A 288,358-nucleotide genomic window follows, 5' to 3' on the forward strand; every position below is an offset into this window, starting at 1 on the left:
AGCGTCCCAGCACTTTTTCCACAAACGTCACCCGTCTTTCCAGGGTCGAGCGCCGGAGCTGGCGACAAAACGCACAGGCTTCGGGCTCCGTCAACGCTCTCCTAGCGTGGACGATCCCCAGGCAGACAGGGCAGGCATCGTGCTGGTCGCTGTCGTGCAAACAGAAACCACATCCCTGAGGACAGGGGCGAACCGAAGATTTCTGCTTTGCTCGCTTCGGTTTGGAGTCCATTCCAAAACGCAAAGCGAAACGCTGCACAGGAAAAACTTGAAATTAGCGCTCCGTGGGCAGCCTACACACCAACTGGGCGGTGGAGGCTAACACCAACAGGGGCAGTTAAGCTAAGTTCAAGTCGGCAGACAACGGAGCTAACTAGCAGCAGCTAGCTAGCCCAACTCAGCAGAGGTGTTCTCAGCGAGGTGAAGAGCGTAAGAACTGAGGGATGACCGTGATGACAGCGGCTATATGTGCAGGCGGGGCCGTGCATGTGTCATCACACGTCATCTGCCTTAAAGGCGTGAATAAAGGTTTCTTCAGCCAGGACACGCGAGGGCGTGATATCCCATACTTATGTGTTGTACCGAGTGAATCGACTGAAAGGGAACACTGTGCTTGCGTTCGGCATCCCGGAGCGTACGACTGAAAAAGGCGAGCGGTTGCCAGAGACCTGAAACCCGCTGTTCCAACACCCCACCCACTGCCACGTCGGACGCGTCGGTGGTCAACGCGATCTCCGCCGACGGAAGCGGGTGTGCCAGCAGGGCGGCGTCAGCCAGTGCAGACTTGGCTGCGGAAAACGCATGGACGCGTTCCGGCGAGATTGGCAGAAAAATCCTGAATGTGGGGGATGGGGTAACGGTCATTCTCTGTGGCATTATTTAAACGGCGGAAATCTCCGCATGGCTGCCACCGACCGTCCGATTTGGGCACCATGTGAAGCGGAGAGGCCCATGCACTGTTCGAACGCTGTACAATGCCAAGGCGCTCCATGGCTGCAAACTTTTCCCGAGCGACGGACAGTTTCGCGGGGTCGAGGCGGCGCGCGCGCGCGAACACCGGGGGCCCGACCATGGGAATATAATGCTCAACCCCATGCTTCGTTACCGTGCCAGAGAAATCAGGGACAGACAGCGATGGAAACTCTGAAAGCAAATGCTGAAAAGCATCCCCGGAGGTCACTACATTAGCCCGAATCAGGGGTTCGGCGGCCCGAGTAAAACAGGGTAGCGAAGAAAACGAGAGAGCATCAATTAAACATCTGTTAGCAACATCGACAAGCAGTCCATGAGCGCACAGAAAATCAGCACCTAAAATAGGTACAGAGCTAGCGGCAACAACAAAGTTCCACTGGAAATCCCGGCCATGAAAACAAACAGTCACCAACCTTTCCCCAAACATTTTGATGGGAGAGCCATTAGCTGCCAGGAGCTGCGGCCCACAGTTCGCTGCTAGTCCGTCGGCAGCGGTAGGGGGAAGGAGGCTCTTCTGGGAGCCGGAGTCCACGAGAAAACGTCTCTCGGAGCGCGAGTCCTCTATGAAGAGCAGCCTTTCTGTATTGCCAGCGGTCGCGGCTGCTACGGCGCGCTGGCGGGTCTGTTTCCCTGGGCTGTGAAAGCGCAAGGCGGCAGGCAGCGACGCGCTCTGTCGCCAAAACGCTGATGGTAGAAACAGATGTTCTTTCCGCGGTGCCGGCGTGTAGCAATCCCTGCCGTCAGCAAGGGGGCGGATGCTCCGGGGGAGGCAGGTGGAGGCGGGGAAGGCGCCGCCAGGGGAGTCCGTAGCCAGGGCGTGAAAGTTGAAAGTGCGACTAGCCAGGAGAATGCGATCCGCTTCTTCAGCCAGGGAGCGATAATCCTTCGCAGGCAGAAGCGGGGAGTTTGCGAGGACAGCTCTCACGGCGGCCGGTAGCTGGCGGAGGAAGAGGTGGGCGAAGAGGAATCCCCCGTCATCCGGCCCGAGCAACGATAGCATAGCTCGAGCGCGGTATCGCCACCCAAGCCTGACAGGTTGAGGAGCTTGTCGGCTCGTTCAGCGTCGGAGAGGGCATAGCGCCGAAGAAGCAGCTCTTTAAGGGCGGCATATTTCCCTTGGGCGGGTGGGTCCCGGAGGAGCGTCATCGCGCGACGGGTGGCCAGCGGGTCGAGCGAGGCCACCACATGGTGATACTTCGTGTCGTCAGCCGAGATGCCGCGAAGGGCGAACTGAGCCTCCACGTGTACGAACCATGACGGGGGTCATGGAGCCAAAAGTCCGGCAGTTTCAGCGCCACAGCGAACGTAGCTGCAACAGGAGGCGGAGGACCGGCGGCCGCTGATGCCTCCATAGCGGAGTCTGCGTCATCTGCGGCCCGTTGCATGCTCGAGTCAGGGGTCACCAATGTGGAGGTCAGCATCAACGACACAGAGCTCTCAGTTCTCACTCCTTCTTTATTCGTCACTGTTGTAAGATTTTATGTTTTATGTGTTTTATTCGTTGTTTAGTTATCTTTAATTTTCAAGCATATTGTAAAGTGTTTATATATTTCACAAAATTTGCTGTACTTCCCCATTTCACTGCCATGTGAACTGACAGTGAACCCTGCAACACAAACTATCTAAGCAGAAAACAAATGCAACACCTAAACCACAAGAGTTCAAAAGTGCACAGCCATACACACATCTGACTCACACCCACCCGCAACCGTTGGTTTAGAGGAACTTGCTTAAAGAAAATGTGATGTGTTTGCATACGCGATGTAACCTATAAATAAAGAACTGTCGGCTGCAGTCAGGGTGTGTCTCGCCAGAGTTCTCACCCGTGCACGTCGCTGTTATTATATTCTAACTGTCTGAGTGTCTTTATTCAGCCTGAAGAATGTCTTATTAAAAATAAACTCCTGACATTTAATTGGGGGCAGCACGGTGGCACGGTGGTTAGCACTGTTGCCGCACAGCAAGAAGGTCCTGAGTTCAATTCCAACATCAGGCCGGGGTCTTTCTGTGTGGAGTTTGCATGTTCTCCCCGTGTTTGCGTGGGTTCTCTCCGGGTACTCCGGCTTCCTCCCACCGTCCAAAGACATGCAGCTTGTGGGGATAGGTTAATTGGCTAATCCAAATTGCCACTAGGTGTAAATGTGCGAGTGAATGTGAGTGCGAATGGTTGTCTGTCCCTGTATGTTAGCCCTGCGACAGACTGGCGACCTGTCCAGGGCGTACCCCGCCTCTCGCCCTATGACAGCTGGGATAGGCTCCAGCGCCCCCCGCGACCCTGAAAAAGGATAAGCGGAAGCGAATGGATGGATGGATGGATGGACATTTAATTGGTCCTTCGAGCCGGATGTAGGACATCGAATTATAACTAATTTTATGCTCCAACAGAGTGACGTCGTCGTTTCCTGACATCGTGGAGAGCCCGCGCTGAAGTCTGTCGACAGCCTCTTTCCTATGAAGGAGAAAAGACCAACTACGTGAATTCGGGGTTGGCCAGCGTTCTTAGTAAGAGGTCCACGATCCTGGGGAACGAGGAGGAATCTCTGACCGGCACTTATATCATCATAACCAGGTGAATATTAACACTCAAAGACACATCGCGAATAATCGTCTTTTAGATTGACACTTTTCTAAGGGAAAAACTCGTCCTGTAGGGACTGGCAGTTAAAAAAAAAAAAGACTCGCTTGTAAGACGAAACTGGCAGTCCAGAAGAGACTCGTTTCGCAATAAAAAAAAAGCTGGTAGTCGACAAAATTTACTCCGGGAGTAAATGGGAAAAGGAAAGTGTCAATTAAAATAGGATTACACTGCCGCGTATGTGAATTGTTTGTATTTAAAAAGAGGAAGTGAGTGTCATTTGAAGAGGGACAGTAGGACCCTACACCACTTCTATTGTTTTCCTGTGTCGACTGAAATACTGGTGAGGAAGGGAAAAGGTTGCGCTTCATCGCATAAAATTAAGGCCGCCCTTGACATTAGGACAAGGGTAGAAGGCTGCCTTAATAACCTCCCCTAACTCTAATACCAGAGAAGGTCACACAGTTCTGTTTGTAGTATTAATAACACAAAATCAAAATGGGAAATAAAACAACAAAACTCACTGCTGACGAGCAGTGGCTAGAAAAGAAATGTCCAGGCGCCGGACAAATTAGTGCATATAGATGGAGAAATCCAAAGAAAACTAAATGTCCAACTTGGGAAGGGAAATGTAGTCCCACATCAGTACAACAATTAGGTAAATGTTTACAGGAAGAAATAGGAAAATGTAAGGGTACAAAGAAAAACCAATGTATGTCCGAGTACATAGCTTTTTTCGTACCATGGCAGGAAGAGAGTAAAAGACGTGAAGAGAATAGAAGTAAAAAACAATCCAAGCAGCAGGATAAAGATCAAAAACAGGTGCCTACACCGCACCCAGCGTGTGTTCAACCTCCTCCTTATCAACCACCTAGTCAAGCTTCCGCCCCCCCACCACCATTACCACCACCACAAAACCCAAAAAATCCGTTCCTGCAACCATCGGGCCCGTATGGGCCAGCCATTCACGCATTAAATCTTAGAAAAAATGACTATCCCACGCCACAAGAACAGGAAGACATAGGGAAAGACCCGTCAGGCAGGGATATGGGAGGCATTGTAGACCCTCCAGGCCCTTACGATGGGGGCATTTTCCCACTGATAGCTGTACCAAACCCCAGGTACGGGCGACCCACAGGCCCGCCCGGAGACAATGGTGTGACACCCACTGACAGGGACAGAGTCATACACGCCTATCATCCCTGGAGTGCAGACGATAGGAAGAATGTGTTAAAAGACGTCCCTCCCCTCTCAGAAGGTTTCCAACCTTGGGCTGATGCTGTGGCCCTCATAAGAACCGATTGGAGACTAGATGGTAGAGAAATGCTCCAGGTTCTCCAGGACCTGTTAGGCCTCCAATTTGCCAGAGTACGAGGCAACTACACAGGTATGACTCCTGATGGCACTGGTGCAATACCAGCCCAGTCAAATACTCTCAGAGATGCAATAGACGGAGTCATGGAAAGGGTCCGCACTCAGCTCGCCCCAAAACCAAATTATGGGAAAATCGGTGAAACAAAACAAAAGCCTCAAGAATCACCAGGCGACTACTTAGATCACCTGCGTCCGATTTTTAGACAAAACTCAGGCTTAGATTATGCGGAAGATCTAAATTCTGCTTACCAACAACAACTTAAAAATGCATTCTTAAACGGCCTACTCCCTAAAGTAAGAGCTATGGTAGACAAACAGTGGATCACACAAGGCACAGGCAACCTAGTGGAAGCCTGTCAATATGCTGAGCATGCATTTAAGCAAATCAAAAAGAAAGAAGGAGCAGAGACAGGAATTTTTACAGTAGATGGAGAAACTGGGCTGATAGCCTTCTCAGGGGCTCTCAGATACCCAGGCCAAGGGACAGACAGAGGTAGACGAAGGCACAGAGCAGGAGACCGTAGAGATGACAAAGAAAGAAACACAAAATGCTATAATTGTGGAAAGGAAGGACATTTCGCACGTGACTGCAGACAGAAAAAGAGACAGTATAATGACAGAGGTGACAGAAGGTATGAGCATGAGAAACAGGACAGAGAAAATAGTATGTGACTAGATGAAGGGAAAGCAGAAGAGAAACCACCCACTGAGGCCGAAGTAGACGTTTTTAACATTCAACAGCTCCTACTCGGCTCAGAACATAAACCAGAAATCGTGATACATGTAAATGGCCAGCCTATAACCATGTTGTGTGACACTGGAGCGTGTATGACTGTCCTACACGACACACCTCCAGGCGTCACCTTCTCACAAGACGCACGCATCGTGACCTCAGCCACAGGACACACCGTGACAAAGCCATTAACAAACAAACTGCATTTCCTACACACTGACAGCGGCAGGTCCTGTAAAATACAGTGTATCCTTGACCCAACCTGTCCAGTCAACCTACTAGGGCGTGACGCACTGACAAAACTAAACATAGGCGTCGTGCCACAACATGACGGCATGCGCGCACAATTAATGTTAGCAGATGTAGAGGCACTTATACATGAGGGCGAGGGAGAACCACATTATTATTGGACACTGGATCTCCCTGTTTCTGACAATATACTCCAAATAGCTAAACGCCACTTACCTCATTCGTCAGAAACAATGCCAAGCACCGAGCTACATAACACACTGAGGTACAAACAAGCCCCAGGTCCAGACCCACAGTATGATGCTCAAATACACAGGCTAGGACCCCAAAAACTAACCCTACAGCATCTGTACGTGACCAAAAGCGGAAACGCTGTGTGCTCAGTGATCCAGTCACCTAAAGTCAGAGATTTAAATAGAATGCCCACTCCACATGTTTCAATAGCCAGAAATCCTGAAACACAGTGGAAAGATTTAGGCATGATTTTGAGAAGAGTGCAAGATGACCACTATGAGAAAACTGAGGAAACACATGAGGGTTGGTTACAGGGTCGCAGAACAGGATGTCTGAGATACACCCTAGGGTGGATCCTGACTACACAACCAAGCACACACCTAAGTGAATCACCAAGCTCGTGTTTTCTGGTTCAAGACACAGAATGACACACACTAGTGTCTGCGGTGTGTCCAGAAGTTGCTGAACTACCACAGTCATTATGGTCAGCAGGCCCTACTGACGTAGGCCTCATTAAAGGTGCTGACCCAGTTAAAGTCAAAGTCACTTCAAACCACAGGCCGATGAAACCACAATACCCACTGTCTGCTGAAGCAAAAGCTGGAATTCGCCCAGTTATAGCAGACATGGAAAAGGCAGGAATTCTAGTAAAGACAAATAAAACGACCTGTAACACACCCATCTTCCCAGTAAAAAAGGCAAACACCGACAAATACCGACTAGTGCATGATCTAAGAGCAATCAATGACATCACAGAACAAATACCACCAGTAGTGGCTAATCCGCACACCATCCTAAACCAGGTTACGCCTAAAGAACAGTGGTTTTCAGTAATAGATCTGTCAAACGCGTTCTTTTCCGTGCCACTACACCCAGAGTCACAAGAATTGTTTGGCTTTACATTTGATGGCCAAAAATACACATACACAAGGCTGCCACAAGGCTTTCAAAATAGCCCGACACTGTACGCAGAGGCCCTGAAGAAGTCAATGTCTCTTTGCACTCTGCCTGCTCCAGGACAGTTCCTACTTTATGTAGATGACATTCTGGTAACCGGAAACACGCAGGCAGACTGCAAAAACAACACCCTACAGGTGTTGAGACACCTAGCAGAACAAGGACACAAAGTGTCACAACACAAGCTACAGCTCTGGCGACCAGAAGTGACCTATTTAGGTCATAAACTGACAGGGCAAGGACGCAAACTGTTAGACAGCAGAAAACTAGCAGTACAAAGTGCCCCAAAACCACTCACAAAGGAACAAATGATGAGTTTTTTAGGATTATGTAACTTCTGTAGAAGTTGGATTCCGGAGTACGCTGCCATGGTCCAGCCCCTGCAGAATCTGATTTATGGAAGGAGCTTAGCTTTAAAGGATAAAATAGAGTGGACAGATGAGGCGGAAAAAGCATTTAAAAATCTGAAATTAGCCCTACAGACAGGCACCGTCCTAGCTCTGCCAGACTATGAAAAACCATTCCATCTACACGTAGATGGTGGCTCAGGTTACATGAAAGCAGTACTAACACAAGCTTTCGGAGACAAACAACGACCATTAGCATTCTACTCATGCAAGCTAGACTCTGTAGCGTCAGGTCTACCAACTTGCGTACAGGCATGTGCAGCAGCAGCAGAAGCAGTAAAGAAATCAGCAGACATTGTTTTAGGACACACACTAATTGTGAAAGTCCCACACGCTGTAACTTCAATACTGCTACAGGCTAATCTATCCTATCTGACTCATGCAAGACAACTGTCCTATGTAGGTATTTTGCTCTCACAATCACACATTACCATCGAGAAATGTGGTCAGTTGAACCCAAGCACCCTGCTCCCGACAGAAGCAGATGGTGACACACATAGCTGCATGCATAAGCTAGATGAGGAAACGAAACCTAGAGCAGATATATATAGCTTACCACAGCCAGGTTTCACAAACCTCTTTGTAGACGGTTCCGCAACAAAGGACAAAACAGGAAGAAACTGTGTCGGTTATGCAGTAACCACAGTAGACACAGTTATAGAGGCAAGGCCCTTAACCTCCTCACACTCAGCACAAAGTGCAGAGTTAACCGCAGTTATAAGAGCCTGTGAACTGTACAGAGACAAAGATATTAACATCCACACTGACAGTCAATATGTTTTCGCTGCGGTACACCATTTTGCAAAAATATGGCAAAACAGAGGCATGATAATGTCCACAGGGGCACCGGTTCAACACGGCAGCCTATTAAAACGACTACTAGAAGTCATAACACTGCCCAGAAAATTAGCCCTGTGTAAATGTGTAGCACATCAAAAAGACAATTCTGAAATTACAAACGGTAACAACTTCGCAGACAAGGCAGCCAAGGCTGCAGCGCAAAACACAAATGACATATTAACCCTAGAATCATGTACTTTGATCCCTCTAGAAGCGCTAAAGGATGAACAAAAAGCAGCATCACAAAACGAAAAAACATCATGGCTAAAAGCAGGCGCAATACTGACAAATGATATCATGACATGTAACGGAAAACCAATCCTACCGAAGTCCCTACACAAAACAGCAGCATTAGTGACACATGGGAAAACCCACGTGTCAACAGGAGGGATGGTAGAGATACTCTCTAAACAATTCTACACAAAAAATTTTGAAAATTCAGCAAAAGAGTTCATAAGAACATGCATGATATGTCAGAAACACAACTCACAGGGAAACATAAGACCCAAGAGAGGTCATTTCCCCACACCACCACATCCATTTCACACGATCCACATGGACTTCATTCAACTTGACAAACGCCAACAAGTGGAATACGCACTAGTAATAATAGACGTATTCTCAAAATGGCCAGAAATCTACCCAGTGAAGAAAGCAGATGCAATATCAGTAGCAAAATGTTTATGTAACCATTTTATCCCAACATACGGAATCCCAAGCTTGATAAGATCTGACAATGGCACACATTTTGTAAATGAGGTCATATCAAAGGTCTCAGAAGCCTTAGGATTCAGCATAAAACATCACTGCTCATACCACCCACAAAGTGCAGGACTAGTAGAGAGAACAAATGGCACAATAAAACAAAGACTAAGAAAATGCATGGAAGAAACAGGAAGACCATGGCCTGAGTGTATAGGCCTAGTAAAAATGTGGATGAGATTAACCCAATGCTCGCAGAAACTGACACCATTTGAAATTGTACATGGTAGACCTTTTCCTCTGCCCATCACCAGTGAACCAATAGACAAATCAGTCAGAGAAACAACCCTAGCAGAATGGATGACAAAACTGCTAGAGAACAGAGAAATAGTTCTGAGCAACCAACTGCCGAATGATTCTTCTCCAGTCTCTTCCAGGTTGAAACCAGGTGACTGGATCCTGATCAAGGTACTCCAGAGGAAAAACTGGAGCTCTCCGAGGTGGGAGGGCCCTTATCAGGTTCTGCTGACGACGCCTACCGCGTGTAAGATCGCTGAGAGGCCTTCGTGGATCCATCAAAGTCACACTAAAAAAGTGCAGGGGGACACAAGACCAGACGCCAACTCCCCTACCAACTAGTGATCTGTGGGTGGAGGAGAGGGCAGATTGGGTATACCCCGCCCTCTTGACTTCTCGCCCCCAGCCTGCTCACTAGGTGACTAGGTGGGTTTGGTCGACCTGAAGACACCCCCACCATAACACCAGCAGCAACCCCGCCCCGCCTGCCCGGCAGAATAACAGGAGATCAGTCCAACCTGCAAAACCAGAAGAGCAACCCATCACTCAAGTAACTACTCAGACACTCACAAACAATGCCTGACACAGAGATGCAGTATGAACTTTCAGACATTTCAGATGGAGAGGATCCAATTTCCAGCGGGACTCAAGGACAACAATACTGGTCAGAGGAGTGCAAGTTAATGACAATCATAACATTGTGTTTTCTTTTTGTATCTTCAGTGTTTATCTCAATAACCATAGTATGCATGAACATTGCTTGTACAAATAACCCCTGTAATCCATATTGTCCAAAAGGTTACTCACCCACAACAAATGACTCAGACCCATGTAATGAATGGACACAAAAACAGACAGTAAGTCGTGAAAAACGCTCCACGAAATCACACCTACAACCCCCAAAAGGTAACTCATGGTATGATCAACTTAATGCATCAGCTACTGATGCCAATAGAATAAATTGTGTGGTGTGTGCAGAAGCTCGCCCAAAATTAAAGATAGTCGGCTACCCTATCCCAAATGGTTCATTAACAGATGGAAACGGGGTGGGCTGGGGAGCCTGGGCAGCAAAAATGGATACCGGAGCTAATATGACACAGGTACATCCGCTTGACTGTCTACTAATGCATAATTATGTACCCCATAACAAAACTGAAATGGCACTCCTCATAAACCTGCTACAAACTCTAGAAACAGTAATAAATACAAGCCTGCGTGCATGTGCTCCAAAAGAACCAATAAAGAACTTAATAACACTTCCGGTAACGCCGCCTGAACTAGCCCATAACATGACCATGGTCTGCCTATGGAGACTTAGAGTCCCAGAAAGGCAGGGTGTATCTTTCGTTTATCCAAACACGACACGCCATTTCGACACCGATACAACACATTGTAGTGAAATATGGCCCGTGGTTGGGTATGGTAACGAGTACTCAAACTGGCGTAACTGTAAAAACGAAACCGTATGTTCAATATTAGGTCCAAAGATATACAACGTGTCTAACATACACCTGCGCGCACCAAACAACACGCGCAACGACAGCCGTTGGGGCAGAGCTATAAAAAGTATACTAGTGCCAAAACTGACGAGACCAATTCCTGGCCTATTGTGGCTGTGCAATGGCACCCTTAAGCAAAGGCTGCCTGCAAACTGGACAGGAATCTGTGGCATAGTAACCTTAGCCCAGGAAATACTTATACAGATCCCAAAAACACATACCCACGCTTCCCCGCGCTCACGCCGGAGCCTAGTGGAAGACTCAGGCAATAAGGCATGGATCGACGCAATAGGGGTGCCCAGAGGAATACCAAGAGAATACAAGGCCCAAAGTGAAGTGGCCGCAGGTTTTGCCTCCCTATTTCCAATTGTTCAAGTAAACAAAAACGTAGCTTGGATAAATTATGTTTATTACAACCAACAACGCCACCTCAACCTGACCAACCAAGCATTGAAACTTCTAGGAGAACAACTGTCTGCCACCTCACTCATGACTGTCCAAAATAGAATGGCATTGGACATGCTTTTAGCTGAACGTGGGGGTGTCTGTGCTATACAACAATACAGCCCCAGGAGGCTCCTTTGAACAAACTATGAAAATGTTACAAGATTTACAGGTTGAACTGAAGGAAAACGCAGGAACATGGTCAGGACTAGACGAGGCTTTCCAGAACATGTTTGGGGGATGGGCAGACACAATCAAAGTATTAGCAACTGTCTTATGCAGTATTTTAGTGATGTTGGCCATTATTGTTTGTTGTATTATACCATGTTTTAAAGTTCTGATTAAGAAAGTCGCTAAAGATGCTGCAACCGGAGTTTTCCTAGCACACGCTTATAGTCCCATAGCAACTGAAGAAGAAGAAGACTGTGTTTAAAATTTCCTGTACTTAACATGATGTAGCAATTGAAAATGCACAAGCAAGTGATTGTCTACTGAAGTCTATAGAGTATGAGTGAAATATATTAACAACAGGAGGGAATGTTGTAAGATTTTATGTTTTATGTGTTTTATTCGTTGTTTAGTTATCTTTAATTTTCAAGCATATTGTAAAGTGTTTATATATTTCACAAAATTTGCTGTACTTCCCCATTTCACTGCCATGTGAACTGACAGTGAACCCTGCAACACAAACTATCTAAGCAGAAAACAAATGCAACACCTAAACCACAAGAGTTCAAAAGTGCACAGCCATACACACATCTGACTCACACCCACCCGCAACCGTTGGTTTAGAGGAACTTGCTTAAAGAAAATGTGATGTGTTTGCATACGCGATGTAACCTATAAATAAAGAACTGTCGGCTGCAGTCAGGGTGTGTCTCGCCAGAGTTCTCACCCGTGCACGTCACTGTTATTATATTCTAACTGTCTGAGTGTCTTTATTCAGCCTGAAGAATGTCTTATTAAAAATAAACTCCTGACAGTCACTCACATTAACTGCTCATATCGCGCCACAAAACAGAGGAACACACTTCCTCAACACTGGGTGTGAGTGGAGCCCTCTAGTGGTCCACCACAACACAAGTAATTCAGACAGCAGTGATCATAAGAGTAATCCCAGACTGGGTAATTCAGACAGTGTCAGCAGTGATCACACAAGTAATTCAGACAGCAGTGATCATAAGAGTAATCCCAGACTAGAGATAGTGTCTGTCTCCCGAATCCAAACTGGAAGCTGGTTCCACAGAAGAGGGGCCTGAAAACTGAAGGCTCTGCCTCCTATTCTACTTTTAAATACTCTAGGGACAGCAAGTAAGCCTGCAGTGTGAGAGCGAAGTGCTCTAATAGGGTGATATGGTACTACAAGGTCATCAAGATAAGATGGGGCCTGATTATTTAAGACCTTGTATGTGAGCAGCAGGATTTTGAATTCTGGATTTAACAGGAAGCCAATGAAGGGAAGGCAGTACAGGAGAAATCTGCTCTCTCTTTCTAGTCCCTGTCAGTACTCTTGCTGTTCACATTAATCCATAATTAACCTCAGCGTGTGAAGAAGACTCTCCATTTACATGACAAGCAGGATATTATCAAGTCCTTTTGAGACGCAGGTTAACTGGCAGTTTTCCTAAAGAATCCTAATGTTAAAACTATAAAGTTGTCTTTAAAGTTATACTCGCAGCAGTAACAGGGACGTACCTGATGGTAACAATCTGACCTACATCTAGAGCATAATCATTCAGCTGGGTGATGAAGATAGCAGCCACTGCCTCGTACAGCGCTGTGCCGTCCATGTTAATGGTTGCACCGACTGGGAGCACAAAGCGGGTGATCCTCTTGTCGATGCAATTGTTTTCCTCAGCACATCGAAAGGTGACAAGCAGGGTAGCCGAGCTGGAAGACATAACGAGAGCCAGTAAGTATTCTGTAGTCCTCTCAGACATCCAAGTGCTTTAGATTCATTAAAATAAAAGGAAAAAGTCCTTGTGCCCTGAAAATGTTTGGGAAGCTGTTGTTTCTACCTGACTAGTCTAATTAAACAAATATGAAAAATCAGACTCTGACCTGGAGGAGATCATAAGCGCCGTCACCAGGGCCTGAGCCATGCCTAGAGTGAACGTATACGGATTCTTCCTCACAATGACAAAGAAGATGAGGGGCAGACAGACGGTGGCGTGGATAGCTAGACTGAGGGACAAAATACACCGCGTTATCGAACCGCAGAGGGAATTACACTGTATTACAAAAATATTACAAGAAGAAATTTGAAGAAAAATAAACAGACACGCGGGACTCTCTTGGACTCAGTAAGAGTTGTTTATGCTCGTTTCACCTATGTTTAATTATTTACACTTCTCTAAGGGAATTGTCTTTTTTCTATAATTTGTACATGTAAAACATGGTAGCTTATTCTAAATACTTTAATATCCACGAGCTTTTAACACTGGGAAGAAATACACTTCAGTCAAACTGGTTGTGAATTGAAAATGCTTCAGTGGCCTGAATGATACATGAAATAGCTGCAGATGGCACTTTGAAGTTTCCATAGACATAATTCAATTTAATGCAATTTTGTCATCTTGTCATTTCAAGATGCTTTCTAATATCTAATAATGTAGTGAGAGAGCCCCTGTGAGCCAATCAGCATACAGGAGAGCTGAACTAATATGGATGAGCATGAAGCAGACGTAATAGCTACGACTCTCCCATTTGTCTTTCAGTAATCTTTGACCAGGATGTGTCTGTTCTCCCAGAGTCTCCCAACATCATATCTCTGAGCTCCCATCTTATTATCCCCAGAGAGCACTTCACTGTGGGAGGGCAGGCTGACCTGTGGTTCCTAGAATTTCTGAATGGCAGCCGGAGCATTGAACTGTGGGGAACCAGCTGCTCGTCGCACTTCTGGAGACAGACACTCGCTCTGCTTTCATGATTTTTGCTCAAGGGTTTCTGGTTAAAAGGGCCGAGGTCCTGTCTTTAATATCATATGGCTATCACAAAGGGCCTTGAAATTAACGTTGTTATAAACTGGCTTTACATAAAATTGTGCTAAACTGGATGAAAGTGCAAAAATATGTTGGGTCTACAACAGATTTAGCTTCAGCCATAACTGACATAATGTGATCTGAAGTACAGAGTGAACATTATTCAAACGTGTATTTATTCTCTGCAGACATGCTTCTATCAGCTACAAACCTCGAGTGATACTTCTTTTTATAAGTGATGCATTTCTTTCATACTGGAACATAATTTTGTGCACACTGCACTTCTCACAGACTAAATATCAGCGTGCATGCTGTGACTGATACACACTCACAGCCACAGCATGCACGCTGATGAAAGGCTTCGAATGAAGGAATAAAGTTCAAGGTTCATTTTGACACAAATGAATAAAAAGGCAGGTGTGTGGAGGACTGTCCCAGCTTCACTCTTCAAAACAGTGACATGTTTTCTTCAATAAGCCTCTTCTGCTGCATTAGGAACCAGGAGATGATTTCACACGATCCACTCAGAACCTTGGACTCATCTTCTGGGTTAACTGAGGGGGATTTTTTATAGTACAGTCGTTAATTGTGCCTCGTACATTTAGAGGCATGAGTGAAGCTTTCATTACTGCATTCTTGCAGGTTGAGCAGTTTTAAATGTCCTTCACCCTTATCAGTGCTCACACAGAGCTCAGCTTTTATCGTACACAGGAGGGAGAATTGGTCCAAATGTCGGCCATAAAGCTCGAAGTGTGGAACAGCCGGATGGAGAGTAATGGGAAAGCTTACCCACTCAGCACCGCCACCATATAGAGACCCATCTTCCTGAAGATCTCCCAGTCTTCTACCTCGATGATCTTTGCAGCAATAAGAAACAGGATCCCTACTGGCATGTAGCTGAAAAGACAAAGGTGGTGGGGGAAGCTGCTTCAGTTCCACGATGAACACATCCTCCTCAGACAGCTCGACAATAACAAATGTGACCTGGAGGTAGAAGTTACTGAAAGCAGGTAATGATTTGAAAATAATGTCGTTACCACTGGGAAATGTAGTTAATCTAGTAGGTTTACACAAAAAAATGAAAGGTATACTTTTCAGTCAGAGTATTGCATCAGGTCAAACTCCTGCAGTACTGAGCTGGTCAGTTAGTAGCAGACGGGGTTGGCTTTATAACTTTTAGCCTTTTTCAGCTTTATTGACAGATACAGTGAAGAAATGAGAGGAAAGCAGAGAGAGGGGGGGGGGGGGAAAGCAAGACGTGGATCAGACTCGAACCCTGATGAAATGAACAACAGGCACACTGGCGGCACCCAAACAACCCAACACTACAGTGGTGTTTGTAGTTAGAGCCACCTAACATTGTTCCTCTCCTTATCTCCTCTGTTTTTGCACCTTTTTCTCTGGTTTGGTCAGTGTCACTATGAGGATAAGGTGATACCTGGTCCAACTATGACTGCCATTACCAGAAGGTTTACTGTGTCTCCCAGCACGGTGAGCATGCAGGAGATTCAGGAGACAGGCGGTCACTCTGCCAGAGCAGGAAAGTGCTGCAGAAGGTCCTTAAGACATCAGCAGGACTGGCATCTGCTGCTCTGTGCAAGAAGGACCAGGAGGAGCACTGACAGAGCCCTAAAGAATGAACTCTAGTCGGCCGCTGATGTGAATGTCTCTGACCAATCAGAAACAAGGGTCCAGTGTCCTATGGTGGGCCCTGTGACTGTAATTTGCCATAGAGCACCAGAACTGGCAGGTCCATCAAGTTTTGGCTTTCACAGATGAGAGCAGGTTTACCTCGAGCACATGTTACAGATGTGACAGATGTGAAAGGGTCTGGAGAGGCCGTGGAGATTGGTATGCTGCCTGTAATCGTTCAGCATGACTGGTTTGGTGGTGGGTTGGTGATGGCTGGGCAACGGCCCCCTGACTGCCATCAGGTATGGGAATGAAATCCTTGGACTCACTGTCAGACTGCCTCAATTAACTGGGTCAGATAAAGTAATAAAATTATACAGGAACATTTTCAACATCCCAATCATCAGTTTTCTTAACTGCTTATCCAAAAAAAAGGTTCCCTCTGTGAACCTGAGCCGGAAAAGTGATTAGGAACGTTGGTTTCACCATTTCACCGTGTAGTTTTTCTTTTCTTTGATGTTTTGTTATTTTTGTGTCATTTTAGGGCTCCACAGGAGTACACTGGTGTAGTTTACATACCACATAATTATCTGGACCAGTTTCATTGTTGCTTCATTTAGGGCAGGGGTGTCGAACTCCAGGCCTCAAGGGCCGGTGTCCTGCATGTTTTAGATCTCACCCTGGGTCTACACACCTGAATCAAGTGATTAGTTCATTACCAGGCCTCTGGAGAACTTCAGGACATGTTGAGGTAATTTAGCCATTTAAATCAGCTGTGTTGGATCAAGGACACATCTAAAACCTGCAGGACACCGGCCCTCGAGGCCTGGAGTTCGACACCTGTGATTTAGGGCATCAAAAAAATCCAGGAGAATTCGACCCTTTTCTCCCATCTTCCCAATGACCAGGCCGAAGGCAACACAGAACACAATAAGCCCCAACACATTGATTCCATCGGAATACGTGCCGACGATTTTGTAGTCCTTTGTGATGTTCTGCCAAGAGAAGGAAAAAAGACAATTCACTGATCAATGAGCGGGCCAGAAAGCTGCTTCCACACATACATTAGATCCACTCATGATCTCTGCAAATGTCATCTGCAGCACTACAGCTCACTGATCTCAGCCTGCTTATAACTCATTATTGGGCCAATCCATTAAATGAGACGCTGGCTGCCAGGTGCAGAAACATGAGACTAATGTCATGTCACCACAGTGTAATGAGTATACCTACCTCCATTACAGTCATGATCGTGGTCGTGAGAGGGGGCACTGTGCTGCTATTCACTGAAAGCTTTTGAGGCTCCAGTTCCTTGCGTTTTGTTTTGTACTAGAGTGGAATTGGACACGTTCCACAGTGTCAGAATCACATGATGACAAAATCTAAGGCAGATTGGAATAACAGGATTTGTGGTAATCGTCTTACCTGCTGAAAACAAGCCTGCACCAGATTTTCAGGAAACATGTTTCTGTCAGTGGGAAAGGAAAAAGCTGCAGGTGAGCAGAAGAACTGAATGTGTACCAGCGTAATGGATGGATCTCTGTGGCAACTCTTAGATTAAATATCTAGGAAAACATACTTTTCATGAATGTAACTATTAAAAAAAGACCACCCTCAAATTATAAACTCTTATAGTGTGTATTAAAGTTCTTTTTTTAAATTAGTGTTCGTGCTTTTCTTCTTGCACAAATCTTTCATAGTTGACAAACACATCAATAATACTAATGTCAGAATTAGTCATAATTTAGTGAGATTACCAACCATGTCAAAGACAGGGCAGCGTAACGCTGCAGTGACAGGTCTTACAGTTTTACATTACAATTATGTAATCTGACACCAATAAAGGATGCTAGTACTATGCTACCCGAACCAACTAAACAGTGTTTGTTGGGATATTGTCTGAAGAAAGAAGCAACTCTTTTATTTCTCCATCTTAACCATCCTAATATTCCTGAAACATTTACATGGTAATGGCCTGCATTTGTATAGCGCTTTACTAGTCCCTATGGACCCCAAAGCGCTTTACACGTTCAGTCATCCACCCATTCACACACTGGTGATGGCAAGCTACATTGTAGCCACAGCTGTCCTGGGGCGCACTGACAGAGGCGAGGCTGCGGGACACTGGCGCCACCGGGCCCTCTGACCACCACCAGTAGGCAACAGGTGAAGTGTCTTGCCCAAGGACACAACGACCGAGACTGTCGGAGCTGGGGCTCGAACCGGCAACCTTCCGATTACAAGACGAACTCCCAACTCTTGAGCCACGATCTACATGGTTAGAAACTCACCTGAGCAGGTCCAACAGTGTGTCAACTGTAGTGACATTAGGAGGAGTCCCAGCTCTGTCAATATGCTCAGCTGTCTGAGACACGCCTGGTTTGATAGTCATCACTAAAATAATTCCTGTCAAGAAAGACGCCACTTAGTAGCTATATATTTATATGACAGCATTACTGAAAATAGCAATATCAACCATTCATTTTATATGCTGCATATAAAATGAATTATTAATTAAAATGTAACTCACCAAGAACAACTGCAATGATAGTTGTTGAGAAGTAATAAATGACAGCTCGCGGACCGATCTTTCCTGACACCTCGGAGTCTAAGGCTGCAACACCTGTTGGTAAGAAACACATTTACTGTATTTAAAACAAAGGATCACCCTACACATCAGGGTTCAGGCTCATCCAGGTAACTTCAGGGTTAACTCCGGCTTTTCTGTACTACAAAACTGGTTCAGTTCTTACCAGGGTGAATCACACACAGTGATGAAGTGACTAAGACAAAGGCCTTCGCTTAGTCAGCAGTTGTCCTTCTCTCCTGGATCGGCTGGAGCTTCCTTTAGGCGTCTTCCCAGCTTTGACAAAAGTCCAGCTGGGATAACCACATTTACTCAGGGCCTTCTTGATGTGATGTTCTTCTGCTTCCCTGGCAGCTGTGTCTGTGGGGATGGTGTTGGCTCTGTGTTGTAGCGTCCTGATGACACCCAGTTTATGCTTCAGTGGATGATGAGAGTCAAACCTTCAACACTGCTCCAAATCTGTTGGCTCTTGATAAATATTGACTTTCAAATGTTGCCCATCCCTGATGAAACTTTTAGTCTAAGAAAGCTGTTATTTTTCATATCCGCCCTCATGAACTTCATGTGTTTGTTAATGTGATCGGTGAATTGTAGTGCATCCTGAGAGGACTGAGAACCTACACAGCCATAAACATGCTGAGATTTGATTTTCACCCAGGTGTTATCTACATCGGCTTTCTGGTGTTCTGTGATAGGACAACAGATCCCTCTTTTTCACTTACTCCATATAAAAACTGGCCACAGTCGATGAAACTGGGAACCCATGTTTCTGCCTGTAGAACTGACCCTCATATGTGAAACAGGTGGAATTGAGACACAGTTCAAACACACTTGGTTGATGCTGAGAGTGGTCCTGTTGCTGAGGTTGGGGTCATCCTGTAATCTCTTACGAACTACCTCCAACGCTTCAGTGACTGGAACGCGAGTGAAGAGAGATGTAACATGGTATGAGACCATGGTTTCACCTGCCTCCATGATGACATCTCTCACTGTCTGCACGAAATAGAAAGTGTTTTGAACGTGAGCTGCTTACCGACAGTTAAGAACCAAACCCAAACCTTTGAGATGCTGGTGTAACCAAGTTTATCATAAAGCCAACATACAAGGTACGCCCTGTTTATGTATCCTCAGTAACCCATGCACTCTTACTTGCTGTAGCTTCTCTTGGGTATATCCTGTGGCATGAGACTGGTTCTTATATTGCACTGTTCTAGTCTACCTGAGCACATCAGGGGCTCATAAGCTTTAATGTCACTAAGCAGTGACAGCACTTTCTCATGATAATCTGTCTGACGTAGCAAAAGTGTACACCTACCTTTGTCTGCTGTTTCACTAAGCTGATGCCGAGTTGTCTGTGAGGCAGATTTTTTCACCCACTTGTCCATATCCTCACTGTGACACATTTGAGTTATTTAAATAGTGATTGGTAAGATAACATACAAAAAATGTTTCAGAGGAACTGACCGGCAGTCTGGCAGGTGCATTAATATCCACAGAGCAATAGAGTTAGAAAGATGATGAGTATAGATTTTATTCTATCAGCTATCAAACTGTTTTTAGATTTGATCCTGTCTAGATCATTTTGGATCTGTTCAGTTGGGAAATCATTTTGTCTCAACACATTCTGTAATTGTAAACATTCAATTCCGTACAATTTTTTATTTTAAAATTTTTATTCTACACATTCGCCCAAAATATCCAAAAATCTCAAATCTAATTTATTTGATTCCGTTGCCTCGTCTTCTGTGATTACTTTCAGATGTGTTCCCCTGGTGTTTCCCATGTTCCCCGGTCATCTTGTGCGTATTCTTGGCCTCCCCACAGTTCTCTGTCATCTCATACCGTTTGCCTGTGTGTGCATTTTCCACATATATCCCGTTTTGGAATCTGTTTCCTTTCAGTTACCAGGTTTTTTTCAGGTCAGTTTTTGTTTATTCACTCCAACATCTGAGTCTGCAAAGGTGGTCTCTATTCCTAAACATGCGACCATACAATGGACCCCGACTCAGAAAAGACTCTGAAAAAACTGACACCTGGGGTCACCACAACATCTCTGTTGCAGTGACCCCAAACACTTCTCTAGATCCACCAGGTACTCTCCATCACAGCAGCTGCCCAGCTCTCAGGCCTCACTACAGCAGCAGCAGCTCAGAAGCCCAAAGAGTCCCGTTGGAACGGCTACAGACAGCCAGCTCAAGCAGGGTGAGTGCAGCTCTGGTTAGCAGAAAGACAGTCAGAGGGTCCGGGGCCCAAAACTCCCTTGTCGCGTGAACCTGAGTCTCTCACTGCTTGCACATGAGCCTAAGTCAGAGGGTCTGATCTCCATCTTCACAGCTGCTCAGCTGCTGAGCCGTTAGAGGGGCTCTGCATCCTCCATCGTTGCCAGCCCCCAGCCAAACCACCAGAGGGTCTCCGTCACCATTGTCGGCTTCTGGTCACGCCACCAGGGGGTCTCTGTTGCTTTTAGCAGGATCCAAACATGGCACCTGGACACCTTCATGGCCCCTTAGATTCTCCATCTCTGCTGAGCCCACACAGCCACCCGACCACCCCCCTGAAGTGTTGAACCTTCTCTGCAGGTTCCTGGGCAGAACCCCAGAGCTGTCCCTGGTATTTGGAAATGTTTTGTTCCCTAGTTTTCGATGACACTAAGAGGCACAAGAACACTAAACAATGCCAAATAAAGACTAAGAAGCATAACAACAATAGACAAGGTCCAAAAACCGAAACAGCAGGTCAACCATCCAGGTACCCTAACACCAATCCTGTCAGTGGCCAAGGGAAGGTACACAGGTGACAAACCGCAGGAGAAATGCATGAGGAAAATCTAGAAACAACAACAACAGCAGCAGCCAACTCAGTAACTAATGAACAGTGGAACAATATTTTAAGATGCAAAGTGTGATAGTTATAAAGAAGCTGTGCTCAGCTGAAATCACTGTTTCAGAGGCAAAATCAATCTAATGTAGATGTGAAATATTTTGTCTTCTTTTCATTCATTTCATGTATGAGCTACAAGACTGAGCTATTTATTCATCCACTTCACCAGGGAGCCGTGATATAACGCCGTGAACACAGTGAAAAGATTAGTCAGAGAACTCATTCTTCTACAGTCACCAGGGTTTCTTACTGAGGTGACTGTAGTGTCTTAACCTTTTTACTGAAAGTGGAAAATTCAATTCAGTTTTATTTATATGGTGTCAAATCACAGCCACAGTCACCTCAAGGTGCTTTGTACTGTAAGGTAAAGGCACTACAATAATACAGAAGAAGGAGCAAGCACTTTGGTGACAATGGGAAGGAAAAACTCCCCTTTAACAGGTTGGGGGTGAGGGGAGGGAGACAGGACAAAAGACATACTGTGAAAGAGAGCCAAAAATTAATAATAACCAATGATTAAATGCAGAGTGGTGTATAAACACAGTGAGTGAAGAAGGCATCATGTAAAGTCCCCAGCAGTTTACACCAGTGTCACCTGATCCAGCCCTAACTAACAGAACGTTTTAAGCCTAATCTAAAGCAGAGAGGGCGTGTCTCCCAAAAACAGCTGGGCTTTTTAAGTACTTGTTTAATTATTGCCACCTTAAAGGTCTGAGGTACGTCCCCATTAATACAGAAAGGCTGATCAATGTAAAACATTTATTAATGGTAAGACTTCTTGGAGCAGCAGTAGGAATTTGGAGGAAGTGATTACTGAAGGTAACTTGGAAACAGATAGGAGTCAAATCCCCCATATTACAGTCAGCAGTACCAGACAGTGCAGTGACAAACGTCCTGTCAGAGGCTACTAATGCTGTTTCTGTGGTTATGAAACTCTTCAAATAAGCCATTCCTCCTCAGTTAGCTGTTGACAACTACTCTTTAAGACTTTTTGTGATAAAAGGAAGGTTGGAGATAGCCTATAGCTAGGAGAGCTGTGCCAATTCATGGCTGTTTAAGTCATGGGTTATTTAGTGTCTCCTCAAAGGCCTGTGTGATGCAGTAACAGAGATAGATTCTTTGAGCAGTGTGTGAAGATGCAACACGATTCATGAGATAATCAGCCTTTATGGGAACATAGCACTCTAAATATACACACAAGGTAACAAGGACATGGCACACAGGAGGGAGACACAGCTGAACCCAATTAAACATGACAAGACAGGGAGGAAGCAAAACGAATACAAGACATGGACCTTCAAAGTAAAACAGGAAACACAGAACACGGAGTACAAGGACCAAAACCTAAGAACTAGAAATACAAAACAGAAACATGACACTAGCAGTGAAACCCCAGATAAAAACAAAGATCAATAATACAAAAACCAAAACACTGGATCACCCACCCAGGACTGTGACAGAATGACAGGGAATCAACTAGCAGATTATAGAAACCACCTGCACTTCAACCTAAGACATAGCAGACTTGTTCCCAAGAGTTTGTGCCGTGGATTCACAGTCAGAGGACACAAAGCAGAGTTTATGTTATGGAGAGCACAAAGCCAACTTCTAAGTGTGAGGATAAGACAGGTGTGTTTCATTACAGATGCCCTGCAGAATGAGCTCAGACTCTGCAGGAACTCAAAACACTCCCACCCTCCCCTATTTTAGAAGAAGCTTCTAAGGCTACGTTCACACTGCAGGTCTTAACGCTCAATTCCGATTTTTTGATCAAATCCGATTTTTTTGTCTGCTTGTTCACACTACAAATAAAATGCGACAGCAAACGCGCTCTAGTGTGAACCCTCAAAGCAGCCCACATGCGCAAAAGAAGACGTCACACACAACGCGCTCTGTTTAGACCCAGAGCAAACAGTATTGTTTGACTGATGGTCCTTAATATAAAGACTTCGGACTTTACGTTTCCCAATTTTTGCTTTAAGTTATTTTGTTATTTACATAATAATGTAAATAACCTAATAATGATCCTTATTGCTGTTTTAGAGAGGAGCGGTGCTTCAAAGGATAGTTGCAGATTTCTGTCAGAATCTGCAGATTATACAGTACAAATAAAATGTTCATGTTGTCTTCCCAACAGTTTCACTGACATCTACACTGGATGGCCAGGAAGCATTCGGGATGTCTTCTCGGGCGCTTCTCCGGCGCTGAAAATTGGCGTCTGTCTTGTGTCAGTGACGTAAAAGACGGATTTAATGCGACATGACCGTTCAAACAGCAGTCGCTTTCTAAAACATCGGATATGTATCGGATTCAGTACCACATACGAAAGTGACCCAGATCGGATTTGAAAATATCGGATTTGTGCCGTTCACACTGTCATACCATGATCGGACATGGGTCGCATGGGGTCAAAAAAATCGGATTTGATGCGCTTTTGCCTGCAGTGTGAACGTAGCCTAAGTTTGAGGACGAGGCTCAGCAGGCCCATTAAAGGAAAAGAAAGACAACCTTACAAATTCTAGACACTGCAAACAAAAACGTGTCATTTCAAGTTGATTTCTAGACCATACAGACAAGAACAGGGAGACACCACAGTCATGAGCAGTGGGTGAAGACCTTCTGAGACAGGAACCTGTAGAGATTAAAAGGATATTTTGCTGCTATTTCTGCTGCTATTTTTTATGATCAGTATTATCATTTCATTAATTATTAATATTGATAGTGCATTCAGATGTTTAAACATATTGGCACCCAATTAAGCTTTTATTACAGGTCCAGTTATAACCACTCTAAACTGTTGAGTTGAATCTATAATGTTTTTCAATGCTCCTATAATTTTAAATGTTTCGGTGTAGACTGTAGGGGCAGGAAATACACTCTGTGCCAAAATAAGACAGGAAGTTACATGTTTTTGAAGTTGCAGGCTTTGCAGAAGTGAAACTGAAAGCAGGGTCTGAGTGCAAGTATTTTGAGCAGGTTATTTTAATCTTTGATTAAGCTTTGATTAAGCTTTAAGTAGTTGTATTAGATTGGAACATTTGTTTTATACATTTTACATATAAGTCAAGATCGGCACACACAGGATGGCCTTAGCCTGGTTGCTTAAGCTGAGGTCAATTAAGGTGCAGCGTGAGGATCATACATGTACAGACATATACACATACACACACATAGTTTCAGTACATGCTGGCCTTCTGTCTGGTGGAAAGGTTACGAGGTTTAGCTGATGAAGTGAAGGGTGAAATAAAGGGCAGCAGAAGCTGACACACATACACATACATATAAGTAGACTCATTTAGTAGGTAAGAGTTTAATTATGTTTTGCTTGCGACTGCAAAATTGTGCCTGCATGAGTGACGGTTTGTGCAGAACGTGGGCCTGATGTTCCAGAAGATAAGCCTGGGCAGGATGGTGACAGGAAGCACCTGGGTTCGAACCGAAGACAATGTTCTTTTTTAAAAACTATGTCCAAAGCTAACTGAACGTTTGTGGTTTTGGTGTGACGTATGCTGTACTGGATCTGCCTAGCAACAGAAGAGGGGGCTGTACTATTTTCACTCCAACCCTATAAAGTCTTTGTTCTGACTATTGTAAGATAGTTCAACACTGCGCAGTGTTGGGCTCACACATGTGTAATTCATTAAAATGTCGTCTAAGTGCACCAGGCCGGATCAGTGGTTATTTTTGGATTCCCCTCAATATCTGAACCTTAACATTTGGGGGCATCGTCCAGTGAGAGGGGAATTCTGGAGGAGGTGTAGACGGAGAGATCCGGGGTCCGTGGTGATTAGACGGGCAGATACGAGTCAGTGGTCGAAAGTGAGAGACAAGCCGGCTTATACAAAGGTAAGGCACATACCCGTTGAATTTTCCAAACTGTGCCAAATTGGATATGACAAATTAAAGTCTACTCACTGAAATTACTGGTGAATGTCTGTTTTGATTTTGGTGAAAATCTCATGAGAATTGAAATTGAAATAAGGATAATGAAAGTGATAAAGTACAGTACTGAGAGAATTAAAAGTGGTTGGAGCCACTGAGATAATTAAAACGGTTGGAGCCGTTGAGACAATTAAAGCAGTTGGAGCTGCTAATTTAGTGTGGTAGGGAATTTGGTCATTTTGTGGGTTGGAGCCCCATTGATTATTCAACCCTTAAGAAGTTTCTCGGAGGTGACGCTCCCTGCTGGATAGAGAAATTTATCCTTCACCTAGCGGCGACTAGGGATAGTTTCGGGCAACATCCGAGGAGAACTGGGGAACCTCCAAAACTGTTGAGGGTTGTCCTTAATCTTAATCCTGGTTCGGATGTAGATTGTTGGTTCAAATTACTCTAAATTTTTCTAGAACGACAGCGGCGTCTGTTAAGAAGCGCATTTTTCTCCTTGGTAACGCTTGCGCCTGGGCAGGACGCTGACCCTTGACCTACCGGTGAGTAGGGATAGTACGGTACGACAAACCGGGAAGAACTTGGGAACCTTCAAAATTGCTAGGGGTTGGAGCCTCTATTTTGCGCTTTTTTGGCTACCTGTAAATTAAGTTAGGGCTAGAAATCTGGACGGAACGGTTGGAGCTGGTCCGGTGAATTGGTCGCAAAAAAGTCAGGGACTTTATCGGTTGGAGCCGTTATGGTAAATTTATCGAAATTTATAGGTTTTAAGAGGCCTAAAATCTGTGCAGTTGTAATTATAAGACGTCTGTGTAATATAAAATAAGAGATCTATGTGTGAGATCAGTCTCTGTGTCAGCAGTGCACAGCCGGATGTGCACTGATGGTGTGTGTGTGAGAATGTAAATGAGCAGCGGTGACGTGCATGAAGGGTGTTGCTTTCAGTTTCGAGTGTATGGAGCTTTGTAACTATTGTTTGAAAATGTTGCTAAATGCCTGTAATTAAGAGGCTGGTTTTGCATATTACGAGAGTATAAATGGAGTTTGAATTCATTACTGTGGATGTATAGTCATTGACTGAGTTTTGACATATATATAGATTGAGTGTATTGTACAGTACCTAAGACCACTATATATTTTCCTGTAGTAACCTCTCTTGAGTAATAAATGGTGGTGTGTTTTATTTTTAGTTAGGTGTGTGTGGTGTGAGCAGCTGTGAGAATGATTAGAGGTTTCAGTTTTTCTTTACTTGCTCTTTCTGATGATGAAAAGCATGGCTAAAATACTTGTATGAAAGCGTATTTTAACCGTGTGAATGCTGTCAGTATTTGATTTGAGTGACTCTGCGTGATTTGTCTGAGTGAGTGAAAAGGTGGAAGTTTGAGAGAAAAGGCAGGGTGTGTGAGACGATTCATGTCTGAAAGAGGTTAAAATGTTTAAAAGTGGTCAATGGTGAATGGTAACTTTATTGTCCCTAACGGGAAATTGATTTGCAGTATGTCCATACAAACAAACAAACAGACAACCAACACATCACATACACTCACCAAAATAATATAATATAAGCCTGATAAAACAACCTAGATTTTTCATCAAAAAAAGTGCAATGTGCAATGGCAACAACACTCATGGTTTAGTGTTATTAACTGTGATAATAGCACTAGGTACAAAAGACAGTCTATGTCTCTTTGTCTTCACTGCAGGCACTTTATAACGACGACCTGATGGAAGCAGTTGAAAATCATTAAAGAGAGGATGATCTGAACACAACAGGACAGAGTTTGCCTTCCTCAGCACCTGCCTGTTATAAAAGTCCACAAGCTGGACCTGAGGCCTCCCTGAAATCTTGCCAGCCACTTTAACCAGGTTGTTAAGTCTGGTCTTATTATTCAGGGACATATTACCGTACCAGGCAATGATACAGAAAGTTAAAACAGATTCAATAAAACTTTTATAAAAAAGAGTCATCATTTCAGATGAAACATTAAAACCTCTCAACCTCCTTAAAAAGTACAATCTTTGTTGGACCTTTTTCACTGTAGCAGCAAGATGTGAATCAAAGGACAGAGCCTTGTCAAGAACAACCCCCAAATTGTATGAAATATATTTCTTTTGTGATGTAAAATAGGATGTTTTAAAGTTTGAAAGTGCTTTAATTCAAGAAACGCATGAGTGATGGTATGAGAGGTTGAGTTTCTTTTTCTCTCAGTTCAAAAACACATAAGTATATACACTTGGTACACCCACTCAAGAAATTATTGTGTGACTGATGCTACAAAACTGACCTAAAGAATGGTGATGTGTGTGAAGAAGTGTTAATTGTCCTGATGTTTGAAAGAGCTCTATTTAAATGTGTGTGAGTGAAATGAAGGTGTATGGTTTTTAGATCAAGATTTAGTAGAATTACTGATTGTTTGTAGACTGTGAAATTCAAAGGGAGACAGTCTGCCTGTTGCCTGCAGAAAGTCTCTGCAGAGTCTGCAGAAACAGGAAAAGTGTGTGTGTGTGTCTGGGACAGGAACTTTGCATGCCCATAAAAGGGGAAACTCACTGTGACGCACCCAGAGAAGAGAGACAGACGAGTTAACTCTAGGCAGATGAAGCAAATGGAGGTTTTAAGATAAAAAATGAATATGATACTAATTATATGCTTTAGTGTGCCAATACAGGTGGACTTCTCTCAACATTGGAACCTTGAGTACAGCGGCAGAACAATAGATTAACAGATTTGGGAGAAAATAAGCCAGTCTTTGGCTCGAAATTGTGCGGCTTGATCTCTCACTTTGTCCTTGACCCTGAGAAGAAACGCAAAGGACAGTCAATCTCCTGATGAAGACCGACAGAACATCGTGGACTAGCGGCAAAGGCAGTGCAAGTGAAAGCAGTAACACTGACGACGACTGATGAGTCCAGCAGTATGAAAGAAAGCACGTGATGCAACATGCATGCTGGTGAAGAACAGTGTGATATGTCTGCTTGAAGGCACTGACTCTCATATTTGCCAAACTTGGAGCAATCTTGGAAGAGAAGACTGAAAAGATGAATGGAGAAGAAAACAGAGCAAATGAAAATAAGACTGAAGGCACTGAAGGTGATATTTTGCCAGACTGGAACTTAACTTCGAAGAAGAACACTGAAAGATCAAAACAGAGAAGAAACAGACTGTGTTTGTTGGAGCTTTGAAGGCTACACAGGACACTGTGAATGAAAAAGGACCAGTGAGAGGTGAACCTGCACGAGTCTGACTGAGAGAATATAGGGTAGAATTGGATTGAAAAGTGAAGCCGGAACTCATGATTGTTTAGGGATGTCCACCACATCACAACAAAGAGGTAAACAATACAAAAGGTAAAAATAATCAAAGGAAATAACTGACAACTATATTAATAAAATAGAAGACACACATACACAAGTTGTTACATGTGAGATTATTTTTGAAATGAATCAGAAGTGAGATAGTTTGAATCTAAAGCTCAGTGAAAAGATGCATAAATTAAATATGAATACATAAAATGCAATGAAGAGCGCAATATAGGATGCAATGAAGATGCAGCTTACACTTAATTAAGATGATCACATGGCATGCAACGAAGAAAGCAGCTTACACTCAATTAACATGAAATGTAACGAGGAAGAACACGCTTATAGTCATATTCATGACATACGCATGACATAACTGGGATTTGTGACAGGAAAGAGAGAGAAGTGGGTCGTTTAAGCACTCGTGATAATAATGAAAATGTCTTAGTTTGTTATTTTCAGGAGCAAAGCAGACCTGGACCAATTCCCCAGATCCAGCAGTCGGAAGGAAATTAGAGGTTAACATCAATGGATAAGTTAAGGCAAGTTTCTGATTGAATTGTTCACAGCATGATGTGTCCATGAACCTGAAAAGCAAGCCCTAACACCTGGCTGAAGACCAGGAGGGTTGTCATTTAAAGTGGGAAATGAAAATTTGGGTTAGTAATTCGGGGAAGGAGAAAAACTGACTGTTCAACTGGAGAATTGTCAAGGAGTCTGAAATACTGCAAAGCAACATATGCGAAACCACACATATAAACAGAGAATGCATTAACCTTACAAAGATAAGCTCATGAAGATTAATGCATAGACATTGATTAAACCTGGCTAAGAACAGAAGCATACGCAATGAAGATCAGCTTGCTACTTGTATAAGTGATAGAATGGTGTGAATGATTAATAAAATAGACTTAAAGCTTGAGGTTGAAGTTGACTCAAAGGGGTTATATGACAGGGGAGTGAGTTATGGAAATTAACAGAAGAAAAGTGATTAAAGCAGTTTTAAAAGAGTGAGTTAGGAGTGCTTTTGCACTGATTGATAAAAGTAAGTGATTAGTATAGAAAGAAAATGAAAATAATTCAATAATGTGATAAGGTTTAAACATGTATTTCTTTTGTCACGTTGACTTGTTGAGATGAATCAGTATGCAAATTAGCTGGAGTGACTGGTGACGAAGACACTTCCTGTGTGCGTGTGTGTCTGAGGCTTTCAGTTCAAGAGACAGAGCGGTGGCTGTTGAGGATCATTTGGTGAAATATAATGGTAAAGTAACACGATAATTGATTACGGTGGTCAGGTCTGTTCAGAGGTGCAGATGTGAACAGGAAATTTATAATTTAGTGAGGATATGTTGTCGTAATGGGCTTATATCTGAGGCTGAGGCTGAGCCTGAGACATTGTTGTGTGTAAAACGGTGCAGCTTGTGATGAGGTCCAGGTTGCAGTGAACGGGTGAACTGTGAGATTGTTTCAGATTTTTGAGGCTGTTGTTTCTATTTCAAGAGAGGGAGTTTGATTAAATATGGATATGTCTGAGAGGGGCCCAAAATTTTTGTAGTAGTGCACTCAGAAAAAACCTGTCAGGTGATTTTGTTTTGTACTTTGATGCGCTAATAATCAGCTCTCTTTTCTCATTTTTGTTCTAAGCAGGCCTGGAAGAGAGTGAACTGACGGCGCTGACAAAATTACCGAGTACGAAAATCAGGTGGGCTTTCCAGATCATAATTGGTGGCGGAGGAGTCTACCGGTGGAGACTTGATTGGTTGTGAGTCTCTGTAGCGATTCAATCCAGTCAAAAGTATGGAGAACTATTTTCCTAAAAAGGAAAACGAAATAAAACAAATGGTTGAGCTCATTTTGCTGATGTGGAGCATCTGATGACGTGCGCGGAAGGCTGCAGTATCAGCAAAAATATCATGTGTGAATGCATGTGAGTGAATGCGAGTGATTGGACCAAGGGGGGAAATAAATAAAAGGTTGACAAACAGGAGGAGTGGAAGACTTAATTCTGGGGATGCTGATGTTTCCTTTGAGGGAATTTCTGTTTTATTGATTTGGGTTAGACCATGTTATTACACTATAAAATGCTAAATGCTAAAAGGGAAACATTGTCTGATGAAACTCAAGTTACCATTAACTGAGGTAACACATGATTAATAACTGTTCTGTTTAAGTTTATTTTTGTTATGACACAGATTGGATCATAAAGGGGGAGTTGAGTATGAAATGTAAAGTACAGGTTTTGTTTCCAGGAAATTCCAAGGATCTAGACTTCGAAGGGGGCAGGAGTTCGAGAAGATTTGACATGATGATTAAATTGATTTTATTCCTTAAACACAGGTTTTTAGGGCCGGAGCAAAATACCTGAGAGGAGGATTGCTGAGCTGTTCTGAGAAATGATATGACTAACCTTTTTTCCCTTTTAATTTCCTAAGCTTGGGTGGAGCATTTTGAGTTTTTGCCACATGAGATGTGTCAAAAAAGAGAGGGAGTTAAGGTTTAATTTGTTTAATTTGAAATGGGTTTTAGTATGATTTTATAACTATTGGGGTTGTTTGATAATTTAGATATGGTAAAACTGGGGCAGAGATTGTTATTTTTAAAGAAAGGATTAAAATGAACTGAATTCGGTTTAGAAGATAAATTGCTGGTGTTGATAAGAAGTTGTACACCAAACTTAAAGGGAAACTGTGGGAATAAAGGATATGCTTTGGGGAAAATAGCGAAGATTTTATGAGTAGAAAATGTGTGGTTTCTTTTGACTTTTAGAATAAGTTGTTATAAGGTAGGCTTTAGAAATAGATATTAAATAGATTTATTTCTGGGGTAGAGGAGAGAGCTTCTTAAGAGAGTGTTAAAAGTGTCACTGACTCAAATGAATAATATTGGAGATTATATACGTAGAAATGATTTTTCCTGACACATTGCGATTGTGCTCATTAACAGAGTTGATGTTCGGTCCATTTAAGGTCATAAGCTTCGATGAGCGCGATGTCTCAGTCGATATATTGTGTGGGACTTGGAGCAATAGAAGGATAAGCAGCATTCACGCTTACAAACACACATGATTTAAACAAAGGCGAGGCCCAGGGCCTGAAATTCCTTTAGCTTTTATCTGAATTTGAGTTGGCCCAATAACAAGTGACAGACAAGAGGAACTGAATAGGAGTTTGCTTGTAACTAAATTGTGTGACATGTAAAATATTGAGATAACACATGCAGCTCTAAATTAGTCTTATTATATAAAATGCAGTTACAGAATAACAAATGCTTGTTGAAGTGACCAAGTTTTTTGCGTTAAAGTAGAAGTAAAAGGGGAGAAAGCTTATATATTTTGGTTAAGTCTGATAAAGTATAAATTAGAATGTATCATAACATTAAGAGCAGCAAAAATGAAATAAAATGTTATACCAAGAACAGGTTATAACACAGGAAATGTGAGTTCTAAAATACAGTTAGAGTTCAGCTCTTAGCTAGGATGAAATTTATTTAGGAGCAATTAACTATGTGCTTACACTTAGCTGATTAAAGTGGTTGTTTTTCTTTGATCCTTTAGTAGAATAAGCGTTTATGATGATTTTTCTTGTGAGAGGTGACTTTAGATCAGAGTGGAGGCACTTGCAGCAGCGACAGTTTTGTGTACAGGATGTGGATGATCAGATAAGGGAGAATAGGGGAGCAACAGGAAGCACATGCAGAGACGTGCAAGCAGCGCTTTAAGAGTTTTACAAAATGATGAGTAAGGTTGAATAATATATAGAAATAAAAGTCAAAAACCAAATACGTAATTAGGTTCATGTTTTGAGTAACATTAGGTTGAATCAGGTTTGAATAAAGAGAACAACTGAGGGACATGAGGTAGGGAAGCCGTAGTAGGGAGAAAGTGTTTTCTATCCTTTACAGGAGAAGATTTCCACAAGAGAGGGACCCAAAAAAGGGACAGACCACTGGAGATTCACGAGTGTAGGGGGTCTCTCACCGGGTATGATTGGGTTCAGGGGTGAGGGAGGAGTGCTGATTGAGCTCTGCTTGCACTCTTATTCTCTCCAGCCGTTGACCAACTTTAGGCTCACTGATACTCTGGTGTGATTAACCTCAAGCATGAGTGTTCTCAAGTGGGAGCTGGCATTTTATTACTAAGACCACCTAGATGACATGAGGTTGTCTGGTTCGCTAAGTCACAGGATGCCTAGAGAGGGTCAGAGCGGGAACAGTGATCCTAATGTCCATGACGTCAGGGGTGGACAGGGAAGCAGCTGAATGGGCCAAGGAGTGACCCAACATAATGTATGGCGACCTCTGGTGTGCCAGAGGTCGAGAGAGGGGAATGTAGAGATTAAAAGGATATTTTGCTGCTATTTCTGCTGCTATTTTTTATGATCAGTATTATCATTTCATTAATTATTAATATTGATAGTGCATTCAGATGTTTAAACATATTGGCACCCAATTAAGCTTTTATTACAGGTCCAGTTATAACCACTCTAAACTGTTGAGTTGAATCTATAATGTTTTTCAATGCTCCTATAATTTTAAATGTTTCAGTGTAGACTGTAGGGGCAGGAAATACACTCTGTGCCAAAATAAGACAGGAAGTTACATGTTTTTGAAGTTGCAGGCTTTGCAGAAGTGAAACTGAAAGCAGGGTCTGAGTGCAAGTATTTTGAGCAGGTTATTTTAATCTTTGATTAAGCTTTGATTAAGCTTTAAGTAGTTGTATTAGATTGGAACATTTGTTTTATACATTTTACATATAAGTCAAGATCGGCACACACACTTAGCCTGGTTGCTTAAGCTGAGGTCAATTAAGGTGCAGCGTGAGGATCATACATGTACAGACATATACACATACACACACATAGTTTCAGTACATGCTGGCCTTCTGTCTGGTGGAAAGGTTACAAGGTTTAGCTGATGAAGTGAAGGGTGAAATAAAGGGCAACAGAAGCTGACACACATACACATACATATAAGTAGACTCATTTAGTAGGTAAGAGTTTAATTATGTTTTGCTTGCGACTGCAAAATTGTGCCTGCATGAGTGACGGTTTGTGCAGAACGTGGGCCTGATGTTCCAGAAGATAAGCCTGGGCAGGATGGTGACAGGAAGCACCTGGGTTCGAACCGAAGACAATGTTCTTTTTTAAAAACTATGTCCAAAGTTAACTGAACGTTTGTGGTTTTGGTGTGACGTATGCTGTACTGGATCTGCCTAGCAACAGAAGAGGGGGCTGTACTATTTTCACTCCAACCCTATAAAGTCTTTGTTCTGACTATTGTAAGATAGTTCAACACTGCGCAGTGTTGGACTCACACATGTGTAATTCATTAAAATGTTGTCTAAGTGCACCAGGCCGGATCAGTGGTTATTTTTGGATTCCCCTCAATATCTGAACCTTAACAAACCTTACTGAACTTGAAAAGATGGACTCAGTTTCTCCACAACAGCTGCCCACAGTGATCTTATCACAGCCACGGAACAAAACCTGAAGCAGAGCCAATCAGCATGAAGGTTTAAACCTCTCCAGTGCGTAAGTCCCTCCATCTAACCTCACAATACAAGAAAAGCAGGCTGTCACATCCCTGAGCACAGAGCCACCATGTTACCAGCTGACAAGGGGAGGTGCACTGTTGTTCTAAACACTGTCCTACAGAGATTACTACACTCCTCAGTGACAACAGCACCTATGAAGCTTTAAGATGAGACCCCACGAACAACTACACAACAATAAAGTCATCAGTTACCACCCTACATGCCACCGTCTGTACCCAGGGGGCGCCGTACCCTGTACCCCGTATATGTGGACTTCAGAAGAAGTCCACATATACAGTCCACAAAGAAGCAGTCCCACTCAGACCCAGTGTTAGCAGCACAAACTCAGCCACCATCCTAGCTCCCCTTGTGGGGAACACACTCACATCAAAAACTCCACCGACTTCACCAACAAGGTCCAGAAACACCAGATCCAGATGAAACCATCGTGTCGTTTGATGTGGTCTCACTCTACACTTGCACACCGACAACTGAGACAGTGGAGACTGTCAGAAAACAACTACAGCAGGACAGTTACCGAGGAAACAGAAGCAGCTTTACCCTGATCAGATTTGGAGGATGCCAGTGTTCACAGTTTGGACAGAGAGCACACGGTTTGATGGTTTGAAAGAGGACTGAAAGTATCCGAATACTTTAATAATCCCTGAGGAAATGATCTGAAGCTGTTCCTTCCAAGCTTCTTAGATATGGCTCAGCAAGCTGCCCATATAAAACATACAGCCCAGCAGAGAATCTATGCTACAGTTCAAACATGTTTTAAGCGAGAGAATCCCTGAAAATGTGGCATTTCCAGCTTGAACCACAACCTGTCCTGACATGTTTTATTTTTATTCCTTCATCTGCAGTCGGTTTGAGGGTCATGGTTAAATATAAAACCTGATGAACTCTAATCTGTGAACATAACCTGCTCCTTAACAGGTTAGTGTTAGTAAGAAGTGAACCACCTTTGTAGTACAGAAAGCTCGGGGTTAACCTCAGAGATAACTGGATGGGACAAACTGCTTGACTGCACAGGCAGGCCTCTGTTACCTGTTATCATGCTTGAAATGATCAGGGGAAGAATGACCAGCTTCAGCATTCGCATCAGGATCTCTCCTGGGAAGCCAAAGTACTGCTTGTAGAGATGTGACAGTGATGCGTACTCTCTGACCACAACACCCAGACTGATCCCTGAAAGAGCCAAAGACACAGTAAAATCATGGCTTTGCCTAAAAGAAAGCACAAAGAGGGCAAATCATTGAAAAAACACTTATGCTGGTTTGTATGTGTGATATGAAACAGGGCCGACAAGCACATCCATTCAGGACATTTCAATTGATACTTTGTCATCTAAATGGATACAGAATTGCAACTACTTTCATCATCATGTGCGTCAAATCCTTCACACGAGAAACAGAGTGTGTAGTTTGCGACGTTCGGCTAAATGAACCCGACCCTGGGAATGGGCTTTCCAGTTTTTACATTTAATTTGCTTTTTTACGTTTAATGTTTCGTCCTCTTTCAGGGCTCATCTTAGTCAAAGATGTGTGTGAATATGTGCCTGCCTGCTTTGTCTGCGCCCCAGATGCTCCACCTATGGGTTTACAAAGACCTCTACCTTCTTCCAGATGGCCTTAGTCAAAAATATCGCCCTTGACTTTGTCATCGGTCTGTCGCCATCGTCCGGTAACGTGGCCCTGCCTAAACTTCCTACAGCTACAGATAAAGCTCACCTACCTACCAGCCAAAAAGTGTTTTCTGGTATCTAAACTGTTGTAAAAGACTTGTTGGCCTAAAATCTGTCAAACATATTTCTCATCTATCATGAACATTTCTATCACAAGGTAGAAGCTGCAGTCGCATTTTGGTGAAGCGACTTTTTTAAACCTGTCTAGTCGTTACCTGCCTGCCTAGTCTCACCTTGTGTGGCATGTTCCTAAACTGCATAACCTGTGATCAGACCTCTCTGTAATACATCTGGCCTTTAAATCGAGTCCTGTGTTTGAGTCCATCTTGAGATGAGCCTTGAAGTTACACAAAAAAGAAGACTGACATTTTAGCTACCACATAGGAGTTGTTCTGAATCGAGTCCAAAAGAATATCTAATAACATTTGGTCTGGTCTGGCTTAGTATCTGCTTTTCCTGGTTGGGAATCCAGCTGCTGCAGACGGATAATTATACTGTTCATTTTATTCTAATGTTTATGTTTATGTTGCCTCATATATCTGAAAGTTGCTGTCAGGCTGATAACACTGTGTGACTGTGTTAACAAGTGCTGCAAGAAAGCTCAGCTGTCCGTCTCCCTCTGCTTCCTAAATCTGTACTGAACACAATCCTGAGACTGCACAACGCACATTTTTAAACTTCTTAGCTCTAATGTGAGGTGATTTTATACAAAAAGAAGTCCTGTGTTCTCTGCAGCCTGTTCTGACTCCGCTGTAAAGCAGGTTATACCTACTAATGGCAAGGCTCAGTCGCCTTCACATGCCAAACAGGCCTTGGAAAGACACTGGCATGACATCTTTAAACTTTGTTTTAAAAACAAGCAGAAAATAGTTTCATAACTCTTTAGCGATCATACTTAGAGACAGCTGCTCTCCTTTTGTTTCTCACTATATCTTTTATGATTGATCTTTTATGTAATAATTCAGCTGGTCACCAGAGTCTTCGATATCAGCACATTTACAGATAGCAAATCAAACAAAGTATTTTAGAACCAGCTCGATATTGGTGCCCTTGGTCCTTTTATTCCCATCACTACAAAATACTTACCTTCCAAGTCCATTATGTCAGTATGCTGCCATCTACTGTACCACTAACTCACTCAATTAGAAAATCAGTGGTTTATATTTACACTCTGAGCCACTTTAACAGGTTCAAGTGTTTTTGAACAGGTGTGTGTATATATCTATATCCATCTATATCTACATTGTAAGGAAGAGGACTCCCTTATTATTTGTATTATAACTTGTACAGCACTTTAGGAGCACCCTTGCACTTTATTAAAAGCACTTTAACTAGCACTTTGTTTAGCGTCGCACTTTAAGCATAGAGTTGCACATCAATAACATTTGCACACAAGAGGATTAATTGTTGTGGTTTAAAATGTTTCTATATATTTGTTTAATAAAATGGTATATTGCAGACTTTTGATGGAAGGTTAGAATTTGGAAAATCCCCCCTCCATAAGACAACCTCAGGAATATTGGATTAATTTCATTCAGCACATCATGGACTCTGTTTCATCACCTCACCTGTGCTGATGTGTGAGCTCTCCCACTGTCCACAGACAGCTTCCTCTACAGAGGGCATGTCATTTACACCAGCACTACCCAACCTTTTCTGCACCACAGACCAGTTTTAATTTCACAGACCGGCCTTTAAGGTGTCGCAGATAAATGCAGCAAAATAAAACCAGTACTGGTACCAAAAAAAAGAAGATTTATTCATAACACACAAGAAAAGACCCAGGGAAACCAGTTTAACGAAAAAATGACAAAAAATAATGATAAAAACTCTGAAAACCATAAATTTCACACCCGAGCCTCAACTCTCTCGGCCCGGTACCAAACGACTCACAGACTGGTACCGGTCCGTGGCCCGGGGGTTGAGGACCGCTGATGTAGAAGTATTCCCTCCACCGCCCGACTGTGTCCTCAGTAGAAGTCCGCAGCACCCATCCACACCATACACCATGTGAGTAAATACCACTTTCCCTCTCCGGTCATCTGACATAAACACTGACTCAGCAAACCCTCCCCCACCCCAGTCTCTGTATCATCTACAGTCAGACTGACACTCTGGTCGGTGTCCGTCAGCCGCCTCTCGAGTCCCACTTAACCCGACCTGATCTCCTCTTTCACCTCCAGTGTCCACCATGTGCTTCAGGGATCATCATCACCGCCTTATGACCACAGGCAGCTGCTTCAGCAGTGGAGGGACAGAACAGGGTGCTTCTGCAGCATGTACTCGGTCAGATATTTCTTATCGCATGTGGGACATGTCCACGTCTTACCCACTGCAGCAGCAGAGAAGGAGAGGAGGTCAGCTCAACAGCATCAGCTAGTATGAAGCCCCAAATTAAACTCTATCATATTCAGTGTTGTGTGTAATGCACTCCAAAGCATCTTTGCTTTGTGTTGTTGGATTTGTGTTCATACATATGAAAGATCACATGTGTGTTCTGACTTTGATAGGGATATATGTTGGTGTGTAGAACAGCAGAACTGGTAATTATGTGAATGTGTTTCAGGTCAATTTATGAAGCAAAAGTAATGTAACGAGTAGTGTAACAAATGATTTACTCCATCACAACTTTGCTCAATAATGTATTAATCTCAGTTGGAAATCTCCAAGTCCTTCCCTGTCTTATTAAACTTTTGTTTAAGAAAGAAAACACATTTTCCTAAAAATTGTTTGTAACTTTGCTTCATAGTTCATGCTTCATACTATTCTGACTGGCTGCATCACCACCTGGTACGGCAGCTGTAATGCTCTAGACCACAAAGCTGTGCAGAGGGTGGTGAGGACAGCACAGCCATGCAGGATCTCTACAGACAGCGCTGCATGAGGAAGACGCAGCGGATCCTCTCCAATCCCAGACACAGACTTTTCTCACTCCTGCCGTCCAGCAGGCGGTTCAGGAGCATTCAGACCCGCGCTAGCAGACACAGAGACAGTTTCTACCCACAAGCCACCAGGCTTTTGAGCTGCTGATGTTCTGCACACACCATTACACACTCACTACAACTACAGGACTCTACACACTGTCACTTCAACAAATGCCACTTAAATCCTCATTGCACACGTTTTGCACAACATGTAAATACCAACTTGCCTTAACTTTTAAATATTTAGAGAATTTTTTCTCTCTCTTTTTCTCTTTTATGATTATTATTATTATTATCATTATTATTATTGCTATTTTCTGTTATTTTCTTCTTAATATAACAGCACACTTTCTACATGTTCATGTAAAGCTGAGGAGCATGAGCCAAAGAATTTCATTATGGGTAAATGTGGCTACACTGTTTCTCTGTACATGACAATAGCACTTGAAACTACTGCTTAGTTAGCACCATGTAGCTAACATTACGCTACTATTTGTCTCAGTCCAAAAATAGCAGCCGTTTACATGAAAGGATACAACATGCTTCTTAAATCATAAGGTCCTGGCAGCAGCTGCATGTCACAGGCTTTTTGGCAAGTTTACCTTTGGACCAAACTGCCTAGCTGTAACCACACGTTTTTAGCCTTTATGCTAACTTAAGTCAACCTTCTCATTTTTGGAATCAAACAAAAGTTCCTCTTTCCTCTATTCATCAACAACTAATAAGAGCTAACTTACATTTTCATACCACAACAGTTAACATTAAGAGTTAAAATTATTTTGGGTAAAATCACTTTAAATTATGACTAAAAGAAGATATTACATTACTACATATTGCATTACATTTGAAGATTATAAGTAATAAGTTGCTTTCTGTGTGACTTTATCAGCCTCTCATTTCATTATGAAGGGCTTTGATCCACTCTTGTTTACAATGTTCTGATTTAAATGTAGCAGGAAAGTAGATTCAGATGAAAGAGTTTCACGTTCAGCTTGTAACAGGCTTGTAATAATCAATATAACTGAGTAATGCACAGCCGTCTGGTTTTATGATGACACAGTGACATGAAATACCTGTGTGGATGAGCTTGTGAGTCTCCAGTGTGGTCCTCTCACTGAAAGTCTTTCCACACAACTCAAACATGAAGTCCTTTATACCTGCAAGCACGGTGACTCGAAAACAAGCACTGAGGGACAATGACGTGATTCTCTGTTAGGTGTGCTTGGTTTTTAGTGCTTTTTTTTGCAGTATACATCCTTCATGTCTGTGACACACAAATACTTTATCTTACTGCAATAGAGACAAGTGAGAACAATCAAGACAATTAGGGTAAAGACAGTGTGGTGGGGCTAAACAGACAAAAAGAATTACAGCGACTGTGTTTGAACGTGTGCATGGAAAAATACAAACACACAAATTTGTGTAGTGAAAGATTTCTGACATTGCTTAAGAGCTGTGTTTCTCTCTGTTGGTGGTCTCATCGTATCCTCACTATGCTGTTTCTTCCCTCCGTGTTCTAAGTAATTCCTGGTTCCTGGCTTACTTTGAGTTTTCCTATTTCTACTTTTGAGTTGTTTTGTATTTATAGTAGTCATTTCCAACAATAAAGCTGCCACTCAGTTACATTTACCGTGTGAGTCTTGCATCCTGCCTGCCACACGGCAAACCATGACAGAAATATTTAAATGACAGCCTTTTGCTGTCCACCACACACACACACACACACACAGAGCAGATGTGTGTCGCTCAGCCTTTAATTTTGTTCTAAAATTCAACAGGTACAGGCTTAGGGTAGCACAGAGCCTGATGCATCAGCAGAAGCTTTGTGCGGTTTCTTGCACAGCGAAATTGGGTAGCTGGACCACAAAGGTGCAAAAAGTAAAGCAAATCCGTCCACCTGGACCTCACACAGCATCACGGCTCCGTGTGCAGGCTGGCGGAGGTGAGGATCCAAATGCAGGACTCGGAGACTGAATGCAACTCAAAAACCTCAGCTTTATTGCTGGCAGAAAACAAAACATGAACTGAACTGAACAATGAATACTGAGAACAGAAACGCACAGGTACAATCTGAGGGTACGACACTACACTGACACAAAGAAACACTGGGCTTAAATACACTGAGGAAGTCATCAAGAAATTAGAGACAGAAGGGGAACACAGCTGGGAGGAATGAGACCTAAGGAGACGGGGGAGTGAAACTAGAAAGACAGTTAGTGGATCAGGTTAATTAGTAACTCTAAATTTCCCACAGGTGTGAATGTGAGTGAGAATGGTTGTCTGTTCCTACGTGTTAGCCCTGCGACAGACTGGCGACCCCCCGAAAAAGGAAAAGCAGAGAATGGATGGACATTTATTTTGTATATATTAGTTGTTCCTGTCTGATAATTGTGACTTGTAAATAATTGTGTGTTTTGTAAGTGGTTTCTAAGAGCAAGTTTCTAAATATATTTCATATATTTTCTCTGTTCCACTTCACTGTAGAAATATATTAAATGTTGATTATTTGATTGTAGAACTACATACCCATTTTTTGTTTTGTTTTTCAATTCCTGCTGAATTTACAATTTGTACTGCATTTGCATTGTGTTTATTAACTAGCAGTAAATCAACCATTATTTGGCATTAGTTTATATCAGGTATAGGACTATAATTATCTATTAGAAGCTACTTTTTGGTGCTCATCTGTCACAAGGGGTCACCACAACATGTTCGAGTTGGCAGTTTTTACACTGGATGCCTCTCCTGACGCAACCCAGAAGGTATCAGTGTCTTTTCCTCAGATCAAACCCGGGGTCTTTCACTTGTTGTTCAGATGCGTAAACCACTTCGCTATGGAGCTACTATTTAAAAATCTATTATTATCATGATTTTATTTTACATGCTTCACTATGATGTACTTTTATTTTTATATACTTAAAAGTATGCAGTAATACAATGTTAGTATACACGGCTGACTGTGTAAACTACTAAATGGAAGAGGGAAGGAGTGGGAACACAGTGAGTGCTTTAATTATCAATGTATATCCATTTAATTATACTTACAGAAAACACATTTGGTTAAATCTTTGTACAGCTTTGCAAACACTGATCTTTTTTTAAGCACAAAAGTCAAGACTTATTTGGGCACCATTCAATCTGAAAATGAGTTCTTCTTCATAAGAGAGACAACAGCTGATGCGTAAACATTTGACAACCATTCATGAAATTACAAAAATGAAATTACTCTGTCAACAATGCAAGACACTGTGGTGCAGGAACACCCCAGTTTATAAGACTGTGCTGAGCTTTCGCACGCCTGTTTCAGACTTGTTCCTTGTAAGAAAACAGGATAAAGTTGTCCTGAACTGGCCACAGACGTGAACACAAGCAACTCAGGATGTGAACCACCCTGACTCTTGTTCACAGCAAGATTGTTCTTCATTCACTGGTGGGAAACTGATGAGAGGACGGCCTGTGTTTATGCTTTGCTCTGAGCTTTCTTCTGCAGCCGGGTCCGCGTGGGCTCAGTGTGGATTAAGGGCTCTTGGATGATGTTGGCGGGGTACTTCTTCCCAAGCAGTTCCACTTCCACCTTCTGGCCCAAAGTGCTTAATTCCAGAGGTAGATAAGCGAATGCCAGGCTCTGCTGGCTGCTGTAGCTGTAGGCTCCAGAGGTTGTGTTGCCAACCACCTGAAGAGAAGGTCAAGGGACATCAGCGTCGTGTGAATGATCATCAGATCTTTAAACTAAATTGGAAATTAAGTTTTGATCTTCTGTTGTCGCTAACCTTGCCATTGTACCAGACAGTCTCGTTGCCTTCGGGGTCGATATCATCTGTGTTCACAGCAATGTAGGACAGCTTCCTTTTCAGGCCCTTGGCTTTGATCTCCTGGAGAGCTGCTTTGCCGATGAAGTCAGCAGGCTGCAGGACCACAGACACAAACAGTTAAAGAGGAAATGCATGACTGAAACTGGAATATGAGTGCATGCAGGAAACAACGTTACCTTGTTTAGTTTAATAAAATAATCCAGTCCTGCCTCCAGAGGGTTAGTGTCACAGTTCATCTGTAAAGATCAAAAATAATAAAAAAAAAAAAGTCATAAGCTGTACTTTATAAAGTAAAATTTTCACCAATATAATTGTGTCATTTGTTGTAAATTAAAAACAGTGAAATGCAACTTCACGGGTCTAATAAAAGGTGTTTGGAGTGTATACCATATACAGACTAGGTGAAAAAGATAAGAGAAGAAACATCATCTCTCTCAAAAATTCAACTCTGTAAGATTTAGATTCTTTTCCAAAGTCACACAAAGACATCTTTCTTTCATCTCCATTGCTTTGCAGATGTTCCTCTAATCCAGGGGTTTCAATCTTATGACCCAAGGCCCCAGTGAACAATGAAATCCAGCCCTCATGATGGCTTTGCAAAGTGTGAAAACCCTAACCCTTCCAATACAATGCTATTCCTGATAGGTCCACTGGGTTTCACACTCTCCTAATGACAGTATCAAGGCCAAAGGCTGATATTCTAATATAAACACTACAAGTTAGACTGTGAAGCATATGCTGCTGTTTATTTGAGGCCTCTTTTGAAAATATCTTTATCAGAAAAGGAAGAAATTGACACAGTTTGGGGTTTGGCGAGAAAAAAATGGACCATAGTTCATAGTTTTTCCACTGGGCTAAAAGGGAAGCTGTGTGTTTGGTGTTTTCATCGCTGATGGAATATAATATTAAAGTACCACTATGAGACAGATCGTGGAGAAAAACCACAAGATTTGTGTTTTTTGAATCAGCCTGGATGGTGATGCAGCACCCTCCTGACTTCAAAAAAAGACAGCTGTCGTCCAAAACATTATGAAAAGTCCAAAAAATGCATCCCTCCATTTGCAGCCTGTATTTTTCTCTTGAATTTTGTCACAACAAGTAGTTTGTTTGTGTTGCCGTTTTGTCCTTAAAAGTGGATGAATTCATGAGTGAGGTTTTGTGAACTGTAATTTTCATCCCAGCCAAAGATCTGAATCCCCGACAGTTTGACAGCCTTCATACTGAAGAAAGCATCACGCGTGGCCTGCCTTACCACACCGAAGCCTCTTTGATTCACAGCAGAATTACAGGATGCAGAATGGCTGCAAGGACTTGCTTTTTTGCGATGCATATTTTATACCAGTTGAATACTTTCAAGAAACGTATTCAAAATTGTTATAAAAAGTTGCAATATGACACTCAAAGTTTCCTGCTGAAGCTGATTTTGTGGAAGACGCAGCTATCAAGAGGTGACGTTTTCATTTCCTCTGTCTCCCTGTTACTGCGTAATATGCTGCTTCACATTTAAACAAGTACTTTTTTTTTCTTCTTCATGCATATATGTATGTACCTCAGCTCCCCAGCCTCTGAAGCCCTTCTCCAGTCGGAGCGAGGCCATGGCATAGGTGCCGAAATTGTCAATGCCCTCGTCTTTTCCTGCTTCCACCATGGCCAGGTACACAGCTGCCATGTCCTTCTGGTCAATGTACAGCTCCCAGCCAAGCTCACCTACACACAAACACACTTACACCTCAGAGCATGTCGATACTCAGCACTGAAAACTATGTCACTGAAAGGAAAAGACAAAAGAATGAGGGCAGTCATAAACTCTAAACTATAAGACTGCACACTGTAAAAGATAAAATATCCATAGACCGTGAACTGAGACCATGGAGTGTACATGTTTTATAAAAATAAAATGAAAATTAATGAAATAAAAATCTAGGCACATGAAAATTAAAGTAGCTGAAATAGTTGAAGAAAGATTTTGGTTTGGTTTCTGCATAATTTTGAATGAGTAAATTCAAATTTTTATTTAACATCTCACATTTTTCTTAAATAAAACATCTCAGTAACTCATAATTCTACTTTTAACCCAATAACCATCATTTTGACTTATCATAATTTTACTACTACTAATAATAATTATTATTATTATTATTACAAAAAATAATAAGTCCTCGTATTGAGTTTGCATCTAAAATCTCTTAATGAATATTTCAGAATTTTGCATTAGCAAGTCATAATATTTAATTGATGTCTAAACTTTGTTCGTAATAAGTCATAGTTTGCATTTTATTTTAAAAATTAGGCTAAAGTTTGAGTTATTAAGTCAGAATTTTTGTTTTGGTATAGGTTTGTCTGAGTAATTCATAATATTGATTTTATATTTAATACTTGACACTGTTCTTTTTCCCCTGAAAGATAATAATGACTTATTATTTGACTTAGTATTTTATTAGAATCTTGCATTTTTGTCAAAGTAAGTGAAAAATGTTCACTCGGTATCTCATAATTCTAAGTATCTTGAAATCCATGTGGAGTTTTCTTTTCTTGGGATAAATGAGCCTCCGTATTTTTTTATATTCACTAAACTGATGTTTTTGAATTTCTTATCTTTTGTGTTTAGACACAAAAGATGAGATGTCAGGGGATCACCTAGAGTGCCTGTAGAAAATTTCACTCTTTTCACTATTTGAAATATTCGGTCTGGACCAGTATGGAGGAAGCACTGACCAACACTGCTGTTAGGCATGGCTAAAAATATATATTATTGTGCAAAGCTAGCTAGGGAGAGTTGCATTGCAAGACGCAATAAATGAACTGCCTTGCACTACCGGTGTAGGAGATCCTGATGGCACGGACAGGCTTGCCGGCAAGCTGGATGGACTTGCAGTGGAGAAACTTAAATCCAGCTTCACTCATATCCTCATTTGTCAGTTTCTGGAGAACTTTGCGAGAGTTTGGTCCGGCAATGCCCAGCACACCTATGTCTTCTGTCACATTTGTAATGTCAACGTCATATCCACCTTGTGCAACTTCAGTTTCTATCCACCTGTAGCAAGTGCAAATCCACAAAGCAAAGAGCCGTTAGTACATTTATAGACTAGACAAATTTTATGGGCTTTGCAAATATGTGAATTACCACTAGATGTCGCTACATGGCATAAAAAAAAACTTCATAGCCTTTTTTTAAACTGTGGTAGAGAGTTGATTACAGTGAAGGAATGAAAATAAATGGTTTATGATTCTGCCTCATGATTGGAGGAGCTCGAGGGGCGTTGTGTTAACAGCTGCCGATAGGTTTTAAGTTTCTGCAGTACAAAACTGACAGCAAGCTAGCACAGCTTGACATGGGCGCAGGACAGAGAGCAAAACAGTGTTTGCTTAACTGCTAACAGTAGGAGCACTGTGCAGGGACTGAGATATTGAAATGTAGTCTAAATCAATATGTGTGTGGAGTTTTAGATATGCGGCACTGATTCAGTTCTGCCACACTGCATAAAAATACTGCATGAAAACTTTTAGTATGATGCAAAACTCCTGGGGGATTAATTTAAAGAGTTTCAGAGTTATTTTTATTTGATGAGCTAATTAGTTAACTCATTTTCAATATTAAATCCCATCTGGGCAACTCACTTCAGTAACTGAGATTCATGGGTATTGGTGTATTTCGACCCAAAGCGAACTGAAAGAAAAACACAAACTTGGAAAAAATCTAAAGTATCTACCTTAACATAGAGCTCTGTGTTTTTCTGTACTATGCAACAAAACACCTTATTTCTCTAAGTAAGACTGTAATAAGGAACCCAGCCTGGAAAATCTATTGAGCCCAGGTTCACTGAAGCTGCATGAAGACATAATGTTTTAAAATATTCTTTTTAATTTAATTTTTATTTTTTATTTAAAGAAACTATTCAGGACAATTATTGCTGCTAAATTATCTATGGCTGAATTTGAGTGAGATAGCACAAGTTTAAAGGGTTTGATGCATTTCACCTGAGGTCGTGCAGCTCCGAACCGGAACCTGTGACAAGCAGAAACTCTCCTAGTGCCAGCTGGGTGATGGTAACCTCAGCGTATACTTTCCCAGAGGGTGTCAGCATGTGGCTGATGTTGGTCATGCCCACCTGAAAACAGGTTATGGAGTTTGAGAAAGCTGTGTGGTCAGGACTGTTTGTGTATCAGTACTGCGCACTGGATATGTGACCAACACAATCATCACTTTTATGAGCTGAACAGTTTACATTAAGTCTTCTACCTTGGGCATGGTGTTGGCAAAGAGGCGATCCAGAAGCTTGTGTGAGTCCTTCCCCTTTACTATGAACTTGCCAAAAGGTGTCAGGTCTATTACTCCCACCTTCTCCATCACCAGCTTACACTCTCTTCCAACTGGTCCAAACCAGTTGGTGCGTTGGAAGCTGGGTCTGAGCACAACACAAAATCAGTTAACTCTGTATTTTATTGACCAGTGATTTCCTTATTTTATTACTTTTTCTATTTGAAAGTGTTATAAGTTCACTGTAAAAGGGCAGTGCACTGAGTGAATATTGTTCCAATGGGAATGAAATATTAACAAGACCAGAAAACAAAGAGAAAACACTGATAAAAGTTTTAAAGTTTTGCAGACATGCCAACACCTGTGCAGGCACTGCATTCTGTAACATCAAACAAAGCAACACTATCCATTGCTATTGCATAAAAAATGTTCAAAGCTTATTTTGGAGCAAATTCAACAATCTTTTTAAGCGGTTCTAGTTAGAATTGATACAAGCCAACACAGTGCTGTCCCCAAGACTGGATAAATGAGATGGTTCCATCAAGAAGGGCATCCAATGGTAAATCATTGGCAGATCAAACCATAGTGGATGGATTGAGGCCCAATTTAACAACAATCACATGCAGTGCTGTTGGCCAACAGGGTGCCGGCGGAAACTGTGCTACTGTTGGCTGAAGATAAAAGAGAAGGAAAGGGGGAAGGCATGTTTGGAGGCAGCGAAAGAGAAGGAAATGCAGGAGTGTGGCAGACAGAGTAAGTACTTTAAATGGAGGGACTATGACTGGTAAAGAGAGAGCTGGCTGATATGATGGAGAAAATGAAGACTGGGGACTATGGGGAAGGGAAGCAAGGCCAGAAGCATTGGAGGTGGATTCAAACTTTTCTAACATGGATGGGAAGAGAAATGAAGTAGGGATAATTTTGAAGTTAGATTATGTGAATAGGGTTGTAAAGGTGAAGAGAGTGCAAGACAGGATCATGAGTTTGAAACTAGAAATCAAAGGGGTAATGTTGAATGTGTTTATGCCCCAAAGGTTGGATAGTTGGAAGAGAAACAGGAATTCTGGAGTAAGTTGGATTTAGTGGTAGAGTGTTCCCATGGAGGAGAGACTGACAAGAGATTCACTGGACATGTAGGTGCCAGGAACAGAGAGCATGAGGTGCTGGGTAGGCGTCAGGAAAGAAATGTGGAAGGGTAGTGGTTGAATATGGATGGTGGTGGATTTTGCAAAAAGGATGGAAATAGCTGCAGTGAGTATGTTTCAAGAAGAGGGAAGAACATAGGGTGACATATAAGAGTGGAGCACGGGGGCACACAGGTGGACACAGGTGGAGTTGAAGATGCTCAGATTTTCATTGGGAGTGACCAGGATCGACAGCATTAGAAATGAATATATCATCAGGAAAGCTCAGGTTAAGCAATTTGGAGACAAAGTTAGAAGGGAAAGGCTGAGATGGTCTTGACATGTGACATCTTTGACCTCCCTACTACACTCCACTGGATAAGTGTTAAAGAAAATAAATGGGTGGAAGTATGGATGAAATCAGAGAAGTTGTCCAAAATGTTGTCCAAAACAGAACCCGACCCCCCATCACTGATGATAACCTCATGCTGACACTAGAGAACAGAGCCTGAGCAAAACAAACTCATACCAGTACCAATATTTGGTCTTTTAAAGACTGAGTATTCCAATATACAGGCTGATATTTTTTCCATAACATTTCTCATGTGTAGTTATCCATTTACTCATTTACACTCAATTCAGATAAAGAGATAATGTTTTAAAAGACTCCCATGTTATAGCTGATCCGACTGCTCGGATCAACTGGCTGATCGGTCAGGCTCTACATGAGATATCATGAGATTACCCAGAGTGCCTATAAAAAATGTCTGTCCAACTATTTGAGATATTCAGTCTGGACCCGAATGGAGGAAGTACTGACCAACACTGCTGTTAGCATGGCTAAAAATAAATATTTTATTGTGCAAAACTAGCTAGCGGAAAGTTGCATTGGAAGACAGTAATTGTTTTGCAAGATTATAACCACAGCTTTTAGCTTCCATACAAACTAAAATAACTATGTCCCAGAAAGAACCAAATATGCAACTGCCAAGAAGGCCAACTGGATATGTTTGAGGTTTGGACAACCCAAAGGCTCAACATGTGAACATGTGGGTTTGTAAAAGAGACTTGTTCATCTGCTCCATGTGTTCTTGAACAGTAGCAGCTGTTCAATTTCAGTGGGGAATTTAAATGGTCCTCTTGTGCTAATATCATCAGAAAGCCTGTTAGATGATCTCAGGCGAACTTGTACCTGTAATAACTGAAAGAGCTTGAAGGGTGGTGGATGTGGTGCTGTAATGCACAGTGGATTCAAGTGGAAAAAATTAGCATTCAGATTTTCCATAAAAAAAAGACACTGTTAGAAAATTACAGAGAAACCTTACTTGTATCCAATGTCGTCTCCAGGTTTGTAGAACCAGTGAGGTTGCTCCCAGCCAGCATGAAAGCCCATAGATCCTTTGTCTTTCAGCAGCTCATAAACACCACTAGTTCGGCAGGTTGGTCGGCCAGCAAAACGCTCCTCCTTGGGGTAACCAACTGCAGTGACCAACAGCATGAGGAGGACACAGCAGGCTTTTAGTAACAATATAATAGAAGGCTCTGTTCCACAAATGCTGTGCCGCTGACCCATGTTCTTCTTACCCACATTGTTGAAGCCATAGGATTCTCGAGCTTTGGCACACATGAAGGGTACATCAGTCCACTTGCCATAGCGGTTGGGGTCGCATTCGATCAGGTCGTATGGAGGTTCTCCGTTCATGATCCATTCACTCAGGAACTTGCCAATGCCACCAGCATGAATAATACCATACCTGAACAAATATTAAATCCGAGCTTTAAGTATTATGGATTGGCTTTGATGGATTTTAAGAAAAAAAATAAAGCTTTTCAAAGAAAATCAAAGTCTTCTAGAGGTTTAAGTCACACTGCATCTAAAAATATGTGCATCACATTTGTAAGTTACATATAGTTGAGATGCAACTCCAACTGCATGTTGTAATGCTAGCCAAATCAATGACTCATACTAGATCAGCTATTTTTTCTGTCTTTCACCTCTTAGCAGTATTTTAGCCAGAAACGGTTCAGCAACACCTGACAAAACACACACCCAAAGCCAATCGCTGTCCAGTAGTTGCGAACTCCACAGTGTGGTCCAACCATAGGCAGGAGGTCAGGAGTGTATGTGATTGGTCCAGAAACAATGTTAATGATATCAGCTTTCTTTAGTACAGGGACCATCTCCATGGCCTTTTCAACATGCTCCATTATCCTGTCCAAGTCAGACTCAAACAGCTCCTTACCAAAACCTGCGGGCAGATAGAAACAGTCATGCACAGGAAGATGAAAACTTTGTAGAAATATTTGGATTCAAAAATCTCTTGTGGCAGACAGACCTGGTGGTACTCCATCTCTCACCCAGGAGTCCTGTAAAACCATCTTTTCCATCTTCTCATAGGGGCCAAACAGCAGGCCATCTCTTTCCTGACGCAGGTAATAAGACGCCTCCAGGTCCCTGATGACCGCCAACTCCTTCTTCAGAGCCTTCACCTCCGGTATTGTTGCTGTCACAACGTACTGGTGATGCACTGGAATAGTAGGGTGTTCAAACCCAATCATCTTGCCAACCTCCCGGGCCCAGAAACCTGAAAACAAATTAGATGCAGTCAATTCAGCTGAAGAGGTGAAGTCAGCCAACAGATAGTGTTGGCTCGCTCTCGATCTCTAAATGCACCTTTGACAAATATTTGTTTAGAACTGTCTTCTTAACACAACCATCTTTAGGGTTTACAGACAATAATCCAGAAAAGAAAGAATATCTAGTGAGCAACAGTTCTTTGGGTGAAAATCCCATGTTCATGCCAAAGATTAAAGAAAAATGGCCCGAGTGCTTCGAGCTGATAAGAAGGTAACAGCAAGTCAAATAATGATTTGTTACAACCAAGATATGCAGAAGAGCAGCTCTGAATGCTCATTATGTCTAAACCTGAAGCACATGAGCTACAGCAGCAGGAGGAGTCTGGCTGCCACAACAATAGAAGTGCTGCAACATTTGGAGGGTAAGATCTGAATTTTGCATAAACAACATGAAAACAAGGATGTATCCTGCTTTATATCAACCAATGGTTGATGCTAGTGGTGGTGTAATGGTTCATGGAATATTTCCTTGGCACACATTTGGCACTTTGGTACCAAATAAGCATTTTTTAATGGCACAGTCTACCTGAGTATTGCTGCTGATCACATCTATCCCATCATGATCACATTTGTACCCATCTTCTGATGGCTGCTTTCAGCAGGATAACACACAAGGTCACAAGGCTGAAAGTCCATCTCTAACTGGTTTCTTGAACATGACAATGATTTCATTGTACTCCATAGTCACCAGATCTCAATCTAATAGAACAATGGGATGTGGTAGAATGGGAAATTCGTATAAAGGATGTGCAGCTTTCAAATCTACACCAACTATGTGATGCTACAATGTGAGCACTGACCTCTGAGGTCAATTTTTGAAAATATGCCACCAAGGTAAAAGGAGGCAAGGTGTGCTAGTACTGATGCAAGCTGGATTTCTAATAGAATTTCAGAAGTGAAAACACTGACTGCTCCTTCAATAGAAACCACGAGGAACTAGTTTAAGAGCCCTATCGCTAATCTAATGTATGAGCATTACAAGCAAAAAAAAAGAATAAAATCTGAGGATCTCAAACAGAAATACAAGTCACACTATAAAAATCACATGAGAGAAGACACCAGACTTGAATCAGAAGTTACCCTCAGGGTTCACAGCTCTACATTATTCAATGTATACTTTAAGAGTAAAGAAGCCAAACAAAAAAAATTCTGCTAAATTGTTTCTCTGAGAATTATAATAGTCAGACCAATTGACTGTAAAATCAGAGGCTGAAACAGCTGTTTGCCACATGCTCAGAATACGTCTAGTTCAGTGGGTACTCCTAGTCAACTGTGGTATGCATAAAACAACTTTGAAGAAACCCAGTTTATTCAAGTTAGCCAGAAGTAATACTTCAACGATTCAAATCAAAAAATGCTTAACCCAGTTTATATGTTACAATGTGAGGCACTGAATGATCAGAAGAGATATCCAGAAGTGATGGATTATAGTTTATATAATTAGCTAAATATAAAGGATAACATAATGCAAAACTGCCAAATCACACTTACTGCTTTCACAGGAATTCAGAGGGCAAGTAGCAGCCAGGTGCTGCTAAAAATGCACTTAATTTATAGATCATTAGAAAGTGTGAACAATGTATATAGTTTTGGCATTTTGCTGGTCTGGAAGATTCAGGGATTCAGGGCACCTTGCAGTCCCTGAGTCGACCATGAATTCTTCTGCATGTTGCAGTTTCTACAGTCAAACATGAGGCAATCTGTCCAACAGCTAGTGCTTGGCTGAAATTTATGTCATACAACAAGACAGTGATCCCAAGCACATAAGAAAATCTGCAACAGAATGACTGAAAAAGAAAATAATCAAGTTGCTGCAATGGCCCAATCAAAGTCAAAACTCTAGCCTGACTGAAATGCTGTGGGCGGGACCTTAAGTGAGTGGTGCAAAAACAAATGCTTAAACCTCAATGAACTAAAGCAAGGTTTTAACTTTGCTAGTTTGGCCATACACTTACACTATTTCGTCATGCAATCTGCTATAACAAGGATGGACAAGGAAATGAAATGGTGAGCTACAAGTTTCTGATTTAAAGCTAATAAATAGTTTTTAAGACTAACGATTAAGTAAGAGCTAAAAATGATAACTAGTGAAGTATTAGAAACAGTTTTTATTAATAACTGATCAAAGGTTATGCAATGGGGAAGCAGATGAATAAATGCAAAAATCATTGAAACATCACATGAAATTCCAAGTCAATAATGTAGAACCAAACCAGCCTGTACACACATATTTTACATGATGAACAGACTCTAGCACTTCAGACAGAAACAGTTAAAAAACACTGAAGATAATCAAACGATTGCCTCGTACATTAGGTTCACATGGCAATTACGAGCTTTGGCTTCAACTGAGCCCCTCTTTGGTAAGGAGGATTCTTCGATAGGAAGAGGACTTACAGGCTGTACTGCAGACCACACTTTCAACTGTGAGATGTTTTCAACAAACAGATGTTTACTGTAGAAGCACAGAGTTTGAGAATGTAAAGGTGTTTTTTGCCACGCTATGTGAGACTGCCCATGAAGCAGAAGTAACTCAAGAACCACAAAAAACTATATTAATCGAATGAATTTAAAGTTGTTAAAGCTAAACCACAAACCCAAGGTCCCTGCATGCAACAAGGAGCAGCAGCGCAGCTGTGAAAGGCTTAGAACTGCATGTCAGGAGCAGGAGGAGGATTACATGTGCTGCTGCTTCAAGATTGGATGAAATCTGACCTGTTGCCCTAAGTCGATTGGCTGTTACAGTGATAGCGAAATGCCAGCAAGGCCTCAACATAACTGGATTCAACCAGAGTAAAGAAAATATGAAAGGAAGAAAATGTGAATGAAGCAGTAAAACATTTGCTCTGCTGCTAAGTATTTGCTATTTTCAGCTTCTTTACGCCTTTGTGTGTGCTCCAAAACACATGCACAGACATAGTTTTGTTTCTATGGACAGTTTGTTCATTTTAAACCATGCATATCTTTGAAACTCGGAGGTGGTTTTTTGACTATAGTCGCTGTTTCATTTGCCATTTGTTTCTAAGTTTTTGCATTACATTAAAAAAGGGTGACTAATGAAATGCATGACTCCACAGGGGAGCACAGACAGGAGAAAGAGAGTGAAGCACATTCTTGAACTTCTGCCAGAAAAACAGGCAACAGCAGCAAGGAGTCGCAGCCAACAAAATCCCCCAAGAACTGGTATGACCCGGTTCAGACCAAAAACTGTTTTCTAAACTTTTCAGCCAGTGTTCTGGGTGGGCAAAGGTCACCTACCAGAGTATCTATTGATAGATAAGATGTTTTACTGTGCTCTGAAATCCAAGATCTATCCTTTTCCCACAAAAAAGAAACAAATGAAACAAAAACTATTCAAGTTTCTATATTTGAAGAAACTTGGAAAAATCTGGACTTGAACGTAGTCACATGTGCGTTTTGGACTGCACTTATTCCCTTGTACTTTTCCTTACATCATCTGCATGGATATAGTGTTGTCATCTAAACTATCAGGATCACCGCCCCTATTATCTTTTGAATAAATGTGTATAGAGATTATGAATATTCACCTGCTGTGTTGACAATGCGGTTTGCCCGAATTGTTCCATGAGAGGTCTGCACGTCCCACTTGCCATCAGATGTTGGCTTGAGGATCGTCACGGGGGCATTATTATAAATTTGGGCACCATACATACGAGCTCCAGCAGCCAGAGCCATAGTCAGAGAGTAAGGGTCGATGTGGCCGTCTCCTGGGGTGTAAAGACCTGCCAACACCTAAGATTAAACAGAAACCTTCACACAACAAATTCAAAATGGTGATCCAATAATAATAAACTTAATACTGAGCTGATCAAGCAGCTCCATGAAGATGTATTGGTAACAGTGAAATACGCTTAGATACTTAAAGCTTTCAATAACTACACATAATATCAACGATTCTAAGCACATAAGCAGAGACGGGGGGTCAACAACATTTCAACAAATGTCTCATTCTTTGGGTCTTTTAACTTAAGAGATTTGTGGGTTTTACCTTTCTAAGCTGATGTCATACCAAATAACCTAATATTAGATCAACTAATTATTCCCTTATCATAACTGTGTTTGATAAATTTGAGGAGCGCTGGATCAGGTCAACTTTAAAGCCCAACTTTACGACACTCGTCAAGATGTTTTGCTTTGGCTCTAATGCTAAACTGTGAACTTTGGACAGAGCCAAGAGCACAAAACCAGGAACATATAATGACATGTTTCAGCAACTAAATAATAATAAAATTATTTCTAAATTCATTTTGAAATTTAATAGCTCATCCATATTTCAGCAAAATTTCTACTCATGTTTAAAACTTATATAAAGTAATAATTTTTTACATATTTCTCGATTTTGATTACCCCCAACCGGTCATGACAGATGGCTGGCCTTCCCCGAGCCAGAGGTTTCTTTCTGTTAAAAGGGAGTTTTTCCTTCCCACTGTCACCAAGTGTTTGCTCATCTTACTGTTGGGGTTTTCTCTCTATTTTTGTAGGGTCTACGAACCTAATTTAATAATTAAAAATAGATATACAGAAATAGATCAGTGATACATAAATACTGACATGATTGTCTGAAATGTCTGAACTAGATGGAACTAGTTTGTTTACAAAACCATGCTACAAATAAAAGATGCAGAGAGTCATTTAGAAATGCCACATAGTTTGTGTCATGGTCTCCGTGCCTGCCCGGCCGGCCCCACAAGGCTACATTTGCTGTTTCGGTTCTCTCTCTCTCTCTCTCTCTCTCCCTCTCTGCCTGGGCGGAGCTCACTGTGGGCTCCCGCCCTTGGCCCACACACCTGACAACAATCACCTGAATACCAAAAACACATCTGTCAAGATTCAGATAAACACTGTACCTCTTCACAGTTTCTAATGTCTGTTTCAAGACAATAAAAAGATTGAGCAGGAACAAGTTTGACAACAATCGAATTAATGACTTCTTGCTATCAGAAGTCATTAATGTGACTAATCCACAAGGGCATACAGACCTTATCCATATTAAGCAGAGGGAAGAGTTCTTGGATTTTTTCTGGTCCGATGAGGTACTGTTCTGTCACATGCCAGTGTGTGCGAGTCATCTGGTACTTCATTTCATCCACTCGAATTGGTGTTGAAGCAATACGAATGCTGCCAGGCTGGTGCAAGCCCACTGCCTGCAGAGAAAGTCAATATAAAAGGTATACAAATATACACATACAGTTATGCTTGTAAAAGCTACGAAAGCTAAGCAAAGTACCTCACCTGTCCAGTTTCAGCCTCCAGGGTCTCATATAATTTTATGCTGTCATAGTGGATTTTCTTGAGGTTGATGCCTGGATGGTAATATGTTGTCAAGCCAGCCTGAAATACGAACACACCATTAAAATGATTGGAAAATACACCCACCAAGATACGGCTTTTACATATTCCAACTTAAAGCTGCAAAAACTGCTTTTTGGCCACTTGGGGGCAGCAAAAAATCAATGAGCCAAAACACTAAAATACTCCTTAAAGCAATATAGCAATATACATCATCTGAACCCCTAATACCGCTCTTCATTATACCACAACTAAGCATTAAAAAAGAAGTCCTGAAGGTTGCTGATGCTAACAGACTCAATAAACTGATCCGCAAGGCCAGCAATGTTGTGGGGATGGAGCTGGACTCTCTTAGGGTGGTGATGGAGAGGCAAATGTTATCCAGGATAAAGACAATGTTGGATAATTCCTCCAACCCAATCCATGACATGCTGGCTAGCCACAGGAGCACGTTCAGTGAGAGACTGAGATTACCAAAAAGCAGCACTGAACGGCACAGGAAATCATTCCTGCCTGTGGCCACCTCCCTGTACAACTCATCCACCTAACACACAGTATAGTGCTATAGCTACACACTTTTTGCACATGCTCTTCTTTCTTATTCAGAAATTTATTAGTAAGTGACTTATATATATGTATATATTGTATATATTGTGCTATTTCTTACTTCTTGTATTGTCTGTTTTTGTTACTGTTTGTACTGGAGCACTGTAACCAACATAATTTCCCCTAGGGATCAATAAAGTATTCTGATTCTGATTGGAATTACATATATTGGTTGGCAATTATAAGTCAGTATTTGTAAACCGTTTCCTCCAGCAGCTACCCTACTTCCTCACCCAGTGTCCATTGGGATAGGCTCTAGCCCCCCAACCCCCTCTCCCATCCCATCCCATCCCATCCCATCCCATCCAATGAGGCGAGTAAGTGAAGAGCAAGTTTCCCCTCTGACATGTGAAATGTCTATTAATAGTATAGGGGTGTTGCGTTTTTGTAAATGAATAACATGGAGTGTAAGGAGCAAGAGGATCAGGACCTCAAGTACCTTGAAAACTTAACAGTTGCTCTCAGTGGAAAGGGAGTAACAACTGGATGACAGCCAGTACTGGCTCTAAACACTTTCACTGTCAAGGAAGAGCCAAACTTTAATTTTCTAGCAGTATTAAAGGCTTAGTGCCCTCAAATTGTTCTGGAGACATTTTATGCTTATCATTACACCACATCACATCACTGACCCAAGACCCAAAATTGAGTCATTTTATTAAATTTTTCTTAAGTATTAAGCTAAGAAAGATCATTCAGAGAATATAAAACTAAAGGCAATTTGAAAAAAAAAAAAGTTTCTCATTTTCCAAGCGCAAATACCAAATATACCCTCTTTCCAGTCTCTTATTTTTGACCATTTGCTAGTTTCTCTGTCTTATGCAAAACTCCAACTGTCAGATTACAATTCAACTCAAGGAAATGAAGCAAATGTAAAGATTTCTTTATATAACTGATGTAAAATTCAAGTTTAATGGGAGCAGTGGTTTATTGACTTTGGGCTTTGGTCCTTTCATTGTTAATGAAGTTAATAATGGTCGCAAAGCAACATGGAAATAAAAGGTGCTGCAAGGATACTGTGTGACCCTGGCCTTTCTCTGGTTTCACATTCATGACCCTGTAGATCCCTGTAGGGTCTTTGGCCCAGTTTTGTAGACTTACAGCATGCCAGGTAGATCCAGCTGTCAGCTCAGTCTTCTCAAGCAGCACCACATCCTTCATCCCAGCTTTGGCCAGGTGATAGGCCATGCTGACGCCCACACACCCTCCACCAATGATGACAGTTTCTGCAGTGTCCTTCCACCGCTTTCCCAAAACTGAAGATGCATCACTGCCAGGACAGGAAGCAATTTAACTGCAGGTAAACAAACTACATCGCCATGCAACATGCACAGATTACAAATGTAGCTTTATAATGATGTACTGAGGTCAGCAAGTTGAGACTTTAAGGTCAGATAAGACTTAAGTGTGTTAAGTGCAAGTTTTGTGTGAAGCTTGCATATCACGTTAAGTTTTGCTGCACAAATCGATCACTTTCATGGCATTTTTAAAGCCTCATTTGTGATCGTTACCCTGACCATAACTGGCTGCATGAGAAGAATCCTTAAAAATGATTCAAACTAAACTGTCTCACCTCTCCTCTGCTTGTTTTCTTGAGGTGCAGCTGATGGTTCTCAGAGGCTGCCCAGCGACGCCTCGACACGAGGCTAAATCTCTGCGCAACTGAACTCTGATGAGGTTTAATATCCGAGCCATGACTGAGTAATAGTACTGATGTTTAAAAAACTACCAATGCCCCAAAGCATGACCAGCCCCCCTCTCTCGGAGTCCCTGTACTGTCGTGTACAAATATCCCACTTTTGCACTGACAGCCGCTTTGGCACGCCCACAGTTCGCGAACCAAGTCAGGACGAAGGTTTAACGCAGTTAACGCTTTGTGTGCTGAGACTTCAAATGTAGGTCAGCTAGGCTGATAAAAAAAAAAAAAAAAAAAAAAAAGGAAGAAAGAAGAAAAAAAACTTTGTTGAGGGTTAAACTAATGTGCTGTCAGAGCAAACCCTCATTAACATTCTGTAAGAGTCTGTATTTGTTTTTGCAGTAACTGGTTTCTGAACACACACACTGAGTTTTTGTAGGTGTTAAAAATGTTGCAGGACTGCTTTTTATATTTATACAGGGATGTCTATTTAGCACAAAAACTAATGAAACTTAAAAAAAAGTGAGCATTTGATCAGTTTGTTTCAGCAACATCTAAAAAATGTAGCAGTGCCATGTGTTTATTTTATGAACAGGAAGACAACAGGAATCACAGGTTACATAAGCTCTGCAGAAAAGGTGATTAATGGTCATGGTCTGGGGGTCCAAAATGGGGTTTAATTGCTCCACGACATCAGGGTTCCTATTTTCAAAAATTAGAAAAAAACAAAACCAAAAAACCCCCCAAACTATTGGCTGAGTTGATTTGACAGAATGTGACAGAGTCCTGTGGTCTGCCATAACGACAGCAGCGCTTTGAGCCACAAAAACATGCCATGCAGAAATTATGCTTATAATGCTACTGATTCTAGGGAGATATAAAACATACAAAAATATGTATAACTTCTTGATTCATAGTGCAGTGCAGTAACACTGTTTTTCACAGAAAGCCTTGCACCAGTTGTTTGTATCACCAGTTTTCTTGTGTCAATAGAATCGACTCACAAATGTCTGTCAGATCCAGTTTGAACAATCCATTCAGAAGCATTTATCTCTGAGTAGCCCTTGAGCCTTTAACCCAAGCAGGACAGCTGCAGCAGGTTAGAACTGGGTGCTGATAACTGCTTTATATAAACACAGAAATGAAGAAAGGATATTCACTACAGTACTGATTCGTGTTGTGCATGTAATAGTTAAGCTCAGAAAAAAGAAAAGCCAGAGACTACGCAAATGCATGTGGAGGAAAAATATATAATTTTACACAAACAATTGCAAAATAACAACAACAAAGGAACAGCACCACCGTTGCTGGACTAATTATTAACTCAAACATGGACTAGAAACAGGACTTGATCAGTTAAAAATTCATGTGCAGACACTGTTGTACTTATGAGCCTGTATGGAACAAATACAGAGTAAAGATCATTGACTCTCATAAACATGAAGTAGTAATTCTCAGTAAAACGCAATTGAAATATAAAAATTCAAAGGTTTATTTATTCAAATAATGAAGGAAACTAAGGAAACACTAATTAAAATATGTTAACTATAAAGTGAATGTATACCAATCAGGTAAATTCCATTTGTTCAGATTTCAATAAATGTGCTCATGTAGAAAAGCTCAATGGAAATGTGCATGTAATCAAATCAGTTCAAAGCTGGATTTTGGGCATGAATATTTTTGGAGTGTGGGGTTAAAAAATTTGGAACAGCATCATCACACGGTGCTGAAGGAAAAACTGTAGCAGTATATAGGCTGCCAGCTTCTGTTTGGGCTGTAATGTTCTGCACTTTAATAATATCCCATTGCAAAACCTCTTCTTCCTGCTTTCATCTGTTTTCTGTCCTGACTAACCTGAATAACCTGTACTGTATTCTATCATCATTAACAGGTAAACAGCTAAAAAAAAAAAAGCATGCCATCATTAGCATTTAGCATTATTAGGTTAACATGCTAATCTAAAAACTAAGCTAAGATAAGAAAAGATAAGACAAGATAACTCTTTATTGTCATTGCACAGTCATACATACATAGTACAATAGTACAATGAAATTGGAAAACTGTCCCACGTCGGCACTACGTACAACACAACACGACACATCACAACACAGTAACTTAACTTAGTAATAAAATGAAAAATAAGTGTATGTGTATTACACACTGTTATTATTGAACATTATTTATTATTGCACCTTGTTATAAATATAAATATTATTATTTTTATTGTTGTTACCCCCCAAAAAAGGTCCAGGGAGGTAGCATCAGGTCAGCTGTTTGTATTGATTAGGGCTATTGCCCTGTTGTAAAGCTGTCCTTGAGTCTATTTGTCCGGGACCTCAGCAGCCTGAACCTCCTGGCAGACGGCAGCAGCTTAAACACCCGGTGTCCTGGGTGTGTGTGCCATAGGATGCTGCATGTCCTCTTAAGACAGCGAATGCTGTACAGGTCCTTCAGGGAGGGAAGAGGATGTCCAATGATTTTTTTTGGGCCGTATTAATAACCCTCTGAAGTGCCTTTTTGTGTGCTGCGGTGCAGCTGGAGAACCACACACAGATGCAGTATGTCAACACATTTTCAATGGAGCAGCGGTAGAAGACGATCAGAAGCTCCTTCTTCAGGTCCATTTTTCTGAGGATTCTCAGAAAGTGGAGTGGTTGTTGGGCCTTCTTCAAAACCGCAGAGGTGTTTGAGCTCCATTGGAGGTGTGTGTCTATGTGCACACCCAGGAACGAGAAACTGGACACTCTTTAAACACACTCCCCGTTGATGCTGACAGGCTGCAGCTCAGACTTCGTCCTTCTGAAGTCGATTACCAGTTCTTTTGTCTTGGTTGTATTGAGGTCCAGGTTGTTGTCTGCACACTAATCCGACAGCCTCTGAACCTCAGCTCTGTACGCCGTCTCGTCTCCCCCAGAGATGAGCCCACCACGGTGGTATCATCTGCAAACTTAATGATTGCGTTGTCTGGGTGGAAACTAACACTTATATTTTTCAATAGACATTGAAAAATTCCAAGTACACTTTTGCACTTAGTATCAAATTATGGTTAAATATAACAATAGAAGGCCTAAAACTCTTGTAAAAAAAAATATATATATAATACAAAATTTTCCAGAGCTGATTTTCATTCTAAGATCACCAGATTTAGAGGCTGTCACAGGGATAACGCAGGAATAATGCTTTTATACTTCCTTTATATTGTTATATTGTTTGTTTGATATGCTTTTATATTCCCATGTGAAGCACTTTGTAATAGCTTCTTGTCTTAAAAAGTAGTATATAAGTAAACTTTACTTACTAGAAAGCCAGAAAACCATTCACAATCACGTTCACACATATGGGCAGTTTAGAATCACCAGTTAACCTAAACCCAGTAAATGCCCACTGTCTTTGGACTGTGGGAGGAAGCTGGAGTACCCAGAAAAAACCCATTCAAACTAAGGAGAACATGCAAACTCTATACAGAAAGGCCCTGGTCGGATGTTGGATTCGAACACAGAAACTTCTTGCTGTGAGGCAACATGGTAAAATAATACAGTAGTATTTAAAACTGCCAGTTTACCAAATTTTATTTCATTCACTCACCCTGGGAGCTTTCTATTTAAAGTTTGCAGCACAATCTGATATTCCCATCATTATAATTAATGTTGGTCCAGGTTCAGCAAGTGACCAATCATAATGCTGTGATGTAATAGTTTTCCAATTTCTGTGTGGCACACACACACACACACACACACACACACACACACACACACATCCAGGAGGCATCCTTGTCAGATGCCCGAACCACCTCAACTGGCTCCTTTCGATTTTTAAATTTTATTTTATTTATTTTTCCCTGAGTATACAGGAGTGGAGGTTATTTTCATTTTACAAAACTCTTACATCACATAGTCTAAAACAATTAAACTCCCAGTACTCCTCCCTAGTTTTTTCATCTCCCTGACTGCCCCACATCTTTGTTAACCTCCTTCTTTAAATGCTTTCCTGCAATTCCTCATTATACCTCCAAATCTCCTTGTTTTCCTTCCCCTGTTCAGAGGATACATCAAACACCTTCTTGGCAGTTTCCCACAGAACTACAGCTCCACTTTCCCAGTCATCTGATAACTTCCAAACCATCCAGAGCCTGTCTCAACTCTTCCTTGAACTCTGTGCAATATTCCTCCATCTTCAACCTGCACCATTTAATCCTTGCATCTGCCTTCACTTACTTCCACTTCTTCATTTCAAAAGCTGCCCTACAGACCAGCTTCCTGCGTCTTTCAGATTGCATCATCTGCATAGGCTATAGTCATCTTGTGCGCACCTTCCTCCATTTTTATACATTATTACTCCATGTTCCTCCATATTTTTCAAGTCTGTGTTCACCACAGCCATTTCCATTCTTTTTGCAAACAAACCACCACCATCTACCTTTCTTATCTTCTCCTTAACACTACCTCCTCATCATCCCTTTACCTACATATCCATTTAAGTCTGCTTTGCCAGTCTCTCCCTCATGGCTACACTCTCTACCACTTAGTTCAACTTACTTCATAATTCTTTCTCTTCTAACTAACATCCAACTTGTGGGGCAGACAACAAGGCAGACAGTGTTCAACATCACACCTTTGACTTCCAGGCTCTCTCTTCACCTTTACAACAATCTCCACATTTCTTCCTTCAAGACTACCCCTACTCCACTTGCCTTTCCATCAACATAACAGTTTGAATCCACCTCCAGTACTCACAGCCTTGCTTCCCTTTCATCTGGTCTCCTGCACACACAATATATCTGTGATGCATCTTCACCAAAATTCTCCATATCAGCCAGCTCGGTCCCTTTACCAGTCAAAGTCCCTAGATTTAAAATCTTTGCTCTCACCATCACACTCCTGTCTGTCCTTCTCTCTTGGTGCCCTCTAACAAATTTTCCAGTATGGAAATCTCATTAATGATGATCCACATGTTTTATTTAGCAAGGATTTTACGCTGGATGCACTTCCTGATGCAACCCTCCCCATTTATCCGATCTAGGGATCGGCATTAGGAGTACCTGGCTTGTGGCCCCCGCTGTGCCTGAGTTGTCTATATTGAGTAAATATGAGGTCAGATATCATATCATGCAATTTTTGTGTTTGATAAATGTTATATGGTTATCTGTACACAGTGAAAATTATATAAATATATTTCTCCCTGTGTGTGGTTTGTCTTCAGTTCATAATGACAAGTCTGCTCTGCCACCCTCAGAATTAACATTCCACTGGTTGTTTGGCCTCGTTGACTCTTGTGTTAGTCTGGGCTGGTTTGCCAGAGGAGTGCCATGGAGATCTGGACTAACCTAAATTTTTTTGTGCAGTTTTGGTTTTGCTTGTGACTAAATAAATGTCTTGCCTTTTATTTACATATAAAAAGTAATAATTTCATCTCTTTCTTTTAAACTTTGCAGGCAGGGGAGAGAGTCTAATCAGTCAGGAAAGGCTGGGCAGCTGAGCTCAGAGTTGAGCTGATGAGTAGGAAGAAATGAAAAAGATATTAGAGTGGTAAAACACAATCTGGCAGTCTGCTGAGGTAGAGACTTGTGGCTGTGGCTGCAGAAGTTGCAGCCCAGCAGAAGCTGATGGCCTCAGCCACCTCCTGTCCACCTCCTGTGGCTCAGCTCCACAAGGACACACAAACAATACGGATGTGGGAATTGTTGGGGTGAATTCCAAGGGACAACTCTGATTTCATATCACAGGACCTAAAAAATAAAAAAAAAAATAAAAAATACAAGGACAACTAAAAAAAATTGATTGTCTCTTTTGGTCCTTTTTGAATGTGCACCTTTTGGTCTGTAACTGGGGTCAGGCATATAACAGCAGTTAGCTTGATTCTGGATCCCCATGGAGGAGATGAGACGGGCAGTGCAGGCTCATTTCCTGTGCTTTTGTATGTATGTATGCAGGTTTAGCTGATGCAACAGCTAATTTTTACCCCTGTAGAGGGAGATTGCTAGCCAAGAAAGGATAAAAAAGGAGAAATACTTGAGGAGACATTAGGTTGGCAGGGCAGCTGAGAACTCAAGGTGGAAGGATTATCAAAGGGCAGTCCTCATCTCCTGGTTAGCTTTAGGAATGAGGATGGTAACGAGAAGAGAGAACATACAGTATGAGGATCATAGGGCTAAATGAAACGTCTTCCAGACTTATGAGATGAAAGATGCATTTTATAGAGACAGAATATGATGGAATCCCATGAAAGATGTAGAGGGGGAGACGGTGTTTAGTCACATGTTTTTCATAGAAAGGTTAGCCAAATACTTTCTGCATCTCCTGGGTTAAGGTAAGAGAGAAGCAGACCTCTGGTTGTGCCTCACACACTGTTGAGCCTCAGTCTCAGGCAACTCCTCTCAACAAGCCAATCAGATAAGCTAGGCATGTGGGATCAGTGCCATAAATGCAGCATGGGAAAGTGAGACAAGATAGAAGACGGACTTGCCAGGTATTTGAAGAGCACGAGAAGGTTAATTAAAGGCTTGAGAAACCCAGAGAATTGTCTCTAGGAGAATACCAACTGTCTCAGTCTCTAACTCCATGTCTGGTGGGTTTATTTTATGGTCAGATTCTATTGTAAAGACAATAATAGAAAAGCCAAGTGCAGTGGTAGCGCCAGACATTTTCTTTTTCTTCCTGTGATTTGAGGTTTTGTCAACTTTTCAGTGAGGCTGCTCTTAAATTTACTGACTAATTGCCAAGCAACACACACTGCACAGCAATTACACATCATTCTGCTGAATGACTGAAGAGATTCATATAGGTTTTAGTCAGGTCAATATGACAAAGTCTATGAGTTGCTGCCTCCCATTGTTATTTTATTTTTTATTTTTTGGATCTGGAAGGATGGCTCCACTCTACTACATGCAAACATACACAGATAAACTCCTCTAGCACCAGACCCATAGCAACCAGGGCTAGAAATCATCGTGAAATAGCAGACCTATACCATAACTTTGGTAACTGATCCATATCCTCAATTTACTGTTTTTCTTTATATCGGTGGAACAGTAATTTCTTGCTTTTACAGGCATTTGCTCTATTGCTCTTCAACCTCACTCTTGCTGGTCCCTTAATCACCTGCTCCACCTCTTCTCCTGTAGCTGAGCAGCAACCCCACCCAGCTACCACACCTAAGTCTACACCCCCCACATACAGTATCATCTCTTTGATCATTTACACCCTAATATTAGTTATCTGCCTTTACAGAACAATAGTTTCCAATTTCAAAAGCTCCCAGATATATGTGGACATATTTTTCCACCATTTGTCCACAAGTTTATTTAACTGGAACTAAACTTTATTGTTTTAACATTTCTCATTAGGGCCAGATCATGTGACCCTGAACTATCCCTTAATCATGCTGCCACATGCTCAAGACTGCTACTGGACTTCCACTGTGACACCCTGAGCATTTCTTCTGTATGTCTCTTCCTGTTAAAACTGAGTTTTTCTTTCCCACCATCTCCAAGCTCTTGCTCATGGGGAATGTGGCTGTTTGCGTTTTTCTCGCAAATAAGGATAAAAAATAGGATCTGCGCTTTGCAGCATAAACACCTTGAGGTGATTTTGCTGTGATTTGGCACTATATAAATAAATCTGAATTAAACTGACTGGCTTTGTCAACCTTATCATAAAACTCAAGCTCTTTTTTTAATACACTTGATGCAGACATAGTTAGGCAAACTGTTTGTAACTAGCTGCTCTCTGAAATGCAATAAAAGCTGTTAACCTTTGATGCTTGTTCTTTCCTGTCTCTGCCTCCTATACGTTTTATTAGTAGCCTCGCATATAATATATGTTTTCACTCTGGACATAGCCCCAGTTAAGGATTTGGACATCTAGGTTCAGTCCTTTAGAGCAAAAATTTAAATTTTAATCCAAATTCAAATGTATTATTGCTTATTTTACATAAGTAAAGGATTTGAATACTACTTTCATCACTTTGCTAAACCGTTGGGCTATGGTGGAGTGCCACTTTTCATATAATACTTCATATTAGAGTAGAGAAAACGGTGCAGGACCCTAAAAAACATGGTCTGCTGGATGAACAGAGTCTCAGTTACCATGGCAGTTGTGTGGCAAATGAAGACTTGAGCCAAATACCTAAATCAGAGGATTTGACCCCAGTTTACACCACTGTTTTATATATTCAGCCCTGTCACACCCACCCTCACACAACCAACACCTTACTGGTTTGTAAGGTGTAACCACTAGGGGTGCCTCCAGAATTTTTACATAAGGGTGGCCATATGGGGGCCACTAAAAATATTACGGTGGCACACCAGAAACAGAATTTCCAGTTTTATTATGATGCTGTCACATATAAGTTACTTGAAAAATATGACCAAAGAAGGGAGAACGAAAAGAATTATAAGCCTAGGGAGTCTTCCTCTCTCTCGTGCTCATGTTTATTAGAATTATTACCAACATAGAACAGCCTTGCCAGGGCGGGCCACTGGAATGGCAGCAAATTTGGGGGGGATGGGTAGTGCCATTCCTGCCCCCCTTGGTGTCGCTCCTGATAACCACATCATTGTTTTCCCCAGTTGACATAACATCATCAATGAGCATACACACACAATTCATTCAGCTCTTTCTTAGGCAGAACTGACCTACAAACAGAGAAATTAGGCAGTGCTGCCTGACTCTGTGTGTTCACTTACCTGGCCTGTCCTGATACAAACACTCACTGTGAAAAATCATGTTAGAATTGTTTTGGGTTTTTTTTTCATAGGTAATGGTTTCAAACTTCCCATAAAAGTTAGATGCTGTACTTTTATTCCTCAAACGTGATCAAACAACGCGTCTGCACAGAGCCGAGATTTTACGGATTCTGCGCCGTCACCAACAACAACAAGATCAGAAGTGAAAGAGGGAGGTGGTCTTCGGGTGACATCAGGAGCTCCACACCCATTTTGGATTATAAATGCAGCATGGATTCCGTAAGCGAGCCTTTTCCAAACTCAAGACCCTAAGTGTTAGGCGGTCACTGCTGCAATAATCATGGCACCAGCGGGAGAAAAGAAGGTAGGAGTGCACTCCGATCAGTCCTGGATGATGATTGCGCTGCACACGTTGTTTTTTTGTTTTGTTTTGTTTTGTTTTTTTTGTTTTGTTTTTAAGTTTCTCTTCATGTTGCATGATTAAAAAATGTAAAGTGCGCTCTGAACTTGAAGCAGCTTGTGCGCGCTTCATGCAAAAGGAAATGGCTGTTGTGCAGCTCTGTGTGTGTTCCTTGTTTTGATTTGCGTGTTAACTTCACGGCAGAACATTTTGGAGCGCCTGGATGCAGGAGAGGTCGTTATTGGGGACGGAGGCTTTGTCTTCGCCCTCGAGAAGAGGGGTTATGTAAAAGCCGGACCGTGGACACCTGAAGCTGCTGCCGAGCACCCCGAATCGGGTAGGACTCCGCTTTGTCTCCATTTAAAGCTTAAATGTTGAAGTTCCAGTTTTGTGGGTGCTGAATGTGGGGTGTTGTGGTTGCAGTGCGGCAGCTGCACAGGGAGTTTCTGAGAGCTGGTTCCAATGTCATGCAGACGTTCACTTTCTACGCAAGCGATGACAAACTGGAGAACAGGGGCCAATCTCTGAGCTTCACCGTGAGTTTGTTTTCATGTGCAGCTGCTCTGAGCTCTCGTCAGTCATGTAGAGGGGTTTAAACGGACTCGAGACGTGAAAGTTAAACTGATTTGGTTTCAAAAAAACATTTCCTTTCACCCACAGGGACGCCAAATAAACGAAGCAGCTTGTGACCTGGCCAGGGAGGTGGCCAATGAGGGTGATGCTCTGGTGGCAGGTGGAGTCTCTCAGACCCCGGCATACCTCAGCGGCAAGACCGAGGAGGAGGTCAAGGCCATCTTCATGAAACAGATCGATGTCTTTGTCCAGAAAAATGTCGACTTCTTGATTGCAGAGGTATGCCATAAACTTAAACATTTCCCCTCTGGAAACTTAAGCAACTTTTGATAAGAGATCACTTAGGTCAACATTTAAAGAGATGACCCTGAACTAGAACTAGAACTGTCTCGGTGCAGATTTGGGGGTAAAGCAAAGTTAACAAAACCATTGCAGCAGGTTAGAATATCATCTATTCTCCTCCTGTCTCTGAATGACTTTATTAATAATGAAACCTTTTCAGCTTGGGCATCTTTGCAATTAGAAATTCATTTATTCATATATATTTTGTCTATATATTCATGTAATTCTATCGTAAGGTGCGTAACAACCCTCAAGAAGTCTGGAGGGGGTGTTACACCATGTCATTGTGCAACTGCTCACATTTCAGTGTCTAAATGCTGGAGCCCAGGTTTACTAATGACCACTTTATATATTTTTTTCACTTAGACTTTAGAAAGAAAGTAGTCCCTGTGAGTAGCAAAGTCACCTCCCTTGGCTGCAGACACGCCCCTTCTGTTTGCTTAAATAGCACAAGTAACTGAGATAAGTGTATCCTAAAAAAACAAAATGTATTTGAACGCGTTTCTCATGACTCTGTACTGTACTCATACCTTTATGGACCGGCATGTTGAATTCAGGTGCACAACGATCTCATTCTGAGATTTCAGGGATGCTTTGCAATACTGTAGCATTTTTTGGACCTGAGCAGTACCGACCCGGTCAACAGTGAGATATTAAGTTGTTGTTGACCAGCTGTTGATGGTTTCTTACCCCTTTTCCTTTCTTTCTTTTCCTTTCTTTTTTTTGTATTTACTTGACCAGAAAACCAAAAAGATTAACCAAGAAAAGCTGCAGGTATCTGTAGAGCTGAGGGGTACCAAAGAGCTCCCACAGCAGCTGTAAACTGGTTTAGTAATTCAACACTCTTTACGTTTTGTGCTTCCTTGTAGTACTTTGAGCACGTGGAAGAGGCTGAGTGGGCAGTCCAGGTTTTGAAGTCTTCCGGTAAGCCAGTGGCTGCGACTCTGTGTATTGGACCTGAAGGGGACCTGAACGGCGTCAGCCCTGGAGACTGTGCAGTCAGACTTGTTAAAGCTGGTACGACAATTTCCCACACGTTGAGTTACAGGAATTTAAGAAAAGATAACTTAAAAAAAATGTTTAAGCAACAATATTATTTCAGTTTGGCGCCATTGTTTGACGTATATGAAGAAACTCAGCAGAGTTTAGTGAAACTACCTGACAACTAATGTTTTGGTAGTGTAACTGCAGAGCAATAGATGCATCCATCAGTGGTCACAATTGCAGGATGTCTTGTTGTCTAAATGATGCAAACCGTGTTGCATGTCCTTGAAGCTCTTGGATCAGGTAAAAAAAAAAGTAGACTTCAAATTCATTATCACGACTTCATAGCACAAACAGCTGCACACAGTTCTGCCTATGAATAACTATGAACTATGTTGAAATGTCTCTTATAAACTTAAGGCTGGTGTGTTCGTACTCCATACTTCTCCTGGTAACTCGGTCTAGAGTATTACGATGTGTCTTCTGTAAAGAAAGCCTGTGTGCTTAAAGTTGTTTCCTGTAAACTCTATAGCATCTTTCATTTGCCTCTCCCTGCCTGGTAAGAACCCACATTTGTGGTCCGCACACCTCCTGGTACGGTGAACCATGTGGAAAACATACAGTGTATTCAGTATCTTAATGGGGCCTCAATGTCGTATTCAGAGCTGAGTGCACCTCATAATGGACTCTCTTCACAGCTGCTTTTTTGTCACACCATGGTAAATTCAGGTCAAGCAGTTTAAAATGAACTGGGCTTGTTCTGTGTAGATGGACCAGTCAGGGTGTAGTGCATGCTGCACACTGGAGAGACACAGTGGGTCTGTAATTAATATTATCCATTGCACTTGTTTACCCTCCTGGGAAACTGTTCACCCTGTTTTAGTGCTACGTTATGCTCAAGCTTGTTTTTCGACCTGCTATCTTCAGCTGACATGTGGGATTCAGTATAATTTTCCCATTGGCACATGTGGAAGCTGTACGCCAGTCTTTCTTGTCGCCTACATCAGATGCTAGCAATCTTTTGCTCACATTTGGCTGATCTACACATTTCCAGAAGACTCATTTTAGTTGGTTTGTCAACTGTGCAGATCCTATGTCATATGGCATATATATCTAGCAATGCAATCAGGCCTACCATGGATGTGTCATGCAACTACATAGATGATTACGCAACAGCACTGCAAAACTAAATGTTGGTGTTCTGTCAAAAATCAAGACGTGCAAGGTCTGCAAAATGTCTACGTTTCAAAATATCTTGACTCCTGGTGTTGCTTTTGTGGTCCAAAACTTCATTTGTCACATTCTCCAAATACACCAAGAAAGCATTTTTAGCGTGTTAGTGGTATGGACCTGACATCTTCAACTTCATGCACGCAGTCTGTATTCATCTGACATCTTAGCCTGTGTTAATGTTCAGTCATTAGATTTTCTGTTAAAGCCACTGTGTAGATCAGATTTTTGCTGCCATCCAGTGGTGGTATGAACAGATACTGAAGCAATCAGCCATGTGCACTGATACAACGCATCCAGCATTGAGCTGAAACCAGCATGGATTGCTACCAGTTCTCACAAGAATTTTCCACATAATCTCAACAATTTATTGCCTCAGTTCTGATCCGTTCTGCACATCTTCTCTCTAGGTGCTGATATTGTTGGCATTAACTGCCACTTTGACCCAGAGACCTGTGTGAAGACTGTGAAACTGATGAAGGAGGGTGTGGAGAAGGCTGGGCTGAAGGCTCACTACATGTCCCAGCCGCTGGCCTTTCATACTCCGGACTGCGGCCGCCAGGGATTCATCGACCTGCCGGAATTCCCGTTTGGTCTTTACCTACTTTAAAAAAATTAAAACAAATAAAAAATTCTCAATCCGCATAAAAATATTGAAGAAATCTTCAAAAATAACCTCCTCTTCCAACAGGTCTGGAGCCAAGGATCCTGACCAGAATGGACATGCATAAATATGCCCGGGAAGCGTATAATGCTGGGATTCGCTACATTGGAGGCTGCTGTGGATTTGAACCGTATCACATCCGTGCCTTGGCTGAGGAGCTGGAAGCTGAGCGAGGTTGTCCTCCTCCTGGATCTGAGAAGCATGGCAGCTGGGGTAGTGCCCTGTCATTGCACACCAAGCCTTGGGTTAGAGCTAGGTAGATGTTATTTCAGTTTTCTCAAAGTACCTCAAGATTATAGCCACTGATTTTTCCAAGACAGCTTGCCATTTCTCTTTTTAGGGCCCGCCGTGACTACTGGGAGAAGCTGAAGCCCGCCTCTGGCCGCCCCTTCTGCCCCTCCATGTCCACACCTGATAGCTGGGGAGTCACCAAAGGCCACGCTGACCTGATGCAGCAAAAGGAGGCTACCTCCAAGGAGCAGCTGGAGGCTCTGTTTGATAAGGCCGGCCAAGGCCACTGAGCTCCTGTCTGAGGCCTTTGACGAGGAGAAGCAAAGGGGTGGCGTGAGAAGGCATACTCACACATTCCCCAAAGTTTATGTACCAAAAAAGATCGAAATGCTGAAGTTCTTTCTTTTTTAGGACCATTTTTACTCTGTGAAAGACTGGCATCACATGCTTAACCTTTGAAATTGGCTTTCCAGACTGAACCATCACAGAGTGTTATTATGACCATCGCAACTGTTTAAAGAAAAAGTGAAATTACTGTAACTACAAATGTGCAGTTGTTTGTGAATGCACCCAAGTAATGTCTCAATGATGTGGGCAGCAATAAATGACAAATGGCAACAAAGAAATCAACCCTGGTGGTTTTGTTCCTTGGAAGGGTCATTTACCTATAAAAGTCAAACTTCAGGAAATGATGTATTGCTTATCAACTAAAATAGGTTTTTTGTTTGTTTTTATTAAGAATACAGAAAAATTTAATTCAAAATATTGTCTTAAGCAACAGACCCTCTAACTCCTGACACTTGCAAGGTGGAGCCTCCATGGCTCGGTCTTGTTTGTCCAGCACATCACATAGATGCTCAACTAGATTGAGGTCTAAAGAATTCAGAGGCCCAATCAATCCTTAAATTCATTGTTGTTCATCCATTCCTAAACATTTTTTTTCCTTTTGTGGCAGGACATATTATCCTGCTGAAAGATTACACAGCCATCAGGGAGTACATTTTCCATGAAAGGGTGTATATGTTCTGCAAGTAACATCCACATGGATGGCAGGACCCAAGGTTTCCCAGCAGAACATTACCCAAAGCATCACACTGCCACTGTTGGCTTGCCTTCTTCCCATAGTGCAAATTTAATGTCTGAAGTTGCTATGTTGCAATTAAAGTACTTTTTCACCATTTCTGACATACACATAAATTTTGAATTCAGAGTTTGAAGTAAAATTCAGACGTTTTATCAGTTTAGTTAAACAGTTAATAACTTCAGTACGAACCATCAAAACAAGGACAAAGTGCAAAGTTGGTGCAGGGCTATTTATTTGTTGTTTAAAAATTATATTTTACATAATCTTACTTTTCCAAGAGGATAAATTATGCAACAGATCTCAAAATGGAATATTACAAGTTTTTCTGTTTGTTTTACACCTTAACTATAGAAATTAATGAGCAGTAAATAGAGTGAGGTCAAAACAGGGACTGTGGCAGTGTACGAGAGGTGCTATTTTATTGGAAAGAGAATATGCCTTAGTGGGTGAGACCAAATGCGAAACATCGAGTATATTTAAAAAATTACTACTCAGACATCAATGCGCCTATTTCCATATAAGGGAACAATCTAGCCCTGTAGAGCTTATGTGTTTTTAAACCCTGGAAATCCAAAGGGAGTTCTGGTTTCCTGTGTTTATTAGGCTGAAGTATTCTTTCCGCACACTGACTCAACTGATCCAAATTTTAATGGTCATAATGCATGACCTTCACCTGGTGAACTACATTGAAATGTCTTTTCACTGTGCTTTCACATGATTTACCAGAAGAGGCAGAAATTAAAAGGCAGGAAACGGATTTATTTTCAGATTCTGTTTTCCCCTCAAATATAATAAAAATAATGATAAAACAACTAAACTAACAAAAAATACATCAACGCCAATATTTGTGGCGTTAATTGTATTTTACATTCATATTCACGTTTGAGATTTGCCTCCTCGTACATCTTCCATCTCAAGCTTACGGTCAACAAAGGCTGGCATATGTCTACAAATACTCTGCAGTGACTAACAGAACTGAAGTTTGCACTCACAGGAAATCAAAAGTTGAAGAAAAGATTGTAAATATAATATGAAGATATTAAGGCAAGCCCCAGCAAGATTTTGGAAAGGGCCTTGTTAAACTAACCTACTTGGTGCTACATACAGGTTTGTTTTTTTCTAGTAGCATTAAAAGCGCCATTAGGGTAATCTTTGCCCCACTCTACGTTTTATTTTTTGTTTTTTCCAGTTGTTAGATTGTTTTTAAAGTTGCATACGAACATTAACTTTGTTAGAGAATAAATGGTGCATAAACCTGTATTGACCCAGTTCGCTTACCGTACGCAGTCTGGCACTAAGCACGTTCTGTACGTATTTGCGTCATGGATTTGCCCACGTGCAGATGTTTATGCTCCTCGTGCACGTATGCAAGTGAGGAAACGAGACAGAGGAATAGAGATAAAAAAACAAAAAACAGTACAAATCCTAATTAATGCTTTAAAAAAATTAACCACGTGAAGTTACTGAATTATAAAGTAGTTTGCGTGGATCAGTTTTCTGTCTTTGTGTGGCGTTTGGTTTATTAAGCTGTTAAAAGTAACGGACTGTTATGTTGCCTTCAAGGGTTCATGTGGAAAAAGTGTACGCGTAATAAAAACGTTAAACACTTTAATGTAATGAACAAAACAATTTAAGGATGAGAATAAAAGTTTGTGATAAAAAGACATGTCACGCTTAATCCAACTGATAAAATATTAGGCTTTGCATTACTTTTTAATGATAAATTGATATATTTCACGCTCGCATGGTATAAAGAGAGACTAGCGGATATAGTTAACTAGCATTAGCATCTTGTACATTTTATGCATCATTAAACGTATTTTAAAATTGCATATTACTCTTGGGATAGTTTTGAAGAGCAAAAGATCGACATTTTCTAGGCGCATCATATTTACCATTTCATCGTGGAGATTGAATGCAACACCGAAAGGGGGGGTTTCACCAGTTAAATCCCTCCCCGGACAAACACGCACGCACCTTCTGCTTGTAAACAGAAGCTCACACGTGACACCGAGAGCCGATGTGCGTCGCGCGACGGCATTGTCTGAGAGCGGACAAAGAGCTGCACATTCAGACAGCGCGAGCATCGGGCAGGTGAGCGGCCAGGTGTCATGGCAACGGACATTAGCTGCCGCAATATGAAGCCGACCTCTCTCCTTCGATTAGACCGCGGTGTCCGAGTGCGTTTGGCCGCTTGAACTTCTTCATGTCGGAATCCCAAATCCGACCATTTGGAGGAGGGACAACGACGTTGGCTGCGTTTTCGGCCGCTCACACGCAATAGACAGCGGGTTAACAAAGCAAGAAAACCTTTGTGTCATCTCCTAATCTAGCTCGTCGGTTTGTTCGCTGTAGCTCCGCCAAATCTTACTTTATGTTTTTTTAAATGTGGGGTGTGCTGTCGGTGGCTACGAGTAGCATTTAGCCTCGACATCAGGGAAGATTTTTTTTTCTGGCTAACGTTTATCTAAGTGTCTTTTTTTACTGGCTGGATGAGATGTCATTCATCATGGAGGATAACTTGGAGTCCGGATGGGTGTCTGTCCGGCCCAAAGTCTTCGACGAAAAAGAGAGACATAAATTTGTTTTCATTGTGGCCTGGAACGACGTCGAGGGAAAGTTCGCCATAACCTGCCACAACAGAACCGTGCAGAGACGGAGCACTTTACTGGACGTCGACTGTAGCCCAAACGCTGGGCTTCCTGCCACCGGTGCCTGCGTGGCTGAAAAACACACAAAAAGTCCCGTCACGGCGAAGAAAGATGGAGTCTGCCAAGTGGGTAAAGTTAGACCGCACTCTGTCCCCAAAGGGAAAGCCGCAACAAATGCTAACGCAGACAGGAAGACTTTAAAAGCCGGTAGTTCAAAGTCATATGAGTGCGTAAGTCACACTTTAGGGTCATGGGACGTTGTGACACCCAAGATAACGGATATGGAGATCCTGGAGCCAGTGGATGTCATGCTGTCTCCGGATGATGCAGACCCAGGTGACATCGAGGCCAGTAACCGCGAAGACTTCAGCTGGGCTGGACTGTTCTCCTTCCAGGAACTGAGAGCAGCCCACCTCCAGCTATGCGCCGTCAACTCGGACCTAGAGCCTTGTTTGCCCTCTTTTCCAGAGGAGCAGTCCGGCGTGTGGACTGTCCTTTTCGGTCCGCCCGGGATGTCACAGCGGGAGACGGACGCCCTGTGCTATCAGTTGCAGGTGTACCTGGGTCATGCCTTGGACACCTGCGGCTGGAAGATCCTCTCACAGGTGCTTTTCTCAGAGAGCGACGACACCGAGGAGTACTACGAGAGCCTGAGTGAGCTGAGGCAGAAAGGTTATGAAGATGCTCTGGAGAGGGCCAAAAGACGCATGCAAGAGGTGAAGTAACTAATTCAGTTGTCATGAAGTCTGACTTGCTTTTAAGTAAAAGCCGGGAATCAAGCTTTTTAGTACTTGATGATATGAGATTTGATGAGTACACTCTTAATGGCAGGCTGACATTATATGGAAAGGCTGGGGTTTCTTTTTGGGGGGGGTCTTTGATAAACGGGGCAATTTTGGTATAATTTTAAGTCATGGGCTGCTGGTTCTCTTCCCTCCTCTTCCTTTGTACCCCTCCCCTCCCATGATCTACCATCTGTTGCTGCACATTCACAAGCCAGTAATATGATCTGGTCTGGCCAGACATTACACTCCAGTTGGCTGAACCATTGGAAGGGAGTTGCATAGAAAAACAGGAGAACAAAAAGAGGTGGAGTTACAGGAATGATGTGTCACCACAGCTGTCGAGATTGCTTCAGTGTAATCCTAGACAGATGAAGGTGTATATTTAGCCCAGCTATGTTGCTATATTTCATGTCTGTAGCTTGATGTGAGTGGCAAAGCAAGGTGAAGTGCCAAATACTCTATAAAGGTGTAAGTTATGGTCATAATTGTAGCCTCAGGAAAAAACGCTTTAACCTCCAGAGTGTTTTAACTGACTGATGCACCAAACCAGTAAACAGCTGGTTAACAAGGAACAGGGAATACTTAATTACTTTAGTGATTCATATGTGACAGGGCACATATTCAGAGGAAACAGTGATGAGTTTGTTTGAACTTGTTTTATAAAAAGAGCAGCAGACATTACATACAGCTCTCAAGGTGTTTAAAATCTAGTCGGGAAAACAATTGTTAGTTTAATCGATAATGGAACAAAGTGAAAGATGGGGCACCTCTCAATAGCAGCAAAGATGTTTATTTATGTTATTTTATCCACACTCATGTGGAAGAACTCCTCAATTACTAATACATAATAATAAAATGTAATCTAGCTCAAATCATAAGCTGCAGCCTCAAGTTGGAACACTATAGTGTCAACAACAGATGTAATATTTACTCTGTTTGACTGGATTGTACTTGTTCCCAAGTTTCCAGGTTCAGTCATGATGAACTTTGACTTTAAGTACACTGACCTGGTTCCAACACTTTCAGGGCTGTAGTTGGTTTAATTGCATGATGATATTGGAAGAAAAAGAGAGCATATCATTTTACCTCAGGTAAAGTTTACAGTTTTTTAATTTTATAGTAATATGCTTCGGAACTCTACTAACTATGTTGCTCTATCCAAGCAGCAGAAACAGAGAAAATTTTACTTTTTAATCCTTGCCAAGAATGATAATTTTCATCAGATAAAACAATATTTTGGCCTTTTGACCTGTATAGTAAATGAATGACTTGCCTGCATTACGTAGAGCCCTTTAAAATGCCAGTTTATGTCATTTTTTCTGATTTGGCATAAACACTGAATAGCCTGTCCTGATTGTTTGGTTTGTCTGGAAAAGCTTCAGACTGAAAATCACTGCTGTTAATCATTGTACTTTGACACTTTCCCAGTTTTTCCTTATCTGTGGCCTGATGCCATATGAAATCCATCTTATTGCCAGGGGAACTGACATGTTGCAAGTTAATAGTTACATTTTAACATCTTTTTGTTGTTCTGCGATGACAAAGCGAACAAAAGGTGATGGGAGGTTAACTAAAATTGTAGCGCAGAGAGATTAAAGTGAAAGCAGACTCAAAAAATCACACTATAGTGTTTACTATAACATCTAAGCCACAGGTATCATATTAGATACATTCTATCTCAGATCAGAACATTTTCTGCTCAACCACTTCTGATTTGCCTGGAAATTGTATGGTTTAAAATTTGCACATATATAAGGCTGTGAATTTATAGCTCCATATATCAAATCATTTTAAAGGTTTTACTTATTTAGTTTTTGGAAAAAGGTGTATTGACCCACTTCCAGTATGTTTGTTTTTGTTTTTTTTCAATTTGAACATGACTATCTCAAAAACTAGTAAAGATGAAACCTTTAAATTTTCACTGGCCTCTCAGATGCTTAAAAATGTAGTATTTCCTGAATTGTAAATTGTTATATTTGACAATAATTCAAAATAAAACCATGTAGCCATATGTAGTCACCAAAATGAAAAAAACAAAACAAAACAAAAAACTTCTATGTAGGATTAGGAAAATATGCCCATTTCTTCCATAAAAGCAAAAATATCAGTAGATGATGCAATCGAAATTACACTGTTGTTTATAGATGGTACTCTAATTATAACATAGAAAATAATAGTTTTACAAGTCAGGTTTCAATTATAATATATTTCGAGGAATTAAAGACATAAATACTGATGTAATGTTTTTCATGTGTACAAATAAATATAGCAAAACAATAAAGCATAATGAAAAAGACATTAGTAGCTCGTTTCATGTGTGTGGTCCTGTAAGCCCAAGTTGCCAATGTCTATATAGCTTTTGGTAGTCTGATAAAACAGTCAAGAAGGAATCGGGCAATCAACATGCTTATCATTGGAATGAATACAAATATATGTATCACATATATTACAGTTGTGATATATATGAAAAAGCTGCATGTTTGCATTTTGTAATCGTTCGCTCAGTGACGTTTAAATCTGTACAACCATTGTGTGTTTCTGACAGTTAAACTACTTCTCTATGTGGTTTGAAAGTCAGGCCTAAATATGTACAATAATCAAGTTTCTCTGTCTCCTTGCTGGGCGACCTCTTGACCTTTGAATGTTGAAGGTTAACATGGCTTCTACGCCCACAGTTTGTTTGTTATGGTGAGTCTGCATGTTTGCCTCAGGCACAGCTGTGTTGTTAGTCTGCTGTACAGTTACTAAACGGAGCAGTTTACTTCATTCACATTTATGTATAGGGGTATTTTATATTTTGTGTCAATCACATCTTTTTAGTTGTACATAAACTGATGCGTTCACAACAATTGCTTTTTTGCCTGCTGGTATTGTCTTGTTGGAGCTAAAAATGGGAACACATAGAGCTGAAGCTGTACTTTTCTGACAATATTTTGTCAGAGCAACTCCTCAAAAATAAGTAAAATAACAGTCACAATATGCGAATTAATTAATAATAAAAGGGTATCTTAAATGTTGTGCTTAACCAGTTGACGTTACCTCTGTTGGTTACTGGTGGCATTACTATTTTCTTCTATCACTACATGAAACTTTTGTGCCGAGAGCGCCAGAACCAATCAAGTTGCCTGAAAGATTTAGGCCTGAGGTCTGTTGATTGACGACTCCTGAACAGCATTCAGTTTCAGATGAGCTTTAAAATCCAGTCTCTGCTCAGTCAGGGCGTTCTCTTCCTGCCTCACATCTCAATTAAAAGGCAGAAGGGAAACTGCTTCAGCAAGACTGAGCAGATGTAGCAGCAGCAAGAGTAAGTCCTGATGACAGGGCTGGTATACTGCAGCTATACTGTAGTGCATATTACCAGGAATGTCCCTGTAATTATTATGTACTCATTTCACATTGGAAGGCCTTCTGTTTAACAGCAAGGCTTAACATAGGTTTTATGTTTATTCATTTGCAAACGGCTTTAAAACATGCATATTTATCCATAGCAGACAAGCAAACATGCACACAATATACTCTTAGTGTGAGACTGGTATAGAAAAACAAGAATAAGAGCAGAACACAAATGAGGCATAAGCAAATGATATGTAAACTAGTCAGAATAATAATAAGAGGCACTTAAAAGAGAGCAATGCCTGAGATCCTGGATGGTGCCGTCAGCTGTGTGCTTGATGTCTGGGTACACAATAAAATGGACCAAGCAGGGGTTACAGTAATTTTGTCTTACAATGTGAAATAATAATTGTTAGCTTTTAAATTTGTCAAACAACAAAAAAAAATGATCGCAGCAGTTGAGTACAGTTTTAATGAAAGTTAATAGGATTGTTCTGAAATGATGACCTTTTGGATGTGGTGCATGGGGATTCTAAATGCTCAACATCACACTAGGCAATATCAGACTGATGTTCAAACAAATAGTCCAGTTCATTTGTGCAGTTTTCAGCTTAATTTATTTTCCCCACAGGAGCAGTAGTTCATGCTTTTATTGTGGCGGGCATGCTCGGGTGGTAGAGCGGGTGGTGTGTGTGTGTGTGTGTCTGTGTGTGTGTTTGTGTGTGTGTGTGTGTGTGAGAGAGAGAGAGAGAGAGAGAGAGAGAGAGAGAATGTTAGATAAAGCACTTAGAGGCATAGATAATAGCGCTGTATCAATGTGTGTGTGATAGGGTGAGTGAGACTTGTAGTAGAAAGTGCTTTGAGTGGTCAACGTGAGTAGTAGTTATACGATTAACAGTCCATTTATTGCCCCACAAAAAAGTCCCATTTAATTACATTATAAATGTGTAATTACATTATACTGGTGGCATAATCTGCAAGAACGTAGCATAATTTATTAGTTGATTTATATTTCAGATTATAAAACTGTATCGGCAAAAAACATGGTAACAAAAACTTAAAACTAAATGCAGTCGGGTAAATGTTGTCTCCCTTTTTTATGGGGTGAACATGGCTTTCCGTTGGTGGTGTGTTGGCAGGCCGTAGGAAGCTACGGACAGCACGTCTACCTGCAGAAAGTGTCTGTTGCCAGATGGAAGCAGTCACCAAAGTATGTGGTACAATCAGTCTGCGAGCTGCTTTAGCTTTTGCTGTTTTTGATCCTTCAGTCAGCTGTGGAGAAGTTATAACACACAAAGAGCTGAAGTGAAACAGATAGCGCTCAATAAGGACACCTGAGCTACATGCTGTTGGGTTTTTAGAGGACTGCACCGGAGCATGATTGTGTAGGTTGACAACAGCTCTTGGTAGGTTCACTATAGGTAATTAAGGACACATGTGCCGTACCATAAAATAAGCATTAGACTTATCCCTGTATGCTACAGGCATGTCTACTAGAAAGCAATGGGGTTGCAGCTCTTAGCTCAAGTAATCTTAAGATCTGTCAGTTTACCTACTTTTTTTTTTTCTATTAGTCACCAAACAGGCCAGCAGCAGGCCAACCACCTTCCACAGTATACTGTTTAACTGGTCCCAATTTAAAAAAAAATACAAGAAAAAAAAAAAAGCTTAACACAGCCCCACACCTGACAACATTCAGTTCATCATCGATATAATGTCACTTACGGTAAAAATAGGCATCACAATCCTAAATCTAGCATCACAATCCTAATTCTAGGATTGTGATGCGTCTGATGATGAATGATGAAAAATCAATTATTAAAATAGCTGCCCATTTATTTTTCTGTTCATTAACTTATTGATTAATTGGTAATTACCCAAAAACTAATTAAGACAAGTAATACAATTGGCTATGGAGGGCAAGAGCAGCAGCTCTTTGCCTTATACTGTTCCCAACAAATATATCAGACCATTTAAATGACATTACTGCAGGAAGTGAAATTGTTGCATTATGAAAATGGGAATTGTAAAAGAAAAATGTGCAAGTCCAGCTTCAGCGATTTATTCTAAAATTCTCCAGTCTGAATTAGAGTCGGCTCATTTAGCTCAGGGGCTTTCCTGGCTAGCAGTGGCTGCAGGGGGTGTACGGCTGGGCACTGGTTTCCAGGGCTACGCAGAGCTAAAGTAAACAGTAGGAGCAGTGTTGGAGCTGAATCGTGTAGTGTCTACCCCAGTCCCCACTGTGGAGGGCTTTGGAAAATCAGCCCACAGTTAATATAAGAGTCTCTATTCATATCTATCTGTTTCTGCAGAGCGAGATCACTTTATTCACTACTTTGGATGACGATTGGTGTGGTGGTACATTTCAATATTATCTGAGGCAGACGTGAAGGAGAAGCATTATGCTGTGTGAATTGAAGCTGCTGGCTTCTGAGAGCTGGGAGGTGAATTGTATTTCCTGTGAACAATAGTTGTTTTAATGGTTATTTTCTCTGGAACAATGAAGCGTCTGTGGACGCTTGGACATATGGTATGAATCAGCAACAGTAGAAGCCAATTTATTCGTCTTGTACTGCACTTAAACAATGTATTTTATGGCATCATTCCTGACCACGCACACTAGTGTGCCTACTCTTACACATGATTGCTAGGATTTTTTTCTTTGCGCTTTAAAAGGGCTTTTGTTTGGACCTGACTGTAATCATGAATCAGAATTAGACCCACAGTTGGTGCAGCAAGTGACTCCAGCGTTGCAACATTAGCCCTTTTCTACAGATAACAGAATTACCTTGGCAATAGTTTCTAGTAAAAAAAATCAAAGGTTCACGTTGTCATGGAATAAGCCACAGTGTAGACCTTTTTCACATCACATATTCCGGACAGAAGGGAAACATGGGTGGAGTTACTAATGTTAATAATGACCCAGTTCCACCGAGTGTCCCAGTAGGCCCTGACGGTGAACCAGCACGCATAGTAATAGGATCCCCCGCCATGCATTTTGAAGTCTGAATGTCAGCTGTGCAAAAGCTTCTGAGGATGTGTTTCAATTTTAAGTCAACAAATTAAAACCAACAGTGTTTTTTTGTTTTTGTTTTCTTTTAACGTGCAGTGTAATTGTGCAGCTCCAGAAATCAATAAGCCTCAATTGACAACACTATTTTAGTAACTACAATGATGAAGCAGTATCATTTATGACCCGCATTACATTTCATAGAGGGATTTTTTTTTCTTTTCAATGGCTCTCTTAGTGTTAATCATACCTATACTAATTTTGTTCCAAGGGGAAACACAAATCCCTTGGGAGTTGTGTCAGAAAGGGCATTTGGCATAAACATCTGCCAAGTCAAACATGGGGAGCTACCTACTGTGGCCACCCCTGGTGAATAAAGAAGCAGCCAAAAGTAGCTTTTATATCTGTACTGTTTTTATCTGTGGCAGATAGTTCTTGTCCAGTATCATAGATAGTAAAGAATTTGTCACGTTGTGACCCCTGCAGTCTAGTTATCATATCAAAGATTAGATGTTTTCCTTGAATTTTCTCAGGGATGCCACTCACTGGTTTTCCTTTTCCAAATCCAGTCTTCTGCAGTTCTATGCATAGCTGGTTTTTGCATCACATCACAAAATGTCGTATTTACCTGACTTACTGGGCATGTATTGCCAGAAGGTGCATTTTTCACGGGAAGGGGCAAAATGTTAATCTACTGTCACCTGGGCCCTGGGTTGAACATCAGTCAGTGGAAGGACCTACATCTGTTCCTAATGGGAGCAAGCTTGTCAGATGTTGCTCTAGTATCGCTGTTGTAAAATCTGAGGACCCTTGATATTATTCCAAAGGTCTGAAGTGACATTGTAGTCTGGAAAATAGTTCTGCCTGTTGATGTGTCCAAAAGACTGTCAGTGTTCTCCTTGCTGGATCTGTACACACCAGCAAGAAGAACACCATTATAGGCATCCAGGTATTCTCATCAATGCCATTCCAAATGTTGCCATGGACTTTTTTTCCTTCAAAAAATGACAATGGCATAAACGGATCAAAACGTGTCTTGATGTCTCTTATTCTTGTCACAGCAAACCTGGTCATCCCAGGCGTCACTTTGATGACATGTGCAGCAATTGCCCTGCCATGTAAGCCAAGAGTTACTGGACTCCAAGAGATGTCACCACTTTTGGATTTGTATGTTTCAGCAGAAGTGAGAGCAGCTCTAGCACCTCCTCATCAGACTCATCAGATGTATCTTTGTCCTCTGGTTGATAATCTATTGTCCTCAGAAGGATGGTCATCCATATTGCTATGCTTTTTTTGTGTCTTCTTCCGATCAGTAGGTCATCTACTGATCGGAAGGTTGGTGGTTCAATTCCTGGCTTCCCCTAGTCTGCATGCCAAATATCCTTGGGCAAGATACTAACCCCAAATTGCTCTCCGATGCATCCATCGGAGTATGAATGTGTGTGAATGTTACTTAGAAAGCACTTAGAACAATGTGCTTGTGCGAATGTGGTGTGAATGGGTGAATGCACAAGTTGTGTAAAGCGCTTTGAGTGCTCAGATGAGTAGAAAAGCGCTATATAAGAACCAGTCCATTTGCCATTTACCATTTACCATCATCTTCAGCAAAGATACGATCCAGAGTTTGGTTTATTGTAAATCTTCTTATTGTATGCTACAAACTGGAGATGTGTTTGTGATTTCAGTTTTAGCACTAAAACTGAAATCATAAAACTTTTTAGTTTTATAGTCTTATACTATAACTGGGTCGAAACCGACCCCAACAACACAAAGGTCATCATTTTCACCAGAGCATTTTATAATTTAGTGAAATTCAATGTTTTGTTTAAATACAGATTCCTGACAAAGTCAAAAAGTCTTGCTGAAATAAACTAATTTAAAAGGCACTTTTATGCATTTAAAACCTAAAAACAGGGCCACTGCCGACCCTAACACAAGAGGAAGGTTGAGTATTCTCGAGCAAAGTTTTACCGGTTTTTTGAAGGTCTTTCAAAGTTTTTCCTTGGACAATGTCTGATTTGTCACTTCTTTTCAGTCCAGCCCTTGCACTTGACCACTTCAGAGAAGTGTTTTTCTTTTGTCTTGGTTTATTAAGCCACTTTACATTTATCTATGAGTCCTTCAGACTGTTTTATCTACACATAACAGATAACCTAGCAAAGAGCCAATTTCAAACTGTAAATTTAGGCACTTTGTTACAAGCACACTGTCACAAAAACACAGAATTTGTTCCCAGTTCTTAAGTTCAATGTATGGAAAATGCCAAAGATAATACAAATTGGCAGGTGTAAAATAGCTTTTTTGCACCAAAACAACGATTCCCAAAGAGAACTTGGAGAACAGAAAATCAGAAATCAGAAAGAAGCCCTTCTTAAAGTACATGAGAAGGAAAGGCTGAGATAAGCGAAATTGCATAAGAACTGAAAATCAGTAGCTGCAGGTTTTTATAAATTTTGAAAAGTGCCATATTTTGATCAAACCATGCAGTACTATCTGCAAAGTGTCTGACTGGCTGCACAGCTCTGAACACAACAAAAGACACGTACACGTTCTGCTGTTCAGAAACATGCCGATGTTACTTGTAGTACTAATCGGGACCAGGACACAGTGAATAATTAACTTCTTATCCTTGGGTCCGATCTGTCTCTGTGGGTGAATAAGATAGTGGTTGTGATGGTGAGAAGTCAACACATGGGTGCACACAGAATATCAGAAATCTACTATGTAAAGAGAGATGTGAATAACCAGGTTTCTCCTGCTCCATTTAATACACATGCTGATTTGATGGGTCACATGTCCAGTCATTTAAAAAAAAAAACACTGGTGATATTTTTCATACACTGTCCTGGTGCTGTTTTCAGCCAATTACATGCACCAGATAAACAGCTTAAGAGCCTCAACAAATACAAATACACCATGTACTCATGTTTGAGTGATGCTTGCTGAAAATTAGGGATGACTAACAATGTCATTACTAATATATCTGCCTGATACTTTCTCAGGTATTTTGGATGATCTGTAATAGAGGTAAAGGCCCCAAAGAGTCAGTTTACTATCAGAAAACCAGCAAATATTCACCTTAACCGAAACCAGTGAACTAATAGCATTTTACATAAAAAAAGACTTGAACATTAAGTTATTATTAATCATTAAAAGTGTTGCTGATTGACTTAACTGATTGATTTAACTACATTTACACCCTGCTAAAAGCTACAGAGTACAGTAATTAGTGGTTAACAAGCCTGTAAAAACTATACAACTATTATTTGTGGCACTTTTGGTCTAGATTTTGGTCTTTACTGACAACCACTAGGGCTTTGTGGGAAGTAGATAAAGCCTGAAATGTTTAGTCTTTTGGATTATTATTGTGGAATTTATTGAAGAGATTTCTCACATCAGCAACCTTTTACTCAAGTGCATTATGTTTCCCTGTGTGGACTGTTTGTCTGACTATACTGTTCAATGCACGTTTTGTCTCTAGGTTCTGGATAAACACAAAGCGATGGACAGCATGGTGGAGCTGCTGCAGGTGTACCCGGAGGAGGACGAAGCGTATGGAGAGCTGCTGGAAGCCACAACTCAGCTCTATCACTACCTGCTTCAGCCCTTCAGGGACATGAGGGAACTGGCAATGCTGCGCCGACAGCAGATTAAGGTAATACACACAGGCACACTGATACAAATACCATCTGTTTCAGGGGCTTGATTTAAGTAGGTTTAGCACTAGCTATTGGCGACTAACTGGTCGGTGTGCTCTACAGTGGTGCATGTTAGCAGTTAAAGTGCTGTCGCTATGGTTTGATTAGTGCTGGAAAACGATCCCTGAACCGCTGTGTGGTGACCCTACACTTCTAAGCCAAGTGCATTGACCAGCAGTGTTAGGTGTTTAGGCTGGGCGCAGTGGTATTGATGGTTGGGTAGTAGCCGGTCTGTGCTATGCATTTGCTACTGGGGGCTGTGGAGGTCAGAGGATCAGCAGAGAGGCTTTCCCCCAGCCCAGAGCAGCTTAACCAGCATAAGTATTATTGCAGCAGTCACTAAACCACTCAGTAATTCTGCAGCCTCAGCACAGCCTTCTGTTTCCCACTCTCTTTCTCTGCTCTGTCTTTGTTGCTTTTCTTCATTAGGCTTGGAAAGGGAAGTAAATCCACAGACTAATCCCTACTGTCTCACAGACTTCATGGAGAGGAGTTCAGACTTAACACATGCCTGCTCAGTCAGTAGGTCAGAGTTCTAGCTGCTTCTCGTACACTTGTCCAAAAGCTCAGTGGATAGGAAGTGATATACATAACATTGAAATTCAATAGAAAATTGGATAAGTCAGCTGATTTCTCACTACTGTGATAGTTCGTATTTTCAACCAAGACAATAAGACTAGAAGTTAGCTAATGTCACACTAGAGTAAAAATAGGACAACAACAGCTTGCAACTAGGTCAGGTTGCTGTGATTGCACTGAATTTTTTTGCATTCTGCCACAAATTGCAAGTGGTCGGAGTGATCACCTGATCGGCCACATATTGGGCATGCAGCACCCCTGACTTTGATCACAAGGCGACTGCATGGGTTGTCTCTTGGGAGCCATCCTGTATCCAAATAGTTGTAGTCCAGCTCAGACTGATTGCAAACACTGTCAGACAGATTGGTGAATGTTTGTAAATAATTGCCATTAATTTCTAAACGGAGTCGGTCTACACTGATAAGCACAACGCATGTTAGGCACGTCTCTTTGCAATAGGAGACTCGACTCCACTGGTTTCCAGCTGTTTGCATTCTGGTTATATTCCTAAATAAAAGCAAGGTTGCCAAGCGCCTTTGTCGTTTTTGCAGTTTAATCGCTGTCCTGCAGCAACGGCCAGCTTAACGTAATTAAATCCACCTTTAGATTCTAGTGCACCTGTTTGGATTTGTTTAGGCTTAAAGTTAAGGGTTTTAAACTTGCCATCTCAACAGAGTTCCTATAGCTGAAGTAAATGAAAGACTGATAAATAAGAAGTACATGTACATTAATTTAATGGACAATATAAATAATGTCCCATACAGTCCCTATTACTATCTCTCTACCTGTCTTTTGTTCTCTCTTTCATAGACTGTCTCAGTCTTTCACACACAGTTGGGCTGTGAGTATTTGACATTGTCAACATGCCTTTCACAGCATGCTTATTCGGCATCTTGTCACTAACAACACAAGTGCCCATGTGTGTGTGTGTGTTTGTATGTATCTTGGGTGTGATTTCTGAGTGTGTGTGTCATGATGGTTCTTGGGCGGGTGCTGATGTTAAGTGAGATATTTCACTGTTTGCCCCTTTGCACTTTTTTTTTAAAGGAGAAGTCTAAATATTGGCAATAGTTAAGAAAAAAGGAAAAAAGAAAGTTAAATTTTAAGTGTTAGTCCATTTTTCTACTCGCTGTTATGCAAATCTCCACTGTTGTTAAATATATCAAAAACACATCAGTGAGTTGAACTGTTGCACTTAGTGGAACTGAGTCAAACATAAACTGTGGTTTGAATATTTTTTGCTTAGAAATTGTGTAACCCATTAATGCCGATTAACTAATCCTTTAAGCTGTGTTGGCAGTCTTATGTTTTAAGATTAGCAGTCTTGTTTATGCTGTGGGGAAAAAAAAATCAGAAGAAATAACCAATACGTTTTTGATAAATTGTGCAAAGTGTGAAGCCTTCACTCAGATTTTGTACATTTTTGTGTAGATTACTACGATGCTGCAACACAAACTGGTGTGCTGTGGGTGGGTAGGTGGGGCTTTAAGAGCATGGCGTTTTGTTGAGCTTATGAATTGCATTATGGGAAATGTAGTCCAGTATGTGGCAAGCTTAGCCCATGATAGCATTTTTATATACTACATAGAAATACTTATAATATTGCTTTAATTGTTGAAATACGAAATAGAGAATTTGTTATTGTAAATAAAATAGATAAATAAAAACAGGTAAACATCAAAATGTTTTCCTAAGATTACTTTTCTTTCTTTCTTCTGAAGGTGTTTCACAACCAGCCATGCTTTATTTGGTCTGAGAGTCAGACTTTCTGTTACTTTCTTGTAATTCCCCTGGGTTTATAGATCTGCTACATTGCCGAAAACAAATCCTTAAGCATTTATTTCGCTAGTCTGTGTGTGGTGTGATGTTAAACCTGAACTTTAATGTAGTGTCTAATGAATGCAACTATTTCAGAGATCAACTTCTACCTCAAACCTTTTTTATTTTCTCCATGTGCTTCATGTGCCCAAGTTTTTCCAGCTGTCCCACCTGCTCCCTTCAGGGCGATCCAACGGCTGAAAACAAAGCTGTATGCAAATGAGACCTTGACACAGGCTAAAGGGAGCTGGCTTTTTTCAAACTGATGAGTCAGGCGTTTGTGGAGATTCTCTCCTTTGTGAAGAAAGGGGAAGAGGTGTAAGAGGGAATCAGCACATAGGAGAATGTCATTTACATGCAGTTTGCATCCTGCTTGTTGTCGTAAAGGCGAGGAGGAAAAAGGCAGACAGGTGCTAGTATTACAACCTGTTCTGACCTCATCTGCAAGTGTGAATGCAGTAATACACATGGCATGTATGAGGTTATTGTGAAAAGACCAAAGTGCTTCAAGGACCTACACGCTGCATGGTTACAGTCAATTGCGGAGCCCTTTTAAATAAGCAACAATGCTGGTTTCATCAGTCTGTTAAAGTGGTGGTGTCCTGTTATTCAGACATATGTCACTTTTATGGCTTCATTTAAGCGTTCCTGCAACAGTAGTGTCACCATGCATAGTACTTGCAGTATATAATGTTCTGTACATGAGATTCCAAAGAACAGAAAGAGTTTCATTAGTCACACTCTGTTCTCCTTATTGAAATTGTAAAGCTTTATTTGATAATGTCTTAAATCTGTGATAGATGAGAAATTGAACAAAAAATGGTCAGGCATTGTGAATAGAGGCCCGTGAGTGGATCTGGCAACTAAAAGCAAGCAAACTGTCTTTTCACTCTGATGTTTATACTATAGATCAGTGTTGATGCTGAAATGTTGAAGTAGCTGGATATTTAATTTAATATTTAATAATATTTAATAAACAGTCTAACAGTTTTTTTCCCTTTCTTTTTTGCCCCTGACATCATGATGATGATTTCTCTAAAACAAATTTGTCTCCTTGTGAGCTAAGCAACTAAATATAGAGGAGAGCTCTGTGCATGGTGTTAAGGTGACTACATGCATTCAAACTCAGAATGTGTTGAAAGTTTAAAGTGATGCATGTCTGACCTTTACTGAAAAGTGACCAGGCTGCCATTCATATACGAAGCTAACATAATCAGATGCAATCACATAAGAGGAAATGACTGTCTGAAAGTAATCTAAGTAAGGTGTAATCTTGTCAGCTACAGCTGTTACACATTAGAGAGAATTGGGGATTAAATTAAGATTAAATACCAAAAAATATATCATGTGAGTATTATAAGGTTAGGTTAATTTTCTTGGAGATCACTATTTTTCTAAATTAACTTTAAAATGGTTTAGTCTGTAAAATGTCAGAAAACAGTGAATATTCCTGACAAACTAGAAGCTGAGATGTGGGAATATGTTTCTGCATGATAATCATTGATTTGACCATTGTTGCTGCTCAGCTGTGAATTTTTAGCGAAAGGTTTTCACGCTCTCATCTGGAGACATCTAAGCTTACCAGAAACAGCGAAGAGCTGATGGAGAATTGAATGAATGTTCTCTCATCAGGCATTTTGGTGAATGGTGCATTGTGGGATTGCCCCGTAGCAGGTCGGAGCAGTCCGGTGCGGGTGTCCTGTTGCTCAGGAGGTCAGAGGGCAGCCATGAATTAAAAATGTGGTTTCACTGTGGCATGGCAGAGATGGTTTTGTGCCATGGTGAGCTCCAGTTACAGTTTCACATTGAGTTCATTATAACATGGTAATAGTTGTCAACATGCTACACTTGCTGTGCATACCTCCATTTGGAAGACAAATTGTACACCAATGTTGAAATATCACAGAAATGAATGCAAACTAGAAGGGCAGCTAGATTCACCTCTGCTAAGTTCTTCTGCTCTTTTATCTATGCTCCACCTCTCCACCAGCCTGCATCACTGAAAAACGTTTATTTCCTCACCCTTTGTTTTGTGATTACTTCAGTGTGTCACCGAGGCAGCTTTTTTAAAAATTTCCTGTGACTTAAAAAGCCCTTTTCCACTACTACCTACTCAACTCGACTCGAAGGGACTCTACTTGGCTCGCTTTTGGTGGCTTTCCATTACACATGAATGTCACCTAATGTGCCTGGGGTCATTACAACCAATGGTGTTGAAAGTCCTGGGATGCCATTTGTATGCAACACACACAACCCAACAATGGAGGACATTGACGCGATGATATACCTGCTGCTCGGTATACAGCTTTTCATCAAACTTGGGGACCACAGTGTTGTGTTTTTTGTGTGTAGCCATTTTCAAAAATGGCGGTTTTCGTAAAGTAGTTCCTCTCATGACTCATGGAGCCTGTCTGTTGATATCACATTTTCAGTTTGACCTGGTTGCAGGTACTACCATCTAATGGAAAACCCTAAACACTGAGCTGAGCCAAGCCGAGTAGGTAGTAGTGGAAAGGGGCTTGGAGAGAACATTTCAATGCCCATAAATTAGCTGACTAAGCAATTAATCTAATTGTTTTTTACTAGTTCTAGAAGTCCTCATTTTTTCTTTGTGGTCTAAATGTTTAAGTTCAAAATTAATTAAATAAATAATATATTGAAGGACTTCCTTCTTCCACCACCATGTTTTACAGATGACTGTAGACACTCACTGTTGTACTTCTGTCTGACCTCCTTGATACATACCGATGACTAAAAATGTAAAATTTTGATCCAGTAATTCATAAAACATGTTGGCACTGATTTTCAATCCAGTTCTTGTGCAGTTTGGCCTGTTTCCCATCCTTAAGATTGACTTCCTGGCGGCCACCCTTCCACTGAGAGTATCTCTGATAAGGCTTCGGGAAACAGTTGTGTGATCAACTGTGGGGCCAGATGCATCTCCCAGGCCTGTGTCAGTTCTTTGCAGGACGTGACTTTTAGATACTGTTTATCTGCTGTAGATGTGAAGGACACGCTGCACACCGTGATGAAATATGTCAAGTTTTCAGCTAATACCTGATTGAGAATCACCTTGCTGGTCCAAAAGCTGTGTTATCTTTTTTTTAATACATTCACTCCTGTGTTTTTGCGACAGGATGCTAGTAACAAAATGCCTCAAGATACGATTTAAAATTGGCTCTTTGAAGGAACTGCAGGTTTTTCAAATAATTATAAATAATTGTTTGATAAAGACTGCCTCGTATCTACCACAGTCATGCTATTTTAAGCAAATGAGATAAGAACTACCATGACAGCATCCGTCCTGTAATCCCAGCACTTTAGCATGGGAAATGGTGTCACACCTCTGTTTTAAGTAGGGCTGACATATCACTGTATGACACCATGACCAGAGGTGTTAACAGATGTAACTCAGTCAGCCCCCCCAACCCCCACCACCATTGTTTTTTTTGTATTTTTAAACTGTATGCAGGAAGTGAGTGATAAAAAGCTAGAAGGGAGCAGGCTGGGGGAAAAAGGATGCTAATTTTATTTGTGTGGCTAGTTGGCCTGTTTTTCAGACAGCCAAACATGCAGAAAGCATTTCAAAGCTGACATGTACAGTGGCTTGCAAAAGTAACTTTTCCACATTTTGTCACATTACAGCCACAAACATGAATCAATTTTATTGGAATTCCAGGTGAAAGACCAATACAAAGTGGTGTACACTTGAGAAGTGGAACGAAAATCATACATGATTCCAAACATTTTTTACAAATAAATAACTGAAAAGTGGGGTGTGCGTAATTATTCAGCCCCCTGAGTCAATACTTTGTAGAACCACCTTTTCCTGCAATTACAGCTGCCAGTCTTTTAGGGTATGTCTCTACCAGCTTTGCACATCTACAGACTGAAATCCTTGCCCATTCTTCTTTGCAAAACAGCTCCAGCTCAGTCAGACTAGATGGACAGCGTTTGTGAACAGCAGTTTTCAGATCTTGCCACAGATTCTCGATTGGATTTAGATCTGGACTTTGACTGGGCCATTCTAACACATGGATATGTTTTGTTTTAAACCATTCCATTGTTGCCCTGGCTTTATGTTTAGGGTCGTTGTCCTGCTGGAAGGTGAACCTCCGCCCCAGTCTCAAGTCTTTTGCAGACTCCAAGAGGTTTTCTTCCAAGATGGCCCTGTATTTGGCTCCATCCATCTTCCCATCAACTCTGACCAGCTTCCCTGTCCCTGCTGAAGAGAAGCACCCCCAGAGCACGATGCTGCCACCACCATATTTGACAGTGGGGATGGTGTGTTCAGAGTGATGTGCAGTGTTAGTTTTTCCGCCACACATGGCGTTTTGCATTTTGGCCAAAAAGTTCCATTTTGGTCTCATCTGACCAGAGCACCTTCTTCCACATGTTTGCTGTGTCCCCCACATGGCTTGTGGCAAACTGCAAACAGGACTTCTTATGGTTTTCTTTTAACAATGGCTTTCTTCTTGCCACTCTTCCATAAAGGCCAACTTTGTGCAGTGCACGACTAATAGTTGTCCTATGGACAGATTCCCCCACCTGAGCTGTAGATCTCTGCAGCTCATCCAGAGTCACCATGGGCCTCTTGGCTGCATTTCTGATCAGCGCTCTCCTTGTTCGGCCTGTGAGTTTAGGTGGACGGCCTTGTCTTGGTAGGTTTACAGTTGTGCCATACTCCTTCCATTTCTGAATGATTGCTTGAACAGTGCTCCGTGGGATGTTCAAGGCTTGGGAAATCTTTTTGTAGCCTAAGCCTGCTTTAAATTTCTCAATAAATTTATCCCTGACCTGTCTGGTGTGTTCTTTGGACTTCATGGTGTTGTTGCTCCCAATATTCTCTTAGACAACCTCTGAGGCCGTCACAGGGCAGTTGTGGAGCTGTTTTGCAAAGAAGAATGGGCAAGAATTTCAGTCTCTAGATGTGCAAAGCTGGTAGAGACATACCCTAAAAGACTGGCAGCTGTAATTGCAGCAAAAGGTGGTTCTACAAAGTATTGACTCAGGGGGCTGAATAATTATGCACACCCCACTTTTCAGTTATTTATTTGTAAAAAATAAATAACTAATAAAATAAAAAATAAATAACTAAATAAAATAAAAAATAAAAGCAGCTTTACAGGTTTGAATCATCACTTGTTTGCACCGTACTTGTTGTATTTCCATAACTTATTGAGATTTTGATCAGACACCAAGTATATTCTAACAATGCACATTTCAGGAAATTCCCCAAATACTAGTGTTTGTGTTACATTTCAACGGGCTTTGGCCTGCTTTACTTGTAGAGCAGGTGATGCATTTTGTCAGTTGTCTGGATGCGTTTCAGCTTTGCATAAAACCAGTCTAACAGAATGACAATCAATAGCCAACTTTATGCAGAGATGTTTTCTTCAGTTTGATTTGCTGCAGAGGTCAGCAGGGACAAAGTCAGTGATGGCATGCAAAGAGGTAAAAGAAAGGAGGCTGGTGAATGTCAGTATCCATCCCCAACAGGTGGGATTGACCTGCTAAAAGGCAACGTTGCTCTTGTTTCCTCATGTTGGTGTAGTTTTTAGGTGAATAAATGATATACTTTCTAAGATTCGTTTTTGCCAGACTTTTTCTTTTTTCTTATGATGTAGACTCTCCTCCCCCGCTTGCTCCCGGCTTCACCCCCGAACCACTCCCTGTTCTTGTGCCTCACGTGCACAAGAATAAAAGCACAGAGTATGCTGGTTAACATAAATCAAAGGCTTTGGGCTTTGATTGTGATTATTATAGTCTTGTTTATTTTTGAGCACCTACGCACATCTGTTTTGCATCAAGATATTGAAATACGACTGTATGCACAGGAGGCCCTCGCAAGGAGTTTAGCTTATATTGTGTGTACATTTTGTTCCCTGCCCTCTCCTCTTAGAGGGGTTTTGTATTTCTCCCTCAACACCCAGAACACAACTCCACGTGACACCGCTTTTCTTTTTCTTACTCTTTTTTTTACATGGCAGGAGGAAAAAAAAAAAGACCTCGGTGCATGTATCGTTTTATTTATTGTTCACAAGTATACTGGGTCAGTGTCACTGTATAAGCGTGCACAGACGCGCCTAAGCCATTTCCTTTTTGTTATCACCATCTGCTGTGACTTCCTGGTATTTCAGAATGCTACAGATTGGCTTTTCTGGTGGTTTTCAAACTGGCAGAGGTGAGGTGGGATTTGGAGAAAGGAAGGCGGGGCATACAATGATCAGAACAGGTGCATGCTAGTGTTCTTCAAACAAAAGGGAGCTCAAAGAGGCAGTTAAGGCATTGGATTTCTCTTTGGGCCAAATTCGCCCAGCTGGGATTGAAAAATTGTTCTCTTTTATATTTACATATACATAAACGTGTGTGTGTGTGTGTGTGTGTGTGTAAACATGCCTAATGCTCTGAAGTTGGGCTTTCTAATGTGTGAGTCTTAAGGGATTGACTCAAATCGCCATTATAGCTGAAGTTTTTGGCACAAGAATGTTGCTTGTTGCTTGAAACTCAATTATCAAGTCCATAAACTCATCAGGAAAAAACACTGTGGCCTAATAGGAGCTTCCTCGTCTGCTTTAAGTTTCAGACCAGGAAGCCATGTCCATCTTTTATATACAGTCTACGATGGTCATAAAACTGCTTGGGAATCTCCATCTAACTCTGAAATGTGCTTTACACATATTTTAAATTTTCTACAGTTTCAAAGTAATCCAGTATACACAAGTGCATGAACTTTAAACAGGAACCGATAGCTGCTAGTTTGGCATCATTTAACTGGAGCCTGTTTGCCAAAATGTAAACAAAGATAGACTAAAAAAAACATTATTAAAGAACAGTAAGACCAAGGCATAAATACCAATATGTGTTGCAAAATCTTCCTATAAAAACTCTTGTTACCTCACTGTGGAGTGGTGATACCTGATCTGATGTAAATACTGTACATTTCAGCTGTTCTAACAAGCTGCCTTAACTCCTGCCAGATTTCTCTGGAGACTGAGCGACTCGGCCCTCGTCGTGTGGAGAGCCTGAGAAAAGAGGACGAGGAGTGGCAGAAGAAGGCTCACGCCGCAGTGCTTTCTATTCAAGACCTGACTGTCAAGTTCTTTGAAACCACAACTCGAGCTCAGAAAGGTAAACACAGACAGGAGGCCAGTTTCTCTCTTCAGAAAACAATGTGTGGCGTTGTTTTTGTGGTGACCTTTGAACCGTTATAAAAGTATGTTTACTTCATAAGAGAGCGCTTAGAGATCATGTGAAAATAAAACATTCTGGCTCTGTTCTCATCTCCAACCTCTGGCATACCAAAGTCATTAACATACACTCCACCCTGACTCGTGACACATTTTAATCCTCAAACCTTCTCTGCTATGAATTGGAATAAAAATATGTTTTTCCTCAAATGGGCTTTATTTACTTCGGATTTCAAGTCAAACTGCTGGTTTGTCCATTTTAGGCATTTAACACTCCTCTTTTTATACCAGAAATAAACTATAGCGTTTAGGCCAAACCATTTTTTTCACATGTTCTTTTTGCTCCAAATGATTCAAAACTATTAACCACAATTGTGGTCATTAAACAGCTGTTTAAATGTCTAATCATTTGCCAGATAACTAAATGACTAATCGCTGCAGCTCTAGCCCTTTTCACTTACTTCTTTACTGTATGTGTTATAGCTCTATACGAGAGGATGCGAGCTGACCAGAGAAAGTTTGGAAAGTCAGCGTGGACAGCGGCGGTTGAACGCATGGAGCGGCTGCAGTTTGCCGTTTCCAAAGAAACTCTGCAGCTCATGAGGGCCAAAGAAATCTGCCTGGAACAGAGGAAATATGGCTTGAAGGAGGAGGTAAAACATAACATGCTGATGCTGCTAAAAAAAGAAAAACTGAATCACACATGTGGACCAAGATCGGTATCGAAATTCTGAAGCCTGTCTGGGTGTGTTCTGAAAAGGTGGTCAGTCAGGTTTGTTTTTAAGAAGCCACAATAAGAGGACATGGATATAGTGAAGTTAACAGAAGAGACGAACTCGAGATAATAGCCGTGTTGGAAAAATGAGCTCATGGCTGTGGCATCCTGTAATGGAGGGAACAACTTCCTGGTCTGCAGGAGTGGAAATGACTCACTGGGAATGACTGTAAGGTCAAATGTTTGCTGTGCATTTGAAACTAAAAATGTACCTGGTCAGTGTGTTGTAGCGTAGCACTTAGAGAAGACACAAACATTGGCTCAGCTTCCACCGGATCTGTTAATGTGAAATATAAATGCACAGTCACTCAGGTAGAGCTTTTGGAAAATCGGCCAGCCTGTGGACGATGCCCTTTGGCCTGTGAAATAGTCTCTGTGGTTGTTGTTCTAGATGCAGAGTCTACAGGGTGGGGAGGATGCCATGCTTCGCCTGGACCAGCTGGAGGCGCTGTACTATGAGTTACAGCTGCAGCTGTATGACATTCAGGCCGAGGTGCTGCGCTGCGAGGAGCTGCTGCTCACTGCCCAGCTGCAGAGTCTGCGCAGGCAGATGACAGGTGAGCATCTCTTTAGATGGTTTGGTTCAGGTTGGTATTTTACTTTTCTTTTTCCATTATAGCTCAGTGTGTCAGACTCATGAATGATGCTTACAAGTGCTGAAAAATGTGGGTTTCAACCAATGAAAAGCCAAAAGTTTTGGCTTCTTATTGGTTTCCAACCTCATTCTCCCAGTTAAAAGACCTTTGCTTATCCCGTGGCACCACAGCTGTCCTGCTTTGACTTTATCACTCAAGACCACTTTTTCTTCTACTTATAGTCAGAGATCAAATTGTTACGAGCTGTATAAGCTGCACAAGCAGCATTTAAATCTTCAATGTCTTCTGCCAGAGCGACAGGATGAGGTGGTGTACTACGATACCTTTGAGAGTCCTGATGCCATGAAGGGTGTAGAAGACCCCACGACCCCACCGTCACCCCTCAGAGAAGATGAACTCTGCGTCCTGCAGCAGAGGACCCGGCAGCTCGAGGCCCGCAGGGGCCGCATCACTGCCAAGAAAGTCTACCTCAAAAATAAGAAGGTAAACCACTAATGGCTAAAGACACGGTCATGTGCTTTATCTCCTGTGGGTTAAGGATCAGTCTGAAAAGTGATGCAGTCTTAACAGTTTGACGGGTTTGTTTATAATAACATGATGTTTGTGTTTTGTTCTTCCTCAAATAGGAAATCTGCATCATCAATCACAACCAGAAGATACAACAGCGCCAAGGTAGCCATACTGACAGCAAATCCCTGCAGGAGCTGCTGCAGCAGGTAAGATACTTCTGTCTGTGGCTGCAAGGGATGGGATTTCTATATTCACTGTTCTACTCTATCAGTAAATGAAGAGATGCTATTACCAGTTAATTCAATGAAGTTTTATTTTTATAGCACCAAATCACACAACTCACAACTTAAGGCACTTTTTACTCTTAAGATAAAAACCTTTTAATAATATAAAGAAGACCACAACAATCAGTTGAGCAAGCACTTGGCGACAGTGGGAAGGAAAAACTCCCTTTTAACAGGAAGAAACCTCCAGCAGAACCAATGCAGCGTGGTGCATAAATGTACAGGGAGTGAAAAATAGGAGAATGAAGGGAGAGAGTGAGTGAGAGTGTGTGTTGCTCAGGAATATGTTGTGTCCACATCTTGTGACTAAACCTGTTGTGTTTAATCACATTAATGATGGGGTCTATAGGGTAAGTGCCTGGAGGATAACACAGAATGCACATTGTGTTGTGTATACTGAACCTTTTGAAAGGCTGATGATGTTTGTTGTTATTTGGTGTCGTATAAGCCCAGAGGACACATCAGTCACTCTCACATCTGCAGGTAGATTCTCATGGTGTAACTGGGAGATCGTTTATTCGTAATCAATATGTATCGTGTATTTTGGTTGATGTGGTTAGAAAATGTTTTGATAAAATAATTTGAACAAGCCTTATTGAAACACGCAATTTGTCCCAGAACCAAAAAAGTTGTGCGTCAGAGTACCTCTGACTGCTTACAGGGACCTGTTGCCCTATTTCCGCCTCTAAGGGTTTATTCTTGGCAAAGAACAAATGCAAACTTCAAAGTAAGCCTTGTTGGTCTTAAACCATTCTTGGGGAAAGCTGTTCCAGTCTTCCAGTGTGTGAAATATGCTGTTTTAGCTCTCCTTCCTCTCTCTTTAAACAAACCTTTCTTCTTGGCAGCCCCTACCAAACAAATGAGATGACCATATTAGGGATATCTGTGACATCAATGAGAGCTAAAACTTAATAAAAACTAGAATAAGCTGAGCATTTAGAGCAGCTAGTTGTACGCACTTTGACTTTATACTTTGGCCACATTTAATGTGATCATCGACCATTGTTACTGTATCTGCATGTGAAAGAAAACAGGGAGTCCACTTTAATGCTCACAGACATGGCAAATATTCTGTAGCAATGATTGAACGTTTTTGATTTCAAACTTGCTGAGAGATGGATTTCAAATATCGATACCATCGATTCCAAAGCAGTGAAAGCAGCAATTGTTCCTCACCCTGCTACAACGCATTCATCTCATTTACTGTCTCTGTGAAAAGGGAGATGAAGATGATGAAGCTAAGCGAAATGCCAGAGTGAGTCAGGAGAGGCAGAGGACACTTGACAGGCTTCGCAGCCTCAAACAGGTGAGGACTTAACACAAACACACATGTCATCTGAGGAGGAACCTTCACTGAATCCTCCTCAAACACCAATAATTAGCTTTTTGTTTTGATTTTTGTTTTTTTTTAGTTAAAAGATGATTTTGTGTTTGTCCACAGTGTTTTATGTTCTTGTAGTGACATCTACATAGTCTTGATACATTAAAGCAAATTCATGTGTGTAATGTTACTTAAACTACACTCAGTCCTCTGGCTTCAGCTTTACTTTCTTTCTTGCTGCTTCCCCACACAGAGGTATCCAGGCCAGGTGACTCTGAAGTCAAGCCGCCTGCGCCTGAGTCAGACTCACAGTCGAAGGCGTGCTGGGCAGCAGCCCAGCACCCAGGCTGCCGGCGTTCAGACCGACTGCATCTCAGATCTCCCAGAACTCTCTGCTCCTCTCCCACCGGACGCATGCGGCTGTGACAGCGTCTCTTTACCTGTGGTCGACCTCCAAGGCCTCACTCCTTCGCCTCCCTTCCTCTCGCTGCCCCTCTCTCAGCCACGCCGTCAAACTTTTCACTGGGTCCCCTCCCCCGCCTCCGCCACCTCCTCCTCCTCCCCCGCCTCCTCCACCACTTCCCACCTCAGAGGACGACCAGCAGAAGAACCTCACAGCCGTCCCGCTGCAACACCAGAAAGGCGAGTCTGACTCCACCTCGCTCCCGCTGGCTCCATTTTCCCCTCGATTCTTTGACAGCAGCCAGCTGTTAACGGCAAGAAAGAAGCTGCGGAAGACGGCTTCTCTGGACTCGACACAGTGGAGGAGAGGTGGGCAGGAAACTTTTTATTCCAGTAGAGACCTTCATGGTTGGTTAATACTACAAATGTTTAATGTAAGGCACATAACACTCTTTCGGTACCTACTTTTAAATGAGGTAATTTAGGCATTTTATCAGTCACAGGAAACGGTGTATTTTAACAGAGGTTGGAGCTAAGTTGTGTGTCAGCAGTAGGTTGTTCGGCCGTGTGCTAAACAGTGAACCAAGCCTAAACACTGTGAGGCTAATTGTCTCTGCCTTGTGTTCGCAGCGAGCTCTCCCATGGATGAGGTACTGGCCTCCCTCAAGCGAGGCAGTTTCCACCTGAGGAAGGCTGAGCTGCGGGTCTTGGGCCCGGATCCGGATGACGACAGCAACAATATCCTGGCTCAGATCCGACAGGGCGTCCGGCTTAGGAAGGTACGGACCAGACCGGAGCAGCAGCGTCATCCCAAAAGTTTCCCCCACTCGGCCGACGCTCTGACCCGCAGCATTCACGAGGCTCTGAGGAGAATCAAGGAGGCCTCTCCTGAGTCAGAGTCAGAGGATGAAGGTCTTCCCTGCACTGACTGGGAAAACTAATGCGGTTCATCAAAGCAATCTTTTAACCCCCCACCTTTCTGTTTTTTTAACACAAAGAGTTTAAACAAAGTGAAACCAAGTTAAGCAGGCAAGCCAGGGTTAAGTCACCTGGAGATTTCTTGGTGCAATTTGAACAAAAACCCTTGATTTTTCTTTTTTTAATATATATTAGAGGATTTTTTTCATACTCATGTATGCCGTTTGTAAAGATGGACCACTAATCTTTTTTTTATGTCATTGCTGTGGCTCTCTGGGCGAGGATACAACCTCTGACCTCTCATCACGTCCGAGTCGTACTGTAGCTTGTTGTGACGGGTTTGTTTGAGGACACGAATTTTGCTCACAGTGATGGTAAACCTTCAGTCTGAGCGTTTACATTTTACTACAAAACAAGCATTTGTACTGTACATCTTAACAAGTTTAAAGGAATAGTTGGACTGAGTCCATACGAGAGTGGTATTAACATTCATATTTACAAAATCGCCAAACTTTGACTTTGAGATGATGTTTTGTGTAATCACCCACGCAGTTTGTCAGAATCAATTTGAACGTCCAGCATCTGTTTTGGGGTTTAAAACTGTGAGAGCAGTACAAAGTGCCCCCAAATACTCCGAGGGCTGTTAGAAAATAATCCAGTCATCTTGCAAATGTGTAAAATCTGTGTTTACCTGCACCTCACACAGGATGAGACAGCTCGGCTGGTCATCAAAGACAAATGCAAACTTGTAGATTTGCTGCTTTTCAGCTCTAAATATGTGTGAGAATAACAGACCTGGGGCCAGATTTACTCGATGTGATGCTACTAATGCAAGAATGTGCTGATAATGCTCATAATGTGCACATCTACACACTTGTACGCATGTAGAGTTCAACCATCGCAGTCTCCTGAGGGCAGTTTAAACGAGTGGGTCAAAAACATGCGGACGAGGAAGCAAGTAATCCAGCAAGTGTAGGTTTTCACTCTAAAACAGCATGGTAATACAAATCAAGGACGAGCAGCTGAAGGAGAATCAATATGTTTTGAGACAAAGCCGAACTCTTCTGTTAGAACTCGATGAAGTCTGCGTGGGATCTTGGAGTTTGGGACAGCTGTTCTTGGGATAATGGTCTGAGGCAGAGTGCAGGACCAGAGTAAGGCCAACCCCAAACCATCTGCCTGTTAGCGAATTTACTGTAACTGTAAATGTGCTCATCACTCTGTTTCACTCCTGCATGCTGCGTGAGGCTGCTCTTATTCAGGACAAAGACTCAAAAAGGTTCAATAAAATGATAAATTCAACTCAAAAATGCCTGAACTTAAACAGCGTATTAGGGTCATGGTGGTTCATATATTTACACAGACATGTGGTACATTTATTAGAAAAAAGTGTCAAATGTACGAGGGAAAAAAAATGTACATATTTACGACAATAAAACTCGGAAAAAGGAATCTGTCGTTTCACATTTCCAGATTAAGTTAGAAGAAATTCAGATATGTGAACTCCTGGGACTAATAAGCCATACAAATATGTTATTAGAACACCAACAATGCCTTTTTCAAGCATGCCAAACCAACTCCATGCATTTAAAAGTCATACTGGTCAGCACTGGTATCTGTGTGCAGCTGGCTGTGGAATCATAATAGTAGCACACTTACATATGGTTTGATTAACAGGATATGTATGTATTATACGTTTCGGCATTACACTTTGCAGACGGTCCCTGTGTTGTTAGTCCAGGTCAGAGCATGACTTGCGTGTCTTTTTATGAACATGCTGGAAAAAAGGTGTTGTTGTTCTAATGAGTTATTGATCCCAGAAGATCAGCTGAACCTTGGAAATTAAAGCGATGCTTTTTGACTGAAACAAAAGCCACAATTTTTCGAGTTTTTCTCTTAAATGTGTCGCTTTTTTCCTCCTTTGCACTCTGAACTGAAAAATCGATCTAATACATAAACGATAAAGCCAGCCACAAAGAAAACCCGCCGGCGACTTTTAGCTTGGTGCTGATGTAGACCCGTAGCACATCTGGCCCCTGGTGTTCCCGTCATAGTTGCACTGTAACACTGTAATCATCAGCACACAAAGAGCTGTGGTTTTACATAACAAGCTTTATCTGTTGTTGTGCATCCGCCACTTCTTTTATAAGGATGCCGTTAACACCAGGTCAGTATTTTGACAGATGTATGCCTGTATGACATTTCTATTTTAGCTCCATTTGAAGTATAAATGATTTCTTGAATGTAGCTTTTCTGTGTTTGGAAGAGTTTACTGTCCACCTTACAGATGGAAATAATGTTGGGACCAGATTCCCTTTCATTTATTACTTTGATCTTGATTGCCATCATTGGCAAATAGCAGAGCCAAAAAGCAAACAAAAGTAGATATGAATCACTATAATGGAGCTCGGCTCTTTAGATAAGGATCCACAGATTGTTATCGGTCTAGAATTTCACATTCTCTAAAATAAGAGTTTGACTGACATTTTTTTCCTGTTTATTTCTGCTTTTGTGCTAGCAAACAAATGCATCTTAATTCTAAAATATAACTGCCTTTTAATCTCTTTATCGTGCTATTTTTTTTTTTTAAAGAATTCAACAGTGCAAAATTGATCTGGCAAAACAGAAAATATTGATCACTAATATCGGTAAAATCGTTTTTTGCTTCTTTTTTTTTTTTTTTAGTTTTTTTTGGGTAGCGTCAGTCAAGAGGGGGCGATATCAGCTGGTAGTGTAATGATATTTGGCCGATATGTTTAAATTTTAGAGTTTTGGTTTTTTTGGTTTTTCTTTTACTATTATCTCCACACAATGAAAATAACCAGCTTATTATTTTGTAATAATTCAGATGCTTTACACGGTGTGGCAGGGATTCCTAGAGGAGCTTTAGGAGTATGTGTGACGTTTCTATTTATTGTGCTGCGCTCATTTGTTGTTTTTACAGTCAGTTTCCTCACCTGAGAGATGCTCTCTCTTTCCACTGCCTCCTTTTATGAAAGACGTTTTCCGAGCTTGCTTCCTTACCTTATTTACTGGAGTTGTTGATTGTGTTGATATGTGTGTGTTTGTGTGTGTGTGTGGGGGGGGGGTGTTGTTGTTTTGGTTTGGTTTTTAATATCTGTTGAGAAAACTTGCTTTTAACTGAAAAACTAATCCCACATTTTCCTGTTTGATAAGTCATGCACTGAGTGAGCAACATGGCTTATATATATATATATAAATGTATGTCTTCTTTTTTCTTCCCACATATGCTGACATTGCACTGATAACATCAGTGCTGCTGTGTTTGAATGATCACCAGCTTAGCTTAGCATAAAGACTGAAAACAGAGCTAGCTTCTCTGTTTAAAAGTGATACTTAATGAGTTTTAGAGGTTAGTTTTGTTTGGGTTTTGTTTTATGATGCAGCTATGTCAAAGCGGGACTGTTACTTGGCTGATTTTAAACAGACCATCAAATTCTGACAAACCTGAATTTGGCCTTGTTTAAAGTAATAAATAACTACACATAGCAAATGCTAGGGAAGTGTGTTTATGTTTCATGTGTCTGAATATTGGATTTTTTAAAATCAAATATCTTTATCTGTATCGCTCCTAAAATTCCTGTGAGGCTGTGTTCCAGTCTTTATGCTAAGCTAAGCTAACTGTAGCATTATGTTTTCTGCATACTGTATAACAGGAAGACAAATAGTCGACTGTCAGAGTAAAAGACTGCTGCTAAGTGTTAAAGTCATCATGAATAATTTGCACGCAGTTCCTCTTCATCCATTTAGATTTTTAAATATCTGTATGAGTGTAAACCTTTGGCAGCAGATGATCTGACTTTCTCCTTATTTCTTTTTTTTTTTAACTTTTACATTTTTTTTTAAAGTTTTTTTTTTAAAACCATTTTAACTCTGGTAGATTTCAAATTCGACCCTGAACTCTTTGCCAGTTTGACCTTTACGACCTTATGCATGTGACTGGTTTGATGACAAACCAGTTACAACGTAAGTGCAATAACGAAGATTTGGGGGGGGCTTTTAAGAATGATACTGTAATGAAATGTAAATCATGAAAAATATATCCGCATGCCTAAATGTATTGAAGTATTTATTGAAACTTCATATTTTAAAGAATTTTTAAAGCGTACAAATGTAAATGTACTTTAAGGTTTTCTTTTTGTTTCCTATCATGACATTCCTCTCTGCTTTCTAAAGGCCATTTATATATATGTATATTTTTTCCTTTCAAAATAAAATGAAGCACCAAAATGTTGTTTTTGAATCTTTCTTTAGAGTTTAACCACCACATATTATGCTGTTATTATTCTAGATAACATTACACAGCAGTATTTGTTGTATATGTTAAGTAATTAACATGTTCTTCAGGCGATCGTAACCAATTATGATCGACTAATATAATCAATATGATTCTAAAAAGGGCCGTAATGTATAATTACCTTCTTAATGGACACGCATTCCAATGAAACAGCTTCTAAGATCCATTAAAAAAAAGTCCATAATCCATTGACAGAATCCAAAAATCATATTTTTATTCACCTTCCTGAGAATCCTTGTTTTCAGGTTTATTCCCACAGACAGACAATTAAACAACACGTCTGTGTTTTTAATAGTTTTAATAGCTCCCCTTTCTTACAGAGGGGACCCACCAACCCAGTCTGCTAATCCAGAGTAGACACTGCTGAGGGAGCTGTTCCCCATCATCCCCAGACTCTGCTTCTTCTTCGAGGCTTGAGGAGATCCTCAAACTATTCTTTCCACAGCATAGCTAAATCACCAGCACTCCATCCCCACTGTACAGTGTGGGTACTGCTTCCTCCTGAGATGCATTAGTTTGCCAGAATTGCTTTAAACCTGACCAAAATTCTTTGTCAGTGAACTCAATGAACTCTTCCCAGACCTTATTTCAAATAGTTTTTGTCATATAACACCTAATCACAACATAATTAGTCTCAAGGTGCTTTATATGACCCTACAATAATACAGAGGAAACCCCAGCAATCAGACGACCTCCTACGAACAAGCCCTTGGTGACAGTGGGAAGGAAAAGCTTGCATTTAACAGGAAGAATCCAGCAGAACTACGCTCAGGGAGGGGTAACCATCTGCCTCGACTGGTTGAAGGTGAGGGGAGCGAAACTCCAGGGTCCCAAGCTAACCAAAACAGATGAGTCCTTCAGTTTGACAGGTCCATTCAAAACACCATTAGAACATTGTGGGAACGTTTCCTGCTAGTTGAGATGCAAAAACAAAAACATTCATGGATTTAAATGGTTCAGGTTGATTCGCTGAATGCCTGGAAAAGTGATGGGATGCTGGTACTTAATTAGTCCAAAGAACAAGCTTTGAAATATGACTCAAGTTAAAACTGAACCAGTCAGGTTTGTTTAAACCTGGTTCATGACAGCACGGCTGGTTTACTGTGCAGTACACTCATTAAAACACAACTGCAGCGTTTTCATTTGGTTTTCTTTTATTAAAAACTCAAAATTACAATTTGTGTCTGTAAGCATGTGGTTTAATCAGTATTTCAAAGTCTTATTCAAATGCTTTTTTTTTTTCCCTTTACAGCACAAAAATCCATCCAAGTGTCCCGAATGTACCCGCGCTATCAACAAGCCCTTAAATAGTGTTCTTCAGGTGTACACGCTGAATCATATTCCTCTCGTTTTTGGCAATAGTAAATCCCACCAAATAAAAAGTACTGCTACTTAGCTACCATTGATGCATGTCTGTACCAAAGGCAACATCAGCAAAAATTCAGATCTGTACAGGAAAACATTATTTGGCAAAAGAAAACAAAAACTGCAATCAACCCGCCGCATTTTCCTTTTTCCTTTGATAAACAGCTCAAAAATATTGCCAGGTTTCAACATCTTGACGCTCACGTACCACATGATGAAAAACAGATTAAGTGAAAATGAGATGTAACTAAAGATACTTTGATTTTGTACAACTTCCATCATAATAATAATCATCATCATCACGAATTTCAGTAATAAATTAACAAAAAAAAGGATTCAATCATTGCACTTCATGTTGCAACAGAAACAAAGAGGGGAAACGAAACATCTGACTCACTCACACACACATGAACAAGTGCACTATGAATCTGTTATATCCTTAAAAAAAGCGTATAGAAAGAAAGAAAAGACGTTTGAGTAAAATCCCACCTCGATGTCTTAAACGTATCCGAGAGGAGTAAAATTACCTGAAAGTGAGAGTGGAAAATGTTTTTTTTAAACCCTCTGGTGCTGCCCTTTTGTATTGCTCATATATTTCAGAAGAATATTAGACAATATTAGACGTCCTCCGGATCCTCTTCGCGTCGAGTCCACGCAACAAATAACCGAATGGATCTCAGAGTTGATTTGGCTGATGGTGACGTGGGTTTAATAAAGATTTGTGCCTGGAAAAAAGTCGGAAAGAGGAAAAAAAGAAAAAAAGAGAAAAGAAAACAAGAACAATCACAGACTCTGAGTGACTGCATTTGAACGCACCAAAGCAACGTTTAAAAGAAAAAGCGAATTTCGCCTTTAATGTTTTTGTAGAGCGAGGAAAGCAAACCAAAAAAACGCTTCTGTGGATTTTTCCAGAGTGGAGCGGAGGGGAAGGCTTCACATGGCGGTTTGTAAACGATCTGAGCGTGGATGTGTGTTAAAGTATAAAGTTGTGTGTAAACTTTTACACGCGTGTGGGAGGAAAAAAACAAAAAAAGAGAATTCAAGTTGTCAGTGAGCAGGTGAGTGCCGACATGCGGTAAAATTCTCGGCGCTGGCTGCTGTGTTGGTGGAGGTGGTTGGAGGTGGTGGCACAGTCTTCGTCTCTCTCCGTCTAGCTGCCCTCCAGCAGCTTGGCCAGTGCGTCCCGCAGCTCGTTCAGCTCAAAGATTTTACTGTCCAGCAGCTCCAGCAGGGAGCGCAGGCTTTTGCGAAAGGCTTCCCGCTCCAGCTGGCTGCTCTCCAGACGGTGCTCCAGATCACTCAGCTGGGCCTCCAGCGTCTGGTTTCTCAACTCCGTCTCCTGATAGAAACAACACACAACGTTTTTTTTAAAAACGCACATTTTTAGCTTCATATTTGTAATTTATCATTGTTTAGCTTAAACAAGCTCTTTATGAAGCCTTCGTGACCCATTCACATTTTTTCTGGGTGGCTAGAAATAATTGTTTTCTCCAATGGTTAAAATTTCATTTGTGAAGACATTCATGAAGTCATTAAGGTTAAAGGAATACATCGCTACAGTGCTGAAGAGAAACCCAGGGTTGTTCTTATTTCCTTCAGTCAGTGAGGAATAATAAGACGTTCTAGCTTTACAGAGGCCCGTTTTATAGAGCAACAAACTTTCGAGTTATCTGCTTTAAGTCACATGTTTGTGACATGGGCTGGAGTACTTCTGATTAGAGGCTTTCTTTTTCAGAGGAGCTACAGTATCCAGAATCATACACAGTAAGGCTGTAACACTAAACAGGTAATGGCATTATCACTTGTGGCCAGATAATGCCATTAAGCGGCTCCAAAAGACAACACCACCACACATATAGCCAAGGGGCTTGCAGACGTAGAGCTGCAACTGCCTGTATCAGGAAACCTGTCAATCACTGTGGCCACACCCCTAACTCCAACATCCATCTGGATGCACTGCAAAATCTTTCTATCTCTACCAGCCTATAATTATTCTTTCTAATGCTGTTAAGTTAGCCATGATACTTTATGGGGACTGACCTAAGTGGCCAATGGAGGAACTGCAGTTTTTGGGATTTCTGGGTTGGTTAAAAGATACAGTTTTGTAAAAAGATAGCAACCGCCAAAAGACGTCGAAATACTGGTCCACAATCCATGTTTTACATATATGGTGAATATTTGAAATATTTATATATATATATATATATTATATATAAATATAAAGTCTGAAACAAGCTCCTCCTTCTTTAAAAGTTCACTTGTCTGTTCTGATTGGCTGCCCCTCACCTGGTTTCCAAAGACAAAACCATATTTGTAACTGTTTTATTAACATGTCTCACTGTGTGGTACCCTCCCATTAACATGTCTCCCAGCAGTTTTTACAAAAATTAATATAATGCACAAATTGATTGATTTTATTATATTTGTTGATGTTATTATGAGGAAAAGGCAACTCTGCAACTAATCTGGCACCACTTCCTGGACTTGGGGGTGGTCATAGATGAAGTCCTTTTTTTCCTCTTTCTATTTTTACTCACTATACAGACTCCATCAATCTTTATGCAACACATGATCATTGAGCAATACTCACCTGTAGCATCTGTGTGAGGGAATCTCTTTGAGACCTAAACTCATTGGCACTCTCCACCTCTGCTTTAAGTCTCTCCAACTCCTGCAAGCATGATCAGAGTGAACAGCTCAGAACAGATGGTAAAAGCACCAATCAAAGTCCGGGCATGCAAAATCCACGACTTCAACCCAGTAGGATGGACAAGCACTCGTTGTACCTCCTCTTTAGCCTTCAAAGCCAACTCCAGCTCTTCTATTGTTCGGTTGAGTTCAGTCTTTTGAGATTTAATCCCTGTCGTTTGGCCGCTCACGCACTCCAGCTCTGTCACCTGCAATCCAAAAAGGAAAAGAAAAAGAAAAAGCATTCAGACGTGGTAAAATGGGATCACGCAGTGAGTACTTTCCTGTGTGCAGGGACAGAGTGATACCCGTTTGTGTAGCCTCTCAGCTTCTTCCTGATAGGCTGCCAGCTGCTGCTTCCACTGTTTGACGTTGGCTGTAGATTCAAGAAGAGCCGCCGTCAGTTTGGCATTGTTCCCCTTCAGCGCCGCAAGCTCTGCCTCCCAGTGCTTATTAATGCTGGATGAACTGAAAATGGACAAAGCAGCAAAGGGAATAACCGGAAAAGGGTGATAAACGCCCTTCAGAATTTTCTTAAGCCCACAGTGACATTCAGCAGCATTTGTTGTAATTATTGCTGTACATGAGGTGTATACATGTATGCTTATTTTTAGCTTCGTGTTATTCTAAAAAGAAATCTATGAGAGAAAAGATGGTGGCTGTCTCGTCCCGTCCCAAAGAGCCAATCAAAGGCTGGATCAGGAAACAGATTTTCCATATTAACCTCGACTGTGCGCTGCTGTACAAGTGCAGTATTTCTCAGCTTACTGTGACCATAATGTGAATTAACAAGGCATCTGTGGAATGCTCCGGTGGGATGAGCAAAGATGCTGATCATGTGGGAATTTCAGGCAAAAACAGCTAAATGTAAAAAAAAAATAAAAATTATTTGACAGCTGATTCTGTTTGGTTACCATCAAAATTCATCTTCTTTCATTTACACAGAGGCTTCAAAAATAAAGAATAAATCTTGCCAATCAAGTGTGTGTGTTGTGAAAAAAGGTGCCCCACAAAACCAACAGAATTTGTCTCTCGGTGCCCCCTAGAGCTGACCACCATGAATAATTCTTTGTTTCAGGCTTCCAGACTGTTTAATATGAATGAAGACCCAGCTGGTGATGACTTTTCTGTGTAACCATTACATGCCTGATGAAGTTTTTTAACTACTTGACAGCTGGATTAAAGTGACTTTAGTTTGAACTTAAAATAAAGTGCTGAAAAGTGATATTACACGTTACTAAACAAGAACTGCGACTGTTTCTGCGATCCAGTGAGCTTTGGTTTACCTGTGTGAGAAGGGCAGTGCATTCTGGGAAGGCTCTGCTCTGGCTTCGGGGTGCTGAGGTGTATCTGGCGTAACTCTGTCATTGTCTGTACCGTTGATGCTCTCTGAGGTCAAAGGTGACTGCAGATCACCTGGGGCTGACTCCTGATTTGGCACGTTTGTGAACGTGAAAAAAAACAAAACAAAACAAAAAGTCAACTCAACACTTTGAGAAATTGAAGCTGAGAGTTAAGACTAAAAGACTGACACCACACACATCTATAAGCTAAATAAGAAGCTAGGGCAAGTTAGCTTAGCTTAGCTTAGGGGGTGGAAGGTGATGGAAAAAGGAAGGGGAATACAAAGACGCCAGTTTGTGTCAACACTCGGGGAAGACTCGGAAAAGGTGCCGTCAGATCTGAGACAGGAAAGTAATTTTTCTTCCATTTGTCTTTACCTTCTTTATAACAGGTTTGTTGACTGACAACACATTCCTTTTTACGGTGCCACCCTGAGGACGAATAGTTTGGGAGAGCAAAAGGAGGCAAAACAGGCCACACAAGGTGTTAGCGTAGTGGCTACAGCAGCATAACGTGGGCATGATGCCGAGAACAACACGAAAAAGCAAAACACAGCAAACACAGCAGCGATTTCCACAGTTAGGGCTCTCCAAGTAGAATGGTAGCATTTAAATATTAGCAAATGCAATGTGTAATATCTCAAGAAAGAAACTTCTCATTCACCTCATAGAGATACCTAAGAATTGATAGCTTTGCATGATTCACAATAATACTTAATCATCTTGTCTTATACAGACCCTTTGTGCAGCCCCTAAGTTCACCCTGTGTCAAAAAAAAAGGTGTTTTTGCACCCTTTTAGTCAACTATCTTCTGATTGGCTGCCCCTTTTAAGCAGGTTTAAACAGTAGATGGGCGTGGCTCTGTGCTCACAGCTCACACAGGTGACTATATTAGGGATATATATTTTAAAACAGCAGTCTTTAGCAGAAACAGATCATTTAGCTGCAGCTAAGTCTAAGTCTTCTTCCCATAGTGTTTTGAGTTTGGATGAAGAGGTACGTGTCGAGTTTAACATTTTATTGCAAAGCACGGTGATCAGGATCAGGTGTAGGACAGTTTCTAATAGTGTAGGCCCTGGTAGAGGGCTTGAGTCTGAAATCTGGGAACAAATAAAGTGCCTGGCTTACAAGTATCTGAAAAAGTGTGATAGATTGTATTAAAATGTACCATCTAAAGAAAAAATAAGCTCATTTTGACTTCGACAACACATCTCAAAAAAAGTTGTGATGGGCACAAAAACTACTGCAAAAATTAAGGGTACTCAAAAGAAACAGCTGGAGGAACATGTTGTAACAAATTAAGTTTACTAGTAACAGTAACGTGACTGAGTAAAAAAAGAGCATCTTAGAGAGGCCATTCTCAGTAAAGCTGTAACTAAAGGTGGACAGAGGTTCATCAATTTACCCAAAATACTGGCACTAGCCAGCGGTAAGCCTCAGCCTCATAGTAGATACACCTACGGTATCAATTTCAAAACCCTAGGTGACTTCCTTCTTAAGTTATCCATTCACAAGATGTTTAGACAACTTAACCTCTGACCTTGAAACCGAGGTCACTGAGATTCGAACTCATCCGAGAATTTTAGGAGATGTACCTGGGATATCAAATTTGAAACCCCTGCGTCGTTTCATTCTTGAGTTATTGTATTCACAAACTTGCCTGTCTGACAAAGTAAAGTAGGTTTAAAGATCTCAAAAAGAAACACATCACGCCACAATCTAAAGAAACTCAGGCTTTCAGACCCCATCTAACCACGCTGAGAGCCATGATTCACGAACCTTCCCAGGAGTGACCAGCCTACCAAAATTACACTGAATCCGACTCATCCAGGAGAACAACATCTAAAAATCTGCAGGCCTCACTTGCCTCAGTTTAGGTCAGTATTCATCAGTGGACAATAATGGGATCCATGGGAGAGTTCCATTGCAGACCAAAAGAACACAAGGGCTCATCTCACATTTGCAACAAACTTCTTGGGAACTTTTGGGAAAATATTCTGTGGACTGATGAGACAAAAGTTTAACTTGATGGTAGGTTTGAGTCCCATTACATCTGGTGTAAAACTCACACAACATTTCATAAAAAGATCATACTAACAGTCAAACATGGTGGTGGTAGTGTGATGGTCTGGGGCTTTTTTGCTGCTTTAGGACCTGGGACACTTGCCAAAAATGACGGAACAACGATTTCTAATGTCTACTAAGAAAATCATGAAGGAGAATTTTCAGCCATCAAGATCACTTTGGTTTTTGCAGCGGGACAATAATCTGAAACACACCAGCAAGTCCACCTCAAATGAAGGTTTTCCTTCGGTATCCAGCTCAAAATCCAAATTTAAATCTGATTAAAATGCTTTGGCATGACCCTCAACAGACTAAGAAGAAAAACAAAAACCAATGGAGCTACATTAATACAATGTTTCAAAGAAGAGTGGGCTAAAATTCCTCCACAGTCACATGAAAGACTCATTGCCAGTTATTGCTGCCAGGAGTGGCACAACAAGTTATTACATTGAGGGGGCAAGTAGGTTTGGATACCTTTTTTTCTCTTGGTAAATAAAATCATCATTTAAAAACTGCAGTTTGTATTTACTCGTGTGAGCTTTGTCGATATTGTCTAATATTTCAGTTCCCAGATGGTTACAAACTGTCGTTAACAGAAGAGAAGATGCTACATAGTGACAAACACGGCCCTGTTCCAACTTCTTTGAGATGTGTTTGTCAAAAATGAACATGAGCCAGTATTTCTTTTTAAATTGCATATTTTTTATATACATATACATATACATATATATATATATATATACATATATATATACATACATACATATATACATATATTCAGTTTAAATATTCATGTTATATAACTATGGGATTATAAGATTTGCAAATTCTTGGATTGTGTTTTTACACTTTGCACAGTGTCTCAACAGTTTGGAATTGGGTTTGTATTACAACAAGTTGTCAGCACTTCTGCATCACCTGTGGTGGTGGTACTAGGTCTGAGGCAGTGGTAGTGTTTTTAGTGTCTGTTACCTGAGAGGGCGTGCTGGTGAGCTCCATCTTCTCCTGAGACTTCTCCTTCGCTAACCGTGCCGCCTCCTTGAACTCTGCAAACTTCTCTGCAAACTGAAGTAACAGAAGCAACTGATACTACAGCACGGCTGGCAACTGAGCAGCGACCTTTGGTTTCTGTAGGGCATCTGCAGTTTCTCACCTTAACCAGGTGGCTCTCTGATGAGAAGCCGAGGCCATAGACGGTGTTGGCTCGGCTGTCCGCCCACTGGCCAAACTTCTGCGATGTCTTGGTGAACGTCATGTTGGGGGTGATGGTGCTATTGATAATGGCCTGTTGGGGACAAAATGCACATGACAGAACGTCCTGATCAAATGTACACATGAACAGTTTATTCAAGCCAAATAGAGTTTAGAGCTAAAGCAAAAAAAATCACTGTCAGTTCAAGATCAGCATGCTTGCTTTTCTTGAGCTTTATGCAGTAGGAAATGACTCCATCAGACTGTCAATAAACTGATCCAAGTGCACAAGCCTGGTGGTCGGGGATGGCCGCACATAGACCAAAAGAGTGACATGAGCCCACCACAGCAGGAGGGGTCTGGCGCAGTGTGGATTGGCTGACCAACATGGGGCAGAAGCTCCATGAAACCTCCAAAAAAAAGTCTGACCTGGTAGAAAAAACTGCTGATTTATCAAATACATATGTATCTTTCTCATTAGTTATACACTTACAGTAACACAGAACAGTGGTTTCCAAAATTTGACAGGCTATAAGAAAGTTAACAGAAGGGAAGAGCAGAAACAAACATTCATGGTTTTCAAAATAAGCAACTGAACACAGCGGGTAGACAAATGTCAACAATTTGCAAGTGGCTATGTTTTTAGTTTGTGATATCAATTTCATGAACCACTTGGGGGCAGCAGAAACTACTGACATAAAATCAACTTTTTAATTGATCCTCCAAACAGTTGCTTATTTACACAGTCAGCAGCAGTGAGGGAGAAACATTATAAGTAATCATGAGTGTGTATGTTGAGCTGTTAAAAGCTCAGCAGCTAGCAGCTGGAGCAGGTTGCATGTAGGAGAGGGGTTTTTTTTCCTGTTGTTGAAAACATCTGCCTGCTTCTGCTGCTGAAATGAGTAAACCAAAATAGTAAATGTGCAGCCAAGAAGCCAAAAAATGGATGAACTCACCATAAAGTTTTGAAAACTCTTATTATTAACAAACAGGTTATAACCACTTTTTGTGTATTTCTAGGATCCATGGGCATACTAACATGTCAAACATGTCAAAAGTTTGCTCCCTCTGGAACTTTGCAAGTAACACCAGTCATTGTGTGTCTCTGCTGAGAATCCTTCTTGTTGTCTGGATAATAATGTCCTCCAGGCACCAGCCCACCCGACTGCTGCTATTTCCAGCACAGCACAGCTAACTTGCTGGTTCAACAACAGCACCGCTAGTCACCCATAGAGACTCTTGCATAACTATGCTAACTCCACCCCTGCACCTCTCTCAAGACTAAAATAATCACTGCCACATAGATATGACGGGCATGAGTTCAACTTCACTGCTCTAGGAGAGAGGCCAGACTGAGGCACAGGAGTGACAAAGAATATGCACTGATGGAAAACCAGTGTTTCCAATTATTTATATGAATATATTTATATACAATTAAAACTTTAATTCAATTCAGTTTTATTTACATAGCCTCAAAAACAACACCAATCGCCTTAAGGTGATTTACACTGTAATGTAAAGACATGCAAAGTAATACAGAGAAAGCCCCAATAATCAAATTGCCCTGTATAAGTAAGCACTTGACCGGTGAGAAGGAAAAACTCCCTTTCAACAGGATGAAACCTCCAGCAGGGCAAGCCTCAGGGAAGGCCATCTTCACTGACTGGTTGAGGGTGAGGGGAGGGGAGGGGAGACGGGACAAAAGACACGCTGCGGAAGAGTGCTTTACTTCCACTTTGCTGAAATCCAAAAAGTTATTCTTGGGAGGTGGAATGTGTGGTGGAGAAAGTATTTCTAAGATAAAAATACTTAATTATTTGATAGCTGAACAAGTAATGTTACTATAGCAAAGCACGTAAAAGAAGTTTGATGAAATCAAAAGGATGTAGATAAACATGTAAACATAGGTTAAAACTGCAATCCTGTACCAGGTAGGGTTAAGAACTGGCTTTACTTGTACGCACCTTGGATCCGTCCAGACTGATGATTCGATATACATTCCTGGTGCTATCGAAGAAATACGACACTGTGACAGCATGTTTACTCGTGGGAACCCAGTTCTTCTTGGTGTTCGGGTCGATCTGGAAGACGTGGGCCCGCGTACTGAAGATGGGCTGCTCTCTGCGCAGAGAGAGGAAGAAACAGATGAGGATGTTTGAAAGTTTCCGATTAAACAGCAGTTTGGAAGAGGAAAAACAAGAGAAATACAGTCCCGATCAAAAGTTTAACACCACTTGAAAAAAGGCAAAAAAAAATAAATCAGATTTTGCACGTTTAGATCTTAACAAGGTTCCAAGTTCCGAGCTTCAATATGCAACAAGATGAAATGGGACTGAGACAAAACATTTTTTGAGCATGCGATTTATTGAAAACAACGCTTAAACTGAAACAGCTGATCAAAGGTTTAGGACCACACCTCCAAAAAAAACCTGTACACTCCCACAAAACAGAAATCAAAGTTCCAAACATGAACATGTAATGAGTAGCTCCATCTTTATTGTTGATCCCTCAAAATTCATTGTGGCATGCTTGATGAAAGCGTTTCCATGATGTGAGTGGGAACATTTCTCCAAGTGGTGAAGACGGCAGCACGTAGGGCATCTACTGTGTGGAACTGTTGTCCATTTTTGTAAACGTCCCTTGCCATCCATCACCAAAGGTTCTCACTTGGATTTACATCAGAGGAACATGCAGGATCATCCAAAAGAGTGATGTTATTCTCCTGGAAGAAGTCCCTTGTCCTGCAGGCATTGTGTACTGTGGCGTTGTCCCGTTGAAAAACCCACTCGTCACCACACAGGCGAGGACCCTTAGTCATGAGGGATGCTCTCTGCAACGTCTGGACATAGCCAGCGGCTGTTCGACGCTCCTGCACCTCCTGAAGCTCCATTGTTCTACTGAAGGAAAAAGTGCCACAGACCATTATGGCACCCCTCTACTGTGGCGCGGTAGAAAACATCTCAGGTTGGATCTGCTTGTCATGTCAGTAACGTTGGAATCCATCAGGACCATCAAGGTTATATTTTTTTCTCATCAGAGAATAAAGCTTTCTTCCACCTTTCAATGTCCTACATTTGGTGCTCTCTTGCAAAGTCCAAGCGGTCAGTTCTGCAGCGTTCAAGGAGACGAGGCCTTTGAAGACATTTTTTGTTTTTGAAGCCCTTCGATCTCAGAAGCTGTCTGATGGTTATGGGCCTGCAGTCGGCACCAGTAACAGCCTTAATTTAGGTCGAGGATCGTCCATTGTCTTGACGGACAGTCAATTGGATCCTCCAGCTCAGTGCTGGTGACGTTTTTTTTGGGTCTTCCACTTGACTTTTTTGTTCCATAACCCTCAGGATCATTTAAGAAATTCCAAATGACTGTCTTACTGCGTTCCACCCCAGCAGCGATGGTGCACTGCAAGAGATCCTGCTTATGCAGTTCAACAACCCGACCACATTCAAAAAGTTAAAGTTGCAAAATGTGATTTTTTTCCATTTTTTGAGTGATCTTAAATTTTTGATCGGGTTTGTATTTACTCCTTAAAAGGTGACGAAAATCCTAGTTTACTTTTCTCCCAAAGGGCCCTAGATCAGGAAAAAACAGTCAGAAAGCCATGAAAAATATCTGACACCCATATTGGTTGTGTACTCTTATGGACTGAAAGGAGTCCCTCCTGAATGATGGAGCTCCTCACTCTGCCTCTATGGGAGAGCACACAGACCCTTTAGAGGAAGCTAATTTCTGACAACTCATTCTTTCACTCGCTTCCCAAAAGGTCACAGCCTAATACTGCATAAACCATCATAAAAAATAAAGTTAAGGGTGATATAAAGCTGAAAAGGGCAAATTTGAAAACAAGAGAAACTGAACAGAAAACTATAAAGACAAAAGAAATTCAAAGTCAACCAGGTGTCTGTTTCAGATCAACTGTAGCATCCTTTGTCCACTGTGATAATGAGCTTTCATCCATTATCCCCTAATATTCAGAGCAAACAGCAGCACACCAAAGACAAAAGAACAAAAAAGACTATTTTAAATATGTTGGCTTTTCTGCTCACCTGGTATATTAGTCAGAAAACACTGTCAACAATGTGGGAGAAAGATTGCGAACACAGATTTTTATTTTTTTTAAAAAAGGTATTTGATTACAGAATATTCACTATGAATATTAATCAGCTGAATTTCTAAGATAATAAAGAGGTGGTTTTACCTCCATGGACCAACTGGCAGGACATCAATTGTGACTTTTTATCCCCTGCTGCTTGTGTCATATCACAGGTCTTGTGGTGTAATTTCTTTATTTCATTCGGAACTGTTTACGAGCTGTAGCAGGAAATCCCATATTTGTCTCCATTACTATGGACTGCTCATCCGGATAAAAGGTTAAGCCACATGTGGAGCTCAGGCCCCAGTGTGTTCACAAGTTAATGCAACCCCATTCAAAAAGGGGCATAAATGTCTGTTCCAAATTTTATCCGTCTACAGAGACATTTTGTATCCATCTGGTAGATATTGAGATATCTCACTGGATAATCCTAAACAACGATTTTTAAACAATGTTTTTCTCTAGTGGTCCACCCAGCTGCAGTGACTAAAGTGGTGCATCAACCTACCAGCACTGCCAAAGCTAAAGCATAAATGTAAACAGAAATATCCAACTGTGTCCTGTACTGCCATGGAAAGGAAGTCTCAAACAACATAATGAATCAGAAGACACCATTTCTCATCCCTGCACATCCATAATTCACAGACCTACTCTGTTGTTGAACTAGCAGATGCTGAACAGTGGAAGAAGAAAAAAAGCCAGTAGCCATTCACACTGAGAGCAAGTGCGTAAGTGTGTCTACCTGCAAAGGTGAACATACTACAACTTATGCAATCAGCCACAATGTAGGGATTTAAATTACATTAATGTAACTGGAACAGGGGAATGCATGGGCATTTGATTGTGATATCAGTTGCATTATATATCAAGATAATCTGACACAGACCCAAACTGATGTAGACAAAATCATTAAGACATCTGCCAGTACAAAAATATTCTAGAAAGCACATAAAATGAAAGACCTTCAACGATTTTGTAAGAGTTAATAAAAAATGACAAATGTGGAAACTTTGAAAGCCATAATACGGCATCCTTCATGTCATATTTCAATCAAAGTCTGTGTGCCAAATCCTGCCCTTTGCAAAATTTAGTCCAGCTTACATTTAACCCTTTAATTATTCTGTGGTCTGCACAGCAATATGTGCTTATCCACACACCAACCCAGACAAGCGATAGCTAGCTAGACTTTTAGGCTTGCTTGACTAAATGGAGATTTTGATGACTGGTTGAGGCCTTGGACACGGACTAAGATGTACACAGAAGATTAGGTCCAGCATGCATTTCACATTAGATAAAAGCAGGTCCTTTAACTGCATGTATCTAACCCCTGAGGCAGTTCTCTTTTAAATGAATCCCTTTTAAGCTGTATCATTATGAGGTATGCTTCACTTACACTGATTTTGCACTTGCACAACAACAAAACAACAAAATGTGAACAGCATGTTAAGTAAAGACTTAGACAGAAATTATAATGAAAAATGTGTTTATCCTGTACAAATGAAATATATTTTAGTCTCAGGGACCAGAAAATGATTTTTACAGTCAACAACTATGACTACGCTTGACTGGGGAGGCATCTTTTATTGTCTTTCTGAATCCTACGGTCTCTTTTTGTGTGGCTGTGTCATGGATAAAAATCAGACTGGAATTAAGCATTTTTTTTTTCAAGCAGCAAAAGAAGCAGAGAAAAGTTAATTCTTCTTAAATAATGGAGGTAAACAATGCAGCAAAGTCTACACAGAGACAAAAAAACACATCTCTACATGAACAGGGATGATCGGACGACCTCAGGACCCATCGGCAGCAAAGCTCTACAGCAAGCAAAAGCTGCTGAAGCTGCTGAGCAACTTGTCTGAGATAGAAGGGATTAGACTTGTTAGAAAAACGGGCTTATCATTGGACTATCACGATCATGTGGGCCCAGATACTGAAGGAATCTTGGTATGCTTCCATATCTGTTCGTTAGGTGCAGATGTGGAGCTGATTGCTGCTGTTTGGCTGTCACTTTCATTTTAAATGCCTCTTTCACACCAGCAGCACCCATCGCAGCCACAGCTCTACCTGACAAGCCAGAGTGACTTCTGACCGGAAAACTGACATGGTGTTATATTATTGTTATTTTTTATGTGCAAGTGTGTGCAGGCTGGTCCTGACCAGCAGGGTGCACACTGAGATGAGGTGAACAAATGAAGCCTAAGGTGACCTGGAAGCACCTGTGCCAACATACAGAGATCAGCAGATGCTGGATGACTTCCAAACATTGCTATGGATGAAAAGCTCCCAGGGTCTTGGATTAAAAACAAGCTTTGACTGTTCTGGTTGCAACTGGTCACAGTGATGATGGAAATCCACAGGAAATAAAGAGCAGATATATTTAGAATATTTAAGGGACAGACATAAAGATGGAGATTGTACTCAACAGTGCAAAAATAACAATAAAAACCAACATACATGTAAACAAACATTAAATGTGAAAGCACAATTCCAGACTTTCTGGAGTCTATATATAATACAATCTCGACTTTTCTCAAAATAGATTTTCAACTCTAATCTTAAAATGTTCTTGAAACAATCAACAATATTTTTTTCTTAATATGGCCTTAATACTCCATCATTTTACCTTGAATGTCAAGATACAGTATGATACTTCATTCAAATAAAACCAATAACTGCTGGGACATTTCTTGCAGACCAACTGATGCTGCTACAGCTAACAAAGGGTAAAGCTGACAGTGACATCTATAAACGCTTTGGTTACCGTATCTGACACAGATATTGTCATATCAACATGCAAAATGGGTATCACTTCCAGTGCGTACTGGATAAAGTCAGGGATGACAGAGATCGACTTTCACGCTCTGGGCTACTAGACGAAAACAAACATGGTCCTGAGAGGACTGCAGCTTTAGTCTAGTTACAATCAGTCAAAACTCAAGTTAGACAACAGATCTAACTGCAGCTAGTAACTCTGTGTGTAGCTCAGTACTACAACAAGCTCTTTATTTCAACATGACTTCTTTAATGCAGTTCTGGTTCTGAAATGTCTATCTGCCAGGCTTTTAGGGAAAGTAGATATGATTCCTTGTCTGGCAGCTAAGTGTTCCATGACTCCTCTGAGCCCAGCTATTGTTCCCATCTCTGGGAATATCCTGTCACATCTCACTGTGTTAATTAAGTTAGCGGAGCAGAGGCTTATTTAAACACTGACACAGTTAATGATGTAACGATGTGTACATGGGAGTCACACCGGCTTCATCAGCTCATGCAGGCTGGAAGTAAAGAACCATATAAATACACTACAGGACATAAACTCATTAGAAGCGCTTACTGGATGAAAGTAAAGCTCTAGAAGAGACTGAATGCAACAGCACTCTTTGCTTTGGAGGTTACGTGCGAGTCAGAGTTCACCATAAAGACTTCCTCTGACATGATTTGGTTACAGCAGCTCTACCCTGATATCTACCAGGAGATGTTATCGATGAGATATTATGCAAAACAAGCAAGGTTTCAGACAAGATAGTTAGAACAGCACAAACTGCCTCATGAAATGTTTTAACTATTGTGAGCTGGTTTTTTAAGCTATGTCAAGGCAAGCCAATTAAGCTAACATCACCTCTGACTGACTTTCTAATGTTTCAACTGGTGATGCAATATTTGGTTTGGATATCGCTCCGATCCTGACTCAAAAACCAAGATCAGATGTTCCTGACAGATGAATTCAGTCTCATGTTGTTTGCAGCACACTGGTGCACAGCTAATATACCAAGGAGGAAGGCAATGTGAGTTGTAGAGACAAGTGCAAATTAATAAGATAAATAAAACGGATCAAGCTGGATCAGTGCATCCCTAGTTTCATATAACAACAATACTCTGTGTAACAAAAAGAAAAACCCTCACAAATATTTGCAGCTGCACTGCAAGCAATAGCACTGTGGCTGCCAACACAGATAATGTTTAGTACCAGCAGGATGCTAATTACACACTTTCAAAATAATTCACTGGTGATAAACTGTATCAGTGACATTCCCCTGTATTAAACTAAAATACAGAAAGATATCCTGAAACTATCTGCTGCATGTAATACCTTGGACTCTGTTAATCTAACTTGTAAGTAGCTACTCAGTTGAATGAATTGAGTAATCTGACAAATGTTATCCAATTTCTTTTAATGATTTTAAGGCAAATATATAGTCAGGTGGTTTTAAAATAGTTCCATAAGCCAATAGAAAAATGGGTAAGGTAATTATTGCCACTAGAGCACATAAAGGTATTATTCAGTTCAATCTCAACTCTTTTGTGGTTGGTTTTAAAGTCATAGTGTAAAGAATCTCACCGCTAGATCAAATGAATTCTGTTTTTTTAACCCTTCCCAATTTAAGCGCATAATCCTAGCTAACGTGGCTGCAGTAAAACAAGCACATAAAACAGACTCTTTTTCTCTTTTTCAAACTCAAAGATGTCAGCTTGAATTATCTGACAAGCAGAAAGCAGGTGACTTTGGCATCACTTTCAAAATCCCCCTCTCTTTGTAACTTCTATCTGGGAAAGGCTCCAGTACCAATACTATTTACTATTTTATTTATTTTAATCTCTCGTTTAATCCCCAAACCATTTTGGTTGCCTCTTTCCTTCATGTCTTTACTTCTTTAGTGAAGGGGACCCCTTCCTAGCCACATACATAAATGCCACAAGTAGAATGGCAATGTCCATCTATAAGAGTTTATAAGAGTGCATCAATTTGTTGGAAGATGGAATTACACAATTCTGTCTATCTATCTATCTATCTATATGCATACAATTTTATTTTCTCTATTAGATAACCTCAAAAAGTGATTGACTGTACCTTAAAAGGCTAAACTTCTATCAGTCTTATCCCCTTCAGAATTTAAAAGAAAGGTAAAGTTATTAAGTCTGAAAATGAATTGAATGCAAAGCTAAAATGAATTTAAAAGCCATATATAATCAACGTTTGATTAATTCTTAAACACGAATAAAATGCATTGCTGGTCACTGTGTCAATGTCTCAATTAGCCGTGGCTTTTCAGGGGCTTGAAGTGGGTGCAGGTCATTAGCCTGACAGTGTGGCCTAGATCAAACTCTACCCCGGTGCAGAGTGTCTCCATGAGAGCGTGGCGATTGTTAGCCCATAATCCCTTTTCACAATGAAACCTATTCAGGCATTCGAGTCTCAATGACAAGTACTTTTGACGGGAATCTGAGTGCAGATGACGTCAGATCAGCAGAAACATTCACAGCAGCAGAAGACACACATGTGCGCTGGTGTTTTTAATGGTGGCAAACAACGATGTGGACTGTCTGTGACCGAAACAATGCTCAGATTAGTTTCCAATGACAATGAGTCTATTAGGGCATGTCACAGTCACTCAGGACACTGAGGCTTGTTGATACATTAACACACATTTAATGACGTCTGGGGACTGATGCGAAACAATTTCCTTAATCGGTCACATATTCGAATCGGGATGCAACTAACGTTAACTTGAAGTGTTAACTAATCTGATTAATCTTAATAACTTCACCACTGGCTATAATTAAAGTATCTATGAATATAACAAACAAACAAACAGAACTATTCACATCTAAGAGCTTGAATCCAGCAAATTTCATTTTTTCTTGCCAATTGTTTCTGCACTAATACATAGTATGTGTAATATCCTCTAAGTTTACAGCAATAATAGTGCAAAAGAGTCATTATTAAAAAAAAAACATTAAAATTTTGTATATTTTCATGCAACCATTTATATATTACCATTTCATTAATCCAGTCTGGCTTAAAATAATTATCAGAAAATGCTTGGAATCCACTACAGATGGGTGAAGTTTTTATGAGCAGCCACCGCCAGTCAAATGAGTGCGCATGCATGCTCTGTGTGTGTGTGTGTGTGTGTGCATGTGCGTAAGAAGGAAAAGTCCACAAGAATCAGCTGTGCAAAAAGAATATTTAATCTTCTGTTTGAGATTATTTGGGTTTTAAAACTGATAAAACTGGCAAGAAACTAAACAAAGCAATCGGATGCAGAGCGCCTTCACCCGCAGCCAAGAAATGAATGAACAGGTGGGGATAACAGACGGTAGTAAATGAACAGGGTGCACAACCACACATTCAGTTTTAGGTCTAGTTTTTTCATTTTCTTCATGAATTGACATTGTTTATTCGGTACTAATCCATTAGATGGAGACTTCTTTACATTTACTCTCTGCCATGGTTTGTGAAGAAAAAAATAGTGCTGCTAAAGTGTGCATAACATGGCTAGCTCCTATTAGTCCTTATGTTTTACCAATATAGTATCTACCAAGGTAGTTTTCTTTTTTAAAATCAACAGACTATTAAATAAGCAAATTAATTCCATTCCCCTCAAAAACAACAACTATCACCAATTCGGGTAATTGATCACAAACTATCCAATCCTAACAACCCAAACAAAGGTGTTGGCTGATGTTTGGTTTGCTGGCTGATATCAGCCAATGAGCACATTGGGCCTCAATCACACAGCACTAGAGTCTGGTCTGCGACTACCTGCCACCCTCCGGTCAAAGGGGGGGAAAAAAGCGTATTTCCAAACTGGTTGGTTTATATTTGGCTGCTGCTACATAAAATCAGTTGCAAAGAGGACTCTGCACGAAAACCCTCTTGGTAATTGCATTGGTCATTAGCAGATTGCTGTAGTTTCTCATAGCAAGCATTGAAGACTTGACTTATCTGCTAACACTCTCTCAGCTTTCGTGAAACATGAAAAAGCAAACTGGAGGTTTGTCTTCAGAGTAAAAGTTGTGCCTCATGGTTCACAGATATAAGAGATGTATACAGTGGAAAAATTATTTGATCCGCTGCTAAACTTTGAAATTTCTTTTATATTTACATCTCTAATTTTATAGAAGATTAATTTATTTCTTCTTTATAAATCGTAAATCATTTTTTACCTATCCTGTCTATACTATATATGAAGGACTATATCAAGACGAATATTGAAAACAAATCTGACTACAAGCCAAAACTCCACTGAGTGAAAGCAATAACAGCTGCAGTTCGTGTTTGCTATGCACAGGAATAATAACTCCGCATTACTAACTTAGCTGCTACGTTGTCATGGCAACTGCCCATGTGGTCATGAGCTGTGAACATCCTCCAACTCCGTCGCTCCCTCTCCTTCCTACATGCTCTCTCGCCCAATCCGATCGCAGCATCCCTGTGGGTTAGCCCACTCACAGAGGGAAGCAGCAGGAGCCTGGCAAGGCGAAGCCTCCAGTCCCAAACGCCCATATGCCGCTCACAGACCTCTAGTCTTTCAGCAGCCGACAAAAGAGAGAGAGCGAGCGTGGGACACTCGGCTGGGCTGACACTTTCAAACTATTTCTCATGACAATAATGAAGTCCTGTGTCTTTTCCACTGATGCTCTCTTTGTCTGAATGTAAGAAGTTCAGAGAGTCCGAGCCCTTCTGTAACGACTCTTCTTTGACACTGAAAATAACACAAGCTCATAGAGGAAGTGAAAGAAGTCATGAAAGACTGGCTTGTCTTGAGGAAACCCAACTGAAATCACAAAACAGCAGCTGAGAGCATGTCAATTTATATACAAAAACATTTCATTAATCAGCCACAGCTCACAGCGCCAGCTTAAGACCCATATTATTCTGACCTATAATAATATTTAAAAACATTCAGACACCCATTTGCCTTCACTTTAAAAAAAAAAAAAAAAAAAGGAATAAATGTGAAAAACAAACATTAAATTTTGGCTATTTCTTGTTCCTTATCATCTGGGAAATACACCAACAGAGCCAACTACATATAAAATTAGCAAATATCAGTTGATTTATTGCTGTAGCTCTGCATACGACGTCTTGTTTTTCCCCAAACACACTAATCTTCCCATAAACCTGTCAAATATTCCTATTTGAGAAAGCGCTTTTTAAAAAATTGCTCAAACAAATCACTTTGATGGTTAATTGCTCATCAAAACACCTGCCTGTCCACTGAACTATCATTTTAGTTCTACCTGAAAATAGCAGTGACTTTACAAAGGAATGGGACAGATGGATGTAGGCACAAAGGTCCACCCAAAAGGGTCCAGCTGTTATCAGCACGAAGGCTTAAAAATATCAACATATGTAAATGTTTTTTTTTATTTAAAAGCATTCAGTTGGCATACATCAAAGAGGTTACCCGCTTAAGAATAAAATACATGAATTGCACAGACTTCTACAATATCACAGACTCATTGTAATAACAGTATGGGAATAACTGTCTGAAGCTGCTCACCCATTTTTAAGCCAGTAAAAATAAAAAGTTTTACATATTTACATTTTTTTAATCCATTCTATTTGTAATTGTAATTTTGGGGATTTTATTGTGTTTTTGCTGGATGTACTATGCTTGCTATTGTTTACTACAAAGTCCCAACTGAATTCCAGTGGTAGGGGTGTGTCACTGCTGCAACTTCAGATATGTTTCAGTTTCCACTGAAAAAACAAAAACATGCCAGTGACATTTGAACTGATCAAGTTTGAGCCTTTTTAAGATCAACAACTGCAAAAAAAAGGACAAGAACAGGGAGAACTGCTAATTGAGAGCGTGTAAACACATACTGTTGGACATACTCTCTTTTGACCGACTCAGAAATTGATTGTTGACTGGATTACAACCATTGGCCTTGAGAATTACAGAGGATGAGGAGGCAAGCGATTCACCAACCCCCTTCTCCTCCTTCCCAACTACAATATGACAACAAACCAATCACATGCTACATCATCTGGAGTGGGAACTAGGTCGCTCTTGATCAGGAGAATCACCACACATCTGCAGGCTCAGCCACATGCAAGCACCACAGCCAAGTGATGGAGCCCCCCCTCCTTTTCACATTTACTCATGGCAAAACATTAAATATGCTCTCCCTATCATCAGTAGCTTACTTCATCACAGCCTCATCCTTATTGGCTTCTGTAAGCTGAAATGTCAGCGTATGGAGACTTTAGGTTCACATAATGATGGGCTAGTGGATTATAGTATTTTTTTTTTCTATGTAAGAGGAGAAGGGATGGCAAAAGTGCTTGATTTAGTTAGCAAAGGGGGGCTAGCTAGCAGACTGGCAGCTGTGGGTGTTGAAATCTGCAACAACAAAGTGTGCCACACTCATGACATGCGGAGTGAGAAATACAACTTCCACTGAACCGCCACTTTACATACCCCATTATAGCTGGATTCTGGTCTCTAAGTTGAGTCGAAAATGATCCTCTCAGCGGTCTCCTGAGAGCTGTGCGGACAGGCTAGCTGCAGCTTTGGTTTTTTTTATTTTTTTTTTATCCGCTCTCCCTCTCAATTGAAAGCTGCTCTCTGCTTGTTTGTGTGAGCTCACAGCCCGGCGAAGCCCCACTCTCGCTGTTCTCAGTCCGACATGGCTCGGCGTGTTGTTGTGCCCTCTGGGTGCATCATATTTTTGGCTTAGGTGGTGGTTTCATCCGAGCGAACGTGTCGGTGCACGCATGATGATGACTGACAACACACGCGCGCGCTGCTCTGGCTCTAGTAGCCGCCGCCGTTAGCTAAAAAAAAAAAACACAACCAAACTCCACAGTAATGCAGGATTATGGAGCTCAACTCGGGCTATTAAAAAAAAGAAGAAAAAAACTGACAGCAGAGGGAGGGTGTGATTTATAACCACATTAGACTCGAAGGGGTCGTGTTGCGCTTTTAAATTCAGAATGAAATGATCGAAAGGGAGAAAAATGTTAACCCGTTTTAGCAAATAAAACTCCCTATAGTCTCTAAATGTGACGTTAGCTTGCTATAAATGCTCCGTTGGCTGGTGTATAATCTGAATAGGGATGGCAGACGTTGGGATAAATAAAAAAAAAAAACATTCACCCCTCAATTTCGACACTCATAAATCCCTCTTTAAGTCGCTGGCTCTTGATTGAAGTCCTCTGTGCCATTAAAATCCTCAAATCGGAGAAATATTAAAGAGTTTTACCGCCGCAAGTGAGACATTTAACGCCGCTCTGTGGTGACAGACATCTTCTTTCCAGACGGGGCTTCATCTCCGCTGCTTTTGGAGACAACACAAAAAAGCCCTTGGAGCACACTCCGGGTTTTATCATCACGTCCTGCCCTCCTCCAAGAGGAAAAAAACTAAACAGCTTCACCGACGTCGATGTCCACCACAAAATTTTCCTTCATTCACAAACGAGCAGATTTCTCCGTCTTATTTTGTTTGCGTTGTTTCGCGAAAACTGGATCTGAGATGGTGGGAGAATAGGACACTGATGCTCCTTCAGCTGCTGGTTCATCCTCTCTCATCATCAGCCCGTCTGCCCTCTGTTAGCCCCTCATCTCATTCATCAGCTCCGCTCCATCCGCCGCCTCTGCTCAGAGGGAAGCGTTAACCAACGACGTCATCACGCTACGTTAACGCCTGCAGTTTTGACGTAATTGGCAGTATGTATGTCCTCACATCCGGTAGAGGGTAAAATAAACTGACGGTAAATAAAAGAGGACAATAACAATAACGCAATGGTACTCAGAACATCGGAGTATTATGATATTATATCAGTAACAATAAAGAAAATATATTTTTGTATAAAAAACACATTTTTTGTACTTTGATCAGATAGTGGACTTTTCCCCACATCAGGCACAAAGTCATAGTCATTATTAGGCATTTAAATCTCACTAAAATCCATTTGGATTTCAACCCTGTCACAGACAAAATGATCATGTGATCATTGTGATCATGATTTGAAATCATGCTGAAGTTCAGTTCAGTTTTATTTATATAGCACCAAATCCCAACTACTGACTCAAGCATCGACCCAAATGCTTTATATTGTAAGGTAAAGACCCTAAAATAATACAGAGGAAATAGCGAAAACCCCAACAATCATGATAAGTAGTAGTAAATTCTGGTGGGTATTTAATGATCAAGATGACTTATTAAACACGTAATTTTCATTCAAAAATACTCTGTTTCATTGCCAGAGCATGCCAAGAGCACTTTAGTTAACATTGGCTTCCGTGTTTTCCCAAAAATATGCAATAATGCTAGAATCTGATAAGACTGTATTTCTTTTAATTGTCCTTCAAATTGTATACATAGTTTAACTAACATTAACCTCATATTTCTTGATATTAATCAAATATTAATAAAAGTCTATCAAGTAATAGGGCTTAACTTTGCATTATGGGGTTGAAAATGGTGATGGGGTTGAAGGCACAATCAACATTTCAGTATGATATACATTCATGACATTAATGATATATGTTTTAAAATAATGGGACTTTTCTTCTCTGGATCTTAGAGATAAAGTTTCTTTTATCATTTTTTTTCCCACAGGACCTTTAACAATCTAAGTATAACCTATGGTGCAATAGCTTATAGAGCCACCTTTCAGCAGCCTGAGATAAATGTCAAATCCTGGCTCCGTGACCCAGTGTTTTGTGTTTATTGATTAATTTATATTCTTGGACTTAGTGTTATTCGTGGAGTGTGCCTTCCTGTGTTCCACATTTCATGTCTAGTAAACTGTCTCTATGTTCGTGCATTTCTTGTGTCTACCCCAGTCAGTCATGTCTCCATCTCAGTGTCAAGTCTGTGTCTTTGTGAATGTTTCTTGTTTCCTGTTTTACTTTGACGTTCTTGTGTTACTGTTTTCAGTTTTGCTTCTTCCCTGTCTTGCTGTGTGTGATTACTCCCAGCTGTGCTCTCCTCCTGTCTCATTCCCTCGTTATCCCTCCCTGTTTTTAAGCCCTTTGTCGGATCGTCTGTTAACCTCCTTTATGTCGCCATGATTCATGTTCCAGGTTTTCCCAGCTTAGGTTTTTGTTAGTTCCAGCTCTGTATTATCATTTATTTCCAGCTCTGTGTTATTGTTTATTTTTCTGTTTGTTTCTGGCCACCAATAAAGGCTCACTTTCAGTTCAAGTTCCGTTCCGTCTCCAGTGCTTGCGTTTGTGTCCTCTCACTCTCTCCACTCTCCACGTCTGCCAGCTAAGACGCGACAATAACTTTAAGTAATGGTTTTCACTATGACATTATCAGTCTCTCACATCAAGTGGAGGAATTTCGGCCCACTCTTCATTACAATATTGCTTCAGCTCATCAAGGTTTGTTGATATTCTTTTATACACAGCTCTATTAAGGTTCCACCACAACATTTTACGTGGTTTGGGTTTTTTTCAGTTTCACTGGGCCATTGCAACACCTTAAATGATTTCTTTTTCAGCCATTCTGGCATAGATTTCCTGCTATGCTTGAGAGAGTTGTCCTGTCACATGACAAAAATTTGGGTAAAATTTAGTCATCAGAAAGTTCACCTCAGGCTTGACTTTAAAATATTTTAGTATACAGAGCAGTTTGTGGCAGACTCACAAACAAGTACATTCCATTACCCCTCCACCTTGACAGTTAGAATCAGGTGTTTGATGAGATGTCCACAACTGGGAATGTTGTGGCATTGAATTAACACAAATTACTGCTCCAGACCAGCAAACCAACAAAACCTATGCTTTTATATAAAGGCGCTCACACTCACTGATGATCAGTTAATCAGTCACGCTTGATTGGCAGCAACTTTGCTGCTTCTTGCCCTCTGTGCCATTATTTTGTGTATGTGTGTTTGTGTGTGGTATGGTATTATGGGGTTGAAAGGAATTTGAAGGACCTGTGTAAATATTGGAATTTCATATATAATGTGTGTTTAAAAGTATTTCTAGTTAAAATAGATGTATATTAATGTACTGTCACTAAAGGTTGAGTGGTAATTATATTTTCTATGTATTTGATATTCAGTTACTCTGTAATTCTCTTGCCTATTTATCCAACAATCTATACACACACATACACACTTGTACAACATGTTAAAATGTTGAAAGTTTGCAGCATTAAAAATATCAAGGAAATGCTGTAAAATAGTATTTGAATCTTGTGATGGACTGCATTAGCTCACTACAATGACTGCAAGTTTTTTTTAATAACAACCAAACTCAAAATTAACTAACAAAAACAGACCTTATAGAGAAAACGGCGTAGCTTAAACAGTGATTAAGCAGACGTATGTAGAACACACACTAGTAATTTGGCTAAGAAACAAAAGCAGCCCCTTAATAGTTACAATTCATAACTCAAGAATAGAACAATGATATCCAATATGAAATGAAATAAAAGCAAACAAACAAAAAATCCCAGTCATTCTCCAAGGATGTGACACTACATGGCACATTCCAGTATGCACTTCCTGTATTTGCAGTGGGGAGAACGATTATTTGAGCCTCAAAATGTATATAATATTAAATTCAGTTTGGCATGTTCATTGGAAAGTTTTATGATTTGCACAGGGTATGTCAGACTAGTTTACACTGAGGAACTTTTACCCAGATAGAACATGTTGACTAATCCCTCCCCAACCCCTTCATGCTTTCATTTCCCACATAGCATCTCTGACACTCTGTGTGACAGACACGAGCAGGTGGCTCAATCAAAAAGAAAGGAAGGCAGATTTTTTTTTTTAATTAATTTTATTTGCCCAGTTACCACAAAGAATATTCACTAGTGGGACAGAAAAGCATGACAAGTCTTACTTTTTAATCACAATTTTGGCTTTTACTATTTTTCATTGAAATGTGATTTGTTGCACATGAAAAAAAAAACCCAGCTTAAACCTTTTCAACAATCTTTCCTCTAACTCACTTACAGAAAGACTAATGATATCAGATACATGATGCCAGGACAAAATTATATATAGACCTGGCAAAAATAAATAAGACAGAGACACTGACTTAATGTTTCTGCATTTTCACAGTTCAGATTATTTGCATCTGCTTAACCCAGATTAACCTGTTATTTGTATATAGCGATTTCAAGAGTTCAACCATTGTGAACAGGTGATGATTTACTTTCCCTGCATGCTGCAAATGTTTCAGATGAAACAGTGGAAGGCAAGTTTTCTATTTCAAGATTATGCTGAGCATGAAAACCCGACTCAAGCACGCTTGCTTGCTTCGTATGTCATCAGCAGAGCAGCATCGAGTCTTGCTGAGAGGCTGAAGCAGATCCATACTGCAAACAATGGCTACAGCAATGGAGGATTTTGCACAGTCAGATGTTGACCCTGAGATGACTGTGTTGACATCTGAAGATATTACAGAACAAAACCTTGATGTTACTGATGAAGTGGAGACCCTTCAAAACAGGTGCTCTTTATGCTGCAGGTTAAAGTTTCATGTTAATGAGATTTGTTTTGCAATTTTGTTTTTGTTTTTTACCACAGAAGAAAGTTTTTGATCATTTATGAATTAGAGTCTGTGGCGAAACATTTATTTTACAGTAATAAAATATGCTGGATTTATGGACAGTGAAATGCCACATGTTCGTATGTTTGCACTGGTCAAGCAGAATGGGAAGTTCTGCAGTGTGAAATTTCTTTCTTTCTTTCTACTTAATGACACTTGTGTGACGTAAAAATGCTCATGGAGCACAACAAGCATCTTCAAAGGTTGATAGATGTGATGCTTTATGCATCAGACTTTAGTGAATGTAAGTTGAGACTCTTTCTCTCGCTTTAGGCGCAGTGCAAAAAGTATTAAAGCAAAAGAACACCTGCACAACTTAAAAGTTATTAGGACATATTTTGTATAGTTTTCCCTTAACCTCCCAATATTTGTGCATTACTGTGCCTTCAGCTTACGCGAGGCTGTCCACGATGATAATGTCCGGCCTAAGATGCAGTGCCTAATGATGGACTCCTCCTTCTCCATGGTAACTATGCAAGGTGAGGACAGCGGAATCGCATGGGAGACGACGCCCAGTCGCTGCACCACACCATGGATGTCTGAAGGTGGACTCCCCTCTGTGGATCTCAGCTCTTCGGTTGCAATACGACCTGCAACACCTGGGTCTCATCCAGCAGGCAAAATCATTTTTGTCATGGATGAGGAGCTTATCTCAAGAAGCAGGAAAACCAAGGAGAGGGCAAGTGGGCCGAAAAGCAAAGCAGACAGAAAGCGAGAAGTCCTGGCAGAAAGTTCTGAGAACATCTCAGGGCGGCCAGAGTTAGTGGAAGTCTCTCAACCAAATTTGAAAAGTGAAGGAGAAGGAGACCAAGAGGAAACAACTGATCCTCAGGAAGACAAAGAGCAGCAGCTGTTCAGCTTAGTGTCAGAAGGCTCTGAAATCCTCAACATTGTTGTTCCCCAAAAACTGGCCACTGTGGATGAAGAAGTCAGCAAAGAAATGGTGGACAATCTTTCATACCTGGAGGAAAGTCTTGTTCCTAAAGCTAGTGAGGAGATCCATGAAAATGAGCTGCTGATCTCAGTAGAATCAGGCCCAACAATAGATTACCGCGTCAACCCTTGCCCTCCTGTGGATCTAGATTCCATGGATCCACCGGGAGCTCCGGTGGCCAGAATGCAAAGCAGAGCAGCAGCAGGAAATGTGGACTACTTTGAGGCATTCGCGCTGATTGATGCTCAGGCTCCAGGAGGTCCTGCTGTGACTGCAGAAGGACAGGTGGAACCAGAGGCAAAGACTGCTACTGAGAGTCAGTACACTGAGAAACATGCGCAGACTAAAGAAACCACCAGCACCAAAAGTGCAGATGTTGACAAGTCAGACACAATCAGTCTGGTGGAACTTGCTAACGAGCTTTTAGATGAAGTCTTTTATGGCGGTACAGACGACTACTTTCTGAAAAGTCCAGGGGCAACAGATGGAGGTGGAGCAGCAGAAAGTGCACCCTCTAGGCTTCCCTCAAAACAGAGTGGTTCCAATTTGTTTGGAAGCCAAGAAGATGTCCTCACACCAATCTTTCTACCCGAAGGGCCCTTGAAAATTATCGATCCCATTTTGCTGGAGGAACCCAAAGCCATGGCCTTCCTTTATACAGACCTTTATGAGGAAGCACTCGGCAGCCGGATAAAAGAAGAGGACACTGAAAGTGTGACCTCGGAGAAGTCCTTCCACAGCAGGCATTCAGACCGAGAGGCCAGGGGGTATTTAGAGAAATATGTCCTGATAGATGAGACTCCTGTTGTGGAAGGGGAACCAACAGATAAAGAAAAATGCCCAGTGGAAGGATCTCGGATAATATCTGAGGATTTGTATGACCTTGGTGTTTTTGTGACCAAGCCTGAAAAAGGCGAGGTGCCTAACTCAGAGGATGATATTACAGACTTCTTCAGGTCCAGCGCCAATTCTTCTCCATGCGACATAGAGCCTTTCCCTCGACTTCTGGAAGAAGACGACACACAAACAGCAAAAAAGAGTAAATCCAAGACAGTAAGGAGTGTGTCTATAACAGTTGAAAAACCAACAGAAATCCCAGTCGATCAACTTAGCATCTCAAGCTTTGAGTTTCCCTCAGAGGAAGCAGACTGGACAAGTATAGATGATCATCCCGCAGCCTTGGAAGAGAGCAATGTCTGTGTTCGGGATTTGTGGAAAAAAGATTCAGAAATAGACAAGCCAGTCGCCCCTCCTAGGAGAAAAGTAGCATCCCCTCCTAAGACGTGTCTAGATCTAACGCCTCTGACTCCAGTTGACGTCATTGTGCAGGAAAACGAAGAGGCTGGAGGGAAGGAGCAAAGAGAGGAGGAGAAAGAGACGGCATCGCCGGCAGAGACTGCTGATGAAGGCGATGGAGATGGAGAAGAGAATGCGTTGGCTGTGGCCAAAACAGAAGCTGAAAGCGTACAGGACGGGAATGAAGTGACCACCAGAGATGAGAAAGATGGAAAGCCAACTGAAGGAGAAGACGCCAAACCAGAAGAAGAAGAAGAAAGAAGCCAGACCGAAACAGTTACAAAACAAACTGAACTAGAGACAGATGTAAAGTCATCAGAAACAGATCCAACAGAGAATAATGCTGAGAAACAAGAAGATAGTTCGACAGTTTTTCCAACTGACCAAGCCAAAAACAAAGGACAGTGTACAATACTTTAGTGCAGCTACAGTCAATAAACTTGGTATTAAGTGCTGTAACAGATCAATATCCATATTTGGGCTTAAAATCTCAGTAAACGTAAAGTGCATTAAACTAAGATAAATTCTTAAAGCTCAGATTTGTATATAAAATCAAAGTCTTATCTAAAACATTTGCCTTCAGATTGATCATATATCCTTTGTCTCTGCAGCTGAAGCCAGTCTTTCTGCCAATAGCGCATGAGTCGTAGCATGATTGATGAGCTTTGGTTCACATGTGCAAATAAAAAGGATGAGCGTGCATGTGTCGGTGTTTGTACGGTGTCAGGGTGCATCTTCAGCTATAAATAAGCCCTTCTGGCCATTAACTCGACACCTTATCTAAACTGGGAGCCTGTGTTCCGCACAACCGCTTGTAAACATCCAAGACAGAGTCTGTTATCCTTGCAGATGAGCCTATTTACACCTGGTTATTCCTGACAAATTATCCACCCTGCAAATCTTTGTTTAATCACAGATGTGCTTGGAACGTGAAACTTCTTGACAATGTGCATCTGTCGCTAAGCCAAATGGGGAGTGATGTTTTGCACCCTGGTAAAATAACCTATAGTTAAAGATTTCCTTCAAATGTTATAACATTTTGTGAGTGCTTTTTAAAAATATTTCCATAAAATATTCAAAGGAACTTTGAAAGCTACCTATATATTTCTCCTGCATTATCTAAAAGATATCTCCAACTTAACCAAACTTAGCTCGTTTTAGTCTGTTTTAGTGCAGCTGTCTCAAAATGAACTAAATATTCCCCAATGTATGCACACAGAGAACCTTTTTTTTTGGGGGGGGGGGGGGGTTGTTTAATGAGCAAAACACATTTTTGCACTGTGGGGTACAGTATTCTGCATGTCTGCATTGTTTGCAGATACACTGTACAGTAGTTGCTTTATGTCCTGAATCCAACGGTGCCATCTGGAGCCTCAGCTGTGACCCTGTGTCGACTGACCTTCAAAGTCAAACTACAAACAAACTCAACTCACAGATATCCATTTGCAAATGGATAAACGATGTGTGAATAAAATGCACAGGCAACTAAGTGTACATAACTATTTTGCTTCCGTGGGGCAAAAGCTGTGTTTTCAAGTATTTAAAGCGGCCTTACTTTTACATTAAATAGCCTTTGGCGACATCCAGCGTGCCTTTTAAAATAACCCCCTTTCCTCCACACCGACAGGTGGCAGCCCTGAGTTAATGACGTACTAACAACTTACAAGCAACTGTGTCGCAGAAATACAATAAATAGAACGGTGATGCATGAAAGCATACATACACATACTGAGAGTATATTTGAGTCTTATGAGAAAGGGAGAAATGATATACCTGTGATAATGGCTGATTCTGGTTAATAATATCGATCCAGCTTTAGTCTTTTTACAGGTTAACCTTGTAGCAACAAGTGAAGTCGCCCCATAGATCATTACTCTTACCTCACAAACGAGGTGAGAGTAGCCAGAAAAGGTCTCTGTTATGATTATGAAACAAATTATTGTAGCCATCCAACTCTAAATGTATCTAACATACTACGTGATATACGCATTACCAAAGGAGATGGGAGGAAAAGAAAAAGAAGAGAAACACTTTGTATAAACGAATTCAGCCTCGGACTGTCCTGTAATAAATATTTCCTACTGAGAATCTTTATTTGTCACCAGCAGTTATGTGCATTGTGTACTCATCTCTTTTCATCCATTGTAGAGGCGAGGTATATACCCAAAATATAAAACCTTACTCTCACACGCACTGTGCACTCTGCGAAACACTTAATTACGCCGCCGTGTGCCTTCTCTCTCTAGTCGGTCTACTTCTACACCAGAAGACGGCGCAGTGTTTGGGTACTCGCACAGGTTAGCTTTTTGCTAACTCCACAATGGACTGCGCTCCCAGTCTCTGTCCCGCCGTCACTCAAGAGATACAAAGCGGCCCAGAAATGTGCGACGGTTCCTCGATGGAGGACGGGTTGGTTGACGCTTTTGGGGATCTGGCTGCCCTTCCGGTGGAGGCTGGCGAGAGAAGACCGACATGTTTCCGTTGCCGGTGAGTTGAATTAAAGAGCAGCTCATGCTAGTAGTTAGCCGAGTTGGTTGATCCAGGCGGCGTATGAATGTTCCCGTCTCCTCGCGTAGCTGGCATGCTTTAATGAGGGAACAGATCCGTGTCGTTACAGAAAGCTCAAGACCAGCTGAAACACACACAGATGGGGGCTATAGGCTGGGAAGTAACTGGGAAAACACAGCCTCACGTCTTCAACTTTCCTCCCATGTAGTCGCCCTCAGAAGGTGTGTCTATGTCCTTTTCTTCCACCACAACCCCTGGAGGTCTCCACATGTCTGTACGTAGTGCAGCATCCTGCAGAGGTGAGTCAAAAGTCATGTTTTAAGACCCAGAGTCCCTGATCTGTTTAAATGTAGCGTTTGTGAAGCATCAAAAAATACATCTATGTTATTTAAAGTTATGCAGTTTTTCAAAAGCCTCCAAAAGTCACTGTTATTATTTATTAAAATCTGTTAGATTAAACTTTATGTTGTGTGGTAGTGTTAGCAGTGTTAGCTGTATTGTTGTATGCATGTATTGATTTGAGCCTCTATGGGTAATTTTTTGCCTAGCAAACTGAGCTTGCATGAGTGTCACGTTGAGACCTGGCTGACAAAAATAGGATATAACTAATAAACTATTATAGGACATGGCTTTAACTTGAATCAGCAGAAAAGCTGATAAAGTAACAAAGAGAGAGGGAATTTTACACTAAGATGACTGGAACTGTTGAAGATTGATTTGATTTAAATATGAATGAATATTTATGTAAAATAAACACCCAAAAGTATTAATTGTACAGACAAACATTATGGACTATAATAATCTTACTACAATGATCGTTATGAATGTCCCCTATCTCCTCCTGGAGGCATTGATCAAGCTGGATGAAACTTACTAACTAAACTACCTGCCAGGATTATCAGCATCTGTATAGGTTTTTATAACACAAATTATTTACAGATTATACATAGTATGTGTAGTAGCTGATCTCAAAACAAACAGCGACATTAGGTGTACGTTTAGGTGCACTAAAACGGAAAATTCACAGTTAAGTTACCTCGCTAATCTAAAATCCTGCATGATGGTACAGATGTCTACTCTGCTGGAAAAACTGTTTCTTGTAAAATAAGTAATAATGATAATGATGGCAAACATATACATTGATGCCAGTATCAGCTGATACAACCATAGCTTATTTTATTAATCAAACTATCTGAAAGAACAATTTCTACATCGCACCATTTCCACGCATGTTTTGCTGACTTATTTCCATTAAAGGCAAGTTTTGATATTGACCCATATCCAGAAAGATGCATACATGTATATCTGCACCAGACTAAGACTGATATTGTGTTGAGAGTTAGTGGATGAATAAGAAGAACATCAGTGTCTCATTTCTTAGTGTATCACCCTGACATCGCCATCGGGTGTGTTTGAATGCTTTGGAATCAGATTACTGTCTTGCTCCTGACAGTGGACTCTATAATGCGCGGCTTTCATGACAGTAATGAACACACATTTTGTAAAAGGTTAACATGAGAGACTAAAGGTTTCGATCTCTTCCAGGAGAGCCGAGTACTCCGCACAGTTCCTCTACTTGCTGCTTGCTTGCCACAAGGAAAATGCAATGTCATAGTTGGGAGGAGATTTAATGAGGAAAAGTAAGTATGCGTTAATTGAGCGTAGCTAAATATGTGTTATATTTGCATTTTTATTTTATGCCTTCATTTATTTTCTGTGCAGGCACCCGGAGCTGGCTGCGGTGTGTCGGGACAGCAGAACGCTGATTCTGTACCCAGGACCTAAATCAGAGAACCTTGAGGAGTTGGTGCAATACCAAGAAGTGGGCACTGCAAAACATAATGTCATCATCATAGATGGCACCTGGAGCCAAGCCAAAAACATGTTCCTCAAAAACAGCCTTTTCCACCTGCCCAAACAGGTGCGTATATTAAAGGACGTTGTAGAGAATATAAACTCTGTTCTCTCAGCTGCTAAGTCTTTTTTCTTTCTAAGGTCTTAAAGCCTGAATTGGGTGGAGAACCCCCACCCCCCAAAAAACTGTATCTTGTAAATGTATCTTGAATGGAGCCAGATGACTAGTGTACACGATTTCTGCTCGTTTACATACTTTTGATCAATGCATCACAGACCAGTTGGATTTGAAGAGTACACACTGTGTGGGGTACTTGTGTTTAAGCACATGATTTCAGGATATTTTTAGAAAGACTCTGATATTAGCCACTACCCAGAGCATTTTTTATGTAACTTGTTTTGGAGCAGTTATTTAAATAATACCACATCTTAGTTAAGCTGTTAAAATTTTAGTTCTGGTCCATTTGGCAGCACTTATGGATTTTGGTGCTATCATAAAGATTAGTGTAAAATTTGGACTTGTGTGTCCGACTGACACAGAGCTATAACATGCAGATGTGCACAAACGTGATTAGTCAATACAACGCCACAAACACACAATCAGCTGTTCCAGGCAGACTGAGGGAGAACGTAAACAAGTAAATGAAACACAGAAGTCTGAAAGGGGGGAAAAAATTAGCTCATATATCTGATATCAGATGAATCTGTGTCATAAATTCTGTGTCAGTCCGCCTCTAAGTTGTGTGTAATGTTGACAACCAACATTAGAAGATGTTCCAGCTCTGATCACGTGTTTATGGACAAAACCAGAACTTTGAAACTTAACACCTCTCAGAGATGAATGCTGAAAGCACTAAATGAAAAACTGCCAGTGTTGTGCATTCCATAAGAATTACAGCTCTTATAAAATTAATTGCTTTTCATACATCAACATTGTGATTACTGATCACGTCTGCTTTGGTTTACCAGGTGCAGCTCAATAGGACTTTATCAAGTCAATACGTGATCCGCACACAACCTTCCAACATCTGTCTGTCTACTCTGGAATGTGCCGCTGTCGCTCTGTCGATCCTAGAGCGGAATGATGAGATCCAAGAGGTAACATACCGAAACAGTTATATAGTAGTATAATAAATATCTAAAATCTGTAGTATACAGTAGTATAATAGTAACATTAATATTGTGAGATAATGTCATGTGGCTCTGGTTTAAACATCAGATTTAAACCTTATGGATTAAGAATGGGATGTCACACAAATTCATATGTGTGTGAAGGTAGAAGACCATACTTTTGGCAATACTGTGTATTATTCATTTTGAATCGTAATATATCGTAATATATGTAAAAGTAATCATTTAAAATCTAATATTTGCATTACTTTTAACTACGCGTTTGGTCTCTACCAACTGCTGAGATAAATATCTAGATTTTAATGCTAAAGGCTTGACTGTGGTCAGCAGATTGTTGCTAAATGGACATTTCTGCTCTTTAGAATAAAAAGAGTTTTTTGCTGCTGCCTTCTTAAAACGAGGGTGATGAGTGGGTAGGCTAAATGAAAAGGGTAAAAGGATGGTAAAATGAGGCTTGGAGATAAGAGTGCGTGAAAAGCTGGGCAGTAATTCTTTGTAGGTTCATTATCATGAATCATGTCGAAACACAGAGCCTGGTGTTCTTCATCGCGCTCTCCTTTCGTTCCCATCTGTGCGTGTGCAGGTTCTGCTCAAGCCCCTGAAAGCACTCTGCTCCTTCCAGCTTCAGCACGGCGCTCAGATCCATCATAGCAAGGAACATCTGCTGAAGAACGGCATGTACGACAAACCCATGCCAAAGAACAAGCGCAAGATAAAGAGGATGGAGAAACTCCTCAGTGACCACAGCATCTGCCCCAGATGAGGGCATGTCAGAGCAGAGAGGACAGGCCTGATTCATCTCTGCTTCTCCTGCTGTTTGCACTGTGTTGGACTGTGTGATCAGAGTACAGGCATGGAAACGATGAGACATAAGGGGACTTTTTCCCTTTTTGTTTTTTTGTAAAAACACTTGTATATGCTGATAAATATAATTTATGTATTTGTCATTAATTTTAAGTAAATTACTGACAAATAAATGTTGTACTTGAAGCATCTGAGTTAAGAATAAATTAGGTTTCTTACTTTGTTTACATCACAGTAGCTTGAATTTTTTAGAAACGTGTTGTGGTTCTGTTGTGATTGGATTCATGTGGCTATACAGCGGGTCACATGTGGAAGGGCTGAGTCCACTGATATTTTTAGAAAGCAAAATCTCAATTTCCACAAAAAATAATAAAATAAACTGAAATAAACACAAAACCTACCAAAGACAAATAACACACTGGTAAAAAGAGTGACAACTGAAAATTGCACTATATTGTATAAATGTATAGCTTTATAAATGGTGTTTGGAGGCTTCCAAATAGTGTTTGTTGAATGTTACAAAAAGCTGTTTAAGTATTGCAGTTTTTCTATGCCACAAACAATATCAATAAAATGAAAAACAAATGTCATTTTAGGAATCTGTGTAGAATTTTGCTGTCGTTTACACCAAATTCTGGTCCTACTATCTAAATGTCGCAGCAGATATCCCATGTACTTCAGGGTTCAACATGTTGTGAATTCAGAGATGCTCTTTTGCATACCTTGGTTGTACTCAGTGATTATTTGTTTACTGCTATCCTTCAATCAGCTCAAAGCAGTCTGGCTGTTCTTCTCTTTATTCATTACTTTTCTCTCCAGGGCATACCTCCACCTCTCTAGGTTATCTTCCACATGCTCTCTACTCTCACTACAGTTCAGTGTCCTCTGCAAACATCATAGTCCATGCCAAGTCCTATCAAACCCCATCTGTGAACCTGTCCATCACCACTGCAAACAAGAGGGGAGTCAGAGCCAAGCCCTGATGTAACTCTTCCCTTCCCACCGGAAACCCATCTGTGACTCATACTGCACACCTCACCACTGTCTCATTGTCCTCATGTCCTGCACCTCTGCCACCCTCTATACCCCACTGCTGCTCACCGATTGTGACCTCTTTTCTTAACCTAGCTTAAACAACTCTTTCCCATTTGTTTATAGTATGGCTCATCAGCTTTATCCATCTGTGTATACATAATGTAAAGTGTAATATATTGCATGTCCTAATATTTGCCTTTCAAATGTAGAAAAGAGGAGAATTCCAAAACAGCTTAAATATAAATTCTCAGATACACGTTTTCCAAAGTGCAGTGCAGTGTAGTTACTTTACACAAAAGAGAATATAAAAACAGCGGGATTTGATGAAGCTATTAAAAGTCGCACAGGTGTTTACATATTTTATTGCTTAGAGATCTACTTGTATATATTATGGAAGAGAAAAACATTTACACGTGCTTTTACATGTTTTCGTGTAATAATTAAGCGCGCGTTTTGTCATCTAATTTGCACTTGTGGTTATTTTGTAACCTGTCTAGAAGTTGCCTTTAGGCTGAACTACTGCGCATGCGGGTCTCGCGTCGGCCTCCAGTTGCTCCGCCATCTTTGTCGGCTGCCCATTGTTCACTCTTGAGCTAACAACGGCGATAAACCAGTTCGCAGTAAAATAACTCGACAGTGTCACCGGCAGCTGCCCGCGACAGTCGTGGATTTGCTCTCGGGGTTGCGACTTGTTTTCGGCCAGGAACTGAAACAGAATGGACGATGACCAGCCCAAAACCCTGTAAGTGCATGTCTTTATCGTTAGCTAACCGCTTGTGTTCGTCACGTAATGCTCAGCGGCAGTTTCCAGGACTGACTCCAGTCTCGAAGCGGTTGTTTCTTTAGGACAGGCACATTGGAGGCTCCCCTCTGTATAATAATAGTTGAATGTCTTGTGTAAGCTTTTGTTAAACGTAGCATAACAACGCGTTTATAACATCTAAACACATGGTAGCGGTCTATTTCTGGTATAGTCGACACATTGGTTAATGCTAGCTTGCTAGCTAGTTCCAGAAAAATCTCAAATTAACGTGTCCGTTCACGTTTCTTGCTGAGAATAAGACGGTGTCAAAGTTGAATTGTTTCTAAAATAAATAACTGTTGGTATGCTTCGTGAACGACACTTTAAGTAGTAACTTGGGGGAGACTCGCTAAATATACCAGAGACTTCTCTATAGCGCAGTTAAGTGTTGCAATAAGCAGAAGTACATTAAACTAGCTGGCTTTTCAGTGGAGTTCGACGTGCCATCACCCTGATAGAATCACCATTGTACAGGCCAGGGAACTGTACATATATATGTGCGTTTGATGCTTTCAGCTGCTATAAGTGTTAACATGGTGTCAGCCAATGTTGATTTGATTAAAAAAAGGGGTTATTTTTATTACCTGGGGAAGATTAATTCTATTTAAAACATGCTATTTAAAAGACATGGTTGATATTTCTTTATTTAAACCTCTCCCTACTCATTGGCTGACATTTAAATGCTACAATTACAGAATCATTAAGCATAAATAGCGTTCAGATTTGCATTTAATGGAGCCTTATAAGTGGACTAGTAGTGGTGTCTGGTGCTGATATTGTTTTGATTATTTTCTGTGTGTGTGTGTTTTTTTTTCTTTCAGTTTATTGTTTAATCTGTAAATCGTCATCTTAAATAAGTCATTAAGTAAAAAAAATTAAGTAGTTAAGTAAAATGTATTTTAAAAAACAGCGAGAAGTGGATTAAGATTTCAAATTCATTTTCTTAAAATTCAAACCCTTCTATCAGCTCATTAAGTATGATATATTTTTAGAGATTAAACTATCTTCCAGTGTGTAAAAAGCTTTAAATTGAACCTTGTTGGGCTACAGAGTTAATCCAAGATATCATACCAATAAAACACCAGTATTTTGAAGTGTATTTGATTTGGAATGCATTCATAGTAGAGAAATTTAATTTCATAATAATTACTTGTCATTTTAGCTTGTGGCAATATTTTATCTGAATATTTATCCCAACACAGAATATAATCAGTAATTGTATTTTATCGAAACACGATCACATCAGCTGCTTTGCCATCTTATGGAAACGTGTACCGCCTTGTTTTTTTTTTTTAATCTTTTCCAAGAAATTACAAGAAAGCAATCACCTCCACCCGTCTGAAATTTTCTAGACCTTACCCAAAGGGGGGGCATACGATAATGCATATGTCCTATACAGTTGGACTGGATGAATGCATGGTATGTGGTTGTGATTTGCTGAGTTGTTCTGGTCTAAGAATTACACATGTAATGGTCCAGCGAATTCACATCTATCAAGTTGTTATGATGTGTCTGGCCTCCTGCACAGTCTACCCAGAAACCTCCCTTGTCTAAAACCAAACAAAGTATTTCCAGTAATGAGGGTGAGACTGATATGAATGTGCTAAAAATGGGGGAAAAAACAACTTCTTACAGTGTCCTGACGTGATGCTTCAAACATTTTCTGGAGTTAGGATAAAAATGGATTAGGAAAGCTGTTTCTCTGGGCTAATATTTTAACTATGGTAAACCTTTTGAGAAGGGAAACCCTGTTGCCCTGTTAGATCATCTGCACCAGCCATCGGTGGCTACTTTGAAAAACTATCCAGCACTGACTGTCTCTCGTCTGTTGTTTGTTTTTGTGCATCTAGGTATGTGGGAAATCTGTCCCGGGATGTGACCGAGGCACTCATCTTGGAGTTGTTTGGCCAAATCGGACCCTGCAAAAGCTGCAAAATGATAGTAGATGTGAGTTTGTTTTTTGTTTTTTCTATTTTCTGTAACTCTTTTTCTTCTCATTTTTTTCCCCTTTCAGCCCTTGCCACCTGGTTTAGCTACTTGCTTGACTCTTGTAATGTTCATCCTTTTTTTTTTTGTCCATTTTGCATTGGTGTAGCATCTTCCCAATTTAATGCTTAACGATGACGACACCATAATTATACAAGCTTTCATATTGCTCACAGTAACATAACTTATGTGTTTCCTCTCCAATCCAGACAGCAGGTCACGATCCGTACTGCTTTGTGGAGTTTTATGAGCATAGACATGCCACTGCCACAATCGCAGCCATGAATGGTCGGAAAATTCTGGGTAAGGTAAGCTATCGTATCTCCTGGGTGAGTCAACTAGGTCAAGGCTGGGTGGGCACAATTTGAAATGAAGCGTCTGGAGAAACTTGTATCTTGTTAAACCTTATCACACTGCCCTGTTCCTGCTCCACTTCACTTAATTTGTTTAATTCCCCTGTGCAAACCATTCATCTGTGCACAGTCTGAAATGACCAGGGTGAGAACACTAAGCACTGATCTGTGTAATCTTACTGTTGTGAACTTTATGAATCCTAAAAATATGTAGTCTTGATTCTCAACAGTGTGGGCTTTTGGTTTTGTGTGTTTGCTGCTCTGTTGGTTGTGTGGAATTAACTCAAATCAGTAGCTGAACATCAAGAAGTGACTGCAAATCATGCAAACCAAAGAAATTAGATGCAAAAATGACGTAATAGCATATTCTCTTCACTGCGGTAGATTAACAGTCTTAGAGCATTTTGTTCAGAGATTCTCAAAAAGTTAAATAATATTCAATTAGATATTTTGTTGATACAGACATCAAAGATATGACCTTTTTGTTAATATTTTTTCAGTAATTTTACCAGTTAGCTTATCAATTTAAAAAAAAATGTATTTATTTTTTAAATGTATTTATTTATTTTTTACAGATAAAATGAAAATAAATGAAAAATTAAAAAAATCTAGCAATCAAATTTTAGTTGGACAACAGCTGATGTGTCAATTATGTTGTTGAGCATTTGTTTTTTTTCTAAAAACAAAACAAAAAACATCATCACCATTGTTTGTTCAGACCAAACACGATGCAGAGGTTTTCCTGACCTGACTCACATGAATAAAGTGTTCAATGTATCACTGTCAGATGGATGCAGTTCACAGTAACATATTTCAAACCTCACCAGGATGTAGTGTCACTTTTCTTACTTTACTTCAGGCCCTTTTTTGTCTCTGTGTTAAGGCAGATCTTACAGCTCTGGCTAACTCAAATTGTGACTTTAGGCTTATCCCCCATTTCTGCTAATTAGTGTAATCCGGAAAAACCACGACTGATGCTTTGGTGATGGAGCATAAGGCAAAGTTTGTGCCAGAGTTTAGATATTTTTGTAACTAGTGTGTTTGCCTTTGTTTGACACAAATCTGTGTAGCTTCCACGGTGTTTATATATATCTTTACTTCACGTTTGGTCTGAACACACTGATCGGTGAAGTTTTCATTCTGGTTCAAGGCCAGTAACAATTTAGTTGAATGCCAGTTACGGCACATGTATAGAATGGAAGAGTTAGAATTTTAACCTTAGATTAAAGAAAAAAGGATGAAAATTTATTTTTTGTGACTTCTGCATAAATGTGGTCACTGAAGCTTTAAATGCAGTGTTTTATTTTATTTTATTTTTTTCAGCTGTATTGAATTATTACAGAACTCCTGAAGTCCCATAACATTAAATGTGTCTCGTATATACAAGGTACAGAAATTCCTGGCTAATAAATACATTTAGTTAAGATAAAATAAATACATAACTAAAACTTGAGGGTTTTTAAATTTTTCATAAACGACACCATATGGTATTTCAGGGGCTCTGTAGGTTACAGTACAGTGTCTGACATAGAAAGTGAAATCCAGTTTGTGAGTGGGTATAAACACAGTCCTGCTTTTTATTGTCACTTCATGCTCCATACTGTGCCTGTTTTTAAATGCCGATGTTCCTTAAGTGAGTTTCCATCTGTGTATGAATTAATTTACCGTGGCCCTGCTGTGTAATCATGCAACATGTAACATTCTCTGATCTCCTTTAATTGATGCTCTTCTGTCCCCCTACATCTTTACTGCTGTGTGTTCTTTTGCAAACTTATTTCCACATAGAATCCACATAAGAGCTACTTCCAAGAAAAATACATTCAGTTGAAAATATTTTATCCTCAACAGGTATTGAAGGACCATTTGAGGAGTATAACAAGTTCGTAAAAATCACTTGTTTGTAAGTCCCTTGTTATTTGGACCTTACTTCCTACAGTTTTGCTCCAAATTTTTACTAGACTGAGAGTGAAATGTTCCTGATTATGAAGGTGAAATCTTGATATCCCTCTGTGTACGCCACTGTATTTTTACTATGTATTAATTACTGCAAAGGTGTATAAAATTAAATAGCAATGGATAAATCAGTTTATGTTGGTGCTTTAAGAACCCAAATGTGACATACAGAGATCATCTTATTTATTAAAAAAAAAAGAGTTCTCAATCACAAAATGTGGCCTAAGTAAAAGTGGTGTGTGAAAAAGCCTCTAATCACAGAAAAACAACCTTCCTTCCTTCCACAAGCACGCTACATGTCTCACCTTTGTCCTCTTCCTCGCTTTCTGCATCTTTCTCTCTTGCAGGAAGTCAAGGTCAACTGGGCTACTACACCAACCAGTCAAAAGAAAGACACAAGCAGTAAGTAAAACTGGTGATGTGGTCGCACAGTATTCTCTTGGGTCGTCTTAGCTTTTTAAACAGGGAACATTGGTCAATAAATCAATGAATTTTGTGTTTTACTGTTATGTTTTTTTTTTGTGTGTGTGTGTGTGTGTTTTTTGTTTTTTTTTGTTTTTTTTTTTAAAGGTCATTTCCATGTCTTTGTTGGAGATCTAAGTCCTGAAATCACCACAGATGACATAAAAGCAGCTTTTGCTCCATTTGGAAAAATATCGTAAGTGTGTTCTTGTGATATTTAGTTTTTGGAAATTTGTGAGCTGAAAACAGCACAACCGAGAATGTGCTAGTAACCAGCGCTTCTGTGTCAGCCTGACTTCCACTGGTTTGTGAAATGAATTAATAGATATGGTATAAAGGCCATTGTAGGTATTAGCAAACACCTTAAAATACCTTAATAGTTGTAAACCCACACTAATCTAACCAGATCTGCTGGTGCTTTCATAAGGAGGAAAGCATTATGGAAATAGGCTGGAATTTATTGCTGAAAATGTGAGGCCCATTCCTCAGTAGTTCTAGTGCTGGAACATCACTTGATACATTTTTATTTTTGGAAACCATATGAATCAGGGCAGGTGAACACTTGTTGGCTCTGACTCTTGTAGGAAAATGATTTAATGTGCTGCAAATGCTAGCTTTACACGTTCAATATTTGGTAATATTCAGTTAAAATATATTCTTTATAGTTCTGAGTCTTTCAAGCTGCTTGTTTTGACAGAGTTTCATTCGTTTGCAGGGACTGTCGGGTGGTGAAAGACATGGCCACAGGTAAATCTAAAGGCTATGGCTTTGTCTCCTTCTTCAACAAGTGGGTAAGTGTGCCAATTATGACTGTGTTAGAGGAGTCAGAAACGGGTTCTGATTTTTCAGTCAGAGACAGGATTTCCATGTTGTATTTGGTAATGTTTACAAATGTCTTGTTTTTTTTCTTCTGTGCTTGCTTTGTGTAATCAGGATGCAGAGAACGCCATTCAGCAGATGGGAGGACAGTGGTTGGGAGGGAGGCAGATCAGGACTAACTGGGCTACAAGGAAGCCTGCTCCAAAAACTACAAGTGAAAGTGAGTGAGAATGAAGATTTGGGAGATTTTCTTGTCTCTTTCCCTTCTTCTTTCTCTTGAAGTAAATCCTCTTGTGCATCTCTGGACTGCTTTTCAATATAGCTGCTATATTTAAATTGCTCCCTAAAGCCCCTTTCTCACTGCTTGCACTTACCTGTGTCACCACCTCAGACATCAGTTTCTATTTTAACCAGAAACATGTTTCTTATGGAGATTCAGTGCTTCAGTGCAGTCTCCAGCTTCAAACCAGCAGTTTTCAGCTGAAGAGTTCAGTTGTGCATGTGTGTGTCAGACCACACAGACCATGTGTGTGGTTTTGTATGATATTGTGTAGTCTCCCTGCACCACACGTCCGGTGTACTTCTGTTTTGGTTTTTAATGGTTGGTAAAAGCTTGTACTTTTATTACCACCACCTACTTCTGGTTGTAGCTCATTACATCATAATAGGCAGTGTGTAAATATAGTTTAATAACTTCTTGAATGTATGACCATCCCTTACGAGTTCCTGCATGCAGATGCAACCTGAAAATAGGAGTCAGGGAAGCCGTGCGGACATGCACAAGAAGGTTACAAGAAGAGCACTCATAGCGGGTGTGCCAGTGCTGCAGCTAGCAGTGTGACAAAATGAGAGGGATTCAGCAGGTAGAAGTGCTCTTGTAAAACTGTCCATAGCTTATTGATAAAGCAACACTTGACTTGTCTAAATATGGGAAACAATAAATATTTGCATGATACTAAAATGGCATCCGTATTAAAAAACAAAACAAAACAAAAACTGAACTATTTACTACTACTATTTTTAACAAGGGTTGGGGAAGGGGTATTCTGGTGCAAACAGTGCAAAGATACTCCAGGTCTTATGTACTGCTCAATAGGAATCTTGTTTTGTTTTTTTTGTTTTTTTTAAATTAAAATTGCTGCTAAGCACATTTTTCCACAGTCACTAGTATGGCTGTTTTAAAGGATATTATTGGCTTAACACTGAACAAGCTTCCATTTGAAAGGTAAAAAAAGACTTTCTGGACCCGAGAATATAAAATTACGAAATGTTCAGATTTGTTTCTTCTGTGTTTGGCTAATAAAAAAAAGTTGGAGCAGGTTTGTGTTCTGTTTGTTCTGTTTCAAAATGAATATAAATGCAATTAAAAAGAAACTAGCCCAAAGCAAATATGTGCCAAGAAAACATTTTGATAACCAAACTAATTAAAAAAGAAACCTTGTCTTTCTTTTTCTCATTTTAGCAACCAATACCAAGCAGCTATCTTTTGATGAGGTGGTGAACCAGTCAAGCCCCAGCAACTGCACAGTCTACTGCGGAGGAGTGACAACAGGACTCACAGGTGAGTCACAGTTTGCCTCTGTGCTGCAGGGCTCCAAGCACTGCCCACACATTCAACATTAAAACTGTTTTTCCTGTTCATAGAACAAATTATGAGACAGACCTTCTCGCCTTTTGGGCAAATAATGGAAATCAGAGTTTTCCCGGAGAAAGGCTATTCATTTGTGAGGCAAGTTGTCTTGTTGTTATGCTTGCTAAGTCTAAATTGTCAAACACATCTAAGTTTATGGTGTCTTAATATTATCCAATCTAATGCCTGCGCTTTTTATTTTTGTGTGTGTGTGCAGGTTCAACTCCCACGAGGCCGCAGCTCATGCTATTGTTTCTGTCAATGGCACTTCCATAGAGGGCTATGTTGTTAAGTGTTACTGGGGTAAAGAAACAACAGACATGGTCCAGGGTCCAATACAGCAGGTACAGATGGCACAGGTATGAACTTTTTTTTTTTTTGTTAAAGATTTTATTTTGAATGTATTACAGATAAACTACAATGACACCCACTCATTCAAATGAGAGACTGACTGTACTTGTGAGTGATTTTGATGCAATGTGATAGTCTGCCTCCTAAAATATAACTCTGCATGTCAGCAGAACACAGTGAGCTTCGCAGCGCAGCCCTACAGTCAGTGGGGCCAGTGGTACAGTAACACACAGCAGATTGGCCAGTATGTGCCCAATGGGTGGCAGGTGCCGAGCTACGGCGTCTATGGACAGACCTGGGATCAGCAGGGCTACAAGTAAGTACCAAAAATGATTACAGTCAAAAGAAGTGAGCAGGTTGTTCCTTGTTTCTTTTCTGTGTCCGGTGCTGTTGTTTACATTACAGTGAATTAAACATGTTTCATGTTGTCTTGATGCTTTACAATTTCTGCCAGCCTTTACAACTCACAGTGCATCATTGAAGCCTAGGTAACAGTAGACTGCTTAAGACAGAAATAAAGTTAAAGACAGTGAGAAATATGGATGTTGTCACCCACTGGTTTGTGACGTCCTGTTATGAAGCCTCAGGCTCCAACTGCTGAGCAGTTCTGTCGTTGGCATCTTGGTATTTTAAATCAAAAGTGACAAACAAGGGATGGACATTGTTACACAATCACCGAGTGTAGTTTCACAAGTTGTTAGGTAGTTAACATGGACACTGGGTAATTGACCTTTCTGAAACTTAGAATTACCAAAATTGACTTAGGGTTTTATTCTGCATGGCCCAAAATAAGTGACTGAGTCCACAAACCCATCAGGAAAGTACTTACAGAGGTCTGGACAGGTGCTGTTTTCCCCTTTTAGGCTTTATTACGACCACAAGTGTTTTTGCTGCAGCAGCATCTCCTGCTATAAAGAATGCAACTTTAAGGCTCATTCACTCTTCTGACCTGGAAGCTACATCCATATTTTATACTGTGTATTAGTGTAGTCCCTCACTCATAAAAGGCTGATGGGGTATTGTCGTCGGACTATAGTCCGTCTTTGTTTTTCTTGGCTACATGCAGAGCAGCGCAAGTCCACGTTTAATTCAATTCGGATACTGTTAAAGTATTGAAAAAGGCTGGCATAAGAATAACTTGTATTCCTTTTAATAACCCATGTAGGAATTCATACATTGAAATTTCTGCATCTGATGGAATCTGAACAGCTCAAATGATGTGCAAAGGAAGTTCTAATTGAAAGTAGAAATGAGTAAAGCTTTAAAGCTATTTTCTGCTGATATGGAGTGCCAGTCTGATAGCAGCAGCTAGTAAATGCACCAAAAATAAGCTGTAGTCTGTGCTTTACCCCAAAAATTTATGCTGCAGTTGCATTTACTAGGCTTAGGGGTAGCACTGACAGCTGTCAGTATTAATTAATTAATTAATTAATTAATTAATTAATTTTAAATGTGTAAGACAGCAGCAGGATCAACATATAATTTGCTACCTTATTTCCTGCTTGGATCTAGTGGTCTACTATTAGAATAGATTTTCCCGTTGTCACCAATACCCAAACTAGGGATGTGAGGATTGGCTGATATCTGATCAGTGCATCTTTACTCTGGTTCATGTCTTACTTGGCTGCATTTGTTTTTACCTCTGCCATAAAAGGTTGATTTGCTATTGTCGTCACCCCGCTGGGTGGGCGGGCGACTTGGACACCTAAGTTTGCGAATGCGATAACTCAAGAAGGCAGTCACCTAGGCTTTTGGAATTGATACGGAATAGATGCATCTACTAAAAATGTTGAATGACTTAGAACCTCAGTGACCTTGACCTCAAGGTCAAAATAAGTTTTCTGAAAATCTCGTGAATACAAGAACTTGAGAACAAGGCATCATAGGATTTTGAAGTTGATATCATAAGTGTTTCTGCTAGGAGGCTGAGGGGTAGCACAAGCAGTTGCCAGTATTTTGCATTTTTTCTGATTGTTCTGTTTTTGTGTACTGTTGCAGTCATTTACATGCTGGTGCTGGATGGACAGGTGTGGGTGCCATGAGCAATGGAGGCATGGTGGAGGCTGGGCAGGGAGTCAATGGGACGGTGCTAACCAACCAGGCCGGCATGGGTACTGCTGGCTACCACACTCACTGATCACAACGTCCGTCTCCCTCTAAGCCTCTGAGGCCACAAGGATGATACTCTGCTGGGGAAGGAGTGCAGTAGAAGTGCTCTGTTTGTCACCTCACCAAATTACTTTGTTAGTGAAGCTGGTACGCCATTTTATCAACCATACCAGCCCCAAACTTCACCCACCGCCCAAATGTGCAAGTGTAAAGATAATTAGTCACACTTTAACACAGTTAAAGCTATCGCTAATGCACCTTGCATTACTGGGCCCATTTTATTGTTTGGTGTACTACTGGCCAAATGTAAATTCTCCTACGATATTTTGAGCTCAGCCACAGTTTAGTTTAAAAGGAACCTGTTCCTTGAATTAGATTTCTATTCAAACAGCTGCTTTAATGTTTGTTTTCAGCCCCCAAGAGCCAAAGAGCAAGGGCAGGATTTTATACCAATATTCAACGATCGTCCAGTGCGAAAGAGGTGATGAACTCAATAGTTGGCATAATTGCAACAGAAGCTACAAGATGTGTCTTGAATAAGGGTATGGGGTTTTGTTTTTGGTTTTTTTTAAATTTTCTCTCAGTTGGAGCTCGATGTCACTGTCCGTCTGTCAGCCGGTTGCTAAAGTGAAACACAAGTCCGAGCGAGTTCTCAGGGTGTTGTCAAGTCATTCTGTGAAATGTAGGATATCACTGAGTAGAAGGAGCCGGCAGGTTGAGGGAAGGATGCGAATGCAAACAAAAAAACAACAACAAAAAAATCAAAGTAAATTTGAGCGCTACTTCACTTGTTATCCCGGACAGGACTGGGCAGAGAATCCCATCTGCGGATTAAGAAATGTGTGTGTGTGTGTGTGCTTATGTGTGTGCATGAACTGATGCTTTTACACACAAGACGATACCCCGGTCATCTTCCCCTGAAACCGAAAGGACTATGCCATCTTTTCTTTTTTCCCCTTTTTTGCTACAAATCTAATAGATGAACTGTCATTTCTTTTCTTTTTCTTTTTTTCTTTTTTTTTTTTTTGTTGAGCAAATTTAAAATGCTGTTATTGTAAAAAGAGCCTTTGCCTTTTTGTGTTTCATTTCAGGACTCTGTCTTATAAAGAAATGTTGAAGTGACACCATCTAATCATGTGATGCGCAAAATCTTCTGTTTTCTTTCTAAAACATGAAGTGGCTGTCAACTGTCAACTTTTATTTTTTAAATTAGATGATCTCAAATAAAATGCAGGGATTACTGCCACTCTTATCTTACTTATAGGCAGACAAATATTGCACAAATACTTAAGTTGTCACAAAATTTGAAACATTAGAGGGTTTTTTTTTGTTTGTTTTGTTTTGCATTCCAGTTTATTTGTGATTTCATTTGGAAGTCTGTTTTATGTAAATAACAAAACAGTCTGTTCAACTGTACTGAATCTGTATAAAGACAACATGATGACTAAGGAAGTGTGCTTGTCTCCTGGTTGGGGAAGTGGATTCCAAAAATGAGTAGCAGCATTGACTAGGAGGTGTTGGAGAGGCGGTGCAGCATTTCAATCTTTCAGGTGCTTGGTGGACACGCTGGAAAAGCCTTTAAACTTATAGTTCTTAAGTTATTTTGTTTCCCCCTACCTGACAGTTTGTTTTTAGGTACAGAAGCAACTTCATAAGGATTAGATTTTGTTTACTGCGGCCACAGTCATTTAAACATAAACGGGGAAAAAAAACCCTGCTGTGTTGCCTTATCAGTGACCTACCTTTCATTAAACCAAAAATCATCAGAGTAGGCAGTGCCTAAGAATGATTGCAACCCAAAGCAAGTTCTGTTAAAGCTCCAGTAACATGCTTTGTGATTTTTAATTAAATCTTTTTGGTTCGTTGTCCAATTAAAGTGCTGATACTTAAAGCAGATCACATTTATGTTGTTTGCATCTATGTTATACAGCAGGTGGAGGCTGAAATGGAGAAAGTCATTTGTAGCCTTGTTACAACTTGCTGCAGGAGAGGCAGATCAGTTTTAAGATGTCACTAGAGTGGTACAAATAGGGGGCATACACTCACAAGCCCCTTGTTAATTCTGCTTGTTAATGCAAATATCTAACAAACCCAATGAAATGTCAGCAATCCAGTGCATTTAGGCATGCAGATGTGGTCAGGACAACCTGCTCAAAATCAAACTAAGCCTCAGAATGAGGGGAAAATGGGGATTTTAAGTGTTTTTGAAAATGGTCTTATTGTGGAAGATGGGTGGATCTGAGAATATCAGAAACTGCTGATCTACTGGGGATTTTCTCACACAACCACTGCTAGGGTTTACAGAGAAGGGTCTGAGAAGGAATCTGGTACCCAGGGAGTGGCAGTTCTCCATAGTGTCGATGACAGAGGTCAGAAGAGAATGGTCAGACTGCTCTGAGCTGACAGGAGGGCAACAACAACTCGAATAACCCCATGTTACAATCAAGGTTTGCAGAAGAACATCTGAATTTGCAACAGAGTATTGAAGTATATGGATTACAGCAGCAGAGAACCACGCCATGTGCCACTCTTGTCAGCTAACAATAGAAAACTGAGGTTATAATTTACACAGGCTCGCCAAAACTGTCTCACTAGTATTTTTGCTGATCATGTCCGTCGCTTCAACATCGCAATGTATGTCTGTCTTCTGATGGTAGCTTCAAGCAGGATGATGCACCATGTCAAGCTCAAATAATCTCAAACTGGTTTCTCTAATGTGACAATGAGTTCACTGTATTCACACAGCTTTCACAGTCACCAGATCTCAGTCCAATACAATCCATCCAAAAGGTATTCGCAGCGTTTCACTTGTTCCACATATTGTCATGTTACATATTTATTCCAAAATGGATCAAATTATTTTTTGCCACGTTCTACACATTATACCTTACAATGGCAAAGTGAAACATGTTTGCTTGAAATTCTTTCAAATTTATTAAAAATTGCCAAAATTAAATAAAACAAAAAACAAGCAGCCTAACAAGTCTGTTAAAGGATGATGCTACAAGTTTGGCACACCTGTTTTTGGGCAGTTTCTCTCAGTCTTTTTTGCAGAACATTTTGAGCTCCATCAGGTTGGATGTTGAGCCATCTTCAGATCTCTCCAGAGATGTTAAATCGGGTTCAGGTTTGGGCTCTAGTTGCTTCACTCAAGTTCATTCACGGTGATCAGGAATCCACACCTTTGTTATCTTGACTGTGTGATTAATGTCGTTCTGTTAGAAGATGAACCTTCACTGTAGGGATGGAATTGACCAGGTGATGAGTGGTGCCTGGTTCACTCCAGACATGATGCTTGGCATTCAGGCCAAAGAGTGCAATCTGTGTTTCATCAGACTGGAGAATTTTGTTTCTCATCTGAGAGCACTTCAGGTATCTTTTGTTGAACTCCAGCTGAACTATGATGTGCCTTTTACTAAGTAGTCACTTCAGAAATGTTTCTGTACCATTCCCCAGATCTGTGCCGTGATACAGTCCTGTCTCAGAGGTTTGCAGACAATTCTTCAGATTTCATGTCTTCTTTTGTGTTGTGTCATGCACTGTCAACTATGGGATCTTATATAGATACACAACAAGTGTATCAGTGAGCTTTGTTTGCCAATGACCCTGTCGCTATTAACTGTTCCTTGGAGTCCTTTTGATACATACTGACCACTGCAGACCGGGAATACCCCATGAGAGCTGCAGTTTTGAAGACGTTCTAACCCAGTCGTCTACAGTCATCACAATTTGGCCCTTGTCAAACTCGCTCAGATCCTGACACTTGCCCATTTTTTTCTGCTTCTAGCCCATAAAAATTTGAGGACAAAAAGTTCACTTGCTCTCTAATAATGAATGAATACATAATCAGTGTTATTCACCTCACCTGTCAGTGGTCATAATGTAATGCCTGATCAGTGTACATTTGCACTCATCCCTATGGGCAATTTTGAATCCCCAATTTACCAAACCCCACTAACTGCAAGCCACATGGGAAACACATGTAAACTCCCTTGGCTTTTTTGTCAGGCCAATTAAAAAAACCCCCAAAACCCCAAAAAACCCAAACCTTCTGACATTTTGACATTTTATCATACACACCAACTCTATGTGCTTATTATATATATATATATATATATATATATATATATATATATATATATGAATTTAAAATATATATATATAAATTTAAAAAAGCTATACAACAAAATAAAACATACACTTGATATATATTTTTAAGTGGACTTTAATAAATATTTGGCGCCCTTCAATTTCATGTGAAAACAGCATGATCAAGAAAACTTAAAAAGCCTCGTCAACACAAGCGTCACAGACGTCCACCCGACAGTTCAAAATAACTACAGCCCCCATGAGCCAATGCTCCTTATAGAGGCCGTCCCCTCCCAGAGCCCTGAGCTCCAGTCAACCGCTCTGTCCCCGCCTTTCTACACCACGTGATCGTCTCCGGCCAATGGGGAGTGTCGTTACAGGCGCAATGCGGGTGTCGGGATGTAAGGAGCAATGGCGACGGTCGAGACGGTTTTGGAGGTTTGAGTTGAGCTGGATTTGACCAAAAGAGGCAGATTATAGGTAGTTTGGACATTGACACACGTAAAGACCATATGTAAGATAGGAGGTTTGTTTATAGACAGGTGCTGTAGCGGTTAAACAGAAATATGATAAAGCACTTTAAAAAAGCACTGAAACGATAGTAGAATGAATAATGCTGAGTGTTATTTCAATTAAAGTTTCATACTATTATAAATCAAAAATAGACTGTTTTACTGGTACCATTTAGTCACAGCTCCCTTTATTCTTAATGCACATGTATATTTTATTTTCCCTCTTTTTTATTTTTTAAAGGCTTGAATCCCTTCATGTCCTCCTAAAAACAATGGAAACTGAAGTTTGCTCCTTTTCAAGCGTCCTGTCAACCCCCACTCCACAGACTCTAACCAGTCAGGCCAACCTGGCAGCAAAACAGAGAGACAGCAGAAAGTCCTCAGCCGCAACTCCTGCCTTCCTCTCCAACCTGGGAAGGGCCACCCTGCGGGGTATTCGCAAGTGTCCTCAGTGTGGGGTCTACAACGGCACCCGTGGGCTCAGCTGCAAGAACAAGGCCTGTGGGGTGTCCCTCCGGAATGCTTCATCCACGGGCAGAAGCAGCAGGAAATGTGCTGTGGAGGTGGTTAAAGTTATAATCGACAGTGAGGTGAGAGGTGGGAAAGAGCAGGAGGGACAAGGGGTCCTGGGCAGTGGCTCAGGCGGATGTGTGCAGGTGTTCTCGGTATGTCACAGGGGAAGAGGAGTCACAGCCACACAGTGTGGCTTTGTGGAACTCGTTCCCACGGATACTGCGATCGCCACTGGGGATGGGCCCACCCTGCTCACCCGCATCAACCTGGGCCGCTGCTTTTTGCCTTCCTGCAAACAGGGTCAAAGATCGAATCAGGGCGAGTCACCTGTAGCCAAACAGTCCTCCGAGAGCCTCTGTATCCACATCAAGCAAGCCATAGAGTGTCGCAGCCGTGCCACCCCGCTGACGTTCAAAAGTTCAGTCCTGGAGGGTTTGAAGGCCTCAGATCAAGTCAAAGAAGAGCTGTGGCGGCTGGCCACGGAGTCTCCGGGGCCCCTGGTGCAGCGCGTTTCTAAAGACACGCTGGTGGTGAAGTGTCACACGGACTCGCACCATCCACTGGGGCTGCTGCATCTGACTGTAGGCGCAGGGGGGCCGTCATCAGAGGCTTTGAAGAGCGAGAGAAGCGTTTTTCACTGTGCCTGCCAGGTTAACACGAGAAGAAATAAGGCTGGCGTGGACGGAGCAGGCGGCTCTCACCTGCCTCCCAGCTCTTTCACTTTGCAGCCGTGCCTTCACTTCTTCGCCTGCGTGTGTGCATTTGCAAGCGACGAGAAGCTGGCCTCAGAGTTTTCAGCTTTCCTCAACTACGCCTCCAGCGGTACGGCAACCCAGCTGATTCCAACCTGTTTTGAAAGAACCTGGCAGCAGACTGGGATTACATTAGTACTCAAGTGTTGTCAGACAAGAGTACTGAATCCAGTCTCTTTATTTATGAAACTTCTCAACAAGCAAAAACATACATACATCCATTAGTGATAATAACCTGTCCTTTTGGAGGGCTGCAGAGGAATACTGTTAAAAAAACAGCAATTGAATGTAAATGCACATGATGTTTACTAAGAGACTTGGCAAAAATCAAAGTTACACATTTTTTCTCTGACCTGTAGTGGTTTTTTTTTTTTTTTTTTTTAAATCAATTCTGATTGTTTTGGGGTGAGTTGCCCTGAGCTGTCAGTATGTCTGCCTTTCTTGAATGTAATGAAACCAGAAGGCTTGACTTGTAGTACTGAAGAAATGTCCATATATTTCAGTTGTTCAGAAGTACACCTGTTCAGCTTCTCTATAACACAAACTATCTGATCAGCCAATCACATGGCAGCGACTCAGCGAAGATGAGCTGATGACGTTCAAACTGGGCATCATTTGAACATGGCATGTTTGTGCCACTCTGTCATGCTTTTTTTTTCTCCAAGTGCCATTTAACTCAAACATAGTCAAGAGAAAGCAGACGTCTCTACAGACGATATCTCCAAAACTGGGTTTCTAACACCAAAACAATCTAGATGTATAAAAAGCACCACAGGCTAGAGAAAAGAATGCTTCTCCTTTTAATGATGAACTTACGGCTTTACTCTTGGCAACAAATGCAGCTTAGCCAGTTGTTCCTTCATGCTTGATCACATGCCTTAGCATGTCCCTCTCATTGTGTTTTTTCTATCAGGCTTGCAGCAAAAAGTTTCAGGTAGAACAATCAGTCCCTGTGAGAAACCTCTGCAGCAGGCTGAACCCGTCGGCTCTCATCCCAGAGCCAAGAAGCTTCACCTGGATGAATCCGTCTCTGGTGGTTTGATCGTAATTCTTTCTGAAAGACTGAGCACAAAGCATTGTGCTCATCAGTGTTGCTCTAAATCTGCTGTTGTCCTCACTTCTCTTCCTGTCTTATCTTTCTCTGTCATTTCCTGCTGCCTCTGTGAAGCCCCCTCAGTGGCTTCTCTCTCTGGGGTGGGGAAGGAAGGAGTGTCGGCCTCTTGCCCAAGGAAAGCTGGTCACAGGAGAGCCCCTGGTGCTGGCGGGCCGAAGGCTCCAGGTGCTACCTCCTTGCCTTGTCTCACCACTGGGTCTCTGCCTTTCCCCCTCTCTTCTGTGTGTCTGTTAAAGAACCTTACATCTCCTCAGACGTCTCTCTCTGTGGTTGTCATTTCATTTAATCTTGCAGCACTTACCGTGATCCACTGTTCAAAAAGAACACAGAAGATATTATAACAGTTGTAGCATATTCTAACATTTAGTTCAGGAAAATGCCTGGATTCTTTTTTAATCTGATTTGAAGACTAAATATTTGTATGTCTCAGGGAGCACTCAGGCCGTGGATGAGCATACGGTGACGATGGGCTTCCATCAGTGGCTGGCGAGTGTCACAGAGAGGATCCACCTGGCCATGCACTACCAGTGTGACGGTAAAGTTGAAACAACGCGTTAACGGTTCAAGCACTAAAACGAAAGTATTTTCAACAAATAAGGCCATGAAATCTTGCGTCTTTGAGAGTAGTGTCACCTGTCTCCGGTGGTTCAATGGAGACTTTTACATAGAAAATATCCTCTTGTTTGACATCATACCGAGCCACGAGTAGAAAAAAAGTTCTGGAAACATGGCGTTTGGAGGAGACTGAAGCCTGAGTTTTTGGCTCACACAGACTTCTTATTCGTTTGCTTATTTAATAGAATGCCTTTATTGTCAGTATGCAGATGTACAATGAGATACAGGTCAGATACAGAGATATTATCTCATTATATGAAACTTTAACCAACACTTAATAAACACTTTCACCCTCCTTTCACTTTTTTGACCAATAATTACGCTGAGTCTTCCATGTTGCTCTTCTGTTGCAGCTGTCACATTTTTGGTCATAATTTATATCTGTTTTAGTTACTTTACATCCAGCAAAACCATAAGACAGCAACTTGCAAAAATGTATTTCCAAGTTATCAACATGAACAACATAACAGATTATTAAAAATTAATGATGCAAAGAACCTTTATTTGGAAAAGTTCACTCGTTTAATTGTTAAATATGCTGTACTTGCTGTATTTAACCACCAGGGGGCAGCGCAAACACGCTGTTAACACATTTTAAATTGATGGGAACCTGATGGGAAGCAAACAGTAGTTTGCAGTAACAAAACACAAATATTATTCTACTTTTGATGAAAATATCAGGTTCTAATTGTTTATTGCAGAGCTGTAAAACAAAATTTTATGATTTAATTAATTTTTATTTAATTTCTTCAGTGAAAACATATAAACTCTCTGCATCGACTGTGTTTACATTGACAGTTTAATTCACTTTTATTTATATAGCGCCAAATCACAACAACAGTCAATTAAAGGCACTTTGGCTAAAGACCCTACAGTAAGAGAGAGAAATAAAACTCCAACAATCGGACGACTCCCTAATGAGCAAGCATTTGGCGACAGTAGGGAAGAAGAACTTCCTTTTAACAGAGAGAAGAAGTAGAATGGGGGAAGGGCTCCCATTCTACTTTTAAATATTGTACGAACCACATGTAAGCTTGCAGTCTGGGAGCTAAGTGATCTACTGGGGTGATGTGGTATTATGGTATGGAACTTGATCACAGTACATCTTTCTGCAACACGACAGGCTTTAAATTTCTCACTGCACACATCAAAAAACGGTTTCTTTTTTTTTTCCCCCATCAGGGAAGCCGGAGCCTCTGGTCTACCACATTCCTCAGGAGTTCTTCAATGCTCTGCAGCAGCGTCTGTCGCTCGGGTCCAAGAAGAGGAGACTGCCTAACTTCACAACAGGTGGGAACATATTAGGCTTTAAGTAAGACAGAGCTCTGAAATCAGAACCACACAGCTGAGCATCCAGGTGATGCGAGTCTAGCTTTGTGTAGCTCATCCTGGAGAAGAACCAATGAGCTTATCCCATGTTGAGGTGTCCGTTTGTTCACAGGTCACAAGATTCGCTACTTCAGAATAGAGTGATGTCAGAATTTAGGTGCACACAATTATCATGTAACTGGTGTTTGCCCAAATTGTGCTTAAGATCATAATTATCATTTTACAGGCAGTAACCTGTGAATTGTGATGCAAACTATGTCAGCGACGTTCTGGTTCATCACCCAGAAAGTACTTGATAATCTTATAAATTACAGCACAATGGCAGATATTGAACTAGTGACTCATGAACCATTGTAATACTGCCACGCAAAAACCTCGCAAATTGTTTTAAGTTTCAAGCCTACGGAGGTCATTTTTATCATCTCACAAATCATTAAAGAGAAAATACTCAAAAAATGAAATGCAGTAATTCTGCCTTCATCGCCTCGTTACTCCTCTTGTAACCCTTTGCAGTAACTGTGAATGTCTCCTGTGAATCTGGGTACTTCCAGCTAAACATCCCAAAAATTCGTACTTATGTGATACGTCTCTCTCTCTCTCTGTCTTATTTGTGTGAATGTCAGCATTTGTGAGAAACGATGGGCTTCCTCAGACCTCTTACTCCAAGTACACCTGGCACATCACCAATCTGATGCAGGTCAAACGCATCTTTGACAATCCTGAGGTAAACGCTCGCATCTGTAAATAAAAAAACCATCACACAGCATTTCTTTCATGAAAGGTCTTCATTAGTGTTTTTGGCAGACCCCAGACCTCTTCTTACAACTTCTTGTCTTGTCCAACAGCTGCCGCTGGAGGTCACTCAGAGTTTTGTGAAAAACGCAGACGGTTCGTACTCACATTTTCGCTGCCCCGAGCCTCCGCCTGAGTTGGAATCACTGGAAGGATGCAAGTCAGATCGGCCGCAGGCGATACGACCAATGGAGCTCCGCACCTTCCTCAAAGTCGGTGAGTGACTTTTATTTATTTCTTTAGTTTTTCTTCTTTAACACCTGAAGTCAGCCTGCACAGCCGTGTTTACGCTGCTGTTTCTGGAGCAGGAGCAGGAGATCAGAAGGAGGCCTGCCCGTTTGTGATTGACTGGATCCCAGACGTTCTCCCTCGCTGTCACGTGGGAGAGCTCAGGATCAGCTTTGAATTTGGCCACCAACAGAGCGGCCAGCCCGAACACGGCGACAAAACGAGCGCAGCAGAGAAAGGAGGCCGTAATAAGTCAGACTGTCCCCAACACAAACTCACAAACACTGTCGAAATTCTACAGGTTGTTGTCTAAACACAGCATGACATGTGTCTCCTCATGTGTCCCACTCATACATATATATATGTCTCCATGTGTTAATAATAGTATTATGAAACGTGTGAAGGAACAATATTATATATAACAATATTGATATTAATATTTAAACTAAATATTAAAAATCAACGGTTTATTTTTTTGAAACAGATTGTTTGTTTGTTTTTAACTTTGTAAAGTTAAAAAAAAAGTCTAAGATTGATTGTACAAAATAAAATAAAAATTGATTGTGCAAAATAAAATCAGTTTGGAAAAAAAGATGCATTTACTGCCCTCTGTGTTCTGCTGTGTTTTCATCTTGGAAAACTCAGAAATGAATTCTTAGACCTTTTTGTGATTGGTGAACTGGTTCTTATACGGAGCTTTAAGCCTGATTCATTCATACAAGCACTTTTTTTCTTCACCTTAGCACTTTGTATCTCACATTGACACCCCAGTGAACGCACTGGAAGTTACTCAGGGTTTAGTGTCTTGGCAAGGATAATTTGGCATGCAGACTGGACCAGCAGAGGGTTAAACCATCAACCTTCTAATTAGTTGAGGACCTACTCTACCTCCTGAGCCACAGCCACATCATATAGTTATGTGATTAAACTGGTGATTCTCAAATTTAGAAGAACAGGTAAAAACAGAATCACATATAGAAAACATTTAATCCAGCATTTGAAAACTAATTATCAGCATATACATTAAAAGAGGCCATTTCCTAATACACAGTGCACAGTACGGTCAAAGAAACCACACTGGACTTAAATTTGAATGTCATTCCCTTCAGTGTTGTCTCCTTGTGCACTTCTGGGCTGATTACATCATGGATGTCAAACATCTTTTTCAAACTGAACTGACTTTCATACCGGGACCTGGACTGATGATCAGAGCTGGTTCTCAGGCAAAGACCGAACCAGAAGGTACAGGAGGTCAGGAGAGGGACCAGGAGTATGCTGGCCTTTCACAGAGTGGTGTACCTCAGGGTCAAAGCACAAACTGTCAAAGCACAGTTCTGCTGTAATTGTGTTAGGCGTTTGATGGAGGACAGTCAGCAAAAAGGATAAATTGCTGCCATTTAACAAGCTGGCTTTCAGCAGTTTGCAGGTCTGGAAAAATGAAGCCAAAGCAAAGCACCTCCCAGCCACTAGAGGGGAACACCTACGGTTGAATAAAGTCTTCCAGTCCTGTAGAAAACACCCGACTGTTCTGACCTCAGTAAGCGCTTTACTAATAAGTTTAATGCATCAATGATAAAACATCAAATTTACTTAGTCAATTATGGTCATTCTAAGAGTCAGAACTTGACAAAGTAATTAGTGACGTCACAGTGCAGTCCATCTTTTATACCATCCATGGTTGTTGTCATGCCATCCTGCACGCTGGAGAAGATCCAGCCTTTACTGCAAATTCATACATGCGAGGAGTCAGACCAGGACTTCCAGCCTAATCTAGTAATAGCCTCTGCTGGGTAGCAGAAGGACCACTTTCAAGGTGTAGACAGCCAATATTAAATTAAGTTTTCTTTTTTAAGAATTTTTTTGTCATACCTAGTATGTCCGACTTTTTCTGGTGACATTTGTGAATATGGCTTGGTTTTCTGGCCTTTCTAATCCACAGTCCAGCTACATGTGAAATATCCAGCTGTAAACTGGATTCCCCCATTATGTAGTTTGGAGTCAGAAAATCTGCTTACATCCACCACTCATTAGTACTCTGTTTTCTGTATTTGTAGCGTGCAGTTTGGTGAACATGCTCTCTGAATTTGCATGCTTTTGCAATGGCTTTCAGCCCTTAAACATCACAATATCACAGTCAAGGAAGTCAAATTCAGATGATTGCACAGTAAAAGAGCGCTTGTGTTCTCATTACAGTGGAAAAAAAGGCGTCCTGCATTACTTTTCCGGATGAATGTACATAACTGTTACCAGCAGATGGAAGCAGCATCCTGCTCCTTCACCTACAGCATTTGAGCAAATGCAAATTGAAAAAATGTAAAAATGGAGGAGAAATGAGTGTAAGAAGTGCATCGTTTCACTCTGTTCCTCTCAGGAAATGAGTTAATATAGAATAAAATTAGGTGTATAACTGCATTTCATAATTTGGCTTCATCCCTTTTTTCTCCCTTCTGGGCATCACAAAGCGGCGATTACACACTTGCTGTGTGATATATCGCTGGAAACATCACACATGCTTACAAAATGTGTCCAAATGCTCATGAATTAATTAAGATTACAAGTTAATGCCATGAGGACGTAACGCCAAATTATATGCAGCGCTCAGAATAGCAGCTTGCACACTGTGTATCTACATGGTTGGTGTAGGCGTTTAAGAACAGTGCCAGCCCCCGGCCTCGTCGTCCCTCACAGGCCCCCAGGACATCAGTGTGAGTACAGCCTCTGCCTGTGCAGGAGGGGGGTGGAGGGTGGGGTGGGGTGGGGGTTTCTGCCAGACAGCTCTGAGGAACACATTTAGCTGTTTATGTAGTCTGTCAGTCACAGAGATGGGAGACACATCAATCCTCTCCTGGAAGGAATAGCGAGCACATTGTGACAGAGAGACTTCCTCCATCACCTAAAAGATGTGTTATAGAAAGAGACAGCAAAGGCCTGAGAGGTGGGAGGGCTCATGTGTTGTTGGAAGCCAGAAAAGTTGATTTAAATTTAAAAAGACTAAAGTGGTTTTCAGTAAAATTAATGGTCTTTAAAAAAAAAAGCCTCAAGATTGAAAGGCTGCTAGCAGCATGTCAGTCACTGCACGGTGGCATATGTCAGTTCCACAGTGGTATCTCACAGCTCTTGGATGGCACGCTATACCATACTTTCCAACAGTGTGTGTCACATCAATATGCAAATTTTATGCCAGTGACATTGTTTCGGGGTGGGTGTTTCTATCTTTATCGACAATGTAGCTAAGGCAAACGCACATCAACTCAAAGAGTCTTTAATTTGAAGAGCTTGTCTTTTATCATAAACGCACCAGAGGCTGATATTACAGCGAACCTTTGCTCTGTTCATATCATGGGCTAGAGAGACTAGCTCTACACTGAATTTAAGTTAAAAGTACCAACTGTATATAAAGGTGCACCATGACATCACCTGTTGGTTGTAAGGTTCTTCCACATAGGAAGCAATTCAGTCACTGCGCATTGCTTTATTGCTTTGACAGCTTGTGTTCCTCTAGTGTGTTTACCGCCCTATCATGACTCAATCAACCGTATTCTTCGCTGTCACTGGTAGTCGCTACAGTTCCTCTCTTTAAAGCTGAGGTAAACTTAGGCCACTTTATATCACTAGTGCTTATTTCGCCCATTGTCGCAAGCCACCGAACACTGCAGACTTTCTATGGTCTCTGGTTGGGACATTGCTAATTGTGTCAAGGCCCCTTTATACTCTACATTCTGAAGCTTCAATGTTAGAGCTTCAATGCTAGGTTTTAAAAAAAAGAGATATTAACATTTGAAAAGGAGAGGTCAAAGTCGTTAGCTAATGCTGGCTGTATTCATAAACAATTAACAGACACACACATTTGCTAATTAGTGTCCAGTAACAGAATAACATAATGCGGGTGTTTTCCATAGGACTGGAAGTCTTTATTCAACCACAGGGGTTGCCCTCTAGTGGCTGTTGTGCTCGCGTGGGTTCCTGGTTTCCTCCCTCAGTCCAAAGCTATTCATGCTCAGTTAAGTGGTGATTTCAAATGGGCTTGGATGTGATGTGGATAAATAGGTTAAAGTCTGTACATTAAAGCCCTAATGTGCTTTGAATGGCCGGTTAACTAAAAAAAGCATATACATGCCTTTTCCAGTTGTCTCTCTCTGATATAAAAACATGCAATATGAGCAAATTTTGGTTAGCGAGCGTAGCTGCATGTTGATGAAAGATCACATACTCACCTTAATATCATTTTAATTGGTTTTAACGAGATGCAGCACTTGTACTATTAATACAGAACTTTCCAGACCTCAGACTCACAAATCCATTATCACTTTGGCATCATGTTGTTGAAGCATCCCCACGGCCCTCATCACTTGACTTATCTCCGTAATGAGGTCAGAAAAGTTGCTTCCATTTGCACGCGATTAGTGCAAACAGCAGGTCTTTGTGTCCAAGCACAGAAAAACAGCATGAAAAAGGGAAAAACATCGAGGAAGCACCAATCATCAGTTACAAAGGTCAGCATTTTTATGGTCAAACGAACAAGGCAAAACACATTATCTAAGCCTGCCACGTGGATATATGAGATACTTAGTGCACCTGCACCAACAGCACTGGCACCCATCTGACGTGGTGTAACTCAGTGTAAGACAAGGGCGGGGAAAACGATCTGCCAACAAGTAGCCTACCTGCCAACTGGAAGAGATGCAGGCAGACTGACGGGACTTATCAACACGTCCGTGATGACTGATGACAAACCGTGACACGCAACATTTCCACGGCCTGGAAACAAACTGCACTCGACCTGCCTCAACAGAAAACCATTAACCAGACAGAGAAGTCAATGTCGCATGCAAGGTAAAGAGCGAGAAGACCACTTACCCAATGACTTCCGAACCCTGTCTGTCAATCCTCGGGTCAACCGACCGAATCCAAAGTCAATGTCCTGACGATCCACATCTCAATTCCTCCGCAAGTCCTCCTGACTTCACAGTGGCATGTATTGACTTGTATTAGGAGGGGTAAATCAGCCCTGAATGATGGATGAATATGTGGAGTGAGTCGATCACATGTTCATTAGATGTGTGAAGGAACCTTTAAAAACCTGTGCAAAAGTGGGGAAATCTAATGAAGTAAAGTACATTTTTGCTTCTTGCATTTTATTTTTTTCCCCCCCATGCTTATTCATACTCCACTGCATTTATATGTTTACTTACTTAATATACATTGAAGAAAAAAATTCTTTCAAGGTATATTAATTGCTTTAGGACTTGAGGACATATTTTCATGCACGTTAAAAAATTAAAACTAAAAATACGTATGTCGAAAATCTTATAACAAAAATGCGTGTTTGAGAATTGATTCATAAATATGTAAAAATGTGCTGTTTTGCAAGTGGATTTAACACTACTAAATCCTAGAAGTAGCTTTTTTAAACCTAAACTATTCATTTCAGAACACTGTACTTATTTAACTGCATAAAAAGCAAATTTGTTTGGGCACAGATTAGTAAATGTGCCATTATTGTTTATGTCACTTCCTCAAATTGGGACAAAATCCAGACTCTATTTGAAGCGTTAGCTAATAGTTCTTGTTTTAAAGTTAATATGACCAATGAAAAGTACAGGATTATCCATTTTTAGTACTTTTGGGTTTGTGATTTCCTCTAGTGGCCACTTGAGCATGACTCCCATGTTAAAATGTCCAACTTTACAGATTTTAAAAAATCATGCTAATAGCCTAGCAAGGAAAATGGTTTTGGAAGAACTAGCATTTCATTAGTCTGTTATGTAAGGCTAATCATCAGTCATTCCTGTGTGTCATCACCCTTACAATGATGTAATGGATGTAGCTAACTAAGCTTGCTAGCATTAGTTGATAACTTATCACTTCACTTCTTCATTCAAATATGGTAACTCTGTACTTAAAAAACTCACATGGCTAAAGCTTAAATGCTAGCTAGCTTCAAATCGAGGAGTCTAAAACCAATTCTACGGTTGGGTACTGATAGGTATCGGCTTTGGATTATTTCATGCCGTGTGCAAAGAAAGAATACTTAATTTGAAAATTTATTTTATTTTCATTAGTTATTTTTCTAAAAATGCTACTACTACCCACACCTCACTCCCTCAGTCGTGTTTTTTCTTTCATGCATCAGTAAGTCTGCAAGCTAACCCTTGCAAAAATGACACAAAAACAAATATCACTGTAGAGCTTGTTTGAAAAGGGAAAATGAGCCAAAGATGAGACACCAGAAGGGTCTCACAGTGCCAAGAAAAAAAAATCTGTATTTAAAAGAAATGATCAAGAATCCTACTTAAATTAAAGGTTCATCGCAACAGGTGATTCACACGCTCTGCAGTTTGAATAATATTTAGTGACCAGGTAGCTGATGCCACGAAACAAATCTAAATCATTTTGCAAAATAATAAGTACTGATAGTACATAATACTACAGAGGCGTAATTATAGTTACTTTTTATACCTCTAGAGGTTGAGGGTCCATTGTGTCATACCCCATCCATGCGAAGAACAAATGTAATTCTAAATAAAAACCTAAACATTTTTTTTCATTACCTGCTGCAGTAATACAAGAAAGAAAGAAAGTCAAATTTGAAACTCAAATAACAAAGTTCAGTGACCCTCCACTATAGAATAAGAACCTCCAACCGTTAATCTCATCACCATTAATCTGTGTCCTGTAAATTACGCAGTAGTAATTTTACATTCTTTGGAGAACTGCTAAAAGTTTGGACTGCATTTGAATGGAAACTGGTCACGTGGCGCCGAATCTCTGAGGGGGACTGAAAAACAGTTTGAATGTGCAGAAGCAATTTGTTTGTGATTGCCATCAGTGTTTGGATGGATCTCATTTTGTGCAACTCAGCTGCTACACTGCATCATTTAACACAGCCTTTCTTCTCTTATGATTCACGCATCCTCCCCTTCACATGCAAACTTTCTCTCCCCTCCTTCTCCTCCTCCTTCCTTCAGACTGCTTCCTGATCGTTGAGCAGAGTCATCATCAGATCCATCAGTGCACAGTCATTGCCTGAGGAAACACGGGCCAATTATGGCCATAAATAATAATGGGAGAGCGCATCTGGCATGATGACTGATGGGCCTCTCTCACAGCTCATTTACATGGCTTTTGTGTGGCCATCAGCAGCTTCACTCTAATGTAATGCTCAGAAAATGAGCCTTTCATAGAATATTGTATGATTCAAGGGTGGAAAAACGGCACTAGGGCGGTGCATGCCGTGGACTGGAAACAGGGAAGAGCGAGCATAAAGAGGTCTTAATTGTCCCATTATATGCTGCCATACATACAGTGCGAGCTTGTGGCTTGTCTCTGCTTGTGTGTTACACAAAGAAGTCCATCCATCAATATCAACATGAAGGGGGACTGATTGTGCCTGTGCGGTCAGGTAACAAACTAACCACCTCCCACGCTCGAACACACACACACTACAGATACTTTACATGTGGCTGTCAGACACCTGCCCACTTATCCTGCCTCCTTAATGCTTTTCATGTCAATTCCTAATGCACAAAGTGAAAAACGATAGCGTTACTTCAAAGCACAGATTGGTGGACAGTTTTTAATTTCTCAGCATAGGTGTCAACGGTGTTCGGAGAATCCTTAATCTGTCCTTTGGGTCGGTGGCCGCCTAGAGCCACAGAACAAAAGGCTGCAGCATGCTGACGTGTGTCCCAGGAGCTGATAAGCCTGGTTGTTAATGGTGTTAGGGTAGATTTCATTACCCCCTCCAGACTGCTCTCATTAAATAAACATCCTCCTGTCACATCCTTCACCCTGCGAGCAGAGGAGTAACCGAGGCAGGACAGGGCGAAGGGAGGAGAGGGATGAGTGAGACAGACAATAAAGCGGAATGTTAATGAAAAACTTGTCAATCAAAGTCATGTCAGCTGTAAAATGTATGTTGGTGTTCTTGTAAAAGTACTTGTAGCACTGTTTTTTTCTTCTTCTCCTTTTTATCCAAGCTAGCTCTATGACTCTGAGGACAGCAGTGTTGGCTGCTTCGACTTCATGATTCAGACTGAAATATCACCAACTGTTTAGTGCACATTTTCATGATGGACTCTGGATTTTGGATTTACATTTGTGGTTTGAGAGAAATATATCAATAGCACTCGCATAGGTTTGCATAATATTTATCGGAAAAGTAAATGATCCTTTCTTTTTATACAGGGCCAAGTTATAGCAATCTACTCAAGGTGATTTAAATTGTAAAGATAACCCCCTGCAGTATTAAAAAAAAGATCAGCGAGTATTTGGCAACAGCGGGGAGGAAAAACTCCCTTTAAACAGACTTCCAGCAGAGCCAGGCTCAGGGAGGAGCAGCCATTTGTTGGGGGTGTGGGCAGAGGAGCAAACAGGAAAGAAAACAGGAAAGAGCAGAGACAGACAACAAAAGACAAACATAAGAGAACAGTGTTTTCTAATGTTGTCTAAGGCAGACATGTATAACATGAAAAGCATCTATCACAGCTCAGAATTCAGAACCAGGCTCCAGTGAAAGAGGTATAGTTCTGAATTGGAGGTTGTTACTTGGCAGCAGTGTTCAAATGGGGTCACCAGATGCATAGCACAGATGGAAACCCAAAAGCAAGGTTTTTTTTCTTTATTAGCTTATGCACAAGGTGAGGATTTTTAAATCAAACCACTATCTTGGAGTCAGCATCCAATCAACTATTGGGTCAAATCATTGCAGATGGCACAGTAAGATGAACAGTCTTGTGTGTAATGCATTTCAAAGTAACGGATTACTGTAATTACAAGTTTTCCTTGATGCAGTAATGTAACGTGTTCTAGTACTAAATTCGATTCAATTCACTTTTATTTATATAGTTCCGAATCACAACAACAGTCATCTCAATGCCTCAATTTATATTGTAATGCAATAATACAAAGAAAGCCCCAACAATCAGACAACATCTTATTAGCAAGTGCTTGGCGACAGCAAGAAACCTTCTGCAGAACCAGACTCAGTTATCTGCATGATAGGTGGATAAAGAAAAACAAACCAAAAAAAAAAGCAAAACAAAACATCAATTATGTTTTTTTCTTACCGTGCACTTGTGCTACAATCAGCTGATTTCAGTTCCTGTGCAGGAAGGAGAAAAATATTGGAGCACTCAACAACTTTTGAGACATTACTTTTATTTTTTTATCGCATAAAAGAACAAGAGCACAACGGTGAAATGTAAAGTGTGTACAGACTAGAAACAGCTGCATTACACTCCCAACAAAAGTTTGGCTCTTTGCAGGAATCTTCACAAACAACATGTTGACAATAAGCTGGGGATAAACCTAGAGTGATGTCAAAGCTGAGTACATGGCGACATATCAGAAATTACTTTCTCCAGCGCATAATTAAGTAACATACTGGATTATTTTCCTGTTTCTCCCACTGAAAACACTACGTCCAGATGAGCAGAATTTGGGAACATACTGGATTACTTTAAGAAAAGTAATACATGACTTTTTTTTAGTAATTTTTAGAAAACATTTTCTGGAGTTTTGATTCCATCAACCGGTGGATGGAAACTAACTTGTGAGCATGCTCATTCTAGCATTTAGCTACAGACTTGCAGTGATTTTAGCACAGATTTACTGGACACTGTTCTTGTTTTAAGATACCCACCAATCACATGGTGAGCTGAAACATCTAGGCTTTTGATATAATTACAGTTATCCAGACATGCCTCTGACCCCTTTTACAGTTACCCTTTTCCTCTCCGTAATCTCTTCAATCAGCCTCTTCGCTGATTCCGTCTCTTTTGTCTTCTTCCATTGGTTTTTGCTGCAGTTTTCTTTGCTAGCGACCTTTTCATTACCCCACTTACACCTCCTCTGACCCTGTGTGGACTCATGTCCCTCCCACCCCTTGCTCTTTTTGCCCAGATGAATCTATGCCATCATCCTCTCTTCATCTATCAGGGTGCTCTCATTGTTTTGACGTCTAGTTAATTCTCGGCTCATGATTTATCAAATTCTTATTACCGCTTGCTGAAAGCCTCATTCATTGTCCTGATGTATGGTAATGATAGTCCTGGTGTAGCTGCCTGAATCGCAACAAACCAGCTCATTTTTTCTTCTTCTTCTTCTTCCCCTGTTTCCTTCATGATTGCCTTTCCTTTGTAAACTGTTTTCGTTTGACTTTTTATGTGCTCATCTCTCAATTATGTACATGAATGTAAAGCTGTCTGTCCATCCATTTTCTTCCTGTAATACACAGAGATAGACAACCAAACACACCTATGGCCAATTTAGAATTGCAAATTAACCTAATTGCCATGAATTTCTTTGGACTGTGGAAGGACACACAGAGTGTCTGGAGTGAACCTGTATGGGGAGAATTTGAAAACTTCACACAGAAAGGCCTCGGCCAGATGGTGGATTCAAATCCAGGACCTGCAGTGTTGACCACCTCAGCTCCCTGTTGCCCAGTAAAACGGGCTTCTGGCAAAGCTGACTCCACTGTAACCTTTCAAGAAAATGTCAAAGCCTTCCAAACAGTCTTGTTTGCTATAGGTTGTCAGTAAGGTTAGGTAAACTAGAGTGTTTCTGGTGTTCGCAGTTGCTAGTCTTGATGCCAAGACATCCCACAGAGTGCTCTGTAGGAAATGGTTTACTGTTGGTCAAAATGAGTGAACATAAACTTTTGTGTTCTATAAAAGTAATTACTATCCAGAAGAATACAAATAGACTATGAAAGACATGTCACTAGTGGGAAAGAATTGGAGTATGCTACTTCTAGATGGAAAATTCCCAAGGATAATGTTAATTTGACTCACAGCTAAAGCACCTCTATAGTTTAGATCAGTCCAAACTCTAGACTTGAAGATTAAAGACTGCATTTATTTAAAAAAAAAAAGTAAAAGTTTTCTATTCATGAAAACTTTATGTAGATGTTTGCTCCATCTGGAAAAATGTTGCCTTTTATTTGTCTACAAGCATCCAAGCACCAGCTGTATAATTTTGTTTAAAGTTTTGTTTTTAAAGTTACCATCACCTGGATTCTGACACTAGAATAAGCATATCACAGGCCAGAAGGTGAGTATGTGGGAGTGGACCCAAAAGCAGACTCAATGATCAAAATGATGACGATATTTAACAAAACTTTATTGGACACAGGGAATATACTAAAAGGTGACGTGGGAAACTGTGGTGCAGTTGACTGAAGGTAAGTATGAGTTCAGTTAGAAAAGACTTATTTGCAGGTGGCAGACGACAGGCTTTGGGGAGGGTGGCCGAGTGAGCGCCTGAATGGTGGGGTGTGTGAAAGGTGAGGTTCCAACCTTGTGTTTCCGGGAACCCAGGAGTGGGCAGACAGGAGGGCAGGCAGACTGTGGGCAAGAGAACTAGGGACACAAAGAGACGATGGTAAGTACGAGGCAAGAACATGGCCCGCGAGCGAAGAGGAGGCCTAGTTACCACCATGAGCTTGCTGATGAACTGGCAAAGAGTGGAGGACTGAGCTGGCCTTAAAATTTGCTCTGTTGATTCCTGTCAATGGATTACAGGTGAGAGAAACAGGTGAGGAACCAGAGCTCCACCCACATGGGCGGACAAAAGAAAACACAGGACTCAAATGGAAAAACACCAGACAAAGGGGTAACAATATAATAGTAGTAATGATAATAATAATAGTAATAATAATAATAATGATAATAATAATAATGATAATAATAATAATAATAGTAATAATAATAATATAACTTTTGGTACTGTATAACTTGATGTATTTTAGAGGAAAAAAGTAATAATTACATTACAAGTAAATTTAAGTAATGCCTAAATTCTGTGTATTTTACAGGAAGGGAGACAAATGATACTCTAAGTAATTTTAAGTACTCAATTACTAAATATCTCAGTCATTTTGTGGGTTAGGGTTTTGATGTGTAAATAAAAATATTTACACATCAAAAGTAAGCTGTATTTTTTAGGGTCCTGGCTGTATTATGGTGTGGCTTGGCCTTGCCTAACTTTGGGGTATTTTACAGGATGGGAGACTGTAAACTCCTTTTTAAAGTTATATTTGAAGAGTGATGATATAAAAAAAAAAGATATTAAGTTAAACTTAGGGAGAACAGTCTTTATCACATTTATGTCACAGGGCGATGTGAAGCGGGCAGAAATAAGGACCTTCTGAGACAGGACTGAACTCAAAACACAGCTTTATTGTTGGGTTACAACAATATAAAACTAAACTAGAAAAAAAAGGGAAATAAATGAATGAGCCGAACACAGCCAGGGAATGAGGGAGGTCGCGACAAGGAACTAAGGAAAACAGGGCGCTTAAATATACACAAGATCATAAAGGAACTGGACACAGCTGGGAAGACAAGGCACAGGTGAACAGAATCAACTAACAAGCAAGAGGGAAGCAAAACTGAACACAACACACACAAAGTACAAGACTACCAAAATAAAACAGGAAACACTAAGACTGAGACTGACACATGAACCTAACAGGTCAAAGTAAACACAAAGCCAAAACTAACTAAACACAAAATAACAGAAACACAGACATGAGCATAACAAAGGCAATGATGAATGAATGAAAACCTAAACAAAGCAAAGGTAATATTCAAACTAAAAACTACAACAAGGTCAAATGGGAAACATCAAATACAAAATGCTGGGTGCAAACCCACGATCATAACAATTTATGTTGGTTAAATAAAAGGACACTTGAATAATGGAAAATCTATCATGAAGGGTAAGTTTAATCTACTCCATAATACAGCACAAATTGCACAGAACAGAATAGAATAGAATAGAATAGAATAGAATAATCCTTTAACTGTCCCACAAGGGTAAATTTGGTTGTAACAGCAGCAGAAGAAAAACACATATACAAACAGAATCACCCACAATTTTTACAGAAAAAAATATTTACATCATGGACAATAGTTACAAAATGAGAGTACTGTACAGTTATTAAGATTAAAGTATAGGTTTTTTTATATAAACTGAGAAAAATAATGTGCAACTTATAACAGTAGTAGTTGTTCAGTTGATTAGTGCAAATTACAGCGCTGATGTAAACATCCATGTTTGTTGGGAGCAGTTTTACTTACTTAATTTACTTACAGTATAATCATTTCTTTGTTTCCTGTAAACTTTACTCCCTTATTCTAGTGTGTCTCACTTTAACTTTACCTTTCATTTTAATTTAGATTCCATTTTCAAACAAAATACTCTGAAATTACATTTAATTACAGGGACTTACACCCTCAGTGGTGTGCTGTATTAGAAAGAGTTACCAGACTGTCCTGAGTGGATATGATTTTTTTAACAACTAATCTGCCAGTTAGAGGTTTGACTACTTTGACTCACAGGTGTCTGGAAAAGGCCGTTCAAACCGACTGGTGTTTATTCAGCATCATCTTGATTATTTACAGTCACTGAACTGACCTGTGCACCGTGTCATGTTTTAGGGCAATTTAATGGAATTATCCGACATCATGGCTTCCTTTGTGTTACTGAAGTAGTTTGTTCTTGTGTTTTGGTGGCTGAAATAGTGTTGTATTAGTCTGTCACGTAGCTCTAATTAGCAGGTATCTATATGTGTGCATAGTGCCTGTACATAGTGCTTTTTAGCTTTAGCCGATGACTTAGCACCTCACTTTTTCATCTAAATATGGGCACTTTTGACTTTTAACCCACACATAAAACAACATGACAGTAGCCAAAATGTTAAAATGTGGAATTCCAAACCCGTGGGTGATGACCAGCAAGCTAAGCTAAGTCCAAGTAATTTGATGATACTACTTTTTTAGTTTTGTGTAAAATATTGGAATAGAATACTTTTACTTTTCAAGAAGTATTTTTAACATGGTACTATAATACTAAAGCAAAGTTATATAGTAAAATCTGACTGCTTATTTGCTTCATTGTATATCATTTTAGGGTTAAACTATTCATTTGTAAAAAAGCTATATTTGTTTCAGCCCAAACAAAGTGCTAATTGAGTGTGCTCACAGTTCCCACCAGAAAAATCAATTCTCCTCCTTCACTTCTTATCCCTTCATTCTCTCCCTTGTTCTTTTTTTCCCTTCCCTTTTCCCCTCTTGTCCACACCATCTTCAGTGCCAGTGAAGGACAGGCGCAGGGTTAGAGGAGGTCAAGCATTAGCGAAACTATCTAATCACTAGCTCTACTCTTTCTCTTCCTCCTCTGCTCCCTTTCTCCTCCTCTTCACTGACAAGTCATCTGTCAAACGGGTTGGCGGCTCTGGCCTCTCCATTAGAGCTGTGGCACCTGAGTATTTCTCAGTCCTGCGCACGCACACACACAAAAACTCACGCACACACACTTTTCCATGCATCTCCCTGCCCAGACACCATCCTTGTGAGCGGTGAGATCAATGCAGCCAGCTCCATGCATCATTTGTCACACCGCTGCCCTCCCTTTAATGAGCTTGTCTGGCTTCAGCTCCTCCTTTTTCATTCTCCCTTCTTCTTCTTCTTCACCTTTCATCCCTTGTTCAGCTGACTGTTTCAATCTTTTAACTCGGCTCGCCTGCATGTAGAACAACTTCTCTTCTCACTTGTCCTACTGTCAGTCCCCCCTGACTTACTCTCTATTTAGGTAATGATACAAGCAGCATGCTTTATAGTGGGTGGAGATTACAGCAGCCAGTCCGTGGGCAGTGGTGAAGGAAGTCCTTGAAAAAAAGCACCAAAGTTTCAAAATGATGATTAAAATCCTACTAAAAATGGAGTTGTAGCAGTGTAAGCAGTTTACTGTCTTAGAGCCTGTAAAAATTAAATCTGATTAAATGATTAGTGAAAAAATAAAGTTGTCTATACACTTTTAAAATTTATTTTGGACTTTTGAAATTATCCATGAAACACTGATAATTTGAAATGCAAATAATTTAGGGTGGCACAGTGGTGGAGTGGTTAGCAATGTTGCCTCACAGCAAGAGGGTTACTGGTTTGATACTGCTGGCTAGCTTTGGCCTATATGGGTTCTCTCTGGGTACTCCAGCTTCTTTCCACAGTTTAAAGACCTGCTTGATAGGTTAATTCATGTTTCTCAATGGCTTTAGCTTTTATTTCACATTATTTATTTGCAAAAATCATTTTGGTAAAAAACAAATTACACAAATTACAAGGCTGTGTTGCATTAGGAAAGTCCAAATCTAAGTCAAATCAAAGATGCAGATCATAAGTAAGATTTCTCCATGGTCTATGATGTTCATGGACAGCATTATTATCTGTAGTGAGAGCAGGGAGCCAGCAGGAGAAGGCCTGGAGAGGCGGAGGTATGTACAAGAGGAAAGAGAAATGAAATGCAGTAGTAGTAGAAGCAAGGCAGAACACATGTGTGTGAATGAGAGAGACACAGGTGCAACGGTGAAGATGCAAGAAGCGGAGATAGTGAAGGTGGAGGAGTTTAAATATGAGGGGTCAACCATGCCAAATAACGGACAGTGCAGAGACAAGTGTCAGCAGAAAGACAGCAGCAAGAGAAAATTTAGACAAGAGCGAGACCTGCTATGATGCTATGATGGAGACGGTGGCACTGAAAAGACAGGACGCCGAACTAGAAATGGCAGAGCTGAAGATGCTCATATTTGTGTTGAGAGTGACTAGAATGGACAGCATTAGAAATGAGTACCTCAGAGGGACAGCTCAGGTCGAGTGTTTCGGAGAGAGGCAAGGCTGAGATGGTTTTGACATTAGCAGAGGAGGGATAATGGGGAAAGGATGATGAATATGAAGCTGACAGGCAGGAATAAAAGAGGAAGAGCACAGAAAAGATTGATGAATGTAGTGAAGGAGGACAAGGAGAGGGTTGGATGCTCCTAATATGGTGAGATGGAGGCAGATGATCCATTGTAGAAACCCCTGAAGAGAGCAGCCAAAGAAGAAGAAACAAATACTTACTGGACTGAATGGACTGCACTTTAAAACCTTTATAATTTTCAGTTAACTGAACAAACTGTGAATTTTTATATTTTAAACACAAGTAATGTTATTATAGTTAACTACCATATTTTCCGCACTATAAGTCGCACTTAAAATCCTTTAATTTTCTCAAAAATCGACAGTGTGTCTTTTAATCCGGTGCACCTTAAGTATGAATTACTGACTGACCTCAGACCGATTTTATGTGGTACACGATGCTCAAAAATATGTCAAAAATGTTGTAGTACGACTTTGGTAAGCTACGAAGCCGCACCGCTAGATGGATTGTTAGAGCATTACGGCTACCGTAGTCAGGAGCTGGGTCCAAAACTCCGCTCCATTCCCAAAGTCAAATCATCTTTAATAAAATGATCAGCGTTGCTGCTTTAGCGGGTGTAACAATTAAGTTTAACATCCAGGCATCCATGAAAGTAGAATTTATTAAATTTAACCGAGTTAGAAGTTAGCAGGAAGTTAGCTCGCTAGTTTCCACCTAAACATGATATAGCATGTTCTAAATGAGAGATTTCTGAAAAAATGAAAACGTACAGCTCTGCTATCACTTCCAACATAAATAAAGACAGAAAACTAAACAACAGTGACTTTTGTAGGGTTACTGAAGTTGAGCTAGCTGGTATATAATGATGTGCTACATGATCGCTTGCAATACGCTATGTTAGCATAACAAACAGTGAAGCTGAAGGATGAATGCTAACTTTTTTCCACTTGATAAAAGTTAACGTGAGGGTTCCTGATGGTTAGGGACAAATGCAATCGCATGGCAGGATGCTGTAAACTTCAGTCAGGAGAACAATTGAGATAATCCATCCACAATACGAGGTTAGTCATTAATATACTGCAACAACATGGGAATAGAGCAGCTGCGAGAGAATTCAACATTAACGAATCAGTTGTACGTACACAAAACAGACACATTCATCGGCAGTGCATCTTATAATCCGACGTGCTTTATAGTCTGAAAAATACGGTAAAATTAAACTAAGAAAACTAGTTGAAATTATTTTGTGAACTTGGAAAAGTGTAGTCATTATGTCGTAATAAACAAGTAACCTTAAATAAATGACATTTATACACATGCTGTTTCATGCCTTACTTCCATGTATGATCTTTGTGCTGTTAATGCAGGGTGATGATACCAACATCCTTACCAAAGAGTTAGGTTATCTAAAGACTATATGATGATCCTACAGTGTTCAAAGAAAGAAATGGGCTGTCATAAACAAGACTGACACTAAAAAAAAGCGTATTTTTTGTGTAAACTGCCATTTTTCTCCCGGTCATCATCAGTCTTCCCATGTTTGCTTGAATAAAGAAGAATTCTCATTTCTCCCCAACAGCAGCTTCTTTGCTCTCTTTGTCATCCATTGCGTGGCACGACCTGTTTGTATGAAAGTAGCTGCCGTTAGCACTGGATCATTTTTCGAAAATAACAATAACCGACAACAACAGCAGGTGCAGCAGAGCGTCATCTGGATCTGTACGCTGAATTCTACTTTGTGTTGTCACATTTTTCACATCCTGAAATGTTGCCGTTACTGTTTGTCACCTGTAGCAGCACTGCTCCACACAGGGTCCACAAAGGTTTATGTACGCCTGTTTAGGTTAATATAGCAACAGCTCATGATGTGATATGCTGCAGGGATCAAAACTGATAAGGGAAATTGTAAAGTTTATCTCATAGAATCAAACAAATTTCTGGTATTATGAAATCCATACCCCAAATTCAATCAACACATGCACTCACCAGAAAGTCACCTTCAGCATGAGCCGGTCAAGCTATCTGTAAAATGAAGTGGTAGTTGAAAGTACAATGATTCCCTGAAATATGTGATTTTTTGATGCTTTAGTATACATAAAACTACATAACTAGTTACGCAAATAGAGGTGTAACAGTTAGTCGGTGGACAGAAAATTATTTGGCAGCAGAAACAATTTCTTCACTGCAAAAATACCAGAAACATTTTACAGTGTTTACACAGTCTGTGTTGGAAGTGAATGTGGTAGTAAATCATGAAAATCTTATTGCAGTAGATTCAGAAACAGTCTGCTTGAGGACAGGGGCTGAAAAGAAAGATCAAGATGGATTTAAAGAAGTCTGAAAAAACAAGTGAATGAAAATAAACTTTATGCGGCAAGAAGGAGAAAAGAGAGTTTGATCTTCTTGTAAAACATGAAGAAAATGTGCTGCCATTTCTAAATCAGAGGTATTAAAATACAAGCCCCGGCAGTTCTTTTTCATATTAATGAAAAGAGTTCTAACCTTGATGAAGGAAGGTATTACATTCTTCAATTTAACAAGGTTACCGGGAGCACTCTTATCTCTGTAGTGACAAAAGGAGCCGACACCGCTTAATGTTAGATTAATATCTATAATAATTCATGAGTAATTAAAGAATTGAATTATACAAAGCTTACTTAATTAATGTGAAACAGATCAAAACAACCACCAAATACAAAAATAAAACAACTACTTTAATGTTTGCCTTAATGGTTTTTCATTCATTCAAAGGAGGGAATTTCAGCTGCATGGCTGCGATAGCTAATATCACAAATAACAAAAAGCATAGGAATAAAATCAGGGAATTTCAGCTGCATAATTACATTTATCAAGCTAATTTAAATTTATAACTGTACAAGTGCATGGGAAAAATTCATCTTATTAATTTATTAACTAAACTAGTTTACATAAGAATACATATAATATGTATAAAATAGTTATTTTTTCATCTAGTTTATATACAGACATTGTCTGTTTGTACACTGTACACTTATTGACCTTAAGGGCAAATTGCTAATCAGGTCAACACAGAAAGATGGACAACACACACACTCACTCCTATAGCCAATTTCCAATCACGCTGAGCAGGAGGTTAAAATCCGGAATTTTCTTGTAAAGCAGACAGCACTAACCGCTGCTCCACTGTGCCAGGAATTCCAAAAACAGCATAATGTTTTGGTACCATAATGGCAAATAGCATTACATACAGGTTAAAGTGGGATGCCTACTAGGTGTCAGGTAAACGGTTCAATTCCCCATCCTCATTTGTGATAGTGTGTAGCCTCCTCTGCCTGCAAATGGCCACACTCCACCATTAGCCACTAGTCAGTCAACATTACTGATGCAGCTTATCGATATTGGAATCTGTCCACTCCTATTAATCATCATTGGTGCCAGTAACATCAGGATACAGAAGATTAAGTCTTAATCTGTAGCCTCAGGTTTCAGATGAATAAAACTGGACATCATACTGGGACAGACGCTGCCATTTGACCTGATACATTCAGTGATCTCTATTCCTTCAACTTTTAGCTCCGGTTGGTAGTCCAAATGTTCACCATCTGGTAGCTAACTCTGTCTAACTGCTTACTTCTAAAGTTACTGCCTAAAAAAACAAAACAGTGATCTGAAAGACACCCACAGTGCTAATGGGACTGTTCAAATTACTGGTTCTTATATATCCCAAGTGGAGTTGTTCTTGTATAGTGCTTTACTACTTGAGCACTCAAAGCGCTGTATATGACACGCCTCATTCAGCCATTCACACCCATTCATTTAAGTACTTTTTTCTATACCTAGGTGCTTTCTAGCTAACATTCACACGTCAGTGAAATCATCGGAGAGCAACTTGGGGTTTAGTATCTTTGCCCAAGTATAATACACCTGCTCACCTGTACCTCCTGAGGTACAGCCACCCATTACCCAGTTATTTGATCCATTTCTAGTGTAAAAAGGGTCTTCCCACCCACCAGTCAGGAAGGGAAGACAATAAATAAACAGCCCCTAAAAAAGGAACCTTTCATGCAGTTGATGTGAGCTGTGCACGACTTGTATTCGATGTTCTGATGAAGAGCGATTTTGTTTGCACTCTGCAGCTGTGTAAAGATGCCAACATTGAGAACAATGGCACCACAAACAAAAAGCAAGCACACATGTGCTCACCACACATCGCAGCTGAATGGAGTTGAGAGATGTTTAATAGTATTAGTCCTCAACCTCCTCAGCAGTGCAGTACTTTACTGCTCTTTGTGGAAACTTAAGCTAATGCTTAGTCATACTAAGGATTCTCAAACCTGGGATTGTTCCATAGACTGCTTTTAAAATTATGCTGGATAAGACACAGTGTGTTGTATTTATGGTTTACTGTCATTTTGGCTCGGAACGAGTCCCAACCAGTGATTTATGATACACGTGAGGGGCTCAAAGGATGAGAATCACTGCTATAATGTATGATGTCCTGTGGATACAGATACATAAAGACCAGCAGAGCAGGATACCAGATCCACTCGCTGCAGAGGAGAGAGACTTAAGGGAAAGATTTATCATGCAACTCTGTGCTAAAAAAAATGTTTGGGTGATTTAGCTTGTTTTTACTGGAGCCATTTTTGATATTTATTGGTAGATTTATCTTCACTAATACCATTAAATGTGCCTGACATGATGTCATACTGAGATATTTTTGTGAGCTCAGTTTAATACATTTCTTTCTGCTTCCAAATACATCAGTATTTTTGAGCTATATCGCAAATGCTTCCCTTTGTAGTTGGATTTGTAGCGATATGAAAAATAAGGAAATAGATATCACTGCATGCATTCATTACAGGACAAACAAGCAATTTGAGAAGAGTTGGGTTTGGGTTTTTTGCAAGGTTGTGTAGGTGGGAATGGGATCAAATTGTCCAGAATAATTTGTTATTACCAGGCACCAGAAGATGAGAAGGATTTGGGTGTTATTCTCCCTATATTTCCTGAATCCTGTCTGGCTGTTATCTCTAGCTGAATGTGCTCCTCCATCTCTCTTTCAAGAAATAGCCAGTCAAACCTTTCTTTTGCCAAACTAAGCACTCCTTTTTTTTTGTCAGTCTGAATCGCATCACATTGCTGGCTGTCTAAGGGCAAGCTGTCATCTTTTTTTAAGTGAAGCTTGGAAAAGTGTTGTTGCGTTTGATACTCATAATTTTTGTTACAGCTCTCTCTTAATGAGCTTCCTCTGTGTTTGGCATCGCTTTGTCTTTTCCAGGCTGAGACTCACATTTTGTTCCCGCTCATGCAACAGGCAGCTGTTTTTACCAGAAAAAACCTCATACTGTGTACAGTACCTGCTCAGCACCAAATAGCAGATAGACGTAGCTAGCAACTAGCTTGGAGCATTTAGCTGCTATACTTAGCAACCAGAGCTAAACAAACCTATAAGATATGACCGACCTGAACTCTTCAGTTAGACAAACACAAGCCTACCAATCACTGCTAAAGTGATTACATATCAGTGTAAACATGTATCTGTTTGCTAACATAAAGTTTTTTATGTCTCTGCTGTGCTACAGTGCCAATGCGCTAGTGTCAAAAACTGTTAGCATTGTACGTCTTTGGATGGCAGTGTCAGTCAGATTGCTGCTTTTTGTCAAGACTATTTAAACATAAATAGGCTCCACAACTGCTGTCAATAATAGTACCACATTTTAAAGACCGATTTTATCATTGTGAATTGTTGGTCACATCTCTGGAGTTCATATATAAGTCACAGGGACAGGATTCCTTCTGTACTTCCATGTCTTTGTGTCAAAGTACCATTAGCTAAAAGAAAACAACAACAGGAAAAAAAAAAAAACCTTCTATGCAGGTGCAGATGTTTGGAAATGGGGATCGTAAAAAGCTGGTAACTGTTCTCGCCACCTGCTAAAAACACCCCGAAGGTCCCTGAAGTAAAAATAGTCTGAGACATAATCTAGACCCAAGGGACAAAGGCACTCTGCCCTTAGGTCTAAAAAAGCCTGGCTCTAAATGCTAAGTTTTTGTTTCTTAAGACAAAATATATTTGAAGATATATTTTTCTTATCCCTATGGTGGACCTGAGGGGTCAAATGGACTGCAACTTAAAAAAACACCAGCAAAAAGAAAAAAAGAGCAGCAACACTAAGCAGGGCATGTACTGTTTAGGTGGTTCAATCCCTGAATGCTCCAGTCTCCATGACAAAATATCAATGGGCAAGATACTAACTAACCCTAAGTTGCTCTCCAATGCATCCATTGGAGTGTAAATGTAGACAGAAGGTACCTATATATAGAAAAAAGCGCTTGCATGACGATTTAATGAAGCAAGATTTATAAAGCGTATGGTGTGTTTTTACCTCTTAGGGCCTCCCACAGTTGTAGTAAGTTGGGAAATTACTGTGTTACAGCAAGACATTAAACACAACCTTTAACAAAATCATTACATAAAGTAGAACAGCTCAATAAATATATACTGTTTACAACCCCCCCCACACAAATCATAGTTAAGTTACACTCTGAAATCTTCAGTACGTGGTAATATAATTCTGCATGTATTGGTTTGGTGAGAAAGTGGGGGCAAGCACTTCAGAAGCTTCTACCAAAAGCCTTACAAAATCAGAACCTGTTAATCCTCTTGTTGTTGTTTCCAGTGGATAAAAAACATCTCACCTTTGTTACCTCATGTCTGAAATAAAAAAAATATATGTGTATATATATTTGAATATTAGAGCTTTAAGTCACCAAACACTGTGATTGGTAGTAACAGTAATATATCAGTTCAGCTATACTTTGACTTAGAGACATTTAGCATTAGAGCTGGTTTACATGGTAACTGCTAAACTGTAGCATGCTAATATGAGAAATCGAGATGGTTGAAATGAGAAATATTTCATTATACTTAATGACAACTACACATTGTTGGTTTTTAGCCCAGTACAGCCTTACGGGGTTAGCTGACATGCTATTAGACTATTAGTCCAATAAAAATGGGACATTCTGTCACAGGTCAGCTTCTTACTTTATTAGCTATCTTATTATCAAAATTTTTTAGTATGTTTGAAAAACAGTATCCAGACAAACTGGAGCAAAAGCAAAGCCGAATACTGATTTGAATGAAGAATATTTGCATTTACGGAACTTTATGTGGGATTAGCTTATGTATAACACCCATTCTTTGAAAAGACACTTACTGTGCATTCCCACAGAAGTGTATTTCTCAGAGCTGTGAGCCTCTCTGCTGCCCCTGCCTGGTCTTCATTGGCTGCTTCCTATAAGTGCTCCTTCCCTCCCTCCTCCCCCCTCCCAGTCCACCAGCTGGCCCATTCCTCAGTGTTATTATTGGATTTCAGAAAGCCGGGAGGGGGCATATATCACATCTCCCTTCGTCACCCCTCCGCTCGTTCACACTCATTCTTTCATTCATCTTTTTCCTTTTTAATAACTCCCTCTCTGCTCTTTGGCCATTAATAAAGATGAACTCACTCTGCTGTCGCCTCTTGCACTCATCTCTATCTCTGTCTCACAGTCGTCCTCTTTCTCTTTGCGCTTTATTGACCCCCCCGTCCTAAAATCTCACCCCCCATCTCACGTGCCTTCCCCCTTACATTTTCCTTTTTCTCCCCCACTCTTCCTTTTCGTCTGCCCTCTGTAAAAAGCTCTTGTCTTCCCTCCATTCCCCTCACCTCTCTTTTCTCCTTCAATTTCTCTCTGCCTGACACAGCAGTCCATCATGTGCTGGGCTCTGGACGCCGGGCCTCCCTCTGACGCCCTCATTCATCAGGACTTTGAAAAGCAGAAATCACTCACTCCTCTCCTCCGCTGGCCGCTGCCACTTATTGCGCTATCCATCACACCTGGCGGATGATCAATACGAGCCCTTCCCCTCTGCTCTACCCCCCGCTCCTCTCACCCTCACCACCTCTCCCTCCTCCTCCTCCTTTACTGCACACTGTATTTCTCTCACGACTGGCTCTCTGCAGCCCAGGTTTATGCGAGAAAACTGAACTTGTTAGCCCTATCTGAAACAAGGAACAAGGCCAGAGTAACAGACAAGTTCTCTTTAATGTGAAAATTTAATTTAATTACCTCTTTTTTAGGTGGAAATTCACTAACAAGTTATTATCACGAACATTCTTCCTCAAATTTTTTTACTGCAATTGAGCATCTGGTAATATCCAGCGCTGAGAGATGTAAAGAAATGTGACAGCAAACTGATCTAGCTTCAAAAACCCAGAGAATAAAATGAATCACAGAAGACATTGCTTTGTAGATGTAGCATTACAGCCTTTGGTTTAAAGGTAGAAAATCTAATCTATTCCATAATTATAGGATGTAAATTATTCTGGATACAAAAAATCTTGAGTCATCTTATACCAAGCTGGGACTGCTGGAGAAGACATCTGAAGCACATATCTTATCCAGGACCGTGGTTAGTATCAAGATAATCTGGCTTTATATTGCAATTTAATAGAGGTTATTGATGCAGTCCGAAATGCAAATTCCTTAGTGCAAACAGACAGTAACACATAAGCAAAGCTTAACAATGCCATGGCAAAGGACAAAGGAAAGAAAGAACTATTCAAACACAAACAGGGTAATCAGGTAAGTGAACACAGCTGGAGAAAATGAACCACATGCGAAAGTAATCAGGGAAAATGACAAAACAGGAAGTCAAACTTGAGGCAAGATGCAAAACACATGCAATAACAAAATAAAACAGGAAGTGACAAATAAAAAACAAACTCAATATAAACACAGGCACAGCACCTTGACACCAAGGAATGCTGGGGAAGGCTGGATGAATAACTCGAAATAACTAACTTGCAGATCACGACATATCGAGACTTGTTCAGCCTTCTGCTGGTGTTTTTTCTCACTGCAAATTACAGGTATTACAGCCAGTTGTTTTACTGCAGTCTCCTCCTCCTGTTCTGCGATGAGATCAGAAAATGTGGTGCATTGCTCCCTCTGGCATCTTAATATCCTGTTATGTGATGTGGGTTAAGAAGAAAATAAAAGGAAAGGGAAGGAAAGAAAAGCAAAGCCTTCACTGCTAAATTGTGTGAACAATAAGAACAAGTGCCAGGTTCTGTCCTCCACCTGAAGCCACCAAATGACTACAAACTTTAAATGAACAAATCTTCATGTACATGTACAAGCCTGAGAAAAACTTTAACTTTAGCTTTGGAATCCCTATGTCAAAGCTCGAGAAAGCTTCGTCCCAGTTTTCTTTGACAATACCAGAGATTAGGCCAGCAAACTATAGGCAACTCCTCAAATGTCCAGGTCAAGGGTCGTCTAGGCCTTGTCAGATTATTCTATGGTTGAGCTCAGTTTAAATATATATTATTAATTTGACATTCATTTACATTATATATGGTGTCCAAGGTGGTTAGTAAAACAAAAGCTATTTGCTAAGATGCTACAGAGGACTCAGATACTTGTTTAGAACAGTGAAAGCAGAGCAAGTGGTAACTTGTATAGCATTCTAGTCCAATCCATCTTCCATCAAAGACCCTAAGTTTATCCACAATGTGCATGCATAAACAGTCTAGTTCCTGTATTTGTCAACAGGTCATGGGCACACCCATCAAAATGACACAAGCTTTATATTTCAGCAGAACAGTCAAACGGAGTTAAGCCTGCTTTCAGAGACAATAGCAAACTGTGCCGACAAGATGGCAACACTTTAAATGCAACTAACCGAGAAGCTTCATGACAGAATACTATCTGACGTTTAAGGAGAGAGAGGCTTTAGTTTTTTGTTGCTTATTTTTAGATTTCACTGGACAAGCACTGTTTGCCCTGCTTGCCCCTTTGGTGGAACAGCACCGGTCTAAGGTTACATTATTTTAAAATGCTTGCATGCACAACAACAACTTTTGTGAACCACGTATTGTAACTAATCTAAACTTCTTATGCAGGACAAAGTTTAGGAGTAATATTTGTTTTCCTGGTGAATTTGATGAAGGGCATTAGTCTGACATTGGTATAGTTATTTAGTAGACCATAGCAAAAATATTTATAGAGGTTTATTTATCTTGTGAGCACTGAATTGAGCAGAGATGGACTGTGCAGTAAAACATGTTATTTTTGCATATTTATGAGAATTTGCAGTAGATGGACAAAAAATCATGCAAAACCAGGTTTCACCAAAATCTAAAGCTTATGTCAACCATTGTGTACTTATCTCATAACAAAGGCATATCTCAAGGTAAGGGATTGATTAGAGCAGCGGTCCCCAAGCTTTTTTGTGCTATGGACCGGTTTATATCCAAGAATATTTTCACGGACCGGCCTTTAAGGTGCCGCAACGAAATAAAACCAGTACTGATACCAAAAAAAGGAAGATTTATTAATAATATACAGGAAAAGACCCAGGGAAACCAAGTTAACGATAAAAAACAATTAAAAAAAATAACGATAAAAACCCTGAAAACCATAAATTTCACACACGAGCCTCAACTCTCACGACCAAGTACCAAACGACTCACGGACCGGTAGCAGTCCGTTGCCTGGGGGTTGGGGACCGCTGAATTAGAGTGTAAGGGAGCAATGGCTTGTTGTAGTGAACTTGTGAACAGCAGTAAAAAGCTACTGATATTAGACATTACCAAACTGGTGGAGCAGTGGACTGACACTATCATCCATAGGACCAGGCTGTAAGTATTCCTTCTGAAAATATGAGGGAAGGAAGTTAAGCTGTAAGCTGTAGTGAAACTTTTTTCCAGGAACCAACTTGTTACGCAGGGGTCTAAATTGATGGTGTTATTCCACCAATCCCTCTTCAGGTAGAACCCAGTTAATGGGGATAGGCAATAAGAGTGGCTAACAGAGGCTATAATTCTGCTGAGAGCAGCTTTGCTTAGTAAAACTGATTTGTTCAGGACAGAGGAGTCGTTAAGCACCGCGGCCAAGCCTCCCAGATCCTAATGCCTTTCTAATCTCCTTTGGTATCGCTAATTCTTTTCGTTCTATACCGCCATTAAACTTCTTCACAGGTTCTTGGCAATGGATTAAATTACACTGGATGTATTGAGCAAACTAACCACAGATTGGCCTGTGCTGCCCTCGCTGGTGTAGGTGGAAAGCTGAGAATACTTTGGTTAACTGGCTGCAGCTGCACAGCAAATATAAATGGTAAGAAAAATTAAAAAAAACTCTTCACTATGCGTCACCTCAGTTTGCACCGCTCATGTATTATTGTTAAAGTCAGCATCTACTAAAAGCATCTGGTTCTTTAGGATATAATTACCTTGTGATCTCCAACAAAGCAGCTGTTTATTAATCCTTGGAGACTCCTCAGAAATAATTTTTGTCATTTGCATTACGAAAAACACCATTAACTCATTTTCCACTCAGTTTCCTTACTTTCTAAATGATGCAAATAATACATACAAGTAAGTAAAGATGTACCTCTTTGGAAATCATCATTGTTTGGATTAGAAAATAAAGGCAGTGCACTGGGGTTAAATCTTTTTGGACTGTGTAGGGAACATGTGTCTTCCTCAGTTTGTAATCTCAGTTTGTTATCTAATATTTTCATATACAGAAGAATGTTTGTGTTTTTTAATCTAAAGAATTCAGTACTGTCCAGTTAAAGTAATATTAGATGTCAACAGTCATTTTTATCGCTTATGTAAAGCTTTGCAGTTATGAATGAAATGAAAAATGTTACTGTGGAAACCAAAATGCAGCACATAGCCGGCAAGAATGACAAACCAAAGGGTATGTTTAGTTAAAAAAATGAACAAATAAACAAATACAGATTGACTCGAGAGTTCATGAAAATACAAACAGGAATAATTAGGAAAAGGATCCAATCAAAACAAGAAAGGGACAAAAGAATACATGGGGAACACAAGAAGGTAATTAGGTGACCAACAAGACTGATGACTAACAGATGGACGCAACACTAAAAACAAGAGAAATAAGCAAGATACACAGATAACAAGGGTGATGGAGGGCAACAGACAAAGACAGGAGGAAAACCTGCCAAAACACACCAAGAACATGACAAAAAAGACATGATTAAAAAAGAAAGACACAAGAACTGCACACATGAACACGAGGCACTGGGGAAAGGATAGGCAATAAACAACATGAAACAGAGACTACGAATATAAATGCAAGATCAAAACTCAAAAACCAATTTATTAACCAAAGTTCAAAATCAAAACAAAAAACTCTCTCTTGACTTTTTATTGCTTCACATTTTAGTTACATTTTTCAACAAAAACATAAAAATAACCCATTGTTAGAATTTCTGTCTTTGGCGCTTCTGCTTGAACTTCTTTATGTCTTTATATATACACTCAATCTGGGATTACCTAAATGGACAAAAGATACTTAGTGGAACCTTCTGCCTACACCCTTACAGGAAAGTCCATGCTGGGAGTGATTTGCTTATCGCGTATTTAATAGATGGCAGGTTCTGGTAGCCTATGGTACCCTCTGATGTATATACAACCCTGTCATATTTCTATCAGTAGTTTTGCTGGTGGTCGTTTCCATCGCTCCATCACTTCCAGATGAGAAAGTTTAACTAGTGAGCCACACATTTTGTGTTGCCAGCTGTTGCTTGTAGCCACAGAAAGTCACAAATTTCCATGGTCAGCTGCTTCCTGTATGGATGCCCCTTAAGGTTTTGCTGATTGCGTAGATCCTATTTTATTTCTATTTAGTCTTGTACTGTTATTAATTTTCATATTTCAATTTTCGCCTGTAATGAATTAGATTTATGTAAAACACTCAACACACTGAGACTCTTTTCTGTAAAAAGATGCGTGAAACCTTTGAGTAATGCAGGCTACCACCACAATGTGACATAATGAGTCAGTGTAACCTTTAATTTAGCCAGGCAAATCATGAAGACCGCATTCTTATTTAAAATGTCAGCATAGCAAAAGACAAAGTCTCTTGAGAAAACGGAAATATCAAAACAACAAACAACGACAGGACACATTGAAAAACACCTCCAGATGCTGCCCACAAGTTTTAGTTAAGTTCTGCAGAGAGTAATTATAAAATGTGCCTTTGGGCCAGTGCAGTCTGTTTCTTCAGCTTAATTTAAAACCTTTAAAACTGATGGTTGTAAAAGTCTGAAAGGGCCTTCTGAGCAACAGTAACTGACAAAAGAGCTTTTGATTTTCAAACATTGCTGAGAACAAATGACGCCTGCGTTTAGCTTTATAACTTAAATCTAATGGCAGCACACAACAGGCTTAAATTAAAGCTACTTTTGCCCTACTGACACACACTCAAAGCTATGTAAACTGACATGACCCCAGAGTTGCAGAGATGCAATAGGGGTTTTAGATCTTGACATAAAACCAAGCAGGCGGACCTGCCAGCAGCTCAATTATCTGTCATTAGCAGGCAGCGCAGCACAGGCGCAGGGTAATTTGACAATCTAAACTGATGCTCTTTCATGCTGGACTGCTCCACTGGACCAGAGTAAATATATTCTTGGGCTAATGCGTATGAATAGAAGAGCTGTGTTTGAACAGCTGAGAGAATGTAAAGGGCCAGAGAGACAGAAATGAGAGGCTAGATTTGATAGGAAATGGTGATGCGCTCTGACAGCCTGGCTTAGAGTTTTCCTGCAGATTGTTGTTTCAGTGTTGTGAAAAAGGCCAAACCTTCTGATACCATCTCAGCAGACACAGGGGGATGACCAGGGGTTAATCTCCTCTGGACCCCTTGTCTCAGAAGACGGCTTGTTCATGCTGATTGGAAGCTTTTGAACTGAAATAATCCCAGCGTCACAGCCTTATCTCTCTGGTCCTCTCTGTAATTTATTCAGGATTTGTCTCTGCGTGTTGGACAATAACAGGCAGGTGCTGACATTCGTACCCTTTGCCTCTTCTAGGTCTTTACTTAAGCTGGAGGTAAAACAGAGATAGAACAAATTATAAAGAGGAACTTCACACTTTTCAGTATTGACACTGCATGGAAGCAAGATTTTGGAAAATCAGGTGGTTTAGGAGCACCCTGGCAGAGTCTGAGGGCATTTTTTAAAGAAATAACGGATACAAAGCAATGAACACAGAAATGCATTAGCTTTGTCAATCTGTATCACCCTGGCTGCCCTCAGCCTGTGCTGTCTGGCGGCTGTCAGGACCCTGACTTAAGAGGGGCACTTGTGTCGGACACCTGGGGATCAGGTGGAGGCTGTGACATCAGTACAAATAAAGAAATGTAGTGACAGGGAAACAGGAAGTGACAGAGGTGGAGAGATGCTCCTGCACAACTACAGCTGTGACTGCATCCAGAAGCTGCAAGAGCCCACTTCCTCATTTATTACCCACCATGTGGCACAAGTCAGTGCAAATGCCTCATTGTCAGCCATGTTTTAATCTTTTAGTTGGTATACAGTCTCTTCCTCCTTTACTTATTTCACCTTTTTAATCTACTGCAGTGTAATGTAATTCATTTATTACTTTTTCATCATGCCCCACTTTATCTTTTAGGAAAATATGATGCATTTTGCTGCCCTAGTTTTACATGACACCTTCAGCTACTTTGTGCATTAAGAAAAAAAAACAACATGAAAAGTGAATTAAACCATCTAGTTTCATACGTGATCAGTTAGCCCATGAAAAATATGTCATTCTTTTTTTTCTTTGCTGAATTGTTCCACATTTCACTCATCGAGCATTTCTTGACTTTAAAAAAAAATATAGTAGTACATATTTTACTTTTTCTGAGAGATTTTGTTCCGTTTTTGACATAATAGCATCATACAGTGGCTGGAGATATTTCAGCTGCACATCCACAATGTGAGTCTCCCATTCTACCACATCATGTAGTCATGGACTGAGCATAAAAAATATTTTTTTTATGTTTAAACTAGTTTGAGATGATATCTTGCGATCCGGATGAAAGCATCCATCAGACGATGTGTACAATGTGAACATGAAGGGATGGATATGGTCAACAACTATACTCGGGTAGTCTGTGCTATTTAAACAATGCTCATTTGGTAGTAAAGGGCCAAAAATGTACCAAGGAAATATTCTCCACACTATTATATGTTGTTTCACCAAATTCTGACTTTATCATTTGAATGTCGAAGCAGAAATTGAGACTCAGCAGACCAAGCAATGTTTTTCCAATCTTCTATTGAACAATTTTGTGTGTGTGGTCTTCTGCTGCTGTGTCCCATCTGCTTCAAAGTTTAATGAGTGGTTATTTAAGTTACTGTTGCCTTCCCATCAGCTTGAAGCCGTCTGGCCATTATCCTCTGATCATTATTATACGACCTGGACCTGGACAGATATAAAAAGTCAGGAGAAAAAAGTGGCATACCTCAGTTCTTGAGCTCCATAAGCTTCACCAGTATAACAATGAATATCTTTCATGTTTTCAGTCAACCAGTCAGTTACGATAGCTGAGTGATTGATGTGTCTTTTCTCCATTAGGGACTCTTGATACTGTATGCCACACAGGATCAGTGACAGAGTCACAGACTGACCTGTTGATCCGCACAGTCTTACACATTCCTCTGCACTGAGACATTTGAACATTTGTGCATATATGTTATATTTAACTTGGATTTCTTTGTTCATATTGACCAATATCAAGTTTTTTTCACTTCCCCCCCTCTTAGAACATATGGCATCAATTGTTTTTTGGCTTGATCCTCTCTCTTTAATCCTTCTTTTTGTGAGACAGAGCACAAAAATGGGAGAAAGAAAGATGGGAGTGTCAGTGAGAAGCACACGGCAGCTGAGGGTCATTAATCACTGTCATCACAGAGAGAGACGGAGGATGAAAGACATGAGAGCTGGAGCGCAGCAGACATGGCAGAAATCTCTCTGCAGAGATGAGATGAATCAGCCTATTCAGCGGCCTTTGCTTTGTTGTTGATATGAAGCTGTGACATCACATCCTGCTCAAGAGCGAATACTGAAGCGCTGGAGTCAGCGAAGCAGGAACATCCTGGTCAAAAGGGAGGGGAAGTGAACGCATCACGCTCTGACCAACAAAAGCATATGGATTTTGCATTGAATTACTGCCAGTCTAGAATCTCCCAAAGGCCCTCAGTACCTGGTGAAGACAGCAGAGTTATGGATCATGAAAATATTCAGACTCCAGTGGGAAAGGAAACATATTTAAAAACCTGACACTGACATGTATACTGACATGTAAAGCTAAAACACAGTAATATTTGGTCAAATCTAATCCTGTGACATCTTGCCATGAAAATAGTTCTTGGGTCAAAAAGAAAAATTGCGCGTAGAAGTTTACAAAGAAATGAAAAGCGTGGATAAACTGAAATGGCTAGTTAGCTGTTAGCCCGAACAACGGCAAAACTAATTGATATATTTTACTTTTTTGCTATGAGCCTCAGTTTGATGCTCCTATTATCCTACCAGTGGTGAATAAATAAAATAATAGTGATAATGAAAAAATCAACATAGAATAAAGAACATAAATAAATTTGTTTTTACTAAAAGCTAACTAGCCTAGCTTAGACAACAACGCAACATAACCTTTCACGAAATATGAGAAATTATTGTTTTACCTTAGTGGGCTCCATAAAATCAATTATTAGTTTAAATTAATTTCTCTTCAAACATAAAACCTAACTATACATTTATTAAAAGCATGTATACTGCAGAGTAGCAGAGTAGCAGATGTTTTTGCAGTCTTTTACTAATCCAAGAGTTAAAGATTCCCAAATGTAACTGGTTGCTGGCATTATAAATTTGACAGGCAATTAAAGCCCATTGCTATCTAAGACCTCACCTTCTGAATTGAGCTTCTTCACAGAGTTTATGCTGCTTTTGCCTTTTTTGAACATTTTAAAGGACTCATCGTACAAATAATGTGAGCTGATGAGTATTAAAAGTCACCCACAAAGTTTGTGCTTCAGTTTTGGTGAGTGAAGGTCTAGTGTTTTGTTAGTCTATTAGCATTCATTGTCATCAAGCAGTCTAGTGTTAGAACTCAACCATTCATCTAAACATGCTAGCATCTGACTCCAGAAAAACAGCAAAACCAATGGCTGACACTGCAGTGATTCCATTCAAGAAATTTGCCCAGATCAAAGCCAATTATTTTATAAAGCTGACCCTTTTAATGGTACAGTAGTCTACAGGGAATGACTTGCCCTTGGAGTCAGCATCAAGTGTCCACTTAAAGAACTTTAATTATGTGGTATTTTTGCGTTGGCTTAGTCTTGTCTTTTCTCACGATATCCTTGTGATATAGGAAACCAGTAACATTTTAGCTAGCTGGTAAAGCTGGGAGGCCTCCTAAGCTGTGGGTGGTTAGAGGAATGGCAGAAATAAGTGCTATTCCCAGAGCTTTTATTTATGAAACAACGCAGTGGAAATGCATTTTCTTGTTTTGGGTCTTTGTAACACTGACACATTACGCCTGTTTTGTGGTTGAGCGGAGGAGCTCATCAATGTTTGATTAACAGCAGCTTGCAGGCTGAACTCAGTTACAGGTGGCACTGCCAAGAAACTTGATCTGTGCCTTGCAAAGTTGTGGGCAACCTGCATGTTGTTAGTGGCACCCAAGGCCAATCCAGCATCAAGCCTGACACTTACAGTAATGCTTACATGTTGTTTCTTCTTCTTTTTCTACAGCTGAGCAGCTAATTGGAAATCTTGCAGACAAAATGACATCGGCAGAGCATTTTATCCCAATGAACGTGTGTTTTGATCTTCAGGCAGAATGTGTTTTCATTTTTATTACTCAGATACCAAGGAAATGTTACCAGGTTGTTGTTTCAGACTAATGTCTGGTAGTTAGCGTGACCGTCTGGTCTGCCACAAGGCTACATGTCAAGTATGAAATAGAAATTTCAGTGATTTCATTTTTATTCTCATCTCGATGAAAACACAGGGCAAATGATTTAGAGAACTGATATGTATGCACTAACCAAAAAATTAAATAACATTTCAGTTGAATTAAATTATATTAATTTTATAAAAAGACGAAGAGGAAATAGAGAAGAAGAAAGGAAAAGCTGAGGAATGAGCACATTTCATACCATGGCTCTGGCCTGCTGTACTGCGGTTAACTCATAAATATGAACCAGATACTTGAAATCAGGATTCTTTATTATTCTGACCATCCCGAAAATCTATAACATCCCTTTGCTTTAAAACTGTAACGACCAGATCGCATGTTCTGTATATATTTTTCTAGCCTCCGGCTAAGATGTTATGGTTGGAAAAAAAAAAAAGGTTAAGAGTATGATGAATGTGTTCTGGCTAGAGGAAAGTGGGTGGTCTACATCTGTCAGCGCTGCTATTAGAGCAGACAGCAGAGTTACAGGCCAATAAGCCTCACTATCATCACCATCATCAGCAGCAGATCTCCTTACAACAGCTCTCAGCTGTCCACATCACAGCCTTGACAGTCCAAACATGTACTTACTTAGAGAGCTCCACAGCTGAATGTTTTGCATTAAAAGACCAGCCTGTGTTACTGTATGTACTCAAAATGCCAGCTCAACCAAATTATAGAAACATTTTCTCACTTGTTTTGTTGTAGAAAACCATGTAGATAGTTTTGGTCGACTCTGCCAATCCAACCAAATATACTGGATGCCAGGGTAATATTTATATTGTTCTTGGTGCTCAGAACACGAATGGCTAATTATGAAGTTTACTAGTTATTCAGTATGATAAGTCCTCATTTAGTTATTTATATTATGTGCAAAAGTCTCAAACCATGCTTATTTTGCCTCCAAAGAGCCAGACGGTCTTGTAACCTTTTTTTAAAGCGATCTCAAGCAATAGTTCTCCAGACTTTCTGAAGGCCTTTGAAAGTTTTTCTTTGGACATTGGGTGCTTTTTGGCTCATTTTCAGTCCACTTTTACCACTTTGACTATTTTAGAGGAGTTTTATTCCTCTCAAAGACGAGAAACAGAACTTAAAAGTCATGTCTTTAAGAAATAGGAACAAATCCAGCAAGGACGTGACACAGGACCTGAGAGATGCTTCTGACCCTTCAGCTACTGTTGGCTGAAGCCTCATCACAAATCATCTCAGTGGAACGGTGGCTGTCAGGAGGCCATTCTTAAGAAGGGGAAAAAGGGAGAAAAGGCTGAGGTATGCCAAATTACACAAGAACTGGACAGAAAATCAGTGTCAACAGATCTTATGGAGGGATGACTCCCATTTAAATCACCATCACAGTTGGGGCTCTGTTGTGATTTAGGGCTGCATTTCATCCAGTGGTGTTGGGGATCTTGTCAAAATTAATGGAATTATGGGCGCAATAAAAGTATAATTAGATTTGTGAAGTTTGCATGTTCTCCTTGTGTTTGTGTGGGTTTTCTTCAGATACTTTGGTTTCCTGCCACAGCCCAAGGACATGCAGTTAGTGGGGTTAGGTGAGCTTTTGTTTGGTGCCCTGTACAGGGTGTACCCTGCCTCTTTCCCTATGACTGGTTAGGCTCCAGCCCCCCATGATCCTCAACTGGATAATTTGAGGAGAATGAATGAATGTGTAATAACATCTGGAAATCATCTGATTTACAACAGCTTCAGTTTTCAGCATGACAATCATCCAAAATATACTGCCAGGGTAGTCAAAGAATACCTGGACAGAAAAACACATAATGCTACACAATCAACCATGGATTGGCCTCCCCTCAACATGTTTGAAGCAGTGTGGGATTGTCTTAGTGAATGGAACAAAAAGAGAGCCAACATGTGAAGAAGGGCTTTGAATGTCCTTCAAGAAGCTTAGAGAACTATTCCTGAAGACTACTAAGGAGGTTTGCCTACACAAGTTCAAGCTGTGTTGAAGAATAAAGGTGGTCATACCATATACTGACTTAAACACTGTATTTGCATTTATGTTTGCATATGTTTAAACAAATCTCTGCACCTATTTCCCATTTTACTAGAACATATAAAGCAGATGAGGGGTGGCTCCAGACTTTTGACAACACTTATGCTATATAAAGACCAAAATGATATTTTCTAGAGGGAATAATGAACATTTTCAAGCCCCATGTCCTGAAAATTAATTAAACATGTAAACCAGTTCCTCTAGCACCCAGTAAACTTAATGGTGTGCCAGTTTTAAAAGCTAGTAAGAAATTTATCCACTTTGTACATTAAAAATTTGGAAAACAGTCCTTAAGCTTAAACTGTGCATCTTGTTTCTTCCCACAGGATGCACATAAAAAGTTGATACAGCCCCATGACATCACCTGTTGGTGAAGCCCTGCCTCTTTGGGTAGCAATCTGTAAATCACACCTAATATTCAGGCTTATTATCCTTTTGACTCCCACACCATGTTCTTTCGCAGCATCCTCTCCCTGCTCCTCCTTGTTTACCTGTGTTTTCCTGGAGCTGTGACGCTCGTCTGGTGGAATTTTTATGAGAGATTTACTGGAGCAATATGAGCCTGGGTGTTATAATTACTGAGCTAAGCAGGAAAGCTGCTATCAAAACAATGTGACGCTGGTTTGTAGTGCTGATTCATGACTATGAAAACCCGACTCACACACACACACACACACACGCACACACTTAGACGGCAGTTGTGGAAAATGCAGGCAACACTTTGTTATCCTTGAGATTGGGGAGGAGAATAATGAGGTCACCTCTGAGCCAACTCTGCTGTGTTACATTAATGAGGTTGCTGTCTGGCACGTTGGCCAACCACAAGGACACACACACACACGCACAGTAGATCACCTAGCATTATCTGTGCTCTGTCATTTGGCCTGGCACCCATACAGAGCTGAAGAAAGAGAGTGTAGCAGAGCATGGAGCAGACTGCACCGCTGCTCTATTTCTCTTTCCAGCTTATGTTAGACACACTGACAACGCAGCGTTGATTTATGACTCCTGCAAACACACACAGCCAGCAGACATCGCCAGCGTGCGCGCCCGTGTGTGTTTTGAACTCATGTGATTGATTATCCTGTCTGTCTTGTCTGTGGCATTTTTTGAAATGTAATCTCTTTGAACAGCATGGAAGGTTTTGAGACCCCAGAGACTCCCCATACCCCGCCCTCCCCCACAGCCCCCTGCCATGTCTGTCCAGGCTCTTGGTGTATCCTTGCTCATATTGTATTTTGCATACCTTTGCTCAGGCTTCCTACGAAATTGAATTCCCTCTCTTCACGTGAAACTCTCCCTGGGATTAAACTGTCACTGTGTGATTTACTGTATCCTTGCTATAAACAGCGTCACCCCTCTGTGATTGATGCGCCGGCCAAATGTTTTGTGCAGAGCCCATTGTCACGCCAGCAGACATTTGATTTTGCTTACTGCGCATTGACAACAGAACTTAACACCGTGGAGGATGTTTGCTAGGTGGTGACGAGGAATTTTTAGGAGGCAGAAAAAAAGGAACAGTTCAACTACCAGTCTTCTAGTGCAGGACACAAAGCTGTGGATTGCAAAGTGTGATAAGCGTCTGATAATTGTGCAGACTTTTGAACACCTGATTATTTTTAGGACTATGAAAGCACATTAACCTGTTTCATGATCATTGTTTGCTTCCTAGCTTTATACATATGAGAAACAAACACAAAGTAGCCTTGCAATTTCCAAAATTTCCATAATTTCCTCCCCTCACCCCCCAACTGGTCACAGCAGGTAGCCGCCCCTCCCTGAGCCTGGTTCTGCTGGAGGTTTCTTCCTGTTAAAAGGGAGTTTTTCCTTCCCACTGTCGCCAAAGCGCTTGCAAATAGGGGTCATATTTTGTTGGGGGATTGTTGGGGTTTTCTGTTTTCTCTGTGTTATTGTAGGGGCTTTACCTTACAACGTAAAGCGTCTTGAGACAACTGTTGTTATGATTTGTTGCTATATAAATAAATTAAATTTCCTATGCTCCAACTTTTTATTTTACCTTATGACTGACTGAACCAGAGGTGTCATAAGGACAAAGACTGTACATTACTGTTTTGGGAAATGTGAAGGCGGGCAAATATTTTTGACTTTTAACTGTATTTTCATGTGTTTTACAGCTTTTCCTCCTGATAAAGACCTCTCCCACAGCCACACCAAAGTAATTAGTTTTTCCAAAATCTTTACACTAAATTCCCACTGAAAACAAAAAGCCAGGACTTTTTCTGTTGACTCTCAGTTTTATAATTACAGGACAATTTGGGCAATGAGTTACCGGACGTTTTACACATTCATTTCTTACAGTGTAAGCCCAAAGAGTTGTGCTGATAAATTAATTTACTGCATCAGCATTTCTCTATCATCTAGAAAAACGACCAACTGTCTTGTTTTCTGTCATACTGTCTTTTGAGGGATTAAAAGTGCAGTTAAACTCCTTTACCATGACAGGAAGTTGACTTTCAGTGGTCTGGCCCAGTGAAAATTAAAGTGTGCTGTATGTGGCCCACAATGTACAATGACTTGGACTAAACCATTTGGTTTTTCCAATATTATTCTTTATTTTGTGCTTCCTGTGGCATCGAACTGCAAAACTGCCACTATTCCACATCTCAGTTATTGCCACCGATGGCAAGGACTAGACCAAAATAACACCAAAGTCATAATAAATTGCAATGATCCTTTAAAGCTTCCGCTCTGACGCAATCCCAACAGTGACAGCGTCTCATTTTTCTTCCCGTGTTCATGTGTGTGTATGCCGCTACGTAGCGGATGATAAATGAGCGCAGCAGATCCCGAGAGACCTCGCAGAGGAAAGAATAATGGGTATTTAAGCACACTTGTAAATTACCAACACATTTGTCTTAGGCTGTCCCCTTAGGGATGTCTTACAGCACAGCACACAAAGTATATAAAGCTCACATACATCTGTTCCACATAGCCTTATTGGATCTGCTGACATCACTTAAATACAAACTGTCACGCCATGTACCATAACTCACACTTTGACAAAGCGCATAAAGCAGTCTTTGCACCTGCATGCATGTGTGTATATGATAGAGCCTGCCTCAGCAGGTGTGCGGCAGGTCACGCAGAGTGCATACCGATGTTTATCTCTAAGTACCACGGACAGGCATGCCGGACCGCCTGGTGGGAAAATGGGATTACAGCTATCTGTTCCTCTGCGGCGTGCTGTGCGCCAAGCTTGTGAGTTTTGCAGTTACATATTTCTATCAGCCACGCACATGCTGCCTGCCACTTAGCTATATGCAGAGGTATTTGACCCAGCGAAGAGGTTGCTCACGTGACCAAAGGAAGCTGTCGATCATCATGAAATGTTTGTTTGTTTAGTGACAGCTTTAATATTTTTATTCATTATGGATCTGAAGATAAACAGGACCCAACTTCTCTGACTTTGCTTTGACTTCTTGGACTGCAAAGCTCGGGCTTGTTTTGAGCGCTCTGCCTAAGTTGGGATCACGGCGCACAGCTTTGTGTTCTTCCAGCCGTGACCTGCTGAATGGCTTCCAGAGAAGCCGGAGTCCGCCAATTCATCATCGTCCTTCATAAACAGCCATTAATGTTAATGACAGGTGTCGTGACATGTTTACGGCAGCATTATGTCTGCTTTACAAGACCGCTGTCAAGTCAGGTTTTACAGCCGTGGCACTGGAAGGCAGCGAGGGGATGCCTGGCAGCGCGGCCAAGCGGCTCTGGGATGTTACTCAAACACACTCGCAAATAAAACGAGAGCACAGTGTTTGGCAGGGAAGTCGCTCTGTTTGACAGGGATAGCCATCAAACCTTCTCATTAAACTCTCTGGATCCAGGCTCCCTGAGCTGCCCCTGAGAGTTTTTATAGGAAAATCACTATTCTCAATTTGCTGGCTTTTATAAAAGTGTGTCCCAGGTAGTAGCTGTGGATTCTGGTGAGGTTTAACCACAGAGCCCACCCGTCCCTTCCCTCCTGCTTTATGGCATGCTGTAAAGCTGCTGGCAGGCTGACAGTGGCAGTATCTTTTTATCTGGCTGCTAATTTAAGGAAAGGGATTAAGGTTGTAAATAACGCTCACGGCGTTGACTTTTTCCTATTTGCTGATGATGAGAAAGGGTTTGGTTTGAGGCATGTGCCTCATACAAAATGTTTTAGCAGTGTTCTTATTTTACGCTAGTTGTGTGTCTCTACAAGTGGTTAAATAGCCATGCATAATTGATTTAAATGTTTGTTTATATATCTAACTATTAGTGTCGGTTGAAATAATATACCATAAAGGCTTTTTGCTTCATTTAAAGTTAGTAATTAGCACATTAATAATGCTTTCTAAATTAGTAATAAGCCATGATAACAAAGCTCTTTGATGTAGTAGGCTGGTAAAAATAACGTTGCCATGTGACCACTACTTCCTTTCTGTGATAAAACATATTTATAAACATGTATGATGTATAATTTCAGTTTCTCAGAATATAGAGTATCAGCGTATAGAACATATATGTACAGACACATTCAGTTCTTTAGGCATAAGGAAAAAATGTACACATCTTTACTAATGGCAGAATGGTTTGAAATACTTGAAAGGATTTAGAAATAATGCTTTAAAGATGACCTGTCTTGAAATAGCCCATCCTTGAGTTGAAACAGTAGCTGTGTGTCAGTAGAGCCTGAACCTGTGCTGCATCCCCCCAACCGCGCCCTAGCAAGCACTTTACAAACAAACGTAAGCAGTTTTATTGATAGGGTAATCCCAGACTGATTAATGGCCCAATAATCAGCCGTAACCAGCAATAAATCAGCTGCTGATCAATACTGCTTGTGCTCTGCAGCCGTGGCCAGATCATTACCATGTCACCGTATATCTACCATTAGCACAGGAAGGCTGAGTGCTAGAGGGAGGAAGAGGAGTGGAAGAAAAAGTGCTTCCTTTCTAATGTGTTAGAAATGGGATTGATAGAGAGGTCATTTTTTTGATTTCATTTGTCTGCTCGGTCGCCTCCCTCCCCCTCTCCTTCTTCTTCTCAGTGTGATTAATGACTGTACAGCAAAGGCAGTGATAAAGATGGAGAGGCTAGAGCAGGATGTTAAATTATGATAATGACAGTGCAATTAATGACACTGGGAGACATTATTCTTCAGCCTTTTGGCATATCACAGCTGCCAGGAATGCTGAAGATGTACAGTGACCTCATGCTAATATTGCTACCAAGATTGCCGATTATTTGACCGTCTGACTATAAAAAAACCCTAACTTTTTTACATATGCGCACCTGTACGTAGTGTTGCGGAAGTGTATAGATGAGTGTTTGACTAGCATTTTCTAAGTCTGTTACTTTGCACTGCTTAGCACCAATACAACCAGGCTAGCGTTAGCTATTAAATTAGCCCTCCACCCTGTCATCAAAATAAATTACTTCGAAGTTTTAAAAAAATGCATATCGGTGGCTAGAATGTTAGGGTTATTTAGAGTGTCAATGGGCAATGCCACTATGATTAAATGCAATATTTCTGCTGTATATGGTTTGTTATTGTGTGCTAGCAACTGAGCTTACAAGCTAGCAAGCTAGTAGCAGTGAAGGATTACGGTACTTAACGAACTGAAGAAGGCTAAAAAAAGCTACACATTTCTAGAAATTTCAAAAGTTTATTGTTATTTCTTATATTCCTTAGCACTTCTTGTCAGTAACATGTTACACCAGTATTATTTGACCTACTGTTCGAGATTTTATTACCTTATTCAGGTTTCAACATTCGCAGTTGAAACATGCTCTATGCCTTGTGTTGTTAGCTGAACCCAAGCAGGATTGTGGGGAAGAATTCATGTTTTAATGAAACAGAAATTGCGAAGCATTGTGCAATAATATTAATAAGGCACCACATAATAACAGCAAAATGTTTTGTACCAATTGCCCAGCATGCCATCCAGCTCGTCATCCTTTGGTATTTTTTATTGTCTTCTGATAGATTTAGACTGGACCTTTTTAATGTGTCTGTTTTTTCACCCTAAATGCTGTTCAGCCTTTAACTTACAGTTGCCAATAAAGGAATTATGGCAGGTAAGCTAGGATAACACCCCAGTACAGCCCAGTACAGCCTTTAGTTAAATCTTGTTTGGTCTTAATTCATGATTACCTTGAACAGCAACAAGCTGTCAGAGACATGAAACAGTTCATGTGGGCACAAGAATGTGGAGTGAAGAGCCCAACCCTGAACGTTCTTAATAAAAACAGGACCAAGAATGTTGAATATAATAAAACATGAAATCCGTACCACACACAAAATGTGAGTCTAGTTTTGACGTTTGCTAGGTTTACCACAGAAAGCCTCATGTTTCATTCAGAAGTCAAGTGAGCTGAGGCCTTGTCAGGTCTGGCCTCTTTTGTGCTAACGCATGAGCATGATCACAGCAAAAATAAAAATGAGACAATTAGCCTTGCTGTCATAAAGTTTAGCCAGCGTCTGTGGATTATTCATGAACAATGTGTCATTTTACAATCAGCTCTGTTGGCTTCAAGCAAAGCCAGCAGAGGAGAACGGCTGAAATAGATGCACCACATTCGAATGAAGTGTCCCTTGAAATCAGAGATGAGATTAGAGGTCAGAATTTGGTCAAAGCGCATCCCATATCCATAGCAGAGCCGTTTGCTGTGACAGATGAAGAGGAGCAGTGGAAAGGGAGGGTCACCAAACAAGGGAGAGAAGGATCAAATCAACTAAGCGAACAGAGGAGAAGATAGGCCAGGGCAAAAAGGAAGTGAAGATGACAAGGTGCAGAGGAAGAGCATGTGGGGAGATAAGATAGTGCAGACACAAAAAGGAAGGGGAGGACGGAGAAGAAGAAAGGTAATTTGAGAGAGAGGGAGAGTAGTAGAAGAGGTTGAGGCAAGGCTGACAGTGGGCCATTCATCCTCCATGCTAGAAGAGACAAACTGCTGGCAGAGGAAGACAGGCCCCATAAATCACTTGGCAGCACACACACACATACACACACAGTAAAACACATTCATGGCCACACAAGCACAGAAACCCACATGTGAACAGAAAACTCACATCTCCTACAGCTTATTTCAACCACATCTGTCTCTTTTTTCTTCCTGACCATCTGTGTGTCTCTCTGGTACAGTGCTGGAAAGAAACTCAGTGCTTAAGTGTGGTTTCGAGATACTTCATTTGAGTAAAGTAGAGCACTGCAATTCAAATCAATTCAAATGGAAGTGACAGCTATTTTAGCCTATTGTGGCATTTTGTATATGTAGGCTAAACGAGTATTTAATTTTTGTCTTGCTCACCATTTAAAACCACAATTACTTTTGGTTTACATATTTCAAAATTGTTTCTTGATTATATTAATGCAAAAAAAAAAACACAAAACAAAATCCCAAATATCGATATCAACATATCCAATTTTACTTAATCAGGTTCATATACTTAGACAAAATGCAGTTATATTGAATTTAAGTATAAAAGTTAATTTTGGAAGCTGTAAATACAGAGGGCCAAAAAGAGGATTTAAAAGAGTAAAGTTTAGCCAACTAGCTGTTTGCTCTTCACATTAGAGTTATAACAGTCTCTCAGATTCTTACCCTGTTACAATACTTTTGTTTCTGTATCGAATAGGATACGATGTTAAATTTTTCATTCTGATTTTAAGTGAATACTTGCTTATAGTTTTTATCATACTTTTGCATAAGTAAAGGCTTATAATAATTCTCCCAACGCTGCTTTGGTAGCTCTATTTCTGTTATAATGTAGGAGTGTGTGGGGGGAAAAAGAAGCTGCAAATATTCCTGTAACCTTTTGGATTTTCCGCTCACAGTCCAGTAATACTTAACTGGTGGTGATGTGGACAGGCCGTTCTTCCCTTCCGTCTCTCTGCGGCCAATGCTGGCAGCTCTCCGACTGATGGACTTTGTCTCTGTGGGTTCTGTCACTCACAAACCTCCCGCTTTCCTCCCCCGCCCAATGAGGGTGAGGAGTGCCAATTCCTCTTCGCCCAGCCCTGACCTCTCCACTGACACGCATGGGGTGTTTTGACAACGGGCCACACGCTGACCACGGCTGCCGGGCAGGTCAGGGAGTGGCTGGTCTTATGTTTTCACTGGAGGACATTCATTTTGTTGTTATTTCAGTAATTAAGGTCAGACCTTTTAGACACAATTAATGACACAGGGCGAGGAAGTGAGTACAATGACTTCAACAACTTAATCTGTGGCTGATATAAAAAAAATTGGGCTTGTAACCTTTCAAAGAATCAAACTGTTAAAGAAATGAATAATACCCCACAAAATATTGTCATCAGATCCTGAGTGTGGTGGTGCAGGGAGGTAGCGGGATCAAAGGAGTGGTTGAAATGACACAGAAAAAACCTTTTAGAATCATTTAAGACTTTGGAAATACACCATGCCCTTTATTTCTATCTCTAAGTTTGAGTTTTGAGTGTAAATCGGCCATATTTACACCCTAACCCTTACTACTAAAAGTAAATCCAAAGTTTATAAAACTGCAAGTTCACAAACATTTGTATATTATTATGTATTTGGGTTTATTATTTCTTATAAATACTTAAAAGTACTCATAAGCAAACATGTCAAGAATTTAGTTTTTATATATCTTTTAGACAGTGACAAATATTAGCTTTTATCTTTCTATTATTAATTAGCTTTTTTCACCTTTATTATAATAGGATCAGTCAAGAGAGTAAGTAAAAGAAACACAGCAAATAGGCTTGGGTGGCTTCAAATCTGGACCTCACAACATATGAGTCACTTGTTTAACCCAATGAGCTAAATGCGATGCTAAGGTTAGCATTCATCTTGACAGGTTTAAACGAAAACATTTCTTTTGCTACCAAAATGCAAAAAGGACTGCAGCACTATTAGAAGCAAAACAAAAAATGTAAATACTTCTAGTAAAAGAATTAGTTTCAGATCCAAGCATCCTTTAAAAAGATTGGTTGCACGAGGTTTAGAGGTTAAGTTAGCAGCAACTTAGCTAGCTAGTTCAAATCCAAAGATGATACCAATGATACCAAAACAAAAACAAAGTCCCACAGTTTTGCTATATCATTGAACATAAAAGAAGAAAAAAAGTATTTCCAACATTTGGGTGGTTAATGAAGTGATGCTAGTTGATTTATATTGATTTACTATTTTGTGGCTGGCTGCAGCATTACCAATAGGCTAATATAAGCATGTTAGCACAGGAAAGATGTTAAATGAGGATCAAATTATTCCCAATAAAAGTACCAGTAGAGACAAATGCCATCATATGGAAAAAAAAAACAGAATAAAACTCAAACAAAGAGAAAAGATTGTTATATTGTTAGTTAGTCATAAGTTGTTGGGGTGGTTTGTTTTGGTAAATTGCTTTCCATGAAAAACTCATGATCCTAAGCTTGATAGGCAAGGAAATCGTTTTTGAACCATTAAAATATTTGGTGTTGGAACACTGTGAACCCATTAAAACAACTTGTGAGCTTTAAAAACTTCGCTGGAGGATATGCTACACATGAATAGTACAAATTAAAAGCTGTAGATGCCCATAATGATATCTGAACAGTTTCTGGAACTTGTGCCTATTCAAAAAAAATAACAAACAAAAAACCACAAAACACCACAGGAAAAAGAAAAAGAACAAAGCCTGGAAACAGAGTTATGTAAAATCATCCTGAATTTCCTGAAACAAGAGAACATAACAAGGGCTCTCTTTCTTTGTAACAGTATACAATAAATCATTAGTATGACACAGATCATATGTAACCCTAAACACAACTCTTTAGGCATCAGTGAAGACAGTGATTTATATTACCAATGTCACAGAAGAGAAACCATAGATGATGGTAAAATGTAAGAGAAGTTTTACAAAGCTGCAAAGATATATTTCCCTATAATTAAACAAACAGCATCTCAAGAGACCAAACAACAAACAGCATAATTGTGCAAAACATCGAAATCCTATTAATACCTCAGGGCATTTTATATACAGTAGTCCCATAAATTCAGTTTCATGTGATCTATCTTTGCCTTTCAACTAAATGTGCATGCAGCCTATTTTTACACCCCAAGTAAAGCTGTACCAAGAAAATATATATGCCTATTACGTGATGTGTAATATATCCAGTGTATTAAAAGCTTTACAATGACAAATATAATTAAATAATTTCCAACCACATCATGTTACAGTCAGTTTTTTCAGTGTCCCCCTTCTTGCTTTTTCTTTAACATTTGTTTTCCTTCCTTCGCTTTCTTCTTCAGTGTCGGCCAGCAGTTTGCCTCTTTAACTTCATTTATTGCATTCAACCTTCAACCCAAAACCAGCAAAGACAGGGCAAATGTTCTAACATCACCTCCCCAACTCCACTGTGCTATTCCTGTACCACTAAGTAAAGAATGATCATGCTTTGGTCTTGAGAAAAAAATATCAGAGACGGCATCACACAGTTCCCACAGACTTGTCGGCTGTACATCCACATCTGCATACCTTTTTCTTGTTGTGTCTATCTTCGTTACTGTCGCCTGTCTATCACCTCAAAACAGCCATTCTCTTCTGACCTCTGGCATCAACAACACCTTTTTGCCCAGAGAACTGGATTTTTGTTCTTTTCCAGACCATCCTCTGTAAAGCCGGGAGATGGTTGTGCGGGAAAATCCCAGCAGATCAGCAGTTTTGAAATGCTCAGGCAAACCCGTCTGCCACTAACAACCATGCCACATTTAAAGTCACTTAAGTCACCTTTCTCCCCCATTCCTGATGCTCGTTGATCTTAAGCAGGTCATCTTGACCATGTCTACACACACCCGAATGCCCTGTGCCAATGGGAGTAGAAAGTTCTGTGGGTAATTATGGGTACAATTGAATAGGAATGATAAGAGGAACAAGTGGAGATTGTTACAAACACGATACAGGTGTTTGTGTCAGGAAAAAAAGAAGTAAGCTCAGATCACGGCGAGGTAGGGAGAGATAAATGACAGAATATTGATATGGATAGATTTATCGTCAGGCAGAAATTTCAAAGGATAGGTCTTGGAAAATAGGGTTAGTGAAAACCTTAAATCTGTCAGTAAAGGTACTGGCATCTTGACGACTCATAAAACTAGTTGTTTTTAAAATAGATTGTCATGAAACAACCTCTATGACATTATGTCAAAAACTATTTTATACTGTGCTGAAGAGATATCACCAGAAGTTGAACTAGTCCTGGGCTGTACTGTCATGTAATGTCAGCTTGTACTATACACTTGGTATAGAGACTTGGTGTCATTTTTATTAAATGAGGCAATTAGGAATTAAGAACAGTAGTTTTGGTTTTGTGAAAGCACTAAATAGACATCATGGTCTAGAGTCTTAAGATGGAGAGAAGTGCTAATTTTACAGATGCAAAATCTGTGGAAAAATCAGATCAGTCATTTAAAATGTGCAGCAAATGGTCTCTGACTGATTTGTTGTTTGCTGTCAAACACTGAGTTGATTTAAGCTTTTGGTTTATTAGTTTCTTAACAGCTCGCCAACCAATGGCAAACAGGAGCGTCGCTGTGATTGTTTGCCAGTACAGTCACCACCAATTACAGGCCTCAAAAGGAGAGGCATTAATCAAATCCTTAGTACGGTGGCAGACATCAGATTGCAGAAGGCTGCAAAACAAATATGTCACTGTCAGTGAGACCATACAGCAGGCATTTAGGAGATTGCATTAAGTCGATGGCTCAGCTGAATAGCAACCCAAGCTAATGTGGAACAGGGCCTCTGGAAACTATTTGCTCAAGATGGTGGGAGGTGGAGGGTAAGAGTGGAGGAGCGAAGCTGCCTTCCCTCATTTTCTATCTCTTCTTAATTCTTTCTATTTTTCCAACCTTTTGTCTTTTTTTTTATTTAAGCCGACAGGCTGAACTGAAGGGCGTGGGATGGCCAGTGGAGGAATAAGGATGAGAGAACAGTGAGGGAAGGGAGGAGACAGATGAAATGAGATAAAAATGAGCTGCAATGAAAGAAACAAGAGTGGAAAAATGCCTGTGGAGGAGAGAAAACAAAGAGCGGGACACTGGAAATGAAAGAGTTCCCCTTATTGGATCAGCGTTTGTGTTTCCAGAGAAATGAAGAGGTGGTCTTTGCTGTCTTGGAGCACAAACTGTATTAAATTAGTGTTTTGGGACAAGAATTTTCAGTACATTTGTGACTACATATCCAAATATGACTATGCCAATTGTGATTGAAAAGTGATTGAAACGCCTTCCACCTGCATAGCACAACCAAGCAGAACTGCTATTTCCACAACAAATCACATTACAGTGCACTCTCTATAGCTATCGCCATGATTTTCAAATATTCAAAAAGTCATCAAGATTTTAAAAAATGTAACAGTTTATGAGACTTTAAATACTGACATACACACAGTTCTCCTATTTTTACTGATGTTTGGTATGATGCAATGTGCTACTAAACATCTACACATATACCAATAGACTGGAGGAGTAGGAACTATAGGCTCTAGATAAAACAGTACAGAGCCAGCAACTGTTATCATTTTGTACTGTTTTAGCTGTTCACCTGATATCTGTCAACTTATTTTAGCTACTTAGCAAACATTTCGACTCTAAATATATGTAGAGACGCTATATCTGCATTTGAATTCTGTTAAGTGCACAAACAGTTTGCTCTGATTGTTTAGCAGATCGGATTATACTGATAGACAGTGTTCTTGGTGATCGGAGATAGCTTGCCAGTCAAGGCAATTTATGCCTCATTTCCCCATGAAATGAAATGAATATTATCATTATTGTGAGATTCATAATATACGGAATCTGTTCCACTATATACTGTGTTTCATCCTGCAACACAAACGTGTTTGGGTGTGTGCGGGCACGGACTCACAAATGCTCAGATCTCTGCATGGTTTCAAATGAAGTGTGTATGTGTGGCGGAGCTACACTGGTCCATCATTAGTTTAATAAAACTAAAGGCCTGCTAATTTAGTAAAACTGTAGGTTCAAGCAAATAAGAGAGCCCCAAATTATATAAAGTAATGCTGTTTTAGCTGTTCAGCTTACATCCATCTACTTACTTTAACTCCTGGTTGGCTCAAGTAGCCCAAGTAGCTATACACAGTCTCAACATTTACATACAAACACATATGCAACTACAACCCCCAACAATATAGGATTACCTAGTATAACACCTATGATCAAAATGATCTCATCAATGTCTGTCTGAGCTTTTAGATTTTTTTGTAATTTTTGTCTTTTCTATTTCTTTCCCCACACATTGTGTTTTTATTGTTGGAAAAGAACATCTCTACCTTTCTTCCTAAATCTGCAGGGGACCAAAGCTGGTCCAATATCTGCTAAAATCTGTAGAGTCAAAGATCTTCCTTGTTGCTAAAATGCATTTGTAACAGCTAATGAAGCCTCACGATGCCCGAACACTTTGCTGCTCCTGTGTCAAGCTGGCCTCACTGAATGAATATTGTCTTATTCGGTCTCGATATAATCTTTCAGTTATCTTTTGCACACAGTGCTCTGGCTGTATTGTGTGACCATGGCACAATCCCTCTTTATTATTAAAACATGCAGACTGCTGTCATGCTGTCTGTATAAAAAAAAAAAAAAACAACTCATAAGGACAACCTGGTTGTGTGCACCTCAATTTATTGCAGATGTCCACAACACAGCTTAACAGACCCTCTGCATTTAGAGCCCAATGAACTTTTCAGTGATGAAATGTAACTGTAACTAAATGAAGTCAGTATCAGTGGTATCAACTTGATGACATATTAGTAAGGACGCCATTGGATGAGTCAAAGTGGGAGTTTATGGATCAATAGCTGTCACAGCTCAGGAGTCCTATGATCTGTAAAGCTGCCTGCTTAAAAAGATTATGACTGCAGTGTGGGTGTTGGGTTTCTGTGGTTATACAGTGTGAGAGTGTGTGCATGAAAAAGAATAAATTACAGGGTAATGATATTAAAAGCACAAAGTCGTTAAGATGCCAAGTTAAGACACAATAAATCCAGTCATGGCTTCTACAGCCTATCCCCACACAGGGTAATTAAATTAGATTTATAAGCCATATTACATCAGTGCAAGATACTTCATCCACCCTCAGCTCCTGCACCGTCCCTCCATTCTGCCCTGCTTTATTAGATGACCTGACAGCTGGCAAAAAATATGGTGGAATGTTTCAGGTCCTGGGCTGCAAGTGCTCGGCACTGGGCACTCTGTCTTTGGTGGTGTCAGTCGTGTCCACTGATAATATATGAAGCGCTCCACTTCTCTGCAGAGAGGGGTAGTAGCGGGGCTGCTTATGGCGCAGTGAAACAGCTTTATCACCATCCACAGTGGCTGCTGCCACTGCTTCACTGCTACTGCTGCTGCCACCTCACCCTCCTCCACTTCAGCGGTGTACTCTGCAGTTTTGGAGAACAAAGCAATGGAACCGAAAAGAGCAGTGATATCCATCTTGCACATGATTTGCAATGTTTAGTGTCAGTGCAGGGAATGAGAAGCTCAGGAGATGTGTGACACATGCGATTACAGGTTGCTTTTACACTGCATTTGCTCATGTTCATGGACATGCATTGTCCATGAACATGAGCAAATATTCCGTATTAACAATGTTTTGTGATTGAAAAATATGGATATGTCGCCATGGCAACCATGAAAGTATAAGCAAAGAAGTTCTGTTAACAGTGTAATGCAGCTGTTTTTGTTCTGGACGTAGTTTGCACTTTATCATCATACGCTTGTTCTTTCGTACAATAAAAATTAAAGTAATGTCCTGATCTTCACTCTACTGTTTTCCTGAAATCAGCTGACTATAGTGCAAGTGCACATGAAGAAAAACATGGTTTTATTTGATGTCTTTAGTAGATTTTAGTAGAGTACTGTTACATTACTACAATACTGTAAAATATAACGCAATTACAGTAACATGTTACTGTGTGATGTGTTAACTTTTGTAACAGGTTAATTTGCTACCTTACAAACTAATGCTAACTGCTCTTGAATACACCCAGAAATTTGTAAGGCCAATATTTAACCTAAGCTGTTAGCTCTAGTAGATTGTGCTGGGTTTCAACTATTCTTAAAACTGTTTTGTTTTTTGTTTTTTTTGTGTAGTTCGCAAGTAAGATATTTCCTCTGATTTAAACAACCATATTTTTCGGAGTATAAGGCGCACTTTAAATCCTTTAATTTTCACAAAAATCGACAGTGCGCCTTATAATCCGGTGCACCTCATGTATAAATTCTGGTTGTGCTTACTGACCCTGAACCGATTTTATGTGGTATACCCCGCTCAAAAACCTGTCAAAAAATGTTTTAGTACGACTTTGGTAAGCTACGAAGCCACACCGCTTGATGGATTGTCGGAGCATTACGGCTAACGTAGTTGGGAGCTTCGCGGAGTAATCTGGGTCCAAAACTCCGTCCGCTTCAGGTCCCAAAGTCAAACGAACACTCCAGCATCACTGAGAGTTAAAAACTGTCTACATTCTTTCGTCTGTATTAAAATGATCAGCGTTGCTGCTCTACCAGGTGTAAAAATTCAATCAACTCAACTCCTTATATATGTCAACTTAAACATGTCGTTTCAGGAGTTGGGAACAAATGACCACTATGATCATGTGTGATGCAACTTGCTTTGGAAGCTTGCTTTTCCTAACTTGAAAAATAAATAAAACCTCAAAACAATGGAAAACACCAGATAATGTGCAGAACACACTGTGCACAGCTCACACATCTCACTGTTGAGTATTTTAAGATTTCATGAAGAACACGTGGGCAAAAACCTAAACATATAATGAGATAAATGCATGAATATGCCAATCTGAGAGATGACCGTGGGTTGAAAAGAGCTAACATATTATTATTGTGGATGGAGTGTGTGGGAAGACACTTATCCGCCAACATCAGAGTTAATTAGTAAAGATAATAACAAGTATAATAGCAAGTGCACGATTAATATGATTACAGCTGACATTTCAGATATCTGTGGGAAAACTTAACAAGAAGCGATGTGAAAATTGGAGATTTTTAAACATGTTAGGCACTCCTCACAGAACAAAAACAGAGAGGTTTATGGGAGAAACAGCGAGTTAAAGAGAGCGGCAGACAAGATAAAAGGGACTGGAGTTAAGCCTTGTGTGGTTGATTTTAATGAGCTGTGGCACTTTTATTATCATTATTAATTAGCAGTTTTCAACCAGCCGTGTGTGATCAATAAGGTGGAGTGAAACAAATTTCAATGGGCCATTGGAATCAATCAGAAAGAGTTTTTATCTACATAACTGCCACTAAGCCCCGCTCATTAGGGCTAACAGTAGGAGATGAAAGATTTGCAGCATTTTTAATTAGAATGACGTGGCTGAGCAGCCATTTTTCTTCTGCTGCTGCTCTCTTCTAATCCTGGCAATGTTTCGCTTTGTTTCCCATGTATTAGTTTTGGGTTTTTTCCCCCCGTAGCTGCAGTTTTCCTTATAGCTACATGCAATATACAGTGTATTTTACTCAAGGATGTGAGTACACGCAGCACACCACACCACACACGCTCTAATCCTACTCACCTCTTAATCAGACAACCATTAAAATGGGATTAGAGCCTATCTACTGAAATCCCACATTTCCAAGCAGGAGATGATGTTCCTGTTTACTAATCTGTGATTTTTCTCTTTGGAAATCGACACAATCCCTTAGAATCGACATGCTGAGAGATTCGGACCATTAAGGCCGCATGTGAGGTTCTAGTGTGGCTAAATCTGGGGAATGTTGCAAGCACAAAAACACTAAAGCTGTCTATTATCCAAACATACCGCCTGTTTTCGAATTATTAACATGATGTTTCCTAAAATGTTGACCCATAGTTAGAATTATCCACACATTTGTGGAAGGGAAAGCAAGTATTCTGTAAACTAGAATTGCTGTGATAATTATGCATGCTTTCGTCCCATTTTTAAAGAGTAAAAATCCACCTGTATTCAAAGAAAATCGATGCCATACTCCTTGCCGAGTATGTATGCCAAAAAGCTCTGCACTACAGTGGCTTGCAAAAGTATTCGGCCCCCTTGAACTTTTCCACATTTTGTCACATTACAGCCACAAACATGAATCAATTTTATTGGAATTTCACGTAAAAGACCAAAACAAAGTGGTGTACACGTGAGAAGTGGAACGAAAATCATACATGATTCCAAACATTTTTTACAAATAAATAACTGAAAAGTGGGGTGTGCGTAATTATTCAGCCCCCTGAGTCAATACTTTGTAGAACCACCTTTTGCTGCAATTACAGCTGCCAGTCTTTTAGGGTATGTCTCTACCAGCTTTGCACATCTACAGACTGAAATTCTTGCCCATTCTTCTTTGCAAAACAGCTCCACAACTGCCCTGTGACTGTCTCAGAGGTTGTCTAAGAGAATGTTGGGAGCAACAACACCATGAAGTCCAAAGAACACACCAGACAGGTCAGGGCTAAAGTTATTGAGAAATTTAAAGCAGGCTTAGGCTACAAAAAGATTTCCCAAGCCTTGAACATCCCACGGAGCACTGTTCAAGCCATCATTCAGAAATGGAAGGAGTATGGCACAACTGTAAACCTACCAAGACAAGGCCGTCCACCTAAACTCACAGGCCGAACAAGGAGAGCGCTGATCAGAAATGCAGCCAAGAGGCCCATGGTGACTCTGGACGAGCTGCACAGATCTACAGCTCAGGTGGGGGAATCTGTCCATAGGACAACTATTAGTCGTGCACTGCACAAAGTTGGCCTTTATGGAAGACTGGCAAGAAGAAAGCCATTGTTTGTTTGTTTTTATAATTCAAGTATTTATTAGATTTTGCATTTTATAACAGCAAATACAAAAAATGCAGCAACTAAAAACAAGAAACAAACAAACAAAACACAAAACAAGACAAAACAAAACAAAGACAGTGAGGTTTTAACATCTGTTGTATTAAGCTCAAATGTCCAACTCAGGTAGACATGTAGGTGCAAAAATTGTCCCACTGTTGCACCGCAACTTCCGTCACATGATGTAACTTTCCCAACATCTTTTCGCACGCAACATTCCCAATCATTCTTTCTTTCCACATTTTAAGCGTTGGAATATGGGAGTCCTTCCAATGTTCCAAAATGACACGGGCACATGTTACCAAGGCAGTACTTAACACTCTAAACTGGTGTTTATTTAATTGCGGCACCTCTCCTTTGTCTCCTAGTAGACATAATTTAGGTGATCTGGCCAGGTTACAAAGTGTCCACCCCTGCTGATAATTCAGTACAGTGTTCCAAACTGGAAAAACCAGCGGGCATTCCCAGAGGGCATGTATCAGAGTACCTTTAGCTTGTTGGCATTTCCAACACAAGTCATCTCTACCAATCCCCATTCTATACAGCCTAATATAGTATAGTATAATAGTATCTGTTAAGAATTTTGTATTGAATAAATTTCCCCCTGGCTTCCCTAACGTATAATCCATTGTTCGACAATATAGAATCCCATGTATCTTCATCCATTGTACACCCTAGACCCCTTTCCCATGCTTTTTTTAGGCTCTTATTTATATTATTTTTAATCCATGGGCAAATATTATACCATTTCGCAGCTGTGCATAGAAATGGGGATAGTCGCATAAAATTCTCTATCGGGTTACTTTCACATGTTATTGTAACTCCTCCTTTTAAACAGTTTCTTATTTGCAAATACTTCCAGAAATGACTGTTACCCTCTAAACGAAACTTATTCTTAGTATCCTCATAGGACATGAAAACACCCCCTTCAAATAGGTCACTAACAGTTCTGATACCTCTTCTTAGCCACTGTGTCCAGTAAACAGTCTGCTTACCAATTTTAATTTTAGGATTATACCATAAGGGGGCATACTTTTGTACATATGGCACAAGTTTATATTTCTTATGCACCTCCAACCATACCATTTTCGAAAATTTCAAAATAGGGTTTTGCGTCTTACTGTGATTATTTACTTTTTGTGATAAAATATCAATTGGTGTGAATGGAGATGCCGGCTCTTGTTCTATTAAAATCCAATCTATATTGTTTTTCCCTGCCCAATGTTTGCCTAATCTAGCCATTGCAAAAGAGATGCTATTATACTCTATATTGGGCAGGGCTAGCCCCCCTTCTTTCTTAGGTTGGGACAGTCGACTAATGTTAATACGGGGTTTACCACCCTTCCAAAGAAAATCTTTTATCATATTATTGTAGCTTTGCAACATCGGCAACATTCCTGTATAATAGTTGATGAGTGGTGCCACAACCATTTTAACTGTGTTCACTTTTCCCCACAATGTCAAATTTAGTTTACTCCATTTACCCAAGTTTTTATTGATCTTATTTAATAATTTTCCCATACTGTTAACCATAATATCCTCAATATTTGGGTTCAATTCAATTCCAAGATACTTCATTCCCTTGTCTACCCACTTAGTTTTAAGACGAAAGAGGGCATACTCTGCTTTTTTGTTATAAATTTCATGAAGATCATATTTAAACTGACAAATCTCTTTAAATTTATTATCATCAAATTTTCCTGCTAATTGTTTTTCCAATTTACTTATATTTTCCTCCAAAGTTTTTATCTTTTCCTTACTTTCTCTATTTTTCTTAGAACTATAGCCTATGCATTTTCCACGAATAAATGCCTTCAAAGCATCCCATACAATGGCCAGCCTGTCCGTAGATCCAACATTCACCTCTAAAAAATATCTTATATCCTCTTTTAGGGTTGATACGAATTTTTCGTCCTGCAGTATGCTTGAATTTAGTCTCCACCTACCCGTTCTGTTCTTTTCAACATTTAGATTTATGTGCAACTCTACTGGTGCGTGGTCTGTTAAAGCAATCACACCTATGTCACAGTTTACTACTAAATGGACACATGATTTAGAAATCAAAAAATAATCTATTCGGGAATATGTCTTATGCGAATGAGAGTAAAGGGTGTATTCTCTTTCCATAGGGTGAACAAGCCTCCAAATATCTACCACACAGATCTTCTTTTAAAGCATCTGTCGCTGTCCCAGTTCTAGAACTTGAAGTTGCATTAATAGCACTTCTATCAATACATTCGTCCATCACATTATTTAAGTCCCCACCTAACAAGATCTGACCCTTCATGTTCCCTAGCATCTTATTAACCTCATCCATAAAATTAGGTTCATCCCTGTTTGGGGCATAAATATTGCACAGAACAACCTGAACACCATTAATGAGAGCCTGCAGAGCTAACACTCGCCCGTCTTCATCCCGGCTTTCCTTCAACAATACAAAGTTTAGTCTTTTATTAATAAGTATCATGACACCACGACTCTTGCTTGATATTGAGTTATGAAATACTTTCCCAACCCAATCCCTTTTTAATTTCAATGCGTCACTTTCATTCGCAAAATGCGTCTCCTGGATGTATGCAATATCAGCATTATGAGACTTGAGGTAGCTAAGCACTTTTTTTCTTTTGGCTGGTGTGCCACAGCCATTTGTATTCCATGACACAATATTAACATCCACATTCCCCATGACTATGCCATGTTAAAGTATCTATAAGCCTTATATCTTCCAGCCCATAACCATTAAACCTCTGCTGATAACCCTGCTTGAACCTGAACATAAGTTTAAACAAGGGCTAGCCTTGGCACTGCTAGCATTACTTTCCCCCACTGCCATCGTGGAGATTCGGGTTTGCACGCTCTTCTTCTTAGTTCCTGTGGCCATGTCTTTCAATAAATTCGAGGACACTGATCTAGCGAGTCACCGCAGTGTAGAAATATATTATTTGGGAGCCTTTACCTTTTTAAAAACTAATGTAGGGTCGACGGGGGTCAGAGACTCTCTATGGCGCGGCCATTCCCAAACGCTCCATCACGTGACTCTCCCACATTTAGACCGAAGAAAGCCATTGTTAACAGAAAACCATAAGAAGTCCCATTTGCAATTTGCCACAAGCCATGTGGGGGACACAGCAAACATGTGGAAGAAGGTGCTCTGGTCAGATGAGACCAAAATGGAACTTTTTGGCCAAAACTAACTAAACAAAACTTTTTTTGGCAGAAAACTAACACTGCACATCACTCTGAACACACCATCCCCACTGTCAAATATGGTGGTGGCAGCATCATGCTCTGGGGGTGCTTCTCTTCAGCAGGGACAGGGAAGCTGGTCAGAGTTGATGGGAAGATGGATGGAGCCAAATACAGGGCAATCTTGGAAGAAAACCTCTTGGAGTCTGCAAAAGACTTGAGACTGGGGCGGAGGTTCACCTTCCAGCAGGACAACGACCCTAAACATAAAGCCAGGGCAACAATGGAATGGTTTAAAACAAAACATATCCATGTGTTAGAATGGCCCAGTCAAAGTCCAGATCTAAATCCAATCGAGAATCTGTGGCAAGATCTGAAAACTGCTGTTCACAAACGCTGTCCATCTAATCTGACTGAGCTGGAGCTGTTTTGCAAAGAAGAATGGGCAAGAATTTCAGTCTGTAGATGTGCAAAGCTGGTAGAGACTCACCCTAAAAGACTGGCAGCTGTAATTGCAGGAAAAGGTGGTTCTACAAAGTATTGACTCAGGGGGCTGAATAATTACGCACACCCCACTTTTCAGTTATTTATTTGTAAAAAATATTTGGAATCATGTATGATTTTCGTTCCACTTCTCACGTGTACACCACTTTGTTTTGGTCTTTCACCTGGAATTCCAATAAAATTGATTCATGTTTGTGGCTGTAATGTGACAAAATGTGGAAAAGTTCAAGGGGGCCGAATACTTTTGCAAGCCACTGTATGTTTCTTCAGTGTTCTTGGGAACCATTGTTGTGCATCATAGTGGCAGCCAAAGAGTGTTTAAACAATCTGTTGTTTGCTAGTATATAGCTGTATTCAATATTCAGTATTAATTGAATGTATACTATTTAGAACTGGGAAATGCCTCATTACTTGTAAGTCTAAAATGGCTTAATAGCACTGTAAACTTAGGTCTGGGTGAAAACTTCCGAGCAGTGATGAGCTTATGGGAATGATGTGTTAGAACGTTTTCCACGAAATTTACTATTCTGTTTCCATAGTTTAATTTCTCTGTAAATTCTTGGCAGGTGAGTCTGCACGTGGAAGCCTGTATGGACCCATCTGATGATGAAATTTATGTCACTCTGACCCGAGTGGATCCCAGCACGCTCACAGATGCTGAAAGTATAATCTAAGATTAATGGTGCCTTTTGTGGTTAGTACTAATCTGCAGATATTTCAAGTGTACACTGACATATTCAGTCCAAAGAGTTTTAGTTGTTTATTGTTAGGGTGCAAAATTCAACATTTAGGATGACCTCTTAGGACTTCTTACTGCCTCTAGGGACAACAGTCACCCAGAAATACCAGAAAAAACATAACTTTGTCCACCCTCTTCTTCATCTTTCTCCAAAATGCAGGGTATAGCAGAGGTAGGGCTAGGGTTACCACTTATTACTACAAAGATCTGCTGCTTTTTTCAGGAATCTACTTGGAGACAAAGTTAGAGAGGCAAGGATGAGATGGTTTGGAAGTGCAGAGGAGGGATAGTAGATACGTTGGACAAAGTATGATGAATATGGAGGTTCCAGACAAGATGAAAAGAGGAAGACCACAGAGAAAATTCATGGATATAACGAAGGAGGCCATGCAGAGGGTTGCTATGACACAAGAGGATTCTAGCGATAGGGTGAGATGGAGGAAGATGATCTGCTATGGTGACCCCCACTGGGAATGGCCAAAAGAAGAAGAAGAAGCAGACTGTGTTGGACTTCTTCTTGGCTGTGAGCACTGACCAAATGATTTAAAATGCTTTTCTGAAAACATTTTGTACCAGACATGTTAAAAATGAATAGTTTTAGAGGTGCTGGTATGTGAGTTTTGTTGCCTTTGGGCATAGTTTCCAGTTTCCATGCTATTCTAAGATAACCTACTCCCGGCTGGAACTTTGCAGGACAGTACAAAAGTCTTATCAATCTTCTCAAGCAGTTGTGGAGCATTTATCACAAAAAGCCAAAGTACTCATTTAAACTTTACAAAATGATGTGATCAATTCTCTCCCCACTTCCATCTCTCTTCCGTTATTCCCCGCTATGTTCCTCCTTACTCTTCTCCTCTCATGGAAGTCGGTGGTGGAGGGCTACTTAGCACACAACAGTTAATACCTGTCTAATTTATTAGCCTCTGCCCCAGCCCTGAAGGGCCATTAGCAACACACACTGACACAGCACACCGGCCTGTGTCGTAATTTATTGTCTTATTACAGTGCTGCAGCAGCATCAATTAATTATCCATTAAAGCGCTGCTGTCCCAGGATTTATGGAGGGGTCTGTGGGGGCTGTGGGAGATACTGTTGGAGAGGAATGAGAGAGCGAGAGAGTGGGTAGACATGAGGAAGAAGAAAGGGGAGGAGAAGGAGGAGGTAGAGCAGATATACCGGAAAGGATGAAAGATGGATTGTTGTTTTTGGGGTGCGCTTTAGTTTAAAATTCGGGATAAAAATAAAGTGAGCTGAAAATGCTTTAAATAAAAGTCTACAAATCAAACAGATACTGTTTCATTCTGGAATTATGACTCACATTCAAAACTGAAATATAATCTGTGCAAATAACAGTGGTATTGCATATTTTACTGTAAATATCCAGCTTGCTTTATGGTCAAAAAGGAGGGAAGAAAACAGCAAACAGTACAGAATGAGGCCAGCTGCTGTGGATATTAGCATTGTTATTGCTTGTGCTAAATGAGTATATTCACAATATCAATAAAGACAGCTATATCTGTTGGATGGTTTAATAGAGTTCACTTTATAATATTTTTATAGACAGTAAAAAACATGGACACCTTAAACCTGCATTCTATCTGAAGGCCACTAGTTGGTGATGATTGCAGCTGCGAAAGACTTCCGGCCCTACAGATGTTTATGGGAAATCTGTCATGTTTTTGCAGTGACCAGACCCAAGGAGCAGATTCAGTTAAGAACTTTAAATGGTTTATTTACAGAATTTTAAAAATGGTAAGAGTTGCAGGTGAACAGACTTCCAGGAGACTTGAGGTGTGTTTGCCTGCCTGACCACTCTCCACCAAACAGCAGGTGAGCATTGGTTTCTACTGTGGCGAGCTGAGGGAGGTGCAGGTAAATGACTTCAGACTCATGGGACAAGCAACAAACTTCCAGTAGGTAAATGGGAGGCAAGTAAGGAGAGAGGATAACACACTGAAAAGCGTGAACACAAAGACTAGACTTGCTGAGCCAATTCACCACCATAGTGTTTGGGATGTTCTGGTGGAGAGAGGAAGCAGCACACACTTTTGTTTCTTTTACCGTATGCTTTGGTTCATTTTGTCCATTTATGATGTACTGTCCAACCACTCGCTTTTGAGAGTCTGAAAATGGGGCCTATGTACAGTATGTGTCTTTTAAAGTTTGGGTACAAGGGTATTTAAGTGATTCATACAAATATGATTTACAAAGGTTTAAAATAGGCAGTTTACTGCCTATTTTTATGCTATATGTAATGTACAGTGTGACTGTGTCAACATAGTTATACACATGGGTCCAAAATAAAACCTGCACAGCAGATAAAAGCCTCTGTATGTCTTTTCTCAACAGTGTGCACACTCTGGATCATCATAAACTGACTTCCATCCATTGTTTCTCTCTCTTTTACATACCATATTGGAATGAAAAAAAAAAATCACCTGGTTTACAACAGGTAGCACACTTTGTAATAATGGAGCTCAGCTGAAAGCATACCAGTTCTCCTCTCATCGATGTGAACCGCCATGCTGTTTCAGGAGAGAAACACTTGTGTAAAACCTACATTTTTACCATATTTTCGGACCATAAGGCGCACCGGACTATAAGGTGCATTAAGTGAAACAAAACAGTCAGATAAGTCAAACTTATCTACTACTACTCAACTCATCCTTCTTGCTTCCTCTATTTCCGTACCATTGGTTCATTAATGTTGAATTGTCTCGCGGATGCTCCAAACCCCAGTTGTTGCAGTATATTAATAACTAACCTCGTATTGTGGATGGATTATCTCCTGACTGAAGTTTGGTCCATTTACAGCATCCTGCCATGTGATTGCATTTGTCCCTAACCATCGGGAACCCTCGTGTTAACTTTTATTGAGTGGAAAAAAGTTAGCATTCATCCTCCAGCTTCACTGTGTTTATGTTATGCTAACATAGCTGTGTCGCTAGCGATCACATAGCACATCATTATATACCAGCTAGCCCAACTTCAGTAACCCTACAAACATCACTGCTGTTTAGCTTTCTGTCTTTATTTATGTTGGAAGTGAGAGCAGAGCTGTACGTTTTAATTTAGGGCAGGGATAGCTCAGTAGGTAGAGCGTCTGCCTCATGATCGGAAGGTCGGGGGTTCGACCCCACTGAACGGCTACCCTGAGGTACCCCTGAGCAAGGTACCGTCCCTACACCCTGCTCCCCGGGCGCTGCACTGGTGGCTGCCCACTGCTTCACTGGGTGAATGGGTTAAATGCAGAGGAGTAATTTCCCTTCGGGGACTAACACTTTACACTTTACTTTATTTTTTCAGAAATCCCTCAGTCAGAACATGGCATATCATGTTTAGGTGGAAACTAGCGAGCTAACTTCCTGCTAACTTCTAACTCTGTTAAATGCCTGGATGTTAAACTTTATTGCTGATCCTTTTATTAAAGATGAAAGAATTTAGACAGTTTTTAACTCTTAGTGATGCTGCAGTGTTCGTTTGACTTTGGGACCTGAAGCGGAGTTTGGACCTGGATTACTCCGTGAGGCTTGTGACTACAGTAGCTGTAATGCTTCGACAATCCATCAAGCGGCTTTGTAGCTTCCCAAAGTCGTACTAAAACATTTTTTGACAGATTTTTGAGCACTGTGTAACACATAAAATCGGTCCGGGGTCAGTAAGCACAACCAGATCTCATACATAAGGCGCACCGGATTATAAGGCACACTGTTGATTTTTGAGAAAATTAAAAGATTTTAAGTGCGACTTAATGTGCGAAAAATACGGTATATTATCTTTGCTGGAGGATTACCCGCCCGTTGCACTGCTCATGTTAGATGGTGTCTTTCACTATTTAAAATAACTGCCTCTCTTAAAGTGTTGAAGTTAGTGTAGTGTTAGTAAATGTATAGCTATACTACAGTCTCTAGAATCATGGCTGTACTAAGGACAAGTACATAAGGGATTACAGGATATATACTCAGACTGTGGTACTTGTTCCAGCAAAAATTTTAAGCTTCTTCTGTTGTTTACCTGAAAGGATTCTTGGTATGAATTGTTAACTTTATGATTTAAATTGTTTGTTTCTAATTAATATTCCCAAAATTAAAAGGCAAATGTACTAGTTCTTACATAGCGATTTTCTTCTCTTGTTGAACACTGAGAGTATTTTATACAGCATGCCTCATTCACACCCAATCATACAAGCAATTTTTTCCATGCTTTTTCTACTGAAGTGCTTTCTATCAAACATTCACACTCCACTGAACCAATCAGAGAGCAACTTAGGGTTGAAGTTCTTACCCAAGAATACTTCAGCACACAGACTGGAGCAGCCAGGGATCAAACCACCACCAGATGTCCTGCTCTACCTCTTGAACTACAGCCAACACTAATTAATGAGCTGTAGTTTTTAGCGCTAATTAACTTTGGCATGCTATAGCAGGCTAAATAAGCAACATGTTAGCATTTAGCTAACTATTTAATGTATTTTCTTATCTTTTTATTTTGGAATTTTTACAAGTATGCTGAACTTGTTTATTGCTGTTTGTCATTTACATGCACAAAAACAAAATAAACACTTCATACTTATATACAGTATGTGTGCTGGCACACAAATACACTCAGTTATACAAGGGGTTTGTACAATTTGGAAAAGACCTTTGTCCTCCTTTGTTTAACTTTCAACCAAACCAACCATGACACCAACAAACCCATCATCAGTGTTTCCACGACAACAGCTTTATCACGCCCAGAGTTCACATACATACAAATGTGATTCCTGTGCTATTGTAATCTCTTTTCATCGGCTCAGTCATGAGTACAATCACAATAGATATGTGTGTCCTTGGGAGAAATAATATATCCAACCATAAAAAAAAAAGAAGTGATTTTCCTTCACACCTCCGTTGTGCCATGGTCCCCGGGTGGCGTAGACAGGAAATAGGAATGACTGCTTCCTGCCTGAGCCAGCTTTGAAGGCAGTGTATGAGGGATAATCTCATGGCGAAGCAATGTTCCTGCGCTTTCAGCAGGCTCTTTGTAATGTGTGATTTACAGTTTCCCTCTTGCTGTTTCATCTGTGATTTAGTGTTTCCCGGTCAGATGGCTATCAGCTGTCTTACATGTCCGCTCTGGTCCTGCGGGAGAGTACATGGAAAAAGAGAAGCATAAGATTACTTAATGCTACAATCAGGATCTTGCTGATCAGCATTTTTAATGGATAACAATATTGATCTGCACTGCTGTTAAAAATGAATTGATTTCTTAGTTTTTTTGCACATTTGTCACACTTAAATGCTTTAAATCATCAAACAAATTTAAACATTAGACAGTGGTAACTGTAATAAAAATGTAAACAAAAAATGTAGTTTTAGAATGATTTCATTTATTGAGAAAAGTTGTGACACCTTTGGCAGCAAAAAAGCAGTCAAGGGTTTTCAAACATAAATGTTTAGGGTCATGCCAAAACATGTCAATCTGGTTAAGTTCAGACTTTGGTTAGCCCACTCCTAAATCTTACTTTAGTGTTACTTTTTGAGCCATTCAGAGGTGGACTTGCTGCTGCTAAATGACCCAAATACACTTGAACCTCAGGGCACAAACTGGTGGCCGGACATTCTCTCTAAGGAGTTTCTGGTAGAGAGCAGAATTCATGTTTCCACCAATTATGGCAATTCATCCATGTTCTGAAGCAGCAGAGGAGCCACAGACCATCACACTACCACCACCATGTTTGACTGTTGATATCATTTTTATTTTTCTGCCAGATACAACGAGACTCAAACCTTCCAAAACATTCTGCTTTTGTCTCGTCAGTCTCTCGGGGATCATCAAGATGTTTTTTGGCAAATATGAGACAAGCCTTGATGTTCTTTTGGTCAGCCGTGTTTTTTTTTTTTTTACCTTGGAACTCCTCTTATGAACTCCATTTTTGCCCAGTCTCTTTCTTATTGTTGAATCATGAACACTGACCATATGTTAGACTAGAGAAGCCTGCAGTTCTTTAAATGATGCTTTGAGTTCTTTTGTGACCATCTAGATGAGTTGTCAATGCAATCTTGAATGAGTTTTCTCCATGAAAGTTTTCTCCATTTGTGGATAATGGCTTCTACAATGGTTCAATGGAGTCCTAAAGCATCACAAATGGCTTTGTAACCCCATTTTAGACTAAGAGATGTCCATCCCTTTGTTTTTGTTATCTATTGTCTGTTCTTGAATTTCTTTACATTGTGGCAGGATGTGTTGCCTTTGGAGGTCTTTGAGCTTTCTTTTCTTTGTCAGACAGACTGTATTTAAGTGAATTCTTAATGCAACAGGTCTGGCAGTAATCAGGGTGCTGGGTATGGTTAGTGAAGTTGAACTCAGATTTCCAAAATATTTGATTCATTATTCATGATTTAATGAGGGGGGCATGTTTATCACACAGGGTCAAGTAGGTTTGGATAGTGTTTTTCCCTAATAAATAAGATTATTATTATTTAAAAACAGTGTTTTATATTTACTCTGGTTATTTTTGTCTAATATTAAAATTTATTTGATGATCTGAAATATTTAATTATTAAAAAAATGCAAAAAAGGAAGAAATCCAGAAGCATGCAAATACTTTTTCATGGCTCTGTGCTTTCTGAGGAAAGCCGGGGACTTTAGCGTTACACTGCATCTTGCTGCCCCTCTACAACACACGTTCCTGATAATACTCAGCACTTTCCCCCAGCTTAACCTCTGACCTTGTCCCTTTTTTAACCCTCAACCTTACCATAACCTGAACCCCATCGTAATTCCCTGAAACTATAAATCTCAAACTAACCTTAAATTAAAGGCTGGGGTGATTTAGAGGTCAGCACTTTTATCCTTCACCTGTCTTCTAGTTCAGATTTCACCTATTGATTTTTCCCGTCAACGTTTCAATTCAGTTTAGAAACAGCATTAAATTTTATGAGTATTGCATTTTTTTCACTTAGTCTTGAAATGAACTTGACATCAAAACAGACTTTTAATTAAGACATAAATGAGTTGACGCTAACATTTGTAACTCCAGGTATAGACTGATCTTTGGCCACAAAGCTGATTGTACTCACTCAAGACAATTGTGTTTTACACCAGACAAACTGCAGCTCATTTCAGAAGCATCGTAGAACCGACTCTCCACTCAGCATCGATGTCAATTGTACCAGGTCTTTTTTTTTTCAGGGAAACTGCACTTAGCTGCATAGAGCAGATGAGGAAGGAGGAAATCAGACACATGAATGAAACAGAACTGATTTTCAGAATAAAAGACTATTGCATACTAAACACTGCTTCTGAAATCCTCCTTTTGTGATATAAAGCCATGCATGGAATAGAGCAAACCATGTTGAAGACATGACGTCAGAAACATTGTGACTTGTATTCCCAGGGTATTCCCAAGGCTGCAGAGTGATGATTTCCTGGAGAAGTTCAGAATTGGTAAAGGAAGCACATATGGCAGATACACTGACTTCCCAAATGCAGGACAGTGGAGGCAAAAATGCTGAACCAATAGCTTTTAATATTAAGTTAATGTGAAAGCTTTAAAAACGTCAAGGTCAAAATAAGAATACAAAGGAGAGTGAAAGCAATCAAACCGGTGAATGTACTTGTATCTTCGGTCCCTAGATAAATATGCATTATAATGATAATATTAAAATATACTTCAAAAGGTTTTATGTTTCTTGATTTTTCTTTGTAATTATTATTTGAGGTGTGGACTTTTTCACACTTCACATTTTCTGGTTTCAGTAGATTTAGTTTATTATCCACTTTATTCTTTTAACTACTCCTGTGTCTTTTTTGTTTAAGTCCCTGTCTCATTGTCTTGTTTACAGCTGTGTCTTGTTGCCCCAGCTGTTACCACTTCCCTGATTACCTCATGTATATATTACTATTCCTGACCTTCCTCTTAGTCTCTTTCCTAATATCTTGTATCCCCTCTGGCGCTCTGTTTCCTGGCTACCTGTGAAGACTTTTGTATTTCAGTTTGGTCCGGTTTTTGGATCAACTTTATCAAAGGTTTACTTTTGTTTGAATCCTGCACGTTGATCCGTAAACTGCGACAGATTAACACATTCACCCCCCTTCCCCCAATGTATAATTTTGTGATTTAATTGGTGTAGGATTTGATTTGAGGTTTGTTCCATTAAATTGCTTTTCCTGAAGTAAAACTTGGTCTTTGATTGCAGTTTCAAAGTGCACTTGGAACAGATAGTAAGAAAAAAGGAACTTAGTTTAAAGTTCTTTTGTCTCTCATCCAAAATCCAAGGTTGCTCATTTTGACCTTTGACCTTATAGCTGTTCAACCAACTTCATTTGGGGATTTATTATTTTTTTCCATTAGAAATTTCAACAATAGCCCAGGGCTCAACTCTTATTCGGTCACATTTCCATGCTTATGGCACAAACATTAGTTAAAGGAGCTGTTGAATGTTTACACAGTAGAACAAACTCAGCAGCAGAGGTCTCATAAACATACGGTGACCACAGAGTCTGCGCTTCATCTCTACAGTTTATCACTCAGTGGAAGGAGACGAATGACAGGAAGGAGCAGAAAGAACGATGACAGGAATGTGAGAAAGAGTGAATGAAAAATGATCTAGGTAAGTTAGAGGATTTGGAGTGAGAAGAAAAGCAACTTTTGGCAGTTGCTGTGATGGTTTTTGAGTCGCTGCTGTTCAACCTAATTATTACACTGTATACAGTTTCAAACAAGTCTCAGCCATGTTAACAATCAGCTCATTAAAGCTGAAAAATAATATAAATTGTTGATATTTTTCCATGGGATACCCTTTAAAAGCCCACGTTTTTTTCACTGACATAGAAGGGGTCTGCAGCAGCAGCAGCACATTAAATAAAATTAAATAAAAATAAAGTTCAAATATAAAATTCACAGCACTTAAAGAAAAAAATAATTTCGGCAGTCCCACTTTTTTCAGTATATATTGGAGGTTAAGAGCGATTTTATTTTCATGAAGAGAAACATTTGGCTATATTGCTAACGAGGGCGGTGGTGGCTATTTCCTGAGCCGACTGTTTGCTTTTCACCGAGGCTTTTTGGGGACATTACCAAGGTAGAGAAACGAGTTCAGGTCCAGGATCTCTGAGAAGAGACATCCCACTTCTTTCCAAAAAAAGCTGAACAGATGGACAGATCCAAGAAATATGTGCCTGATCCACGGAAACCGATCCTCACTCCCACCATCAGAATCAGATTCTTCAAGCAGAAATCTGTCCAAAACAAGGATTTATTGGAAGCCACGTTTCCTCTAATATTACTCTATCAGTTTAGTTTTCCAAGTCTTGTCTCTTGCCATTGGTTCATTTTTTTTCACTAAGAAGAAGTCCTTGTATGATTTTACTATAATGCATTTAATATTTTTTAAAGTTTGGACTCTTTACCTCCACTAGATCAGATAAGAGTTTCTGAAACCGTTTGTTTAGCATGCGGTTGCTGTGTAACCGAAACCCTAGCTCTAGTGCTTCACTGGTGACCTTGTGAATGTTAAGAGGTTAAGTATGTGAAAATATCTAAACTGTTGAAGTTGGAGCTACTTATTGCCTTTATAAGAAAATAAATGGTGGATCAGCATATAAATCCTCTCTGTCCAGATCAATAGATTCACATAAACCCTGCAAATTACTTTTATTTCCAGCTGTTATTATTTGGCGAATGTGATGCCTTTCTCTGTCTGCACCTTTGATCTTGTCACGCTGGAACAAAGCATGGATCACTGGATGCTGGCCAGCTCAGCAGTTTTATTTCTCTGTGGAGCTGAATTCTTTTTCTATCCATTCAGTCTAACACTGAGCACATCATCAATATACAAAAAAACTAAATAATGAAAAGAGGGACTTAAAAATAAATGACATAGTCTCTCTCACTCAAAAAAAAAGTAGAAAGACTAATAGCTGACCTTTTGCATCTGGAAGCAGCCTGTCAACAGTTTTAATGGTAGCCTGTTTGGAAAATGTTTTTCGTCCTGCCATGACTTCTCATTTGCTGTTTGTGACCACTCATGGATCAGAAATGTGCAGCAGTCTTTGGACTTCTTTATTGTTGCTTTTCAATAGTTTGCCTTTAGCATGAGTTACACAACTAGCCATATTGTGTCTCATAGCAATGTGACAGCATAGACTGGGTGTAACTATAATAACGTGGTTATGACTCAGTCACACTAGATTAAATACAGGATCCTTGTGAATATCAAAACTAACGGTTTTTAAGTGATTTCATTGAATATTTTGGCTGTCAGAGAACAATCGCTCTTAGTAGCGACTGCTTTCGATCACTAGGCGATTGCACAGGTTGCCTGGTGCGAGTCTCCAGACAGTTGTGGTCTGACAACCAACAGCATGAACACCGACAGATGTCAACACGTTGCAGTCTATGTGAGTGAGTCTGTGCTGATGAGTGCAACTCATCCGCGACACGTCTCTGTGCAACAGGTCTCAACTTAGCTGGTTGCCAACTGGTTGTGTTCTTCTTATATTCCTATGTAAAAGCAAGGCTGCCAAGCACCTATGTCACTTTGCAGTTACACTGCCATCCTGCAACAACTACGTCACTATTTGTGGAGGAATTTATTTGTTTTGCATCCATCAGGTTCTGTCTGGAATGAAAGTAGTTGATATGCATTTGCATCAAGATGTATGGAGTATGGAGATGGTAACAGATTTGCACCAGACGGCTTATTGTGATTTATTACAGTTAATCACAAACAGATTCCAAGCAATTGCCAGCTTGACCCCATTCAGTCACAAACTGATAGCAGACTGACTTCTGCTTGTTGCCATTTTATTGCCATCTTGACACACCAAAGCAGCTTTGAAGACAGCAGCTGACAGCAAGTGGTTGCAGACCTGGTCCTCATGTTCGAAGCAACCATTGCAAGGCAACAAGATTGCAAGTGCATTGCACGGGTGAAATAATTTTAGTCATGCTAACCAGATTAAACGTGACCAAACCCTGTTTTTCCTGGCGTGACCAGAGCATTGATCTCAGTGTGACACCTTGAGCTGAGGGAGCTTTTTGCTGACGCCATGTTGGTGTTTTGCTTTGAAGGACTGGATCTTACAGAGAAACTAAATGACAAACTAATCAATAGATGTGTTTGCTTTGAGTCCCAGTATTATAGCTGGCTCAATATGCTGATAGGTTACTCTTCAGCCTTTTCACACACATCCTGGCAACGAGAGAAGTACCCCTCTGCAGTACGAGCACCACTGTTCCCTGAAGTAAAATGTATATCCTGTACGTGCGTGCATGGAGCTGTGTGGTGTTGTGTGAAAAAGTCCAGGGCCAGCCTCATCCTGATCCTTCCCTCTCATCACGGCTGTGTCTGTTTTTAATCTGGGCCAGTGATTTATGAAGGAGCCTGGGCTGTGTATATCTCCTCACTTCCTTTCATTTCTCAAATGGTTTGTGCACCGCGGGATGATAGATTTATCTACACACAACCCCTGCATGACTAATTAACTCTGAAATATCAGGGCCAGATGTGGAACTAAAAGAAAGACCCCAGAGTGCTTTCTCTCTCGCTCGATCTTACTCTTTCCTTTTTCCTAACTGTTGCTTGTGATTTTTCTTCTTTTCTTTGCCCCTTCTCAGCACTTGGCCATAATTCTGCTGATAATATGACAGGCTGTTTTAGGAAAATGTAAATGTTGTAGGGACTGAAATAGCAAATTGACACAGTCGATAGTTTGGATTTTGAAGGCAGCTCAAATAAATGTGTTTGCCTGAAGCAACACTTGTTTTTCTTTTTCTTTTTACAGTCTGGGTTTGTTCCACACAAATTTGCAATTAAATGTGCACATGAGGTTCAAATGAAAGCCCAGTTTATGTAATCACAGACTTGGTGATTAATGGGGCAAATGAAGACAAACATGAGCATTATTACCCAAAGTGTTCTTGGTTCAACTTCAACCTCGGTTCAGAATCAGTTTTGAATTTCTTTAAATTGTCAAGAATGATGACAGATATAAAAATCGAATGTGTTCAGTAGATTTTCCCCTCTTCTACTTTTGACAGAGCTTTACATGCAAATTATACAAATGATGTAGTTTTTCTTTCCTTTTTAGAAATACTTGAGCAGCTAGCTCAGCTAGCTAAGCTAAGATGCTAACGTCTAGATCTGCTAAATCTTTAAAATATGTTTTAATAAAGGTTGATTAAGTATGCTGATCATTTTGTTGGAGCTGAAAGAAACTGGTCTGTTTCAGCTCTTGGATCCTTGGTATATTTTTGAAGGAGCTGGTAGTTTCACCGTGTTTGGTTTACATGAAAAATAAGCTCAGATTTTCTGACTGTAGACTGTAAAACTATCTTCAGCTTATGCTTCAGTAGGAAATTTATGCCACAGCTACATTGTAACTGCAACCCTACGCTATAACCTACCTACTCCGTAACCCGATGTGTGCTTCCCTAGCCCTCCAGTTTTGTTCACCTCCCGCTCCTTACTTTAGTGTTCCTGGTCAAAATTGGCCGGTCTGTATTAACAGTTTTTAAATTAGCATAACAAACATTTTTCAGCACCAAATTCAGTTCACACGGTTGTTCGGTGGGTCATTCAGTGGGTCGTTCAGTCAATGAGGGCAGGGGGGTGGGTTGAGTGGATTCCCATTCATTTCCTATGTCACTTTTGACCGGGAACACCACAGATGTAACAAGGTTGATTAAAAAACTCAAAATTAAATGGAAGAGGTGATCATCACTTTTATATGTTCAAGTGCATAGTGTGGAGGATATAAGGCCTTGAGGCAATCGGATGTAAAACACAATATTTATGAGTGTTTTAAGTTGTAAATCGGTCAGATTTGACCCAACGCAACTAGAAATGTAACCACACATCGGGCACATCAGTGCAGCCAGCAGTTATTGTGATTGGCCAATTCAGTGCAGTCAAACCCTCCTGTGAATTTCTGGCAACTTTTTCACAGCAGCTTTTGAATTGATCAGTGAGAGAATATCAAAAAACACAACCAGAATACAAAGAGTCAATCATGATATCATGTACATGCTGTACATGTAATGCACCAGCACAAGCATATTTGATTAACAGGTATCTTGACACAGGCAGCCAGGCCTGCAAGGTGTCACGTCTGCTAATTGACGTCCGCTCAGTTGGACTTTGCCAGTGTGTCTGTGCTTTTGGTGCATTTTAGAGGATTTTAATCAATTATCTGGCAAATAATAGGATTTACTGTGTGGCGCGGCCCATACAAGAAGTTTGCTTGTTTAAGATTTAGTTGGTCAATTTCTAGCCTTTCACTGGCATTTTATTACTCTAGAACTTACAGTTCTTAGCTGATAACATTCATCCAAAGATCACTGCATTTGGCAATAAGTGCACTGTAGCTCCAAATGCCCACCAGTAGTGAATGTACAATGATATGGAAATAGTAAAATAATACCATTTTACACCAGACACGCAAACAGACATTACTTCGGGTCAGTTAGCTCTCTGATTTCTCTGCCTCTCCACATTTGGTCTCAACTTGGGACACAATGTTCTGTGAAAAGTCGACATCGACACATTTGGTGTGTGATCCGAAAAAGTCAGAATTTTGTTTTTTATTTTTATATTTCAGTGTGGCCACAGCTTTCTTTTGAAGCATTGAAGTATGAGAAAAATAAGCTTACATCTCACTTCATCTATGACCTCGGTGAACATTTTCTTGACAAGGTTAATTTGTCAATTGCTAGGTTCTTACTGAACGGTACATGATGTTCCATATTAGAGTAAAAAAGAAGATAAAAGAGGGGCTTTGAGTCTGGCTAGCTAAGTGAGTTTGTGGTATCCTCACTCAGAGGCAGCTTGCTTCTTTATCCACTTTCAAAACCAAAGACTGCGATGGCTAAAATGCTCAGCTTCAGAGCATCTTTTACATATAGGCTGTGGTTTTGATGATGAGGCAGTGACGTATGAATGCTCTCATGATGTGAAAACTATTTTAAACAGTGCATATTTCAGAGTGAGCTAAAATGAGCAAACAAAAGACCGTCATGGTCGTTGGTAATGTCGCGCCATTAGCATTGCAAAAGGGAAATTTCCTCGAAGTACGCTGCCTTATTAGTTTCCACTCACAAAGAATGGTCTCTTATCAGCATTACTGATCTCCTGTGTTATCTTGAAAAAATAACATTTTTCAGACTCCTCTCTGACTTTTTCCGTGTGCTTCATTTTTTAAAATAGGTTGGTATGAACTGAGTAAGTCAGGAGAAAGACAAGGAGGTGATGAGTAAACCTCTTCTGGGCAGATCCACCTTTAAAAAAGCCAGAAGGCCCCTCTGACACACTGACAGCTTGCCATGAGTGACGTGTGATCTGTACAAATTTCAGGACTAATAAATCTACCTGTCAGAGGAAGGAGACTTGAAAGGGCCGCTGCCCCGCGGCACAGCTTAAATGCAACTGCTGTTGATGAAATTCTGTAGGCTGGAGAATTACAGCTGTCAGGAAAAAACGCCTACATCAGATCTGACGGCTTGCCTGGCTCCTATACCAACCTGTTCTCTGTCTCACAAAGCCTGTATGCTTTCATTTCCTCTAATCCAAAATATGTGAGACATGAACTTTCAAAAACTAGGGTGGGAAATATTATCTTTGCTACGTGCAACCACGCACTTTCCCTACATTTACTATTTGTTCTTTCTCACAACAAAACGTTCTCTGGAAGGAACAAAGTTAAATCATATCGCACACAGCTGTTTTGCTTTTCCATTACAGAGCAGCTCTATTTTCTTTTTGCTTTGAAGTTCAGCTGGACCGTAGCCAGTAAGAGACATATTCACTGCTGGTCCATGACAGTTATAAACATCAGCTCACCCATTCCATCATCTAAAGAGAGCGGCATAAACCAGCTGAGTGTGTTGCTGTATTTATGGCTAAACGAGTGGAAAAGCCATTGCTCCCTCTAATCTGTCATAAAGAGGATTTATGGGTGTGTGATGTGAGGACCTTGTTCAGACTCTGTATTGACTCATCTCATGCAGGCTCCATAAGGCACGCAGCTAGCCCGACTCCAAATCAATGGATGAAGAAGTCAATATAAAAAAAACGTTTGTATTCCTGACCATAGGAGCCTGTTTTCTTTGTATAACTAAAGTACCGAATCTGCAGCCATGCTAACAGCAGGCTACACTTTACATGTTAGCATGATAGCATACATATAACAGCTAGGTGTTGTTTTCTGTCTCTTCCATAGGCTTAGAGGATTAGCTTGATAACATGCCAACATTTGCTTATTTGCACAGAACACTATTTACAGCCGAAGCTTTGACATTCAAATTTTGTCCTTCTGATTCATTAAAATCTAAAAACATCCTGTTAAAGCAAGAAAAAAAAGTTAGAGTCAGTCCAGAGGTTTTCCATGAACATCTCAACCAAATTCTATCCAATAGCTACTGATGCTCTAATATCATAGATTTAGCAAGTCATTAAAGATGGTACAGTACATAATCTGAGAAGCATGAGCTTTTGCATATTCTGCAACAATTAGCGATTGCTATCTGGTAGCTGAAAACTGTGTGTGGTGCTAGATCACAATGTGAATATGTGATATTATGATCTCTCAAGGCATGTCATAAAACAGTGTTAACGTTATCATGACACCATGTGATAGTCAGAGGATCATTGACAATTCTTCCTCAGGGTAGCACAAACATGTGAACCAAAACTCCATGAAACTCCATTTGGCAATGCTTCAGATATTTCAGTATGCACTGAAGTGGTGAACTGACTGACAATGTAGTAAAAGACTAACTGTCATGGCCTGGGTCTAGGGACCCAGGGCTCATGTATGTTTAGTGTATGTTTATGTTTATATTTTCCGTGTGGTGTTTGGTTTGCCCTCCTTTTTCTCCATGTTTCTCCGTGTGAGCTTCCGGAGGTTTTGGTTCGCTGAGGAGACTGCGAACCCGGAAGTGTTTCCGCTCCAGAGACAGCCACACCTGCCGCTCGTCGTCCTCTGCCAGCTGCAGTAGATTACGCTCGTCGAGGGAGCGGCATTTAAGACTGTAGCTGAGCTGAGGCCGACGCTGGATCCTTGAGTCAGAACTCGTCAGTACAGCCGTGGGCTTTGGTATAACCTCCGAGTTAATAGATTTCCTGCTAACCTTAATGTGTTTGTGTTACCAGGAATCTGGAGCGGAGTGTGCTTTGAGGTCACGGTGTGGGAATAGGAGTTTTTTGGAGTCGCCACTTTTCACTTTCCATGGACATCTGCACTGTGTGGGATTCAGGGAGAATCGCCACGGGACCACACTGCCTGGATTTTGTATATAGTTGTGTGTTTTCCACCCCCTGTAAATAAATCCACTGTCCTTCACTAGAGTCTCGCGTTTGGGCCCTACTTTCACTGCCACTCCACGGTCTGCCATTGCAGCCCGTGACACTAACAATGATTTATAATGGGCTTTAAAGGAGAAAATATTTGTATCATGGGGAAAATAAGACCAGTGCTTCTCTGTTACCCCTCTTTAACCCCTCTATTATGTCAGTGACCTTCTGGCGCCTTGATTAACTCCCAGCATGCCCTGGGGCTTGAAGTTCACGCCTGGGTTTTGACCAACAGACATAGTCAAAGGTCATTCTCTCTTTGCTGAAGGTATATTCTCTTAAGGCATGTGTGTGTGTCACCTCTTCAACTCCCCAAACACCCTGCTGGGACCAACAAAAAAAGGATCCAAACTCCTGCTTCCAGCTGAATCTTGTTTATTTCTCTACAGTATGTGTATATGCTTGTAAATGTGCATGGACACTCCTCTATACTTGTTTTTTTTTTTGCCTATGTGGGTGCGATGTACAGGAATACAGGGCAGGGCCTCCATGTGGTTAAAAAACAAACTTTTCGGTATTCTAATCTCCTTTTAAACAAAGATGTGTGCAAAAAATAAAAAATAAATAAAATAAATTAAGTAACATTGTGTACTGAAAAGCATCTGAGGTATGAAAAGTCAACCAATGGAGATGCACCACTGAAAAACAAAAAGGAAAAACCTATCTAAGTGAGATTTGAGTAAAAGCATATATACTCAATAGCTTTATTAGGTACCTGTTCAGCTTGTCTTTAGTACAAATATCTAACCAGGGAATCACATGGCAGTACATCAGTTTTTTCATTTATGTAGAAGTTCAAACTGAGCATCAAAATAGTAAAGAAAGAAGGTTTTTAGATCTTTGAATGCATTGTGTTTGTCACCGGCACAGTGAGTAATTCAGAAAGAGCTGATCTACTGAGATTTCCTGCATAGCCATCTGTAGGGTTTACAGAGAAAGGTCTGAGAGAGAAAATATTCAGTGAGTGGCAGTTCGCCGCAGGGAAAATACCTTGTTGATGTCAGGGGTGAGTAGAGAATGGCCAGACTGGTTTGATTTGTTAGCAAGTCAAATAACCACTCATTACAACCGAGGTTTGCGGGAGAGCATCTCTGAAAGCACAACTCATCGAAACTTGAAGCAGAAGACCACACCACGTGCCGCTCCTCAGAACAGGAAACCGAGCTGCAGTTCTCACTGCCTCACCAAAAATTGGACAACAGAAGATGGGAAAAATGTTATCTATCAGCTATCTGATAAGTCTTGATTTCTGCTGTGACATCCAGATGACATGGTCTGAATTTGGTATAAAGAACATGAAAGTATGGATCCATCCTTCCTGTTACCAACAGTTCAAGCTGATGGTGGTGTAATGGTGTGGGGAGATATTTTCTTGGCACCCTCTGGGCCCCTCAGTACTAACTGAGCATTGTTTAAACACCACAACTGAATCTATGTCGAATCTATCTCAGTAAGAATCAAGCCAGTTCTGAAGGCAAAACCCAATAATGTGTCAGGCAGTTCAAGAGACCTGTCAGTGTTTCCACAAAGCTGACAGTGAAGACGAAACTTTAAAGTAAAAGACTTTCAGTGGGTGTAATTTTCTCCCCAAGTCTTAGTTTTGCTAGTTATTTAAGAAGAACAGTCTGATTCTGTTGATACAAATGAGTCCATTCACCAGCAGTCTTGATGACCCACAATTGAGAGATGATTTTAAAACCTCTGATGTTTAAAATAAAACAGAAACAGAAGTCCCAATCAGCATTGTGTGACTGGGAACACTCACATGATAAACAGTGGTCTTAACCGAGTTATAAGAGGATGAATCAGCCATATTTTTTCATTCACTTAACCACTTAGCAGATGATGGAGGCAGTGCTGCTTTTTGTTTCTCACCATGTTTCTTCGCTTAACCTAAACGAGGTAGAAGTTTCTAGCCTTCCGTTGTAATCTAATTGCAAAGTGTGGAAGGAAAACATTCAAGGCATAAACAGGGAGTTAATCTTTATCTCTGAACTCACCGCCTGCCTGTCAACTGAAGGGAAGGGCGGCAAGAAAAAAACAAAAAAACCCAACACAGGTATAATTTAGCATGACAGCCTTCTGGTGGCGGCCGGGGTGAAGAGTTCACAGAGAGAAACAGACGCTGTGTGTGTGTGTGTGTGTGTGTGTGTGTGTGTGTGTGTGTGTGTGTGTAAGGGACAAAGACTAGAGACATACAGCAGTTAGATTTACTATATGTGGACCACATTTATGTATAGCGGTACAACTCTTCCACTATAGCAAAGGAAGCATCTGAGAGTTTGACAATTCGCTAAACACAGCGGCGATTGTTCACAGACTTGGGCATAAAAAGGTCAAGCAACTGTAGCACAAGCACATCTATTCAAAGCCTTCAAAAATCAAGTGTGGCTACCCAACAGAACTTCTTTTATTTCAATTCCAGCCCATTACATTGAACCTACTGTCTCTTATTCCGCACACTGACACAACGAGAATGTCTTTTGACAAGGGTGAACGGGACGAAAGCGGAGGATGACCCAGGGCTAGGACAGCACGGACTAGACGGGGTGCTGGGGGCCTCGGAGGCATATGTTGTGGATCCATGACAGTCGATGGGGCCGAAGAAAGAGCAGAGCAAAGCCGCAAAGAGTATGGGTGTGATAATGGATTCCCACATTAGGTCCGTCAAGGTCTGATGAAAAATGGGATATGGCAGCAGCTTGGCACGGGAAGTAGAAAATCTGGTTTGAAGTGCAACGTTGAGCTTGCTGCTGACTCTATGCTTGGTGGCAGGCACAGGGGACTAGTGCTGGGGATTTTTGGGAGACTGCCCCGGGTCAGAGCGAGGAGTGGAAACACATGGTTTCAATGTGTCTGTCATCTGCTGTACTCTGAGAGCTGTGCTTGTCCACAAGTCTGAATTTGTATCTGTAATTACTTATGGTTAGTGAGGAAATAGAAACAAAAAAAGAAAGAAAAACCCCAAAATAAAACAAAAAATAGTGTCTGCATGTTTGAGATGGAAATCCCGAGATTTCACCATGTACTCCAATCTCCCTTTAAACACCACTTAGCCTCCTCCACCCTCCTCATACGTGTATGTGCACTGAATTCCTGTAGAGTTCATGAGTAACATTGCCCAGGAGCCAGCAGGCTGGAAAGACATAAATTACCTGAGAGGGATGTGAAGACACCACACAAACTTTACACGGAGCTTCAGAATAGCAATGAGCAACTTTATGGGGACGATATCATTTAGCCACTGAAACAAATGCAAGACTGCCTTAAACATGCTTTGTTTCTAATGAGCCGCAGGGGGCGACTCCTCTGGTTACAGAAAAAAGCCTTATTAGAAAGGCTATTAGAAAATTACCTTTCGACTCCCTCTGTGGGCTCAATAACTACTTCTTGACTAGCTGATGTCCAACTTCAAGTCTCATTGAATACAGCAGGATGTTCACTTTTTAAATGATGGTTCCCATTCGAGTTAACAAAGGAAAATAAAGCAGGGTATGCTGTGAACTTGCAGTGTTACAGCTCAGTTGCACAGAGAAAAAATATGATGGTTACTGATAGCAAGGAGCTGCAGTGAGCAAATGATCCCCCAGAGGTTGAGGGTATTGCATCTTTTCAATTACATATGTCTCCTGGTGGTAGGCAACTTGTCTCCAAAGGATTTGATTGTTCCATGGTCCCCCACTCCTTGTGTGTATATATATAGATTGTGTAAACTCACCTCTTATCACTCACCATGTGTTTCTAAACAACTTTGCATTGATTATTTAGTCATTAATAAAAGTTGTCTTCCCCACAGTCACCAAGAGCTTGATTGTTGGGGTTTTGTCTCTATTATTGTAGGTTCTTTACCTTACAGTATAAAGTGCCTTGAGGCTGTGATTTGATGAAAATGTGATTTGAATTGAATCGAATTGCATAAATCATGCTAGGTTCAGTATAGGAACACGCCAATTATAGAATGACCTTGTATTTTATGATAGTACATTATTTAAAGGCAAGAGAACTCTTACAAGTAGAAAAGAGTGCTAATCTGTATTGGCGTGTTTGTGGTGGGAAAACAGGGTCCCACATCTGCTTCACTGGCACTAAGGCAGCACCTGCTGGCTGGCTGTGAGGTCTCTTGGATTTCTTCCCACCTTTGACCAGCTGAAAGAACCGTGATAAACTGTGTTAACCACTCCTTTGTGAAAGAGTCCTGTGCAGTGGTGAGTGATTTACGACCAACACGCAGCTTTTATTAACTGTAATTTATTGCGATCTGCCCTGAAAAGTATAAGCTGATTCAAGTAGAGCAGAGAACAATGGCTCTTCTGCCCAGCATAGATCAATGCTCCGTTTGATTTTAATACCAAGGCGGCTCCAAATGAGAAGCTCAGCTGAATTCCTAAAACTTCAATTAATGTGACACTTCTCACCTCTCTGAGAATGTCTTTACAGACAGGTTTTGATTTCAAACTGGGGAGAGGGGGGGCAAACATGAAGTAAGATTAAAGAAAAAAAAGACATAAGGAGACATTTTCAAACCTGCTTTTCCTGTTAAACTGGACTTTGGCTTGTTTCCCCCCCTTGGTGAAGGTCCAAACTGCAAAACAAAACTCTTAAAGGTCTCCCATAAAGAACAGTCTCAGTCTGGTCACAAACAAATTCTGAGTTGCTTTGTTATTACGGGGTGGGAATGTGATCTGACTGAGCTCAGACCCGACCACAGGCACACTTTGCATGTGAGCAGGTGTGCTTTCCATAGTAGGATGACAGATATACTAAATACCAGATATTTACCAAATAATGCTTGAAAACACTGAAGGGCTCATGCTCACTCTGCAGCTGAAGAAGAGGAAATTTGATTCATCCGCAGCATGATTTATCGATTTAGTTAAAAGGCAACGGTATACTGTGAAAGATACACTGAGCCAAAACGCTGGTGAGTCAAATCAGTGTTCTTATGTGGCCTCTGGTGAGTTATTTTGGTTTGTCTGGATTTTTGAATCCTTTTGTTACAATGCAATACCAGGTGCAATATGTAACCTGAACAGGTACTTCACTGGCCTAGCTAGTAAAAATAAAAATACCACATAATGCAAATGTCAAGTAACAGGTGTTTGTGTCATTAGACTGCTGTTCAGGGGAAACAGGAGAGTTATTTAGTTCTGCTTTAAGGCTTAAAGTTATACAAAATTAACAGTGTGGCCATTTTGCCTAAAGATGCTGTTCATTCTTGTACAAAGTCCTCATATTGAGTAAAAAGGTACCAGTCCCTTAACCATTTACTGTCCTAGATTATTTCTATTTGTTCTGCTTATTATATTTTAGTATATATTTTGTTTGGGCTCACTTTTCAGGAGAGAAAATTGACATCCCATTTGCTGTCACAGTTAATTATACACCATGGCAAAAAGAAAATATACTTTCTTTCGATACTAAGGCTTTACGTGTCAGGACTTAATAAAAAGTCTGGTCTTTCCCATGTTTTAACATTAGGTATGTACAACAATACATGATGTATTATGCAATGTCATTATTTAATTAACTGAAATTAAGCCAGAATGCAGAAGCGGTGTGTGAAAAACTGAGTACACTCTTACTGCTTCCATAGGAATTAAGAGTAGGTAAGGGAAGTAGCAGTCCATTTGATTAGCAGCCAGGTGCTGCTAATCAAATGCACTTGATCAAGTGAGCATGAGCAAGTGTGAGCACGTCTATAAAAGCAGAGGTTTTGGCAGTTTGCTGGTTCGTGGCATTCAGGTGGAAAGACGTCAGCAGTGATCCTACAGAAGCAATTCTTGCTGCCCATCATTTTTGGAAGGGTTATAAGGCTATTTCCAAATTATTGGAAAAAAGTTTTTTTTTACAAATGGAGAACATTCATGACAGTTGCCAATCTCCTCTGAAGCAGACGTCCCAGCAAATTCACTCCAAAGTCAGACTGTGTAATTGTCAGAGAAACTGTAAAAAAACAAACAAACCAAGAACTACATGTCAGACTCTACAGGCTTCACCTAGCATGATAAATGTTAAAGTTCATGACAGTCCAATTAAAACAAAACTGAACAAGTATGGCTTGTTTGGAAGTGTTTCCAAGAGAAAAATCTACTCTGTCCAACAAGACCGTGGTGGCACAGTTTAGGTTTGCAGAGCTACATCTAAACAAACCCCAACACTTCTGGAACAATGTCCTTTGAACAGATGAGACCAAAGTGGAGATGTTTGGTCATAATTCACAGCACCACATTTGGCATACCAAACACCACAAACTAAAGCATACACTGTACAGTATACCAGCTGTGAAGTATGGTGGTGGAGAGATGATGATTTGGGCTTGCTTTGCAGTCACAGGACATGGGCGCCTTGCAGTCACTGTGTTGCCCACAAACTCCTCTGTATACTAAAATGTTCTACAGTTAAATGTGAGGCCATCTGTCTGATACCTGAAGCTCAGCTTTAATTAGGTCATGCAACAGGGCAATAATCCCAAGGACAGCAGCAAATCTCCAACAGACTGACTGATTAAGGTTTCAGTGGCCCAGTCAAGGTCCGGGACTCAGCCTTATTGAAGTGTTGATGTTATTGGTATCAAAGGTGGTTCCACAAGCTATTCAATTCATGAGACATAGTTTTTCACACTCTGCATTCACATTTTCTTCTGATGTTACATTTAAATCCTTTTAACACCTTTCAACAACCAGATATTTTTTATGTCTTGCTATATAAAACCTTAGACTTTAAGGTGCTTTTATTTTGTCCTTTCTTTGTTTGTTTTGTACCATCTACCTGATAGTAACAGTTAAAATACTGAGTGACAAGGGCCAGATTGATGCTTTTATGATGTTACTGGCAGTTTTGAGGCAGCAGGGACTGTGTAAGTCCTCCAGAGCAGGGAAGGAGCATCCAGTAATTTTTCTGGGCTGTGTTGCTAACCTCCTGGAGCTCATTTTCTGTTGTACTGTGCAGCAGTATAAAACATATATAGCCACTTTGAGATTACCCACTGCTTCTTTGAAGCCTTAGTGATGGCATTTTGACTGCTGTCATATTACTATTTTATTGCCAGAAGTAACCAAATCCAAGGAAGAATAAACTGAGATAGTCTGTATCACATCACAAACTCTACTGAACTATGCTAATACCATAAAAAATGCTGGTGATATAAATTCATTAAAAATACTCTAAAAGGCACCAACAGTATAAATATAGTAGACAGGACCAGGCAAATGATTTCATTTAGTGGAGATGAGTCCGTACAGGTAACATTTGCTAGGCAGATGGCACATGTCAATGAAAATGGCCACACTGCCAGTAAATCTTATGAATAAATCTTCTTTTTGTTGGTACCGGTGCTGGTTTTATGTTGTTGTATTTATCTGCGACGCCTTGAAGGCTGGTCCGTGAAAGAATTGTCGTACATAAACTGATTCGTGGTGCAAAAAAGGTTAAGGACCGCTGGTCTATAGAGGTATAGCATCCTTTGTGGGTAGTATAAATTAAGGAAAAAGATGCACGTCATTAAATTGCTTAAAAATGCTGGTAGTTGGTCACAGAAACCGCTTTATCATTACAGAAGGACACACTGTGAGCACATGTTTGTGTTGGATAACTCCTTTATGGTTTTTTCCCATCCTATCATCACTATTTGAAGCTTTCCTTGAGTTGAGAGACAGACCGTAGTCTTTCACCCTCAGGCTATGTCCGTGTCAGGATTCAGTTTAGGGTGTGACAATGAGGATCATCTGGCTCATATCAGCCAAACAATCACGGTTCAGTGCCCTCAGACAGGCGGAGAGACAAGTTGGCCCAGACATGCCACAGAGAGGTGCTGACAGCACCATCCAGGACAGTCTCTGTCTGCGTGATCCGTCTTTATATTCCGCTAGATAAGAAGACTCTGAATTAATTACACTACAGGCATCTCTAAAATGCTGGATAGCTTTGCGCCCTTTACGTCTTGCTGGTGCTGACAGAGAGATGTTCCTCCTTGTTGTCCTCGCCATGAAGCCGCTCTTCAAAGGTTATCAATCAAAATTCCAAGGCAGGAATTAGAGAGACAAGGAGGATGAAATAGATCTGAAGAGCTTTGATGAGAGAGGTTTACCATGAAGGAAGCTTTCAAAGCACAAAAGGCTTCTCCGCTCCTGTTGTTTGCCTTCTGTCCCCCTTGTCATTTTCAAAGATTAGTACAACACTCATACTGCCACAGTCATACTGTAGGTTTGAGCTACAAACTGAACTCAAACTGGTGGCAGGTTTCATGTACAACGCTGCTCGCTTGTCTCTTTCTGTTTTTGCAGTCTGTACTGTAGTGACATGTGCAGACTGCGGACCGGCTCCAGCAACAGATATCCCGCTAGCATTTTAATATCGAGAGATGTGGGAAGTGATAAAAGGAGAAAGAAAATAAGTAAGATGTCATCTGTAATCTCAAACACCAAATGTGAGCTTTCATTATTTTCACTGCCACCCCTTGTCTGGCTCCTAAGCACTGCCGTAACATTAGCCGTGTTGCTTGGAGCGACACCCTGTCAGGTAGAGTTTAGAGACTCACAGTATCCGGTAACCCTTCGGCAGGGTGAGTGTGAGCCACAGAAAAAACAGCAAGAGAGCTGAAGAGAAACAATGAGAAAGACAAGTAGAAAGAAGAGTGAGGATTGATCGTGACAATTTGGAGCTGCCGTTGTCTCATGTGACCGCCTGCTGCCAAAGAAGCCAGATTAGGAATGTTTGAAAGTTACTCTATTGATGTTTGCACAACACAATAACCAGGATCTGGGTTTGACGTTCCTCTCCATAATAATACATTAAGCTGCTCATAAACTATTTAAAGTTGTCCCTCTATTTAACTCCTAATCACTTCTCTGCCTTTAAAGGTTCAGAGGGAATGTGACGTGAATGCAAATTTGAATACAAAACAACACCAGCCCTCAACTTTTCAAAGACGAAAGTCTCCATCACAGGTACACTCAGAGGTTTTTTCATTTATTTAATCGAAAAAAACTGATACTGTTCTCATAAGTATACATAAAACAGTGTGTATTTATGTCTTTTTATAATTATTCTAATAAAAATACAAGGGCGGGGTTTGCTGTTTGTGGAAGCTGTCATGTTTTCCCACCACATTTTAATACAGTGGCTAAGCAAGATGCTCTGACTAACGGCGTTTTATGTAAGTGGCTGGAAACTGGCAACAAATACCAGCTAATGTTAGGTTAGAATGTCCTTAAAATCACACTTTAACACTGAAAAACAGTTTGATTATATTCGATTATACTCAACCTTTCCCATATTGCTGGCTAACACAGGTTTAACAGTAGCTAACAGAGGCTAATGCTAGCTAACCGTGGCAAAACAGCAGCGTTTACTGGCACCAAGCTTAAGCATATCCTCAATAACTCACCTTAATATCACTGTCATTGGACTGAAGTCATCTTCACTGACTCAATGACATTAAGGTTTTAAAGCCTCCTCCAGAATAAATAAAGGTGGACACTTCTCAACTGCCATTAACAGCTAAAATAAACAATGGACTTAAAGTCTAAACAATATGGAAAAAAATTTGAGGCACATTTGCTCCAGAGTTACTTTACTATGTAAGTACACTCACTACAGATGAAGAGTTTTTAAGGTAAAAAGATAAAATACTGCAAAATTTTTAACTGACCTACTTGTTGATATTTTTAAACCGCTCTGCTGTGTTTCTAAAGTAGTTCTGCATACTCAGATCCCATAGAGCAGCTCAGGCTGATCTTTAGTTGCATCAAATATTCCACAAATAGAAGTAGCATATTATGCTTAGTCTAGATATCAGCCACCTCAGCATATTTATATACAGTTAAGTAGTAGGAGGAATACTGACCAATCGAACTTTTTACTAGTATATTGTTTTTTTATGAACTATATTGAGTTATTTGCAATCATACCAAGACTTTAAATGATGACAGGCACATGGAACAGGAAGTCCAGGCCTAGATATCGTGATGTGTTATGCAGATATTCACTGGCTTCACCCACAGCCCTGACACATTGGCCATTGCTGCTGGAAACTAAGTCACCAGAGGTTTGCATTGGGTTCCTATGCTGGCGAAGATGAATATGGGGAAACTGGATAAAACTCTAAATGTTTTCAGGAAATACAGTGACTCAGTCTGACTTCTTCCTGACAGGTTTCTAAAAGGAAAAAAAAATCTAATTTCCTGATGGTATTCACCTCAAAGTTTTCACTCTGATTGAATCTATACATCGATACGTCAGAAAATGCCTTTTTATTTTCTCCACATTAACCCTGACTTATACGTGTCACATAGCTGTGTAGCTTTTTCCAGTCTCAGTTTGGATATTTCCTGTCTGTTTCCCCCCCTCTCTGTCTCTCGCTCTTTGTTTTCTGTTCATTTTGCTGCCTGTGCACAAACATGTCTGCTGTCTGCTTGCCTGCCTTGCAGCCAGCAGGTTTGAGGCCTATATTTAATCACCACAAGGCTTAACTCCCTCCGTCGGTGACGGCTCATTTGACGTGGCGGCCCTGGGCTCTCTCTTTCCGATCCAGTGCCAAATACAATAACTCCTCTCTTTCGTTACCCTGCTGCATTTTATAATTTTGCTATTTTTCAATGTCAAGGCTGGGCCTTTTGAAGAGTTTTTATTGAATTTCCTGCTGGACCCTGCTGTTGGGGCTTTTTTTTGTTTTTTGCAGCCTTCACTGCCACCATGCTTTCTCCCAGAAAACCTTGCATTTTCTCCTGTTCTTTTGTTGTATTTCCCCTTTTGTTTAAACGCATATTTTTAAGCACAGTGTTTCGTTGTCTGTAATAAATTAAAGCCCAGTGCCCAGCGTGCAGAAAATCCCCTTGCATATTTACTATTAAAGGTTCTTGTTACCCATCTCTTTCCTCTGGGTAATATTATCTATCCCTCCTCAGTTACATGTGTTCGCAATTCTTAAGCATTATAAATCTTCTGCGGAGCTGTCATGAGTGTCTTGAAAGCATTAAAATGCCTGTTGTTTGACCAAATGGAAAGAGAGTCGATTCAAACAGTACTTCACTCTTCCTGTCTCCCGAGTTCACAGGAGTTAATGCATTTGGCAGTAGCAGATGTCTTTCTCCGTTTGGAGTTGTGTGAAAGAATGTCACCCAAGTCTAATCAAATTATGGCTGTTATAGCAAACGTCAAACCTTCGCTTTAAATTTTAGCCTCTCGCCGCTGATGCTTCGTGCACTTTCTCGCCCTCTTTTCTTGTTGCGATAAAGCGGAGATAAGGCCTCAGCAAGGGCATGTGCGGGAGGGTGCGCACTTTGATAATGCGGCTGTGGATCATATGGTTGGAATCAGTGTGTGAAAAAGAAAGGGTTCGTCTCCGTGCGCGCGTATGCATGCGTGCGTCAGCTCTTGTGACCTCTTAATATCGCATCACATGTCTGATCTTATTCTTGTCTGCCATCTGAACTCCTGTCATGTGCTCCTTTTGCCAATCTGTCACACTTAATCTGAGCGGAAAGAAAAACTTAAGAGGAGAGCCTCCAGTGCCCCAGGAACGCTTGGGGTGGGGAGAAAAAGAAAGTAAGCGCAGAAACAAAGGAGGAGAAGGGGAAGAAAATCACAACGGCATAGCATTTCAGGGGCATGAATGGCATCAATGAGTCGCTTCGGGGGATAAACGGGGTGAGAGAAAGGAGGCAGAAAGATGAGAGAACAATGTGTCTGTTGTTCTTTAATCTGAAGTAAATCATCTGTCTCTCTCTCTGTCAGGTGTTGAGCTGTGCTCTCATCACACATGTGCTTCAAGGGTTTGTCCAGTACAGTTGCTGTCCTGATGATTAGGCCAGGTCTCTTCCTCCTTCTCATCTTTTCATATCTTTGGTCTTTAGCTGGAGATGGCGTATTAAAACCTTTTACTTGAATACAGCTTAAAATATAACTTTAAGGACCACTTTAAGGTGGTCTGAGTCATGCTAACTCTAGGCTTCCCAAGGCACATGTCAAAATTCTGGGAAGTTGTTTTTCGGCAAACTCTTTGTGGTTTTGTAAAAGGAGGGTACAAACTGAAAACTACTGGACCACAACAACCACACCAAAAATTACTAAGAAATTTTACTTAAGGGTCCCTGGTACATTCTTATGTATTTGATACAGTCTAGCAGCCTTTCACTAATCATCAAGCCAGCAAACATGGTTGAAACGTGGACGTCATATAAACAAAACAAAAACAAACAAACAAAAAAGCATTTTAAAGCTATTTATGGTTTGTTAAATTCTAATTCATGTGTGGCATGGTGAACTTAACATGTTGGACTCTTAGAATGATCCCCTCTTTCTGTCAGCGTTATAAATGGAGGAATGCTAATCCTGACATGGAGACAATTAGCTCCGTAGAATATGAGCTGGACCCAAAAACCGAGGATGTTACTTTGAGTCACTGTTGAAGTGTTTTTTTCCCTTCTTTTTCTTACTACTGAGAAACTTTTAATTTCATTTTATTTGAATTGATAAAGAGATAGAATTGAACTGAATTGAATAGAGAACATTTTGTCAGTTATGACTAGATGTCGAAATAAGACCGTCACCCGATGGTTATTAAGCGTCTAAAGGTTTGCTGGGATGGTGTAGTAATGATCCACCAATCGCAGGAAAGAGCTAATTCCGATAATGCTTTAAAACCTTAAAAAACAGAAACCTAAAGCAGCACAAAATGAGAATACTTCAATACTGAACTAGCGTCATCTACCATTTACAGAAGGAAGACCGGATGAGGGCTCAAGATTGTGACATCATGACAGGATGTCATGTGTCCGCATTGTGCTAAACTGTAATTTTAGCCAGATGCATGCTTCTTTGTTTGATGCATGTGGATAGTAAAAAGAAACGAGTCCCTGGGATGCCAGCTTAGCTTACTTTCTTGCACAACTGCAACGCAATAGCCTGGGTTCGAATCCGATCTGGGGCTTCAAGAGGACTGTTTGTCCTCTTGGCTTTCCTGTTCAAGTTTAAGAAAAGAGCCCGTACGTGAATCTGCTTCTAGTAGTATATAAAGGCTTTGATTCCTGGAGAGAGACACCACTGCTGAGTTTTTTCTGCTTTGTTCTCATTAGACTGATACTCAAGTATACAACATATACAATAGCATCCCAGATGCCGTACAAGATACATGACAGTACATATAATAGTGAAACATAATAGCACAGGAAAGTCTTGTCTATGTCTCGTCACTGTTTTGTTCCATGCAAGCATGCGGCAGGTGTGCAGTTCACTTAACGGCCACCGGTGTCATCGGTACCTGTGGTTTTATGAGGTTACACATAGCCTAATTATTCTAGCCTATCCCGTGAAGATAAACACCCATGGCGGTGTTCTTTAACAGGTCATAGACAGAACATTTTAACTTGGATATTTCTCGCTGGTTTAGATTCGAGTCCTTGGAAGCTCTCGAGAGCCCCCAAGTCAAACGTGTTCAGATTTAAGCTGTTTCAGACTTCACTTCCTCTAACGCAAACCATGAGTTCGCTTTGTGCTCGTCTGCCAGATGAGACAGCTGCTCAGGGTGCAGCTGAGCTGAGCTGCACTTCTCTCTGGGTGAAAAGTTCAATTTTCAAAGTGTCATAAATCCATGTGGGAAAGAAGCTTTACCTGTAATCCATTACCCTGCATATCTGAACCGCACAGGACTACATTTAGGAGTTTCATCAGCTACATCGAGACATCATTTTCTTACCACATTTCCATCAGTCAGATCATTTTTTTTTTTGATGTAACAGAAATCCATTCTGTTGTAAAAAGGCCGAATTTGTCAGATCTTTACCAGCAGCTCTGATCTGGTAAACTCTGAAATTGTTCTTTAGCTTTAGAGTTACATTAACCTTTTCTACACTATTAAAGCCACAACAGTTTAACTGCATGTGTAGGTTAATGAATTTGCACTTGCACTTGCACTTGCAGCATCTACTTAAATCCATCCTCAGAGCAAAACTAGATCCACTGGCGTTCAATCCTGAAACCCACACAACCCAAAGAATGTGCTACCAACATCCCAGTGCCTAGACCGCAGGACACCTCTGGGATTCTGTGTCCTTGCCCTAACAGGTCAGAGTTTGGCAGCACAAGGGGGATTTACTGAATAGCAGGTGTGCATCTACTGGGATCTTATTGTTTGGGGGATTTTGTGTGTGTCCATTTCTTGTGTCTCACTAAATCAAATTTGTAAAGCAGTCTCCGTGTGCTATAGAATTCCACAATTGTCATAAAGTATGAGTTTGACATGTACACCAAAGTACTTTTTACACTTTTTTTACCAGGTGCTTGTCTCAGGACTGACAGCTTTGAGTACTTTGGAGGTGCAGCTCAGATGTGATACAGATACAGAACATTAAATATATTAAATATCCACATAAGTCTTCAAGCACTTGAATGCAGCTTAAGTGGATGACCAAAAATCAGATGAAATGTTCCTTTAAACATGATCTATTATGGTTTATGTAGACATAGATATTTAGAGTGTCTCCTCCTTTACTGTTAAATAGCCCTTATTCAAATAGGTTGTGCTGACTACATGTTGTAGTACTTGTCCTGTCCTTTCTCTGCTGTGATTGGACTGGGAAAGTTTTCAGCAAAAACATATATATATAACCTAACCACTAGCTTCAGATAGAGAGGAACCTGAGGGTTAATACAGAGGCTGTTGAAAAATGCAGATAAATGTATGCAGAAATTGGAGGACATACGTAACATTGTGCCCCAGCCCTGCAACAATCCACGTGCTTAATGCTGAACTTAAAACAAGGATGGAAAGGGTAAACCAATAAATCCTGGATCTGAACCAGATGCTCCAGAAAGAAAAACTATAAAGGGCCAAAAGCTGACAAATGTGAGGAAGTCAAGGTGGCAGAGGCCCTTTGTTAAGATTTTCAAGGCAAGTTTGGAAGCTTTGGATGGCTGTATATCATATCCAGCTGTACACAGCAAAAAATGCCTGTTAAGAGCAAATTCGGTCACCTTTATTTCTCAGAGTATAAATAAACATGGTATGATGAGGTACTCAAATCAGCATCGCAGGTTTAACTAAAGCTGTCAATTAATTGTCATTGCTCTGAAAGACAATTTCAAGAAAGCCAGATCATTTATTTGTCCCTGAACCCAAACTGTCAAAAGTCAGATCGGTCCCCCAGAGCAGAGTTACTTGTGAGAGCTTGCATGTCCCTAAGCAATCAGCAAAAAAAACCTAAAAGTGAGGCCACTGAGTTTGAGAAGCTTTTTTTGACCTTGAACTGGGAAGTAATGAGGGTTACATGCAGGACAATAAAGTTCCACTAGTTTAATAGTTTGTCCTTTATAATGCAACTAGCAGTGACCAGCGGTCTTTTTAAAGGACGAGTGTGTGGAATGCAGAAACTCACCGTGCAGAGGAGGAAGCAGCATCTTCTGGAATTTGCATTATGGATTATCCTGTGATCTTTGATGCGTGGCTAGCTGAAGCTTCAGAGGAGTTTGCTAGTCAAGCTGCCTTCGGCTTAGCTTCCTGTGTTCAAAGATCGCTTATGACCTTGCACGCATCAATACACGTGTGCGATGGATGTGGAAACTGTGTACATTAGAAATTACTTCAGCATTCTTTTTTTCACTGTCCATTACTAATAGCAAGTAAACAAAAAAAGAAATTACACCTTGATTTATTGCCCTGTGTCATGGTTCCTAGGATTTTTGTGGATAAGCTGTTAGTCACCATTGTCACGATGTATGACAGCGAGGACTTACGGTGTTGTGTGGAGCAGCTTTTATAATAATTCCTTCCTGGAGGAAAGCCTTCAGACAACATACAGATGACTTCTGGTCATCGGGGACTATAAACAGGTTTGAGCCTTTTGAATCCACTGTGGTTTTTCCTTTCTGTTGTGCAAGGTGTGCTGGGGGTTTTTGAGCTCCTGGAAGCTGCAGTTTTAAAGACACACTGTCTATGAAGGTTCGCTTCAAACGATGCATGGCTGTACATTTAACTACTTACTAGTATATACGTTTAGCATTAAACATCTGCTATAGTAAGAATTAGATTACAATAGATGTGGGGGTTTTTTTTTTGTAAATTTTACTGCCAGTTCCAAAAAATTGTGCTAATACAAGACGTGAAAAAAAAGTTCAGGTTATTGCCACCCACTCGCAAATACTATTCAGCATGATGACATGCACCACAGATCAGGTAGATTGCACTTAACGGTCTCCTCCAGATTCCTTGACGTGTCAAAGTACTCCTCCACATTGACAGTCTCACCCAGTGCAATGAACCCCATCAAGGTTAAAACCCTCCCCAACAATAAGCACGCTCCTGGTCACCCCCTTCACCTGACACGCCGCCGTCAGGCTTTGAAATCCTGGACTCTTTAACTGGATAGTTGAGTACTCGGCACTGCTTGCCTGTAAAAATGCTCTCATTTATAAACAGACCCAGTGCTGCTCCATTCAAAGCCTGTTTAAATGTTTTACAAGGGCAGCTGAAGTTATGGACCCTTACAAAACTGAGAACATATGGCGGTATAGCTGCGTTCGACCTGATCTGTTGGCACCAGCAGCTTGCAATAATAAGTCAAATTAAACCAACAGCGCTGTTGACAGAACACTTTTGACATCAGTCAGAGGAAGCGTTCCTCTCCGTAACCTCCTACAGCCGAAGGCGCTTTACAGACTGCCCTTTTATTATACTGCTTTACACAAAATATTTTTTCTTTGCAACATTTCTTCCCCCCACTTCCAATTTAACATGTCCATAATTTTCTCATGACTTCATAATGGGCGGTTTATGAGAAGTCATTCAGCTCAGACAGCAATCAAATTTTTGTCTGTAGCACTTAATGTCGTCAGCATTTTGCCACTGATGGGTGCAATTGCTCTGCTCTGCACTTTGTCTAATGGTTCCTAGGGCTCGTTCATCATACAAATTTTAATGTTTTATCTGAAACACACCGAATCCTGTCTCTCTTTGTGTCAGTTCTTGAAGGTATTCCAAGGCTGTTTGTCTGTTTTAGATTATCATGCTTAAATTGGGCACATTTTAATATATTTTTTTTATTTCCACTTTTATTTCAGCTTTGCTAAAGACTACGATGGAATTTGTGCTGACTAGCACATAGCTCCAACTAGCAGCTAGCAAGAGTTTGCCCTGCTGAAGTACACTCACTGGCCACCATTGAATCACATAGCATCAGCTAGCATCATAACAAGTTCAAACCGAGCATCAAAATTGGAAAGTTAATGTAAGTGACTCTAAACCAGGTGTGTTTGTTTGTGCCAAAATGTCTGGTCTGAGCAAATAATAAACTACTGATTTACTGAACAACCATCTCTGGCGTTTACAGAGAACGGTTAAAAAAAATATAAAAATCCAATGAATGGCATTTTTACACAGGGATATCACAGTTTATAGAATGAAAAGGCCATTTCTGGCTGATAGGAAGGTAACAGTAACTCAAATAACCACTTGCAACAACCAAGGTTTGCACAAAATCATCTCTGAATGCACAATATGTAAAAGCCTGAAGCAGACGGGTGACAGCAGCAAAAGGGCACACCGGGTGCTCCTGTCGTCAGCTAAGAACAGGAAGCTGAGGCTACAATTTGCAAGAGCTCACCTAAACTGGAAAACAGAAGGCTGGAAATGTTGCCTCTGGAATCCTGATGTGATATTCAGAATCAGTCCGACTTTGGCAAATGCAACATGAAAGCCTAGATTCATCCTGCCTCGTATCAATATTTTAATCTATGTGTTGCTCGTGTAATGGTTTGCAGGGTATTTTATTGGCACATTTTGGCCCCTTTAGTACCAACTGACTATTGTTTACAGCACTTTTGTATACACCACAGTCAACCTGAAGTCTTGTTTGTTGATCATGTCCATTCCTTTGTGACCGTGTTTCCAGTGCAGAAGCTCAGATTATTTCAAACTGGTTTTTTAAAATGTGATTATCAGTTCACTGAACTCACAGTCACCAGATCACAATCCAGTAAACATTAGCTCAAAATCACAAAATATAATTTCCATCCAGCACTATCTGTTCCAAGCTTGTTAGCTATGGTGCACCGCCCACTTCTGTTTGACGTCCAGGATATATCTGCTTCTTGTGTTTAAGACAGTATACTTTATGTCTTTGATGATTAAACTTGTTATATCCTAGATGAGTGAGCTTAAGAACTAGCTAGCTCTAAGACTCACTGGCACTTCCTGTCCCTTTAAAGCAGATGAAAAGGACTGTTCACTGTGGCAAAAACAAAAGTCAGTGGAGAGAACAGTTGTGCAGGTGTACAAATGCGTGTGGCTGGTCTGAGACTGTACAGGCTGTGTGTGTTCGTGTCTCCTATCCTCCTGCGTGGGTGTTGATACACCGGCCTCCCGTCGCTGACAAACACTTCACAGAACTCCATCAAAGGGAGAACAGAAGAACGGAAAAGCAGAGAGGTAGAACCGAGTGGGGAACGCATCAAAGGCCAATTCCCCCCACTGTTTTCACATGCTGCAACATCCCAGTGGTAACAGCTGACAAACCCCTCTATAAACAGCCTGCTCAGATCCTGCCAGCAGGATACACCCATTCAAAAGCATTGTGCTGCCTTTTCTTTGTTTATTGAAGTGCTGCCTGGACAGCAGGCCAGAATGAGGAGGGAAAGAGGTGGGTGAAGTCAAACTAGTGTCTGAACACAGGAATTGGGAAGGTTAAAACAAGTCCATAACTGATATTACTGTAATGACAATCTATGAAATGAGAAAACCATGTAACAGGTTGCTGTAATGAATCTGCACTTTTAATGTTTTGGTTCTCTTTGTGCATTTGCACCATAGAGTAAGCGCTTGCAGCTGCATTTGTTATTAGAAGTGCTGCATGAACAACTGTACACCACTTGATGTTGAGCGACAAATAGCCAAATATTTCAATCTGGAGTTGGAGGAGACCAAAAACAGAGCTAAAAGAGACTACTGGATCTAGAGTTGTCTGTTTCCAAAAATGTGACTCTCATAGCCCTTTTCCACTAGTACCTACTTAGGTCGACTCAGCACAGCTCAACTTGGTTTTACGGTTTTCCATTGGTGGTAGAAGCTGGTATCAGGTACTTTTTAAATACCTAACTGGCCTGGGTTCCAAGCAATCTGAGGCGATCTGAGACTGCATGCACCAATTAGCTACTCATTGGTGTCACTCAATGAGTCATGAGTGTCTCTTTTACGAAAATCTAAATTGCTACACAAAAAACACTGAGGTCCCAGAGTCTGACAAACAGCCATACGGTGAACAAATGGTATCGACGTCCTCCATTGTGTTCATGTCGCATACAAATGACGCGACAGGACGAATCGAGTGTAGAAATAGAAAAGGCCTATAAATAAATCTTCTTCTTGTCACGCTGTTTAGTGTTGCCTGTTTGCACAGAAAGACCTGAGAAAGCTTCAGGTAAATATTTGCTGTCAGCCTGCTAAATGATCTAAAAAAATGTTTTCTTGTCAAAAAGACCAAAGAGAGTGGAGATTCCTTTTCCAGATGTCTCTTTAATGAGTGTAAACAGAATGAAACCCTGTGCTTCATTTCACCCTGATAGCTGCAAGGTGTGATCTTACATACACGTCTTCCTCTCACCCACATCAAAGACAAAGATGGCTTTTCCAGTTTTGAGCAATGCCTCCACTTGGTGCGCCAGCAGGTTCTTCTTTCAGCTTTATTTTCATTTCGTTGCCTACTTTCCCACCTTCCTTTTGTCTGGGCTTGTTTCCTTTGCTTTGAGATGGATAGTTGAGCAAGAGCACGAGTCAGAAAGACCCGGTGAGAACAAGGCAAACAAACAAATGGGCGCGTTCTCACAAAATCCACATCTTATTACAACTTCTGCTTTACGTCAAAAGATCAAAAATCTTTAACCAGAGTCCATCTATTATTGTTCCTGTGCGTGCCTGTGTGTGTCCCAATTACACTTCAAAGATCGAAACAGTGGACATGACAGAATGAGTTGCATTCCTCTCAGGTGATGACGGTAATAATCCACAAGGCAGTGTGAAATCAGCCGAGTATAAATGACAGGGTTGGAGTGACACACTGACAGATACTGATACACATTACCTGAAACCCTCCCATTTGCCTCAGGCCAAATATTAAAAAAAAAATGTGGGTCATGGGTAAAGACTACAAAGTGTAACTCACAGCTGCTGCACACACAAATGTGCACAAATCTTTGTGTCTGCAGCTCTAATCCTTGCTGTCAAATATAGTGACAGCTTGATGGACAGAGAGAGACTGAGGGCGGGGGAAGTTGTGCTCAATGTTAAGTGGCAGGGTGACAGCAAAATGACACTCCTGAGACAACACGCACAAAAACAATAATCACACAATTCCTTCATCACTTCAAACCCTTTACTGGAAACGTTTTACTCCAGCACACAATCAGAAATTTAAAAAACATGAACATTCACATCACTTATTCATGGATGGTTCTTATGTGTATTACATAAACAAATAAATGTGAAAATTTACACGTTCACATGGTACTTAATGCTAAAATAGAATTATTGTTGTCATCCATGAACTGTCAAATTTGTTTTTTACAAAAAAGCAGAAAAAATAGTAAAGCACATTATTATTTTTATTATTTTTTTCATTAAGATGCCAAATTACAGCGATTTACTTGCATTTCGGGACAGAAAAATTGATTTAGTTGAATAGTATGTTTGACTAATTTATGACTTGTCACAGAAGTCTAGTGTGCCGGCTCAAATGTAGGTATAAAAACATGGATTAAGTTGTTTTTAATTTTAAAAGATTCTTTTGGATAAATTTTAAACATGTGTCTGTTTTCTTCTTTTTTATGACAGGTGGTTAAATAAATTTGTATTTGTCTTCATTGTACATCCGACACTTTCTGCAATCACCCATCGAGTATTTCTGACATATTTAAATCAGCAAGTACATTTTTCTTTACTAGGTCTCTTATTTTTCATCAATTAAAAATATGAAAATACCTCAAAATTATCTTATAGTTTTACTTCAACACTATGTGGTTGTGATTTAGTAATTTTGTACCTTACTGTCATCTTGTATCACCTCAAGTAACACATATAACAGATGTGTTATAATTATGATTTATGTCAAACATTTAGACTTTAACTTTTAATAACTTGTTTCGTTGAGGGTACGCCTGTGAGCGCAAGGGATGCTGAGGACCAATAGAGTTTTATGGAAGTGCTAGCTTGTGTTGGTGCAACGTGTGTGCAACAGCATTTCCATTGTGTAGTCTGGTTAAACGTGGAGCGTGGAATAGTTGAAGCACCAAGTGTTTCTCCGACAGATTCCACTGTTTATCCCCTGGAAAGGTCTGTATTCCATTTGCTGTTGGATTGATTGACTGAGGAGCCACTACAGTTATTTTTGCACTGCTAATTTTGTTTTTGTTTCCGGAAGGCTTTGTATCAGTCGCAAATTGTCATGAGACATCTCTGGGTACTAGGGCCTGGAAAGTTTGGATAATAACCTGCAGTAGCAGTGGGTTCTTCTTCTTCTTCTTTGATCCCTAGCTGGCGTTAGGCCTGGATCGGCTCCTAAGTCCACACGTTGCTGTGGGCGCCTTCACAACTCGTTACCATGCATGGCGATCGTTGGCGATTGTCCTGGTCTCGTCGAGATATATTCTGCGCTATCTGATGTCATCTTCGATCTGTTTTAGCCATGTTTTCTTCGGTGCTGTTTGTTGGATTCTCCACTGGGTGGGTCGTTTAGCCCAAGAGGAGTTGGTGAGTTTGTCAGCTCACGTCCATTTGACACACATGGCCAAACCATCCCAATCAGCGTTTTTGAATTTGCTCCTCGATTGGCAGTTGGTTGTCGTATCTCTGTCGGATGTCCTCATTTCGAACCTGGTCTCAAAGTGATACTCGTAATATCTGCTGAAGCAGTGGGTTACCCGTACGCACAGCTGTTAATTGGTGACAACTGTCTGACAATTTTTTTTCTTCCTTTTTAAAACCTCCTTATTATCGTCTGGACACTTTATCTTTGGGAGTCCTTTAATCTGAATTATAATCTGTGTCCTCCGCTGGTTAATTTAGCCTAGCTACATATATATATGTATATATATATGTGTATATATATATACACATATATATATATGTATATATATATGTGTATATATATATACACACACACACACACACACACACACACACACACACACACACACACACATATATATATATATATATATATATATATATATATATATATATATATATATATATACATATATATATATATATATATATATATATATATATATATATATATATATATACACTCATATATTTTGTTCATATGGTCAGAAATGAACTTCATATCCACCTAAAAACTCTTCAACGACTTGTTTTGGAGATCGCTGTTATCATCCCTCAACTGCAAGTCATTTCCTGGAACTGACAACCAACTGGGAGTGATAAAAACCTTTAACGATTCCAGTTAAGCACCAGTGCTGGGAGTCACAGCTCCCTGATACCTTGTGTACTCTCTACATGGGTTGATGTGCCAGAGGCAACACCCTCATTTGTCACTCTGTCAGAAAGATGGCTGTAATGCTGGTAATGGTGGGGATATGAAAGAAGTCGGGATCCCTAGATGGTGCAGTGTGGAACAAACGGTGCCTCTGTGTGATGGCTTTGAGTCATCAACAACTCTTAAGTGTGGCAGAATTGAAATTTACAAGTGCAGAGGTCAAACCCAGGAAACATGCTAGTTACAGTGTGTGACATGGACCAGAAGTTTCTTGCGTACAGTAGGCCTTTTGTCTCTCTTTTCTCTACTTTACAAATGAAGTATAAGTACAAGTGGCATCATGTACTGCTGCTTTATGTTGATTGCTCAATGCTGAAATTATTGTCAGACAGAAATATAGTCAAAAAATTAGTATGACACACACCACAGCCCTCTCCCGTTGTACGCCGGCTCCCACCCCCTCTTCCAATCATCGCTTCTCTTCTTTCCAAATCATTTCCGCCAAATCCGTTTTGATACGACACCACAACGCAGCGCAAAGCGAAGATAATCCTTGACATTTTTATCATTCACACACCCCCACCCCTCCCCTTTTATTTAGTCTGCGCTCCCCTTGCCTGTCTTGTTTGCTGATAAAATCTGCCAGCGGATGCAAGCCTTGGCGGATCGCACATCAAAAAGGTCCATTTCTCCCCAGAGGGTGACGAAGTGTCAAAATAATATTCCTGTGCTCTGGGTGGCAGCCTAATTTAAAAACTTCATTTGATGATTGTCGCCATTTACATGTTGTTCTAGGCTGACTATAATGCTCAGATCCCCTTGCATTCTGGATTACTACAACAAAAAAGCTAGTGTTAATAAATAAAAGATTAAAGCTTCTTTTGACAGTGAAAATAGATATTCTGCATAGATCAGGACAAAAATAATAAGAGGAACTTACTCTTACTTACTTAATTACTTTTTGGGTCCTTTATAGAGGACCTCACAGTTGTCATTTTATTATTTACTGATTATAAAAAAGATAAACAGTCATAAAGACCAGCGGTCCGCAACCTTTTTTTGTGCCACAGACTGGTTTATGTCCGACAATATTTTCACGGACCAGCCTTTACGGTGTTGCAGGTAAATACAACAAAATAAAACCAGTACCGGTTCCAAAAAAAAGAAGATTTATTCATAAGATTTACTGGCAGTGTGGCCATTTTCATTGACATGTGCCATCTGCCTAGCAAATGTTACCTGTACGGACTCGACACACGACAAAAGACCCAGGGAAACAGAGTTAATGATAAAAACAATAAAAAATAACGATAAAAAATAAAAAACCCTGGAAACCATAAGTTTCACACCTGAGCCTCAACTCTTGTGACCGGGTACCAAACAGCTCACAGACCAGTTCTAGTCCGTGGCCTGGGGGTTGGGGGATCGCTGATGTAGACAATTTAAGGTTTTTTTGTTAAGGTTAGCGTCATTAAACAAAAGCCTGTTGCTGACATTTCATCTTAAATTTTAGCACCCACCAGATTTCAGCTGTTTGCTTTAACTTCCATGGCTAAGTTGACCTCTACTGTCATAGGAAAGCTGGAAGATCAGCAATAATTTTGGTTTCTGATTTTGGTGACCTGAAGTCTCTTATTAATTGGCCATGTAAGGTTATTTGCTGAACTTGAACTTCACATAAAAAATAAAAACCAAAAAGAGTTCTAAAAACATTTGACCTCTAAATCAAAACCTTGCAGTATGTAACCTTGTACTGCAAAGTGATATTAATTACCTCTGGGATGTAACATTGTCTCTTTAAAGAGACGTATTGTTGTGGCATGTATAGACTTCCATATGTAAGAAATGAAAGATGAAAAGGAGAATAGTTTGAGTCTTGGACCTGAAAGACTTTTCACACAACAATAAAAGTCTTGATTAATAAAAAGAAAAGTACATGTTCAGAAATATTTTCAGTATTCAGTCTGTGATAAAGCTTACAGTCACTGAAGACAAGAAGCAGAAAAATCTGGGGGGTAAAAAGCCAAAGACATGTGGCCAAAAATCCACTCAAAGCCTCAGTTGTCACACTCTGCCTTGAGAATTAATCTCATCTGTTCATATTAAAGAAAAAGAATCCCTTTATTTAAGAAAATGTTGCAACTTTTCAATGCTGGTCCAATAATTTAAAGCTTTCCTGTAATATTGCACAGATTTTTCCCAACTGGTTCAGCGGAATGAACAATCCCGGCCAAGGCCATGGTTTTGATTTTAATAGCAGCGAGCACAAACACTATAAATTTACAGTCACTGGAGAGAGTTTTTTTAATAGGCGCTCAACTTTGCAAAGGCAGTAACTCTCCTGGTGTAACTTTCACTCTGAAATGCTCCCACTGTTTGCTGAGGTAGCTGAGGCAGCTGGCAGGACTCAGTGCTCAGCCTGACAAGGTGCTTTGAAATACCAATCACTGAGTTTATTCAACAGGGAGGGCTCGTAAATATGTCGAGTGGGAAAATATACAATGCCATACTTCGGGTTTTTTCTGGTAACGAAGGAGAGTTATGGTCTCAGCAGTGTGTACACCTTTCAGGTGATATAATATATGCTCAGTCTTGTTCTAAAACCCATTTATCAAAGATGACAGTAGAGAGAAGTGCTAGTTCTGTTATCCTCCTGACACTCCCCAGTAACCTCACTCCGGCACCACCCACATGATATTCACAAATGCACATGGATACATGAGACACCCGTGCAGACTGGCTGTGGCCACGATGTGAGTCATTTACAGCAGCATGTGGCAGGAAGTGAGGAGAAGACAAAATAACACCTCAAAGTGTAAGTTTTTTCTTCTCATTTCTAGTCAGCACATGTTATTTTTATTTTTGCTGAAATGACAAGAGCCTTTGTAATTGTGATGAAGTTGGTTCCTAATGATCCCTGGGTTGTTTTTAAAAAGAGAAACCTAACTATGTCAAATTCTGTAGATGTAGACATAAAAAAAGAAAAGGAAAAGCAGTTTTTCCCACTACAAGCATGTGAGTTGAGCCAAGACCTCTACTGATTTTATACATGTGTGTAGCATGTTTATGCTTTCCAGTCAAAGCTTATATGTACCCAGTAAAACATCAAACTACAGTAGCTATTCTCTCTTTAATCTCTCTGTCTGTTAAAATGAAGTACTTTTCTAAGGTCTTCTTTCAGTTTTCAAGGCAATCCACCAAACCAGCTGTCATGAGGAAATGAGATTCTTCATGCCTCATGAAACTACAGCTTGCACAAAGAAACTACAACTCTACTACACCGTAACATGGTTTCCTCTCTATCCATGAACCTCCAGGACTCTCCTAAAATAATCGTTCCAATTTTCTTTCTGTAATACCTGCTGTAGAAAACCCAGGATGGAACTGCAAGTTACCTCTTTAAGTCTGTAAGTTACCATCTAACATCCAATGTTAACTGTTAAAGACGGAGGATGGCAACACACACTGGTTTGCAGTGTCAGTGATTTGAAGCTAGAGGATGGAGCGAGAAAAAGCAGGGAGGAGTGAGGCTTACAAATAGCTAATGCATCTTCAGGATGTGAGTTAATGGGAAAGTTGCCCATGCAATTGTAAATATAAAGTGCAATTAAAGTGAAAAGTTCTGGTTTGATTACATCTTAGAGTTTACAGTGAGATTAATTCAACTTTACAATGTATGTTTCTGTTTAGGGCTGTACTAACACAGTATGCAGCAACTATATTTATTGGTGTAAGGAAACAAAATGTGAACGTCTTAGAATAAATCAAGAAAATCCAGCATTTAAAACAATGCAAATTATATGTATTTCTAACTGTTGACTCTTTGTTCTATTTTGTGCATGTACATGCTACAGAGGTTACATTGTAGTCTAGCTCCTTAATGATGCCACATCAATACGTGCCAGAAGGTTTGCTGTGTCTTTCAGCACAGTCTCAAGAGCATGGAGGAGATTTTCAGGAGATAGGAGAGCCTAACAGGACCATAGAAGGTCCTTAACCCGTCAGCAGGACCTGTATCCTGTAACCTGTAACCCACAGCAGACACTAGTGTGAATTTTTTTTCTTGAGATGTCACACACTTTGGATTCTAGCCAATCATTTTACCTTTCCAAGGATAGTAGGCGAGCCCAGGTTCGTACGTTCTTTTAGAGCAGAGCTACAGATTAAAAATGCCCAAGGCGAAGCGGTCAAAAGTCTGGCTGTACTTCACAGCAAAAGATGCAAACTCAGCAGCCTGCAACAAGTGCTTTAAGCTGATTCTGTGATACTGTCAAAGGAGGTAACACCTCAAATCTGATGAAACACCTGGCGACGCATAGCGTTTTTTTAAAAGCCAAGAAATGCACCGTATTTGATAGCTTGCTGCGAGACCTCACACCGTGCACATCTACTGCGGGTGTGGTGCCTGTTATCGAACCCGGAGTTAGCAACATCCCCCAAGAACCCGAAGAGTAAAGTCCTGGCCCCTAGCCCTGTCAGCGTAGCAGAAATGATGACGATGGCAGCAGCAGCCGTTCTTCTCTGCGTGAGTAGCTTAATGTTGTTCGTGTGTAATTTACGTTGAGTAGGCTAACCACGTTATTAAATTAATGCAAGTAAGGTGAACTAGCAAACACCGTTGTAGTTACATGCGGCTGTCTTCTTGTTTGATAGTGATACCATATATGCCCTATAGCTGCAGAAAAGGCTAACATTGTTATCTTTTTACAAAAAAAAATCTGCTAAACAGGAGAGGTTTTAGGACAAAGTTTGTGTTTCCATTGTTTAAGCACCGGTTCGAGCACCGGTTCGAGCACCGTTTAAGCACCGGCACCGTTTCAAAAGTACCGGTTTGGCACCGGTATCGGATAAAACCTAAACAATACCCATCCCTACTTCCCATGAGCCCAGCCCAGGACCGTGGCGCCTTGTTGGTATTTGCCATAGAATTCCAGAATTGGCAGGTCCACTAATGCCGCATTGTGTTTTGCACAGATGAGAGCTGGATCACCCTGATCACATAAGACAAAACTGAAAGGGTTTGTTGAAGCTGCGGAGAACTTTATGCCGCCTGTAACATCGTTCAGCATGACTGGTTTGGTGGTGGGTTAGTGACATGGAGGCATATGCATGGAGGGATGCACAGACCTCTACAGGCTAGCCAACAGCACCCTGATTTCAAGATGAAATCCTTGGATCATTGTCAGGCCCTACACTGGTGCAGTGGGTCCCGGATTCCTTTTGGTGCATGACAATGCACCGGCCTCATGTGGTCAGACATGCTGGCAGTTCTTGGAGGATGATGGAATTGATACCATTCTTGGAAAAATGGACTAGATATTCATTTTTTCACTTTGATTTTCAGGGTGTCTTTGAGTTCAGCCCTCTGTAGGTTGATCATTTTCATTTCCATCAGACGATGTGGCATCCTTTAGTTCCTAACACTTGAGGCCAGTTCCTATCAGTATAAATAACCAGCATGATTATTTTTTCCCACTGAGATCTGTTTAAATGTTTTTGAGGAGTGTTTAATGAAAAATTAATCCTCCTTGTAATGAAGCCACGTGCAATACCTGCAAAACCACCTTACTTTTTTCTCAGCTTCACCAATGCGTGGCTTTTGTTTTCATTTCAGGCAGAGAACTTTCAAACATAACACGTTCCCACATTTTTATAAGGTGATCGTTCTCCCACTGTCATTGTTTCCCCTGGAAATTTGAAGTAATTACACCATATGCTGTGGGCTGTAATGTAAGGTGTTGTGAAACTGTGAAACCAGCAGCAAACAAATTGTGTAGAGATCCATTTTGACTTCCAGGGGTTATATGTGCGTACTAAACAACAGACTTATGATATTTTTACCAGATGTGTCTCCGAGCTGAAGTTATCAATGTTTCTGCCAATGAGCTGAGTGACACCGAGGGGAAAAAAAGAAGAAATAACTGAGTCAACATCCTGCATGAGTAACTGAATGCAAGTGGTAGAGAATCGGTGGGAGGTGAACAGAGAGGAAAGAGCGATCCATTCTTCATACATATCAGGACTAATGTGTATTTATGATTCTGTGGAAAATCACGACAGCATCTCACCCTCTAAAGTTCTTGTTGGCTTGGAGCTGGAGGGGAAACTGCCCTACTTCAGTAGAAATCTGAGGTCAGCGCAGAAAATATTTCACGGTGTGTCAGACGGCTTCTGCGCACGGTGAATAATGTTCAACATGACACTGTAATGCTTGTTCAGGTGAAAAACGGTTCCTTCCTCAACTTTCTGGGGCAGTGGTAATAATATTCCATCCAGTGGTGGGGCTCTGTGTGAAATATGGCACTACTTCAAATTCATGTATTCATCCCGGAGAGATAAATTAGACCCCAGACATTTCAATCTAACTTCCTAAATAGAGCATTTTGTCATCACTAACTAAAGGAGAGAGGGGGCGGGTGGATGTGTGTGTGTGTGTGTGTGTGTGTGTGTGTGTGTGTGTGTGTGCGCGTGGGGGGGGGTGGGGGGCTGATCAGCGGAATAGTTCATGATTCCTGACATTTTTAAGCATCAGGAACAGCAGTAAAATATACTGTAAATAATTACCACGCACAACAGGAAGACAAAAATACTACTTTAGTGTGAAATAATTCCTCATCCTCTTTGAGTTTGTAGCCGAGCAAGAACTGCGTCCTTTATGCGGATTTCTGCAGTCAAAAATCATGCAGAAAATAAATTAAGAGTGCTGCAGCAGCCGGGTAAGATTGTTTGTTTGAGGTGACGTGGCTGATAGGCGTTGATTTACTTACACAATAATGGCCTTTTAATTGAGCTCTTCCGTCCTTTGTAACATCAAAGGCTGACAAGTGGTTTGACAACTGCGCTTTCTCTCCCCCCCTTCTCTCTGACTGACAGGCGCAATATGGTTGCCTTCTTCCCACTCAGCTTCCCTCTTCTGTCACGAAGCCTGAAACTCGACACCTTTGCCTAAGGGACAAACTGTATGTCCAAGAGAATTTGAAATGAAAGCAGAGTTTTCCCTGTAGAAAACAGAGAGTAACTGCAGGGCAGTTTGATTTTATTTGGCTCCGCATTAGGCAAAATGTGCAACATGCACGCTCTTGGTTTGATTTATTTGGAAAGACAGAAGTACAAATAAAGAAAGCAATCTCATTTACCACCTTCTAGTGTTGCCATAGTCTGTTAAACCACAAGTCAAGTGTGATGACAGACTTTGTCTGTGTTGCTGGCATGTCTTGAGGGAGAGCAGAGGAGGCGTGTGGTGTGTGGAGCGATGACAGATGTGGGACGAATGCTGAAATGCATCCCTCCTCTGTAATGGTGTGTTTTAAGGATGGAAATGGTTGCCACTGACCAGTGATTATGTGGCTGTATGCATGCGGGAACACAGCCTACGTTTGGCATAGTTCACATTTGGGTTTCTAAATGGTGCATGGATTCATTCTTGACATTTATGAATGAGGGTTGTGCTGAGGGTTAAGTAAATAAAGCCATCAAAGTGGGGCACATTCAAAGGACAGAGTCATCTCTGCTGCTTCCTCTCATTCTTTCATTTTCTCCCTCGTTCTGCTCTGTTTAAACAACCTACTGGTTTTTCTATCAAAGCAGCTTATTGAACAGGATGAATCAGTATGTGACAGAGATCCTGGTCCAGTGCTCTGTTACAGCTAACTGCTTTTTCTTTGATTTCATAGACAGGCCCAGGATTAATGGGATCCAGTATGAGAGCAATTGACTCCTCTGTTACTTGCTTTCTCATCATTAGCACAAGGAATCATTACCAATTTTAAATGGCTCAAAGAGAACACATTTACAACTCAAACGACTTTAATTTGACTGTCTGGCATTACAAGTATTTTTTTCATTTGTATCGGGGAAAAGGCAAAGTTTCAGTTAGGTTACAGTGAAAAATTTCTTATCTTTGTGCATGTTTGTCACACTTACAAGCTTCAGATCACCAAACCAATTTTAATATTAGACAGAAAAAGCAAGAGTACCTGCCATTCCCGTTAAATCAAAAATCACATAAATTGAACCTGGCTAAAAGTGAAGTAGGCTAACAGATGGGAAACAAAGTCATTAACATCTATCAGCCTGTGTTTTGCTGAAGTCCCAAAGCCAGTTCTAAGGCTTTGGGACTTCAGCGAAACACAGTGAGAGCTTTTGTCCACAAATGGAGAAAACCAGGAATAGTGGTGAACCTTCCCAAGAGTGGTCAGCCCAGTAAGAGGTAATCAACTCCTCTCAACATCTAAAGAACTGCGGGTCTCACCTGCTTCAGTTAACGTTCATGATTCAACAATAAGCAAGAGACTGGGCAAAAATGGCATCCAGGGGAGAGTTCAAGGAGAAAACTATTGCTGACCAAAAGGAACACAAAGACTCATCTCACATCTGACAACCCCAAATGATCCCCGAAACTTTTGGGAAAGATTTCTGTGGACTGACAAGACAAAAGTTTAACTTTTTGGAAGGTTGAGTCGCATTATATCTGGCGTAAAACTAACACAACAATTCATACCAACAGTCAAGCGTGGTAGTGTTATGGTCTGGGACTTCTTTGCCTCTTAAAGACATGGACAACTTGCAGTAATGGATAAAAACCAAAATTTTGGTCTCTACCAGAAAATCATGAAGGACGATGTCCGACCATCAGGTTTTATGCCTTGAAGCACAAAGCTAGTTGGGTTATACAGCAGGACAAAACCCAAAAGACAACAGCAAGTCCACCTCAAAGCACTTTTCTGCGCTCTCACAACACTATGAGTATGGTAATCATGTGTCCTATCTTACAGTAAAACATTTCTAGGTTTCTTATCAAGTAGTCTTACCACCACAACTCATTGCCAAACTTACATCTTAAATATCTTAAACCGCATTGTAATTTCTAACCCTTGAAAGCAAAGTTTTAAGTTCTCAAGCGGTCATTTACAGGGGTGTAAAAAGTGAAGACAGGAGCCAGGAGTCCAGTGAAGCGCTGAGGAGGGTTTTTTTGGATAGAACAGTTCTCATAATTTGGCTAAAAGCTGTTTTCCATAACACTTTAACAATCTCCAGTTGGTTACGGTACACTTGTAAATTGTATCCACATCACCCATCCCCACAACTACATCCTGAAGACTGCAGTGGAATTTCGGCACAGTTACAAAATGACTGTTTGTTACAACAATCGACTTGGTTCTTAGTGGATATGTCAAAGTAGTCAACAAATACAGGATGTTTCTGTTTAGTTATTTAAGAATGGACTTTTTTGTCTATTTGCAGTGACACATCCACACTTTTATTACCTAATATGATTCATGTTGTGGCACATCAAATGACTGCTTGCACGTGAGACTTGTAGAGATTAAACTCCATGAACAGGCATTGTTTAAAAATGTAGGCAATCCCTTTCATAAACCCTTTTGGTGAGATTTTCCCAGACGATGGACACTGGCTTTAGATAAGTCGGTGGCACAAACCCTGACGAATGTGATAAGCCTGACCTCCACTTTGCCTCTGTTTTGAACAGAAGATCAGTTGTAAATGATTACGTGGTAAAGGCAACAGGGTGCAAAGGAAACCTTTGTTTAGTGCCTCCAGGGTTTCTCTGTCACAATCAATTTCCCTGCAACTGTCAAGAAAAGGTCTGCAAGACTGTTAAAATGCCTTGAAGAGAGATATTGTTTTTGTGGTTTAACAAAAGTCTTCCTACTTATGATGTGCTCATACCAGGCATGAAACCCCACCCCATCCCCCAACACCACCACCACCACAATTCCCATCCCATACTAGAATTATGTGGTTGAGTACAGCTCAGCTTGTCTCATTCATATCAGTTCAATTCAATTATATTTATATTACGATAATTTACAATAAATACCTTAAGGCTCATTATGATGAAAGGTAAAGGCAAAGAAAACACCAAAGATCAAATGGTCACTTATAAGCAGCACTTGGTGAAAGTGGGAAGAAAGAACTCCCTCTTTAACAGGAAACCTACAGGGAAACCAGGTTCAGGGAGGAGCAGCTTCCTCCATTTGCTATTGCGTGCACTTGCAAAGGACAGTCAGGTTGAAGTCACATTAAATGCATACATACCCACATCTTCAAGCAATTGAACATACTGTGTCTTGGCATGCAACAAACACATTAGTCAAATGAACTGGCTTTTGGAGGTCATAGTCTGGCATGGCCACCTAGTGTGAGGTCACCTTTTATTTGTTTAAGCTTCCCCTTTCCTGCACAGTTTACAGATATTTTTGAAAATTAGATTCACTGTAGAAAAAAATCCCTCCTATTCAGAGCCAGGAACCACATTTCCAGGTAAAACGACTACTGTGACTAGCAGATTTTATCTGATCTAGCTAGTTCTTCTAAATTTCTCTAAACTCTGTATTAGTATCTTGGCTTCAGTCCAGTCGAGAACGGCTTTTTTCTAACATCCGTCTGGTAAGGCCTTGTTATGGTTTCTTAGTGCTAGTTCATTTAGTTTCTTTAGCCACATTAGAATTCAAACTGGTAGATACACAGTACAGAAAGCTCAACTTAAAAAGGTATAACTGCAAATTTTTTAAACAATATTCCCTAAAGGAATTAATTTTGGAATAAATTTAGGGAATAACTAAATTAAACCTGTTGTATTTGGCCTTTCCTAAAATGCACCACAAATAGTCTGCCAACAAAAAGAAGAAGATCAGATCACTAGGTTTTGCTATAAGAGCTTACACTCACTCTATATGATTATCATGAAAACCATAAATTCATCATAATCCCACATGTTGTTAAGTAAGTTAGCCACTTGGTGTTGGTAGAAATGCTCAATATAATTTGTTCTAATCCTGTCTTGGGAATTATGCATGATTTTTTCAACCCTTATTTTCACAATAATCGCTGGGAAATCGTATCATTCAACTTAGAAAAAACAAGCTGCATTAGATGGTCTACATAATTCCATCAAATCAGTTAAAACAGAATTCCTGCTTTGGCACTCCAACCTTTTTATTTTAGAGTACAGTCGCCAGCAGGCAGCTCAGAGTTTTTGGAATAAGATCTCCTCCAAAAAAAAGGGAAAAAAGCACCAAATCTCGAGGGGTGTGAAAAAACATCTTTGATGTCAGATTTCACTGAACAGCAGAGCAAAATCTGATTGCAGGCTGGCATCCTCTGGCAGGCTCATCTCCCTGGATCGTTCCACCCACAGGAAAAATGCATCTGTGCTTCTGAGAAAGTGTGAGTCTCCTGCACGCTCATCTAGGTGTGTACAGAAGAGCTGCTTTGCTTTAAATGTGTAAGAAAGAACTTTTAAAACAGTTTAAAAAACAGTCTTTAATCAAATTTAAGCATTAAGATGACAAATCTGGTATTGACATTAATTGCCCAATGAATTCATTTTCATTGCTGAACAGTATTCATAAGCTTATGAGAAGTATATACTATTTATAAATAAAAATTATTTATAAATATTGTATTTATAAATAATATTTATAAATACAGTGGTCCCTCGCTATAACGCATTTCACCTTTCGCTGTCTCGCTGTTTCACAGATTTGTTTTGGTTTCAATTTTGCATGCTTTTGTTTTTTTATACAGCGCATTGTGTTCTGCATCCTGATTGGCTGTAGACCATTGTCAATCAATCTTGTGCCATGTCTCCTGTACAGTACAGAATGCGTTCAGCTTGCCAAATTTATATAAATCTTCGATTGCTAGCAGTGTGACTCTGAAGTGCTGGACCGTATGTTTGTAAGTTTTCTCCCCAACAAAAACAACAATGTCAATGACACATTTTGCACTGTCTAAGGGACCTGCGGGTGCCTTTGGTTTCATTCTATAATACTGGACTTATTTTTCTACAAAGGTTTGAACTTTGAGAGAGTTTAAACAAGAGAGAAAAGTGTGAAAATGTTCATGTCTGTCTGAAAAAATTGTATAAAGTGTGTAGTGAGGGGTTTTACAGCCTTAAAACATCTATAATAACTGTAAAAAATAAAGTTGGCTACTTTGTGGATTTCACCTATCGCGGGTTATTTTTAGAACGTAACTCCCATGATAAACGAGGGACCACTGTATTCAATATTTGATAGTAATTCTGACTATTTTTGCAGTAAGACTCTAAACTTTAATTTAAAAAAAATAGAAAATTATTATTTGATAGGCTTAATTTCCACTCTATCCCAGCTCTCAAAAAGACTGGAACACAAGCTAATGTTAGCTACAAATGTTAATTCTGCCCTTCAAATGGGCAGCATAACACAATAGGTGGACTTATGCTGCGTTCCATTTGAAGTGGGAAGAATATTCAGCTGGAACACCAGCACTGACTTCACAGTCCAAGATGATGGCCGCATATGTAAAAGCTAATAATAAAACTGTAAAACTGTAATCTGTACTACTGTTGTTGTGTATTTGTGACTTTCTAAATAAGCCATACACAGAGAAAAATAAGCATTAAGTTGTATTGCTAGTAACTGATAAATGACTCAAACTTACAAAACAAGCCCTGTTTTTCTTTGCTTTTCTGACTACTCAAACCTGCTTTCTTTCTAATAGTCAGCAGGGGATGACCTCTGCAGTTGTAAGAAGGGGACTGGAAAGCTGAAAAGGATGTGCAGCAGGCTAGGGTGATAAAGAATAGAAATAGGAGTGTATTGATGAGTGATGTGAGTAGTTTGGGGAGCTCATGAATGAAGAAAATGAGGAAAGTTAGGGAATCGGGGAGCGCAGAGGATAGATGAGGTAGAAGTAGCTATGAAGAGAAGGAAGAGTGGAAAGCCAGTTGGTCCAGATAACTTGCCTGAGGAGGTATGGAGATGTCTTGGAGACAAATCCGATCGTTTAACACAATCTCTGAATTTGTACATTCATAGTCATATCGTGAAGTTATGGAAAAGTTATGTTCAAGCTATGTTAAGAAGAGACAGTCACTGAGCACTGACATGATGTTTGTTTTGAGAGTGTTGATGCACTGAGTCTTTGTGGCTCTGGATAAAGCAAGTGATAGGGTGCCAAGAGAGGAGCTGGGGTACTGCATGAGGAAGTCAGGAGTGGCAGAGAAGTATGTGAGGGCGGTGCAGGACATGTATGAGGACAGCGAGAAGGTGCCATAGGGGTGACAGATGAGTTTAAGGTGGGTGTAGGATTACATGTTTGTAGTAGTCATGGGCAGGCTGGCAGATGAGGTGAGGAAAGAGTCTCCTTGGACTATATGGACTATAATATTGTCATCTGCAATGAGAGTAGGTATATACATACATGTATGCAGGCAATTCTCTTAATCAATTTCACTTAATCTTGATTTAGAATGAAAATCCAAAATAATGAGGTCATATCTGTTGTGTTTCCACAGGGTTACCACATCAAAGACAAAAAAGAATAGACTATCAATCAGTCTTTGGCTTTTAGCAGAGTACAAACAATGTTTATGATATGGTGTCGTAGAGGGGCTCTTTAATAGTTGTTTTAGTCTGTCTTTCAATTTTAGTTCCATTGTTTTGCCAAGTGTTGCTCCTTTGATTATTCTGAGATAAGGGAACAAGAGGAAAGTCATTTTAAATTAAATAACAGGAAGTAGTTATCGCTGGCTGTGCCACAGCTTGTTAATGATCAACTTCAAGGAAAGTCATGGAAGGTTAAAGAGAAGAGCTTGATTGTTTTCTGGGACCTCTTTGTTAGTATTTGACCTTGGCTATTTTTTTCTTTCTGCTCACCTACCTTTTGTCTTTCCTCTCTCCACAAAAATTCTCCAACTTATATTATGAATACATCCACACTTTTGCTACCTTGGAATTGATAGACAAGACTGAATATACTGTGTTGGAGGGCTCATGGGTATTTTGAGTATTTTATTCCATTATAAGTTTAAGATAATTTATATTGGATTTTTTCCATTTAACATGTTTTAATGAAAAACATATTCTAAACACAATGCACAAAGCACAATGTTTAGTCTGCCTGGGGTCTTTTATTTTGAAAGTTGATCTCGATTCTGTACTCTCTTCCTCTCTCTGACTTCCTGCGCTCCTCATCTGCTCCATGCTGCTTGATGTGGTTACTTTAAAATATATATATAATAAGTAATATTTTAGTAGTAGTTCTGGTGAAATTCTAGGAACCAAAACACAACTTAACCAGTAAAAGCAACAAAACATAAATAAATATAAACCAATATTGCCACATGAAAACAAAATGCTAAACACAGAGCTCCCAAATTGGACATGAATGATGATTTCCTGACAAACGTCTTCAAATTTGGACTTTATCACTCTGCAAAGGATCTGATAACTCTTTAAAAGGTGACTGTCAATTGCCAGCACCCAGTTTTGCTCTGTCCTGTTCACTAAGGTACCAAATTTAAAGACACTGCAACACTAGCATCACCTGACAGAACAGCAGCATTTGATGCCTTGGATATGTGGTTGAGATGTTGCCTGTTATTAGTTGTTTAAAGGTCATATTTAATATGACCTGATGCACGCTCCATCATCCAGGTAAGGAAATCCCAAACAGTTGATTGTGTTCACCTGGATGTAGTGTTTTGCCACGCTGCCCCTCCCTGAGCCTGGCTGGCCGGAGGTTTCTTCCTGTCAAAGGGGAGTTTTTCTTTCCTGCTGTCACTAAGTGCTTGTGCATAGGGGGTCATCCGATTGTAGTTGTTTTCTCCATATTATTGTGGGGTCTTAACCTTACAATATAAAATGCCTATTGCTGTGATTTGGCGCTTTATTAATAAAATTCAATTGAATTATCCTATGACTGTCTTAATATTTTCTCAGTCTTTTGTAATGACTTGTGTACTTTTTTTCCCTATTGGTACTTCCCTACCACCATTAGACTGTTTTACCAACACATACATCAAACTGCTGCTCCTTCTCCTCTGGTTTCCCTGCTGTGTGCTCCACAGTGGTGCAGACTCTGACCTTGTTTCCTGATGAGATGGTGCTTCCACTCTCTGCTTCTTATCACAAATGTGACATTGATGGATGGTTGTGAGTAGCTGTGCTGCTGTTTAATCCATGAGGTCAAGGTACCAGCTACTCTAACCAAATATTTGTTTTTTTAGGGATCTGCTGATTCAGGGGTAGGCAATTAATTTTCTCAAGGGGCCACATGAGAAACTTTGACAGTTGTGGGGGACCACACCATTAAGCTTTTAATGATATAAAATTAATATTAAGAAGAACTTAATTCAACTTACTGATGTGGCCGTCTGCAACAGTTCCACATGTGGACCTTTGGGAGAATAAAACCCACCACACTGTAGCAGATTTCAGATCACTAGCAAGAGCTGGAAGGAATGCCAAAAAGAAAGAAATATTCATAGTTGACAGCATTTCTAGAAGGAACACAAGAATTAACTTATCACCCTCTCTTTATATTTACATGGGAACCATTGCTTTTGAAGATTAAGGAGGACCCTGCGAGATATATACAAAAATCCGTCAGCTAATTCACATTATGCAGCCTTTTGCCCACAGGTTATGAAGGATTAGGAATGATTTTGCACTCAATTGAGGCTGCAAAGGATTCAGAGAATCAAAGCCCCTTAGATTCAGACTATTTTGGGCTTCTGCTAATAGTTCTTGTCAGCCATAATTTTTAAGTACTTTAACCAATTCATTGTATAATTAGGTTAACAAAATTAGCTCATTGCAAAGTCAGTCAGCAGGCGGTAATGCAATAAAGTTATTAACATTCCAGATTTATATAACCATTAATATAGAGGTGATTTGTCTTTATCACATTTTTCTTCACTGGTGAAAGTGGCATAAATTAATAAAAGAAATTAGACTGCAGTGTGACACATTCTGTATACTTTATTGATTTTTGTGTGTGTAGATTTGCTCAGAGCAAAAGCCAGAAGACAAACGATGTGTCACTCCACACGTCAAAAGTAAACGCTAACCTAAAAGTTGAAGCAAAAGGTTAAAAGCAAATGCAAAGTAAAGTGACATTTGAAGTCTTAATGCAATAAGAATGACTCAATGTGAAGCAGCTTGTAAACAGACAAGTACACTTTAGAAGGGTTAGCATTAAGTATGTGGTCTTCTCTCAGCTGCCTATTATGTTTGCTCCATGTGTTTACTTTTATTATTGTAATAATAGCCTGTACAGCGTAATGTATGCAGTATGTGATGACAGAGATATGCAAAAAGAAAAAAAGAAGTAGGTCACACTATTAGATTTACTGCACAGCACATAAATTCAATGCTTAGTCCAGTTTTTCTGGACACCATACAGATATAAACATTTCAAATCTCCATATTTAGAGATCAGATTACAATTACCAGTGCAATGTGGTTCATAAATGATGCTCAGTGTGCCAGGATATCCAAGAAAATATCCAACAAAAATACACCTACATTCTTACATCAGCAACACCAGCCTGAACTTCTGATACACTGCAGGATGGATCTATGTTTTCTAGTGCTGTCAACGTTAATCTCGTTAAAGTGACGTTAACGCCATAACTGCATTAACGCGACAAATCTCCATTAACGACTTACCGCGGATCGCCCGTTGATGCCGTTAACGCATCAACGCATTGATGCCATGCAGCCCCACGCACGGGGCGATCCGCGGTAACTCATTAACGGAGATTTGCCACGTTATTGCAGTTATGGCGTTAACGTCACTTTAACGAGATTAACGCTGACAGGACTAATGCTTTCATGTTGTTTATTCAAAACTCTGGTCCTAAATGTTGCAGCAGAAATCGAGATTCATGAGATCAGGCAACATCTTTCAATTCTCTGCTGTCCAGTTTTGTTGAACTTGTACCAACAAAAGTCGTGTGTGTTTCGTGTTTCATGCTCAGAGATGCTCTTCTGGTTACTTTGGTGGTAATGAGTGGTTGTTTGAAACATTGTTGCCTTTCTATCAGCTTAAAGCAGTCTGGTCATTCTCCTCTGACCTCTGAGATCAACAAGGCATTTTCACCCAGAAAATTCCCACTCGCTGGACATTTCTTGGTCCTCAGAGATTCATTACTGTGGAAATCCCAGTAGATCAGCATGCTTAAAACCCACTGACAGCCCCATAAACTGGCATTCAGTGTTTCATTCAGTGCATGTTAAAATGCTAAACGATGTGCAAATTAGTAAATCAGTGTTAAAATATTACCATTAGTAATTGGGATGTTGCACTAACTTTTAGAAAAACAGTACCCAAAACCCATGACTTTTATTTTATTTATATTTACAGTGTACCCAAAGTTAAAGGTCAATGGATTTATTTGATACTGAGGAACACTGTGTGCACCAGTGTGACAAGACAAGAAAAATAAGGACATAAACATGGACTCTTTTTTTCCTTTTCCTTTTTCTAGAATGATGCTGTTAGCAATAATGGAGGCATGATGATCTTTGGCAATGAAAAACAAGCATCTGGACTCGCAAACCCCCTTTTGGTTTTTGTTCTTTTACGCAATGCTTTGCTTGTCGTCAACTGAAAGATGACTCATGTGTCTGAACACTTTGTTCTCTGCACCATTACACTCACAAAAGAGCATTTTTAGTTTTAATAAGAGGTTTCTGAACCGCGTCCCAGCAGACTCATGGTATCCCTCACTGCGAAGTTGACAGCAGACTATTTTCTTGTTTTCAGTGAAAGTTCTCGCCCTTCCCTTTGATCCTTGTTTCATGAAATGATACGATTCGAAATGGCATTTGACTAAAGTTTCGTCTTCCAAATTTGCTCGTGATTGTGTGGTTTTATTTAAACGCTGAAATGCCACATGCCAAATATGTGTTGCACACAACCTTATGATCCAATGGTTGGGATTTTGTGGTCCCCACAGATTGTCTACTTTGTTGCTTAAACAAAGTTGTTTTTCCATGACCTCAAAAAAGTTCGATTATCAGATATTTTCTTTTAATCATTAACTGTTGACAAGACTTTGGAAAAATGCCCACCAATTTTAGCTTTTGTGTTTTTGCAAATTGAGATGTAGGAAACCATAGATTGAGCAATTTTGGCTTAAAATGAAGGATAACATCTGTCCAGGGGTTTAGAGCATATAATTATCTGATCTGAAGATGCAGATAATGTTGCTGCTTATTAATTTGTCTGCCAAAATAAACACAATATTACTTTGGAAGTTCTTTTGCCATTAATGGAAAACAAAGTCAAAGAGTTTATAAACTCCTGTATACAGTAAAACAAACACATTTAGTTTACTGTTTTCAGTTTCTTCAATAAGATCGTGACTCGAAGATGTAATCTGGAAGATTTAAACCCTAGTTGCAAATCATTATAATGTGACCCTGTAGGAAAACATTGTTTCAACAAAGTTATACAAATGTTCAGTATATGCGGGGAAAAAAGCCAACACTGTACTAAAATCTAATAGAAATGTATCTTGCTAATTTTTACTTTCCATTTAATCATCTCACAACTGCTCAGATTTATTGACCTACTCCTTGAAATAGCCCAACCTCTTGTTTGGTTGTTTTTCCAACAAGACATTTTTGGTTTATTTTTATTTTAAATCTTTGTAGGGATTCTGTTAATAATGTAAATGGAGTGTTTTGGAGTGTTGCATTGTTACTTTGTTTAAGTAAATGGTTTGAATACTTTATCCAGTTACTAAACATCCACCTTTTTAACGTCTCCTTTAAATTAAAAGCAGGATATAACAAACTTGTAGTATCAAAAGTAACGTATTCATCCAGCAGGTCAGCCCTGTGAGTAATACATTATCATTAATTAAATATTGGAGCAGCTTTAGAGGGAGTTCTTTTTTTTCCTACAGTTAGTGGTTTCTGACCTTTGGGTTAAGCTTCACCAATGGGCCAACAGAAATATCTGGGGTTATGAAATTATTAATGGAAGGGGAAAAGAAGAAAACACAGTAAAACAAAGTAATTATGCATAAATTTAAATTAATTTAAATTGATTTTTTTTTTCTGGAATCATGTTGTGCCACAAGATTTGATTAAACGGGGTGAAATTATTGGGACTTCCAGCAAATTCACCAATCCAGGGCTCAGAAAACCTGACCCCCCACCCCAAGAACTACCCCTTAGACTTTAGTTACAGGCTTCAGTTATCATGTTAAATGTCAAAGTTCATGACTGTACAATTAGAAAAAGGCTGAACAGGTGTGGCGTGTTTGGAAAGATTGCCAGGAGAAAGACTTCTATGTTTATGAAAAGAGCATGGCAACATGGCTAACCTTTGCAAAAGTCTCACCTGAACAAAGCACAGGACTTCAGGATTAATGTCCTTTGGACTGATGAAACCAACATGGAGATGTTTGGTCATAATGCATTGCCATATTTGGCAAAAACCAGGGTGAAGATTTGGGTTTGCCACAGGACCTGGATAGCTTGCAGTTACTGAGTAGGCCATGAACTCCTCTGCATACCCAACTATTCTGTAGTCTTATGGAAGGCCATCTGTGCATAAACAAATGTCCACATTTTCTTTCTTTACTCTACATATGTATTTTCTGTAGAACACAGTGGAAAACATCAACATTATCAACTCACACACATGGAATTTTGCAGTGCGAGAAACTGTGTAAACAAAACGTGTTTCATATTTCAGATTCCTCAGAGTTTGCCTTGATGACAGCTTTGCACGCTATCAGCTGTATCTTAAGCAGCTTCATGAGGCTGTCACCTGGAATGGTCCTTGATAAACAGATGAGCCTTGTTCACAGTTAATATGTGGAATTTCTTGCCTTCATGATGTGTTTGTGCTGGTGTACAGCAAATAGGCCTATTCAGCCACTGCAGTGATCCATATTATGGCAGGTTCTTCTTCAACTAATCAGAGTGGATTTTTGAGTCAAAATGGTAAGTCAGCATGTGAAAGTTGTGTGCAGTTTCAAAAACCATGAAGGGACCACCACAGGCAAGTAAGATGACGAGTTAATTCTGCTACAACTGACACAGTACAAATAGACACAAGTAGACACTGTCCACGTTAAAATGTATGTGCATATGTACACTACATATAGACATTTAAATACAAATAAATTGTTTCTTGAAATCATTTTTTAAACTGTTAATTGTTTGAAAATTGCTGCAGATCTGCTGAAAGACTTTTCCATAGTTTGATTCCACAAACGCAAAAGGTTTTCACTGTTGTGTTTGCTTTAAAAAGCTTTACTTTATACTTTGCTTTAGATTGTTACCCCACCCACCCACCCACCTCTATCACAGAACTTTTTAAAATATATTACCTGGTAACAGTTTACTCCATGCTTTATAGAGTACTTGTGCAGTGCCAAAGCAACACCCTTTAATATTGTGGTAAAAACTGCTGTTTTTGAAACTCACACCATCATTTAGTATTTCAGACATACATTTAGCTGAATGTAATTGGACTATAGTATTTCTTTCCTTCTTGTTCACTCAGTTTTTAAACAGCAACGACAACAAAAAACGGTCACTAAATTGTATGGGCATATTGTTTAATGCACATGGGTTGGTATAGGAACCATGGACTCTGTCTAGCAGTTTATATATGCATATATGTGTTTACAAACAACTACTTTCTACTCATTTGTATATGTATCTTTAAAAACTCTGACTTCATCTAATTAAAATATATAGGACTGTTATTCTTAAGAGTCATAATAATTAGCATGATGTCAACAGAACTCTTTGGTATTGTGGTCCAGTTCAGATTTAGCTGTACACAAATCTGGAGGACCACGAGTGCCAAAATGAATTAAATAAACACATCATTAAATAATTAATCACATGTTATTAATCAGTTATAGTCTGAATTAATCAAATAATTCTATTAATAAATATTTAACAATCAATGAATTTAATTTGAAACATTTAATAAATCGTGTATTTATTTCCCATTTTAAATAACTCAGGACACATTTAATGAGCTATTTCATAACGTATTTGTCTAATTCATTTTTGGCACTCGTGGCCCTCCATATGTTCTAAGCGCGCGCACACACTTGAAAATGATATTTCAGTATAGTAATTGAGTAAATATGCCGAGTGACACCACCCCCCCACGGATGATCATATAAACAAATCAAAAGAGTAACGATCGTCACTTGCAGGCCGAGGTGGCTCCGCCTTCACGGACGTCCTCCCCGCCCCGCTTATTACCGATGCGGCCACCCAACGGCGGCTGCTGCACTTTGAAGTCCGCCAGTTGTGATCAGTGAGCTGCTGAAGTCCTGTACGGAGACACGCAGTGGGACGTTTCCCGAGCACTCGGACTCTCAAGTGGCTCTTTTTCTCGTTTGCGCCTTGCCAGGAGGACACGGTGCTCTTCTGTGTGGACTTTATTATTATTATTATTGTTATTTATTTATTTTTTTTATTTTGTGGGGTTTGAAGTCGGAATACAGGAGCCGTGTCTGGGACGAGGATGCTCCAAATGAAGTAGCGCACTGGGGCTGAAAGGCTTCTCCGTCCTTCGGGACATTTAAGGACGCCCGTCTGTGTTTCATGTCCGCTGGATTATATTTACCAAACCCATTTTTAATCATTATTTGTATTTATTATTTTTTATCTTTTATTTTATTATTACTATTTTTCATTAGTTTTTTGAATAAAGTAACGCACGTCCACGGCCACCCCCTGCGCCCTCTCTCCAATGAAATATCTCCCTTCAGGATCAGCTGCTGATCGAGTTAGCGCGCGGATCGAGCTCAGTGAGACCAGCGACCCTAAGAAGTCCCGTCCCGGTGCCGTGCTGTCTTTGTTGACCCCTCTGGACCCACTTCGACAGGCAAAGCGGCTTCCTATCCGAGTTATCAAGATGTTGACGGCGCACACCGGACACTTGCTACACCCGGAATATTTACAGCCTCTAACACCCGCACCAGTGAGCATCGAGGTATTTATGGACCTTTTTTTTTTAGCGTTCCTTTGTAGAGAGGACTGTTCTTACACTGCAGATCTGTGGATATGTCGCAACAGAGGGCTGAAATTTGCTATGACAACAGATAAAAACAATCCCGCATTTGCAGGGAGCTGATAATATGCTCTGGTCTGTGTTTTTTAACTCCACACGCTGACTAACACACACGCGCGCGCGCGCACTGCGATAAAAAAAAACAAGCTGATATCTATTTAATTTTATTCGCAATTTACTCCCAAATTAAAAACTGATTTGTTGATAAATTATTAAAGTTAATGAAGTGTTTTAGATAATCCAATCCCTTTCTTGTTTTTGTTGTCTGCTAACATGTGATGTTCTAATTATTATTATTTTTTAAACTTAAGCAAATAGCTTTTTTGTTTGCATTAGCCGACTTTAGTGTATAAAAGAAGCCATTTCACCTTCCCAGAGCACAGGGTGAAGTTCTCAAATGTCAGATGTTTTCCTAAAGAACAAAGGCACTTAGTACAGTATATTCGATGTTACAGAAAAGCATTTTTTTTTCTTTGTTTTTTTGCTTTAAAAATGCTGATTGATTTGTAGTCATCTGAAGCTTAAAGCTTAAACACCTCCCCCTGACTTCTAGGAAGTTAAAAAGACCCCTCTGGCATTTTATGCACAGAGCAATAAAGCATTTGCTACACAGTAACCGTCAGCAGGCCTACACAAAGTCACACAAAACTTCTGGGTGTTTTGTTGTTTAGTTCAGGGGATTTTATTTACAGCTAGATTTTCTTTGGGGGGTTTTTGGAAAGCTTTAAAAAAGCTTTAAAAAGCTTTAGTAAAACTTGTTTAATTTTGTTGTAGCTGGATGCAAAGAAGAGCCCCCTCGCCCTGCTTGCTCAGACCTGCTCTCAGATTGGTAAACCGGACCCTCCTTCTTCCTCCAAGCTCAACTCCTCCTGCAGCCAGGGGGACAAGGAGCCCAGCAGTCGGTCATCTGTCTCCAGCCTGAAGCTCGGCGAGCACCGCCACGCCCTGGAGGACAAATCCAGCTTCAAGCCCTACAACAAAGGCAGCGGTGAATGTCGCAGAGACGGAGCCACCAGCAGCAGCGGCTCCGGGAGTGACAAAGTCGGCTTCAGGGTGCCCAGCAGCAGTAGCTCTACCGCTAATGGAAATTCGACCAGTGGCCAGCAGTCCTATCCGCCTCACGCTGTGTCGCCCAGCTCCAGAGCCAGGAGCAGCACCCCACCGGGACACGCTCAGCAGCTTTCCAAACAGAGCCACTCTCCAAGTGGACAGCACGCCCCTCACTCCCAGAGTCCCACTGGTGAATCTGCACGTGACCAGAGCAGTCCCACCAGCACGAGCAGCAATAATAATAACAACAATAACATAAATCCCAAAAAAGACGCTGAGGTAAACAAGGCCAGCTCGGACAGCCCGCACCACGCAAACTCCAGTCACGTTCGGGCCAGCACAAACTGCAGTAACGGAAGCTCTGACGGAGGCTCCAACCATGACGCAGGCAAAGCAGAGCCCACCCAGCCTAACCTCGGCCCTGGACATGTTACGCCCATTTCTCCTTATAAGACCAGCCAGCCGCTCTTCCCTCTGCCTTCCTCAAATATGGGCTACCACGGATCTGTAGTGGGGGGCTACGCAGGCTACCCATCCCAGTTTGTTCCTGGGCTGGACCCGACCAAGTCGAGCCTGAGCGTGGGCAGCATGGGAGTACCAGGAAAGCACCCAAGCTCCAGCCCTCTTACGGGCGCCTCCCCTCCCTCCTTCATGCAGGGTTTATGCAGGGACCCCTACTGTCTAAGTTACCCAACTGTATCCCATCTTGGTGGAAGCAACTGCAACTCCTGCATCCACGACCCTTCCTCCACCCTCAAATCCAGCTTCCCACTGGTGTACCCCTCCCACCCCCTCCACTCTCTCCACCAAAGCTCCTTGTCATCCAGTGCATCCTCCTCCCTCTCTCATCCCCTCTACACCTACGGCTTCATGCTCCCCAATGATCCCCTGCCACATGCCTGCAACTGGGTCTCGGCCGGAGGGCCGTGCGACAAGCGCTTCGCAACGTCAGACGAACTCCTGGCTCACCTCCGCACGCACACAGCCCTGCCGGTGGGGATGGACAGTAAGCTGCTCTCTGTTTCCTCCTCAGGGCCTGCCTCCTGCCACCTTCACCTCCCACATCAGAACAGTCCAGGCTCCATGCCCAGCTCTCTTTCTCTCAGGGCTCCCCCCAGCCTGGGTTTGGCTCGCTATCACCCCTACAGTAAGGTCCATCTCCCCTCTGGACCCTCCTCCATCTCCCTGCACTCTCTGCCCACCACAGGTCCATACTACCCTCATTACGCACTCTACAGTCAAAGACTGGGATCTGCATCGGCTCTGGGATACCAGTGATGCACCACCTCCTTAAATCTTTAGAGGAATGGTTCAACGTGTTGGGAAATAATGCTTATTTGTTTCCTGGCTAAGAGTCAGATGAGAAGATTGACGCCGCTGGCGAATTTCTATTTTAAATATGAAGCCAGTTCATTTAGCTTAGCTTAGCATGGAGAAGGGGGTAAAATACTGAAAGAGCTAGCAGAGATTTTAGCTGAGGAGCAGGTTAACACGTGCCCCTCACAGAGTTCACTCCATCTTCAGCCTGTATGCTAAGCTTAGTATCTGCTGGCTGTGGCTTCATATTGAGTGTGTGTGTTCATCTGCTCAGCCAGGATGTTAATAAGGACGCTCCCCAAAACGTCTTGATGGTTACTTTAACTTTAATCACTGCAACTTGCTGCTTCCTCTGACTTCGCAGCAGCTTCAAGTGGAACTGGGAGGGACTTGCGACTCCTGGATTTTAACTTCAGAGCATCTTCATCTTTTTTTTTCTTGGTTCTTTATACATTATCTGTTTATACAAGATTTGTTGTTTCAAACCAGGACCTACTGCTAAAATTCAGTGGACACGCAGCTCTTGCATGTCTGCACATTGCTCGGATGCTTCTGCAGCAGGCGCGACTACTCTGAGAGGACACTTGACGCCCTGTGGACTCGCCTGATTGACGGGTGGATGCTGCGTGACAGCTCTGGGATTTTCAGGGTTCTCGTTGCAAATGATGATGATGATTTTGAAAAGGCAGCGAGCTCCAGCATCGGGATCAGTGTCAGTGTGACTGCAGTGGCTTTCTCCCTGCATCAGATGCCTGTCATCTGTTTTGGTTCCTTGTTTTTTTTTTCCCCTTTTATTCCTACTGAGAACTTGTATTTATTTTATACAAGGGGAGCTGACTGTAAAGTTTACCACATAAATCTCTCCTCGTTTTCAAGTGCACACACGGCAGGTGTGGAATGCGTTGTGTCTTAAAACTTCTCCGAGAATGAATGTTACGTCACATCTCTCTCCGAGCTCCTCGCCTCTTTTGATTGTTTTTATTTTCACACGGCAAATCGACTGAGATGTGATATTTTTTGTAAACTTGGAGCACCCTGTGGTGGGATCCAGTGAAAGGGGAGGTCATATTTTAGTAAATAAATAACACTGAAGATGTATATTTTGTTGTCTTCATTTCTGATGTGAATGGCTTTCAGTCAAACATTTCTCTTTATTAGCTTTTTGTAGTGCATTAATTAACCCTACGCTTAATTCACTGTGTTGCCTTTGTTGGAAATACTTGACAACCAAAACCTGGCAAATGATATTTCTTGATTAATAACAAGATGTTTACTTGTGTCTGTAAAGTACGTCAGCGCTTCTCTGAAAAATCCGACAAGAAAAGTGTCCGAAACATTTCCCAGACCAGTTCTGCCACCTTGCAGATTCCTACCTTTTAAAGGGAAAACAAGTGAAGTGGTGAAAGGCAGGCGTAAACCCTTCTGAGCATATATGTCAGCGAGGCGACAGTATAGATGATCCTGATGTGTACAGGCAGCTATTTTTACAGCGAAAACAATTACTTGATTGACGACGTCGGGTGTGCTTTACCGTTGAGCTCCAGCTTATTCCGTGTCAACCTAAAGCTAAAGCATCCTGATTTAATGCTCCCAGATTTAGCGTTCAAGTGCGCTTCGTGAAAAATGGCGACATTTGTGCCTGTCAAGCCTGTCGAGATGTAATGTATATACACTGTAGCCACTAGCGATCCGTGCGATCGAGACGGAGCCCTGACAGTTGCTCAGGTTACCGCAGCCAGCGCGTGATTGGCAGCAGTAATATGCCATTTCCTAGCAACATGACTCCGTGACACCCTTGGCAAAGTATAGATGACCCATGCTGGTCAATCACAACTCTGACAAGGCTCCCAGAGGGGTCAAAGCGGCCTGTAACAAGAGAGAGCGCTCCTGTTTCAGTGGTCTGACTTGCTGTTGTGGGGCTGTCTGAGTTCGGCAGGCCCCTCTCTGAGGGTTTTATGTTGTCAGATATGCCCCAGAAAACAGACACACGTTAGTTTATTAGCTCTAAGAAATAAGTTGGCGGTTGTTACCAGTTAAGTTTCACTTCTCTCTTTGACTGCCAGACTCAAGGATATTTTGAGTTGTTTTCGTTGGATTTCTCTCCACATTTCCTCTTCAGGTGTTATCAGTCACTTGTGTTTACTGTAGCAAAGATGGTATGGCGTTGGATTGGGATGCCACCTATTGGTGACCAGTGATATCTGTATGTCACCAGGAGGCAACGTCACCTGCCTCTGTGGTAATCTTCTACTCATTTGCTTGAAAATGATTCAAGTAATGTTAATGAAATTATTCAAGAGGCCAGAAACAGAAAAAGGCCACGCACGTCTTTCTTTTTGCTGAAGGGTGGAAGCCAGTTTTTTATTTATTTCGGAGGTGAGAACAACTGTCAATATTTTCTCATCCCAAATTTAGATTTAACCCTTTCCTTGTCAAATGTATCACCTCAGTTTAATATTAAAGATCAGTTATAAATTTTAGGTTACAAAATAGCAGCAGATCCACTTTATATTAGTTTAGGGTAGCAAAAAATGTTAGGGGGTTCAACCCCCAGTGGATGTTTAGTTCATTCCGCAATAGTGGTAATAACTCATTCACCAGCAAGTTATTAAAAAATATAGAGCGGCTTTTGGCAACTTCTAATTATGTTTGTAATATCCAATCTGGTGTTTAAACACATTTACAGTCTTCAAATATTAAGGTTTAAATTAGACTATGACTTTATATTTACTAATGCCGAGGCAAACTAAACCAATCCAGTGCTGTGATATTATCACAAGATACTGAGGGGGTGCTTTGCAATGAATCCTGGTGACACTGGTAATTTGTTTTTCCTAGTGGCCCCATGAGGTTGGTATGTTTGATTTAGAGCAACTCAACACCTATGGGATGAATTACCATACAATTTTCTACAGACAATAACTTTTCTGCGGTGACCTGGAGGTGAGACAAACAGCATCATTACACAAAACAAAACAAGACGAAGAACACGGTTTCACAAAACACAAAAGCATTCAGGATATGTTTCCATTTTATTGTTTGGTGGAATGTTCTTTATTTATTTCTAATTTTTCATTTTAGGTCCACCATACCTTGAAGCCTATTTAGCTAGCTTACAAGAAACAAACAAAAACTCCTCTGTAATTTAATATATAGATAAAAGTTTAGATCTAAATCAACTAATTTAAATAAGGCAAGTGACATTCAATTAAAATTTACTTATATAGCGCCAAATTGTAACAGTCACTTCAAGTTGCTTTTTTTATATTGTAAGTTAGAGACACTAAAATCATGGAGAGAAACCCCAACATCCAACCAACCATCTATGAACAAGCAGTTGGAGACAGTGGGAAGAAAAAACTCCCTTTTAACAGGAAGAAATCTCTGACAGGATTTTTATTATAAAAACAGAGAAAAATGCTATGAAAATAATTCAGTAACCACAGAGGTCTTGAGGCCCGTCCAGTTCTTAAAAAAATAACCACATTGTTATGTTTTTCTAAATCTAATTTTAAAATAATAATCTAATTAATATGTGCAATAATTCTAATCTCATCTTTTCTTCTTCAGAAACTCACAATCAAATGCAACAATACAAACAGCATTAAATCATCCTTCCGCTTGTTTGGCCAGTTGTACTGTTTATTTAACATTAAACATAAAAAAATGTCAAAATGTATGATCATAAAATACTGTTAGTTTAAAGAAAGAATTAATAAATACTGCACTATAGTAGATTCCAGAGAAATCACACAGTTTTGTTGCCAGATTTTTATTTTATTTTTTTGCTTTCTTGTGTCTGCAGCACTTTACCCTCTTCTACCCACATCTGAAAATCACTAGACAGCGATAAAGACATCCTGTTCCACTGATGTCTTGATATCCGAGTTTGAAGTCAATAAATGTGTGGAAAAAAAGACTCACAGTGTGAATGAGTCAGTAAATGAAGCAGTGAATGATGGTTAGGTTATGGTTGATCTTTCCACGAAGGAGTGTGACTGTTCCCCTCTATCAGCCCATCGCAGCAACTGCACCATCACTTGCAAAGCCAACAAACCATGTGCACAACGTTTCTTCTTTCTTCACACCAAGGCTTTCTAACTGCAGGATGTTACAGACAGCAACCCTGACTGCAACTAAATAACATGAATTAAGAAGCTGGACGGTCTCAGTTAGCGTTAGCTAGCTTGGTTAGCAAAACCATTAACAAACATACTGGCTAATTAGCGCTACGTAACAGTCTAATGAAATATTTCAGTTTTTTGGTAAATTCTAGGATGGTCTGCACCACATAGCACATCACATTATTAATCAGATAAACCATTAAAAATGCTCCAACATAGTGGATGAGGCCTAGCACACATGACCGCACAATCACCTGTCAGTCAATGCGGTCATGCACCCAACTCTAGTATTCAGATAGATGTGTTGTTAGCAAAAAAACAAAAAAACAAAACTCACTGAGATGTGTTACATGTGGGGAGACTATATATAGAAGCCAAAAATTGTATTCAGGTTGTAAATATGTTTTTTTATGCTGTATAGTTGAACATTTTAACATAGGAGTCTAAGGACAATGACTCCATTTAGCAGCCAGCCTTAAGTGGCACCTAGAGGATCTTCTGCATTGGGTTCGTGTTTTTTATCTCTGGAGAGTGCCACTTGGCACAGCTCATTGACTGTATAAAAGTCAGTGAACACAGTCATGTGTGCGCTGATTTGCAACAACCTCACAGAGCTGCTGACTGTATGAAATCTTCATAGAAAGGGACACAATGTTTAGAATTTTTGCATTTTAAACATTGTAAAAATATTTTACTTATTAACCACTGATTCCGGTTTGTTTTGAGTACTCATTATATTTATTTCTTTTTTCCTCAAACCTTGATTTTTTTAACAACACCTTCTTTTTCGGGGGGACGAAATGTTCTGTGCAAAGGGAACTGAGCAGTTGCAGGAGGGGAGATGGAGGGCACCCACTGACTATTACATCTATATTTAAACAATATGGTTTACCCATGGTTTCATCCATCACATAACAGCGCTGCTTTTCCAATGTGTTGGTTGCAGACAACTTTGTTTTCTTTTTAAATTTAGCACTCTAATTTAAAACCAGTGTTGCGAACACATTTCGCTGTAATGTATAAAAAGGCTTCTGGTATTATTCTGGTTGATATAAGTGAGTCCTTGGAGCAGCCTGACAGCCCTGATGATTAATGATGACAGACTGTGGAGCTGCCCCTTCATTACATGACAAGCTTTTAACCTCTCTATCAGCCCAAACCAGTGCAGATTTAAAAAATGCAGATTTTTTTTTTTAATCGATCGATCTATCTCCAGAATTTTTTGTTGTGTCTTCTCCTTTGCTGTCAGACGCTGTGAAATTTCCTGCATTAAAATCATTAGGCGTAGTCACAAATTACAAACATCTGCCCCGATGCTTCTTTTCTGACTTGTCTCTGAGTTACAGATCACACACTGTTTCCCAGAAATGGACTCCTCTGCTTTCATTTTGTCTTCTCTCCAACTTTATCACTTCATCCATCATCCGACTATGAGGGCTTTTCAAGCAGTCCAAATATAAAGCGGACACAGATGTCAGCCATGCTGTACTGATGTTTCTAAACCACCATAAACCCATCACTTACATCCACCCACAGGCTGGGAGAAATGTTGAAAATACACTTTTCTCGCTTAAAGAAAAAAGAAAAAAAGCCTCTGTCACCCCATCCACTACACTACTACTCGTATGTTAAATTACCCATATCCAACAATAAATCTGCCTGCACTGGAGCAGGTATTTTTATTTCTGAAAAAAAGAATTACTGAGACCTCTCTTGCCTTATGCCTTTTTTTAAGTCAACAGAATGGGTTTAGTGGTGTACAAGAGGGCAAATGCAATTATGGCTTCTCTGCTAATGTGCATGGCCCCAGCTGGTTTTTATCTGGCTGAGCTGTAAGGGCTCCTAGCTCAGTTGTCAGCTCTCATGCATCATAAACCCAGTGCTTAACAGAGAAACGTGCTTTGGCAGTGACCAGTGGAGG

The 288,358-nt window shown here is 40.5% G+C and overlaps 12 protein-coding genes and 3 long non-coding RNA genes across 21 annotated transcripts; 11 read left to right on the top strand and 4 right to left on the bottom strand.

The window, feature by feature from the left end:
- The first annotated feature begins 3,370 nt into the window (after positions 1–3,370).
- LOC112847530 (uncharacterized) lies at positions 3,371–11,111 on the top strand. The gene is made up of 3 exons (XM_025909285.1): positions 3,371–3,541; positions 9,471–10,885; positions 10,975–11,111. Exons 2-3 carry the CDS (start codon positions 9,916–9,918, stop codon positions 11,109–11,111), a joined length of 1,107 nt encoding a protein of 368 aa, XP_025765070.1. The 5' UTR covers positions 3,371–3,541; positions 9,471–9,915.
- On the top strand, positions 4,595–9,682 carry LOC112847529 (uncharacterized). The gene is made up of 3 exons (XM_025909282.1): positions 4,595–5,057; positions 6,594–7,344; positions 9,481–9,682. Exons 1-3 carry the CDS (start codon positions 4,595–4,597, stop codon positions 9,680–9,682), a joined length of 1,416 nt encoding a protein of 471 aa, XP_025765067.1.
- Positions 11,112–12,874: 1,763 nt separating the features above from the next.
- On the bottom strand, positions 12,875–36,016 carry LOC100708032 (excitatory amino acid transporter 3-like). Its single transcript, XM_025909286.1, has 11 exons — positions 35,991–36,016; positions 35,135–35,313; positions 18,427–18,519; positions 18,188–18,302; positions 17,322–17,364; positions 17,130–17,225; positions 16,744–16,891; positions 16,476–16,512; positions 15,054–15,161; positions 13,345–13,467; positions 12,875–13,173 (listed from the first exon to the last, which is right to left on the bottom strand). Exons 1-11 carry the CDS (start codon positions 36,014–36,016, stop codon positions 12,930–12,932), a joined length of 1,212 nt encoding a protein of 403 aa, XP_025765071.1. The 3' UTR covers positions 12,875–12,929.
- Positions 36,017–41,685: 5,669 nt separating this feature from the next.
- On the bottom strand, positions 41,686–58,273 carry dmgdh (dimethylglycine dehydrogenase). The gene is made up of 16 exons (XM_003458580.5): positions 58,013–58,273; positions 57,541–57,709; positions 55,780–55,878; positions 55,527–55,691; positions 54,075–54,279; positions 50,226–50,474; positions 49,940–50,138; positions 49,474–49,643; positions 49,215–49,368; positions 46,748–46,913; positions 46,486–46,616; positions 45,324–45,541; positions 44,057–44,214; positions 42,684–42,743; positions 42,466–42,600; positions 41,686–42,368 (listed from the first exon to the last, which is right to left on the bottom strand). The coding sequence occupies exons 1-16, from the start codon at positions 58,132–58,134 to the stop codon at positions 42,156–42,158; spliced, it is 2,613 nt and encodes an 870-aa protein (XP_003458628.1). The 5' UTR covers positions 58,135–58,273; the 3' UTR covers positions 41,686–42,155.
- LOC102076053 (uncharacterized) lies at positions 52,352–57,709 on the top strand. Its single transcript, XR_002062656.2, has 3 exons — positions 52,352–52,533; positions 53,604–53,709; positions 57,503–57,709. It is a non-coding gene; the product is annotated as an uncharacterized LOC102076053 (long non-coding RNA).
- Positions 58,274–66,965: 8,692 nt separating the features above from the next.
- Positions 66,966–71,808, top strand: bhmt (betaine-homocysteine methyltransferase). Its single transcript, XM_003458568.4, has 8 exons — positions 66,966–67,122; positions 67,363–67,495; positions 67,582–67,694; positions 67,819–68,010; positions 68,943–69,090; positions 70,698–70,880; positions 70,979–71,207; positions 71,292–71,808. Exons 1-8 carry the CDS (start codon positions 67,099–67,101, stop codon positions 71,470–71,472), a joined length of 1,203 nt encoding a protein of 400 aa, XP_003458616.1. The 5' UTR covers positions 66,966–67,098; the 3' UTR covers positions 71,473–71,808.
- A 2,330-nt stretch (positions 71,809–74,138) lies between these two features.
- On the top strand, positions 74,139–104,275 carry jmy (junction mediating and regulatory protein, p53 cofactor). The gene is given in 11 exon segments (XM_005463676.3): positions 74,139–75,633; positions 85,527–85,700; positions 95,121–95,271; positions 95,814–95,983; positions 96,497–96,662; positions 96,994–97,184; positions 97,328–97,417; positions 98,715–98,801; positions 99,070–99,329; positions 99,331–99,587; positions 99,849–104,275. Coding segments are annotated over 11 exon segments (2,727 nt in total). The 5' UTR covers positions 74,139–74,763; the 3' UTR covers positions 100,160–104,275.
- On the top strand, positions 97,435–98,096 carry LOC112847400 (uncharacterized). The gene is made up of 2 exons (XR_003220934.1): positions 97,435–97,713; positions 97,750–98,096. It is a non-coding gene; the product is annotated as an uncharacterized LOC112847400 (long non-coding RNA).
- A 1,315-nt stretch (positions 104,276–105,590) lies between the features above and the next one.
- Positions 105,591–127,605, bottom strand: homer1 (homer scaffold protein 1). Of its 2 annotated transcripts, none has more exons than XM_025909247.1 (9): positions 127,080–127,605; positions 115,070–115,226; positions 113,068–113,199; positions 112,887–112,979; positions 109,794–109,936; positions 108,816–108,975; positions 108,606–108,716; positions 108,410–108,490; positions 105,591–107,158 (listed from the first exon to the last, which is right to left on the bottom strand). In XM_025909247.1, the coding sequence occupies exons 1-9, from the start codon at positions 127,145–127,147 to the stop codon at positions 106,970–106,972; spliced, it is 1,134 nt and encodes a 377-aa protein (XP_025765032.1). In that variant the 5' UTR covers positions 127,148–127,605; the 3' UTR covers positions 105,591–106,969. The 2 variants fall into 2 exon arrangements, with proteins under 2 accessions (XP_025765032.1, XP_005463731.1); XM_005463674.4 differs by having other exon boundaries at positions 126,402–127,604.
- Positions 127,606–131,036: 3,431 nt separating this feature from the next.
- Positions 131,037–134,428, top strand: LOC100707233 (cardiomyopathy-associated protein 5). Its single transcript, XM_003458578.5, has 2 exons — positions 131,037–131,399; positions 131,889–134,428. The coding sequence occupies exons 1-2, from the start codon at positions 131,275–131,277 to the stop codon at positions 134,146–134,148; spliced, it is 2,385 nt and encodes a 794-aa protein (XP_003458626.1). The 5' UTR covers positions 131,037–131,274; the 3' UTR covers positions 134,149–134,428.
- A 1,539-nt stretch (positions 134,429–135,967) lies between these two features.
- On the top strand, positions 135,968–140,615 carry dtwd2 (DTW domain containing 2). Its single transcript, XM_003458577.5, has 6 exons — positions 135,968–136,215; positions 136,445–136,535; positions 137,782–137,876; positions 137,959–138,157; positions 139,060–139,188; positions 139,805–140,615. Exons 1-6 carry the CDS (start codon positions 136,049–136,051, stop codon positions 139,982–139,984), a joined length of 861 nt encoding a protein of 286 aa, XP_003458625.1. The 5' UTR covers positions 135,968–136,048; the 3' UTR covers positions 139,985–140,615.
- A 973-nt stretch (positions 140,616–141,588) lies between these two features.
- LOC100703764 (nucleolysin TIA-1) lies at positions 141,589–152,973 on the top strand. Of its 2 annotated transcripts, none has more exons than XM_003458566.5 (12): positions 141,589–141,802; positions 143,713–143,809; positions 144,058–144,156; positions 146,502–146,556; positions 146,725–146,812; positions 147,332–147,407; positions 147,550–147,655; positions 148,898–148,996; positions 149,080–149,164; positions 149,283–149,424; positions 149,584–149,732; positions 151,415–152,973. In XM_003458566.5, the coding sequence occupies exons 1-12, from the start codon at positions 141,777–141,779 to the stop codon at positions 151,551–151,553; spliced, it is 1,161 nt and encodes a 386-aa protein (XP_003458614.1). In that variant the 5' UTR covers positions 141,589–141,776; the 3' UTR covers positions 151,554–152,973. The 2 variants fall into 2 exon arrangements, with proteins under 2 accessions (XP_003458614.1, XP_005463730.1); XM_005463673.4 differs by having other exon boundaries at positions 149,587–149,732.
- Positions 152,974–155,805: 2,832 nt separating this feature from the next.
- Positions 155,806–161,981, top strand: lg7h2orf42 (linkage group 7 C2orf42 homolog). 5 transcript variants are annotated; one of them, XM_025908796.1, is made up of 9 exons: positions 155,808–156,128; positions 156,368–157,461; positions 158,305–158,424; positions 158,560–158,670; positions 158,936–159,040; positions 160,303–160,410; positions 161,073–161,173; positions 161,295–161,457; positions 161,547–161,980. In XM_025908796.1, coding segments are annotated over exons 1-9 (2,040 nt in total). In that variant the 5' UTR covers positions 155,808–156,126; the 3' UTR covers positions 161,783–161,980. The 5 variants fall into 5 exon arrangements, with proteins under 5 accessions (XP_013129532.1, XP_025764581.1, XP_013129533.1 ...); XM_013274078.3 differs by having other exon boundaries at positions 155,806–156,128; positions 158,305–158,670; positions 161,547–161,981; XM_013274079.3 differs by having other exon boundaries at positions 155,812–156,094; positions 158,305–158,670; positions 161,547–161,979.
- Positions 161,982–178,964: 16,983 nt separating this feature from the next.
- Positions 178,965–179,736, bottom strand: LOC112847313 (uncharacterized). The gene is made up of 3 exons (XR_003220793.1): positions 179,674–179,736; positions 179,158–179,193; positions 178,965–179,061 (listed from the first exon to the last, which is right to left on the bottom strand). It is a non-coding gene; the product is annotated as an uncharacterized LOC112847313 (long non-coding RNA).
- A 99,371-nt stretch (positions 179,737–279,107) lies between these two features.
- LOC100694613 (zinc finger protein 703) lies at positions 279,108–283,411 on the top strand. Its single transcript, XM_005454455.4, has 2 exons — positions 279,108–279,868; positions 280,721–283,411. The coding sequence occupies exons 1-2, from the start codon at positions 279,626–279,628 to the stop codon at positions 282,272–282,274; spliced, it is 1,797 nt and encodes a 598-aa protein (XP_005454512.1). The 5' UTR covers positions 279,108–279,625; the 3' UTR covers positions 282,275–283,411.
- Positions 283,412–288,358: the final 4,947 nt, after the last annotated feature.

The sequence above is a fragment of the Oreochromis niloticus genome, linkage group LG7 (genome assembly GCF_001858045.2).
Source record: "Oreochromis niloticus isolate F11D_XX linkage group LG7, O_niloticus_UMD_NMBU, whole genome shotgun sequence".
Taxonomy (NCBI): Eukaryota; Metazoa; Chordata; class Actinopteri; order Cichliformes; family Cichlidae; genus Oreochromis; species Oreochromis niloticus.

What these genes read in the sequence shown, in the direction of transcription:
- LOC112847529 (XM_025909282.1), top strand. Translation starts at nt 4,595, where the DNA reads ATGGGAGGCATTGTAGACCCTCCAGGCCCTTACGATGGGGGCATTTTC. An exon ending in ACCAAATTATGGGAAAATCG is followed by an intron (nt 5,058 to 6,593) that starts GTGAAACAAAAC and finishes CGGTGTGTCCAG; the next exon opens with AAGTTGCTGAACTACCACAG. An exon ending in ACAGGGCAAGGACGCAAACT is followed by an intron (nt 7,345 to 9,480) that starts GTTAGACAGCAG and finishes AGTCTCTTCCAG; the next exon opens with GTTGAAACCAGGTGACTGGA.
- LOC112847530 (XM_025909285.1), top strand. Translation starts at nt 9,916, where the DNA reads ATGCCTGACACAGAGATGCAGTATGAACTTTCAGACATTTCAGATGGA. An exon ending in CAACACGCGCAACGACAGCC is followed by an intron (nt 10,886 to 10,974) that starts GTTGGGGCAGAG and finishes GGCACCCTTAAG; the next exon opens with CAAAGGCTGCCTGCAAACTG.
- LOC100708032 (XM_025909286.1), bottom strand. Translation starts at nt 36,016, where the DNA reads ATGCCACACAAGGTGAGACTAGGCAG. An exon ending in GGATTTTTTTGATGCCCTAA is followed by an intron (nt 16,513 to 16,743) that starts ATCACAGGTGTC and finishes CCCCTGCCCTAA; the next exon opens with ATGAAGCAACAATGAAACTG. An exon ending in ATGGTGGCGGTGCTGAGTGG is followed by an intron (nt 13,468 to 15,053) that starts GTAAGCTTTCCC and finishes TTTGTCCCTCAG; the next exon opens with TCTAGCTATCCACGCCACCG.
- dmgdh (XM_003458580.5), bottom strand. Translation starts at nt 58,134, where the DNA reads ATGGCTCGGATATTAAACCTCATCAGAGTTCAGTTGCGCAGAGATTTA. An exon ending in TGGAGGCTGAAACTGGACAG is followed by an intron (nt 55,692 to 55,779) that starts GTGAGGTACTTT and finishes CTTTCTCTGCAG; the next exon opens with GCAGTGGGCTTGCACCAGCC. An exon ending in TGGACAGCGATTGGCTTTGG is followed by an intron (nt 49,644 to 49,939) that starts GTGTGTGTTTTG and finishes ATATTTGTTCAG; the next exon opens with GTATGGTATTATTCATGCTG.
- bhmt (XM_003458568.4), top strand. Translation starts at nt 67,099, where the DNA reads ATGGCACCAGCGGGAGAAAAGAAG. An exon ending in TCGACTTCTTGATTGCAGAG is followed by an intron (nt 68,011 to 68,942) that starts GTATGCCATAAA and finishes GCTTCCTTGTAG; the next exon opens with TACTTTGAGCACGTGGAAGA. An exon ending in CCTGCCGGAATTCCCGTTTG is followed by an intron (nt 70,881 to 70,978) that starts GTCTTTACCTAC and finishes CTCTTCCAACAG; the next exon opens with GTCTGGAGCCAAGGATCCTG.
- homer1 (XM_025909247.1), bottom strand. Translation starts at nt 127,147, where the DNA reads ATGGCACAGAGGACTTCAATCAAGAGCCAGCGACTTAAAGAGGGATTT. An exon ending in TCACCAGCACGCCCTCTCAG is followed by an intron (nt 109,937 to 112,886) that starts GTAACAGACACT and finishes GTGCCAAATCAG; the next exon opens with GAGTCAGCCCCAGGTGATCT. An exon ending in CTTTGAAGGCTAAAGAGGAG is followed by an intron (nt 108,491 to 108,605) that starts GTACAACGAGTG and finishes TCATGCTTGCAG; the next exon opens with GAGTTGGAGAGACTTAAAGC.
- LOC100707233 (XM_003458578.5), top strand. Translation starts at nt 131,275, where the DNA reads ATGGCTACAGCAATGGAGGATTTTGCACAGTCAGATGTTGACCCTGAG. An exon ending in GTGGAGACCCTTCAAAACAG is followed by an intron (nt 131,400 to 131,888) that starts GTGCTCTTTATG and finishes CTGTGCCTTCAG; the next exon opens with CTTACGCGAGGCTGTCCACG.
- dtwd2 (XM_003458577.5), top strand. Translation starts at nt 136,049, where the DNA reads ATGGACTGCGCTCCCAGTCTCTGTCCCGCCGTCACTCAAGAGATACAA. An exon ending in CCGACATGTTTCCGTTGCCG is followed by an intron (nt 136,216 to 136,444) that starts GTGAGTTGAATT and finishes CCTCCCATGTAG; the next exon opens with TCGCCCTCAGAAGGTGTGTC. An exon ending in GGAATGATGAGATCCAAGAG is followed by an intron (nt 139,189 to 139,804) that starts GTAACATACCGA and finishes GTGCGTGTGCAG; the next exon opens with GTTCTGCTCAAGCCCCTGAA.
- LOC100703764 (XM_003458566.5), top strand. Translation starts at nt 141,777, where the DNA reads ATGGACGATGACCAGCCCAAAACCCT. An exon ending in GTCGGAAAATTCTGGGTAAG is followed by an intron (nt 144,157 to 146,501) that starts GTAAGCTATCGT and finishes TCTCTCTTGCAG; the next exon opens with GAAGTCAAGGTCAACTGGGC. An exon ending in TCTCCTTCTTCAACAAGTGG is followed by an intron (nt 147,408 to 147,549) that starts GTAAGTGTGCCA and finishes TTGTGTAATCAG; the next exon opens with GATGCAGAGAACGCCATTCA.
- lg7h2orf42 (XM_013274078.3), top strand. An exon ending in CCTCAACTACGCCTCCAGCG is followed by an intron (nt 157,462 to 158,304) that starts GTACGGCAACCC and finishes TTTTTCTATCAG; the next exon opens with GCTTGCAGCAAAAAGTTTCA. An exon ending in ACTGCCTAACTTCACAACAG is followed by an intron (nt 160,411 to 161,072) that starts GTGGGAACATAT and finishes TGTGAATGTCAG; the next exon opens with CATTTGTGAGAAACGATGGG.
- LOC100694613 (XM_005454455.4), top strand. Translation starts at nt 279,626, where the DNA reads ATGAAATATCTCCCTTCAGGATCAGCTGCTGATCGAGTTAGCGCGCGG. An exon ending in CCGCACCAGTGAGCATCGAG is followed by an intron (nt 279,869 to 280,720) that starts GTATTTATGGAC and finishes ATTTTGTTGTAG; the next exon opens with CTGGATGCAAAGAAGAGCCC.